Here is a 288,358-nt window from a genome sequence, read left to right on the forward strand (position 1 = left end):
TGTTTTAGACTAAAAGGGAATGCATTATAAGAAGAATCTTTACTTTGAAACTCTGTTCTTTACCTTTTTCACACTATGAAACAGCTTTGTATTCACCTTAAACACTGTTTCAGGGCAAGAGATTGTGTTTTAGACTAAAAGGGAATGCATTATAAGAAGAATCTTTACTTTGAAACTGTTCTTTACCTTTTTCACACTATGAAACAGCTTTGTATTCACCTTAAACACTGTTTCAGGGCAAGAGATTGTGTTTTAGACTAAAAGGGAATTCCTTATAAGAAGAATCTTTACTTTGAAACTCTGTTCTTTACCTTTTTCTCACTATGAAACAGCTTTGTATTCACCTTAAACACTGTTTCAGGGCAAGAGATTGTGTTTTAGACTAAAAGGGAATGCATTATAAGAAGAATCTTTACTTTGAAACTGTTCTTTACCTTTTTCACACTATGAAACAGCTTTGTATTCACCTTAAACACTGTTTCAGGGCAAGAGATTGTGTTTTAGACTAAAAGGGAATTCCTTATAAGAAGAATCTTTACTTTGAAACTCTGTTCTTTACCTTTTTCTCACTATGAAACAGCTTTGTATTCACCTTAAACACTGTTTCAGGGCAAGAGATTGTGTTTTAGACTAAAAGGGAATGCATTATAAGAAGAATCTATACTTAGAAACTGTTCTTTACCTTTTTCACACTATGTAACAGCTTTGTATTCACCTTAAACACTGTTTCAGGGCAAGAGATTGTGTTTTAGACTAAAAGGGAATGCATTATAAGAAGAATCTTTACTTTGAAACTCTGTTCTTTACCTTTTTGACACTATGAAACAGCTTTGTATTCACCTTAAACACTGTTTCAGGGCAAGAGATTGTGTTTTAGACTAAAAGGGAATGCATTATAAGAAGAATCTTTACTTTGAAACTCTGTTCTTTACCTTTTTCTCACTATGAAACAGCTTTGTATTCACCTTAAACACTGTTTCAGGGCAAGAGATTGTGTTTGAGACTAAAAGGGAATGCATTATAAGAAGAATCTTTAATTAGAAACTCTGTTCTTTACCTTTTTCACACTATGAAACAGCTTTGTATTCACCTTAAACACTGTTTCAGGGCAAGAGATTGTGTTTTAGACTAAAAGGGAATGCATTATAAGAAGAATCTTTACTTTGAAACTCTGTTCTTTACCTTTTTCTCACTATGAAACAGCTTTGTATTCACCTTAAACACTGTTTCAGGGCAAGAGATTGTGTTTTAGACTAAAAGGGAATGCATTATAAGAAGAATCTTTACTTAGAAACTGTTCTTTACCTTTTTCACACTATGAAACAGCTTTGTATTCACCTTAAACACTGTTTCAGGGCAAGAGATTGTGTTTTAGACTAAAAGGGAATGCATTATAAGAAGAATCTTTACTTTGAAACTCTGTTCTTTACCTTTTTCACACTATGAAACAGCTTTGTATTCACCTTAAACACTGTTTCAGGGCAAGAGATTGTGTTTTAGACTAAAAGGGAATGCATTATAAGAAGAATCTTTACTTTGAAACTCTGTTCTTTACCTTTTTCACACTATGAAACAACTTTGTATTCACCTTAAACACTGTTTCAGGGCAAGAGATTGTGTTTTAGACTAAAAGGGAATGCATTATAAGAAGAATCTTTACTTTGAAACTCTGTTCTTTACCTTTTTCACACTATGAAACAGCTTTGTATTCACCTTAAACACTGTTTCAGGGCAAGAGATTGTGTTTTAGACTAAAAGGGAATGCATTATAAGAGGAATCTTTACTTGAAACTCTGTTCTTTACCTTTTTCACACTATGAAACAACTTTGTATTCACCTTAAACACTGTTTCAGGGCAAGAGATTGTGTTTTAGACTAAAAGGGAATGCATTATAAGAAGAATCTTTACTTTGAAACTCTGTTCTTTACCTTTTTCTCACTATGAAACAGCTTTGTATTCACCTTAAACACTGTTTCAGGGCAAGAGATTGTGTTTTAGACTAAAAGGGAATGCATTATAAGAAGAATCTTTAATTAGAAACTCTGTTCTTTACCTTTTTCACACAATGAAACAGCTTTGTATTCACCTTAAACACTGTTTCAGGGCAAGAGATTGTGTTTTAGACTAAAAGGGAATGCATTATAAGAAGAATCTTTAATTAGAAACTGTTCTTTACCTTTTTCACACAATGAAACAGCTTTGTATTCACCTTAAACACTGTTTCAGGGCAAGAGATTGTGTTTTAGACTAAAAGGGAATGCATTATAAGAAGAATCTTTACTTTGAAACTCTGTTCTTTACCTTTTTGACACTATGAAACAGCTTTGTATTCACCTTAAACACTGTTTCAGGGCAAGAGATTGTGTTTTAGACTAAAAGGGAATGCATTATAAGAAGAATCTTTACTTTGAAACTCTGTTCTTTACCTTTTTCTCACTATGAAACAGCTTTGTATTCACCTTAAACACTGTTTCAGGGCAAGAGATTGTGTTTTAGACTAAAAGGGAATGCATTATAAGAAGAATCTTTAATTAGAAACTCTGTTCTTTACCTTTTTCACACTATGAAACAGCTTTGTATTCACCTTAAACACTGTTTCAGGGCAAGAGATTGTGTTTTAGACTAAAAGGGAATGCATTATAAGAAGAATCTTTACTTTGAAACTCTGTTCTTTACCTTTTTCACACTATGAAACAGCTTTGTATTCACCTTAAACACTGTTTCAGGGCAAGAGATTGTGTTTTAGACTAAAAGGGAATGCATTATAAGAATCTTTACTTTGAAACTCTTTTTTACCTTTTTCTCACGATGAAACAGCTTTGTATTCACCTTAAACACTGTTTCAGGGCAAGAGATTGTGTTTTAGACTAAAAGGGAATGCATTATAAGAAGAATCTTTACTTTGAAACTCTGTTCTTTACCTTTTTCACACTATGAAACAGCTTTGTATTCACCTTAAACACTGTTTCAGGGCAAGAGATTGTGTTTTAGACTAAAAGGGAATGCATTATAAGAAGAATCTTTACTTTGAAACTCTGTTCTTTACCTTTTTCACACTATGAAACAGCTTTGTATTCACCTTAAACACTGTTTCAGGGCAAGAGATTGTGTTTTAGACTAAAAGGGAATGCATTATAAGAAGAATCTTTACTTTGAAACTCTGTTCTTTACCTTTTTCACACTATGAAACAGCTTTGTATTCACCTTAAACACTGTTTCAGGGCAAGAGATTGTGTTTTAGACTAAAAGGGAATGCATTATAAGAAGAATCTTTACTTTGAAACTGTTCTTTACCTTTTTCACACTATGAAACAGCTTTGTATTCACCTTAAACACTGTTTCAGGGCAAGAGATTGTGTTTTAGACTAAAAGGGAATTCCTTATAAGAAGAATCTTTACTTTGAAACTCTGTTCTTTACCTTTTTCTCACTATGAAACAGCTTTGTATTCACCTTAAACACTGTTTCAGGGCAAGAGATTGTGTTTTAGACTAAAAGGGAATGCATTATAAGAAGAATCTTTACTTTGAAACTGTTCTTTACCTTTTTCACACTATGAAACAGCTTTGTATTCACCTTAAACACTGTTTCAGGGCAAGAGATTGTGTTTTAGACTAAAAGGGAATTCCTTATAAGAAGAATCTTTACTTTGAAACTCTGTTCTTTACCTTTTTCTCACTATGAAACAGCTTTGTATTCACCTTAAACACTGTTTCAGGGCAAGAGATTGTGTTTTAGACTAAAAGGGAATGCATTATAAGAAGAATCTATACTTAGAAACTGTTCTTTACCTTTTTCACACTATGTAACAGCTTTGTATTCACCTTAAACACTGTTTCAGGGCAAGAGATTGTGTTTTAGACTAAAAGGGAATGCATTATAAGAAGAATCTTTACTTTGAAACTCTGTTCTTTACCTTTTTGACACTATAAAACAGCTTTGTATTCACCTTAAACACTGTTTCAGGGCAAGAGATTGTGTTTTAGACTAAAAGGGAATGCATTATAAGAAGAATCTTTACTTTGAAACTCTGTTCTTTACCTTTTTCTCACTATGAAACAGCTTTGTATTCACCTTAAACACTGTTTCAGGGCAAGAGATTGTGTTTGAGACTAAAAGGGAATGCATTATAAGAAGAATCTTTAATTAGAAACTCTGTTCTTTACCTTTTTCACACTATGAAACAGCTTTGTATTCACCTTAAACACTGTTTCAGGGCAAGAGATTGTGTTTTAGACTAAAAGGGAATGCATTATAAGAAGAATCTTTACTTTGAAACTCTGTTCTTTACCTTTTTCTCACTATGAAACAGCTTTGTATTCACCTTAAACACTGTTTCAGGGCAAGAGATTGTGTTTTAGACTAAAAGGGAATGCATTATAAGAAGAATCTTTACTTAGAAACTGTTCTTTACCTTTTTCACACTATGAAACAGCTTTGTATTCACCTTAAACACTGTTTCAGGGCAAGAGATTGTGTTTTAGACTAAAAGGGAATGCATTATAAGAAGAATCTTTAGTTTGAAACTCTGTTCTTTACCTTTTTCACACTATGAAACAGCTTTGTATTCACCTTAAACACTGTTTCAGGGCAAGAGATTGTGTTTTAGACTAAAAGGGAATGCATTATAAGAAGAATCTTTACTTTGAAACTCTGTTCTTTACCTTTTTCACACTATGAAACAACTTTGTATTCACCTTAAACACTGTTTCAGGGCAAGAGATTGTGTTTTAGACTAAAAGGGAATGCATTATAAGAAGAATCTTTACTTTGAAACTCTGTTCTTTACCTTTTTCACACTATGAAACAGCTTTGTATTCACCTTAAACACTGTTTCAGGGCAAGAGATTGTGTTTTAGACTAAAAGGGAATGCATTATAAGAGGAATCTTTACTTTGAAACTCTGTTCTTTACCTTTTTCACACTATGAAACAACTTTGTATTCACCTTAAACACTGTTTCAGGGCAAGAGATTGTGTTTTAGACTAAAAGGGAATGCATTATAAGAAGAATCTTTACTTTGAAACTCTGTTCTTTACCTTTTTCTCACTATGAAACAGCTTTGTATTCACCTTAAACACTGTTTCAGGGCAAGAGATTGTGTTTTAGACTAAAAGGGAATGCATTATAAGAAGAATCTTTAATTAGAAACTCTGTTCTTTACCTTTTTCACACAATGAAACAGCTTTGTATTCACCTTAAACACTGTTTCAGGGCAAGAGATTGTGTTTTAGACTAAAAGGGAATGCATTATAAGAAGAATCTTTAATTAGAAACTGTTCTTTACCTTTTTCACACAATGAAACAGCTTTGTATTCACCTTAAACACTGTTTCAGGGCAAGAGATTGTGTTTTAGACTAAAAGGGAATGCATTATAAGAAGAATCTTTACTTTGAAACTCTGTTCTTTACCTTTTTGACACTATGAAACAGCTTTGTATTCACCTTAAACACTGTTTCAGGGCAAGAGATTGTGTTTTAGACTAAAAGGGAATGCATTATAAGAAGAATCTTTACTTTGAAACTCTGTTCTTTACCTTTTTCTCACTATGAAACAGCTTTGTATTCACCTTAAACACTGTTTCAGGGCAAGAGATTGTGTTTTAGACTAAAAGGGAATGCATTATAAGAAGAATCTTTAATTAGAAACTCTGTTCTTTACCTTTTTCACACTATGAAACAGCTTTGTATTCACCTTAAACACTGTTTCAGGGCAAGAGATTGTGTTTTAGACTAAAAGGGAATGCATTATAAGAAGAATCTTTACTTTGAAACTCTGTTCTTTACCTTTTTCACACTATGAAACAGCTTTGTATTCACCTTAAACACTGTTTCAGGGCAAGAGATTGTGTTTTAGACTAAAAGGGAATGCATTATAAGAATCTTTACTTTGAAACTCTTTTTTACCTTTTTCTCACGATGAAACAGCTTTGTATTCACCTTAAACACTGTTTCAGGGCAAGAGATTGTGTTTTAGACTAAAAGGGAATGCATTATAAGAAGAATCTTTACTTTGAAACTCTGTTCTTTACCTTTTTCACACTATGAAACAGCTTTGTATTCACCTTAAACACTGTTTCAGGGCAAGAGATTGTGTTTTAGACTAAAAGGGAATGCATTATAAGAAGAATCTTTACTTTGAAACTCTGTTCTTTACCTTTTTCACACTATGAAACAGCTTTGTATTCACCTTAAACACTGTTTCAGGGCAAGAGATTGTGTTTTAGACTAAAAGGGAATGCATTATAAGAAGAATCTTTACTTTGAAACTGTTCTTTACCTTTTTCACACTATGAAACAGCTTTGTATTCACCTTAAACACTGTTTCAGGGCAAGAGATTGTGTTTTAGACTAAAAGGGAATTCCTTATAAGAAGAATCTTTACTTTGAAACTCTGTTCTTTACCTTTTTCTCACTATGAAACAGCTTTGTATTCACCTTAAACACTGTTTCAGGGCAAGAGATTGTGTTTTAGACTAAAAGGGAATGCATTATAAGAAGAATCTTTACTTAGAAACTGTTCTTTACCTTTTTCACACTATGTAACAGCTTTGTATTCACCTTAAACACTGTTTCAGGGCAAGAGATTGTGTTTTAGACTAAAAGGGAATGCATTATAAGAAGAATCTTTACTTTGAAACTCTGTTCTTTACCTTTTTGACACTATGAAACAGCTTTGTATTCACCTTAAACACTGTTTCAGGGCAAGAGATTGTGTTTTAGACTAAAAGGGAATGCATTATAAGAAGAATCTTTACTTTGAAACTCTGTTCTTTACCTTTTTCTCACTATGAAACAGCTTTGTATTCACCTTAAACACTGTTTCAGGGCAAGAGATTGTGTTTTAGACTAAAAGGGAATGCATTATAAGAAGAATCTTTAATTAGAAACTCTGTTCTTTACCTTTTTCACACTATGAAACAGCTTTGTATTCACCTTAAACACTGTTTCAGGGCAAGAGATTGTGTTTTAGACTAAAAGGGAATGCATTATAAGAAGAATCTTTACTTTGAAACTCTGTTCTTTACCTTTTTCTCACTATGAAACAGCTTTGTATTCACCTTAAACACTGTTTCAGGGCAAGAGATTGTGTTTTAGACTAAAAGGGAATGCATTATAAGAAGAATCTTTACTTTGAAACTCTGTTCTTTACCTTTTTCTCACTATGAAACAGCTTTGTATTCACCTTAAACACTGTTTCAGGGCAAGAGATTGTGTTTTAGACTAAAAGGGAATGCATTATAAGAAGAATCTTTAATTAGAAACTCTGTTCTTTACCTTTTTCACACAATGAAACAGCTTTGTATTCACCTTAAACACTGTTTCAGGGCAAGAGATTGTGTTTTAGACTAAAAGGGAATGCATTATAAGAAGAATCTTTACTTTGAAACTCTGTTCTTTACCTTTTTCTCACTATGAAACAGCTTTGTATTCACCTTAAACACTGTTTCAGGGCAAGAGATTGTGTTTTAGACTAAAAGGGAATGCATTATAAGAAGAATCTTTAATTAGAAACTCTGTTCTTTACCTTTTTCACACAATGAAACAGCTTTGTATTCACCTTAAACACTGTTTCAGGGCAAGAGATTGTGTTTTAGACTAAAAGGGAATGCATTATAAGAAGAATCTTTAATTAGAAACTGTTCTTTACCTTTTTCACACAATGAAACAGCTTTGTATTCACCTTAAACACTGTTTCAGGGCAAGAGATTGTGTTTTAGACTAAAAGGGAATGCATTATAAGAAGAATCTTTACTTTGAAACTCTGTTCTTTACCTTTTTGACACTATGAAACAGCTTTGTATTCACCTTAAACACTGTTTCAGGGCAAGAGATTGTGTTTTAGACTAAAAGGGAATGCATTATAAGAAGAATCTTTACTTTGAAACTCTGTTCTTTACCTTTTTCTCACTATGAAACAGCTTTGTATTCACCTTAAACACTGTTTCAGGGCAAGAGATTGTGTTTTAGACTATTAGGGAATGCATTATAAGAAGAATCTTTACTTAGAAACTGTTCTTTACCTTTTTCACACTATGTAACAGCTTTGTATTCACCTTAAACACTGTTTCAGGGCAAGAGATTGTGTTTTAGACTAAAAGAGAATGCATTATAAGAAGAATCTTTACTTTGAAACTCTGTTCTTTACCTTTTTGACACTATGAAACAGCTTTGTATTCACCTTAAACACTGTTTCAGGGCAAGAGATTGTGTTTTAGACTAAAAGGGAATGCATTATAAGAAGAATCTTTACTTTGAAACTCTGTTCTTTACCTTTTTGACACTATGAAACAGCTTTGTATTCACCTTAAACACTGTTTCAGGGCAAGAGATTGTGTTTTAGACTAAAAGGGAATGCATTATAAGAAAAATCTTTACTTAGAAACTGTTCTTTACCTTTTTCACACTATGTAACAGCTTTGTATTCACCTTAAACACTGTTTCAGGGCAAGAGATTGTGTTTTAGACTAAAAGGGAATGCATTATAAGAAGAATCTTTACTTTGAAACTCTGTTCTTTACCTTTTTGACACTATGAAACAGCTTTGTATTCACCTTAAACACTGTTTCAGGGCAAGAGATTGTGTTTTAGACTAAAAGGGAATGCATTATAAGAAGAATCTTTACTTTGAAACTCTGTTCTTTACCTTTTTCTCACTATGAAACAGCTTTGTATTCACCTTAAACACTGTTTCAGGGCAAGAGATTGTGTTTTAGACTAAAAGGGAATGCATTATAAGAAGAATCTTTAATTAGAAACTCTGTTCTTTACCTTTTTCACACTATGAAACAGCTTTGTATTCACCTTAAACACTGTTTCAGGGCAAGAGATTGTGTTTTAGACTAAAAGGGAATGCATTATAAGAAGAATCTTTACTTTGAAACTCTGTTCTTTACCTTTTTCTCACTATGAAACAGCTTTGTATTCACCTTAAACACTGTTTCAGGGCAAGAGATTGTGTTTTAGACTAAAAGGGAATGCATTATAAGAAGAATCTTTACTTTGAAACTCTGTTCTTTACCTTTTTCTCACTATGAAACAGCTTTGTATTCACCTTAAACACTGTTTCAGGGCAAGAGATTGTGTTTTAGACTAAAAGGGAATGCATTATAAGAAGAATCTTTAATTAGAAACTCTGTTCTTTACCTTTTTCACACAATGAAACAGCTTTGTATTCACCTTAAACACTGTTTCAGGGCAAGAGATTGTGTTTTAGACTAAAAGGGAATGCATTATAAGAAGAATCTTTACTTTGAAACTCTGTTCTTTACCTTTTTCTCACTATGAAACAGCTTTGTATTCACCTTAAACACTGTTTCAGGGCAAGAGATTGTGTTTTAGACTAAAAGGGAATGCATTATAAGAAGAATCTTTAATTAGAAACTCTGTTCTTTACCTTTTTCACACAATGAAACAGCTTTGTATTCACCTTAAACACTGTTTCAGGGCAAGAGATTGTGTTTTAGACTAAAAGGGAATGCATTATAAGAAGAATCTTTAATTAGAAACTGTTCTTTACCTTTTTCACACAATGAAACAGCTTTGTATTCACCTTAAACACTGTTTCAGGGCAAGAGATTGTGTTTTAGACTAAAAGGGAATGCATTATAAGAAGAATCTTTACTTTGAAACTCTGTTCTTTACCTTTTTGACACTATGAAACAGCTTTGTATTCACCTTAAACACTGTTTCAGGGCAAGAGATTGTGTTTTAGACTAAAAGGGAATGCATTATAAGAAGAATCTTTACTTTGAAACTCTGTTCTTTACCTTTTTCTCACTATGAAACAGCTTTGTATTCACCTTAAACACTGTTTCAGGGCAAGAGATTGTGTTTTAGACTATTAGGGAATGCATTATAAGAAGAATCTTTACTTAGAAACTGTTCTTTACCTTTTTCACACTATGTAACAGCTTTGTATTCACCTTAAACACTGTTTCAGGGCAAGAGATTGTGTTTTAGACTAAAAGAGAATGCATTATAAGAAGAATCTTTACTTTGAAACTCTGTTCTTTACCTTTTTGACACTATGAAACAGCTTTGTATTCACCTTAAACACTGTTTCAGGGCAAGAGATTGTGTTTTAGACTAAAAGGGAATGCATTATAAGAAGAATCTTTACTTTGAAACTCTGTTCTTTACCTTTTTGACACTATGAAACAGCTTTGTATTCACCTTAAACACTGTTTCAGGGCAAGAGATTGTGTTTTAGACTAAAAGGGAATGCATTATAAGAAAAATCTTTACTTTGAAACTCTGTTCTTTACCTTTTTCACACTATGAAACAACTTTGTATTCACCTTAAACACTGTTTCAGGGCAAGAGATTGTGTTTTAGACTAAAAGGGAATGCATTATAAGAAGAATCTTTACTTTGAAACTCTGTTCTTTACCTTTTTGACACTATGAAACAGCTTTGTATTCACCTTAAACACTGTTTCAGGGCAAGAGATTGTGTTTTAGACTAAAAGGGAATGCATTATAAGAGGAATCTTTACTTTGAAACTCTGTTCTTTACCTTTTTCACACTATGAAACAACTTTGTATTCACCTTAAACACTGTTTCAGGGCAAGAGATTGTGTTTTAGACTAAAAGGGAACGCATTATAAGAAGAATCTTTACTTTGAAACTCTGTTCTTTACCTTTTTCTCACTATGAAACAGCTTTGTATTCACCTTAAACACTGTTTCAGGGCAAGAGATTGTGTTTTAGACTAAAAGGGAATGCATTATAAGAAGAATCTTTAATTAGAAACTCTGTTCTTTACCTTTTTCACACAATGAAACAGCTTTGTATTCACCTTAAACACTGTTTCAGGGCAAGAGATTGTGTTTTAGACTAAAAGGGAATGCATTATAAGAAGAATCTTTAATTAGAAACTCTGTTCTTTACCTTTTCACACAATGAAACAGCTTTGTATTCACCTTAAACACTGTTTCAGGGCAAGAGATTGTGTTTTAGACTAAAAGGGAATGCATTATAAGAAGAATCTTTACTTTGAAACTCTGTTCTTTACCTTTTTGACACTATGAAACAGCTTTGTATTCACCTTAAACACTGTTTCAGGGCAAGAGATTGTGTTTTAGACTAAAAGGGAATGCATTATAAGAAGAATCTTTACTTTGAAACTCTGTTCTTTACCTTTTTGACACTATGAAACAGCTTTGTATTCACCTTAAACACTGTTTCAGGGCAAGAGATTGTGTTTTAGACTAAAAGGGAATGCATTATAAGAGGAATCTTTACTTTGAAACTCTGTTCTTTACCTTTTTCACACTATGAAACAACTTTGTATTCACCTTAAACACTGTTTCAGGGCAAGAGATTGTGTTTTAGACTAAAAGGGAATGCATTATAAGAAGAATCTTTACTTTGAAACTCTGTTCTTTACCTTTTTCTCACTATGAAACAGCTTTGTATTCACCTTAAACACTGTTTCAGGGCAAGAGATTGTGTTTTAGACTAAAAGGGAATGCATTATAAGAAGAATCTTTAATTAGAAACTGTTCTTTACCTTTTTCACACAATGAAACAGCTTTGTATTCACCTTAAACACTGTTTCAGGGCAAGAGATTGTGTTTTAGACTAAAAGGGAATGCATTATAAGAAGAATCTTTACTTTGAAACTCTGTTCTTTACCTTTTTGACACTATGAAACAGCTTTGTATTCACCTTAAACACTGTTTCAGGGCAAGAGATTGTGTTTTAGACTAAAAGGGAATGCATTATAAGAAGAATCTTTACTTTGAAACTCTGTTCTTTACCTTTTTCTCACTATGAAACAGCTTTGTATTCACCTTAAACACTGTTTCAGGGCAAGAGATTGTGTTTTAGACTATTAGGGAATGCATTATAAGAAGAATCTTTACTTAGAAACTGTTCTTTACCTTTTTCACACTATGTAACAGCTTTGTATTCACCTTAAACACTGTTTCAGGGCAAGAGATTGTGTTTTAGACTAAAAGAGAATGCATTATAAGAAGAATCTTTACTTTGAAACTCTGTTCTTTACCTTTTTGACACTATGAAACAGCTTTGTATTCACCTTAAACACTGTTTCAGGGCAAGAGATTGTGTTTTAGACTAAAAGGGAATGCATTATAAGAAGAATCTTTACTTTGAAACTCTGTTCTTTACCTTTTTGACACTATGAAACAGCTTTGTATTCACCTTAAACACTGTTTCAGGGCAAGAGATTGTGTTTTAGACTAAAAGGGAATGCATTATAAGAAAAATCTTTACTTTGAAACTCTGTTCTTTACCTTTTTCACACTATGAAACAACTTTGTATTCACCTTAAACACTGTTTCAGGGCAAGAGATTGTGTTTTAGACTAAAAGGGAATGCATTATAAGAAGAATCTTTACTTTGAAACTCTGTTCTTTACCTTTTTGACACTATGAAACAGCTTTGTATTCACCTTAAACACTGTTTCAGGGCAAGAGATTGTGTTTTAGACTAAAAGGGAATGCATTATAAGAGGAATCTTTACTTTGAAACTCTGTTCTTTACCTTTTTCACACTATGAAACAACTTTGTATTCACCTTAAACACTGTTTCAGGGCAAGAGATTGTGTTTTAGACTAAAAGGGAACGCATTATAAGAAGAATCTTTACTTTGAAACTCTGTTCTTTACCTTTTTCTCACTATGAAACAGCTTTGTATTCACCTTAAACACTGTTTCAGGGCAAGAGATTGTGTTTTAGACTAAAAGGGAATGCATTATAAGAAGAATCTTTAATTAGAAACTCTGTTCTTTACCTTTTTCACACAATGAAACAGCTTTGTATTCACCTTAAACACTGTTTCAGGGCAAGAGATTGTGTTTTAGACTAAAAGGGAATGCATTATAAGAAGAATCTTTAATTAGAAACTCTGTTCTTTACCTTTTCACACAATGAAACAGCTTTGTATTCACCTTAAACACTGTTTCAGGGCAAGAGATTGTGTTTTAGACTAAAAGGGAATGCATTATAAGAAGAATCTTTACTTTGAAACTCTGTTCTTTACCTTTTTGACACTATGAAACAGCTTTGTATTCACCTTAAACACTGTTTCAGGGCAAGAGATTGTGTTTTAGACTAAAAGGGAATGCATTATAAGAAGAATCTTTACTTTGAAACTCTGTTCTTTACCTTTTTGACACTATGAAACAGCTTTGTATTCACCTTAAACACTGTTTCAGGGCAAGAGATTGTGTTTTAGACTAAAAGGGAATGCATTATAAGAGGAATCTTTACTTTGAAACTCTGTTCTTTACCTTTTTCACACTATGAAACAACTTTGTATTCACCTTAAACACTGTTTCAGGGCAAGAGATTGTGTTTTAGACTAAAAGGGAATGCATTATAAGAAGAATCTTTACTTTGAAACTCTGTTCTTTACCTTTTTCTCACTATGAAACAGCTTTGTATTCACCTTAAACACTGTTTCAGGGCAAGAGATTGTGTTTTAGACTAAAAGGGAATGCATTATAAGAAGAATCTTTACTTTGAAACTCTGTTCTTTACCTTTTTCTCACTATGAAACAGCTTTGTATTCACCTTAAACACTGTTTCAGGGCAAGAGATTGTGTTTTAGACTAAAAGGGAATGCATTATAAGAAGAATCTTTAATTAGAAACTCTGTTCTTTACCTTTTTCACACTATGAAACAGCTTTGTATTCACCTTAAACACTGTTTCAGGGCAAGAGATTGTGTTTTAGACTAAAAGGGAATGCATTATAAGAAGAATCTTTACTTTGAAACTCTGTTCTTTACCTTTTTCACACTATGAAACAGCTTTGTATTCACCTTAAACACTGTTTCAGGGCAAGAGATTGTGTTTTAGACTAAAAGGGAATGCATTATAAGAATCTTTACTTTGAAACTCTTCTTTACCTTTTTCTCACGATGAAACAGCTTTGTATTCACCTTAAACACTGTTTCAGGGCAAGAGATTGTGTTTTAGACTAAAAGGGAATGCATTATAAGAAGAATCTTTACTTTGAAACTCTGTTCTTTACCTTTTTCACACTATGAAACAGCTTTGTATTCACCTTAAACACTGTTTCAGGGCAAGAGATTGTGTTTTAGACTAAAAGGGAATGCATTATAAGAAGAATCTTTACTTTGAAACTCTGTTCTTTACCTTTTTCACACTATGAAACAGCTTTGTATTCACCTTAAACACTGTTTCAGGGCAAGAGATTGTGTTTTAGACTAAAAGGGAATGCATTATAAGAAGAATCTTTACTTTGAAACTGTTCTTTACCTTTTTCACACTATGAAACAGCTTTGTATTCACCTTAAACACTGTTTCAGGGCAAGAGATTGTGTTTTAGACTAAAAGGGAATTCCTTATAAGAAGAATCTTTACTTTGAAACTCTGTTCTTTACCTTTTTCTCACTATGAAACAGCTTTGTATTCACCTTAAACACTGTTTCAGGGCAAGAGATTGTGTTTTAGACTAAAAGGGAATGCATTATAAGAAGAATCTTTACTTAGAAACTGTTCTTTACCTTTTTCACACTATGTAACAGCTTTGTATTCACCTTAAACACTGTTTCAGGGCAAGAGATTGTGTTTTAGACTAAAAGGGAATGCATTATAAGAAGAATCTTTACTTTGAAACTCTGTTCTTTACCTTTTTCACACTATGAAACAACTTTGTATTCACCTTAAACACTGTTTCAGGGCAAGAGATTGTGTTTTAGACTAAAAGGGAATGCATTATAAGAAGAATCTTTACTTTGAAACTCTGTTCTTTACCTTTTTCACACTATGAAACAGCTTTGTATTCACCTTAAACACTGTTTCAGGGCAAGAGATTGTGTTTTAGACTAAAAGGGAATGCATTATAAGAGGAATCTTTACTTTGAAACTCTGTTCTTTACCTTTTTCACACTATGAAACAACTTTGTATTCACCTTAAACACTGTTTCAGGGCAAGAGATTGTGTTTTAGACTAAAAGGGAATGCATTATAAGAGGAATCTTTACTTTGAAACTCTGTTCTTTACCTTTTTCACACTATGAAACAACTTTGTATTCACCTTCAACACTGTTTCAGGGCAAGAGATTGTGTTTTAGACTAAAAGGGAATGCATTATAAGAAGAATCTTTACTTTGAAACTGTTCTTTACCTTTTTCTCACTATGAAACAGCTTTGTATTCACCTTAAACACTGTTTCAGGGCAAGAGATTGTGTTTTAGACTAAAAGGGAATGCATTATAAGAAGAATCTTTAATTAGAAACTCTGTTCTTTACCTTTTTCACACTATGAAACAGCTTTGTATTCACCTTAAACACTGTTTCAGGGCAAGAGATTGTGTTTTAGACTAAAAGGGAATGCATTATAAGAAGAATCTTTACTTTGAAACTCTGTTCTTTACCTTTTTCACACTATGAAACAGCTTTGTATTCACCTTAAACACTGTTTCAGGGCAAGAGATTGTGTTTTAGACTAAAAGGGAATGCATTATAAGAATCTTTACTTTGAAACTCTTCTTTACCTTTTTCTCACGATGAAACAGCTTTGTATTCACCTTAAACACTGTTTCAGGGCAAGAGATTGTGTTTTAGACTAAAAGGGAATGCATTATAAGAAGAATCTTTACTTTGAAACTCTGTTCTTTACCTTTTTCACACTATGAAACAGCTTTGTATTCACCTTAAACACTGTTTCAGGGCAAGAGATTGTGTTTTAGACTAAAAGGGAATGCATTATAAGAGGAATCTTTACTTTGAAACTCTGTTCTTTACCTTTTTCACACTATGAAACAACTTTGTATTCACCTTCAACACTGTTTCAGGGCAAGAGATTGTGTTTTAGACTAAAAGGGAATGCATTATAAGAAGAATCTTTACTTTGAAACTGTTCTTTACCTTTTTCTCACTATGAAACAGCTTTGTATTCACCTTAAACACTGTTTCAGGGCAAGAGATTGTGTTTTAGACTAAAAGGGAATGCATTATAAGAAGAATCTTTAATTAGAAACTCTGTTCTTTACCTTTTTCACACTATGAAACAGCTTTGTATTCACCTTAAACACTGTTTCAGGGCAAGAGATTGTGTTTTAGACTAAAAGGGAATGCATTATAAGAAGAATCTTTACTTTGAAACTCTGTTCTTTACCTTTTTCACACTATGAAACAGCTTTGTATTCACCTTAAACACTGTTTCAGGGCAAGAGATTGTGTTTTAGACTAAAAGGGAATGCATTATAAGAATCTTTACTTTGAAACTCTTCTTTACCTTTTTCTCACGATGAAACAGCTTTGTATTCACCTTAAACACTGTTTCAGGGCAAGAGATTGTGTTTTAGACTAAAAGGGAATGCATTATAAGAAGAATCTTTACTTTGAAACTCTGTTCTTTACCTTTTTCACACTATGAAACAGCTTTGTATTCACCTTAAACACTGTTTCAGGGCAAGAGATTGTGTTTTAGACTAAAAGGGAATGCATTATAAGAAGAATCTTTACTTTGAAACTCTGTTCTTTACCTTTTTCACACTATGAAACAGCTTTGTATTCACCTTAAACACTGTTTCAGGGCAAGAGATTGTGTTTTAGACTAAAAGGGAATGCATTATAAGAAGAATCTTTACTTTGAAACTGTTCTTTACCTTTTTCACACTATGAAACAGCTTTGTATTCACCTTAAACACTGTTTCAGGGCAAGAGATTGTGTTTTAGACTAAAAGGGAATTCCTTATAAGAAGAATCTTTACTTTGAAACTCTGTTCTTTACCTTTTTCTCACTATGAAACAGCTTTGTATTCACCTTAAACACTGTTTCAGGGCAAGAGATTGTGTTTTAGACTAAAAGGGAATGCATTATAAGAAGAATCTTTACTTAGAAACTGTTCTTTACCTTTTTCACACTATGTAACAGCTTTGTATTCACCTTAAACACTGTTTCAGGGCAAGAGATTGTGTTTTAGACTAAAAGGGAATGCATTATAAGAAGAATCTTTACTTTGAAACTCTGTTCTTTACCTTTTTCACACTATGAAACAACTTTGTATTCACCTTAAACACTGTTTCAGGGCAAGAGATTGTGTTTTAGACTAAAAGGGAATGCATTATAAGAAGAATCTTTACTTTGAAACTCTGTTCTTTACCTTTTTCACACTATGAAACAGCTTTGTATTCACCTTAAACACTGTTTCAGGGCAAGAGATTGTGTTTTAGACTAAAAGGGAATGCATTATAAGAGGAATCTTTACTTTGAAACTCTGTTCTTTACCTTTTTCACACTATGAAACAACTTTGTATTCACCTTAAACACTGTTTCAGGGCAAGAGATTGTGTTTTAGACTAAAAGGGAATGCATTATAAGAAGAATCTTTACTTTGAAACTCTGTTCTTTACCTTTTTCTCACTATGAAACAGCTTTGTATTCACATTAAACACTGTTTCAGGGCAAGAGATTGTGTTTTAGACTAAAAGGGAATGCATTATAAGAAGAATCTTTAATTAGAAACTCTGTTCTTTACCTTTTTCACACAATGAAACAGCTTTGTATTCACCTTAAACACTGTTTCAGGGCAAGAGATTGTGTTTTAGACTAAAAGGGAATGCATTATAAGAAGAATCTTTACTTTGAAACTCTGTTCTTTACCTTTTTGACACTATGAAACAGCTTTGTATTCACCTTAAACACTGTTTCAGGGCAAGAGATTGTGTTTTAGACTAAAAGGGAATGCATTATAAGAAGAATCTTTACTTTGAAACTCTGTTCTTTACCTTTTTCTCACTATGAAACAGCTTTGTATTCACCTTAAACACTGTTTCAGGGCAAGAGATTGTGTTTTAGACTAAAAGGGAATGCATTATAAGAGGAATCTTTACTTTGAAACTCTGTTCTTTACCTTTTTCACACTATGAAACAACTTTGTATTCACCTTAAACACTGTTTCAGGGCAAGAGATTGTGTTTTAGACTAAAAGGGAATGCATTATAAGAAGAATCTTTACTTTGAAACTCTGTTCTTTACCTTTTTCTCACTATGAAACAGCTTTGTATTCACCTTAAACACTGTTTCAGGGCAAGAGATTGTGTTTTAGACTAAAAGGGAATGCATTATAAGAAGAATCTTTACTTTGAAACTGTTCTTTACCTTTTTCACACTATGAAACAGCTTTGTATTCACCTTAAACACTGTTTCAGGGCAAGAGATTGTGTTTTAGACTAAAAGGGAATTCCTTATAAGAAGAATCTTTACTTTGAAACTCTGTTCTTTACCTTTTTCTCACTATGAAACAGCTTTGTATTCACCTTAAACACTGTTTCAGGGCAAGAGATTGTGTTTTAGACTAAAAGGGAATGCATTATAAGAAGAATCTTTACTTAGAAACTGTTCTTTACCTTTTTCACACTATGTAACAGCTTTGTATTCACCTTAAACACTGTTTCAGGGCAAGAGATTGTGTTTTAGACTAAAAGGGAATGCATTATAAGAAGAATCTTTACTTTGAAACTCTGTTCTTTACCTTTTTCTCACTATGAAACAGCTTTGTATTCACCTTAAACACTGTTTCAGGGCAAGAGATTGTGTTTTAGACTAAAAGGGAATGCATTATAAGAAGAATCTTTAATTAGAAACTCTGTTCTTTACCTTTTTCACACAATGAAACAGCTTTGTATTCACCTTAAACACTGTTTCAGGGCAAGAGATTGTGTTTTAGACTAAAAGGGAATGCATTATAAGAAGAATCTTTAATTAGAAACTCTGTTCTTTACCTTTTTCACACAATGAAACAGCTTTGTATTCACCTTAAACACTGTTTCAGGGCAAGAGATTGTGTTTTAGACTAAAAGGGAATGCATTATAAGAAGAATCTTTACTTTGAAACTCTGTTCTTTACCTTTTTCACACTATGAAACAACTTTGTATTCACCTTAAACACTGTTTCAGGGCAAGAGATTGTGTTTTAGACTAAAAGGGAATGCATTATAAGAAGAATCTTTAATTAGAAACTCTGTTCTTTACCTTTTTCACACAATGAAACAGCTTTGTATTCACCTTAAACACTGTTTCAGGGCAAGAGATTGTGTTTTAGACTAAAAGGGAATGCATTATAAGAAGAATCTTTACTTTGAAACTCTGTTCTTTACCTTTTTCACACTATGAAACAGCTTTGTATTCACCTTAAACACTGTTTCAGGGCAAGAGATTGTGTTTTAGACTAAAAGGGAATGCATTATAAGAATCTTTACTTTGAAACTCTTCTTTACCTTTTTCTCACTATGAAACAGCTTTGTATTCACCTTAAACACTGTTTCAGGGCAAGAGATTGTGTTTTAGACTAAAAGGGAATGCATTATAAGAAGAATCTTTACTTTGAAACTCTGTTCTTTACCTTTTTCTCACTATGAAACAGCTTTGTATTCACCTTAAACACTGTTTCAGGGCAAGAGATTGTGTTTTAGACTAAAAGGGAATGCATTATAAGAAGAATCTTTACTTAGAAACTGTTCTTTACCTTTTTCACACTATGAAACAGCTTTGTATTCACCTTAAACACTGTTTCAGGGCAAGAGATTGTGTTTTAGACTAAAAGGGAATGCATTATAAGAAGAATCTTTACTTTGATACTCTGTTCTTTACCTTTTTCACACTATGAAACAGCTTTGTATTCACCTTAAACACTGTTTCAGGGCAAGAGATTGTGTTTTAGACTAAAAGGGAATGCATTATAAGAAGAATCTTTACTTTGAAACTGTTCTTTACCTTTTTCACACTATGAAACAGCTTTGTATTCACCTTAAACACTGTTTCAGGGCAAGAGATTGTGTTTTAGACTAAAAGGGAATGCATTATAAGAAGAATCTTTAATTAGAAACTCTGTTCTTTACCTTTTTCACACAATGAAACAGCTTTGTATTCACCTTAAACACTGTTTCAGGGCAAGAGATTGTGTTTTAGACTAAAAGGGAATGCATTATAAGAAGAATCTTTAATTAGAAACTCTGTTCTTTACCTTTTTCACACAATGAAACAGCTTTGTATTCACCTTAAACACTGTTTCAGGGCAAGAGATTGTGTTTTAGACTAAAAGGGAATGCATTATAAGAAGAATCTTTACTTTGAAACTCTGTTCTTTACCTTTTTCACACAATGAAACAGCTTTGTATTCACCTTAAACACTGTTTCAGGGCAAGAGATTGTGTTTTAGACTAAAAGGGAATGCATTATAAGAATCTTTACTTTGAAACTCTTCTTTACCTTTTTCTCACTATGAAACAGCTTTGTATTCACCTTAAACACTGTTTCAGGGCAAGAGATTGTGTTTTAGACTAAAAGGGAATGCATTATAAGAAGAATCTTTACTTTGAAACTCTGTTCTTTACCTTTTTCACACTATGAAACAGCTTTGTATTCACCTTAAACACTGTTTCAGGGCAAGAGATTGTGTTTTAGACTAAAAGGGAATGCATTATAAGAAGAATCTTTACTTTGAAACTCTGTTCTTTACCTTTTTCTCACTATGAAACAGCTTTGTATTCACCTTAAACACTGTTTCAGGGCAAGAGATTGTGTTTTAGACTAAAAGGGAATGCATTATAAGAAGAATCTTTACTTAGAAACTGTTCTTTACCTTTTTCACACTATGAAACAGCTTTGTATTCACCTTAAACACTGTTTCAGGGCAAGAGATTGTGTTTTAGACTAAAAGGGAATGCATTATAAGAAGAATCTTTACTTTGATACTCTGTTCTTTACCTTTTTCACACTATGAAACAGCTTTGTATTCACCTTAAACACTGTTTCAGGGCAAGAGATTGTGTTTTAGACTAAAAGGGAATGCATTATAAGAAGAATCTTTACTTTGAAACTGTTCTTTACCTTTTTCACACTATGAAACAGCTTTGTATTCACCTTAAACACTGTTTCAGGGCAAGAGATTGTGTTTTAGACTAAAAGGGAATGCATTATAAGAAGAATCTTTAATTAGAAACTCTGTTCTTTACCTTTTTCACACAATGAAACAGCTTTGTATTCACCTTAAACACTGTTTCAGGGCAAGAGATTGTGTTTTAGACTAAAAGGGAATGCATTATAAGAAGAATCTTTACTTTGAAACTCTGTTCTTTACCTTTTTCACACTATGAAACAACTTTGTATTCACCTTAAACACTGTTTCAGGGCAAGAGATTGTGTTTTAGACTAAAAGGGAATGCATTATAAGAAGAATCTTTACTTTGAAACTCTGTTCTTTACCTTTTTGACACTATGAAACAGCTTTGTATTCACCTTAAACACTGTTTCAGGGCAAGAGATTGTGTTTTAGACTAAAAGGGAATGCATTATAAGAAGAATCTTTACTATGAAACTCTGTTCTTTACCTTTTTCACACTATGAAACAACTTTGTATTCACCGTAAACACTGTTTCAGGGCAAGAGATTGTGTTTTAGACTAAAAGGGAATGCATTATAAGAAGAATCTTTACTTTGAAACTCTGTTCTTTACCTTTTTCACACTATGAAACAACTTTGTATTCACCTTAAACACTGTTTCAGGGCAAGAGATTGTGTTTTAGACTAAAAGGGAATGCATTATAAGAAGAATCTTTACTTTGAAACTCTGTTCTTTACCTTTTTCTCACTATGAAACAGCTTTGTATTCACCTTAAACACTGTTTCAGGGCAAGAGATTGTGTTTTAGACTAAAAGGGAATGCATTATAAGAAGAATCTTTAATTAGAAACTCTGTTCTTTACCTTTTTCACACAATGAAACAGCTTTGTATTCACCTTAAACACTGTTTCAGGGCAAGAGATTGTGTTTTAGACTAAAAGGGAATGCATTATAAGAGGAATCTTTACTTTGAAACTCTGTTCTTTGCCTTTTTCACACTATGAAACAACTTTGTATTCACCTTAAACACTGTTTCAGGGCAAGAGATTGTGTTTTAGACTAAAAGGGAATGCATTATAAGAAGAATCTTTACTTTGAAACTCTGTTCTTTACCTTTTTCTCACTATGAAACAGCTTTGTATTCACCTTAAACACTGTTTCAGGGCAAGAGATTGTGTTTTAGACTAAAAGGGAATGCATTATAAGAAGAATCTTTACTTTGAAACTCTGTTCTTTACCTTTTTGACACTATGAAACAGCTTTGTATTCACCTTAAACACTGTTTCAGGGCAAGAGATTGTGTTTTAGACTAAAAGGGAATGCATTATAAGAAGAATCTTTACTTTGAAACTCTGTTCTTTACCTTTTTGACACTATGAAACAGCTTTGTATTCACCTTAAACACTGTTTCAGGGCAAGAGATTGTGTTTTAGACTAAAAGGGAATGCATTATAAGAAGAATCTTTACTTTGAAACTCTGTTCTTTACCTTTTTCTCACTATGAAACAGCTTTGTATTCACCTTAAACACTGTTTCAGGGCAAGAGATTGTGTTTTAGACTAAAAGGGAATGCATTATAAGAAGAATCTTTAATTAGAAACTCTGTTCTTTACCTTTTTCACACTATGAAACAAATTTGTATTCAACTTAAACACTGTTTCAGGGCAAGAGATTGTGTTTTAGACTAAAAGGGAATGCATTATAAGAGGAATCTTTACTTTGAAACTCTGTTCTTTACCTTTTTCACACTATGAAACAACTTTGTATTCACCTTAAACACTGTTTCAGGGCAAGAGATTGTGTTTTAGACTAAAAGGGAATGCATTATAAGAAGAATCTTTACTTTGAAACTCTGTTCTTTACCTTTTTGACACTATGAAACAGCTTTGTATTCACCTTAAACACTGTTTCAGGGCAAGAGATTGTGTTTTAGACTAAAAGGGAATGCATTATAAGAAGAATCTTTACTTTGAAACTCTGTTCTTTACCTTTTTCACACTATGAAACAACTTTGTGTTCACCGTAAACACTGTTTCAGGGCAAGAGATTGTGTTTTAGACTAAAAGGGAATGCATTATAAGAAGAATCTTTACTTTGAAACTCTGTTCTTTACCTTTTTCACACTATGAAACAACTTTGTATTCACCTTAAACACTGTTTCAGGGCAAGAGATTGTGTTTTAGACTAAAAGGGAATGCATTATAAGAAGAATCTTTACTTTGAAACTCTGTTCTTTACCTTTTTCTCACTATGAAACAGCTTTGTATTCACCTTAAACACTGTTTCAGGGCAAGAGATTGTGTTTTAGACTAAAAGGGAATGCATTATAAGAAGAATCTTTAATTAGAAACTCTGTTCTTTACCTTTTTCACACAATGAAACAGCTTTGTATTCACCTTAAACACTGTTTCAGGGCAAGAGATTGTGTTTTAGACTAAAAGGGAATGCATAATAAGAAGAATCTTTACTTTGAAACTCTGTTCTTTACCTTTTTCACACTATGAAACAGCTTTGTATTCACCTTAAACACTGTTTCAGGGCAAGAGATTGTGTTTTAGACTAAAAGGGAATGCATTATAAGAATCTTTACTTTGAAACTCTTCTTTACCTTTTTCTCACTATGAAACAGCTTTGTATTCACCTTAAACACTGTTTCAGGGCAAGAGATTGTGTTTTAGACTAAAAGGGAATGCATTATAAGAAGAATCTTTAATTAGAAACTCTGTTCTTTACCTTTTTCACACAATGAAACAGCTTTGTATTCACCTTAAACACTGTTTCAGGGCAAGAGATTGTGTTTTAGACTAAAAGGGAATGCATTATAAGAAGAATCTTTACTTTGAAACTGTTCTTTACCTTTTTCACACTATGAAACAGCTTTGTATTCACCTTAAACACTGTTTCAGGGCAAGAGATTGTGTTTTAGACTAAAAGGGAATTCCTTATAAGAAGAATCTTTACTTTGAAACTCTGTTCTTTACCTTTTTCTCACTATGAAACAGCTTTGTATTCACCTTAAACACTGTTTCAGGGCAAGAGATTGTGTTTTAGACTAAAAGGGAATGCATTATAAGAAGAATCTTTACTTAGAAACTGTTCTTTACCTTTTTCACACTATGTAACAGCTTTGTATTCACCTTAAACACTGTTTCAGGGCAAGAGATTGTGTTTTAGACTAAAAGGGAATGCATTATAAGAAGAATCTTTACTTTGAAACTCTGTTCTTTACCTTTTTCTCACTATGAAACAGCTTTGTATTCACCTTAAACACTGTTTCAGGGCAAGAGATTGTGTTTTAGACTAAAAGGGAATGCATTATAAGAAGAATCTTTAATTAGAAACTCTGTTCTTTACCTTTTTCACAAAATGAAACAGCTTTGTATTCACCTTAAACACTGTTTCAGGGCAAGAGATTGTGTTTTAGACTAAAAGGGAATGCATTATAAGAAGAATCTTTACTTAGAAACTGTTCTTTACCTTTTTCACACTATGTAACAGCTTTGTATTCACCTTAAACACTGTTTCAGGGCAAGAGATTGTGTTTTAGACTAAAAGGGAATGCATTATAAGAAGAATCTTTAATTAGAAACTCTGTTCTTTACCTTTTTCACACTATGAAACAACTTTGTATTCACCTTAAACACTGTTTCAGGGCAAGAGATTGTGTTTTAGACTAAAAGGGAATGCATTATAAGAAGAATCTTTACTTTGAAACTCTGTTCTTTACCTTTTTGACACTATGAAACAGCTTTGTATTCACCTTAAACACTGTTTCAGGGCAAGAGATTGTGTTTTAGACTAAAAGGGAATGCATTATAAGAAGAATCTTTACTTTGAAACTCTGTTCTTTACCTTTTTCTCACTATGAAACAGCTTTGTATTCACCTTAAACACTGTTTCAGGGCAAGAGATTGTGTTTTAGACTAAAAGGGAATGCATTATAAGAAGAATCTTTAATTAGAAACTCTGTTCTTTACCTTTTTCACACTATGAAACAAATTTGTATTCAACTTAAACACTGTTTCAGGGCAAGAGATTGTGTTTTAGACTAAAAGGGAATGCATTATAAGAGGAATCTTTACTTTGAAACTCTGTTCTTTACCTTTTTCACACTATGAAACAACTTTGTATTCACCTTAAACACTGTTTCAGGGCAAGAGATTGTGTTTTAGACTAAAAGGGAATGCATTATAAGAAGAATCTTTACTTTGAAACTCTGTTCTTTACCTTTTTGACACTATGAAACAGCTTTGTATTCACCTTAAACACTGTTTCAGGGCAAGAGATTGTGTTTTAGACTAAAAGGGAATGCATTATAAGAAGAATCTTTACTTTGAAACTCTGTTCTTTACCTTTTTCACACTATGAAACAACTTTGTGTTCACCGTAAACACTGTTTCAGGGCAAGAGATTGTGTTTTAGACTAAAAGGGAATGCATTATAAGAAGAATCTTTACTTTGAAACTCTGTTCTTTACCTTTTTCACACTATGAAACAACTTTGTATTCACCTTAAACACTGTTTCAGGGCAAGAGATTGTGTTTTAGACTAAAAGGGAATGCATTATAAGAAGAATCTTTACTTTGAAACTCTGTTCTTTACCTTTTTCTCACTATGAAACAGCTTTGTATTCACCTTAAACACTGTTTCAGGGCAAGAGATTGTGTTTTAGACTAAAAGGGAATGCATTATAAGAAGAATCTTTAATTAGAAACTCTGTTCTTTACATTTTTCACACAATGAAACAGCTTTGTATTCACCTTAAACACTGTTTCAGGGCAAGAGATTGTGTTTTAGACTAAAAGGGAATGCATTATAAGAAGAATCTTTACTTTGAAACTCTGTTCTTTACCTTTTTCACACTATGAAACAGCTTTGTATTCACCTTAAACACTGTTTCAGGGCAAGAGATTGTGTTTTAGACTAAAAGGGAATGCATTATAAGAATCTTTACTTTGAAACTCTTCTTTACCTTTTTCTCACTATGAAACAGCTTTGTATTCACCTTAAACACTGTTTCAGGGCAAGAGATTGTGTTTTAGACTAAAAGGGAATGCATTATAAGAAGAATCTTTAATTAGAAACTCTGTTCTTTACCTTTTTCACACAATGAAACAGCTTTGTATTCACCTTAAACACTGTTTCAGGGCAAGAGATTGTGTTTTAGACTAAAAGGGAATGCATTATAAGAAGAATCTTTACTTTGAAACTGTTCTTTACCTTTTTCACACTATGAAACAGCTTTGTATTCACCTTAAACACTGTTTCAGGGCAAGAGATTGTGTTTTAGACTAAAAGGGAATTCCTTATAAGAAGAATCTTTACTTTGAAACTCTGTTCTTTACCTTTTTCTCACTATGAAACAGCTTTGTATTCACCTTAAACACTGTTTCAGGGCAAGAGATTGTGTTTTAGACTAAAAGGGAATGCATTATAAGAAGAATCTTTACTTAGAAACTGTTCTTTACCTTTTTCACACTATGTAACAGCTTTGTATTCACCTTAAACACTGTTTCAGGGCAAGAGATTGTGTTTTAGACTAAAAGGGAATGCATTATAAGAAGAATCTTTACTTTGAAACTCTGTTCTTTACCTTTTTCTCACTATGAAACAGCTTTGTATTCACCTTAAACACTGTTTCAGGGCAAGAGATTGTGTTTTAGACTAAAAGGGAATGCATTATAAGAAGAATCTTTAATTAGAAACTCTGTTCTTTACCTTTTTCACACAATGAAACAGCTTTGTATTCACCTTAAACACTGTTTCAGGGCAAGAGATTGTGTTTTAGACTAAAAGGGAATGCATTATAAGAAGAATCTTTACTTAGAAACTGTTCTTTACCTTTTTCACACTATGTAACAGCTTTGTATTCACCTTAAACACTGTTTCAGGGCAAGAGATTGTGTTTTAGACTAAAAGGGAATGCATTATAAGAAGAATCTTTAATTAGAAACTCTGTTCTTTACCTTTTTCACACAATGAAACAGCTTTGTATTCACCTTAAACACTGTTTCAGGGCAAGAGATTGTGTTTTAGACTAAAAGGGAATGCATTATAAGAAGAATCTTTACTTTGAAACTCTGTTCTTTACCTTTTTGACACTATGAAACAGCTTTGTATTCACCTTAAACACTGTTTCAGGGCAAGAGATTGTGTTTTAGACTAAAAGGGAATTCATTATAAGAAGAATCTTTACTTTGAAACTCTGTTCTTTACCTTTTTGACACTATGAAACAGCTTTGTATTCACCTTAAACACTGTTTCAGGGCAAGAGATTGTGTTTTAGACTAAAAGGGAATGCATTATAAGAAGAATCTTTACTTTGAAACTCTGTTCTTTACCTTTTTGACACTATGAAACAGCTTTGTATTCACCTTAAACACTGTTTCAGGGCAAGAGATTGTGTTTTAGACTAAAAGGGAATGCATTATAAGAAGAATCTTTACTTTGAAACTCTGTTCTTTACCTTTTTCACACTATGAAACAACTTTGTATTCACCTTAAACACTGTTTCAGGGCAAGAGATTGTGTTTTAGACTAAAAGGGAATGCATTATAAGAGGAATCTTTACTTTGAAACTCTGTTCTTTACCTTTTTCACACTATGAAACAACTTTGTATTCACCTTAAACACTGTTTCAGGGCAAGAGATTGTGTTTTAGACTAAAAGGGAATGCATTATAAGAAGAATCTTTACTTTGAAACTCTGTTCTTTACCTTTTTCTCACTATGAAACAGCTTTGTATTCACCTTAAACACTGTTTCAGGGCAAGAGATTGTGTTTTAGACTAAAAGGGAATGCATTATAAGAAGAATCTTTAATTAGAAACTCTGTTCTTTACCTTTTTCACACAATGAAACAGCTTTGTATTCACCTTAAACACTGTTTCAGGGCAAGAGATTGTGTTTTAGACTAAAAGGGAATGCATTATAAGAAGAATCTTTACTTTGAAACTGTTCTTTACCTTTTTCACACTATGAAACAGCTTTGTATTCACCTTAAACACTGTTTCAGGGCAAGAGATTGTGTTTTAGACTAAAAGGGAATTCCTTATAAGAAGAATCTTTACTTTGAAACTCTGTTCTTTACCTTTTTCTCACTATGAAACAGCTTTGTATTCACCTTAAACACTGTTTCAGGGCAAGAGATTGTGTTTTAGACTAAAAGGGAATGCATTATAAGAAGAATCTTTACTTAGAAACTGTAATTTACCTTTTTCACACTATGTAACAGCTTTGTATTCACCTTAAACACTGTTTCAGGGCAAGAGATTGTGTTTTAGACTAAAAGGGAATGCATTATAAGAAGAATCTTTACTTTGAAACTCTGTTCTTTACCTTTTTGACACTATGAAACAGCTTTGTATTCACCTTAAACACTGTTTCAGGGCAAGAGATTGTGTTTTAGACTAAAAGGGAATGCATTATAAGAAGAATCTTTACTTTGAAACTCTGTTCTTTACCTTTTTCACACTATGAAACAACTTTGTATTCACCGTAAACACTGTTTCAGGGCAAGAGATTGTGTTTTAGACTAAAAGGGAATGCATTATAAGAAGAATCTTTACTTTGAAACTCTGTTCTTTACCTTTTTCACACTATGAAACAACTTTGTATTCACCTTAAACACTGTTTCAGGGCAAGAGATTGTGTTTTAGACTAAAAGGGAATGCATTATAAGAAGAATCTTTAATTAGAAACTCTGTTCTTTACCTTTTTCACACAATGAAACAGCTTTGTATTCACCTTAAACACTGTTTCAGGGCAAGAGATTGTGTTTTAGACTAAAAGGGAATGCATTATAAGAAGAATCTTTACTTTGAAACTCTGTTCTTTACCTTTTTCACACTATGAAACAGCTTTGTATTCACCTTAAACACTGTTTCAGGGCAAGAGATTGTGTTTTAGACTAAAAGGGAATGCATTATAAGAATCTTTACTTTGAAACTCTTCTTTACCTTTTTCTCACTATGAAACAGCTTTGTATTCACCTTAAACACTGTTTCAGGGCAAGAGATTGTGTTTTAGACTAAAAGGGAATGCATTATAAGAAGAATCTTTACTTTGAAACTCTGTTCTTTACCTTTTTCACACTATGAAACAGCTTTGTATTCACCTTAAACACTGTTTCAGGGCAAGAGATTGTGTTTTAGACTAAAAGGGAATGCATAATAAGAAGAATCTTTACTTTGAAACTCTGTTCTTTACCTTTTTCTCACTATGAAACAGCTTTGTATTCACCTTAAACACTGTTTCAGGGCAAGAGATTGTGTTTTAGACTAAAAGGGAATGCATTATAAGAAGAATCTTTACTTTGATACTCTGTTCTTTACCTTTTTCACACTATATAACAGCTTTGTATTCACCTTAAACACTGTTTCAGGGCAAGAGATTGTGTTTTAGACTAAAAGGGAATGCATTATAAGAAGAATCTTTACTTTGAAACTGTTCTTTACCTTTTTCACACTATGAAACAGCTTTGTATTCACCTTAAACACTGTTTCAGGGCAAGAGATTGTGTTTTAGACTAAAAGGGAATTCCTTATAAGAAGAATCTTTACTTTGAAACTCTGTTCTTTACCTTTTTCTCACTATGAAACAGCTTTGTATTCACCTTAAACACTGTTTCAGGGCAAGAGATTGTGTTTTAGACTAAAAGGGAATGCATTATAAGAAGAATCTTTACTTAGAAACTGTTCTTTACCTTTTTCACACTATGTAACAGCTTTGTATTCACCTTAAACACTGTTTCAGGGCAAGAGATTGTGTTTTAGACTAAAAGGGAATGCATTATAAGAAGAATCTTTACTTTGAAACTCTGTTCTTTACCTTTTTGACACTATGAAACAGCTTTGTATTCACCTTAAACACTGTTTCAGGGCAAGAGATTGTGTTTTAGACTAAAAGGGAATGCATTATAAGAAGAATCTTTACTTTGAAACTCTGTTCTTTACCTTTTTCACACTATGAAACAACTTTGTGTTCACCGTAAACACTGTTTCAGGGCAAGAGATTGTGTTTTAGACTAAAAGGGAATGCATTATAAGAAGAATCTTTACTTTGAAACTCTGTTCTTTACCTTTTTCACACTATGAAACAACTTTGTATTCACCTTAAACACTGTTTCAGGGCAAGAGATTGTGTTTTAGACTAAAAGGGAATGCATTATAAGAAGAATCTTTACTTTGAAACTCTGTTCTTTACCTTTTTCTCACTATGAAACAGCTTTGTATTCACCTTAAACACTGTTTCAGGGCAAGAGATTGTGTTTTAGACTAAAAGGGAATGCATTATAAGAAGAATCTTTAATTAGAAACTCTGTTCTTTACCTTTTTCACACAATGAAACAGCTTTGTATTCACCTTAAACACTGTTTCAGGGCAAGAGATTGTGTTTTAGACTAAAAGGGAATGCATTATAAGAAGAATCTTTACTTTGAAACTCTGTTCTTTACCTTTTTCACACTATGAAACAGCTTTGTATTCACCTTAAACACTGTTTCAGGGCAAGAGATTGTGTTTTAGACTAAAAGGGAATGCATTATAAGAATCTTTACTTTGAAACTCTTCTTTACCTTTTTCTCACTATGAAACAGCTTTGTATTCACCTTAAACACTGTTTCAGGGCAAGAGATTGTGTTTTAGACTAAAAGGGAATGCATTATAAGAAGAATCTTTACTTTGAAACTCTGTTCTTTACCTTTTTCTCACTATGAAACAGCTTTGTATTCACCTTAAACACTGTTTCAGGGCAAGAGATTGTGTTTTAGACTAAAAGGGAATGCATTATAAGAAGAATCTTTAATTAGAAACTCTGTTCTTTACCTTTTTCACACAATGAAACAGCTTTGTATTCACCTTAAACACTGTTTCAGGGCAAGAGATTGTGTTTTAGACTAAAAGGGAATGCATTATAAGAAGAATCTTTACTTAGAAACTGTTCTTTACCTTTTTCACACTATGTAACAGCTTTGTATTCACCTTAAACACTGTTTCAGGGCAAGAGATTGTGTTTTAGACTAAAAGGGAATGCATTATAAGAAGAATCTTTAATTAGAAACTCTGTTCTTTACCTTTTTCACACAATGAAACAGCTTTGTATTCACCTTAAACACTGTTTCAGGGCAAGAGATTGTGTTTTAGACTAAAAGGGAATGCATTATAAGAAGAATCTTTACTTTGAAACTCTGTTCTTTACCTTTTTGACACTATGAAACAGCTTTGTATTCACCTTAAACACTGTTTCAGGGCAAGAGATTGTGTTTTAGACTAAAAGGGAATTCATTATAAGAAGAATCTTTACTTTGAAACTCTGTTCTTTACCTTTTTGACACTATGAAACAGCTTTGTATTCACCTTAAACACTGTTTCAGGGCAAGAGATTGTGTTTTAGACTAAAAGGGAATGCATTATAAGAAGAATCTTTACTTTGAAACTCTGTTCTTTACCTTTTTGACACTATGAAACAGCTTTGTATTCACCTTAAACACTGTTTCAGGGCAAGAGATTGTGTTTTAGACTAAAAGGGAATGCATTATAAGAAGAATCTTTACTTTGAAACTCTGTTCTTTACCTTTTTCACACTATGAAACAACTTTGTATTCACCTTAAACACTGTTTCAGGGCAAGAGATTGTGTTTTAGACTAAAAGGGAATGCATTATAAGAGGAATCTTTACTTTGAAACTCTGTTCTTTACCTTTTTCACACTATGAAACAACTTTGTATTCACCTTAAACACTGTTTCAGGGCAAGAGATTGTGTTTTAGACTAAAAGGGAATGCATTATAAGAAGAATCTTTACTTTGAAACTCTGTTCTTTACCTTTTTCTCACTATGAAACAGCTTTGTATTCACCTTAAACACTGTTTCAGGGCAAGAGATTGTGTTTTAGACTAAAAGGGAATGCATTATAAGAAGAATCTTTAATTAGAAACTCTGTTCTTTACCTTTTTCACACAATGAAACAGCTTTGTATTCACCTTAAACACTGTTTCAGGGCAAGAGATTGTGTTTTAGACTAAAAGGGAATGCATTATAAGAAGAATCTTTACTTTGAAACTGTTCTTTACCTTTTTCACACTATGAAACAGCTTTGTATTCACCTTAAACACTGTTTCAGGGCAAGAGATTGTGTTTTAGACTAAAAGGGAATTCCTTATAAGAAGAATCTTTACTTTGAAACTCTGTTCTTTACCTTTTTCTCACTATGAAACAGCTTTGTATTCACATTAAACACTGTTTCAGGGCAAGAGATTGTGTTTTAGACTAAAAGGGAATGCATTATAAGAAGAATCTTTACTTAGAAACTGTAATTTACCTTTTTCACACTATGTAACAGCTTTGTATTCACCTTAAACACTGTTTCAGGGCAAGAGATTGTGTTTTAGACTAAAAGGGAATGCATTATAAGAAGAATCTTTACTTTGAAACTCTGTTCTTTACCTTTTTGACACTATGAAACAGCTTTGTATTCACCTTAAACACTGTTTCAGGGCAAGAGATTGTGTTTTAGACTAAAAGGGAATGCATTATAAGAAGAATCTTTACTTTGAAACTCTGTTCTTTACCTTTTTCACACTATGAAACAACTTTGTATTCACCGTAAACACTGTTTCAGGGCAAGAGATTGTGTTTTAGACTAAAAGGGAATGCATTATAAGAAGAATCTTTACTTTGAAACTCTGTTCTTTACCTTTTTCACACTATGAAACAACTTTGTATTCACCTTAAACACTGTTTCAGGGCAAGAGATTGTGTTTTAGACTAAAAGGGAATGCATTATAAGAAGAATCTTTAATTAGAAACTCTGTTCTTTACCTTTTTCACACAATGAAACAGCTTTGTATTCACCTTAAACACTGTTTCAGGGCAAGAGATTGTGTTTTAGACTAAAAGGGAATGCATTATAAGAAGAATCTTTACTTTGAAACTCTGTTCTTTACCTTTTTCACACTATGAAACAGCTTTGTATTCACCTTAAACACTGTTTCAGGGCAAGAGATTGTGTTTTAGACTAAAAGGGAATGCATTATAAGAATCTTTACTTTGAAACTCTTCTTTACCTTTTTCTCACTATGAAACAGCTTTGTATTCACCTTAAACACTGTTTCAGGGCAAGAGATTGTGTTTTAGACTAAAAGGGAATGCATTATAAGAAGAATCTTTACTTTGAAACTCTGTTCTTTACCTTTTTCACACTATGAAACAGCTTTGTATTCACCTTAAACACTGTTTCAGGGCAAGAGATTGTGTTTTAGACTAAAAGGGAATGCATAATAAGAAGAATCTTTACTTTGAAACTCTGTTCTTTACCTTTTTCTCACTATGAAACAGCTTTGTATTCACCTTAAACACTGTTTCAGGGCAAGAGATTGTGTTTTAGACTAAAAGGGAATGCATTATAAGAAGAATCTTTACTTTGATACTCTGTTCTTTACCTTTTTCACACTATATAACAGCTTTGTATTCACCTTAAACACTGTTTCAGGGCAAGAGATTGTGTTTTAGACTAAAAGGGAATGCATTATAAGAAGAATCTTTACTTTGAAACTGTTCTTTACCTTTTTCACACTATGAAACAGCTTTGTATTCACCTTAAACACTGTTTCAGGGCAAGAGATTGTGTTTTAGACTAAAAGGGAATTCCTTATAAGAAGAATCTTTACTTTGAAACTCTGTTCTTTACCTTTTTCTCACTATGAAACAGCTTTGTATTCACCTTAAACACTGTTTCAGGGCAAGAGATTGTGTTTTAGACTAAAAGGGAATGCATTATAAGAAGAATCTTTACTTAGAAACTGTTCTTTACCTTTTTCACACTATGTAACAGCTTTGTATTCACCTTAAACACTGTTTCAGGGCAAGAGATTGTGTTTTAGACTAAAAGGGAATGCATTATAAGAAGAATCTTTACTTTGAAACTCTGTTCTTTACCTTTTTGACACTATGAAACAGCTTTGTATTCACCTTAAACACTGTTTCAGGGCAAGAGATTGTGTTTTAGACTAAAAGGGAATGCATTATAAGAAGAATCTTTACTTTGAAACTCTGTTCTTTACCTTTTTCACACTATGAAACAACTTTGTGTTCACCGTAAACACTGTTTCAGGGCAAGAGATTGTGTTTTAGACTAAAAGGGAATGCATTATAAGAAGAATCTTTACTTTGAAACTCTGTTCTTTACCTTTTTCACACTATGAAACAACTTTGTATTCACCTTAAACACTGTTTCAGGGCAAGAGATTGTGTTTTAGACTAAAAGGGAATGCATTATAAGAAGAATCTTTACTTTGAAACTCTGTTCTTTACCTTTTTCTCACTATGAAACAGCTTTGTATTCACCTTAAACACTGTTTCAGGGCAAGAGATTGTGTTTTAGACTAAAAGGGAATGCATTATAAGAAGAATCTTTAATTAGAAACTCTGTTCTTTACCTTTTTCACACAATGAAACAGCTTTGTATTCACCTTAAACACTGTTTCAGGGCAAGAGATTGTGTTTTAGACTAAAAGGGAATGCATTATAAGAAGAATCTTTACTTTGAAACTCTGTTCTTTACCTTTTTCACACTATGAAACAGCTTTGTATTCACCTTAAACACTGTTTCAGGGCAAGAGATTGTGTTTTAGACTAAAAGGGAATGCATTATAAGAATCTTTACTTTGAAACTCTTCTTTACCTTTTTCTCACTATGAAACAGCTTTGTATTCACCTTAAACACTGTTTCAGGGCAAGAGATTGTGTTTTAGACTAAAAGGGAATGCATTATAAGAAGAATCTTTACTTTGAAACTCTGTTCTTTACCTTTTTGACACTATGAAACAGCTTTGTATTCACCTTAAACACTGTTTCAGGGCAAGAGATTGTGTTTTAGACTAAAAGGGAATGCATTATAAGAAGAATCTTTACTTTGAAACTCTGTTCTTTACCTTTTTCTCACTATGAAACAGCTTTGTATTCACCTTAAACACTGTTTCAGGGCAAGAGATTGTGTTTTAGACTAAAAGGGAATGCATTATAAGAAGAATCTTTACTTAGAAACTGTTCTTTACCTTTTTCACACTATGTAACAGCTTTGTATTCACCTTAAACACTGTTTCAGGGCAAGAGATTGTGTTTTAGACTAAAAGGGAATGCATTATAAGAAGAATCTTTACTTTGAAACTCTGTTCTTTACCTTTTTGACACTATGAAACAGCTTTGTATTCACCTTAAACACTGTTTCAGGGCAAGAGATTGTGTTTTAGACTAAAAGGGAATGCATTATAAGAAGAATCTTTACTTTGAAACTCTGTTCTTTACCTTTTTCTCACTATGAAACAGCTTTGTATTCACCTTAAACACTGTTTCAGGGCAAGAGATTGTGTTTTAGACTAAAAGGGAATGCATTATAAGAGGAATCTTTACTTTGAAACTCTGTTCTTTACCTTTTTCACACTATGAAACAACTTTGTATTCACCTTAAACACTGTTTCAGGGCAAGAGATTGTGTTTTAGACTAAAAGGGAATGCATTATAAGAAGAATCTTTACTTTGAAACTCTGTTCTTTACCTTTTTCTCACTATGAAACAGCTTTGTATTCACCTTAAACACTGTTTCAGGGCAAGAGATTGTGTTTTAGACTAAAAGGGAATGCATTATAAGAAGAATCTTTAATTAGAAACTCTGTTCTTTACCTTTTTCACACAATGAAACAGCTTTGTATTCACCTTAAACACTGTTTCAGGGCAAGAGATTGTGTTTTAGACTAAAAGGGAATGCATTATAAGAAGAATCTTTACTTTGAAACTGTTCTTTACCTTTTTCACACTATGAAACAGCTTTGTATTCACCTTAAACACTGTTTCAGGGCAAGAGATTGTGTTTTAGACTAAAAGGGAATTCCTTATAAGAAGAATCTTTACTTTGAAACTCTGTTCTTTACCTTTTTCTCACTATGAAACAGCTTTGTATTCACCTTAAACACTGTTTCAGGGCAAGAGATTGTGTTTTAGACTAAAAGGGAATGCATTATAAGAAGAATCTTTACTTAGAAACTGTTCTTTACCTTTTTCACACTATGTAACAGCTTTGTATTCACCTTAAACACTGTTTCAGGGCAAGAGATTGTGTTTTAGACTAAAAGGGAATGCATTATAAGAAGAATCTTTACTTTGAAACTCTGTTCTTTACCTTTTTCTCACTATGAAACAGCTTTGTATTCACCTTAAACACTGTTTCAGGGCAAGAGATTGTGTTTTAGACTAAAAGGGAATGCATTATAAGAAGAATCTTTAATTAGAAACTCTGTTCTTTACCTTTTTCACACAATGAAACAGCTTTGTATTCACCTTAAACACTGTTTCAGGGCAAGAGATTGTGTTTTAGACTAAAAGGGAATGCATTATAAGAAGAATCTTTAATTAGAAACTCTGTTCTTTACCTTTTTCACACAATGAAACAGCTTTGTATTCACCTTAAACACTGTTTCAGGGCAAGAGATTGTGTTTTAGACTAAAAGGGAATGCATTATAAGAAGAATCTTTACTTTGAAACTGTTCTTTACCTTTTTCACACTATGAAACAACTTTGTATTCACCTTAAACACTGTTTCAGGGCAAGAGATTGTGTTTTAGACTAAAAGGGAATGCATTATAAGAAGAATCTTTAATTAGAAACTCTGTTCTTTACCTTTTTCACACAATGAAACAGCTTTGTATTCACCTTAAACACTGTTTCAGGGCAAGAGATTGTGTTTTAGACTAAAAGGGAATGCATTATAAGAAGAATCTTTACTTTGAAACTCTGTTCTTTACCTTTTTCACACTATGAAACAGCTTTGTATTCACCTTAAACACTGTTTCAGGGCAAGAGATTGTGTTTTAGACTAAAAGGGAATGCATTATAAGAATCTTTACTTTGAAACTCTTCTTTACCTTTTTCTCACTATGAAACAGCTTTGTATTCACCTTAAACACTGTTTCAGGGCAAGAGATTGTGTTTTAGACTAAAAGGGAATGCATTATAAGAAGAATCTTTACTTTGAAACTCTGTTCTTTACCTTTTTCTCACTATGAAACAGCTTTGTATTCACCTTAAACACTGTTTCAGGGCAAGAGATTGTGTTTTAGACTAAAAGGGAATGCATTATAAGAAGAATCTTTACTTAGAAACTGTTCTTTACCTTTTTCACACTATGAAACAGCTTTGTATTCACCTTAAACACTGTTTCAGGGCAAGAGATTGTGTTTTAGACTAAAAGGGAATGCATTATAAGAAGAATCTTTACTTTGATACTCTGTTCTTTACCTTTTTCACACTATGAAACAGCTTTGTATTCACCTTAAACACTGTTTCAGGGCAAGAGATTGTGTTTTAGACTAAAAGGGAATGCATTATAAGAAGAATCTTTACTTTGAAACTGTTCTTTACCTTTTTCACACTATGAAACAGCTTTGTATTCACCTTAAACACTGTTTCAGGGCAAGAGATTGTGTTTTAGACTAAAAGGGAATGCATTATAAGAAGAATCTTTAATTAGAAACTCTGTTCTTTACCTTTTTCACACAATGAAACAGCTTTGTATTCACCTTAAACACTGTTTCAGGGCAAGAGATTGTGTTTTAGACTAAAAGGGAATGCATTATAAGAAGAATCTTTAATTAGAAACTCTGTTCTTTACCTTTTTCACACAATGAAACAGCTTTGTATTCACCTTAAACACTGTTTCAGGGCAAGAGATTGTGTTTTAGACTAAAAGGGAATGCATTATAAGAAGAATCTTTACTTTGAAACTCTGTTCTTTACCTTTTTCACACTATGAAACAGCTTTGTATTCACCTTAAACACTGTTTCAGGGCAAGAGATTGTGTTTTAGACTAAAAGGGAATGCATTATAAGAATCTTTACTTTGAAACTCTTCTTTACCTTTTTCTCACTATGAAACAGCTTTGTATTCACCTTAAACACTGTTTCAGGGCAAGAGATTGTGTTTTAGACTAAAAGGGAATGCATTATAAGAAGAATCTTTACTTTGAAACTCTGTTCTTTACCTTTTTCACACTATGAAACAGCTTTGTATTCACCTTAAACACTGTTTCAGGGCAAGAGATTGTGTTTTAGACTAAAAGGGAATGCATTATAAGAAGAATCTTTACTTTGAAACTCTGTTCTTTACCTTTTTCTCACTATGAAACAGCTTTGTATTCACCTTAAACACTGTTTCAGGGCAAGAGATTGTGTTTTAGACTAAAAGGGAATGCATTATAAGAAGAATCTTTACTTAGAAACTGTTCTTTACCTTTTTCACACTATGAAACAGCTTTGTATTCACCTTAAACACTGTTTCAGGGCAAGAGATTGTGTTTTAGACTAAAAGGGAATGCATTATAAGAAGAATCTTTACTTTGATACTCTGTTCTTTACCTTTTTCACACTATGAAACAGCTTTGTATTCACCTTAAACACTGTTTCAGGGCAAGAGATTGTGTTTTAGACTAAAAGGGAATGCATTATAAGAAGAATCTTTACTTTGAAACTGTTCTTTACCTTTTTCACACTATGAAACAGCTTTGTATTCACCTTAAACACTGTTTCAGGGCAAGAGATTGTGTTTTAGACTAAAAGGGAATGCATTATAAGAAGAATCTTTAATTAGAAACTCTGTTCTTTACCTTTTTCACACAATGAAACAGCTTTGTATTCACCTTAAACACTGTTTCAGGGCAAGAGATTGTGTTTTAGACTAAAAGGGAATGCATTATAAGAAGAATCTTTAATTAGAAACTCTGTTCTTTACCTTTTTCACACAATGAAACAGCTTTGTATTCACCTTAAACACTGTTTCAGGGCAAGAGATTGTGTTTTAGACTAAAAGGGAATGCATTATAAGAAGAATCTTTACTTTGAAACTCTGTTCTTTACCTTTTTCACACTATGAAACAGCTTTGTATTCACCTTAAACACTGTTTCAGGGCAAGAGATTGTGTTTTAGACTAAAAGGGAATGCATTATAAGAATCTTTACTTTGAAACTCTTCTTTACCTTTTTCTCACTATGAAACAGCTTTGTATTCACCTTAAACACTGTTTCAGGGCAAGAGATTGTGTTTTAGACTAAAAGGGAATGCATTATAAGAAGAATCTTTACTTTGAAACTCTGTTCTTTACCTTTTTCACACTATGAAACAGCTTTGTATTCACCTTAAACACTGTTTCAGGGCAAGAGATTGTGTTTTAGACTAAAAGGGAATGCATTATAAGAAGAATCTTTACTTTGAAACTCTGTTCTTTACCTTTTTCTCACTATGAAACAGCTTTGTATTCACCTTAAACACTGTTTCAGGGCAAGAGATTGTGTTTTAGACTAAAAGGGAATGCATTATAAGAAGAATCTTTACTTAGAAACTGTTCTTTACCTTTTTCACACTATGAAACAGCTTTGTATTCACCTTAAACACTGTTTCAGGGCAAGAGATTGTGTTTTAGACTAAAAGGGAATGCATTATAAGAAGAATCTTTACTTTGATACTCTGTTCTTTACCTTTTTCACACTATGAAACAGCTTTGTATTCACCTTAAACACTGTTTCAGGGCAAGAGATTGTGTTTTAGACTAAAAGGGAATGCATTATAAGAAGAATCTTTACTTTGAAACTGTTCTTTACCTTTTTCACACTATGAAACAGCTTTGTATTCACCTTAAACACTGTTTCAGGGCAAGAGATTGTGTTTTAGACTAAAAGGGAATGCATTATAAGAAGAATCTTTAATTAGAAACTCTGTTCTTTACCTTTTTCACACTATGAAACAACTTTGTATTCACCTTAAACACTGTTTCAGGGCAAGAGATTGTGTTTTAGACTAAAAGGGAATGCATTATAAGAAGAATCTTTACTTTGAAACTCTGTTCTTTACCTTTTTGACACTATGAAACAGCTTTGTATTCACCTTAAACACTGTTTCAGGGCAAGAGATTGTGTTTTAGACTAAAAGGGAATGCATTATAAGAAGAATCTTTACTATGAAACTCTGTTCTTTACCTTTTTCACACTATGAAACAACTTTGTATTCACCGTAAACACTGTTTCAGGGCAAGAGATTGTGTTTTAGACTAAAAGGGAATGCATTATAAGAAGAATCTTTACTTTGAAACTCTGTTCTTTACCTTTTTCACACTATGAAACAACTTTGTATTCACCTTAAACACTGTTTCAGGGCAAGAGATTGTGTTTTAGACTAAAAGGGAATGCATTATAAGAAGAATCTTTACTTTGAAACTCTGTTCTTTACCTTTTTCTCACTATGAAACAGCTTTGTATTCACCTTAAACACTGTTTCAGGGCAAGAGATTGTGTTTTAGACTAAAAGGGAATGCATTATAAGAAGAATCTTTAATTAGAAACTCTGTTCTTTACCTTTTTCACACAATGAAACAGCTTTGTATTCACCTTAAACACTGTTTCAGGGCAAGAGATTGTGTTTTAGACTAAAAGGGAATGCATTATAAGAAGAATCTTTACTTTGAAACTCTGTTCTTTACCTTTTTCTCACTATGAAACAGCTTTGTATTCACCTTAAACACTGTTTCAGGGCAAGAGATTGTGTTTTAGACTAAAAGGGAATGCATTATAAGAAGAATCTTTAATTAGAAACTCTGTTCTTTACCTTTTTCACACAATGAAACAGCTTTGTATTCACCTTAAACACTGTTTCAGGGCAAGAGATTGTGTTTTAGACTAAAAGGGAATGCATTATAAGAAGAATCTTTAATTAGAAACTGTTCTTTACCTTTTTCACACAATGAAACAGCTTTGTATTCACCTTAAACACTGTTTCAGGGCAAGAGATTGTGTTTTAGACTAAAAGGGAATGCATTATAAGAAGAATCTTTACTTTGAAACTCTGTTCTTTACCTTTTTGACACTATGAAACAGCTTTGTATTCACCTTAAACACTGTTTCAGGGCAAGAGATTGTGTTTTAGACTAAAAGGGAATGCATTATAAGAAGAATCTTTACTTTGAAACTCTGTTCTTTACCTTTTTCTCACTATGAAACAGCTTTGTATTCACCTTAAACACTGTTTCAGGGCAAGAGATTGTGTTTTAGACTATTAGGGAATGCATTATAAGAAGAATCTTTACTTAGAAACTCTGTTCTTTACCTTTTTCACACTATGTAACAGCTTTGTATTCACCTTAAACACTGTTTCAGGGCAAGAGATTGTGTTTTAGACTAAAAGAGAATGCATTATAAGAAGAATCTTTACTTTGAAACTCTGTTCTTTACCTTTTTGACACTATGAAACAGCTTTGTATTCACCTTAAACACTGTTTCAGGGCAAGGGATTGTGTTTTAGACTAAAAGGGAATGCATTATAAGAAGAATCTTTACTTTGAAACTCTGTTCTTTACCTTTTTGACACTATGAAACAGCTTTGTATTCACCTTAAACACTGTTTCAGGGCAAGAGATTGTGTTTTAGACTAAAAGGGAATGCATTATAAGAAGAATCTTTACTTTGAAACTCTGTTCTTTACCTTTTTCACACTATGAAACAAATTTGTATTCAACTTAAACACTGTTTCAGGGCAAGAGATTGTGTTTTAGACTAAAAGGGAATGCATTATAAGAGGAATCTTTACTTTGAAACTCTGTTCTTTACCTTTTTCACACTATGAAACAACTTTGTATTCACCTTAAACACTGTTTCAGGGCAAGAGATTGTGTTTTAGACTAAAAGGGAATGCATTATAAGAAGAATCTTTACTTTGAAACTCTGTTCTTTACCTTTTTCTCACTATGAAACAGCTTTGTATTCACCTTAAACACTGTTTCAGGGCAAGAGATTGTGTTTTAGACTAAAAGGGAATGCATTATAAGAAGAATCTTTAATTAGAAACTCTGTTCTTTACCTTTTTCACACAATGAAACAGCTTTGTATTCACCTTAAACACTGTTTCAGGGCAAGAGATTGTGTTTTAGACTAAAAGGGAATGCATTATAAGAAGAATCTTTACTTTGAAACTGTTCTTTACCTTTTTCACACTATGAAACAGCTTTGTATTCACCTTAAACACTGTTTCAGGGCAAGAGATTGTGTTTTAGATTAAAAGGGAATTCCTTATAAGAAGAATCTTTACTTTGAAACTCTGTTCTTTACCTTTTTCTCACTATGAAACAGCTTTGTATTCACCTTAAACACTGTTTCAGGGCAAGAGATTGTGTTTTAGACTAAAAGGGAATGCATTATAAGAAGAATCTTTACTTAGAAACTGTTCTTTACCTTTTTCACACTATGTAACAGCTTTGTATTCACCTTAAACACTGTTTCAGGGCAAGAGATTGTGTTTTAGACTAAAAGGGAATGCATTATAAGAAGAATCTTTACTTTGAAACTCTGTTCTTTACCTTTTTCTCACTATGAAACAGCTTTGTATTCACCTTAAACACTGTTTCAGGGCAAGAGATTGTGTTTTAGACTAAAACGGAATGCATTATAAGAAGAATCTTTAATTAGAAACTCTGTTCTTTACCTTTTTCACACAATGAAACAGCTTTGTATTCACCTTAAACACTGTTTCAGGGCAAGAGATTGTGTTTTAGACTAAAAGGGAATGCATTATAAGAAGAATCTTTAATTAGAAACTCTGTTCTTTACCTTTTTCACACAATGAAACAGCTTTGTATTCACCTTAAACACTGTTTCAGGGCAAGAGATTGTGTTTTAGACTAAAAGGGAATGCATTATAAGAAGAATCTTTACTTTGAAACTCTGTTCTTTACCTTTTTGACACTATGAAACAGCTTTGTATTCACCTTAAACACTGTTTCAGGGCAAGAGATTGTGTTTTAGACTAAAAGGGAATTCATTATAAGAAGAATCTTTACTTTGAAACTCTGTTCTTTACCTTTTTCTCACTATGAAACAGCTTTGTATTCACCTTAAACACTGTTTCAGGGCAAGAGATTGTGTTTTAGACTATTAGGGAATGCATTATAAGAAGAATCTTTACTTAGAAGCTGTTCTTTACCTTTTTCACACTATGTAACAGCTTTGTATTCACCTTAAACACTGTTTCAGGGCAAGAGATTGTGTTTTAGACTAAAAGAGAATGCATTATAAGAAGAATCTTTACTTTGAAACTCTGTTCTTTACCTTTTTGACACTATGAAACAGCTTTGTATTCACCTTAAACACTGTTTCAGGGCAAGAGATTGTGTTTTAGACTAAAAGGGAATGCATTATAAGAAGAATCTTTACTTTGAAACTCTGTTCTTTACCTTTTTGACACTATGAAACAGCTTTGTATTCACCTTAAACACTGTTTCAGGGCAAGAGATTGTGTTTTAGACTAAAAGGGAATGCATTATAAGAAGAATCTTTACTTTGAAACTCTGTTCTTTACCTTTTTCACACTATGAAACAACTTTGTATTCACCTTAAACACTGTTTCAGGGCAAGAGATTGTGTTTTAGACTAAAAGGGAATGCATTATAAGAGGAATCTTTACTTTGAAACTCTGTTCTTTACCTTTTTCACACTATGAAACAACTTTGTATTCACCTTAAACACTGTTTCAGGGCAAGAGATTGTGTTTTAGACTAAAAGGGAATGCATTATAAGAAGAATCTTTACTTTGAAACTCTGTTCTTTACCTTTTTCTCACTATGAAACAGCTTTGTATTCACCTTAAACACTGTTTCAGGGCAAGAGATTGTGTTTTAGACTAAAAGGGAATGCATTATAAGAAGAATCTTTAATTAGAAACTCTGTTCTTTACCTTTTTCACACAATGAAACAGCTTTGTATTCACCTTAAACACTGTTTCAGGGCAAGAGATTGTGTTTTAGACTAAATGGGAATGCATTATAAGAAGAATCTTTACTTTGAAACTGTTCTTTACCTTTTTCACACTATGAAACAGCTTTGTATTCACCTTAAACACTGTTTCAGGGCAAGAGATTGTGTTTTAGACTAAAAGGGAATTCCTTATAAGAAGAATCTTTACTTTGAAACTCTGTTCTTTACCTTTTTCTCACTATGAAACAGCTTTGTATTCACCTTAAACACTGTTTCAGGGCAAGAGATTGTGTTTTAGACTAAAAGGGAATGCATTATAAGAAGAATCTTTACTTAGAAACTGTTCTTTACCTTTTTCACACTATGTAACAGCTTTGTATTCACCTTAAACACTGTTTCAGGGCAAGAGATTGTGTTTTAGACTAAAAGGGAATGCATTATAAGAAGAATCTTTACTTTGAAACTCTGTTCTTTACCTTTTTGACACTATGAAACAGCTTTGTATTCACCTTAAACACTGTTTCAGGGCAAGAGATTGTGTTTTAGACTAAAAGGGAATGCATTATAAGAAGAATCTTTACTTTGAAACTCTGTTCTTTACCTTTTTCACACTATGAAACAACTTTGTATTCACCGTAAACACTGTTTCAGGGCAAGAGATTGTGTTTTAGACTAAAAGGGAATGCATTATAAGAAGAATCTTTACTTTGAAACTCTGTTCTTTACCTTTTTCACACTATGAAACAACTTTGTATTCACCTTAAACACTGTTTCAGGGCAAGAGATTGTGTTTTAGACTAAAAGGGAATGCATTATAAGAAGAATCTTTAATTAGAAACTCTGTTCTTTACCTTTTTCACACAATGAAACAGCTTTGTATTCACCTTAAACACTGTTTCAGGGCAAGAGATTGTGTTTTAGACTAAAAGGGAATGCATTATAAGAAGAATCTTTACTTTGAAACTCTGTTCTTTACCTTTTTCACACTATGAAACAGCTTTGTATTCACCTTAAACACTGTTTCAGGGCAAGAGATTGTGTTTTAGACTAAAAGGGAATGCATTATAAGAATCTTTACTTTGAAACTCTTCTTTACCTTTTTCTCACTATGAAACAGCTTTGTATTCACCTTAAACACTGTTTCAGGGCAAGAGATTGTGTTTTAGACTAAAAGGGAATGCATTATAAGAAGAATCTTTACTTTGAAACTCTGTTCTTTACCTTTTTCACACTATGAAACAGCTTTGTATTCACCTTAAACACTGTTTCAGGGCAAGAGATTGTGTTTTAGACTAAAAGGGAATGCATAATAAGAAGAATCTTTACTTTGAAACTCTGTTCTTTACCTTTTTCTCACTATGAAACAGCTTTGTATTCACCTTAAACACTGTTTCAGGGCAAGAGATTGTGTTTTAGACTAAAAGGGAATGCATTATAAGAAGAATCTTTACTTAGAAACTGTTCTTTACCTTTTTCACACTATGAAACAGCTTTGTATTCACCTTAAACACTGTTTCAGGGCAAGAGATTGTGTTTTAGACTAAAAGGGAATGCATTATAAGAAGAATCTTTACTTTGATACTCTGTTCTTTACCTTTTTCACACTATGAAACAGCTTTGTATTCACCTTAAACACTGTTTCAGGGCAAGAGATTGTGTTTTAGACTAAAAGGGAATGCATTATAAGAAGAATCTTTACTTTGAAACTGTTCTTTACCTTTTTCACACTATGAAACAGCTTTGTATTCACCTTAAACACTGTTTCAGGGCAAGAGATTGTGTTTTAGACTAAAAGGGAATTCCTTATAAGAAGAATCTTTACTTTGAAACTCTGTTCTTTACCTTTTTCTCACTATGAAACAGCTTTGTATTCACCTTAAACACTGTTTCAGGGCAAGAGATTGTGTTTTAGACTAAAAGGGAATGCATTATAAGAAGAATCTTTACTTAGAAACTGTTCTTTACCTTTTTCACACTATGTAACAGCTTTGTATTCACCTTAAACACTGTTTCAGGGCAAGAGATTGTGTTTTAGACTAAAAGGGAATGCATTATAAGAAGAATCTTTACTTTGAAACTCTGTTCTTTACCTTTTTGACACTATGAAACAGCTTTGTATTCACCTTAAACACTGTTTCAGGGCAAGAGATTGTGTTTTAGACTAAAAGGGAATGCATTATAAGAAGAATCTTTACTTTGAAACTCTGTTCTTTACCTTTTTCACACTATGAAACAACTTTGTGTTCACCGTAAACACTGTTTCAGGGCAAGAGATTGTGTTTTAGACTAAAAGGGAATGCATTATAAGAAGAATCTTTACTTTGAAACTCTGTTCTTTACCTTTTTCACACTATGAAACAACTTTGTATTCACCTTAAACACTGTTTCAGGGCAAGAGATTGTGTTTTAGACTAAAAGGGAATGCATTATAAGAAGAATCTTTACTTTGAAACTCTGTTCTTTACCTTTTTCTCACTATGAAACAGCTTTGTATTCACCTTAAACACTGTTTCAGGGCAAGAGATTGTGTTTTAGACTAAAAGGGAATGCATTATAAGAAGAATCTTTAATTAGAAACTCTGTTCTTTACCTTTTTCACACAATGAAACAGCTTTGTATTCACCTTAAACACTGTTTCAGGGCAAGAGATTGTGTTTTAGACTAAAAGGGAATGCATTATAAGAAGAATCTTTACTTTGAAACTCTGTTCTTTACCTTTTTCACACTATGAAACAGCTTTGTATTCACCTTAAACACTGTTTCAGGGCAAGAGATTGTGTTTTAGACTAAAAGGGAATGCATTATAAGAATCTTTACTTTGAAACTCTTCTTTACCTTTTTCTCACTATGAAACAGCTTTGTATTCACCTTAAACACTGTTTCAGGGCAAGAGATTGTGTTTTAGACTAAAAGGGAATGCATTATAAGAAGAATCTTTACTTTGAAACTCTGTTCTTTACCTTTTTCTCACTATGAAACAGCTTTGTATTCACCTTAAACACTGTTTCAGGGCAAGAGATTGTGTTTTAGACTAAAAGGGAATGCATTATAAGAAGAATCTTTAATTAGAAACTCTGTTCTTTACCTTTTTCACACAATGAAACAGCTTTGTATTCACCTTAAACACTGTTTCAGGGCAAGAGATTGTGTTTTAGACTAAATGGGAATGCATTATAAGAAGAATCTTTACTTTGAAACTGTTCTTTACCTTTTTCACACTATGAAACAGCTTTGTATTCACCTTAAACACTGTTTCAGGGCAAGAGATTGTGTTTTAGACTAAAAGGGAATTCCTTATAAGAAGAATCTTTACTTTGAAACTCTGTTCTTTACCTTTTTCTCACTATGAAACAGCTTTGTATTCACCTTAAACACTGTTTCAGGGCAAGAGATTGTGTTTTAGACTAAAAGGGAATGCATTATAAGAAGAATCTTTACTTAGAAACTGTTCTTTACCTTTTTCACACTATGTAACAGCTTTGTATTCACCTTAAACACTGTTTCAGGGCAAGAGATTGTGTTTTAGACTAAAAGGGAATGCATTATAAGAAGAATCTTTACTTTGAAACTCTGTTCTTTACCTTTTTGACACTATGAAACAGCTTTGTATTCACCTTAAACACTGTTTCAGGGCAAGAGATTGTGTTTTAGACTAAAAGGGAATGCATTATAAGAAGAATCTTTACTTTGAAACTCTGTTCTTTACCTTTTTCACACTATGAAACAACTTTGTATTCACCGTAAACACTGTTTCAGGGCAAGAGATTGTGTTTTAGACTAAAAGGGAATGCATTATAAGAAGAATCTTTACTTTGAAACTCTGTTCTTTACCTTTTTCACACTATGAAACAACTTTGTATTCACCTTAAACACTGTTTCAGGGCAAGAGATTGTGTTTTAGACTAAAAGGGAATGCATTATAAGAAGAATCTTTAATTAGAAACTCTGTTCTTTACCTTTTTCACACAATGAAACAGCTTTGTATTCACCTTAAACACTGTTTCAGGGCAAGAGATTGTGTTTTAGACTAAAAGGGAATGCATTATAAGAAGAATCTTTACTTTGAAACTCTGTTCTTTACCTTTTTCTCACTATGAAACAGCTTTGTATTCACCTTAAACACTGTTTCAGGGCAAGAGATTGTGTTTTAGACTAAAAGGGAATGCATTATAAGAATCTTTACTTTGAAACTCTTCTTTACCTTTTTCTCACTATGAAACAGCTTTGTATTCACCTTAAACACTGTTTCAGGGCAAGAGATTGTGTTTTAGACTAAAAGGGAATGCATTATAAGAAGAATCTTTACTTTGAAACTCTGTTCTTTACCTTTTTCACACTATGAAACAGCTTTGTATTCACCTTAAACACTGTTTCAGGGCAAGAGATTGTGTTTTAGACTAAAAGGGAATGCATAATAAGAAGAATCTTTACTTTGAAACTCTGTTCTTTACCTTTTTCTCACTATGAAACAGCTTTGTATTCACCTTAAACACTGTTTCAGGGCAAGAGATTGTGTTTTAGACTAAAAGGGAATGCATTATAAGAAGAATCTTTACTTAGAAACTGTTCTTTACCTTTTTCACACTATGAAACAGCTTTGTATTCACCTTAAACACTGTTTCAGGGCAAGAGATTGTGTTTTAGACTAAAAGGGAATGCATTATAAGAAGAATCTTTACTTTGATACTCTGTTCTTTACCTTTTTCACACTATGAAACAGCTTTGTATTCACCTTAAACACTGTTTCAGGGCAAGAGATTGTGTTTTAGACTAAAAGGGAATGCATTATAAGAAGAATCTTTACTTTGAAACTGTTCTTTACCTTTTTCACACTATGAAACAGCTTTGTATTCACCTTAAACACTGTTTCAGGGCAAGAGATTGTGTTTTAGACTAAAAGGGAATTCCTTATAAGAAGAATCTTTACTTTGAAACTCTGTTCTTTACCTTTTTCTCACTATGAAACAGCTTTGTATTCACCTTAAACACTGTTTCAGGGCAAGAGATTGTGTTTTAGACTAAAAGGGAATGCATTATAAGAAGAATCTTTACTTTGAAACTCTGTTCTTTACCTTTTTCTCACTATGAAACAGCTTTGTATTCACCTTAAACACTGTTTCAGGGCAAGAGATTGTGTTTTAGACTAAAACGGAATGCATTATAAGAAGAATCTTTAATTAGAAACTCTGTTCTTTACCTTTTTCACACAATGAAACAGCTTTGTATTCACCTTAAACACTGTTTCAGGGCAAGAGATTGTGTTTTAGACTAAAAGGGAATGCATTATAAGAAGAATCTTTAATTAGAAACTCTGTTCTTTACCTTTTTCACACAATGAAACAGCTTTGTATTCACCTTAAACACTGTTTCAGGGCAAGAGATTGTGTTTTAGACTAAAAGGGAATGCATTATAAGAAGAATCTTTACTTTGAAACTCTGTTCTTTACCTTTTTGACACTATGAAACAGCTTTGTATTCACCTTAAACACTGTTTCAGGGCAAGAGATTGTGTTTTAGACTAAAAGGGAATTCATTATAAGAAGAATCTTTACTTTGAAACTCTGTTCTTTACCTTTTTCTCACTATGAAACAGCTTTGTATTCACCTTAAACACTGTTTCAGGGCAAGAGATTGTGTTTTAGACTATTAGGGAATGCATTATAAGAAGAATCTTTACTTAGAAGCTGTTCTTTACCTTTTTCACACTATGTAACAGCTTTGTATTCACCTTAAACACTGTTTCAGGGCAAGAGATTGTGTTTTAGACTAAAAGAGAATGCATTATAAGAAGAATCTTTACTTTGAAACTCTGTTCTTTACCTTTTTGACACTATGAAACAGCTTTGTATTCACCTTAAACACTGTTTCAGGGCAAGAGATTGTGTTTTAGACTAAAAGGGAATGCATTATAAGAAGAATCTTTACTTTGAAACTCTGTTCTTTACCTTTTTGACACTATGAAACAGCTTTGTATTCACCTTAAACACTGTTTCAGGGCAAGAGATTGTGTTTTAGACTAAAAGGGAATGCATTATAAGAAGAATCTTTACTTTGAAACTCTGTTCTTTACCTTTTTCACACTATGAAACAACTTTGTATTCACCTTAAACACTGTTTCAGGGCAAGAGATTGTGTTTTAGACTAAAAGGGAATGCATTATAAGAGGAATCTTTACTTTGAAACTCTGTTCTTTACCTTTTTCACACTATGAAACAACTTTGTATTCACCTTAAACACTGTTTCAGGGCAAGAGATTGTGTTTTAGACTAAAAGGGAATGCATTATAAGAAGAATCTTTACTTTGAAACTCTGTTCTTTACCTTTTTCTCACTATGAAACAGCTTTGTATTCACCTTAAACACTGTTTCAGGGCAAGAGATTGTGTTTTAGACTAAAAGGGAATGCATTATAAGAAGAATCTTTAATTAGAAACTCTGTTCTTTACCTTTTTCACACAATGAAACAGCTTTGTATTCACCTTAAACACTGTTTCAGGGCAAGAGATTGTGTTTTAGACTAAATGGGAATGCATTATAAGAAGAATCTTTACTTTGAAACTGTTCTTTACCTTTTTCACACTATGAAACAGCTTTGTATTCACCTTAAACACTGTTTCAGGGCAAGAGATTGTGTTTTAGACTAAAAGGGAATTCCTTATAAGAAGAATCTTTACTTTGAAACTCTGTTCTTTACCTTTTTCTCACTATGAAACAGCTTTGTATTCACCTTAAACACTGTTTCAGGGCAAGAGATTGTGTTTTAGACTAAAAGGGAATGCATTATAAGAAGAATCTTTACTTAGAAACTGTTCTTTACCTTTTTCACACTATGTAACAGCTTTGTATTCACCTTAAACACTGTTTCAGGGCAAGAGATTGTGTTTTAGACTAAAAGGGAATGCATTATAAGAAGAATCTTTACTTTGAAACTCTGTTCTTTACCTTTTTGACACTATGAAACAGCTTTGTATTCACCTTAAACACTGTTTCAGGGCAAGAGATTGTGTTTTAGACTAAAAGGGAATGCATTATAAGAAGAATCTTTACTTTGAAACTCTGTTCTTTACCTTTTTCACACTATGAAACAACTTTGTATTCACCGTAAACACTGTTTCAGGGCAAGAGATTGTGTTTTAGACTAAAAGGGAATGCATTATAAGAAGAATCTTTACTTTGAAACTCTGTTCTTTACCTTTTTCACACTATGAAACAACTTTGTATTCACCTTAAACACTGTTTCAGGGCAAGAGATTGTGTTTTAGACTAAAAGGGAATGCATTATAAGAAGAATCTTTAATTAGAAACTCTGTTCTTTACCTTTTTCACACAATGAAACAGCTTTGTATTCACCTTAAACACTGTTTCAGGGCAAGAGATTGTGTTTTAGACTAAAAGGGAATGCATTATAAGAAGAATCTTTACTTTGAAACTCTGTTCTTTACCTTTTTCACACTATGAAACAGCTTTGTATTCACCTTAAACACTGTTTCAGGGCAAGAGATTGTGTTTTAGACTAAAAGGGAATGCATTATAAGAATCTTTACTTTGAAACTCTTCTTTACCTTTTTCTCACTATGAAACAGCTTTGTATTCACCTTAAACACTGTTTCAGGGCAAGAGATTGTGTTTTAGACTAAAAGGGAATGCATTATAAGAAGAATCTTTACTTTGAAACTCTGTTCTTTACCTTTTTCACACTATGAAACAGCTTTGTATTCACCTTAAACACTGTTTCAGGGCAAGAGATTGTGTTTTAGACTAAAAGGGAATGCATAATAAGAAGAATCTTTACTTTGAAACTCTGTTCTTTACCTTTTTCTCACTATGAAACAGCTTTGTATTCACCTTAAACACTGTTTCAGGGCAAGAGATTGTGTTTTAGACTAAAAGGGAATGCATTATAAGAAGAATCTTTACTTAGAAACTGTTCTTTACCTTTTTCACACTATGAAACAGCTTTGTATTCACCTTAAACACTGTTTCAGGGCAAGAGATTGTGTTTTAGACTAAAAGGGAATGCATTATAAGAAGAATCTTTACTTTGATACTCTGTTCTTTACCTTTTTCACACTATGAAACAGCTTTGTATTCACCTTAAACACTGTTTCAGGGCAAGAGATTGTGTTTTAGACTAAAAGGGAATGCATTATAAGAAGAATCTTTACTTTGAAACTGTTCTTTACCTTTTTCACACTATGAAACAGCTTTGTATTCACCTTAAACACTGTTTCAGGGCAAGAGATTGTGTTTTAGACTAAAAGGGAATTCCTTATAAGAAGAATCTTTACTTTGAAACTCTGTTCTTTACCTTTTTCTCACTATGAAACAGCTTTGTATTCACCTTAAACACTGTTTCAGGGCAAGAGATTGTGTTTTAGACTAAAAGGGAATGCATTATAAGAAGAATCTTTACTTAGAAACTGTTCTTTACCTTTTTCACACTATGTAACAGCTTTGTATTCACCTTAAACACTGTTTCAGGGCAAGAGATTGTGTTTTAGACTAAAAGGGAATGCATTATAAGAAGAATCTTTACTTTGAAACTCTGTTCTTTACCTTTTTGACACTATGAAACAGCTTTGTATTCACCTTAAACACTGTTTCAGGGCAAGAGATTGTGTTTTAGACTAAAAGGGAATGCATTATAAGAAGAATCTTTACTTTGAAACTCTGTTCTTTACCTTTTTCACACTATGAAACAACTTTGTGTTCACCGTAAACACTGTTTCAGGGCAAGAGATTGTGTTTTAGACTAAAAGGGAATGCATTATAAGAAGAATCTTTACTTTGAAACTCTGTTCTTTACCTTTTTCACACTATGAAACAACTTTGTATTCACCTTAAACACTGTTTCAGGGCAAGAGATTGTGTTTTAGACTAAAAGGGAATGCATTATAAGAAGAATCTTTACTTTGAAACTCTGTTCTTTACCTTTTTCTCACTATGAAACAGCTTTGTATTCACCTTAAACACTGTTTCAGGGCAAGAGATTGTGTTTTAGACTAAAAGGGAATGCATTATAAGAAGAATCTTTAATTAGAAACTCTGTTCTTTACCTTTTTCACACAATGAAACAGCTTTGTATTCACCTTAAACACTGTTTCAGGGCAAGAGATTGTGTTTTAGACTAAAAGGGAATGCATTATAAGAAGAATCTTTACTTTGAAACTCTGTTCTTTACCTTTTTCACACTATGAAACAGCTTTGTATTCACCTTAAACACTGTTTCAGGGCAAGAGATTGTGTTTTAGACTAAAAGGGAATGCATTATAAGAATCTTTACTTTGAAACTCTTCTTTACCTTTTTCTCACTATGAAACAGCTTTGTATTCACCTTAAACACTGTTTCAGGGCAAGAGATTGTGTTTTAGACTAAAAGGGAATGCATTATAAGAAGAATCTTTACTTTGAAACTCTGTTCTTTACCTTTTTCTCACTATGAAACAGCTTTGTATTCACCTTAAACACTGTTTCAGGGCAAGAGATTGTGTTTTAGACTAAAAGGGAATGCATTATAAGAAGAATCTTTAATTAGAAACTCTGTTCTTTACCTTTTTCACACAATGAAACAGCTTTGTATTCACCTTAAACACTGTTTCAGGGCAAGAGATTGTGTTTTAGACTAAATGGGAATGCATTATAAGAAGAATCTTTACTTTGAAACTGTTCTTTACCTTTTTCACACTATGAAACAGCTTTGTATTCACCTTAAACACTGTTTCAGGGCAAGAGATTGTGTTTTAGACTAAAAGGGAATTCCTTATAAGAAGAATCTTTACTTTGAAACTCTGTTCTTTACCTTTTTCTCACTATGAAACAGCTTTGTATTCACCTTAAACACTGTTTCAGGGCAAGAGATTGTGTTTTAGACTAAAAGGGAATGCATTATAAGAAGAATCTTTACTTAGAAACTGTTCTTTACCTTTTTCACACTATGTAACAGCTTTGTATTCACCTTAAACACTGTTTCAGGGCAAGAGATTGTGTTTTAGACTAAAAGGGAATGCATTATAAGAAGAATCTTTACTTTGAAACTCTGTTCTTTACCTTTTTGACACTATGAAACAGCTTTGTATTCACCTTAAACACTGTTTCAGGGCAAGAGATTGTGTTTTAGACTAAAAGGGAATGCATTATAAGAAGAATCTTTACTTTGAAACTCTGTTCTTTACCTTTTTCACACTATGAAACAACTTTGTATTCACCGTAAACACTGTTTCAGGGCAAGAGATTGTGTTTTAGACTAAAAGGGAATGCATTATAAGAAGAATCTTTACTTTGAAACTCTGTTCTTTACCTTTTTCACACTATGAAACAACTTTGTATTCACCTTAAACACTGTTTCAGGGCAAGAGATTGTGTTTTAGACTAAAAGGGAATGCATTATAAGAAGAATCTTTAATTAGAAACTCTGTTCTTTACCTTTTTCACACAATGAAACAGCTTTGTATTCACCTTAAACACTGTTTCAGGGCAAGAGATTGTGTTTTAGACTAAAAGGGAATGCATTATAAGAAGAATCTTTACTTTGAAACTCTGTTCTTTACCTTTTTCACACTATGAAACAGCTTTGTATTCACCTTAAACACTGTTTCAGGGCAAGAGATTGTGTTTTAGACTAAAAGGGAATGCATTATAAGAATCTTTACTTTGAAACTCTTCTTTACCTTTTTCTCACTATGAAACAGCTTTGTATTCACCTTAAACACTGTTTCAGGGCAAGAGATTGTGTTTTAGACTAAAAGGGAATGCATTATAAGAAGAATCTTTACTTTGAAACTCTGTTCTTTACCTTTTTCACACTATGAAACAGCTTTGTATTCACCTTAAACACTGTTTCAGGGCAAGAGATTGTGTTTTAGACTAAAAGGGAATGCATAATAAGAAGAATCTTTACTTTGAAACTCTGTTCTTTACCTTTTTCTCACTATGAAACAGCTTTGTATTCACCTTAAACACTGTTTCAGGGCAAGAGATTGTGTTTTAGACTAAAAGGGAATGCATTATAAGAAGAATCTTTACTTAGAAACTGTTCTTTACCTTTTTCACACTATGAAACAGCTTTGTATTCACCTTAAACACTGTTTCAGGGCAAGAGATTGTGTTTTAGACTAAAAGGGAATGCATTATAAGAAGAATCTTTACTTTGATACTCTGTTCTTTACCTTTTTCACACTATGAAACAGCTTTGTATTCACCTTAAACACTGTTTCAGGGCAAGAGATTGTGTTTTAGACTAAAAGGGAATGCATTATAAGAAGAATCTTTACTTTGAAACTGTTCTTTACCTTTTTCACACTATGAAACAGCTTTGTATTCACCTTAAACACTGTTTCAGGGCAAGAGATTGTGTTTTAGACTAAAAGGGAATTCCTTATAAGAAGAATCTTTACTTTGAAACTCTGTTCTTTACCTTTTTCTCACTATGAAACAGCTTTGTATTCACCTTAAACACTGTTTCAGGGCAAGAGATTGTGTTTTAGACTAAAAGGGAATGCATTATAAGAAGAATCTTTACTTAGAAACTGTTCTTTACCTTTTTCACACTATGTAACAGCTTTGTATTCACCTTAAACACTGTTTCAGGGCAAGAGATTGTGTTTTAGACTAAAAGGGAATGCATTATAAGAAGAATCTTTACTTTGAAACTCTGTTCTTTACCTTTTTGACACTATGAAACAGCTTTGTATTCACCTTAAACACTGTTTCAGGGCAAGAGATTGTGTTTTAGACTAAAAGGGAATGCATTATAAGAAGAATCTTTACTTTGAAACTCTGTTCTTTACCTTTTTCACACTATGAAACAACTTTGTGTTCACCGTAAACACTGTTTCAGGGCAAGAGATTGTGTTTTAGACTAAAAGGGAATGCATTATAAGAAGAATCTTTACTTTGAAACTCTGTTCTTTACCTTTTTCACACTATGAAACAACTTTGTATTCACCTTAAACACTGTTTCAGGGCAAGAGATTGTGTTTTAGACTAAAAGGGAATGCATTATAAGAAGAATCTTTACTTTGAAACTCTGTTCTTTACCTTTTTCTCACTATGAAACAGCTTTGTATTCACCTTAAACACTGTTTCAGGGCAAGAGATTGTGTTTTAGACTAAAAGGGAATGCATTATAAGAAGAATCTTTAATTAGAAACTCTGTTCTTTACCTTTTTCACACAATGAAACAGCTTTGTATTCACCTTAAACACTGTTTCAGGGCAAGAGATTGTGTTTTAGACTAAAAGGGAATGCATTATAAGAAGAATCTTTACTTTGAAACTCTGTTCTTTACCTTTTTCACACTATGAAACAGCTTTGTATTCACCTTAAACACTGTTTCAGGGCAAGAGATTGTGTTTTAGACTAAAAGGGAATGCATTATAAGAATCTTTACTTTGAAACTCTTCTTTACCTTTTTCTCACTATGAAACAGCTTTGTATTCACCTTAAACACTGTTTCAGGGCAAGAGATTGTGTTTTAGACTAAAAGGGAATGCATTATAAGAAGAATCTTTAATTAGAAACTCTGTTCTTTACCTTTTTCACACAATGAAACAGCTTTGTATTCACCTTAAACACTGTTTCAGGGCAAGAGATTGTGTTTTAGACTAAAAGGGAATGCATTATAAGAAGAATCTTTACTTTGAAACTGTTCTTTACCTTTTTCACACTATGAAACAGCTTTGTATTCACCTTAAACACTGTTTCAGGGCAAGAGATTGTGTTTTAGACTAAAAGGGAATTCCTTATAAGAAGAATCTTTACTTTGAAACTCTGTTCTTTACCTTTTTCTCACTATGAAACAGCTTTGTATTCACCTTAAACACTGTTTCAGGGCAAGAGATTGTGTTTTAGACTAAAAGGGAATGCATTATAAGAAGAATCTTTACTTAGAAACTGTTCTTTACCTTTTTCACACTATGTAACAGCTTTGTATTCACCTTAAACACTGTTTCAGGGCAAGAGATTGTGTTTTAGACTAAAAGGGAATGCATTATAAGAAGAATCTTTACTTTGAAACTCTGTTCTTTACCTTTTTCTCACTATGAAACAGCTTTGTATTCACCTTAAACACTGTTTCAGGGCAAGAGATTGTGTTTTAGACTAAAAGGGAATGCATTATAAGAAGAATCTTTAATTAGAAACTCTGTTCTTTACCTTTTTCACACAATGAAACAGCTTTGTATTCACCTTAAACACTGTTTCAGGGCAAGAGATTGTGTTTTAGACTAAAAGGGAATGCATTATAAGAAGAATCTTTACTTAGAAACTGTTCTTTACCTTTTTCACACTATGTAACAGCTTTGTATTCACCTTAAACACTGTTTCAGGGCAAGAGATTGTGTTTTAGACTAAAAGGGAATGCATTATAAGAAGAATCTTTAATTAGAAACTCTGTTCTTTACCTTTTTCACACTATGAAACAACTTTGTATTCACCTTAAACACTGTTTCAGGGCAAGAGATTGTGTTTTAGACTAAAAGGGAATGCATTATAAGAAGAATCTTTACTTTGAAACTCTGTTCTTTACCTTTTTCTCACTATGAAACAGCTTTGTATTCACCTTAAACACTGTTTCAGGGCAAGAGATTGTGTTTTAGACTAAAAGGGAATGCATTATAAGAAGAATCTTTAATTAGAAACTCTGTTCTTTACCTTTTTCACACAATGAAACAGCTTTGTATTCACCTTAAACACTGTTTCAGGGCAAGAGATTGTGTTTTAGACTAAAAGGGAATGCATTATAAGAAGAATCTTTACTTTGAAACTCTGTTCTTTACCTTTTTCACACTATGAAACAGCTTTGTATTCACCTTAAACACTGTTTCAGGGCAAGAGATTGTGTTTTAGACTAAAAGGGAATGCATTATAAGAATCTTTACTTTGAAACTCTTCTTTACCTTTTTCTCACTATGAAACAGCTTTGTATTCACCTTAAACACTGTTTCAGGGCAAGAGATTGTGTTTTAGACTAAAAGGGAATGCATTATAAGAAGAATCTTTAATTAGAAACTCTGTTCTTTACCTTTTTCACACAATGAAACAGCTTTGTATTCACCTTAAACACTGTTTCAGGGCAAGAGATTGTGTTTTAGACTAAAAGGGAATGCATTATAAGAAGAATCTTTACTTTGAAACTGTTCTTTACCTTTTTCACACTATGAAACAGCTTTGTATTCACCTTAAACACTGTTTCAGGGCAAGAGATTGTGTTTTAGACTAAAAGGGAATTCCTTATAAGAAGAATCTTTACTTTGAAACTCTGTTCTTTACCTTTTTCTCACTATGAAACAGCTTTGTATTCACCTTAAACACTGTTTCAGGGCAAGAGATTGTGTTTTAGACTAAAAGGGAATGCATTATAAGAAGAATCTTTACTTAGAAACTGTTCTTTACCTTTTTCACACTATGTAACAGCTTTGTATTCACCTTAAACACTGTTTCAGGGCAAGAGATTGTGTTTTAGACTAAAAGGGAATGCATTATAAGAAGAATCTTTACTTTGAAACTCTGTTCTTTACCTTTTTCTCACTATGAAACAGCTTTGTATTCACCTTAAACACTGTTTCAGGGCAAGAGATTGTGTTTTAGACTAAAAGGGAATGCATTATAAGAAGAATCTTTAATTAGAAACTCTGTTCTTTACCTTTTTCACACAATGAAACAGCTTTGTATTCACCTTAAACACTGTTTCAGGGCAAGAGATTGTGTTTTAGACTAAAAGGGAATGCATTATAAGAAGAATCTTTACTTAGAAACTGTTCTTTACCTTTTTCACACTATGTAACAGCTTTGTATTCACCTTAAACACTGTTTCAGGGCAAGAGATTGTGTTTTAGACTAAAAGGGAATGCATTATAAGAAGAATCTTTAATTAGAAACTCTGTTCTTTACCTTTTTCACACAATGAAACAGCTTTGTATTCACCTTAAACACTGTTTCAGGGCAAGAGATTGTGTTTTAGACTAAAAGGGAATGCATTATAAGAAGAATCTTTACTTTGAAACTCTGTTCTTTACCTTTTTGACACTATGAAACAGCTTTGTATTCACCTTAAACACTGTTTCAGGGCAAGAGATTGTGTTTTAGACTAAAAGGGAATTCATTATAAGAAGAATCTTTACATTGAAACTCTGTTCTTTACCTTTTTGACACTATGAAACAGCTTTGTATTCACCTTAAACACTGTTTCAGGGCAAGAGATTGTGTTTTAGACTAAAAGGGAATGCATTATAAGAAGAATCTTTACTTTGAAACTCTGTTCTTTACCTTTTTGACACTATGAAACAGCTTTGTATTCACCTTAAACACTGTTTCAGGGCAAGAGATTGTGTTTTAGACTAAAAGGGAATGCATTATAAGAAGAATCTTTACTTTGAAACTGTTCCTTACCTTTTTGACACTATGAAACAGCTTTGTATTCACCTTAAACACTGTTTCAGGGCAAGAGATTGTGTTTTAGACTAAAAGGGAATGCATTATAAGAAGAATCTTTACTTTGAAACTCTGTTCTTTACCTTTTTCACACTATGAAACAACTTTGTATTCACCTTAAACACTGTTTCAGGGCAAGAGATTGTGTTTTAGACTAAAAGGGAATGCATTATAAGAAGAATCTTTACTTTGAAACTCTGTTCTTTACCTTTTTGACACTATGAAACAGCTTTGTATTCACCTTAAACACTGTTTCAGGGCAAGAGATTGTGTTTTAGACTAAAAGGGAATGCATTATAAGAAGAATCTTTACTTTGAAACTGTTCTTTACCTTTTTCACACTATGAAACAGCTTTGTATTCACCTTAAACACTGTTTCAGGGCAAGAGATTGTGTTTTAGACTAAAAGGGAATTCCTTATAAGAAGAATCTTTACTTTGAAACTCTGTTCTTTACCTTTTTCTCACTATGAAACAGCTTTGTATTCACCTTAAACACTGTTTCAGGGCAAGAGATTGTGTTTTAGACTAAAAGGGAATGCATTATAAGAAGAATCTTTACTTAGAAACTGTTCTTTACCTTTTTCACACTATGTAACAGCTTTGTATTCACCTTAAACACTGTTTCAGGGCAAGAGATTGTGTTTTAGACTAAAAGGGAATGCATTATAAGAAGAATCTTTACTTTGAAACTCTGTTCTTTACCTTTTTCTCACTATGAAACAGCTTTGTATTCACCTTAAACACTGTTTCAGGGCAAGAGATTGTGTTTTAGACTAAAAGGGAATGCATTATAAGAAGAATCTTTAATTAGAAACTCTGTTCTTTACCTTTTTCACACAATGAAACAGCTTTGTATTCACCTTAAACACTGTTTCAGGGCAAGAGATTGTGTTTTAGACTAAAAGGGAATGCATTATAAGAAGAATCTTTACTTAGAAACTGTTCTTTACCTTTTTCACACTATGTAACAGCTTTGTATTCACCTTAAACACTGTTTCAGGGCAAGAGATTGTGTTTTAGACTAAAAGGGAATGCATTATAAGAAGAATCTTTAATTAGAAACTCTGTTCTTTACCTTTTTCACACTATGAAACAACTTTGTATTCACCTTAAACACTGTTTCAGGGCAAGAGATTGTGTTTTAGACTAAAAGGGAATGCATTATAAGAAGAATCTTTACTTTGAAACTCTGTTCTTTACCTTTTTCTCACTATGAAACAGCTTTGTATTCACCTTAAACACTGTTTCAGGGCAAGAGATTGTGTTTTAGACTAAAAGGGAATGCATTATAAGAAGAATCTTTAATTAGAAACTCTGTTCTTTACCTTTTTCACACAATGAAACAGCTTTGTATTCACCTTAAACACTGTTTCAGGGCAAGAGATTGTGTTTTAGACTAAAAGGGAATGCATTATAAGAAGAATCTTTACTTTGAAACTCTGTTCTTTACCTTTTTCACACTATGAAACAGCTTTGTATTCACCTTAAACACTGTTTCAGGGCAAGAGATTGTGTTTTAGACTAAAAGGGAATGCATTATAAGAATCTTTACTTTGAAACTCTTCTTTACCTTTTTCTCACTATGAAACAGCTTTGTATTCACCTTAAACACTGTTTCAGGGCAAGAGATTGTGTTTTAGACTAAAAGGGAATGCATTATAAGAAGAATCTTTAATTAGAAACTCTGTTCTTTACCTTTTTCACACAATGAAACAGCTTTGTATTCACCTTAAACACTGTTTCAGGGCAAGAGATTGTGTTTTAGACTAAAAGGGAATGCATTATAAGAAGAATCTTTACTTTGAAACTGTTCTTTACCTTTTTCACACTATGAAACAGCTTTGTATTCACCTTAAACACTGTTTCAGGGCAAGAGATTGTGTTTTAGACTAAAAGGGAATTCCTTATAAGAAGAATCTTTACTTTGAAACTCTGTTCTTTACCTTTTTCTCACTATGAAACAGCTTTGTATTCACCTTAAACACTGTTTCAGGGCAAGAGATTGTGTTTTAGACTAAAAGGGAATGCATTATAAGAAGAATCTTTACTTAGAAACTGTTCTTTACCTTTTTCACACTATGTAACAGCTTTGTATTCACCTTAAACACTGTTTCAGGGCAAGAGATTGTGTTTTAGACTAAAAGGGAATGCATTATAAGAAGAATCTTTACTTTGAAACTCTGTTCTTTACCTTTTTCTCACTATGAAACAGCTTTGTATTCACCTTAAACACTGTTTCAGGGCAAGAGATTGTGTTTTAGACTAAAAGGGAATGCATTATAAGAAGAATCTTTAATTAGAAACTCTGTTCTTTACCTTTTTCACACAATGAAACAGCTTTGTATTCACCTTAAACACTGTTTCAGGGCAAGAGATTGTGTTTTAGACTAAAAGGGAATGCATTATAAGAAGAATCTTTACTTAGAAACTGTTCTTTACCTTTTTCACACTATGTAACAGCTTTGTATTCACCTTAAACACTGTTTCAGGGCAAGAGATTGTGTTTTAGACTAAAAGGGAATGCATTATAAGAAGAATCTTTAATTAGAAACTCTGTTCTTTACCTTTTTCACACAATGAAACAGCTTTGTATTCACCTTAAACACTGTTTCAGGGCAAGAGATTGTGTTTTAGACTAAAAGGGAATGCATTATAAGAAGAATCTTTACTTTGAAACTCTGTTCTTTACCTTTTTGACACTATGAAACAGCTTTGTATTCACCTTAAACACTGTTTCAGGGCAAGAGATTGTGTTTTAGACTAAAAGGGAATTCATTATAAGAAGAATCTTTACATTGAAACTCTGTTCTTTACCTTTTTGACACTATGAAACAGCTTTGTATTCACCTTAAACACTGTTTCAGGGCAAGAGATTGTGTTTTAGACTAAAAGGGAATGCATTATAAGAAGAATCTTTACTTTGAAACTCTGTTCTTTACCTTTTTGACACTATGAAACAGCTTTGTATTCACCTTAAACACTGTTTCAGGGCAAGAGATTGTGTTTTAGACTAAAAGGGAATGCATTATAAGAAGAATCTTTACTTTGAAACTCTGTTCTTTACCTTTTTCACACTATGAAACAACTTTGTATTCACCTTAAACACTGTTTCAGGGCAAGAGATTGTGTTTTAGACTAAAAGGGAATGCATTATAAGAAGAATCTTTAATTAGAAACTCTGTTCTTTACCTTTTTCACACAATGAAACAGCTTTGTATTCACCTTAAACACTGTTTCAGGGCAAGAGATTGTGTTTTAGACTAAAAGGGAATGCATTATAAGAAGAATCTTTACTTTGAAACTCTGTTCTTTACCTTTTTCACACTATGAAACAGCTTTGTATTCACCTTAAACACTGTTTCAGGGCAAGAGATTGTGTTTTAGACTAAAAGGGAATGCATTATAAGAATCTTTACTTTGAAACTCTTCTTTACCTTTTTCTCACTATGAAACAGCTTTGTATTCACCTTAAACACTGTTTCAGGGCAAGAGATTGTGTTTTAGACTAAAAGGGAATGCATTATAAGAAGAATCTTTACTTTGAAACTCTGTTCTTTACCTTTTTGACACTATGAAACAGCTTTGTATTCACCTTAAACACTGTTTCAGGGCAAGAGATTGTGTTTTAGACTAAAAGGGAATGCATTATAAGAAGAATCTTTACTTTGAAACTCTGTTCTTTACCTTTTTCTCACTATGAAACAGCTTTGTATTCACCTTAAACACTGTTTCAGGGCAAGAGATTGTGTTTTAGACTAAAAGGGAATGCATTATAAGAAGAATCTTTACTTAGAAACTGTTCTTTACCTTTTTCACACTATGTAACAGCTTTGTATTCACCTTAAACACTGTTTCAGGGCAAGAGATTGTGTTTTAGACTAAAAGGGAATGCATTATAAGAAGAATCTTTACTTTGAAACTCTGTTCTTTACCTTTTTGACACTATGAAACAGCTTTGTATTCACCTTAAACACTGTTTCAGGGCAAGAGATTGTGTTTTAGACTAAAAGGGAATGCATTATAAGAAGAATCTTTACTTTGAAACTCTGTTCTTTACCTTTTTCACACTATGAAACAACTTTGTATTCACCTTAAAGACTGTTTCAGGGCAAGAGATTGTGTTTTAGACTAAAAGGGAATGCATTATAAGAGGAATCTTTACTTTGAAACTCTGTTCTTTACCTTTTTCACACTATGAAACAACTTTGTATTCAACTTAAACACTGTTTCAGGGCAAGAGATTGTGTTTTAGACTAAAAGGGAATGCATTATAAGAAGAATCTTTACTTTGAAACTCTGTTCTTTACCTTTTTCTCACTATGAAACAGCTTTGTATTCACCTTAAACACTGTTTCAGGGCAAGAGATTGTGTTTTAGACTAAAAGGGAATGCATTATAAGAAGAATCTTTAATTAGAAACTCTGTTCTTTACCTTTTTCACACAATGAAACAGCTTTGTATTCACCTTAAACACTGTTTCAGGGCAAGAGATTGTGTTTTAGACTAAAAGGGAATGCATTATAAGAAGAATCTTTACTTTGAAACTGTTCTTTACCTTTTTCACACTATGAAACAGCTTTGTATTCACCTTAAACACTGTTTCAGGGCAAGAGATTGTGTTTTAGACTAAAAGGGAATTCCTTATAAGAAGAATCTTTACTTTGAAACTCTGTTCCTTACCTTTTTCTCACTATGAAACAGCTTTGTATTCACCTTAAACACTGTTTCAGGGCAAGAGATTGTGTTTTAGACTAAAAGGGAATGCATTATAAGAAGAATCTTTACTTAGAAACTGTTCTTTACCTTTTTCACACTATGTAACAGCTTTGTATTCACCTTAAACACTGTTTCAGGGCAAGAGATTGTGTTTTAGACTAAAAGGGAATGCATTATAAGAAGAATCTTTACTTTGAAACTCTGTTCTTTACCTTTTTGACACTATGAAACAGCTTTGTATTCACCTTAAACACTGTTTCAGGGCAAGAGATTGTGTTTTAGACTAAAAGGGAATGCATTATAAGAAGAATCTTTACTTTGAAACTGTTCTTTACCTTTTTCACACTATGAAACAGCTTTGTATTCACCTTAAACACTGTTTCAGGGCAAGAGATTGTGTTTTAGACTAAAAGGGAATTCCTTATAAGAAGAATCTTTACTTTGAAACTCTGTTCTTTACCTTTTTCTCACTATGAAACAGCTTTGTATTCACCTTAAACACTGTTTCAGTGCAAGAGATTGTGTTTTAGACTAAAAGGGAATGCATTATAAGAAGAATCTTTACTTAGAAACTGTTCTTTACCTTTTTCACACTATGTAACAGCTTTGTATTCACCTTAAACACTGTTTCAGGGCAAGAGATTGTGTTTTAGACTAAAAGGGAATGCATTATAAGAAGAATCTTTACTTTGAAACTCTGTTCTTTACCTTTTTGACACTATGAAACAGCTTTGTATTCACCTTAAACACTGTTTCAGGGCAAGAGATTGTGTTTTAGACTAAAAGGGAATGCATTATAAGAAGAATCTTTACTTTGAAACTCTGTTCTTTACCTTTTTGACACTATGAAACAGCTTTGTATTCACCTTAAACACTGTTTCAGGGCAAGAGATTGTGTTTTAGACTAAAAGGGAATGCATTATAAGAAGAATCTTTACTTTGAAACTCTGTTCTTTACCTTTTTCACACTATGAAACAACTTTGTATTCACCTTAAACACTGTTTCAGGGCAAGAGATTGTGTTTTAGACTAAAAGGGAATGCATTATAAGAAGAATCTTTAATTAGAAACTCTGTTCTTTACCTTTTTCACACAATGAAACAGCTTTGTATTCACCTTAAACACTGTTTCAGGGCAAGAGATTGTGTTTTAGACTAAAAGGGAATGCATTATAAGAAGAATCTTTACTTTGAAACTCTGTTCTTTACCTTTTTCACACTATGAAACAGCTTTGTATTCACCTTAAACACTGTTTCAGGGCAAGAGATTGTGTTTTAGACTAAAAGGGAATGCATTATAAGAATCTTTACTTTGAAACTCTTCTTTACCTTTTTCTCACTATGAAACAGCTTTGTATTCACCTTAAACACTGTTTCAGGGCAAGAGATTGTGTTTTAGACTAAAAGGGAATGCATTATAAGAAGAATCTTTACTTTGAAACTCTGTTCTTTACCTTTTTGACACTATGAAACAGCTTTGTATTCACCTTAAACACTGTTTCAGGGCAAGAGATTGTGTTTTAGACTAAAAGGGAATGCATTATAAGAAGAATCTTTACTTTGAAACTCTGTTCTTTACCTTTTTCTCACTATGAAACAGCTTTGTATTCACCTTAAACACTGTTTCAGGGCAAGAGATTGTGTTTTAGACTAAAAGGGAATGCATTATAAGAAGAATCTTTACTTAGAAACTGTTCTTTACCTTTTTCACACTATGTAACAGCTTTGTATTCACCTTAAACACTGTTTCAGGGCAAGAGATTGTGTTTTAGACTAAAAGGGAATGCATTATAAGAAGAATCTTTACTTTGAAACTCTGTTCTTTACCTTTTTGACACTATGAAACAGCTTTGTATTCACCTTAAACACTGTTTCAGGGCAAGAGATTGTGTTTTAGACTAAAAGGGAATGCATTATAAGAAGAATCTTTACTTTGAAACTCTGTTCTTTACCTTTTTCACACTATGAAACAACTTTGTATTCACCTTAAACACTGTTTCAGGGCAAGAGATTGTGTTTTAGACTAAAAGGGAATGCATTATAAGAGGAATCTTTACTTTGAAACTCTGTTCTTTACCTTTTTCACACTATGAAACAACTTTGTATTCAACTTAAACACTGTTTCAGGGCAAGAGATTGTGTTTTAGACTAAAAGGGAATGCATTATAAGAAGAATCTTTACTTTGAAACTCTGTTCTTTACCTTTTTCTCACTATGAAACAGCTTTGTATTCACCTTAAACACTGTTTCAGGGCAAGAGATTGTGTTTTAGACTAAAAGGGAATGCATTATAAGAAGAATCTTTAATTAGAAACTCTGTTCTTTACCTTTTTCACACAATGAAACAGCTTTGTATTCACCTTAAACACTGTTTCAGGGCAAGAGATTGTGTTTTAGACTAAAAGGGAATGCATTATAAGAAGAATCTTTACTTTGAAACTGTTCTTTACCTTTTTCACACTATGAAACAGCTTTGTATTCACCTTAAACACTGTTTCAGGGCAAGAGATTGTGTTTTAGACTAAAAGGGAATTCCTTATAAGAAGAATCTTTACTTTGAAACTCTGTTCCTTACCTTTTTCTCACTATGAAACAGCTTTGTATTCACCTTAAACACTGTTTCAGGGCAAGAGATTGTGTTTTAGACTAAAAGGGAATGCATTATAAGAAGAATCTTTACTTAGAAACTGTTCTTTACCTTTTTCACACTATGTAACAGCTTTGTATTCACCTTAAACACTGTTTCAGGGCAAGAGATTGTGTTTTAGACTAAAAGGGAATGCATTATAAGAAGAATCTTTACTTTGAAACTCTGTTCTTTACCTTTTTGACACTATGAAACAGCTTTGTATTCACCTTAAACACTGTTTCAGGGCAAGAGATTGTGTTTTAGACTAAAAGGGAATGCATTATAAGAAGAATCTTTACTTTGAAACTGTTCTTTACCTTTTTCACACTATGAAACAGCTTTGTATTCACCTTAAACACTGTTTCAGGGCAAGAGATTGTGTTTTAGACTAAAAGGGAATTCCTTATAAGAAGAATCTTTACTTTGAAACTCTGTTCTTTACCTTTTTCTCACTATGAAACAGCTTTGTATTCACCTTAAACACTGTTTCAGGGCAAGAGATTGTGTTTTAGACTAAAAGGGAATGCATTATAAGAAGAATCTTTACTTAGAAACTGTTCTTTACCTTTTTCACACTATGTAACAGCTTTGTATTCACCTTAAACACTGTTTCAGGGCAAGAGATTGTGTTTTAGACTAAAAGGGAATGCATTATAAGAAGAATCTTTACTTTGAAACTCTGTTCTTTACCTTTTTGACACTATGAAACAGCTTTGTATTCACCTTAAACACTGTTTCAGGGCAAGAGATTGTGTTTTAGACTAAAAGGGAATGCATTATAAGAAGAATCTTTACTTTGAAACTCTGTTCTTTACCTTTTTCACACTATGAAACAACTTTGTATTCACCGTAAACACTGTTTCAGGGCAAGAGATTGTGTTTTAGACTAAAAGGGAATGCATTATAAGAAGAATCTTTACTTTGAAACTCTGTTCTTTACCTTTTTCACACTATGAAACAACTTTGTATTCACCTTAAACACTGTTTCAGGGCAAGAGATTGTGTTTTAGACTAAAAGGGAATGCATTATAAGAAGAATCTTTACTTTGAAACTCTGTTCTTTACCTTTTTCTCACTATGAAACAGCTTTGTATTCACCTTAAACACTGTTTCAGGGCAAGAGATTGTGTTTTAGACTAAAAGGGAATGCATTATAAGAAGAATCTTTAATTAGAAACTCTGTTCTTTACCTTTTTCACACAATGAAACAGCTTTGTATTCACCTTAAACACTGTTTCAGGGCAAGAGATTGTGTTTTAGACTAAAAGGGAATGCATTATAAGAAGAATCTTTACTTTGAAACTCTGTTCTTTACCTTTTTCACACTATGAAACAGCTTTGTATTCACCTTAAACACTGTTTCAGGGCAAGAGATTGTGTTTTAGACTAAAAGGGAATGCATTATAAGAATCTTTACTTTGAAACTCTTCTTTACCTTTTTCTCACTATGAAACAGCTTTGTATTCACCTTAAACACTGTTTCAGGGCAAGAGATTGTGTTTTAGACTAAAAGGGAATGCATTATAAGAAGAATCTTTACTTTGAAACTCTGTTCTTTACCTTTTTCACACTATGAAACAGCTTTGTATTCACCTTAAACACTGTTTCAGGGCAAGAGATTGTGTTTTAGACTAAAAGGGAATGCATTATAAGAAGAATCTTTACTTTGAAACTCTGTTCTTTACCTTTTTCTCACTATGAAACAGCTTTGTATTCACCTTAAACACTGTTTCAGGGCAAGAGATTGTGTTTTAGACTAAAAGGGAATGCATTATAAGAAGAATCTTTACTTAGAAACTGTTCTTTACCTTTTTCACACTATGAAACAGCTTTGTATTCACCTTAAACACTGTTTCAGGGCAAGAGATTGTGTTTTAGACTAAAAGGGAATGCATTATAAGAAGAATCTTTACTTTGATACTCTGTTCTTTACCTTTTTCACACTATGAAACAGCTTTGTATTCACCTTAAACACTGTTTCAGGGCAAGAGATTGTGTTTTAGACTAAAAGGGAATGCATTATAAGAAGAATCTTTACTTTGAAACTGTTCTTTACCTTTTTCACACTATGAAACAGCTTTGTATTCACCTTAAACACTGTTTCAGGGCAAGAGATTGTGTTTTAGACTAAAAGGGAATTCCTTATAAGAAGAATCTTTACTTTGAAACTCTGTTCTTTACCTTTTTCTCACTATGAAACAGCTTTGTATTCACCTTAAACACTGTTTCAGGGCAAGAGATTGTGTTTTAGACTAAAAGGGAATGCATTATAAGAAGAATCTTTACTTAGAAACTGTTCTTTACCTTTTTCACACTATGTAACAGCTTTGTATTCACCTTAAACACTGTTTCAGGGCAAGAGATTGTGTTTTAGACTAAAAGGGAATGTATTATAAGAAGAATCTTTACTTTGAAACTCTGTTCTTTACCTTTTTGACACTATGAAACAGCTTTGTATTCACCTTAAACACTGTTTCAGGGCAAGAGATTGTGTTTTAGACTAAAAGGGAATGCATTATAAGAAGAATCTTTACTTTGAAACTCTGTTCTTTACCTTTTTCACACTATGAAACAACTTTGTATTCACCGTAAACACTGTTTCAGGGCAAGAGATTGTGTTTTAGACTAAAAGGGAATGCATTATAAGAAGAATCTTTACTTTGAAACTCTGTTCTTTACCTTTTTCACACTATGAAACAACTTTGTATTCACCTTAAACACTGTTTCAGGGCAAGAGATTGTGTTTTAGACTAAAAGGGAATGCATTATAAGAAGAATCTTTACTTTGAAACTCTGTTCTTTACCTTTTTCTCACTATGAAACAGCTTTGTATTCACCTTAAACACTGTTTCAGGGCAAGAGATTGTGTTTTAGACTAAAAGGGAATGCATTATAAGAAGAATCTTTAATTAGAAACTCTGTTCTTTACCTTTTTCACACAATGAAACAGCTTTGTATTCACCTTAAACACTGTTTCAGGGCAAGAGATTGTGTTTTAGACTAAAAGGGAATGCATTATAAGAAGAATCTTTACTTTGAAACTCTGTTCTTTACCTTTTTCACACTATGAAACAGCTTTGTATTCACCTTAAACACTGTTTCAGGGCAAGAGATTGTGTTTTAGACTAAAAGGGAATGCATTATAAGAATCTTTACTTTGAAACTCTTCTTTACCTTTTTCTCACTATGAAACAGCTTTGTATTCACCTTAAACACTGTTTCAGGGCAAGAGATTGTGTTTTAGACTAAAAGGGAATGCATTATAAGAAGAATCTTTACTTTGAAACTCTGTTCTTTACCTTTTTCACACTATGAAACAGCTTTGTATTCACCTTAAACACTGTTTCAGGGCAAGAGATTGTGTTTTAGACTAAAAGGGAATGCATTATAAGAAGAATCTTTACTTTGAAACTCTGTTCTTTACCTTTTTCTCACTATGAAACAGCTTTGTATTCACCTTAAACACTGTTTCAGGGCAAGAGATTGTGTTTTAGACTAAAAGGGAATGCATTATAAGAAGAATCTTTACTTAGAAACTGTTCTTTACCTTTTTCACACTATGTAACAGCTTTGTATTCACCTTAAACACTGTTTCAGGGCAAGAGATTGTGTTTTAGACTAAAAGGGAATGCATTATAAGAAGAATCTTTACTTTGAAACTCTGTTCTTTACCTTTTTGACACTATGAAACAGCTTTGTATTCACCTTAAACACTGTTTCAGGGCAAGAGATTGTGTTTTAGACTAAAAGGGAATTCCTTATAAGAAGAATCTTTACTTTGAAACTCTGTTCTTTACCTTTTTCTCACTATGAAACAGCTTTGTATTCACCTTAAACACTGTTTCAGGGCAAGAGATTGTGTTTTAGACTAAAAGGGAATGCATTATAAGAAGAATCTTTACTTAAAAACTGTTCTTTACCTTTTTCACACTATGTAACAGCTTTGTATTCACCTTAAACACTGTTTCAGGGCAAGAGATTGTGTTTTAGACTAAAAGGGAATGCATTATAAGAAGAATCTTTACTTTGAAACTCTGTTCTTTACCTTTTTCTCACTATGAAACAGCTTTGTATTCACCTTAAACACTGTTTCAGGGCAAGAGATTGTGTTTTAGACTAAAAGGGAATGCATTATAAGAAGAATCTTTAATTAGAAACTCTGTTCTTTACCTTTTTCACACAATGAAACAGCTTTGTATTCACCTTAAACACTGTTTCAGGGCAAGAGATTGTGTTTTAGACTAAAAGGGAATGCATTATAAGAAGAATCTTTACTTTGAAACTCTGTTCTTTACCTTTTTCACACTATGAAACAGCTTTGTATTCACCTTAAACACTGTTTCAGGGCAAGAGATTGTGTTTTAGACTAAAAGGGAATGCATTATAAGAATCTTTACTTTGAAACTCTTCTTTACCTTTTTCTCACTATGAAACAGCTTTGTATTCACCTTAAACACTGTTTCAGGGCAAGAGATTGTGTTTTAGACTAAAAGGGAATGCATTATAAGAAGAATCTTTACTTTGAAACTCTGTTCTTTACCTTTTTCACACTATGAAACAGCTTTGTATTCACCTTAAACACTGTTTCAGGGCAAGAGATTGTGTTTTAGACTAAAAGGGAATGCATTATAAGAAGAATCTTTACTTTGAAACTCTGTTCTTTACCTTTTTCTCACTATGAAACAGCTTTGTATTCACCTTAAACACTGTTTCAGGGCAAGAGATTGTGTTTTAGACTAAAAGGGAATGCATTATAAGAAGAATCTTTACTTAGAAACTGTTCTTTACCTTTTTCACACTATGTAACAGCTTTGTATTCACCTTAAACACTGTTTCAGGGCAAGAGATTGTGTTTTAGACTAAAAGGGAATGCATTATAAGAAGAATCTTTACTTTGAAACTCTGTTCTTTACCTTTTTGACACTATGAAACAGCTTTGTATTCACCTTAAACACTGTTTCAGGGCAAGAGATTGTGTTTTAGACTAAAAGGGAATGCATTATAAGTAGAATCTTTACTTTGAAACTCTGTTCTTTACCTTTTTGACACTATGAAACAGCTTTGTATTCACCTTAAACACTGTTTCAGGGCAAGAGATTGTGTTTTAGACTAAAAGGGAATGCATTATAAGAAGAATCTTTACTTTGAAACTCTGTTCTTTACCTTTTTCACACTATGAAACAACTTTGTATTCACCTTAAACACTGTTTCAGGGCAAGAGATTGTGTTTTAGACTAAAAGGGAATGCATTATAAGAGGAATCTTTACTTTGAAACTCTGTTCTTTACCTTTTTCACACTATGAAACAACTTTGTATTCACCTTAAACACTGTTTCAGGGCAAGAGATTGTGTTTTAGACTAAAAGGGAATGCATTATAAGAAGAATCTTTACTTTGAAACTCTGTTCTTTACCTTTTTCTCACTATGAAACAGCTTTGTATTCACCTTAAACACTGTTTCAGGGCAAGAGATTGTGTTTTAGACTAAAAGGGAATGCATTATAAGAAGAATCTTTAATTAGAAACTCTGTTCTTTACCTTTTTCACACAATGAAACAGCTTTGTATTCACCTTAAACACTGTTTCAGGGCAAGAGATTGTGTTTTAGACTAAAAGGGAATGCATTATAAGAAGAATCTTTACTTTGAAACTCTGTTCTTTACCTTTTTCACACTATGAAACAGCTTTGTATTCACCTTAAACACTGTTTCAGGGCAAGAGATTGTGTTTTAGACTAAAAGGGAATGCATTATAAGAATCTTTACTTTGAAACTCTTCTTTACCTTTTTCTCACGATGAAACAGCTTTGTATTCACCTTAAACACTGTTTCAGGGCAAGAGATTGTGTTTTAGACTAAAAGGGAATGCATTATAAGAAGAATCTTTACTTTGAAACTCTGTTCTTTATCTTTTTCACACTATGAAACAGCTTTGTATTCACCTTAAACACTGTTTCAGGGCAAGAGATTGTGTTTTAGACTAAAAGGGAATGCATTATAAGAAGAATCTTTACTTTGCAACTCTGTTCTTTACCTTTTTCACACTATGAAACAGCTTTGTATTCACCTTAAACACTGTTTCAGGGCAAGAGATTGTGTTTTAGACTAAAAGGGAATGCATTATAAGAAGAATCTTTACTTTGAAACTCTGTTCTTTACCTTTTTCACACTATGAAACAACTTTGTATTCACCTTAAACACTGTTTCAGGGCAAGAGATTGTGTTTTAGACTAAAAGGGAATGCATTATAAGAAGAATCTTTACTTTGAAACTCTGTTCTTTACCTTTTTCTCACTATGAAACAGCTTTGTATTCACCTTAAACACTGTTTCAGGTCAAGAGATTGTGTTTTAGACTATTAGGGAATGCATTATAAGAAGAATCTTTACTTAGAAACTGTTCTTTACCTTTTTCACACTATGTAACAGCTTTGTATTCACCTTAAACACTGTTTCAGGGCAAGAGATTGTGTTTTAGAGTAAAAGGGAATGCATTATAAGAAGAATCTTTACTTTGAAACTCTGTTCTTTACCTTTTTGACACTATGAAACAGCTTTGTATTCACCTTAAACACTGTTTCAGGGCAAGAGATTGTGTTTTAGACTAAAAGGGAATGCATTATAAGAAGAATCTTTACTTTGAAACTCTGTTCTTTACCTTTTTCACACTATGAAACAGCTTTGTATTCACCTTAAACACTGTTTCAGGGCAAGAGATTGTGTTTTAGACTAAAAGGGAATGCATTATAAGAAGAATCTTTACTTTGAAACTCTGTTCTTTACCTTTTTCACACTATGAAACAACTTTGTATTCACCTTAAACACTGTTTCAGGGCAAGAGATTGTGTTTTAGACTAAAAGGGAATGCATTATAAGAGGAATCTTTACTTTGAAACTCTGTTCTTTACCTTTTTCACACTATGAAACAACTTTGTATTCACCTTAAACACTGTTTCAGGGCAAGAGATTGTGTTTTAGACTAAAAGGGAATGCATTATAAGAAGAATCTTTACTTTGAAACTCTGTTCTTTACCTTTTTCTCACTATGAAACAGCTTTGTATTCACCTTAAACACTGTTTCAGGGCAAGAGATTGTGTTTTAGACTAAAAGGGAATGCATTATAAGAAGAATCTTTACTTTGAAACTCTGTTCTTTACCTTTTTCACACTATGAAACAGCTTTGTATTCACCTTAAACACTGTTTCAGGGCAAGAGATTGTGTTTTAGACTAAAAGGGAATGCATTATAAGAATCTTTACTTTGAAACTCTTCTTTACCTTTTTCTCACGATGAAACAGCTTTGTATTCACCTTAAACACTGTTTCAGGGCAAGAGATTGTGTTTTAGACTAAAAGGGAATGCATTATAAGAAGAATCTTTACTTTGAAACTCTGTTCTTTATCTTTTTCACACTATGAAACAGCTTTGTATTCACCTTAAACACTGTTTCAGGGCAAGAGATTGTGTTTTAGACTAAAAGGGAATGCATTATAAGAAGAATCTTTACTTTGAAACTCTGTTCTTTACCTTTTTCACACTATGAAACAGCTTTGTATTCACCTTAAACACTGTTTCAGGGCAAGAGATTGTGTTTTAGACTAAAAGGGAATGCATTATAAGAGGAATCTTTACTTTGAAACTCTGTTCTTTACCTTTTTCACACTATGAAACAACTTTGTATTCACCTTAAACAATGTTTCAGGGCAAGAGATTGTGTTTTAGACTAAAAGGGAATGCATTATAAGAAGAATCTTTACTTTGAAACTCTGTTCTTTACCTTTTTCACACTATGAAACAGCTTTGTATTCACCTTAAACACTGTTTCAGGGCAAGAGATTGTGTTTTAGACTAAAAGGGAATGCATTATAAGAATCTTTACTTTGAAACTCTTCTTTACCTTTTTCTCACGATGAAACAGCTTTGTATTCACCTTAAACACTGTTTCAGGGCAAGAGATTGTGTTTTAGACTAAAAGGGAATGCATTATAAGAAGAATCTTTACTTTGAAACTCTGTTCTTTACCTTTTTCACACTATGAAACAGCTTTGTATTCACCTTAAACACTGTTTCAGGGCAAGAGATTGTGTTTTAGACTAAAAGGGAATGCATTATAAGAATCTTTACTTTGAAACTCTTCTTTACCTTTTTCTCACGATGAAACAGCTTTGTATTCACCTTAAACACTGTTTCAGGGCAAGAGATTGTGTTTTAGACTAAAAGGGAATGCATTATAAGAAGAATCTTTACTTTGAAACTCTGTTCTTTATCTTTTTCACACTATGAAACAGCTTTGTATTCACCTTAAACACTGTTTCAGGGCAAGAGATTGTGTTTTAGACTAAAAGGGAATGCATTATAAGAAGAATCTTTACTTTGAAACTCTGTTCTTTACCTTTTTCACACTATGAAACAACTTTGTATTCACCTTAAACACTGTTTCAGGGCAAGAGATTGTGTTTTAGACTAAAAGGGAATGCATTATAAGAGGAATCTTTACTTTGAAACTCTGTTCTTTACCTTTTTCACACTATGAAACAACTTTGTATTCACCTTAAACACTGTTTCAGGGCAAGAGATTGTGTTTTAGACTAAAAGGGAATGCATTATAAGAAGAATCTTTACTTTGAAACTCTGTTCTTTACCTTTTTCTCACTATGAAACAGCTTTGTATTCACCTTAAACACTGTTTCAGGGCAAGAGATTGTGTTTTAGACTAAAAGGGAATGCATTATAAGAAGAATCTTTACTTTGAAACTCTGTTCTTTACCTTTTTCACACTATGAAACAGCTTTGTATTCACCTTAAACACTGTTTCAGGGCAAGAGATTGTGTTTTAGACTAAAAGGGAATGCATTATAAGAATCTTTACTTTGAAACTCTTCTTTACCTTTTTCTCACGATGAAACAGCTTTGTATTCACCTTAAACACTGTTTCAGGGCAAGAGATTGTGTTTTAGACTAAAAGGGAATGCATTATAAGAAGAATCTTTACTTTGAAACTCTGTTCTTTATCTTTTTCACACTATGAAACAGCTTTGTATTCACCTTAAACACTGTTTCAGGGCAAGAGATTGTGTTTTAGACTAAAAGGGAATGCATTATAAGAAGAATCTTTACTTTGAAACTCTGTTCTTTACCTTTTTCACACTATGAAACAGCTTTGTATTCACCTTAAACACTGTTTCAGGGCAAGAGATTGTGTTTTAGACTAAAAGGGAATGCATTATAAGAGGAATCTTTACTTTGAAACTCTGTTCTTTACCTTTTTCACACTATGAAACAACTTTGTATTCACCTTAAACAATGTTTCAGGGCAAGAGATTGTGTTTTAGACTAAAAGGGAATGCATTATAAGAAGAATCTTTACTTTGAAACTCTGTTCTTTACCTTTTTCACACTATGAAACAGCTTTGTATTCACCTTAAACACTGTTTCAGGGCAAGAGATTGTGTTTTAGACTAAAAGGGAATGCATTATAAGAATCTTTACTTTGAAACTCTTCTTTACCTTTTTCTCACGATGAAACAGCTTTGTATTCACCTTAAACACTGTTTCAGGGCAAGAGATTGTGTTTTAGACTAAAAGGGAATGCATTATAAGAAGAATCTTTACTTTGAAACTCTGTTCTTTACCTTTTTCACACTATGAAACAGCTTTGTATTCACCTTAAACACTGTTTCAGGGCAAGAGATTGTGTTTTAGACTAAAAGGGAATGCATTATAAGAATCTTTACTTTGAAACTCTTCTTTACCTTTTTCTCACGATGAAACAGCTTTGTATTCACCTTAAACACTGTTTCAGGGCAAGAGATTGTGTTTTAGACTAAAAGGGAATGCATTATAAGAAGAATCTTTACTTTGAAACTCTGTTCTTTATCTTTTTCACACTATGAAACAGCTTTGTATTCACCTTAAACACTGTTTCAGGTCAAGAGATTGTGTTTTAGACTAAAAGGGAATGCATTATAAGAAGAATCTTTACTTTGAAACTCTGTTCTTTACCTTTTTCACACTATGAAACAGCTTTGTATTCACCTTAAACACTGTTTCAGGGCAAGAGATTGTGTTTTAGACTAAAAGGGAATGCATTATAAGAGGAATCTTTACTTTGAAACTCTGTTCTTTACCTTTTTCACACTATGAAACAACTTTGTATTCACCTTAAACAATGTTTCAGGGCAAGAGATTGTGTTTTAGACTAAAAGGGAATGCATTATAAGAAGAATCTTTACTTTGAAACTCTGTTCTTTACCTTTTTCACACTATGAAACAGCTTTGTATTCACCTTAAACACTGTTTCAGGGCAAGAGATTGTGTTTTAGACTAAAAGGGAATGCATTATAAGAATCTTTACTTTGAAACTCTTCTTTACCTTTTTCTCACGATGAAACAGCTTTGTATTCACCTTAAACACTGTTTCAGGGCAAGAGATTGTGTTTTAGACTAAAAGGGAATGCATTATAAGAAGAATCTTTACTTTGAAACTCTGTTCTTTATCTTTTTCACACTATGAAACAGCTTTGTATTCACCTTAAACACTGTTTCAGGGCAAGAGATTGTGTTTTAGACTAAAAGGGAATGCATTATAAGAAGAATCTTTACTTTGAAACTCTGTTCTTTACCTTTTTCACACTATGAAACAGCTTTGTATTCACCTTAAACACTGTTTCAGGGCAAGAGATTGTGTTTTAGACTAAAAGGGAATGCATTATAAGAAGAATCTTTACTTTGAAACTGTTCTTTACCTTTTTCACACTATGAAACAGCTTTGTATTCACCTTAAACACTGTTTCAGGGCAAGAGATTGTGTTTTAGACTAAAAGGGAATGCATTATAAGAAGAATCTTTAATTAGAAACTCTGTTCTTTACCTTTTTCACACAATGAAACAGCTTTGTATTCACCTTAAACACTGTTTCAGGGCAAGAGATTGTGTTTTAGACTAAAAGGGAATGCATTATAAGAAGAATCTTTACTTTGAAACTCTGTTCTTTACCTTTTTCACACTATGAAACAGCTTTGTATTCACCTTAAACACTGTTTCAGGGCAAGAGATTGTGTTTTAGACTAAAAGGGAATGCATTATAAGAAGAATCTTTACTTTGAAACTCTGTTCTTTACCTTTTTCACACTATGAAACAGCTTTGTATTCACCTTAAACACTGTTTCAGGGCAAGAGATTGTGTTTTAGACTAAAAGGGAATGCATTATAAGAAGAATCTTTAATTAGAAACTCTGTTCTTTACCTTTTTCACACAATGAAACAGCTTTGTATTCACCTTAAACACTGTTTCAGGGCAAGAGATTGTGTTTTAGACTAAAAGGGAATGCATTATAAGAAGAATCTTTACTTTGAAACTCTGTTCTTTACCTTTTTCACACTATGAAACAGCTTTGTATTCACCTTAAACACTGTTTCAGGGCAAGAGATTGTGTTTTAGACTAAAAGGGAATGCATTATAAGAATCTTTACTTTGAAACTCTTCTTTACCTTTTTCTCACTATGAAACAGCTTTGTATTCACCTTAAACACTGTTTCAGGGCAAGAGATTGTGTTTTAGACTAAAAGGGAATGCATTATAAGAAGAATCTTTACTTTGAAACTCTGTTCTTTACCTTTTTCACACTATGAAACAGCTTTGTATTCACCTTAAACACTGTTTCAGGGCAAGAGATTGTGTTTTAGACTAAAAGGGAATGCATTATAAGAAGAATCTTTACTTTGAAACTCTGTTCTTTACCTTTTTCTCACTATGAAACAGCTTTGTATTCACCTTAAACACTGTTTCAGGGCAAGAGATTGTGTTTTAGACTAAAAGGGAATGCATTATAAGAAGAATCTTTACTTAGAAACTGTTCTTTACCTTTTTCACACTATGTAACAGCTTTGTATTCACCTTAAACACTGTTTCAGGGCAAGAGATTGTGTTTTAGACTAAAAGGGAATGCATTATAAGAAGAATCTTTACTTTGAAACTCTGTTCTTTACCTTTTTGACACTATGAAACAGCTTTGTATTCACCTTAAACACTGTTTCAGGGCAAGAGATTGTGTTTTAGACTAAAAGGGAATTCCTTATAAGAAGAATCTTTACTTTGAAACTCTGTTCTTTACCTTTTTCTCACTATGAAACAGCTTTGTATTCACCTTAAACACTGTTTCAGGGCAAGAGATTGTGTTTTAGACTAAAAGGGAATGCATTATAAGAAGAATCTTTAATTAGAAACTCTGTTCTTTACCTTTTTCACACAATGAAACAGCTTTGTATTCACCTTAAACACTGTTTCAGGGCAAGAGATTGTGTTTTAGACTAAAAGGGAATGCATTATAAGAAGAATCTTTACTTAAAAACTGTTCTTTACCTTTTTCACACTATGTAACAGCTTTGTATTCACCTTAAACACTGTTTCAGGGCAAGAGATTGTGTTTTAGACTAAAAGGGAATGCATTATAAGAAGAATCTTTACTTTGAAACTCTGTTCTTTACCTTTTTCTCACTATGAAACAGCTTTGTATTCACCTTAAACACTGTTTCAGGGCAAGAGATTGTGTTTTAGACTAAAAGGGAATGCATTATAAGAAGAATCTTTAATTAGAAACTCTGTTCTTTACCTTTTTCACACAATGAAACAGCTTTGTATTCACCTTAAACACTGTTTCAGGGCAAGAGATTGTGTTTTAGACTAAAAGGGAATGCATTATAAGAAGAATCTTTACTTTGAAACTCTGTTCTTTACCTTTTTCACACTATGAAACAGCTTTGTATTCACCTTAAACACTGTTTCAGGGCAAGAGATTGTGTTTTAGACTAAAAGGGAATGCATTATAAGAATCTTTACTTTGAAACTCTTCTTTACCTTTTTCTCACTATGAAACAGCTTTGTATTCACCTTAAACACTGTTTCAGGGCAAGAGATTGTGTTTTAGACTAAAAGGGAATGCATTATAAGAAGAATCTTTACTTTGAAACTCTGTTCTTTACCTTTTTCACACTATGAAACAGCTTTGTATTCACCTTAAACACTGTTTCAGGGCAAGAGATTGTGTTTTAGACTAAAAGGGAATGCATTATAAGAAGAATCTTTACTTTGAAACTCTGTTCTTTACCTTTTTCTCACTATGAAACAGCTTTGTATTCACCTTAAACACTGTTTCAGGGCAAGAGATTGTGTTTTAGACTAAAAGGGAATGCATTATAAGAAGAATCTTTACTTAGAAACTGTTCTTTACCTTTTTCACACTATGTAACAGCTTTGTATTCACCTTAAACACTGTTTCAGGGCAAGAGATTGTGTTTTAGACTAAAAGGGAATGCATTATAAGAAGAATCTTTACTTTGAAACTCTGTTCTTTACCTTTTTGACACTATGAAACAGCTTTGTATTCACCTTAAACACTGTTTCAGGGCAAGAGATTGTGTTTTAGACTAAAAGGGAATGCATTATAAGTAGAATCTTTACTTTGAAACTCTGTTCTTTACCTTTTTGACACTATGAAACAGCTTTGTATTCACCTTAAACACTGTTTCAGGGCAAGAGATTGTGTTTTAGACTAAAAGGGAATGCATTATAAGAAGAATCTTTACTTTGAAACTCTGTTCTTTACCTTTTTCACACTATGAAACAACTTTGTATTCACCTTAAACACTGTTTCAGGGCAAGAGATTGTGTTTTAGACTAAAAGGGAATGCATTATAAGAGGAATCTTTACTTTGAAACTCTGTTCTTTACCTTTTTCACACTATGAAACAACTTTGTATTCACCTTAAACACTGTTTCAGGGCAAGAGATTGTGTTTTAGACTAAAAGGGAATGCATTATAAGAAGAATCTTTACTTTGAAACTCTGTTCTTTACCTTTTTCTCACTATGAAACAGCTTTGTATTCACCTTAAACACTGTTTCAGGGCAAGAGATTGTGTTTTAGACTAAAAGGGAATGCATTATAAGAAGAATCTTTAATTAGAAACTCTGTTCTTTACCTTTTTCACACAATGAAACAGCTTTGTATTCACCTTAAACACTGTTTCAGGGCAAGAGATTGTGTTTTAGACTAAAAGGGAATGCATTATAAGAAGAATCTTTACTTTGAAACTCTGTTCTTTACCTTTTTCACACTATGAAACAGCTTTGTATTCACCTTAAACACTGTTTCAGGGCAAGAGATTGTGTTTTAGACTAAAAGGGAATGCATTATAAGAATCTTTACTTTGAAACTCTTCTTTACCTTTTTCTCACGATGAAACAGCTTTGTATTCACCTTAAACACTGTTTCAGGGCAAGAGATTGTGTTTTAGACTAAAAGGGAATGCATTATAAGAAGAATCTTTACTTTGAAACTCTGTTCTTTATCTTTTTCACACTATGAAACAGCTTTGTATTCACCTTAAACACTGTTTCAGGGCAAGAGATTGTGTTTTAGACTAAAAGGGAATGCATTATAAGAAGAATCTTTACTTTGCAACTCTGTTCTTTACCTTTTTCACACTATGAAACAGCTTTGTATTCACCTTAAACACTGTTTCAGGGCAAGAGATTGTGTTTTAGACTAAAAGGGAATGCATTATAAGAAGAATCTTTACTTTGAAACTCTGTTCTTTACCTTTTTCACACTATGAAACAACTTTGTATTCACCTTAAACACTGTTTCAGGGCAAGAGATTGTGTTTTAGACTAAAAGGGAATGCATTATAAGAAGAATCTTTACTTTGAAACTCTGTTCTTTACCTTTTTCTCACTATGAAACAGCTTTGTATTCACCTTAAACACTGTTTCAGGTCAAGAGATTGTGTTTTAGACTATTAGGGAATGCATTATAAGAAGAATCTTTACTTAGAAACTGTTCTTTACCTTTTTCACACTATGTAACAGCTTTGTATTCACCTTAAACACTGTTTCAGGGCAAGAGATTGTGTTTTAGACTAAAAGGGAATGCATTATAAGAAGAATCTTTACTTTGAAACTCTGTTCTTTACCTTTTTGACACTATGAAACAGCTTTGTATTCACCTTAAACACTGTTTCAGGGCAAGAGATTGTGTTTTAGACTAAAAGGGAATGCATTATAAGAAGAATCTTTACTTTGAAACTCTGTTCTTTACCTTTTTGACACTATGAAACAGCTTTGTATTCACCTTAAACACTGTTTCAGGGCAAGAGATTGTGTTTTAGACTAAAAGGGAATGCATTATAAGAAGAATCTTTACTTTGAAACTCTGTTCTTTACCTTTTTCACACTATGAAACAACTTTGTATTCACCTTAAACACTGTTTCAGGGCAAGAGATTGTGTTTTAGACTAAAAGGGAATGCATTATAAGAGGAATCTTTACTTTGAAACTCTGTTCTTTACCTTTTTCACACTATGAAACAACTTTGTATTCACCTTAAACACTGTTTCAGGGCAAGAGATTGTGTTTTAGACTAAAAGGGAATGCATTATAAGAAGAATCTTTACTTTGAAACTCTGTTCTTTACCTTTTTCTCACTATGAAACAGCTTTGTATTCACCTTAAACACTGTTTCAGGGCAAGAGATTGTGTTTTAGACTAAAAGGGAATGCATTATAAGAAGAATCTTTAATTAGAAACTCTGTTCTTTACCTTTTTCACACAATGAAACAGCTTTGTATTCACCTTAAACACTGTTTCAGGGCAAGAGATTGTGTTTTAGACTAAAAGGGAATGCATTATAAGAAGAATCTTTACTTTGAAACTCTGTTCTTTACCTTTTTCACACTATGAAACAGCTTTGTATTCACCTTAAACACTGTTTCAGGGCAAGAGATTGTGTTTTAGACTAAAAGGGAATGCATTATAAGAATCTTTACTTTGAAACTCTTCTTTACCTTTTTCTCACGATGAAACAGCTTTGTATTCACCTTAAACACTGTTTCAGGGCAAGAGATTGTGTTTTAGACTAAAAGGGAATGCATTATAAGAAGAATCTTTACTTTGAAACTCTGTTCTTTATCTTTTTCACACTATGAAACAGCTTTGTATTCACCTTAAACACTGTTTCAGGGCAAGAGATTGTGTTTTAGACTAAAAGGGAATGCATTATAAGAAGAATCTTTACTTTGAAACTCTGTTCTTTACCTTTTTCACACTATGAAACAGCTTTGTATTCACCTTAAACACTGTTTCAGGGCAAGAGATTGTGTTTTAGACTAAAAGGGAATGCATTATAAGAGGAATCTTTACTTTGAAACTCTGTTCTTTACCTTTTTCACACTATGAAACAACTTTGTATTCACCTTAAACAATGTTTCAGGGCAAGAGATTGTGTTTTAGACTAAAAGGGAATGCATTATAAGAAGAATCTTTACTTTGAAACTCTGTTCTTTACCTTTTTCACACTATGAAACAGCTTTGTATTCACCTTAAACACTGTTTCAGGGCAAGAGATTGTGTTTTAGACTAAAAGGGAATGCATTATAAGAATCTTTACTTTGAAACTCTTCTTTACCTTTTTCTCACGATGAAACAGCTTTGTATTCACCTTAAACACTGTTTCAGGGCAAGAGATTGTGTTTTAGACTAAAAGGGAATGCATTATAAGAAGAATCTTTACTTTGAAACTCTGTTCTTTACCTTTTTCACACTATGAAACAGCTTTGTATTCACCTTAAACACTGTTTCAGGGCAAGAGATTGTGTTTTAGACTAAAAGGGAATGCATTATAAGAATCTTTACTTTGAAACTCTTCTTTACCTTTTTCTCACGATGAAACAGCTTTGTATTCACCTTAAACACTGTTTCAGGGCAAGAGATTGTGTTTTAGACTAAAAGGGAATGCATTATAAGAAGAATCTTTACTTTGAAACTCTGTTCTTTATCTTTTTCACACTATGAAACAGCTTTGTATTCACCTTAAACACTGTTTCAGGGCAAGAGATTGTGTTTTAGACTAAAAGGGAATGCATTATAAGAAGAATCTTTACTTTGAAACTCTGTTCTTTACCTTTTTCACACTATGAAACAGCTTTGTATTCACCTTAAACACTGTTTCAGGGCAAGAGATTGTGTTTTAGACTAAAAGGGAATGCATTATAAGAGGAATCTTTACTTTGAAACTCTGTTCTTTACCTTTTTCACACTATGAAACAACTTTGTATTCACCTTAAACAATGTTTCAGGGCAAGAGATTGTGTTTTAGACTAAAAGGGAATGCATTATAAGAAGAATCTTTACTTTGAAACTCTGTTCTTTACCTTTTTCACACTATGAAACAGCTTTGTATTCACCTTAAACACTGTTTCAGGGCAAGAGATTGTGTTTTAGACTAAAAGGGAATGCATTATAAGAATCTTTACTTTGAAACTCTTCTTTACCTTTTTCTCACGATGAAACAGCTTTGTATTCACCTTAAACACTGTTTCAGGGCAAGAGATTGTGTTTTAGACTAAAAGGGAATGCATTATAAGAAGAATCTTTACTTTGAAACTCTGTTCTTTATCTTTTTCACACTATGAAACAGCTTTGTATTCACCTTAAACACTGTTTCAGGGCAAGAGATTGTGTTTTAGACTAAAAGGGAATGCATTATAAGAAGAATCTTTACTTTGAAACTCTGTTCTTTACCTTTTTCACACTATGAAACAGCTTTGTATTCACCTTAAACACTGTTTCAGGGCAAGAGATTGTGTTTTAGACTAAAAGGGAATGCATTATAAGAAGAATCTTTACTTTGAAACTGTTCTTTACCTTTTTCACACTATGAAACAGCTTTGTATTCACCTTAAACACTGTTTCAGGGCAAGAGATTGTGTTTTAGACTAAAAGGGAATGCATTATAAGAAGAATCTTTAATTAGAAACTCTGTTCTTTACCTTTTTCACACAATGAAACAGCTTTGTATTCACCTTAAACACTGTTTCAGGGCAAGAGATTGTGTTTTAGACTAAAAGGGAATGCATTATAAGAAGAATCTTTACTTTGAAACTCTTCTTTACCTTTTTCTCACGATGAAACAGCTTTGTATTCACCTTAAACACTGTTTCAGGGCAAGAGATTGTGTTTTAGACTAAAAGGGAATGCATTATAAGAAGAATCTTTACTTTGAAACTCTGTTCTTTATCTTTTTCACACTATGAAACAGCTTTGTATTCACCTTAAACACTGTTTCAGGGCAAGAGATTGTGTTTTAGACTAAAAGGGAATGCATTATAAGAAGAATCTTTACTTTGCAACTCTGTTCTTTACCTTTTTCACACTATGAAACAGCTTTGTATTCACCTTAAACACTGTTTCAGGGCAAGAGATTGTGTTTTAGACTAAAAGGGAATGCATTATAAGAAGAATCTTTACTTTGAAACTCTGTTCTTTACCTTTTTCACACTATGAAACAACTTTGTATTCACCTTAAACACTGTTTCAGGGCAAGAGATTGTGTTTTAGACTAAAAGGGAATGCATTATAAGAAGAATCTTTACTTTGAAACTGTTCTTTACCTTTTTCTCACTATGAAACAGCTTTGTATTCACCTTAAACACTGTTTCAGGTCAAGAGATTGTGTTTTAGACTATTAGGGAATGCATTATAAGAAGAATCTTTACTTAGAAACTGTTCTTTACCTTTTTCACACTATGTAACAGCTTTGTATTCACCTTAAACACTGTTTCAGGGCAAGAGATTGTGTTTTAGACTAAAAGGGAATGCATTATAAGAAGAATCTTTACTTTGAAACTCTGTTCTTTACCTTTTTGACACTATGAAACAGCTTTGTATTCACCTTAAACACTGTTTCAGGGCAAGAGATTGTGTTTTAGACTAAAAGGGAATGCATTATAAGAAGAATCTTTACTTTGAAACTCTGTTCTTTACCTTTTTGACACTATGAAACAGCTTTGTATTCACCTTAAACACTGTTTCAGGGCAAGAGATTGTGTTTTAGACTAAAAGGGAATGCATTATAAGAAGAATCTTTACTTTGAAACTCTGTTCTTTACCTTTTTCACACTATGAAACAACTTTGTATTCACCTTAAACACTGTTTCAGGGCAAGAGATTGTGTTTTAGACTAAAAGGGAATGCATTATAAGAGGAATCTTTACTTTGAAACTCTGTTCTTTACCTTTTTCACACTATGAAACAACTTTGTATTCACCTTAAACACTGTTTCAGGGCAAGAGATTGTGTTTTAGACTAAAAGGGAATGCATTATAAGAAGAATCTTTACTTTGAAACTCTGTTCTTTACCTTTTTCTCACTATGAAACAGCTTTGTATTCACCTTAAACACTGTTTCAGGGCAAGAGATTGTGTTTTAGACTAAAAGGGAATGCATTATAAGAAGAATCTTTAATTAGAAACTCTGTTCTTTACCTTTTTCACACAATGAAACAGCTTTGTATTCACCTTAAACACTGTTTCAGGGCAAGAGATTGTGTTTTAGACTAAAAGGGAATGCATTATAAGAAGAATCTTTACTTTGAAACTCTGTTCTTTACCTTTTTCACACTATGAAACAGCTTTGTATTCACCTTAAACACTGTTTCAGGGCAAGAGATTGTGTTTTAGACTAAAAGGGAATGCATTATAAGAATCTTTACTTTGAAACTCTTCTTTACCTTTTTCTCACGATGAAACAGCTTTGTATTCACCTTAAACACTGTTTCAGGGCAAGAGATTGTGTTTTAGACTAAAAGGGAATGCATTATAAGAAGAATCTTTACTTTGAAACTCTGTTCTTTATCTTTTTCACACTATGAAACAGCTTTGTATTCACCTTAAACACTGTTTCAGGGCAAGAGATTGTGTTTTAGACTAAAAGGGAATGCATTATAAGAAGAATCTTTACTTTGAAACTCTGTTCTTTACCTTTTTCACACTATGAAACAGCTTTGTATTCACCTTAAACACTGTTTCAGGGCAAGAGATTGTGTTTTAGACTAAAAGGGAATGCATTATAAGAGGAATCTTTACTTTGAAACTCTGTTCTTTACCTTTTTCACACTATGAAACAACTTTGTATTCACCTTAAACAATGTTTCAGGGCAAGAGATTGTGTTTTAGACTAAAAGGGAATGCATTATAAGAAGAATCTTTACTTTGAAACTCTGTTCTTTACCTTTTTCACACTATGAAACAGCTTTGTATTCACCTTAAACACTGTTTCAGGGCAAGAGATTGTGTTTTAGACTAAAAGGGAATGCATTATAAGAATCTTTACTTTGAAACTCTTCTTTACCTTTTTCTCACGATGAAACAGCTTTGTATTCACCTTAAACACTGTTTCAGGGCAAGAGATTGTGTTTTAGACTAAAAGGGAATGCATTATAAGAAGAATCTTTACTTTGAAACTCTGTTCTTTACCTTTTTCACACTATGAAACAGCTTTGTATTCACCTTAAACACTGTTTCAGGGCAAGAGATTGTGTTTTAGACTAAAAGGGAATGCATTATAAGAATCTTTACTTTGAAACTCTTCTTTACCTTTTTCTCACGATGAAACAGCTTTGTATTCACCTTAAACACTGTTTCAGGGCAAGAGATTGTGTTTTAGACTAAAAGGGAATGCATTATAAGAAGAATCTTTACTTTGAAACTCTGTTCTTTATCTTTTTCACACTATGAAACAGCTTTGTATTCACCTTAAACACTGTTTCAGGGCAAGAGATTGTGTTTTAGACTAAAAGGGAATGCATTATAAGAAGAATCTTTACTTTGAAACTCTGTTCTTTACCTTTTTCACACTATGAAACAGCTTTGTATTCACCTTAAACACTGTTTCAGGGCAAGAGATTGTGTTTTAGACTAAAAGGGAATGCATTATAAGAGGAATCTTTACTTTGAAACTCTGTTCTTTACCTTTTTCACACTATGAAACAACTTTGTATTCACCTTAAACAATGTTTCAGGGCAAGAGATTGTGTTTTAGACTAAAAGGGAATGCATTATAAGAAGAATCTTTACTTTGAAACTCTGTTCTTTACCTTTTTCACACTATGAAACAGCTTTGTATTCACCTTAAACACTGTTTCAGGGCAAGAGATTGTGTTTTAGACTAAAAGGGAATGCATTATAAGAATCTTTACTTTGAAACTCTTCTTTACCTTTTTCTCACGATGAAACAGCTTTGTATTCACCTTAAACACTGTTTCAGGGCAAGAGATTGTGTTTTAGACTAAAAGGGAATGCATTATAAGAAGAATCTTTACTTTGAAACTCTGTTCTTTATCTTTTTCACACTATGAAACAGCTTTGTATTCACCTTAAACACTGTTTCAGGGCAAGAGATTGTGTTTTAGACTAAAAGGGAATGCATTATAAGAAGAATCTTTACTTTGAAACTCTGTTCTTTACCTTTTTCACACTATGAAACAGCTTTGTATTCACCTTAAACACTGTTTCAGGGCAAGAGATTGTGTTTTAGACTAAAAGGGAATGCATTATAAGAAGAATCTTTACTTTGAAACTGTTCTTTACCTTTTTCACACTATGAAACAGCTTTGTATTCACCTTAAACACTGTTTCAGGGCAAGAGATTGTGTTTTAGACTAAAAGGGAATGCATTATAAGAAGAATCTTTAATTAGAAACTCTGTTCTTTACCTTTTTCACACAATGAAACAGCTTTGTATTCACCTTAAACACTGTTTCAGGGCAAGAGATTGTGTTTTAGACTAAAAGGGAATGCATTATAAGAAGAATCTTTACTTTGAAACTCTGTTCTTTACCTTTTTCACACTATGAAACAGCTTTGTATTCACCTTAAACACTGTTTCAGGGCAAGAGATTGTGTTTTAGACTAAAAGGGAATGCATTATAAGAAGAATCTTTACTTTGAAACTCTGTTCTTTACCTTTTTCACACTATGAAACAGCTTTGTATTCACCTTAAACACTGTTTCAGGGCAAGAGATTGTGTTTTAGACTAAAAGGGAATGCATTATAAGAAGAATCTTTACTTTGATACTCTGTTCTTTACCTTTTTCACACTATGAAACAGCTTTGTATTCACCTTAAACACTGTTTCAGGGCAAGAGATTGTGTTTTAGACTAAAAGGGAATGCATTATAAGAAGAATCTTTACTTTGAAACTCTGTTCTTTACCTTTTTGACACTATGAAACAGCTTTGTATTCACCTTAAACACTGTTTCAGGGCAAGAGATTGTGTTTTAGACTAAAAGGGAATGCATTATAAGAAGAATCTTTACTTTGAAACTCTGTTCTTTACCTTTTTCACACTATGAAACAACTTTGTATTCACCTTAAACACTGTTTCAGGGCAAGAGATTGTGTTTTAGACTAAAAGGGAATGCATTATAAGAAGAATCTTTACTTTGAAACTCTGTTCTTTACCTTTTTCTCACTATGAAACAGCTTTGTATTCACCTTAAACACTGTTTCAGGGCAAGAGATTGTGTTTTAGACTAAAAGGGAATGCATTATAAGAAGAATCTTTACTTAGAAACTGTTCTTTACCTTTTTCACACTATGTAACAGCTTTGTATTCACCTTAAACACTGTTTCAGGGCAAGAGATTGTGTTTTAGACTAAAAGGGAATGCATTATAAGAAGAATCTTTACTTTGAAACTCTGTTCTTTACCTTTTTGACACTATGAAACAGCTTTGTATTCACCTTAAACACTGTTTCAGGGCAAGAGATTGTGTTTTAGACTAAAAGGGAATGCATTATAAGAAGAATCTTTACTTTGAAACTCTGTTCTTTACCTTTTTCACACTATGAAACAACTTTGTATTCACCTTAAACACTGTTTCAGGGCAAGAGATTGTGTTTTAGACTAAAAGGGAATGCATTATAAGAAGAATCTTTACTTTGAAACTCTGTTCTTTACCTTTTTCTCACTATGAAACAGCTTTGTATTCACCTTAAACACTGTTTCAGGTCAAGAGATTGTGTTTTAGACTATTAGGGAATGCATTATAAGAAGAATCTTTACTTAGAAACTGTTCTTTACCTTTTTCACACTATGTAACAGCTTTGTATTCACCTTAAACACTGTTTCAGGGCAAGAGATTGTGTTTTAGACTAAAAGAGAATGCATTATAAGAAGAATCTTTACTTTGAAACTCTGTTCTTTACCTTTTTGACACTATGAAACAGCTTTGTATTCACCTTAAACACTGTTTCAGGGCAAGAGATTGTGTTTTAGACTAAAAGGGAATGCATTATAAGAAGAATCTTTACTTTGAAACTCTGTTCTTTACATTTTTCTCACTATGAAACAGCTTTGTATTCACCTTAAACACTGTTTCAGGGCAAGAGATTGTGTTTTAGACTAAAAGGGAATGCATTATAAGAAGAATCTTTAATTAGAAACTCTGTTCTTTACCTTTTTCACACAATGAAACAGCTTTGTATTCACCTTAAACACTGTTTCAGGGCAAGAGATTGTGTTTTAGACTAAAAGGGAATGCATTATAAGAAGAATCTTTACTTTGAAACTCTTCTTTACCTTTTTCTCACGATGAAACAGCTTTGTATTCACCTTAAACACTGTTTCAGGGCAAGAGATTGTGTTTTAGACTAAAAGGGAATGCATTATAAGAAGAATCTTTACTTTGAAACTCTGTTCTTTACCTTTTTCACACTATGAAACAGCTTTGTATTCACCTTAAACACTGTTTCAGGGCAAGAGATTGTGTTTTAGACTAAAAGGGAATGCATTATAAGAAGAATCTTTACTTTGAAACTCTGTTCTTTACCTTTTTCACACTATGAAACAGCTTTGTATTCACCTTAAACACTGTTTCAGGGCAAGAGATTGTGTTTTAGACTAAAAGGGAATGCATTATAAGAAGAATCTTTACTTTGAAACTGTTCTTTACCTTTTTCACACAATGAAACAGCTTTGTATTCACCTTAAACACTGTTTCAGGGCAAGAGATTGTGTTTTAGACTAAAAGGGAATTCCTTATAAGAAGAATCTTTACTTTGAAACTCTGTTCTTTACCTTTTTCTCACTATGAAACAGCTTTGTATTCACCTTAAACACTGTTTCAGGGCAAGAGATTGTGTTTTAGACTAAAAGGGAATGCATTATAAGAAGAATCTTTACTTAGAAACTGTTCTTTACCTTTTTCACACTATGTAACAGCTTTGTATTCACCTTAAACACTGTTTCAGGGCAAGAGATTGTGTTTTAGACTAAAAGGGAATGCATTATAAGAAGAATCTTTACTTTGAAACTCTGTTCTTTACCTTTTTGACACTATGAAACAGCTTTGTATTCACCTTAAACACTGTTTCAGGGCAAGAGATTGTGTTTTAGACTAAAAGGGAATGCATTATAAGAAGAATCTTTACTTTGAAACTCTGTTCTTTACCTTTTTCACACTATGAAACAACTTTGTATTCACCGTAAACACTGTTTCAGGGCAAGAGATTGTGTTTTAGACTAAAAGGGAATGCATTATAAGAAGAATCTTTACTTTGAAACTCTGTTCTTTACCTTTTTCACACTATGAAACAACTTTGTATTCACCTTAAACACTGTTTCAGGGCAAGAGATTGTGTTTTAGACTAAAAGGGAATGCATTATAAGAAGAATCTTTACTTTGAAACTCTGTTCTTTACCTTTTTCTCACTATGAAACAGCTTTGTATTCACCTTAAACACTGTTTCAGGGCAAGAGATTGTGTTTTAGACTAAAAGGGAATGCATTATAAGAAGAATCTTTAATTAGAAACTCTGTTCTTTACCTTTTTCACACAATGAAACAGCTTTGTATTCACCTTAAACACTGTTTCAGGGCAAGAGATTGTGTTTTAGACTAAAAGGGAATGCATTATAAGAAGAATCTTTACTTTGAAACTCTGTTCTTTACCTTTTTCACACTATGAAACAGCTTTGTATTCACCTTAAACACTGTTTCAGGGCAAGAGATTGTGTTTTAGACTAAAAGGGAATGCATTATAAGAATCTTTACTTTGAAACTCTTCTTTACCTTTTTCTCACTATGAAACAGCTTTGTATTCACCTTAAACACTGTTTCAGGGCAAGAGATTGTGTTTTAGACTAAAAGGGAATGCATTATAAGAAGAATCTTTACTTTGAAACTCTGTTCTTTACCTTTTTCACACTATGAAACAGCTTTGTATTCACCTTAAACACTGTTTCAGGGCAAGAGATTGTGTTTTAGACTAAAAGGGAATGCATTATAAGAAGAATCTTTACTTTGAAACTCTGTTCTTTACCTTTTTCTCACTATGAAACAGCTTTGTATTCACCTTAAACACTGTTTCAGGGCAAGAGATTGTGTTTTAGACTAAAAGGGAATGCATTATAAGAAGAATCTTTACTTAGAAACTGTTCTTTACCTTTTTCACACTATGAAACAGCTTTGTATTCACCTTAAACACTGTTTCAGGGCAAGAGATTGTGTTTTAGACTAAAAGGGAATGCATTATAAGAAGAATCTTTACTTTGATACTCTGTTCTTTACCTTTTTCTCACTATGAAACAGCTTTGTATTCACCTTAAACACTGTTTCAGGGCAAGAGATTGTGTTTTAGACTAAAAGGGAATGCATTATAAGAAGAATCTTTAATTAGAAACTCTGTTCTTTACCTTTTTCACACAATGAAACAGCTTTGTATTCACCTTAAACACTGTTTCAGGGCAAGAGATTGTGTTTTAGACTAAAAGGGAATGCATTATAAGAAGAATCTTTACTTTGAAACTCTGTTCTTTACCTTTTTCACACTATGAAACAGCTTTGTATTCACCTTAAACACTGTTTCAGGGCAAGAGATTGTGTTTTAGACTAAACGGGAATGCATTATAAGAATCTTTACTTTGAAACTCTTCTTTACCTTTTTCTCACTATGAAACAGCTTTGTATTCACCTTAAACACTGTTTCAGGGCAAGAGATTGTGTTTTAGACTAAAAGGGAATGCATTATAAGAAGAATCTTTACTTTGAAACTCTGTTCTTCACCTTTTTCTCACTATGAAACAGCTTTGTATTCACCTTAAACACTGTTTCAGGGCAAGAGATTGTGTTTTAGACTAAAAGGGAATGCATTATAAGAAGAATCTTTACTTAGAAACTGTTCTTTACCTTTTTCACACTATGTAACAGCTTTGTATTCACCTTAAACACTGTTTCAGGGCAAGAGATTGTGTTTTAGACTAAAAGGGAATGCATTATAAGAAGAATCTTTACTTTGAAACTCTGTTCTTTACCTTTTTGACACTATGAAACAGCTTTGTATTCACCTTAAAAACTGTTTCAGGGCAAGAGATTGTGTTTTAGACTAAAAGGGAATGCATTATAAGAAGAATCTTTACTTTGAAACTCTGTTCTTTACCTTTTTCACACTATGAAACAACTTTGTATTCACCTTAAACACTGTTTCAGGGCAAGAGATTGTGTTTTAGACTAAAAGGGAATGCATTATAAGAGGAATCTTGACTTTGAAACTCTGTTCTCTACCTTTTTCACACTATGAAACAACTTTGTATTCACCTTAAACACTGTTTCAGGGCAAGAGATTGTGTTTTAGACTAAAAGGGAATGCATTATAAGAAGAATCTTTACTTTGAAACTCTGTTCTTTACCTTTTTCTCACTATGAAACAGCTTTGTATTCACCTTAAACACTGTTTCAGGGCAAGAGATTGTGTTTTAGACTAAAAGGGAATGCATTATAAGAAGAATCTTTAATTAGAAACTCTGTTCTTTACCTTTTTCACACAATGAAACAGCTTTGTATTCACCTTAAACACTGTTTCAGGGCAAGAGATTGTGTTTTAGACTAAAAGGGAATGCATTATAAGAAGAATCTTTACTTTGAAACTCTGTTCTTTACCTTTTTCACACTATGAAACAGCTTTGTATTCACCTTAAACACTGTTTCAGGGCAAGAGATTGTGTTTTAGACTAAAAGGGAATGCATTATAAGAATCTTTACTTTGAAACTCTTCTTTACCTTTTTCTCACTATGAAACAGCTTTGTATTCACCTTAAACACTGTTTCAGGGCAAGAGATTGTGTTTTAGACTAAAAGGGAATGCATTATAAGAAGAATCTTTACTTTGAAACTCTGTTCTTCACCTTTTTCTCACTATGAAACAGCTTTGTATTCACCTTAAACACTGTTTCAGGGCAAGAGATTGTGTTTTAGACTAAAAGGGAATGCATTATAAGAAGAATCTTTACTTAGAAACTGTTCTTTACCTTTTTCACACTATGTAACAGCTTTGTATTCACCTTAAACACTGTTTCAGGGCAAGAGATTGTGTTTTAGACTAAAAGGGAATGCATTATAAGAAGAATCTTTACTTTGAAACTCTGTTCTTTACCTTTTTGACACTATGAAACAGCTTTGTATTCACCTTAAAAACTGTTTCAGGGCAAGAGATTGTGTTTTAGACTAAAAGGGAATGCATTATAAGAAGAATCTTTACTTTGAAACTCTGTTCTTTACCTTTTTCACACTATGAAACAACTTTGTATTCACCTTAAACACTGTTTCAGGGCAAGAGATTGTGTTTTAGACTAAAAGGGAATGCATTATAAGAGGAATCTTGACTTTGAAACTCTGTTCTCTACCTTTTTCACACTATGAAACAACTTTGTATTCACCTTAAACACTGTTTCAGGGCAAGAGATTGTGTTTTAGACTAAAAGGGAATGCATTATAAGAAGAATCTTTACTTTGAAACTCTGTTCTTTACCTTTTTCTCACTATGAAACAGCTTTGTATTCACCTTAAACACTGTTTCAGGGCAAGAGATTGTGTTTTAGACTAAAAGGGAATGCATTATAAGAAGAATCTTTAATTAGAAACTCTGTTCTTTACCTTTTTCACACAATGAAACAGCTTTGTATTCACCTTAAACACTGTTTCAGGGCAAGAGATTGTGTTTTAGACTAAAAGGGAATACATTATAAGAAGAATCTTTACTTTGAAACTGTTCTTTACCTTTTTCACACTATGAAACAGCTTTGTATTCACCTTAAACACTGTTTCAGGGCAAGAGATTGTGTTTTAGACTAAAAGGGAATGCATTATAAGAATCTTTACTTTGAAATTCTTCTTTACCGTTTTCTCACGATGAAACAGCTTTGTATTCACCTTAAACACTGTTTCAGGGCAAGAGATTGTGTTTTAGACTAAAAGGGAATGCATTATAAGAAGAATCTTTACTTTGAAACTCTGTTCTTTATCTTTTTCACACTATGAAACAGCTTTGTATTCACCTTAAACACTGTTTCAGGGCAAGAGATTGTGTTTTAGACTAAAAGGGAATGCATTATAAGAAGAATCTTTACTTTGAAACTGTTCTTTACCTTTTTCACACTATGAAACAGCTTTGTATTCACCTTAAACACTGTTTCAGGGCAAGAGATTGTGTTTTAGACTAAAAGGGAATGCATTATAAGAAGAATCTTTACTTTGAAACTGTTCTTTACCTTTTTCACACTATGAAACAGCTTTGTATTCAGCTTAAACACTGTTTCAGGGCAAGAGATTGTGTTTTAGACTAAAAGGGAATGCATTATAAGAAGAATCTTTACTTAGAAACTGTTCTTTACCTTTTTCACACTATGTAACAGCTTTGTATTCACCTTAAACACTGTTTCAGGGCAAGAGATTGTGTTTTAGACTAAAAGGGAATGCATTATAAGAAGAATCTTTACTTTGAAACTCTGTTCTTTACCTTTTTGACACTATGAAACAGCTTTGTATTCACCTTAAACACTGTTTCAGGGCAAGAGATTGTGTTTTAGACTAAAAGGGAATGCATTATAAGAAGAATCTTTACTTTGAAACTCTGTTCTTTACCTTTTTGACACTATGAAACAGCTTTGTATTCACCTTAAACACTGTTTCAGGGCAAGAGATTGTGTTTTAGACTAAAAGGGAATGCATTATAAGAAGAATCTTTACTTTGAAACTCTGTTCTTTACCTTTTTCACACTATGAAACAACTTTGTATTCACCTTAAACACTGTTTCAGGGCAAGAGATTGTGTTTTAGACTAAAAGGGAATGCATTATAAGAGGAATCTTTACTTTGAAACTCTGTTCTTTACCTTTTTCTCACTATGAAACAGCTTTGTATTCACCTTAAACACTGTTTCAGGGCAAGAGATTGTGTTTTAGACTAAAAGGGAATGCATTATAAGAAGAATCTTTACTTTGAAACTCTGTTCTTTACCTTTTTCACACTATGAAACAGCTTTGTTTTCACCTTAAACACTGTTTCAGGGCAAGAGATTGTGTTTTAGACTAAAAGGGAATGCATTATAAGAATCTTTACTTTGAAACTCTTCTTTACCTTTTTCTCACGATGAAACAGCTTTGTATTCACCTTAAACACTGTTTCAGGGCAAGAGATTGTGTTTTAGACTAAAAGGGAATGCATTATAAGAAGAATCTTTACTTTGAAACTCTGTTCTTTATCTTTTTCACACTATGAAACAGCTTTGTATTCACCTTAAACACTGTTTCAGGGCAAGAGATTGTGTTTTAGACTAAAAGGGAATGCATTATAAGAAGAATCTTTACTTTGAAACTCTGTTCTTTACCTTTTTCACACTATGAAACAGCTTTGTATTCACCTTAAACACTGTTTCAGGGCAAGAGATTGTGTTTTAGACTAAAAGGGAATGCATTATAAGAAGAATCTTTACTTTGAAACTGTTCTTTACCTTTTTCACACTATGAAACAGCTTTGTATTCACCTTAAACACTGTTTCAGGGCAAGAGATTGTGTTTTAGACTAAAAGGGAATTCCTTATAAGAAGAATCTTTACTTTGAAACTCTGTTCTTTACCTTTTTCTCACTATGAAACAGCTTTGTATTCACCTTAAACACTGTTTCAGGGCAAGAGATTGTGTTTTAGATTAAAAGGGAATGCATTATAAGAAGAATCTTTACTTAGAAACTGTTCTTTACCTTTTTCACACTATGTAACAGCTTTGTATTCACCTTAAACACTGTTTCAGGGCAAGAGATTGTGTTTTAGACTAAAAGGGAATGCATTATAAGAAGAATCTTTACTTTGAAATTGTTCTTTACCTTTTTGACACTATGAAACAGCTTTGTATTCACCTTAAACACTGTTTCAGGGCAAGAGATTGTGTTTTAGACTAAAAGGGAATGCATTATGAGAAGAATCTTTACTTTGAAACTCTGTTCTTTACCTTTTTCTCACTATGAAACAGCTTTGTATTCAGCTTAAACACTGTTACAGGGCAAGAGATTGTGTTTTAGACTAAAAGGGAATGCATTATAAGAAGAATCTTTACTTAGAAACTGTTCTTTACCTTTTTCACACTATGTAACAGCTTTGTATTCACCTTAAACACTGTTTCAGGGCAAGAGATTGTGTTTTAGACTAAAAGGGAATGCATTATAAGAAGAATCTTTAGTTTGAAACTCTGTTCTTTACCTTTTTCACACTATGAAACAACTTTGTATTCACCTTAAACACTGTTTCAGGGCAAGAGATTGTGTTTTAGACTAAAAGGGAATGCATTATAAGAAGAATCTTTACTTTGAAACTCTGTTCTTTACCTTTTTCTCACTATGAAACAGCTTTGTATTCACCTTAAACACTGTTTCAGGGCAAGAGATTGTGTTTTAGACTAAAAGGGAATGCATTATAAGAAGAATCTTTAATTAGAAACTGTTCTTTACCTTTTTCACACAATGAAACAGCTTTGTATTCACCTTAAACACTGTTTCAGGGCAAGAGATTGTGTTTTAGACTAAAAGGGAATGCATTATAAGAAGAATCTTTACTTTGAAACTCTGTTCTTTACCTTTTTCACACTATGAAACAGCTTTGTATTCACCTTAAACACTGTTTCAGGGCAAGAGATTGTGTTTTAGACTAAAAGGGAATGCATTATAAGAATCTTTACTTTGAAACTCTTCTTTACCTTTTTCTCACGATGAAACAGCTTTGTATTCACCTTAAACACTGTTTCAGGGCAAGAGATTGTGTTTTAGACTAAAAGGGAATGCATTATAAGAAGAATCTTTACTTTGAAACTCTGTTCTTTATCTTTTTCACACTATGAAACAGCTTTGTATTCACCTTAAACACTGTTTCAGGGCAAGAGATTGTGTTTTAGACTAAAAGGGAATGCATTATAAGAAGAATCTTTACTTTAAAACTCTGTTCTTTACCTTTTTCACACTATGAAACAGCTTTGTATTCACCTTAAACACTGTTTCAGGGCAAGAGATTGTGTTTTAGACTAAAAGGGAATGCATTATAAGAAGAATCTTTACTTTGAAACTGTTCTTTACCTTTTTCACACTATGAAACAGCTTTGTATTCACCTTAAACACTGTTTCAGGGCAAGAGATTGTGTTTTAGACTAAAAGGGAATTCCTTATAAGAAGAATCTTTACTTTGAAACTCTGTTCTTTACCTTTTTCTCACTATGAAACAGCTTTGTATTCACCTTAAACACTGTTTCAGGGCAAGAGATTGTGTTTTAGACTAAAAGGGAATGCATTATAAGAAGAATCTTTACTTAGAAACTGTTCTTTACCTTTTTCACACTATGTAACAGCTTTGTATTCACCTTAAACACTGTTTCAGGGCAAGAGATTGTGTTTTAGACTAAAAGGGAATGCATTATAAGAAGAATCTTTACTTTGAAACTGTTCTTTACCTTTTTGACACTATGAAACAGCTTTGTATTCACCTTAAACACTGTTTCAGGGCAAGAGATTGTGTTTTAGACTAAAAGGGAATGCATTATAAGAAGAATCTTTACTTTGAAACTCTGTTCTTTACCTTTTTCTCACTATGAAACAGCTTTGTATTCAGCTTAAACACTGTTTCAGGGCAAGAGATTGTGTTTTAGACTAAAAGGGAATGCATTATAAGAAGAATCTTTACTTAGAAACTGTTCTTTACCTTTTTCACACTATGTAACAGCTTTGTATTCACCTTAAACACTGTTTCAGGGCAAGAGATTGTGTTTTAGACTAAAAGGGAATGCATTATAAGAAAAATCTTTACTTTGAAACTCTGTTCTTTACCTTTTTGACACTATGAAACAGCTTTGTATTCACATTAAACACTGTTTCAGGGCAAGAGATTGTGTTTTAGACTAAAAGGGAATGCATTATAAGAAGAATCTTTACTTTGAAACTCTGTTCTTTACCTTTTTCTCACTATGAAACAGCTTTGTATTCAGCTTAAACACTGTTTCAGGGCAAGAGATTGTGTTTTAGACTAAAAGGGAATGCATTATAAGAAGAATCTTTACTTAGAAACTGTTCTTTACCTTTTTCACACTATGTAACAGCTTTGTATTCACCTTAAACACTGTTTCAGGGCAAGAGATTGTGTTTTAGACTAAAAGGGAATGCATTATAAGAAGAATCTTTACTTTGAAACTCTGTTCTTTACCTTTTTGACACTATGAAACAGCTTTGTATTCACATTAAACACTGTTTCAGGGCAAGAGATTGTGTTTTAGACTAAAAGGGAATGCATTATAAGAAGAATCTTTACTTTGAAACTCTGTTCTTTACCTTTTTGACATTATGAAACAGCTTTGTATTCACCTTAAACACTGTTTCAGGGCAAGAGATTGTGTTTTAGACTAAAAGGGAATGCATTATAAGAAGAATCTTTACTTTGAAACTCTGTTCTTTACCTTTTTCACACTATGAAACAACTTTGTATTCACCTTAAACACTGTTTCAGGGCAAGAGATTGTGTTTTAGACTAAAAGGGAATGCATTATAAGAGGAATCTTTACTTTGAAACTCTGTTCTTTACCTTTTTCACACTATGAAACAACTTTGTATTCACCTTAAACACTGTTTCAGGGCAAGAGATTGTGTTTTAGACTAAAAGGGAATGCATTATAAGAAGAATCTTTACTTTGAAACTCTGTTCTTTACCTTTTTCTCACTATGAAACAGCTTTGTATTCACCTTAAACACTGTTTCAGGGCAAGAGATTGTGTTTTAGACTAAAAGGGAATGCATTATAAGAATCTTTACTTTGAAACTCTTCTTTACCTTTTTCTCACGATGAAACAGCTTTGTATTCACCTTAAACACTGTTTCAGGGCAAGAGATTGTGTTTTAGACTAAAAGGGAATGCATTATAAGAAGAATCTTTACTTCGAAACTCTGTTCTTTATCTTTTTCACACTATGAAACAGCTTTGTATTCACCTTAAACACTGTTTCAGGGCAAGAGATTGTGTTTTAGACTAAAAGGGAATGCATTATAAGAAGAATCTTTACTTTGAAACTCTGTTCTTTACCTTTTTCACACTATGAAACAGCTTTGTATTCACCTTAAACACTGTTTCAGGGCAAGAGATTGTGTTTTAGACTAAAAGGGAATGCATTATAAGAAGAATCTTTACTTTGAAACTGTTCTTTACCTTTTTCACACTATGAAACAGCTTTGTATTCACCTTAAACACTGTTTCAGGGCAAGAGATTGTGTTTTAGACTAAAAGGGAATTCCTTATAAGAAGAATCTTTACTTTGAAACTCTGTTCTTTACCTTTTTCTCACTATGAAACAGCTTTGTATTCACCTTAAACACTGTTTCAGGGCAAGAGATTGTGTTTTAGACTAAAAGGGAATGCATTATAAGAAGAATCTTTACTTAGAAACTGTTCTTTACCTTTTTCACACTATGTAACAGCTTTGTATTCACCTTAAACACTGTTTCAGGGCAAGAGATTGTGTTTTAGACTAAAAGGGAATGCATTATAAGAAGAATCTTTACTTTGAAACTGTTCTTTACCTTTTTGACACTATGAAACAGCTTTGTATTCACCTTAAACACTGTTTCAGGGCAAGAGATTGTGTTTTAGACTAAAAGGGAATGCATTATAAGAAGAATCTTTACTTTGAAACTCTGTTCTTTACCTTTTTCACACTATGAAACAACTTTGTATTCACCGTAAACACTGTTTCAGGGCAAGAGATTGTGTTTTAGACTAAAAGGGAATGCATTATAAGAAGAATCTTTACTTTGAAACTCTGTTCTTTACCTTTTTCACACTATGAAACAACTTTGTATTCACCTTAAACACTGTTTCAGGGCAAGAGATTGTGTTTTAGACTAAAAGGGAATGCATTATAAGAAGAATCTTTACTTTGAAACTCTGTTCTTTACCTTTTTCTCACTATGAAACAGCTTTGTATTCACCTTAAACACTGTTTCAGGGCAAGAGATTGTGTTTTAGACTAAAAGGGAATGCATTATAAGAAGAATCTTTAATTAGAAACTCTGTTCTTTACCTTTTTCACACAATGAAACAGCTTTGTATTCACCTTAAACACTGTTTCAGGGCAAGAGATTGTGTTTTAGACTAAAAGGGAATGCATTATAAGAAGAATCTTTACTTTGAAACTCTGTTCTTTACCTTTTTCACACTATGAAACAGCTTTGTATTCACCTTAAACACTGTTTCAGGGCAAGAGATTGTGTTTTAGACTAAAAGGGAATGCATTATAAGAATCTTTACTTTGAAACTCTTCTTTACCTTTTTCTCACTATGAAACAGCTTTGTATTCACCTTAAACACTGTTTCAGGGCAAGAGATTGTGTTTTAGACTAAAAGGGAATGCATTATAAGAAGAATCTTTACTTTGAAACTCTGTTCTTTACCTTTTTCACACTATGAAACAGCTTTGTATTCACCTTAAACACTGTTTCAGGGCAAGAGATTGTGTTTTAGACTAAAAGGGAATGCATTATAAGAAGAATCTTTACTTTGAAACTCTGTTCTTTACCTTTTTCACACTATGAAACAGCTTTGTATTCACCTTAAAAACTGTTTCAGGGCAAGAGATTGTGTTTTAGACTAAAAGGGAATGCATTATAAGAAGAATCTTTACTTTGAAACTCTGTTCTTTACCTTTTTCACACTATGAAACAGCTTTGTATTCACCTTAAACACTGTTTCAGGGCAAGAGATTGTGTTTTAGACTAAAAGGGAATGCATTATAAGAAGAATCTTTACTTTGAAACTCTGTTCTTTACCTTTTTCACATTATGAAACAGCTTTGTATTCACCTTAAACACTGTTTCAGAGCAAGAGATTGTGTTTTAGACTAAAAGGGAATGCATTATAAGAAGAATCTTTACTTTGAAACTCTGTTCTTTACCTTTTTGACACTATGAAACAGCTTTGTATTCACCTTAAACATTGCTTCAGGGCAAGAGATTGTCTTTTAGACTAAAAGGGAATGCATTATAAGAAGAATCTTTACTTAGAAACTCTTTTCTTTACCTTTTTCTCACTATGAAACAGCTTTGTATTCACCTTAAACACTGTTTCAGGGCAAGAGATTGTGTTTTAGACTAAAAGGGAATGCATTATAAGAAGAATCTTTACTTTGAAACTCTGTTCTTTACCTTTTTCACATTATGAAACAGCTTTGTATTCACCTTAAACACTGTTTCAGGGCAGGAGATTGTGTTTTAGACTAAAAGGGAATGCATTATAAGAAGAATCTTTACTTTGAAACTCTGTTCTTTACCTTTTTGACACTATGAAACAGCTTTGTATTCACCTTAAACACTGCTTCAGGGCAAGAGATTGTGTTTTAGACTAAAAGGGAATGCATTATAAGAAGAATCTTTACTTAGAAACTCTTTTCTTTACCTTTTTCTCACTATGAAACAGCTTTGTATTCACCTTAAACACTGTTTCAGGGCAAGAGATTGTGTTTTAGACTAAAAGGGAATGCATTATAAGAAGAATCTTTACTTTGAAACTCTGTTCTTTACCTTTTTCACATTATGAAACAGCTTTGTATTCACCTTAAACACTGTTTCAGGGCAAGAGATTGTGTTTTAGACTAAAAGGGAATGCATTATAAGAAGAATCTTTACTTTGAAACTCTGTTCTTTACCTTTTTGACACTATGAAACAGCTTTGTATTCACCTTAAACACTGTTTCAGGGCAAGAGATTGTGTTTTAGACTAAAAGGGAATGCATTATAAGAAGAATCTTTACTTAGAAACTCTTTTCTTTACCTTTTTCTCACTATGAAACAGCTTTGTATTCACCTTAAACACTGTTTCAGGGCAAGAGATTGTGTTTTAGACTAAAAGGGAATGCATTATAAGAAGAATCTTTACTTTGAAACTCTGTTCTTTACCTTTTTCACACTATGTAACAGCTTTGTATTCACCTTAAACACTGTTTCAGGGCAAGCGATTGTGTTTTAGACTAAAAGGGAATGCATTATAAGAAGAATCTTTACTTTTAAACTCTGTTCTTTACCTTTTTGACACTATGAAACAGCTTTGTATTCACCTTAAACACTGTTTCAGGGCAAGAGATTGTGTTTTAGACTAAAAGGGAATGCATTATAAGAAGAATCTTTACTTTGAAACTCTGTTCTTTACCTTTTTGACACTATGAAACAGCTTTGTATTCACCTTAAACACTGTTTCAGGGCAAGAGATTGTGTTTTAGACTAAAAGGGAATGCATTATAAGAAAAATCTTTACTTTGAAACTCTGTTCTTTACCTTTTTCACACTATGAAACAACTTTGTATTCACCTTAAACACTGTTTCAGGGCAAGAGATTGTGTTTTAGACTAAAAGGGAATGCATTATAAGAAGAATCTTTACTTTGAAACTCTGTTCTTTAACGTTTTCACATTATGAAACAGCTTTGTATTCACCTTAAACACTGTTTCAGGGCAAGAGATTGTGTTTTAGACTAAAAGGGAATGCATTATAAGAAGAATCTTTACTTTGAAACTCTGTTCTTTACCTTTTTGACACTATGAAACAGCTTTGTATTCACCTTAAACACTGCTTCAGGGCAAGAGATTGTGTTTTAGACTAAAAGGGAATGCATTATAAGAAGAATCTTTACTTAGAAACTCTTTTCTTTACCTTTTTCTCACTATGAAACAGCTTTGTATTCACCTTAAACACTGTTTCAGGGCAAGAGATTGTGTTTTAGACTAAAAGGGAATGCATTATAAGAAGAATCTTTACTTTGAAACTCTGTTCTTTACCTTTTTCACATTATGAAACAGCTTTGTATTCACCTTAAACACTGTTTCAGGGCAAGAGATTGTGTTTTAGACTAAAAGGGAATGCATTATAAGAACAATCTTTACTTTGAAACTCTGTTCTTTACCTTTTTGACACTATGAAACAGCTTTGTATTCACCTTAAACACTGTTTCAGGGCAAGAGATTGTGTTTTAGACTAAAAGGGAATGCATTATAAGAAGAATCTTTACTTAGAAACTCTTTTCTTTACCTTTTTCTCACTATGAAACACCTTTGTATTCACCTTAAACACTGTTTCAGGGCAAGAGATTGTGTTTTAGACTAAAAGGGAATGCATTATAAGAAGAATCTTTACTTTGAAACTCTGTTCTTTACCTTTTTCACACTATGTAACAGCTTTGTATTCACCTTAAACACTGTTTCAGGGCAAGCGATTGTGTTTTAGACTAAAATGGAATGCATTATAAGAAGAATCTTTACTTTTAAACTCTGTTCTTTACCTTTTTGACACTATGAAACAGCTTTGTATTCACCTTAAACACTGTTTCAGGGCAAGAGATGGTGTTTTAGACTAAAAGGGAATGCATTATAAGAAGAATCTTTACTTTGAAACTCTGTTCTTTACCTTTTTGACACTATGAAACAGCTTTGTATTCACCTTAAACACTGTTTCAGGGCAAGAGATTGTGTTTTAGACTAAAAGGGAATGCATTATAAGAAAAATCTTTACTTTGAAACTCTGTTCTTTACCTTTTTCACACTATGAAACAACTTTGTATTCACCTTAAACACTGTTTCAGGGCAAGAGATTGTGTTTTAGACTAAAAGGGAATGCATTATAAGAAGAATCTTTACTTTGAAACTCTGTTCTTTACCTTTTTCACATTATGAAACAGCTTTGTATTCACCTTAAACACTGTTTCAGGGCAAGAGATTGTGTTTTAGACTAAAAGGGAATGCATTATAAGAAGAATCTTTACTTTGAAACTCTGTTCTTTACCTTTTTGACACTATGAAACAGCTTTGTATTCACCTTAAACACTGTTTCAGGGCAAGAGATTGTGTTTTAGACTAAAAGGGAATGCATTATAAGAAGAATCTTTACTTAGAAACTCTTTTCTTTACCTTTTTCACATTATGAAACAGCTTTGTATTCACCTTAAACACTGTTTCAGGGCAAGAGATTGTGTTTTAGACTAAAAGGGAATGCATTATAAGAAGAATCTTTACTTAGAAACTCTTTTCTCTACCTTTTTCTCACTATGAAACAGCTTTGTATTCACCTTAAACACTGTTTCAGGGCAAGAGATTGTGTTTTAGACTAAAAGGGAATGCATTATAAGAAGAATCTTTACTTTGAAACTCTGTTCTTTACCTTTTTCACATTATGAAACAGCTTTTTATTCACCTTAAACACTGTTTCAGGGCAAGAGATTGTGTTTTAGACTAAAAGGGAATGCATTATAAGAAGAATCTTTACTTTGAAACTCTGTTCTTTACCTTTTTGACACTATGAAACAGCTTTGTATTCACCTTAAACACTGTTTCAGGGCAAGAGATTGTGTTTTAGACTAAAAGGGAATGCATTATAAGAAGAATCTTTACTTAGAAACTCTTTTCTTTACCTTTTTCACATTATGAAACAGCTTTGTATTCACCTTAAACACTGTTTCAGGGCAAGAGATTGTGTTTTAGACTAAAAGGGAATGCATTATAAGAAGAATCTTTACTTTGAAACTCTGTTCTTTACCTTTTTGACACTATGAAACAGCTTTGTATTCACCTTAAACACTTTCAGGGCAAGAGATTGTGTTTTAGACTAAAAGGGAATGCATTATAAGAAGAATCTTTACTTTGAAACTCTGTTCTTTACCTTTTTGACACTATGAAACAGCTTTGTATTCACCTTAAACACTGTTTCAGGGCAAGAGATTGTGTTTTAGACTAAAAGGGAATGCATTATAAGAAAAATCTTTACTTTGAAACTCTGTTCTTTACCTTTTTCACACTATGAAACAACTTTGTATTCACCTTAAACACTGTTTCAGGGCAAGAGATTGTGTTTTAGACTAAAAGGGAATGCATTATAAGAAGAATCTTTACTTTGAAACTCTGTTCTTTACCTTTTTCACACTATGAAACAGCTTTGTATTCACCTTAAACACTTTCAGGGCAAGAGATTGTGTTTTAGACTAAAAGGGAATGCATTATAAGAAGAATCTTTACTTTGAAACTCTGTTCTTTACCTTTTTCACACTATGAAACAGCTTTGTATTCACCTTAAACACTGTTTCAGGGCAAGAGATTGTGTTTTAGACTAAAAGGGAATGCATTATAAGAAGAATCTTTACTTTGAAACTCTGTTCTTTACCTTTTTCACACTATGAAACAGCTTTGTATTCACCTTAAACACTGTTTCAGGGCAAGAGATTGTGTTTTAGACTAAACGGGAATGCATTATAAGAAGAATCTTTACTTTGAAACTCTGTTCTTTACCTTTTTCACACTATGAAACAGCTTTGTATTCACCTTAAACACTGTTTCAGGGCAAGAGATTGTGTTTTAGACTAAAAGGGAATGCATTATAAGAAGAATCTTTACTTTGAAACTCTGTTCTTTACCTTTTTGACACTATGAAACAGCTTTGTATTCACCTTAAACACTGTTTCAGGGCAAGAGATTGTGTTTTAGACTAAAAGGGAATGCATTATAAGAAGAATATTTACTTTGAAACTCTGTTCTTTTACCGTTTTCTCACTATGAAACAGCTTTGTATTCACCTTAAACACTGTTTCAGGGCAAGAGATTGTGTTTTAGACTAAAAGGGAATGCATTATAAGAAGAATCTTTACTTTGAAACTCTGTTCTTTACCTTTTTGACACTATGAAACAGCTTTGTATTCACCTTAAACACTGTTTCAGGGCAAGAGATTGTGTTTTAGACTAAAAGGGAATGCATTATAAGAAGAATCTTTACTTTGAAACTGTTCCTTACCTTTTTGACACTATGAAACAGCTTTGTATTCACCTTAAACACTGTTTCAGGGCAAGAGATTGTGTTTTAGACTAAAAGGGAATGCATTATAAGAAGAATCTTTACTTTGAAACTCTGTTCTTTACCTTTTTCACACTATGAAACAACTTTGTATTCACCTTAAACACTGTTTCAGGGCAAGAGATTGTGTTTTAGACTAAAAGGGAATGCATTATAAGAAGAATCTTTACTTTGAAACTCTGTTCTTTACCTTTTTGACACTATGAAACAGCTTTGTATTCACCTTAAACACTGTTTCAGGGCAAGAGATTGTGTTTTAGACTAAAAGGGAATGCATTATAAGAATCTTTACTTTGAAACTCTTCTTTACCTTTTTCTCACTATGAAACAGCTTTGTATTCACCTTAAACACTGTTTCAGGGCAAGAGATTGTGTTTTAGACTAAAAGGGAATGCATTATAAGAAGAATCTTTACTTTGAAACTCTGTTCTTTACCTTTTTCACACTATGAAACAGCTTTGTATTCACCTTAAACACTGTTTCAGGGCAAGAGATTGTGTTTTAGACTAAAAGGGAATGCATTATAAGAAGAATCTTTACTTTGAAACTCTGTTCTTTACCTTTTTCACATTATGAAACAGCTTTGTATTCACCTTAAACACTTTCAGGGCAAGAGATTGTGTTTTAGACTAAAAGGGAATGCATTATAAGAAGAATCTTTACTTTGAAACTCTGTTCTTTACCTTTTTCACACTATGAAACAACTTTGTATTCACCTTAAACACTGTTTCAGGGCAAGAGATTGTGTTTTAGACTAAAAGGGAATGCATTATAAGAAGAATCTTTACTTTGAAACTCTGTTCTTTACCTTTTTGACACTATGAAACAGCTTTGTATTCACCTTAAACACTGTTTCAGGGCAAGAGATTGTGTTTTAGACTAAAAGGGAATTCCTTATAAGAAGAATCTTTACTTTGAAACTCTGTTCTTTACCTTTTTCTCACTATGAAACAGCTTTGTATTCACCTTAAACACTGTTTCAGGGCAAGAGATTGTGTTTTAGACTAAAAGGGAATGCATTATAAGAAGAATCTTTACTTAGAAACTGTTCTTTACCTTTTTCACACTATGTAACAGCTTTGTATTAACCTTAAACACTGTTTCAGGGCAAGAGATTGTGTTTTAGACTAAAAGGGAATGCATTATATGAGGAATCTTTACTTTGAAACTCTGTTCTTCACCTTTTTCACACTATGAAACAACTTTGTATTCACCTTAAACACTGTTTCAGGGCAAGAGATTGTGTTTTAGACTAAAAGGGAATGCATTATAAGAAGAATCTTTACTTTGAAACTCTGTTCTTTACCTTTTTCTCACTATGAAACAGCTTTGTATTCACCTTAAACACTGTTTCAGGGCAAGAGATTGTGTTTTAGACTAAAAGGGAATGCATTATAAGAAGAATCTTTAATTAGAAACTCTGTTCTTTACCTTTTTCACACAATGAAACAGCTTTGTATTCACCTTAAACACTGTTTCAGGGCAAGAGATTGTGTTTTAGACTAAAAGGGAATGCATTATAAGAAGAATCTTTACTTTGAAACTCTGTTCTTTACCTTTTTCACACTATGAAACAGCTTTGTATTCACCTTAAACACTGTTTCAGGGCAAGAGATTGTGTTTTAGACTAAAAGGGAATGCATTATAAGAATCTTTACTTTGAAACTCTGTTCTTTACCTTTTTCACACTATGAAACAACTTTGTATTCACCGTAAACATTGTTTCCGGGCAAGAGATTGTGTTTTAGACTAAAAGGGAATGCATTATAAGAAGAATCTTTACTTAGAAACTCTGTTCTTTACCTTTTTCACACTATGAAACAGCTTTGTATTCACCTTAAACACTGTTTCAGGGCAAGAGATTGTGTTTTAGACTAAAAGGGAATGCATTATAAGAAGAATCTTTACTTTGAAACATTGTTCTTTACCTTTTTCACACTATGAAACAGCTTTGTATTCACCTTAAACACTGTTTCAGGGCAAGAGATTGTGTTTTAGACTAAAAGGGAATGCATTATAAGAAGAATCTTTACTTTGAAACTCTGTTCTTTACCTTTTTCACACTATGAAACAGCTTTGTATTCACCTTAAACACTGTTTCAGGGCAAGAGATTGTGTTTTAGACTAAAAGGGAATGCATTATAAGAAGAATCTTTACTTAGAAACTGTTCTTTACCTTTTTCACACTATGAAACAGCTTTGTATTCACCTTAAACACTGTTTCAGGGCAAGAGATTGTGTTTTAGACTAAAAGGGAATTCCTTATAAGAAGAATCTTTACTTTGAAACTCTGTTCTTTACCTTTTTCTCACTATGAAACAGCTTTGTATTCACCTTAAACACTGTTTCAGGGCAAGAGATTGTGTTTTAGACTAAAAGGGAATTCCTTATAAGAAGAATCTTTACTTTGAAACTCTGTTCTTTACCTTTTTCTCACTATGAAACAGCTTTGTATTCACCTTAAACACTGTTTCAGGGCAAGAGATTGTGTTTTAGACTAAAAGGGAATGCATTATAAGAAGAATCTTTACTTTGAAACTCTGTTCTTTACCTTTTTGACACTATGAAACAGCTTTGTATTCACCTTAAACACTGTTTCAGGGCAAGAGATTGTGTTTTAGACTAAAAGGGAATGCATTATAAGAAGAATCTTTACTTTGAAACTCTGTTCTTTACCTTTTTCACACTATGAAACAACTTTGTATTCACCGTAAACATTGTTTCCGGGCAAGAGATTGTGTTTTAGACTAAAAGGGAATGCATTATAAGAAGAATCTTTACTTTGAAACTCTGTTCTTTACCTTTTTCACACTATGAAACAGCTTTGTATTCACCTTAAACACTGTTTCAGGGCAAGAGATTGTGTTTTAGACTAAAAGGGAATGCATTATAAGAAGAATCTTTACTTTGAAACTCTGTTCTTTACCTTTTTCACACTATGAAACAGCTTTGTATTCACCTTAAACACTGTTTCAGGGCAAGAGATTGTGTTTTAGACTAAAAGGGAATGCATTATAAGAATCTTTACTTTGAAACTCTGTTCTTTACCTTTTTCACACTATGAAACAACTTTGTATTCACCGTAAACATTGTTTCCGGGCAAGAGATTGTGTTTTAGACTAAAAGGGAATGCATTATAAGAAGAATCTTTACTTAGAAACTCTGTTCTTTACCTTTTTCACACTATGAAACAGCTTTGTATTCACCTTAAACACTGTTTCAGGGCAAGAGATTGTGTTTTAGACTAAAAGGGAATGCATTATAAGAAGAATCTTTACTTTGAAACATTGTTCTTTACCTTTTTCACACTATGAAACAGCTTTGTATTCACCTTAAACACTGTTTCAGGGCAAGAGATTGTGTTTTAGACTAAAAGGGAATGCATTATAAGAAGAATCTTTACTTTGAAACTCTGTTCTTTACCTTTTTCACACTATGAAACAGCTTTGTATTCACCTTAAACACTGTTTCAGGGCAAGAGATTGTGTTTTGGACTAAAAGGGAATGCATTATAAGAAGAATCTTTACTTTGAAACTCTGTTCTTTACCTTTTTGACACTATGAAACAGCTTTGTATTCACCTTAAACACTGTTTCAGGGCAAGAGATTGTGTTTTAGACTAAAAGGGAATGCATTATAAGAAGAATATTTACTTTGAAACTCTGTTCTTTTACCGTTTTCTCACTATGAAACAGCTTTGTATTCACCTTAAACACTGTTTCAGGGCAAGAGATTGTGTTTTAGACTAAAAGGGAATGCATTATAAGAAGAATCTTTACTTTGAAACTCTGTTCTTTACCTTTTTGACACTATGAAACAGCTTTGTATTCACCTTAAACACTGTTTCAGGGCAAGAGATTGTGTTTTAGACTAAAAGGGAATGCATTATAAGAAGAATCTTTACTTTGAAACTGTTCCTTACCTTTTTGACACTATGAAACAGCTTTGTATTCACCTTAAACACTGTTTCAGGGCAAGAGATTGTGTTTTAGACTAAAAGGGAATGCATTATAAGAAGAATCTTTACTTTGAAACTCTGTTCTTTACCTTTTTCACACTATGAAACAACTTTGTATTCACCTTAAACACTGTTTCAGGGCAAGAGATTGTGTTTTAGACTAAAAGGGAATGCATTATAAGAAGAATCTTTACTTTGAAACTCTGTTCTTTACCTTTTTGACACTATGAAACAGCTTTGTATTCACCTTAAACACTGTTTCAGGGCAAGAGATTGTGTTTTAGACTAAAAGGGAATGCATTATAAGAATCTTTACTTTGAAACTCTTCTTTACCTTTTTCTCACTATGAAACAGCTTTGTATTCACCTTAAACACTGTTTCAGGGCAAGAGATTGTGTTTTAGACTAAAAGGGAATGCATTATAAGAAGAATCTTTACTTTGAAACTCTGTTCTTTACCTTTTTCACACTATGAAACAGCTTTGTATTCACCTTAAACACTGTTTCAGGGCAAGAGATTGTGTTTTAGACTAAAAGGGAATTCCTTATAAGAAGAATCTTTACTTTGAAACTCTGTTCTTTACCTTTTTCTCACTATGAAACAGCTTTGTATTCACCTTAAACACTGTTTCAGGGCAAGAGATTGTGTTTTAGACTAAAAGGGAATGCATTATAAGAAGAATCTTTACTTAGAAACTGTTCTTTACCTTTTTCACACTATGTAACAGCTTTGTATTAACCTTAAACACTGTTTCAGGGCAAGAGATTGTGTTTTAGACTAAAAGGGAATGCATTATATGAGGAATCTTTACTTTGAAACTCTGTTCTTCACCTTTTTCACACTATGAAACAACTTTGTATTCACCTTAAACACTGTTTCAGGGCAAGAGATTGTGTTTTAGACTAAAAGGGAATGCATTATAAGAAGAATCTTTACTTTGAAACTCTGTTCTTTACCTTTTTCTCACTATGAAACAGCTTTGTATTCACCTTAAACACTGTTTCAGGGCAAGAGATTGTGTTTTAGACTAAAAGGGAATGCATTATAAGAAGAATCTTTAATTAGAAACTCTGTTCTTTACCTTTTTCACACAATGAAACAGCTTTGTATTCACCTTAAACACTGTTTCAGGGCAAGAGATTGTGTTTTAGACTAAAAGGGAATGCATTATAAGAAGAATCTTTACTTTGAAACTCTGTTCTTTACCTTTTTCACACTATGAAACAGCTTTGTATTCACCTTAAACACTGTTTCAGGGCAAGAGATTGTGTTTTAGACTAAAAGGGAATGCATTATAAGAATCTTTACTTTGAAACTCTGTTCTTTACCTTTTTCACACTATGAAACAACTTTGTATTCACCGTAAACATTGTTTCCGGGCAAGAGATTGTGTTTTAGACTAAAAGGGAATGCATTATAAGAAGAATCTTTACTTAGAAACTCTGTTCTTTACCTTTTTCACACTATGAAACAGCTTTGTATTCACCTTAAACACTGTTTCAGGGCAAGAGATTGTGTTTTAGACTAAAAGGGAATGCATTATAAGAAGAATCTTTACTTTGAAACATTGTTCTTTACCTTTTTCACACTATGAAACAGCTTTGTATTCACCTTAAACACTGTTTCAGGGCAAGAGATTGTGTTTTAGACTAAAAGGGAATGCATTATAAGAAGAATCTTTACTTTGAAACTCTGTTCTTTACCTTTTTCACACTATGAAACAGCTTTGTATTCACCTTAAACACTGTTTCAGGGCAAGAGATTGTGTTTTAGACTAAAAGGGAATGCATTATAAGAAGAATCTTTACTTAGAAACTGTTCTTTACCTTTTTCACACTATGAAACAGCTTTGTATTCACCTTAAACACTGTTTCAGGGCAAGAGATTGTGTTTTAGACTAAAAGGGAATTCCTTATAAGAAGAATCTTTACTTTGAAACTCTGTTCTTTACCTTTTTCTCACTATGAAACAGCTTTGTATTCACCTTAAACACTGTTTCAGGGCAAGAGATTGTGTTTTAGACTAAAAGGGAATTCCTTATAAGAAGAATCTTTACTTTGAAACTCTGTTCTTTACCTTTTTCTCACTATGAAACAGCTTTGTATTCACCTTAAACACTGTTTCAGGGCAAGAGATTGTGTTTTAGACTAAAAGGGAATGCATTATAAGAAGAATCTTTACTTTGAAACTCTGTTCTTTACCTTTTTGACACTATGAAACAGCTTTGTATTCACCTTAAACACTGTTTCAGGGCAAGAGATTGTGTTTTAGACTAAAAGGGAATGCATTATAAGAAGAATCTTTACTTTGAAACTCTGTTCTTTACCTTTTTCACACTATGAAACAACTTTGTATTCACCGTAAACATTGTTTCCGGGCAAGAGATTGTGTTTTAGACTAAAAGGGAATGCATTATAAGAAGAATCTTTACTTTGAAACTCTGTTCTTTACCTTTTTCACACTATGAAACAGCTTTGTATTCACCTTAAACACTGTTTCAGGGCAAGAGATTGTGTTTTAGACTAAAAGGGAATGCATTATAAGAAGAATCTTTACTTTGAAACTGTTCTTTACCTTTTTCACACTATGAAACAGCTTTGTATTCACCTTAAACACTGTTTCAGGGCAAGAGATTGTGTTTTAGACTAAAAGGGAATTCCTTATAAGAAGAATCTTTACTTTGAAACTCTGTTCTTTACCTTTTTCTCACTATGAAACAGCTTTGTATTCACCTTAAACACTGTTTCAGGGCAAGAGATTGTGTTTTAGACTAAAAGGGAATGCATTATAAGAAGAATCTTTACTTAAAAACTGTTCTTTACATTTTTCACACTATGTAACAGCTTTGTATTCACCTTAAACACTGTTTCAGGGCAAGAGATTGTGTTTTAGACTAAAAGGGAATGCATTATAAGAAGAATCTTTACTTTAAAACTCTGTTCTTTACCTTTTTCACACTATGAAACAACTTTGTATTCACCATAAACACTGTTTCAGGGCAAGAGATTGTGTTTTAGACTAAAAGGGAATGCATTATAAGAAGAATCTTTACTTTGAAACTCTGTTCTTTACCTTTTTCTCATTATGAAACAGCTTTGTATTCACCTTAAACACTGTTTCAGGGCAAGAGATTGTGTTTTAGACTAAAAGGGAATGCATTATAAGAAGAATCTTTACTTAGAAACTGTTCTTTACCTTTTTCACACTATGTAACAGCTTTGTATTCACCTTAAACACTGTTTCAGGGCAAGAGATTGTGTTTTAGACTAAAAGGGAATGCATTATAAGAAGAATCTTTACTTTGAAACTCTGTTCTTTACCTTTTTGACACTATGAAACAGCTTTGTATTCACCTTAAACACTGTTTCAGGGCAAGAGATTGTGTTTTAGACTAAAAGGGAATGCATTATAAGAAGAATCTTTACTTTGAAACTCTGTTCTTTACCTTTTTCACACTATGAAACAACTTTGTATTCACCGTAAACACTGTTTCCGGGCAAGAGATTGTGTTTTAGACTAAAAGGGAATGCATTATAAGAAGAATCTTTACTTTGAAACTCTGTTCTTTACCTTTTTGACACTATGAAACAGCTTTGTATTCACCTTAAACACTGTTTCAGGGCAAGAGATTGTGTTTTAGACTAAAAGGGAATGCATTATAAGAAGAATCTTTACTTTGAAACTCTGTTCTTTTACCTTTTTCTCACTATGAAACAGCTTTGTATTCACCTTAAACACTGTTTCAGGGCAAGAGATTGTGTTTTAGACTAAAAGGGAATGCATTATAAGAAGAATCTTTACTTTGAAACTCTGTTCTTTACCTTTTTCTCACTATGAAACAGCTTTGTATTCACCTTAAACACTGTTTCAGGGCAAGAGATTGTGTTTTAGACTAAAAGGGAATGCATTATAAGAAGAATCTTTACTTAGAAACTCTGTTCTTTACCTTTTTCACACTATGAAACAGCTTTGTATTCACCTTAAACACTGTTTCAGGGCAAGAGATTGTGTTTTAGACTAAAAGGGAATTCCTTATAAGAAGAATCTTTACTTTGAAACTCTGTTCTTTACCTTTTTCTCACTATGAAACAGCTTTGTATTCACCTTAAACACTGTTTCAGGGCAAGAGATTGTGTTTTAGACTAAAAGGGAATGCATTATAAGAAGAATCTTTACTTAAAAACTGTTCTTTACCTTTTTCACACTATGTAACAGCTTTGTATTCACCTTAAACACTGTTTCAGGGCAAGAGATTGTGTTTTAGACTAAAAGGGAATGCATTATAAGAAGAATCTTTACTTTAAAACTCTGTTCTTTACCTTTTTCACACTATGAAATAACTTTGTATTCACCGTAAACACTGTTTCAGGGCAAGAGATTGTGTTTTAGACTAAAAGGGAATGCATTATAAGAAGAATCTTTAATTAGAAACTCTGTTCTTTACCTTTTTCACACTATGAAACAGCTTTGTATTCACCTTAAACACTGTTTCAGGGCAAGAGATTGTGTTTTAGACTAAAAGGGAATGCATTATAAGAAGAATCTTTCCTTTGAAACATTGTTCTTTACCTTTTTCACACTATGAAACAGCTTTGTATTCACCTTAAACACTGTTTCAGGGCAAGAGATTGTGTTTTAGACTAAAAGGGAATGCATTATAAGAAGAATCTTTACTTTGAAACTCTGTTCTTTACCTTTTTCACACTATAAAACAGCTTTGTATTCACCTTAAACACTGTATCAGGGCAAGAGATTGTGTTTTAGACTAAAAGGGAATGCATTATAAGAAGAATCTTTACTTAGAAACTGTTCTTTACCTTTTTCACACTATGAAACAGCTTTGTATTCACCTTAAACACTGTTTCAGGGCAAGAGATTGTGTTTTAGACTAAAAGGGAATGCATTATAAGAAGAATCTTTACTTTGAAACTCTGTTCTTTACCTTTTTCTCACTATGAAACAGCTTTGTATTCACCTTAAACACTGTTTCAGGGCAAGAGATTGTGTTTTAGACTAAAAGGGAATTCCTTATAAGAAGAATCTTTACTTTGAAACTCTGTTCTTTACCTTTTTCTCACTATGAAACAGCTTTGTATTCACCTTAAACACTGTTTCAGGGCAAGAGATTGTGTTTTAGACTTAAAGGGAATGCATTATAAGAAGAATCTTTACTTTGAAACTCTGTTCTTTACCTTTTTCTCACTATGAAACAGCTTTGTATTCACCTTAAACACTGTTTCAGGGCAAGAGATTGTGTTTTACTCTAAAAGGGAATGCATTATAAGAAGAATCTTTACTTAGAAACTCTGTTCTTTACCTTTTTCACACTATGAAACAGCTTTGTATTCACCTTAAACACTGTTTCAGGGCAAGAGATTGTGTTTTAGACTAAAAGGGAATGCATTATAAGAAGAATCTTTAATTAGAAACTCTGTTCTTTACCTTTTTCACACAATGAAACAGCTTTGTATTCACCTTACACACTGTTTCAGGGCAAGAGATTGTGTTTTAGACTAAAAGGGAATGCATTATAAGAAGAATCTTTACTTTGAAACTCTGTTCTTTACCTTTTTCACACTATGAAACAGCTTTGTATTCACCTTAAACAATGTTTCAGGGCAAGAGATTGTGTTTTAGACTAAAAGGGAATGCATTATAAGAAGAATCTTTACTTTGAAAATCTGTTCTTTACCTTTTTCACACTATGAAACAGCTTTGTATTCACCTTAAACACTGTTTCAGGGCAAGAGATTGTGTTTTAGACTAAAAGGGAATGCATTATAAGAAGAATCTTTACTTAGAAACTCTTTTCTTTACCTTTTTCACACTATGAAACAGCTTTGTATTCACCTTAAACACTGTTTCAGGGCAAGAGATTGTGTTTTAGACTAAAAGGGAATGCATTATAAGAAGAATCTTTACTTTGAAACTCTGTTCTTTTACCTTTTTCTCACTATGAAACAGCTTTGTATTCACCTTAAACACTGTTTCAGGGCAAGAGATTGTGTTTTAGACTAAAAGGGAATGCATTATAAGAAGAATCTTTACTTTGAAACTCTGTTCTTTTACCTTTTTCTCACTATAAAACAGCTTTGTATTCACCTTACACACTGTTTCAGGGCAAGAGATTGTGTTTTAGACTAAAAGGGAATGCATTATAAGAAGAATCTTTACTTTGAAACTCTGTTCTTTACCTTTTTCTCACTATGAAACAGCTTTGTATTCACCTTAAACACTGTTTCAGGGCAAGAGATTGTGTTTTAGACTAAAAGGGAATGCATTATAAGAAGAATCTTTACTTAGAAACTCTGTTCTTTACCTTTTTCACACTATGAAACAGCTTTGTATTCACCTTAAACACTGTTTCAGGGCAAGAGATTGTGTTTTAGACTAAAAGGGAATGCATTATAAGAAGAATCTTTACTTTGAAACTCTGTTCTTTACCTTTTTCACACTATGAAACAGCTTTGTATTCACCTTAAACACTGTTTCAGGGCAAGAGATTGTGTTTTAGACTAAAAGGGAATGCATTATAAGAAGAATCTTTACTTTGAAACTGTTCTTTACCTTTTTCACACTATGAAACAGCTTTGTATTCACCTTAAACACTGTTTCAGGGCAAGAGATTGTGTTTTAGACTAAAAGGGAATTCCTTATAAGAAGAATCTTTACTTTGAAACTCTGTTCTTTACCTTTTTCTCACTATGAAACAGCTTTGTATTCACCTTAAACACTGTTTCAGGGCAAGAGATTGTGTTTTAGACTAAAAGGGAATGCATTATAAGAAGAATCTTTAATTAGAAACTCTGTTCTTTACCTTTTTCACACAATGAAACAGCTTTGTATTCACCTTACACACTGTTTCAGGGCAAGAGATTGTGTTTTAGACTAAAAGGGAATGCATTATAAGAAGAATCTTTACTTTGAAACTCTGTTCTTTACCTTTTTCACACTATGAAACAGCTTTGTATTCACCTTAAACAATGTTTCAGGGCAAGAGATTGTGTTTTAGACTAAAAGGGAATGCATTATAAGAAGAATCTTTACTTTGAAAATCTGTTCTTTACCTTTTTCACACTATGAAACAGCTTTGTATTCACCTTAAACACTGTTTCAGGGCAAGAGATTGTGTTTTAGACTAAAAGGGAATGCATTATAAGAAGAATCTTTACTTAGAAACTCTTTTCTTTACCTTTTTCACACTATGAAACAGCTTTGTATTCACCTTAAACACTGTTTCAGGGCAAGAGATTGTGTTTTAGACTAAAAGGGAATGCATTATAAGAAGAATCTTTACTTTGAAACTCTGTTCTTTTACCTTTTTCTCACTATGAAACAGCTTTGTATTCACCTTAAACACTGTTTCAGGGCAAGAGATTGTGTTTTAGACTAAAAGGGAATGCATTATAAGAAGAATCTTTACTTTGAAACTCTGTTCTTTTACCTTTTTCTCACTATAAAACAGCTTTGTATTCACCTTACACACTGTTTCAGGGCAAGAGATTGTGTTTTAGACTAAAAGGGAATGCATTATAAGAAGAATCTTTACTTTGAAACTCTGTTCTTTACCTTTTTCTCACTATGAAACAGCTTTGTATTCACCTTAAACACTGTTTCAGGGCAAGAGATTGTGTTTTAGACTAAAAGGGAATGCATTATAAGAAGAATCTTTACTTAGAAACTCTGTTCTTTACCTTTTTCACACTATGAAACAGCTTTGTATTCACCTTAAACACTGTTTCAGGGCAAGAGATTGTGTTTTAGACTAAAAGGGAATGCATTATAAGAAGAATCTTTACTTTGAAACTCTGTTCTTTACCTTTTTCACACTATGAAACAGCTTTGTATTCACCTTAAACACTGTTTCAGGGCAAGAGATTGTGTTTTAGACTAAAAGGGAATGCATTATAAGAAGAATCTTTACTTTGAAACTGTTCTTTACCTTTTTCACACTATGAAACAGCTTTGTATTCACCTTAAACACTGTTTCAGGGCAAGAGATTGTGTTTTAGACTAAAAGGGAATTCCTTATAAGAAGAATCTTTACTTTGAAACTCTGTTCTTTACCTTTTTCTCACTATGAAACAGCTTTGTATTCACCTTAAACACTGTTTCAGGGCAAGAGATTGTGTTTTAGACTAAAAGGGAATGCATTATAAGAAGAATCTTTACTTAAAAACTGTTCTTTACCTTTTTCACACTATGTAACAGCTTTGTATTCACCTTAAACACTGTTTCAGGGCAAGAGATTGTGTTTTAGACTAAAAGGGAATGCATTATAAGAAGAATCTTTACTTTGAAACTGTTCTTTACCTTTTTGACACTATGAAACAGCTTTGTATTCACCTTAAACACTGTTTCAGGGCAAGAGATTGTGTTTTAGACTAAAAGGGAATGCATTATAAGAAGAATCTTTACTTTGAAACTCTGTTCTTTACCTTTTTCTCACTATGAAACAGCTTTGTATTCACCTTAAACACTGTTTCAGGGCAAGAGATTGTGTTTTAGACTAAAAGGGAATGCATTATAAGAAGAATCTTTACTTAGAAACTCTGTTCTTTACCTTTTTCACACTATGAAACAGCTTTGTATTCACCTTAAACACTGTTTCAGGGCAAGAGATTGTGTTTTAGACTAAAAGGGAATTCCTTATAAGAAGAATCTTTACTTTGAAACTCTGTTCTTTACCTTTTTCTCACTATGAAACAGCTTTGTATTCACCTTAAACACTGTTTCAGGGCAAGAGATTGTGTTTTAGACTAAAAGGGAATGCATTATAAGAAGAATCTTTACTTAGAAACTCTGTTCTTTACCTTTTTCACACTATGAAACAGCTTTGTATTCACCTTAAACACTGTTTCAGGGCAAGAGATTGTGTTTTAGACTAAAAGGGAATTCCTTATAAGAAGAATCTTTACTTTGAAACTCTGTTCTTTACCTTTTTCTCACTATGAAACAGCTTTGTATTCACCTTAAACACTGTTTCAGGGCAAGAGATTGTGTTTTAGACTAAAAGGGAATGCATTATAAGAAGAATCTTTACTTTGAAACTCTGTTCTTTACCTTTTTCTCACTATGAAACAGCTTTGTATTCACCTTAAACACTGTTTCAGGGCAAGAGATTGTGTTTTAGACTAAAAGGGAATGCATTATAAGAAGAATCTTTACTTAGAAACTCTGTTCTTTACCTTTTTCACACTATGAAACAGCTTTGTATTCACCTTAAACACTGTTTCAGGGCAAGAGATTGTGTTTTAGACTAAAAGGGAATGCATTATAAGAAGAATCTTTAATTAGAAACTCTGTTCTTTACCTTTTTCACACAATGAAACAGCTTTGTATTCACCTTACACACTGTTTCAGGGCAAGAGATTGTGTTTTAGACTAAAAGGGAATGCATTATAAGAAGAATCTTTACTTTGAAACTCTGTTCTTTACCTTTTTCACACTATGAAACAGCTTTGTATTCACCTTAAACAATGTTTCAGGGCAAGAGATTGTGTTTTAGACTAAAAGGGAATGCATTATAAGAAGAATCTTTACTTTGAAAATCTGTTCTTTACCTTTTTCACACTATGAAACAGCTTTGTATTCACCTTAAACACTGTTTCAGGGCAAGAGATTGTGTTTTAGACTAAAAGGGAATGCATTATAAGAAGAATCTTTACTTAGAAACTCTTTTCTTTACCTTTTTCACACTATGAAACAGCTTTGTATTCACCTTAAACACTGTTTCAGGGCAAGAGATTGTGTTTTAGACTAAAAGGGAATGCATTATAAGAAGAATCTTTACTTTGAAACTCTGTTCTTTTACCTTTTTCTCACTATGAAACAGCTTTGTATTCACCTTAAACACTGTTTCAGGGCAAGAGATTGTGTTTTAGACTAAAAGGGAATGCATTATAAGAAGAATCTTTACTTTGAAACTCTGTTCTTTTACCTTTTTCTCACTATAAAACAGCTTTGTATTCACCTTACACACTGTTTCAGGGCAAGAGATTGTGTTTTAGACTAAAAGGGAATGCATTATAAGAAGAATCTTTACTTTGAAACTCTGTTCTTTACCTTTTTCTCACTATGAAACAGCTTTGTATTCACCTTAAACACTGTTTCAGGGCAAGAGATTGTGTTTTAGACTAAAAGGGAATGCATTATAAGAAGAATCTTTACTTAGAAACTCTGTTCTTTACCTTTTTCACACTATGAAACAGCTTTGTATTCACCTTAAACACTGTTTCAGGGCAAGAGATTGTGTTTTAGACTAAAAGGGAATGCATTATAAGAAGAATCTTTACTTTGAAACTCTGTTCTTTACCTTTTTCACACTATGAAACAGCTTTGTATTCACCTTAAACACTGTTTCAGGGCAAGAGATTGTGTTTTAGACTAAAAGGGAATGCATTATAAGAAGAATCTTTACTTTGAAACTGTTCTTTACCTTTTTCACACTATGAAACAGCTTTGTATTCACCTTAAACACTGTTTCAGGGCAAGAGATTGTGTTTTAGACTAAAAGGGAATTCCTTATAAGAAGAATCTTTACTTTGAAACTCTGTTCTTTACCTTTTTCTCACTATGAAACAGCTTTGTATTCACCTTAAACACTGTTTCAGGGCAAGAGATTGTGTTTTAGACTAAAAGGGAATGCATTATAAGAAGAATCTTTACTTAGAAACTGTTCTTTACCTTTTTCACACTATGAAACAGCTTTGTATTCACCTTAAACACTGTTTCAGGGCAAGAGATTGTGTTTTAGACTAAAAGGGAATGCATTATAAGAAGAATCTTTAATTAGAAACTCTGTTCTTTACCTTTTTCACACAATGAAACAGCTTTGTATTCACCTTACACACTGTTTCAGGGCAAGAGATTGTGTTTTAGACTAAAAGGGAATGCATTATAAGAAGAATCTTTACTTTGAAACTCTGTTCTTTACCTTTTTCACACTATGAAACAGCTTTGTATTCACCTTAAACAATGTTTCAGGGCAAGAGATTGTGTTTTAGACTAAAAGGGAATGCATTATAAGAAGAATCTTTACTTTGAAAATCTGTTCTTTACCTTTTTCACACTATGAAACAGCTTTGTATTCACCTTAAACACTGTTTCAGGGCAAGAGATTGTGTTTTAGACTAAAAGGGAATGCATTATAAGAAGAATCTTTACTTAGAAACTCTTTTCTTTACCTTTTTCACACTATGAAACAGCTTTGTATTCACCTTAAACACTGTTTCAGGGCAAGAGATTGTGTTTTAGACTAAAAGGGAATGCATTATAAGAAGAATCTTTACTTTGAAACTCTGTTCTTTTACCTTTTTCTCACTATGAAACAGCTTTGTATTCACCTTAAACACTGTTTCAGGGCAAGAGATTGTGTTTTAGACTAAAAGGGAATGCATTATAAGAAGAATCTTTACTTTGAAACTCTGTTCTTTTACCTTTTTCTCACTATAAAACAGCTTTGTATTCACCTTACACACTGTTTCAGGGCAAGAGATTGTGTTTTAGACTAAAAGGGAATGCATTATAAGAAGAATCTTTACTTTGAAACTCTGTTCTTTACCTTTTTCTCACTATGAAACAGCTTTGTATTCACCTTAAACACTGTTTCAGGGCAAGAGATTGTGTTTTAGACTAAAAGGGAATGCATTATAAGAAGAATCTTTACTTAGAAACTCTGTTCTTTACCTTTTTCACACTATGAAACAGCTTTGTATTCACCTTAAACACTGTTTCAGGGCAAGAGATTGTGTTTTAGACTAAAAGGGAATGCATTATAAGAAGAATCTTTACTTAGAAACTCTGTTCTTTACCTTTTTCACACTATGAAACAGCTTTGTATTCACCTTAAACACTGTTTCAGGGCAAGAGATTGTGTTTTAGTCTAAAAGGGAATGCATTATAAGAATCTTTACTTTGAAACTCTTCTTTACATTTTTCTCACTATGAAACAGCTTTGTATTCACCTTAAACACTGTTTCAGGGCAAGAGATTGTGTTTTAGACTAAAAGGGAATGCATTATAAGAAGAATCTTTACTTTGAAACTCTGTTCTTTTACCTTTTTCTCACTATGAAACAGCTTTGTATTCACCTTAAACACTGTTTCAGGGCAAGAGATTGTGTTTTAGACTAAAAGGGAATGCATTATAAGAAGAATCTTTACTTTGAAACTCTGTTCTTTTACCTTTTTCTCACTATAAAACAGCTTTGTATTCACCTTACACACTGTTTCAGGGCAAGAGATTGTGTTTTAGACTAAAAGGGAATGCATTATAAGAAGAATCTTTAATTTGAAACTCTGTTCTTTACCTTTTTCTCACTATGAAACAGCTTTGTATTCACCTTAAACACTGTTTCAGTGCAAGAGATTGTGTTTTAGACTAAAAGGGAATGCATTATAAGAAGAATCTTTACTTTGAAACTGTTCTTTACCTTTTTCACACTATGAAACAGCTTTGTATTCACCTTAAACACTGTTTCAGGGCAAGAGATTGTGTTTTAGACTAAAAGGGAATTCCTTATAAGAAGAATCTTTACTTTGAAACTCTGTTCTTTACCTTTTTCTCACTATGAAACAGCTTTGTATTCACCTTAAACACTGTTTCAGGGCAAGAGATTGTGTTTTAGACTAAAAGGGAATGCATTATAAGAAGAATCTTTACTTAAAAACTGTTCTTTACCTTTTTCACACTATGTAACAGCTTTGTATTCACCTTAAACACTGTTTCAGGGCAAGAGATTGTGTTTTAGACTAAAAGGGAATGCATTATAAGAAGAATCTTTACTTTGAAACTGTTCTTTACCTTTTTGACACTATGAAACAGCTTTGTATTCACCTTAAACACTGTTTCAGGGCAAGAGATTGTGTTTTAGACTAAAAGGGAATGCATTATAAGAAGAATCTTTACTTTGAAACTCTGTTCTTTACCTTTTTCTCACTATGAAACAGCTTTGTATTCACCTTAAACACTGTTTCAGGGCAAGAGATTGTGTTTTAGACTAAAAGGGAATGCATTATAAGAAGAATCTTTAATTAGAAACTCTGTTCTTTACCTTTTTCACACAATGAAACAGCTTTGTATTCACCTTACACACTGTTTCAGGGCAAGAGATTGTGTTTTAGACTAAAAGGGAATGCATTATAAGAAGAATCTTTACTTTGAAACTCTGTTCTTTACCTTTTTCACACTATGAAACAGCTTTGTATTCACCTTAAACAATGTTTCAGGTCAAGAGATTGTGTTTTAGACTAAAAGGGAATGCATTATAAGAAGAATCTTTACTTTGAAAATCTGTTCTTTACCTTTTTCACACTATGAAACAGCTTTGTATTCACCTTAAACACTGTTTCAGGGCAAGAGATTGTGTTTTAGACTAAAAGGGAATGCATTATAAGAAGAATCTTTACTTTGAAACTGTTCTTTACCTTTTTCACACTATGAAACAGCTTTGTATTCACCTTAAACACTGTTTCAGGGCAAGAGATTGTGTTTTAGACTAAAAGGGAATGCATTATAAGAAGAATCTTTACTTTGAAAATCTGTTCTTTACCTTTTTCACACTATGAAACAGCTTTGTATTCACCTTAAACACTGTTTCAGGGCAAGAGATTGTGTTTTAGACTAAAAGGGAATGCATTATAAGAAGAATCTTTACTTAGAAACTCTTTTCTTTACCTTTTTCACACTATGAAACAGCTTTGTATTCACCTTAAACACTGTTTCAGGGCAAGAGATTGTGTTTTAGACTAAAAGGGAATGCATTATAAGAAGAATCTTTACTTTGAAACTCTGTTCTTTTACCTTTTTCTCACTATGAAACAGCTTTGTATTCACCTTAAACACTGTTTCAGGGCAAGAGATTGTGTTTTAGACTAAAAGGGAATGCATTATAAGAAGAATCTTTACTTTGAAACTCTGTTCTTTTACCTTTTTCTCACTATAAAACAGCTTTGTATTCACCTTACACACTGTTTCAGGGCAAGAGATTGTGTTTTAGACTAAAAGGGAATGCATTATAAGAAGAATCTTTACTTTGAAACTCTGTTCTTTACCTTTTTCTCACTATGAAACAGCTTTGTATTCACCTTAAACACTGTTTCAGGGCAAGAGATTGTGTTTTAGACTAAAAGGGAATGCATTATAAGAAGAATCTTTACTTAGAAACTCTGTTCTTTACCTTTTTCACACTATGAAACAGCTTTGTATTCACCTTAAACACTGTTTCAGGGCAAGAGATTGTGTTTTAGACTAAAAGGGAATGCATTATAAGAAGAATCTTTACTTTGAAACTCTGTTCTTTACCTTTTTCACACTATGAAACAGCTTTGTATTCACCTTAAACACTGTTTCAGGGCAAGAGATTGTGTTTTAGACTAAAAGGGAATGCATTATAAGAAGAATCTTTACTTAGAAACTGTTCTTTACCTTTTTCACACTATGAAACAGCTTTGTATTCACCTTAAACACTGTTTCAGGGCAAGAGATTGTGTTTTAGACTAAAAGGGAATTCCTTATAAGAAGAATCTTTACTTTGAAACTCTGTTCTTTACCTTTTTCTCACTATGAAACAGCTTTGTATTCACCTTAAACACTGTTTCAGGGCAAGAGATTGTGTTTTAGACTAAAAGGGAATGCATTATAAGAAGAATCTTTACTTAAAAACTGTTCTTTACCTTTTTCACACTATGTAACAGCTTTGTATTCACCTTAAACACTGTTTCAGGGCAAGAGATTGTGTTTTAGACTAAAAGGGAATGCATTATAAGAAGAATCTTTACTTTGAAACTGTTCTTTACCTTTTTGACACTATGAAACAGCTTTGTATTCACCTTAAACACTGTTTCAGGGCAAGAGATTGTGTTTTAGACTAAAAGGGAATGCATTATAAGAAGAATCTTTACTTTGAAACTCTGTTCTTTACCTTTTTCACACTATGAAACAGCTTTGTATTCACCTTAAACAATGTTTCAGGTCAAGAGATTGTGTTTTAGACTAAAAGGGAATGCATTATAAGAAGAATCTTTACTTTGAAAATCTGTTCTTTACCTTTTTCACACTATGAAACAGCTTTGTATTCACCTTAAACACTGTTTCAGGGCAAGAGATTGTGTTTTAGACTAAAAGGGAATGCATTATAAGAAGAATCTTTACTTAGAAACTCTTTTCTTTACCTTTTTCACACTATGAAACAGCTTTGTATTCACCTTAAACACTGTTTCAGGGCAAGAGATTATGTTTTAGACTAAAAGGGAATGCATTATAAGAAGAATCTTTACTTTGAAACTCTGTTCTTTTACCTTTTTCTCACTATGAAACAGCTTTGTATTCACCTTAAACACTGTTTCAGGGCAAGAGATTGTGTTTTAGACTAAAAGGGAATGCATTATAAGAAGAATCTTTACTTTGAAACTCTGTTCTTTTACCTTTTTCTCACTATAAAACAGCTTTGTATTCACCTTACACACTGTTTCAGGGCAAGAGATTGTGTTTTAGACTAAAAGGGAATGCATTATAAGAAGAATCTTTACTTTGAAACTCTGTTCTTTACCTTTTTCTCACTATGAAACAGCTTTGTATTCACCTTAAACACTGTTTCAGGGCAAGAGATTGTGTTTTAGACTAAAAGGGAATGCATTATAAGAAGAATCTTTACTTAGAAACTCTGTTCTTTACCTTTTTCACACTATGAAACAGCTTTGTATTCACCTTAAACACTGTTTCAGGGCAAGAGATTGTGTTTTAGACTAAAAGGGAATGCATTATAAGAAGAATCTTTACTTTGAAACTCTGTTCTTTACCTTTTTCACACTATGAAACAGCTTTGTATTCACCTTAAACACTGTTTCAGGGCAAGAGATTGTGTTTTAGACTAAAAGGGAATGCATTATAAGAAGAATCTTTACTTTGAAACTGTTCTTTACCTTTTTCACACTATGAAACAGCTTTGTATTCACCTTAAACACTGTTTCAGGGCAAGAGATTGTGTTTTAGACTAAAAGGGAATTCCTTATAAGAAGAATCTTTACTTTGAAACTCTGTTCTTTACCTTTTTCTCACTATGAAACAGCTTTGTATTCACCTTAAACACTGTTTCAGGGCAAGAGATTGTGTTTTAGACTAAAAGGGAATGCATTATAAGAAGAATCTTTACTTAAAAACTGTTCTTTACCTTTTTCACACTATGTAACAGCTTTGTATTCACCTTAAACACTGTTTCAGGGCAAGAGATTGTGTTTTAGACTAAAAGGGAATGCATTATAAGAAGAATCTTTACTTTAAAACTCTGTTCTTTACCTTTTTCACACTATGAAACAACTTTGTATTCACCGTAAACACTGTTTCAGGGCAAGAGATTGTGTTTTAGACTAAAAGGGAATGCATTATAAGAAGAATCTTTAATTAGAAACTCTGTTCTTTACCTTTTTCACACTATGAAACAGCTTTGTATTCACCTTAAACACTGTTTCAGGGCAAGAGATTGTATTTTAGACTAAAAGGGAATGCATTATAAGAAGAATCTTTACTTTGAAACATTCTTCTTTACCTTTTTCACACTATGAAACAGCTTTGTATTCACCTTAAACACTGTTTCAGGGCAAGATATTGTGTTTTAGACTAAAAGGGAATGCATTATAAGAAGAATCTTTACTTTGAAACTCTGTTCTTTACCTTTTTCACACTATGAAACAGCTTTGTATTCACCTTAAACACTGTTTCAGGGCAAGAGATTGTGTTTTAGACTAAAAGGGAATGCATTATAAGAAGAATCTTTACTTTGAAACTGTTCTTTACCTTTTTCACACTATGAAACAGCTTTGTATTCACCTTAAACACTGTTTCAGGGCAAGAGATTGTGTTTTAGACTAAAAGGGAATTCCTTATAAGAAGAATCTTTACTTTGAAACTCTGTTCTTTACCTTTTTCTCACTATGAAACAGCTTTGTATTCACCGTAAACACTGTTTCAGGTCAAGAGATTGTGTTTTAGACTAAAAGGGAATGCATTATAAGAAGAATCTTTAATTAGAAACTCTGTTCTTTACCTTTTTCACACAATAAAACAACTTTGTATTCACCTTAAACACTGTTTCAGGGCAAGAGATTGTGTTTTAGACTAAAAGGGAATGCATTATGAGAAGAATCTTTACTTAGAAACTCTGTTCTTTACCTTTTTCACACTATGAAACAGCTTTGTATTCACCTTAAACACTGTTTCAGGGCAAGAGATTGTGTTTTAGACTAAAAGGGAATGCATTATAAGAAGAATCTTTACTTTGAAACATTGTTCTTTACCTTTTTCACACTATGAAACAGCTTTGTATTCACCTTAAACACTGTTTCAGGGCAAGAGATTGTGTTTTAGACTAAAAGGGAATGCATTATAAGAAGAATCTTTACTTTGAAACTGTTCTTTACCTTTTTCACACTATGAAACAGCTTTGTATTCACCTTAAACACTGTTTCAGGGCAAGAGATTGTGTTTTAGACTAAAAGGGAATTCCTTATAAGAAGAATCTTTACTTTGAAACTCTGTTCTTTACCTTTTTCTCACTATGAAACAGCTTTGTATTCACCTTAAACACTGTTTCAGGGCAAGAGATTGTGTTTTAGACTAAAAGGGAATGCATTATAATAAGAATCTTTACTTTGAAACTCTGTTCTTTACCTTTTTCTCACTATGAAACAGCTTTGTATTCACCTTAAACACTGTTTCAGGGCAAGAGATTGTGTTTTAGACTAAAAGGGAATGCATTATAAGAAGAATCTTTACTTAGAAACTCTGTTCTTTACCTTTTTCACACTATGAAACAGCTTTGTATTCACCTTAAACACTGTTTCAGGGCAAGAGATTGTGTTTTAGACTAAAAGGGAATGCATTATAAGAAGAATCTTTACTTTGAAACTGTTCTTTACCTTTTTGACACTATGAAACAGCTTTGTATTCACCTTAAACACTGTTTCAGGGCAAGAGATTGTGTTTTAGACTAAAAGGGAATGCATTATAAGAAGAATCTTTACTTTAAAACTCTGTTCTTTACCTTTTTCACACTATGAAACAACTTTGTATTCACCGTAAACACTGTTTCAGGGCAAGAGATTGTGTTTTAGACTAAAAGGGAATTCCTTATAAGAAGAATCTTTACTTTGAAACTCTGTTCTTTACCTTTTTCTCACTATGAAACAGCTTTGTATTCACCTAAAACACTGTTTCAGGGCAAGAGATTGTGTTTTAGACTAAAAGGGAATGCATTATAAGAAGAATCTTTACTTTGAAACTCTGTTCTTTACCTTTTTCTCACTATGAAACAGCTTTGTATTCACCTTAAACACTGTTTCAGGGCAAGAGATTGTGTTTTAGACTAAAAGGGAATGCATTATAAGAAGAATCTTTACTTTGAAACTCTGTTCTTTACCTTTTTCACACTATGAAACAGCTTTGTATTCACCTTAAACACTGTTTCAGGGCAACAGATTGTGTTTTAGACTAAAAGGGAATGCATTATAAGAAGAATCTTTACTTTGAAACTGTTCTTTACCTTTTTCACACTATGAAACAGCTTTGTATTCACCTTAAACACTGTTTCAGGGCAAGAGATTGTGTTTTAGACTAAAAGGGAATTCCTTATAAGAAGAATCTTTACTTTGAAACTCTGTTCTTTACCTTTTTCTCACTATGAAACAGCTTTGTATTCACCTTAAACACTGTTTCAGGGCAAGAGATTGTGTTTTAGACTAAAAGGGAATGCATTATAAGAAGAATCTTTACTTTGAAACTCTGTTCTTTACCTTTTTCTCACTATGAAACAGCTTTGTATTCACGTTAAACACTGTTTCAGGGCAAGAGATTGTGTTTTAGACTAAAAGGGAATGCATTATACGAAGAATCTTTACTTAGAAACTCTGTTCTTTACCTTTTACACACTATGAAACAGCTTTGTATTCACCTTAAACACTGTTTCAGGGCAAGAGATTGTGTTTTAGACTAAAAGGGAATGCATTATAAGAAGAATCTTTACTTTGAAACAGTTCTTTACCTTTTTGACACTATGAAACAGCTTTGTATTCACCTTAAACACTGTTTCAGGGCAAGAGATTGTGTTTTAGACTAAAAGGGAATGCATTATAAGAAGAATCTTTACTTTGAAACTCTGTTCTTTACCTTTTTCTCACTATGAAACAGCTTTGTATTCACCTTAAACACTGTTTCAGGGCAAGCGATTGTGTTTTAGACTAAAAGGGAATGCATTATAAGAAGAATCTTTAATTAGAAACTCTGTTCTTTACCTTTTTCACACAATGAAACAGCTTTGTATTCACCTTACACAATGTTTCAGGGCAAGAGATTGTGTTTTAGACTAAAAGGGAATGCATTATAAGAAGAATCTTTACTTTGAAACTCTGTTCTTTACCTTTTTCACACTATGAAACAGCTTTGTATTCACCTTAAACACTGTTTCAGGGCAAGAGATTGTGTTTTAGACTAAAAGGGAATGCATTATAAGAAGAATCTTTACTTTGAAACTCTGTTCTTTACCTTTTTCACACTATGAAACAGCTTTGTATTCACCTTAAACACTGTTTCAGGGCAAGAGATTGTGTTTTAGACTAAAAGGGAATGCATTATAAGAAGAATCTTTACTTTGAAACTCTGTTCTTTACCTTTTTCACACTATGAAACAGCTTTGTATTCACCTTAAACACTGTTTCAGGGCAAGAGATTGTGTTTTAGACTAAAAGGGAATGCATTATAAGAAGAATCTTTACTTTGAAACTCTGTTCTTTACCTTTTTCTCACTATGAAACAGCTTTGTATTCACGTTAAACACTGTTTCAGGGCAAGAGATTGTGTTTTAGACTAAAAGGGAATGCATTATACGAAGAATCTTTACTTAGAAACTCTGTTCTTTACCTTTTACACACTATGAAACAGCTTTGTATTCACCTTAAACACTGTTTCAGGGCAAGAGATTGTGTTTTAGACTAAAAGGGAATGCATTATAAGAAGAATCTTTACTTTGAAACAGTTCTTTACCTTTTTGACACTATGAAACAGCTTTGTATTCACCTTAAACACTGTTTCAGGGCAAGAGATTGTGTTTTAGACTAAAAGGGAATGCATTATAAGAAGAATCTTTACTTTGAAACTCTGTTCTTTACCTTTTTCTCACTATGAAACAGCTTTGTATTCACCTTAAACACTGTTTCAGGGCAAGAGATTGTGTTTTAGACTAAAAGGGAATGCATTATAAGAAGAATCTTTAATTAGAAACTCTGTTCTTTACCTTTTTCACACAATGAAACAGCTTTGTATTCACCTTACACAATGTTTCAGGGCAAGAGATTGTGTTTTAGACTAAAAGGGAATGCATTATAAGAAGAATCTTTACTTTGAAACTCTGTTCTTTACCTTTTTCACACTATGAAACAGCTTTGTATTCACCTTAAACACTGTTTCAGGGCAAGAGATTGTGTTTTAGACTAAAAGGGAATGCATTATAAGAAGAATCTTTACTTTGAAACTCTGTTCTTTACCTTTTTCACACTATGAAACAGCTTTGTATTCACCTTAAACACTGTTTCAGGGCAAGAGATTGTGTTTTAGACTAAAAGGGAATGCATTATAAGAAGAATCTTTACTTTGAAACTCTGTTCTTTACCTTTTTCACACTATGAAACAGCTTTGTATTCACCTTAAACACTGTTTCAGGGCAAGAGATTGTGTTTTAGACTAAAAGGGAATGCATTATAAGAAGAATCTTTACTTTGAAACTCTGTTCTTTACCTTTTTCTCACTATGAAACAGCTTTGTATTCACCTTAAACACTGTTTCAGGGCAAGAGATTGTGTTTTAGACTAAAAGGGAATGCATTATAAGAAGAATCTTTAATTAGAAACTCTGTTCTTTACCTTTTTCACACAATGAAACAGCTTTGTATTCACCTTACACAATGTTTCAGGGCAAGAGATTGTGTTTTAGACTAAAAGGGAATGCATTATAAGAAGAATCTTTACTTTGAAACTCTGTTCTTTACCTTTTTCACACTATGAAACAGCTTTGTATTCACCTTAAACACTGTTTCAGGGCAAGAGATTGTGTTTTAGACTAAAAGGGAATGCATTATAAGAAGAATCTTTACTTTGAAACTCTGTTCTTTACCTTTTTCACACTATGAAACAGCTTTGTATTCACCTTAAACACTGTTTCAGGGCAAGAGATTGTGTTTTAGACTAAAAGGGAATGCATTATAAGAAGAATCTTTACTTTGAAACTCTGTTCTTTACCTTTTTCACACTATGAAAGAGCTTTGTATTCACCTTAAACACTGTTTCAGGGCAAGAGATTGTGTTTTAGTCTAAAAGGGAATGCATTATAAGAATCTTTACTTTGAAACTCTTCTTTACATTTTTCTCACTAAGAAACAGCTTTGTATTCACCTTAAACACTGTTTCAGGGCAAGAGATTGTGTTTTAGACTAAAAGAGACGGCATTATAAGAAGAATCTACTTTGAAACTCTGTTCTTTACCTTTTTCACACTATGAAACAGCTTTGTATTCACCTTAAACACTGTTTCAGGGCAAGAGATTGTGTTTTAGACTAAAAGGGAATGCATTATAAGAAGAATCTTTACTTTGAAACTCTGTTCTTTACCTTTTTCACACTATGAAACAGCTTTGTATTCACCTTAAACACTGTTTCAGGACAAGAGATTGTGTTTTAGACTAAAAGGGAATGCATTATAAGAAGAATCTTTACTTTGAAACTCTGTTCTTTACCTTTTTGACACTATGAAACAGCTTTGTATTCACCTTAAACACTGTTTCAGGGCAAGAGATTGTGTTTTAGACTAAAAGGGAATGCATTATAAGAAGAATCTTTACTTTGAAACTCTGTTCTTTACCTTTTTCACACTATGAAACAACTTTGTATTCACCTTAAACACTGTTTCAGGGCAAGAGATTGTATTTTAGACTAAAAGGGAATGCATTATAAGAAGAATCTTTACTTTGAAACTCTGTTCTTTACCTTTTTCACACTATGAAACAGCTTTGTATTCACCTTAAACACTGTTTCAGGGCAAGAGATTGTGTTTTAGACTAAAAGGGAATGCATTATAAGAAGAATCTTTACTTTGAAACTGTTCTTTACCTTTTTCACACTATGAAACAGCTTTGTATTCACCTTAAACACTGTTTCAGGGCAAGAGATTGTGTTTTAGACTAAAAGGGAATTCCTTATAAGAAGAATCTTTACTTTGAAACTCTGTTCTTTACCTTTTTCTCACTATGAAACAGCTTTGTATTCACCTTAAACACTGTTTCAGGGCAAGAGATTGTGTTTTAGACTAAAAGGGAATGCATTATAAGAAGAATCTTTACTTAAAAACTGTTCTTTACCTTTTTCACACTATGTAACAGCTTTGTATTCACCTTAAACACTGTTTCAGGGCAAGAGATTGTGTTTTAGACTAAAAGGGAATGCATTATAAGAAGAATCTTTACTTTAAAACTCTGTTCTTTACCTTTTTCAAACTATGAAACAACTTTGTATTCACCGTAAACACTGTTTCAGGGCAAGAGATTGTGTTTTAGACTAAAAGGGAATGCATTATAAGAAGAATCTTTAATTAGAAACTCTGTTCTTTACCTTTTTCACACAATGAAACAGCTTTGTATTCACCTTAAACACTGTTTCAGGGCAAGAGATTGTGTTTTAGTCTAAAAGGGAATGCATTATAAGAAGAATCTTTACTTAGAAACTCTGTTCTTTACCTTTTTCACACTATGAAACAGCTTTGTATTCACCTTAAACACTGTTTCAGGGCAAGAGATTGTGTTTTAGACTAAAAGGGAATGCATTATAAGAAGAATCTTTACTTTGAAACATTGTTCTTTACCTTTTTCACACTATGAAACAGCTTTGTATTCACCTTAAACACTGTTTCAGGGCAAGAGATTGTGTTTTAGACTAAAAGGGAATGCATTATAAGAAGAATCTTTACTTTGAAACTCTGTTCTTTACCTTTTTCACACTATGAAACAGCTTTGTATTCACCTTAAACACTGTTTCAGGGCAAGAGATTGTGTTTTAGACTAAAAGGGAATGCATTATAAGAAGAATCTTTACTTTGAAACTGTTCTTTACCTTTTTCACACTATGAAACAGCTTTGTATTCACCTTAAACACTGTTTCAGGGCAAGAGATTGTGTTTTAGACTAAAAGGGAATTCCTTATAAGAAGAATCTTTACTTTGAAACTCTGTTCTTTACCTTTTTCTCACTATGAAACAGCTTTGTATTCACCTTAAACACTGTTTCAGGGCAAGAGATTGTGTTTTAGACTAAAAGGGAATTCCTTATAAGAAGAATCTTTACTTTGAAACTCTGTTCTTTACCTTTTTCTCACTATGAAACAGCTTTGTATTCACCTTAAACACTGTTTCAGGGCAAGAGATTGTGTTTTAGACTAAAAGGGAATTCCTTATAAGAAGAATCTTTACTTTGAAACTCTGTTCTTTACCTTTTTCTCACTATGAAACAGCATTATAAGAAGAATCTTTACTTAGAAACTCTGTTCTTTACCTTTTTCACACTATGAAACAGCTTTGTATTCACCTTAAACACTGTTTCAGGGCAAGAGATTGTGTTTTAGACTAAAAGGGAATGCATTATAAGAAGAATCTTTACTTTGAAACTCTGTTCTTTACCTTTTTCTCACTAAGAAACAGCTTTGTATTCACCTTAAACACTGTTTCAGGGCAAGAGATTGTGTTTTAGACTAAAAGGGAATGCATTATAAGAAGAATCTTTACTTTGAAACTCTGTTCTTTACCTTTTTCAAACTATGAAACAACTTTGTATTCACCGTAAACACTGTTTCAGGGCAAGAGATTGTGTTTTAGACTAAAAGGGAATGCATTATAAGAAGAATCTTTAATTAGAAACTCTGTTCTTTACCTTTTTCACACAATGAAACAGCTTTGTATTCACCTTAAACACTGTTTCAGGGCAAGAGATTGTGTTTTAGTCTAAAAGGGAATGCATTATAAGAAGAATCTTTACTTAGAAACTCTGTTCTTTACCTTTTTCACACTATGAAACAGCTTTGTATTCACCTTAAACACTGTTTCAGGGCAAGAGATTGTGTTTTAGACTAAAAGGGAATGCATTATAAGAAGAATCTTTACTTTGAAACATTGTTCTTTACCTTTTTCACACTATGAAACAGCTTTGTATTCACCTTAAACACTGTTTCAGGGCAAGAGATTGTGTTTTAGACTAAAAGGGAATGCATTATAAGAAGAATCTTTACTTTGAAACTCTGTTCTTTACCTTTTTCACACTATGAAACAGCTTTGTATTCACCTTAAACACTGTTTCAGGGCAAGAGATTGTGTTTTAGACTAAAAGGGAATGCATTATAAGAAGAATCTTTACTTTGAAACTGTTCTTTACCTTTTTCACACTATGAAACAGCTTTGTATTCACCTTAAACACTGTTTCAGGGCAAGAGATTGTGTTTTAGACTAAAAGGGAATTCCTTATAAGAAGAATCTTTACTTTGAAACTCTGTTCTTTACCTTTTTCTCACTATGAAACAGCTTTGTATTCACCTTAAACACTGTTTCAGGGCAAGAGATTGTGTTTTAGACTAAAAGGGAATTCCTTATAAGAAGAATCTTTACTTTGAAACTCTGTTCTTTACCTTTTTCTCACTATGAAACAGCTTTGTATTCACCTTAAACACTGTTTCAGGGCAAGAGATTGTGTTTTAGACTAAAAGGGAATTCCTTATAAGAAGAATCTTTACTTTGAAACTCTGTTCTTTACCTTTTTCTCACTATGAAACAGCATTATAAGAAGAATCTTTACTTAGAAACTCTGTTCTTTACCTTTTTCACACTATGAAACAGCTTTGTATTCACCTTAAACACTGTTTCAGGGCAAGAGATTGTGTTTTAGACTAAAAGGGAATGCATTATAAGAAGAATCTTTACTTTGAAACTCTGTTCTTTACCTTTTTCTCACTAAGAAACAGCTTTGTATTCACCTTAAACACTGTTTCAGGGCAAGAGATTGTGTTTTAGACTAAAAGGGAATGCATTATAAGAAGAATCTTTACTTTGAAACTCTGTTCTTTACCTTTTTCTCACTATGAAACAGCTTTGTATTCACCTTAAACACTGTTTCAGGGCAAGAGATTGTGTTTTAGACTAAAAGGGAATGCATTATAAGAAGAATCTTTACTTAGAAACTCTGTTCTTTACCTTTTTCACACTATGAAACAGCTTTGTATTCACCTTAAACACTGTTTCAGGGCAAGAGATTGTGTTTTAGACTAAAAGGGAATGCATTATAAGAAGAATCTTTACTTTGAAACTGTTCTTTACCTTTTTGACACTATGAAACAGCTTTGTATTCACCTTAAACACTGTTTCAGGGCAAGAGATTGTGTTTTAGACTAAAAGGGAATGCATTATAAGAAGAATCTTTACTTTGAAACTCTGTTCTTTACCTTTTTCTCACTATGAAACAGCTTTGTATTCACCTTAAACACTGTTTCAGGGCAAGAGATTGTGTTTTAGACTAAAAGGGAATGCATTATAAGAAGAATCTTTAATTAGAAACTCTGTTCTTTACCTTTTTCACACAATGAAACAGCTTTGTATTCACCTTACACACTGTTTCAGGGCAAGAGATTGTGTTTTAGACTAAAAGGGAATGCATTATAAGAAGAATCTTTACTTTGAAACTCTGTTCTTTACCTTTTTCACACTATGAAACAGCTTTGTATTCACCTTAAACACTGTTTCAGGGCAAGAGATTGTGTTTTAGACTAAAAGGGAATGCATTATAAGAAGAATCTTTACTTTGAAACTCTGTTCTTTACCTTTTTCACACTATGAAACAGCTTTGTATTCACCTTAAACACTGTTTCAGGGCAAGAGATTGTGTTTTAGACTAAAAGGGAATGCATTATAAGAAGAATCTTTACTTTGAAACTCTGTTCTTTACCTTTTTCACACTATGAAAGAGCTTTGTATTCACCTTAAACACTGTTTCAGGGCAAGAGATTGTGTTTTAGTCTAAAAGGGAATGCATTATAAGAATCTTTACTTTGAAACTCTTCTTTACATTTTTCTCACTAAGAAACAGCTTTGTATTCACCTTAAACACTGTTTCAGGGCAAGAGATTGTGTTTTAGACTAAAAGGGAATGCATTATAAGAAGAATCTTTACTTTGAAACTCTGTTCTTTACCTTTTTCTCACTATGAAACAGCTTTGTATTCACGTTAAACACTGTTTCAGGGCAAGAGATTGTGTTTTAGACTAAAAGGGAATGCATTATACGAAGAATCTTTACTTAGAAACTCTGTTCTTTACCTTTTACACACTATGAAACAGCTTTGTATTCACCTTAAACACTGTTTCAGGGCAAGAGATTGTGTTTTAGACTAAAAGGGAATGCATTATAAGAAGAATCTTTACTTTGAAACAGTTCTTTACCTTTTTGACACTATGAAACAGCTTTCTATTCACCTTAAACACTGTTTCAGGGCAAGAGATTGTGTTTTAGACTAAAAGGGAATGCATTATAAGAAGAATCTTTACTTTGAAACTCTGTTCTTTACCTTTTTCTCACTATGAAACAGCTTTGTATTCACCTTAAACACTGTTTCAGGGCAAGAGATTGTGTTTTAGACTAAAAGGGAATGCATTATAAGAAGAATCTTTAATTAGAAACTCTGTTCTTTACCTTTTTCACACAATGAAACAGCTTTGTATTCACCTTACACAATGTTTCAGGGCAAGAGATTGTGTTTTAGACTAAAAGGGAATGCATTATAAGAAGAATCTTTACTTTGAAACTCTGTTCTTTACCTTTTTCACACTATGAAACAGCTTTGTATTCACCTTAAACACTGTTTCAGGGCAAGAGATTGTGTTTTAGACTAAAAGGGAATGCATTATAAGAAGAATCTTTACTTTGAAACTCTGTTCTTTACCTTTTTCACACTATGAAACAGCTTTGTATTCACCTTAAACACTGTTTCAGGGCAAGAGATTGTGTTTTAGACTAAAAGGGAATGCATTATAAGAAGAATCTTTACTTTGAAACTCTGTTCTTTACCTTTTTCACACTATGAAACAGCTTTGTATTCACCTTAAACACTGTTTCAGGGCAAGAGATTGTGTTTTAGACTAAAAGGGAATGCATTATAAGAAGAATCTTTACTTTGAAACTCTGTTCTTTACCTTTTTCTCACTATGAAACAGCTTTGTATTCACCTTAAACACTGTTTCAGGGCAAGAGATTGTGTTTTAGACTAAAAGGGAATGCATTATAAGAAGAATCTTTAATTAGAAACTCTGTTCTTTACCTTTTTCACACAATGAAACAGCTTTGTATTCACCTTACACAATGTTTCAGGGCAAGAGATTGTGTTTTAGACTAAAAGGGAATGCATTATAAGAAGAATCTTTACTTTGAAACTCTGTTCTTTACCTTTTTCACACTATGAAACAGCTTTGTATTCACCTTAAACACTGTTTCAGGGCAAGAGATTGTGTTTTAGACTAAAAGGGAATGCATTATAAGAAGAATCTTTACTTTGAAACTCTGTTCTTTACCTTTTTCACACTATGAAACAGCTTTGTATTCACCTTAAACACTGTTTCAGGGCAAGAGATTGTGTTTTAGACTAAAAGGGAATGCATTATAAGAAGAATCTTTACTTTGAAACTCTGTTCTTTACCTTTTTCACACTATGAAAGAGCTTTGTATTCACCTTAAACACTGTTTCAGGGCAAGAGATTGTGTTTTAGTCTAAAAGGGAATGCATTATAAGAATCTTTACTTTGAAACTCTTCTTTACATTTTTCTCACTAAGAAACAGCTTTGTATTCACCTTAAACACTGTTTCAGGGCAAGAGATTGTGTTTTAGACTAAAAGAGACGGCATTATAAGAAGAATCTACTTTGAAACTCTGTTCTTTACCTTTTTCACACTATGAAACAGCTTTGTATTCACCTTAAACACTGTTTCAGGGCAAGAGATTGTGTTTTAGACTAAAAGGGAATGCATTATAAGAAGAATCTTTACTTTGAAACTCTGTTCTTTACCTTTTTCACACTATGAAACAGCTTTGTATTCACCTTAAACACTGTTTCAGGACAAGAGATTGTGTTTTAGACTAAAAGGGAATGCATTATAAGAAGAATCTTTACTTTGAAACTCTGTTCTTTACCTTTTTGACACTATGAAACAGCTTTGTATTCACCTTAAACACTGTTTCAGGGCAAGAGATTGTGTTTTAGACTAAAAGGGAATGCATTATAAGAAGAATCTTTACTTTGAAACTCTGTTCTTTACCTTTTTCACACTATGAAACAACTTTGTATTCACCTTAAACACTGTTTCAGGGCAAGAGATTGTATTTTAGACTAAAAGGGAATGCATTATAAGAAGAATCTTTACTTTGAAACTCTGTTCTTTACCTTTTTCACACTATGAAACAGCTTTGTATTCACCTTAAACACTGTTTCAGGGCAAGAGATTGTGTTTTAGACTAAAAGGGAATGCATTATAAGAAGAATCTTTACTTTGAAACTGTTCTTTACCTTTTTCACACTATGAAACAGCTTTGTATTCACCTTAAACACTGTTTCAGGGCAAGAGATTGTGTTTTAGACTAAAAGGGAATTCCTTATAAGAAGAATCTTTACTTTGAAACTCTGTTCTTTACCTTTTTCTCACTATGAAACAGCTTTGTATTCACCTTAAACACTGTTTCAGGGCAAGAGATTGTGTTTTAGACTAAAAGGGAATGCATTATAAGAAGAATCTTTACTTAAAAACTGTTCTTTACCTTTTTCACACTATGTAACAGCTTTGTATTCACCTTAAACACTGTTTCAGGGCAAGAGATTGTGTTTTAGACTAAAAGGGAATGCATTATAAGAAGAATCTTTACTTTAAAACTCTGTTCTTTACCTTTTTCAAACTATGAAACAACTTTGTATTCACCGTAAACACTGTTTCAGGGCAAGAGATTGTGTTTTAGACTAAAAGGGAATGCATTATAAGAAGAATCTTTAATTAGAAACTCTGTTCTTTACCTTTTTCACACAATGAAACAGCTTTGTATTCACCTTAAACACTGTTTCAGGGCAAGAGATTGTGTTTTAGTCTAAAAGGGAATGCATTATAAGAAGAATCTTTACTTAGAAACTCTGTTCTTTACCTTTTTCACACTATGAAACAGCTTTGTATTCACCTTAAACACTGTTTCAGGGCAAGAGATTGTGTTTTAGACTAAAAGGGAATGCATTATAAGAAGAATCTTTACTTTGAAACATTGTTCTTTACCTTTTTCACACTATGAAACAGCTTTGTATTCACCTTAAACACTGTTTCAGGGCAAGAGATTGTGTTTTAGACTAAAAGGGAATGCATTATAAGAAGAATCTTTACTTTGAAACTCTGTTCTTTACCTTTTTCACACTATGAAACAGCTTTGTATTCACCTTAAACACTGTTTCAGGGCAAGAGATTGTGTTTTAGACTAAAAGGGAATGCATTATAAGAAGAATCTTTACTTTGAAACTGTTCTTTACCTTTTTCACACTATGAAACAGCTTTGTATTCACCTTAAACACTGTTTCAGGGCAAGAGATTGTGTTTTAGACTAAAAGGGAATTCCTTATAAGAAGAATCTTTACTTTGAAACTCTGTTCTTTACCTTTTTCTCACTATGAAACAGCTTTGTATTCACCTTAAACACTGTTTCAGGGCAAGAGATTGTGTTTTAGACTAAAAGGGAATTCCTTATAAGAAGAATCTTTACTTTGAAACTCTGTTCTTTACCTTTTTCTCACTATGAAACAGCTTTGTATTCACCTTAAACACTGTTTCAGGGCAAGAGATTGTGTTTTAGACTAAAAGGGAATTCCTTATAAGAAGAATCTTTACTTTGAAACTCTGTTCTTTACCTTTTTCTCACTATGAAACAGCATTATAAGAAGAATCTTTACTTAGAAACTCTGTTCTTTACCTTTTTCACACTATGAAACAGCTTTGTATTCACCTTAAACACTGTTTCAGGGCAAGAGATTGTGTTTTAGACTAAAAGGGAATGCATTATAAGAAGAATCTTTACTTTGAAACTCTGTTCTTTACCTTTTTCTCACTAAGAAACAGCTTTGTATTCACCTTAAACACTGTTTCAGGGCAAGAGATTGTGTTTTAGACTAAAAGGGAATGCATTATAAGAAGAATCTTTACTTTGAAACTCTGTTCTTTACCTTTTTCAAACTATGAAACAACTTTGTATTCACCGTAAACACTGTTTCAGGGCAAGAGATTGTGTTTTAGACTAAAAGGGAATGCATTATAAGAAGAATCTTTAATTAGAAACTCTGTTCTTTACCTTTTTCACACAATGAAACAGCTTTGTATTCACCTTAAACACTGTTTCAGGGCAAGAGATTGTGTTTTAGTCTAAAAGGGAATGCATTATAAGAAGAATCTTTACTTAGAAACTCTGTTCTTTACCTTTTTCACACTATGAAACAGCTTTGTATTCACCTTAAACACTGTTTCAGGGCAAGAGATTGTGTTTTAGACTAAAAGGGAATGCATTATAAGAAGAATCTTTACTTTGAAACATTGTTCTTTACCTTTTTCACACTATGAAACAGCTTTGTATTCACCTTAAACACTGTTTCAGGGCAAGAGATTGTGTTTTAGACTAAAAGGGAATGCATTATAAGAAGAATCTTTACTTTGAAACTCTGTTCTTTACCTTTTTCACACTATGAAACAGCTTTGTATTCACCTTAAACACTGTTTCAGGGCAAGAGATTGTGTTTTAGACTAAAAGGGAATGCATTATAAGAAGAATCTTTACTTTGAAACTGTTCTTTACCTTTTTCACACTATGAAACAGCTTTGTATTCACCTTAAACACTGTTTCAGGGCAAGAGATTGTGTTTTAGACTAAAAGGGAATTCCTTATAAGAAGAATCTTTACTTTGAAACTCTGTTCTTTACCTTTTTCTCACTATGAAACAGCTTTGTATTCACCTTAAACACTGTTTCAGGGCAAGAGATTGTGTTTTAGACTAAAAGGGAATTCCTTATAAGAAGAATCTTTACTTTGAAACTGTTCTTTACCTTTTTCACACTATGAAACAGCTTTGTATTCACCTTAAACACTGTTTCAGGGCAAGAGATTGTGTTTTAGACTAAAAGGGAATTCCTTATAAGAAGAATCTTTACTTTGAAACTCTGTTCTTTACCTTTTTCTCACTATGAAACAGCATTATAAGAAGAATCTTTACTTAGAAACTCTGTTCTTTACCTTTTTCACACTATGAAACAGCTTTGTATTCACCTTAAACACTGTTTCAGGGCAAGAGATTGTGTTTTAGACTAAAAGGGAATGCATTATAAGAAGAATCTTTACTTTGAAACTCTGTTCTTTACCTTTTTCACACTATGAAACAGCTTTGTATTCACCTTAAACACTGTTTCAGGGCAAGAGATTGTGTTTTAGACTAAAAGGGAATGCATTATAAGAAGAATCTTTACTTTGAAACTCTGTTCTTTACCTTTTTCTCACTATGAAACAGCTTTGTATTCACCTTAAACACTGTTTCAGGGCAAGAGATTGTGTTTTAGACTAAAAGGGAATGCATTATAAGAAGAATCTTTAATTAGAAACTCTGTTCTTTACCTTTTTCACACAATGAAACAGCTTTGTATTCACCTTACACAATGTTTCAGGGCAAGAGATTGTGTTTTAGACTAAAAGGGAATGCATTATAAGAAGAATCTTTACTTTGAAACTCTGTTCTTTACCTTTTTCACACTATGAAACAGCTTTGTATTCACCTTAAACACTGTTTCAGGGCAAGAGATTGTGTTTTAGACTAAAAGGGAATGCATTATAAGAAGAATCTTTACTTTGAAACTCTGTTCTTTACCTTTTTCACACTATGAAACAGCTTTGTATTCACCTTAAACACTGTTTCAGGGCAAGAGATTGTGTTTTAGACTAAAAGGGAATGCATTATAAGAAGAATCTTTACTTTGAAACTCTGTTCTTTACCTTTTTCACACTATGAAAGAGCTTTGTATTCACCTTAAACACTGTTTCAGGGCAAGAGATTGTGTTTTAGTCTAAAAGGGAATGCATTATAAGAATCTTTACTTTGAAACTCTTCTTTACATTTTTCTCACTAAGAAACAGCTTTGTATTCACCTTAAACACTGTTTCAGGGCAAGAGATTGTGTTTTAGACTAAAAGAGACGGCATTATAAGAAGAATCTACTTTGAAACTCTGTTCTTTACCTTTTTCACACTATGAAACAGCTTTGTATTCACCTTAAACACTGTTTCAGGGCAAGAGATTGTGTTTTAGACTAAAAGGGAATGCATTATAAGAAGAATCTTTACTTTGAAACTCTGTTCTTTACCTTTTTCACACTATGAAACAGCTTTGTATTCACCTTAAACACTGTTTCAGGACAAGAGATTGTGTTTTAGACTAAAAGGGAATGCATTATAAGAAGAATCTTTACTTTGAAACTCTGTTCTTTACCTTTTTGACACTATGAAACAGCTTTGTATTCACCTTAAACACTGTTTCAGGGCAAGAGATTGTGTTTTAGACTAAAAGGGAATGCATTATAAGAAGAATCTTTACTTTGAAACTCTGTTCTTTACCTTTTTCACACTATGAAACAACTTTGTATTCACCTTAAACACTGTTTCAGGGCAAGAGATTGTATTTTAGACTAAAAGGGAATGCATTATAAGAAGAATCTTTACTTTGAAACTCTGTTCTTTACCTTTTTCACACTATGAAACAGCTTTGTATTCACCTTAAACACTGTTTCAGGGCAAGAGATTGTGTTTTAGACTAAAAGGGAATGCATTATAAGAAGAATCTTTACTTTGAAACTGTTCTTTACCTTTTTCACACTATGAAACAGCTTTGTATTCACCTTAAACACTGTTTCAGGGCAAGAGATTGTGTTTTAGACTAAAAGGGAATTCCTTATAAGAAGAATCTTTACTTTGAAACTCTGTTCTTTACCTTTTTCTCACTATGAAACAGCTTTGTATTCACCTTAAACACTGTTTCAGGGCAAGAGATTGTGTTTTAGACTAAAAGGGAATGCATTATAAGAAGAATCTTTACTTAAAAACTGTTCTTTACCTTTTTCACACTATGTAACAGCTTTGTATTCACCTTAAACACTGTTTCAGGGCAAGAGATTGTGTTTTAGACTAAAAGGGAATGCATTATAAGAAGAATCTTTACTTTAAAACTCTGTTCTTTACCTTTTTCAAACTATGAAACAACTTTGTATTCACCGTAAACACTGTTTCAGGGCAAGAGATTGTGTTTTAGACTAAAAGGGAATGCATTATAAGAAGAATCTTTAATTAGAAACTCTGTTCTTTACCTTTTTCACACAATGAAACAGCTTTGTATTCACCTTAAACACTGTTTCAGGGCAAGAGATTGTGTTTTAGTCTAAAAGGGAATGCATTATAAGAAGAATCTTTACTTAGAAACTCTGTTCTTTACCTTTTTCACACTATGAAACAGCTTTGTATTCACCTTAAACACTGTTTCAGGGCAAGAGATTGTGTTTTAGACTAAAAGGGAATGCATTATAAGAAGAATCTTTACTTTGAAACATTGTTCTTTACCTTTTTCACACTATGAAACAGCTTTGTATTCACCTTAAACACTGTTTCAGGGCAAGAGATTGTGTTTTAGACTAAAAGGGAATGCATTATAAGAAGAATCTTTACTTTGAAACTCTGTTCTTTACCTTTTTCACACTATGAAACAGCTTTGTATTCACCTTAAACACTGTTTCAGGGCAAGAGATTGTGTTTTAGACTAAAAGGGAATGCATTATAAGAAGAATCTTTACTTTGAAACTGTTCTTTACCTTTTTCACACTATGAAACAGCTTTGTATTCACCTTAAACACTGTTTCAGGGCAAGAGATTGTGTTTTAGACTAAAAGGGAATTCCTTATAAGAAGAATCTTTACTTTGAAACTCTGTTCTTTACCTTTTTCTCACTATGAAACAGCTTTGTATTCACCTTAAACACTGTTTCAGGGCAAGAGATTGTGTTTTAGACTAAAAGGGAATTCCTTATAAGAAGAATCTTTACTTTGAAACTCTGTTCTTTACCTTTTTCTCACTATGAAACAGCTTTGTATTCACCTTAAACACTGTTTCAGGGCAAGAGATTGTGTTTTAGACTAAAAGGGAATTCCTTATAAGAAGAATCTTTACTTTGAAACTCTGTTCTTTACCTTTTTCTCACTATGAAACAGCATTATAAGAAGAATCTTTACTTAGAAACTCTGTTCTTTACCTTTTTCACACTATGAAACAGCTTTGTATTCACCTTAAACACTGTTTCAGGGCAAGAGATTGTGTTTTAGACTAAAAGGGAATGCATTATAAGAAGAATCTTTACTTTGAAACTCTGTTCTTTACCTTTTTCTCACTAAGAAACAGCTTTGTATTCACCTTAAACACTGTTTCAGGGCAAGAGATTGTGTTTTAGACTAAAAGGGAATGCATTATAAGAAGAATCTTTACTTTGAAACTCTGTTCTTTACCTTTTTCAAACTATGAAACAACTTTGTATTCACCGTAAACACTGTTTCAGGGCAAGAGATTGTGTTTTAGACTAAAAGGGAATGCATTATAAGAAGAATCTTTAATTAGAAACTCTGTTCTTTACCTTTTTCACACAATGAAACAGCTTTGTATTCACCTTAAACACTGTTTCAGGGCAAGAGATTGTGTTTTAGTCTAAAAGGGAATGCATTATAAGAAGAATCTTTACTTAGAAACTCTGTTCTTTACCTTTTTCACACTATGAAACAGCTTTGTATTCACCTTAAACACTGTTTCAGGGCAAGAGATTGTGTTTTAGACTAAAAGGGAATGCATTATAAGAAGAATCTTTACTTTGAAACATTGTTCTTTACCTTTTTCACACTATGAAACAGCTTTGTATTCACCTTAAACACTGTTTCAGGGCAAGAGATTGTGTTTTAGACTAAAAGGGAATGCATTATAAGAAGAATCTTTACTTTGAAACTCTGTTCTTTACCTTTTTCACACTATGAAACAGCTTTGTATTCACCTTAAACACTGTTTCAGGGCAAGAGATTGTGTTTTAGACTAAAAGGGAATGCATTATAAGAAGAATCTTTACTTTGAAACTGTTCTTTACCTTTTTCACACTATGAAACAGCTTTGTATTCACCTTAAACACTGTTTCAGGGCAAGAGATTGTGTTTTAGACTAAAAGGGAATTCCTTATAAGAAGAATCTTTACTTTGAAACTCTGTTCTTTACCTTTTTCTCACTATGAAACAGCTTTGTATTCACCTTAAACACTGTTTCAGGGCAAGAGATTGTGTTTTAGACTAAAAGGGAATTCCTTATAAGAAGAATCTTTACTTTGAAACTCTGTTCTTTACCTTTTTCTCACTATGAAACAGCTTTGTATTCACCTTAAACACTGTTTCAGGGCAAGAGATTGTGTTTTAGACTAAAAGGGAATTCCTTATAAGAAGAATCTTTACTTTGAAACTCTGTTCTTTACCTTTTTCTCACTATGAAACAGCATTATAAGAAGAATCTTTACTTAGAAACTCTGTTCTTTACCTTTTTCACACTATGAAACAGCTTTGTATTCACCTTAAACACTGTTTCAGGGCAAGAGATTGTGTTTTAGACTAAAAGGGAATGCATTATAAGAAGAATCTTTACTTTGAAACTCTGTTCTTTACCTTTTTCTCACTAAGAAACAGCTTTGTATTCACCTTAAACACTGTTTCAGGGCAAGAGATTGTGTTTTAGACTAAAAGGGAATGCATTATAAGAAGAATCTTTACTTTGAAACTCTGTTCTTTACCTTTTTCTCACTATGAAACAGCTTTGTATTCACCTTAAACACTGTTTCAGGGCAAGAGATTGTGTTTTAGACTAAAAGGGAATGCATTATAAGAAGAATCTTTACTTAGAAACTCTGTTCTTTACCTTTTTCACACTATGAAACAGCTTTGTATTCACCTTAAACACTGTTTCAGGGCAAGAGATTGTGTTTTAGACTAAAAGGGAATGCATTATAAGAAGAATCTTTACTTTGAAACTGTTCTTTACCTTTTTGACACTATGAAACAGCTTTGTATTCACCTTAAACACTGTTTCAGGGCAAGAGATTGTGTTTTAGACTAAAAGGGAATGCATTATAAGAAGAATCTTTACTTTGAAACTCTGTTCTTTACCTTTTTCTCACTATGAAACAGCTTTGTATTCACCTTAAACACTGTTTCAGGGCAAGAGATTGTGTTTTAGACTAAAAGGGAATGCATTATAAGAAGAATCTTTAATTAGAAACTCTGTTCTTTACCTTTTTCACACAATGAAACAGCTTTGTATTCACCTTACACACTGTTTCAGGGCAAGAGATTGTGTTTTAGACTAAAAGGGAATGCATTATAAGAAGAATCTTTACTTTGAAACTCTGTTCTTTACCTTTTTCACACTATGAAACAGCTTTGTATTCACCTTAAACACTGTTTCAGGGCAAGAGATTGTGTTTTAGACTAAAAGGGAATGCATTATAAGAAGAATCTTTACTTTGAAACTCTGTTCTTTACCTTTTTCACACTATGAAACAGCTTTGTATTCACCTTAAACACTGTTTCAGGGCAAGAGATTGTGTTTTAGACTAAAAGGGAATGCATTATAAGAAGAATCTTTACTTTGAAACTCTGTTCTTTACCTTTTTCACACTATGAAAGAGCTTTGTATTCACCTTAAACACTGTTTCAGGGCAAGAGATTGTGTTTTAGTCTAAAAGGGAATGCATTATAAGAATCTTTACTTTGAAACTCTTCTTTACATTTTTCTCACTAAGAAACAGCTTTGTATTCACCTTAAACACTGTTTCAGGGCAAGAGATTGTGTTTTAGACTAAAAGGGAATGCATTATAAGAAGAATCTTTACTTTGAAACTCTGTTCTTTACCTTTTTCACACTATGAAAGAGCTTTGTATTCACCTTAAACACTGTTTCAGGGCAAGAGATTGTGTTTTAGTCTAAAAGGGAATGCATTATAAGAATCTTTACTTTGAAACTCTTCTTTACATTTTTCACACTATGAAACAGCTTTGTATTCACCTTAAACACTGTTTCAGGGCAAGAGATTGTGTTTTAGACTAAAAGGGAATGCATTATAAGAAGAATCTTTACTTTGAAACTCTGTTCTTTACCTTTTTCTCACTATGAAACAGCTTTGTATTCACCTTAAACACTGTTTCAGGGCAAGAGATTGTGTTTTAGACTAAAAGGGAATGCATTATAAGAAGAATCTTTAATTAGAAACTCTTTTCTTTACCTTTTTCACACAATGAAACAGCTTTGTATTCACCTTACACGCTGTTTCAGGGCAAGAGATTGTGTTTTAGACTAAAAGGGAATGCATTATAAGAAGAATCTTTACTTTGAAACTCTGTTCTTTACCTTTTTCACACTATGAAACAGCTTTGTATTCACCTTAAACACTGTTTCAGGGCAAGAGATTGTGTTTTAGACTAAAAGGGAATGCATTATAAGAAGAATCTTTACTTTGAAACTCTGTTCTTTACCTTTTTCACACTATGAAACAGCTTTGTATTCACCTTAAACACTGTTTCAGGGCAAGAGATTGTGTTTTAGACTAAAAGGGAATGCATTATAAGAAGAATCTTTACTTTGAAACTCTGTTCTTTACCTTTTTCACACTATGAAAGAGCTTTGTATTCACCTTAAACACTGTTTCAGGGCAAGAGATTGTGTTTTAGTCTAAAAGGGAATGCATTATAAGAATCTTTACTTTGAAACTCTTCTTTACATTTTTCTCACTAAGAAACAGCTTTGTATTCACCTTAAACACTGTTTCAGGGCAAGAGATTGTGTTTTGGACTAAAAGGGAATGCATTATAAGAAGAATCTTTACTTTGAAACTCTGTTCTTTACCTTTTTGACACTATGAAACAGCTTTATATTCACCTTAAACACTGTTTCAGGGCAAGAGATTGTGTTTTAGACTAAAAGGGAATGTATTATAAGAAGAATCTTTACTTTGAAACTCTGTTCTTTACCTTTTTCACACTATGAAACAACTTTGTATTCACCTTAAACACTGTTTCAGGGCAAGAGATTGTGTTTTAGACTAATAGGGAATGCATTATAAGAAGAATCTTTACTTTGAAACTGTTCTTTACCTTTTTCACACTATGAAACAGCTTTGTATTCACCTTAAACACTGTTTCAGGGCAAGAGATTGTGTTTTAGACTAAAAGGGAATTCCTTATAAGAAGAATCTTTACTTTGAAACTCTGTTCTTTACCTTTTTCACACTATGAAACAGCTTTGTATTCACCTTAAACACTGTTTCAGGGCAAGAGATTGTGTTTTAGACTAAAAGGGAATGCATTATAAGAAGAATCTTTACTTTGAAACTCTGTTCTTTACCTTTTTCTCACTATGAAACAGCTTTGTATTCACCTTAAACACTGTTTCAGGGCAAGAGATTGTGTTTTAGACTAAAAGGGAATGCATTATAAGAAGAATCTTTAATTAGAAACTCTGTTCTTTACCTTTTTCACACTATGAAACAGCTTTGTATTCACCTTAAACACTGTTTCAGGGCAAGAGATTGTGTTTTAGACTAAAAGGGAATGCATTATAAGAATCTTTACTTTGAAACTCTGCTTTACCTTTTTCTCACTATGAAACAGCTTTGTATTCACCTTAAACACTGTTTCAGGGCAAGAGATTGTGTTTTAGACTAAAAGGGAATGCATTATAAGAAGAATCTTTACTTTGAAACTCTGTTCTTTATCTTTTTCACACTATGAAACAGCTTTGTATTCACCTTAAACACTGTTTCAGGGCAAGAGATTGTGTTTTAGACTAAAAGGGAATGCATTATAAGAAGAATCTTTACTTTGAAACTCTGTTATTTACCTTTTTCACACTATGAAACAGCTTTGTATTCACCTTAAACACTGTTTCAGGGCAAGAGATTGTGTTTTAGACTAAAAGGGAATGCATTATAAGAAGAATCTTTACTTTGAAACTCTGTTCTTTACCTTTTTCACACTATGAAACAGCTTTGTATTCACCTTAAACACTGTTTCAGGGCAAGAGATTGTGTTTTAGACTAAAAGGGAATGCATTATAAGAAGAATCTTTACTTTGAAACTCTGTTCTTTACCTTTTTCACACTATGAAACAGCTTTGTATTCACCTTAAACACTGTTTCAGGGCAAGAGATTGTGTTTTAGACTAAAAGGGAATGCATTATAAGAAGAATCTTTACTTTGAAACTGTTCTTTACCCTTTTCACACTATGAAACAGCTTTGTATTCACCTTAAACACTGTTTCAGGGCAAGAGATTGTGTTTTAGACTAAAAGGGAATGCATTATAAGAAGAATCTTTACTTAAAAACTGTTCTTTACCTTTTTCACACTATGTAACAGCTTTGTATTCACCTTAAACACTGTTTCAGGGCAAGAGATTGTGTTTTAGATTAAAAGGGAATGCATTATAAGAAGAATCTTTAATTAGAAACTCTGTTCTTTACCTTTTTCACACAATGAAACAGCTTTGTATTCACCTTAAACACTGTTTCAGGGCAAGAGATTGTGTTTTAGTCTAAAAGGGAATGCATTATAAGAAGAATCTTTACTTAGAAACTCTGTTCTTTACCTTTTTCACACTATGAAACAGCTTTGTATTCACCTTAAACACTGTTTCAGGGCAAGAGATTGTGTTTTAGACTAAAAGGGAATGCATTATAAGAAGAATCTTTACTTTGAAACATTGTTCTTTACCTTTTTCTCACTATGAAACAGCATTATAAGAAGAATCTTTACTTAGAAACTCTGTTCTTTACCTTTTTCACACTATGAAACAGCTTTGTATTCACCTTAAACACTGTTTCAGGGCAAGAGATTGTGTTTTAGACTAAAAGGGAATGCATTATAAGAAGAATCTTTACTTTGAAACTCTGTTCTTTACCTTTTTCTCACTAAGAAACAGCTTTGTATTCACCTTAAACACTGTTTCAGGGCAAGAGATTGTGTTTTAGACTAAAAGGGAATGCATTATAAGAAGAATCTTTACTTTGAAACTCTGTTCTTTACCTTTTTCTCACTATGAAACAGCTTTGTATTCACCTTAAACACTGTTTCAGGGCAAGAGATTGTGTTTTAGACTAAAAGGGAATGCATTATAAGAAGAATCTTTACTTAGAAACTCTGTTCTTTACCTTTTTCACACTATGAAACAGCTTTGTATTCACCTTAAACACTGTTTCAGGGCAAGAGATTGTGTTTTAGACTAAAAGGGAATGCATTATAAGAAGAATCTTTACTTTGAAACTGTTCTTTACCTTTTTGACACTATGAAACAGCTTTGTATTCACCTTAAACACTGTTTCAGGGCAAGAGATTGTGTTTTAGACTAAAAGGGAATGCATTATAAGAAGAATCTTTACTTTGAAACTCTGTTCTTTACCTTTTTCTCACTATGAAACAGCTTTGTATTCACCTTAAACACTGTTTCAGGGCAAGAGATTGTGTTTTAGACTAAAAGGGAATGCATTATAAGAAGAATCTTTAATTAGAAACTCTGTTCTTTACCTTTTTCACACAATGAAACAGCTTTGTATTCACCTTACACACTGTTTCAGGGCAAGAGATTGTGTTTTAGACTAAAAGGGAATGCATTATAAGAAGAATCTTTACTTTGAAACTCTGTTCTTTACCTTTTTCACACTATGAAACAGCTTTGTATTCACCTTAAACACTGTTTCAGGGCAAGAGATTGTGTTTTAGACTAAAAGGGAATGCATTATAAGAAGAATCTTTACTTTGAAACTCTGTTCTTTACCTTTTTCACACTATGAAACAGCTTTGTATTCACCTTAAACACTGTTTCAGGGCAAGAGATTGTGTTTTAGACTAAAAGGGAATGCATTATAAGAAGAATCTTTACTTTGAAACTCTGTTCTTTACCTTTTTCACACTATGAAAGAGCTTTGTATTCACCTTAAACACTGTTTCAGGGCAAGAGATTGTGTTTTAGTCTAAAAGGGAATGCATTATAAGAATCTTTACTTTGAAACTCTTCTTTACATTTTTCTCACTAAGAAACAGCTTTGTATTCACCTTAAACACTGTTTCAGGGCAAGAGATTGTGTTTTAGACTAAAAGGGAATGCATTATAAGAAGAATCTTTACTTTGAAACTCTGTTCTTTACCTTTTTCACACTATGAAAGAGCTTTGTATTCACCTTAAACACTGTTTCAGGGCAAGAGATTGTGTTTTAGTCTAAAAGGGAATGCATTATAAGAATCTTTACTTTGAAACTCTTCTTTACATTTTTCACACTATGAAACAGCTTTGTATTCACCTTAAACACTGTTTCAGGGCAAGAGATTGTGTTTTAGACTAAAAGGGAATGCATTATAAGAAGAATCTTTACTTTGAAACTCTGTTCTTTACCTTTTTCTCACTATGAAACAGCTTTGTATTCACCTTAAACACTGTTTCAGGGCAAGAGATTGTGTTTTAGACTAAAAGGGAATGCATTATAAGAAGAATCTTTAATTAGAAACTCTTTTCTTTACCTTTTTCACACAATGAAACAGCTTTGTATTCACCTTACACACTGTTTCAGGGCAAGAGATTGTGTTTTAGACTAAAAGGGAATGCATTATAAGAAGAATCTTTACTTTGAAACTCTGTTCTTTACCTTTTTCACACTATGAAACAGCTTTGTATTCACCTTAAACACTGTTTCAGGGCAAGAGATTGTGTTTTAGACTAAAAGGGAATGCATTATAAGAAGAATCTTTACTTTGAAACTCTGTTCTTTACCTTTTTCACACTATGAAACAGCTTTGTATTCACCTTAAACACTGTTTCAGGGCAAGAGATTGTGTTTTAGACTAAAAGGGAATGCATTATAAGAAGAATCTTTACTTTGAAACTCTGTTCTTTACCTTTTTCACACTATGAAAGAGCTTTGTATTCACCTTAAACACTGTTTCAGGGCAAGAGATTGTGTTTTAGTCTAAAAGGGAATGCATTATAAGAATCTTTACTTTGAAACTCTTCTTTACATTTTTCTCACTAAGAAACAGCTTTGTATTCACCTTAAACACTGTTTCAGGGCAAGAGATTGTGTTTTGGACTAAAAGGGAATGCATTATAAGAAGAATCTTTACTTTGAAACTCTGTTCTTTACCTTTTTGACACTATGAAACAGCTTTATATTCACCTTAAACACTGTTTCAGGGCAAGAGATTGTGTTTTAGACTAAAAGGGAATGTATTATAAGAAGAATCTTTACTTTGAAACTCTGTTCTTTACCTTTTTCACACTATGAAACAACTTTGTATTCACCTTAAACACTGTTTCAGGGCAAGAGATTGTGTTTTAGACTAATAGGGAATGCATTATAAGAAGAATCTTTACTTTGAAACTGTTCTTTACCTTTTTCACACTATGAAACAGCTTTGTATTCACCTTAAACACTGTTTCAGGGCAAGAGATTGTGTTTTAGACTAAAAGGGAATTCCTTATAAGAAGAATCTTTACTTTGAAACTCTGTTCTTTACCTTTTTCACACTATGAAACAGCTTTGTATTCACCTTAAACACTGTTTCAGGGCAAGAGATTGTGTTTTAGACTAAAAGGGAATGCATTATAAGAAGAATCTTTACTTTGAAACTCTGTTCTTTACCTTTTTCTCACTATGAAACAGCTTTGTATTCACCTTAAACACTGTTTCAGGGCAAGAGATTGTGTTTTAGACTAAAAGGGAATGCATTATAAGAAGAATCTTTAATTAGAAACTCTGTTCTTTACCTTTTTCACACTATGAAACAGCTTTGTATTCACCTTAAACACTGTTTCAGGGCAAGAGATTGTGTTTTAGACTAAAAGGGAATGCATTATAAGAATCTTTACTTTGAAACTCTGCTTTACCTTTTTCTCACTATGAAACAGCTTTGTATTCACCTTAAACACTGTTTCAGGGCAAGAGATTGTGTTTTAGACTAAAAGGGAATGCATTATAAGAAGAATCTTTACTTTGAAACTCTGTTCTTTATCTTTTTCACACTATGAAACAGCTTTGTATTCACCTTAAACACTGTTTCAGGGCAAGAGATTGTGTTTTAGACTAAAAGGGAATGCATTATAAGAAGAATCTTTACTTTGAAACTCTGTTATTTACCTTTTTCACACTATGAAACAGCTTTGTATTCACCTTAAACACTGTTTCAGGGCAAGAGATTGTGTTTTAGACTAAAAGGGAATGCATTATAAGAAGAATCTTTACTTTGAAACTCTGTTCTTTACCTTTTTCACACTATGAAACAGCTTTGTATTCACCTTAAACACTGTTTCAGGGCAAGAGATTGTGTTTTAGACTAAAAGGGAATGCATTATAAGAAGAATCTTTACTTTGAAACTCTGTTCTTTACCTTTTTCACACTATGAAACAGCTTTGTATTCACCTTAAACACTGTTTCAGGGCAAGAGATTGTGTTTTAGACTAAAAGGGAATGCATTATAAGAAGAATCTTTACTTTGAAACTGTTCTTTACCCTTTTCACACTATGAAACAGCTTTGTATTCACCTTAAACACTGTTTCAGGGCAAGAGATTGTGTTTTAGACTAAAAGGGAATGCATTATAAGAAGAATCTTTACTTAAAAACTGTTCTTTACCTTTTTCACACTATGTAACAGCTTTGTATTCACCTTAAACACTGTTTCAGGGCAAGAGATTGTGTTTTAGATTAAAAGGGAATGCATTATAAGAAGAATCTTTAATTAGAAACTCTGTTCTTTACCTTTTTCACACAATGAAACAGCTTTGTATTCACCTTAAACACTGTTTCAGGGCAAGAGATTGTGTTTTAGTCTAAAAGGGAATGCATTATAAGAAGAATCTTTACTTAGAAACTCTGTTCTTTACCTTTTTCACACTATGAAACAGCTTTGTATTCACCTTAAACACTGTTTCAGGGCAAGAGATTGTGTTTTAGACTAAAAGGGAATGCATTATAAGAAGAATCTTTACTTTGAAACATTGTTCTTTACCTTTTTCACACTATGAAACAGCTTTGTATTCACCTTAAACACTGTTTCAGGGCAAGAGATTGTGTTTTAGACTAAAAGGGAATGCATTATAAGAAGAATCTTTACTTTGAAACTCTGTTCTTTACCTTTTTCACACTATGAAACAGCTTTGTATTCACCTTAAACACTGTTTCAGGGCAAGAGATTGTGTTTTAGACTAAAAGGGAATGCATTATAAGAAGAATCTTTACTTTGAAACTGTTCTTTACCTTTTTCACACTATGAAACAGCTTTGTATTCACCTTAAACACTGTTTCAGGGCAAGAGATTGTGTTTTAGACTAAAAGGGAATTCCTTATAAGAAGAATCTTTACTTTGAAACTCTGTTCTTTACCTTTTTCTCATTATGAAACAGCTTTGTATTCACCTTAAACACTGTTTCAGGGCAAGAGATTGTGTTTTAGACTAAAAGGGAATTCCTTATAAGAAGAATCTTTACTTTGAAACTCTGTTCTTTACCTTTTTCTCACTATGAAACAGCATTATAAGAAGAATCTTTAATTAGAAACTCTGTTCTTTACCTTTTTCACACAATAAAACAGCTTTGTATTCACCTTAAACACTGTTTCAGGGCAAGAGATTGTGTTTGAGACTAAAAGGGAATGCATTATAAGAAGAATCTTTACTTAGAAACTCTGTTCTTTACCTTTTTCACACTATGAAACAGCTTTGTATTCACCTTAAACACTGTTTCAGGGCAAGAGATTGTGTTTTAGACTAAAAGGGAATGCATTATAAGAAGAATCTTTACTTTGAAACATTGTTCTTTACCTTTTTCACACTATGAAACAGCTTTGTATTCACCTTAAACACTGTTTCAGGGCAAGAGATTGTGTTTTAAACTAAAAGGGAATGCATTATAAGAAGAATCTTTACTTTGAAACTCTGTTCTTTACCTTTTTCTCACTATGAAACAGCTTTGTATTCACCTTAAACACTGTTTCAGGGCAAGAGATTGTGTTTTAGACTAAAAGGGAATGCATTATAAGAAGAATCTTTACTTTGAAACTCTGTTCTTTACCTTTTTCTCACTATGAAACAGCTTTGTATTCACCTTAAACACTGTTTCAGGGCAAGAGATTGTGTTTTAGACTAAAAGGGAATGCATTATAAGAAGAATCTTTACTTTGAAACATTGTTCTTTACCTTTTTCACACTATGAAACAGCTTTGTATTCACCTTAAACACTGTTTCAGGGCAAGAGATTGTGTTTTAGACTAAAAGGGAATGCATTATAAGAAGAATCTTTACTTTGAAACTCTGTTCTTTACCTTTTTCACACTATGAAACAGCTTTGTATTCACCTTAAACACTGTTTCAGGGCAAGAGATTGTGTTTTAGACTAAAAGGGAATGCATTATAAGAAGAATCTTTACTTTGAAACTGTTCTTTACCTTTTTCACACTATGAAACAGCTTTGTATTCACCTTAAACACTGTTTCAGGGCAAGAGATTGTGTTTTAGACTAAAAGGGAATTCCTTATAAGAAGAATCTTTACTTTGAAACTCTGTTCTTTACCTTTTTCTCACTATGAAACAGCTTTGTATTCACCTTAAACACTGTTTCAGGGCAAGAGATTGTGTTTTAGACTAAAAGGGAATTCCTTATAAGAAGAATCTTTACTTTGAAACTCTGTTCTTTACCTTTTTCTCACTATGAAACAGCTTTGTATTCACCTTAAACACTGTTTCAGGGCAAGAGATTGTGTTTTAGACTAAAAGGGAATTCCTTATAAGAAGAATCTTTACTTTGAAACTCTGTTCTTTACCTTTTTCTCACTATGAAACAGCATTATAAGAAGAATCTTTACTTAGAAACTCTGTTCTTTACCTTTTTCACACTATGAAACAGCTTTGTATTCACCTTAAACACTGTTTCAGGGCAAGAGATTGTGTTTTAGACTAAAAGGGAATGCATTATAAGAAGAATCTTTACTTTGAAACATTGTTCTTTACCTTTTTCTCACTATGAAACAGCTTTGTATTCACCTTAAACACTGTTTCAGGGCAAGAGATTGTGTTTTAGACTAAAAGGGAATGCATTATAAGAAGAATCTTTACTTTGAAACTCTGTTCTTTACCTTTTTCTCACTAAGAAACAGCTTTGTATTCACCTTAAACACTGTTTCAGGGCAAGAGATTGTGTTTTAGACTAAAAGGGAATGCATTATAAGAAGAATCTTTACTTTGAAACTCTGTTCTTTACCTTTTTCTCACTATGAAACAGCTTTGTATTCACCTTAAACACTGTTTCAGGGCAAGAGATTGTGTTTTAGACTAAAAGGGAATGCATTATAAGAAGAATCTTTACTTAGAAACTCTGTTCTTTACCTTTTTCACACTATGAAACAGCTTTGTATTCACCTTAAACACTGTTTCAGGGCAAGAGATTGTGTTTTAGACTAAAAGGGAATGCATTATAAGAAGAATCTTTACTTTGAAACTGTTCTTTACCCTTTTCACACTATGAAACAGCTTTGTATTCACCTTAAACACTGTTTCAGGGCAAGAGATTGTGTTTTAGACTAAAAGGGAATGCATTATAAGAAGAATCTTTACTTAAAAACTGTTCTTTACCTTTTTCACACTATGTAACAGCTTTGTATTCACCTTAAACACTGTTTCAGGGCAAGAGATTGTGTTTTAGATTAAAAGGGAATGCATTATAAGAAGAATCTTTAATTAGAAACTCTGTTCTTTACCTTTTTCACACAATGAAACAGCTTTGTATTCACCTTAAACACTGTTTCAGGGCAAGAGATTGTGTTTTAGTCTAAAAGGGAATGCATTATAAGAAGAATCTTTACTTAGAAACTCTGTTCTTTACCTTTTTCACACTATGAAACAGCTTTGTATTCACCTTAAACACTGTTTCAGGGCAAGAGATTGTGTTTTAGACTAAAAGGGAATGCATTATAAGAAGAATCTTTACTTTGAAACATTGTTCTTTACCTTTTTCACACTATGAAACAGCTTTGTATTCACCTTAAACACTGTTTCAGGGCAAGAGATTGTGTTTTAGACTAAAAGGGAATGCATTATAAGAAGAATCTTTACTTTGAAACTCTGTTCTTTACCTTTTTCACACTATGAAACAGCTTTGTATTCACCTTAAACACTGTTTCAGGGCAAGAGATTGTGTTTTAGACTAAAAGGGAATGCATTATAAGAAGAATCTTTACTTTGAAACTGTTCTTTACCTTTTTCACACTATGAAACAGCTTTGTATTCACCTTAAACACTGTTTCAGGGCAAGAGATTGTGTTTTAGACTAAAAGGGAATTCCTTATAAGAAGAATCTTTACTTTGAAACTCTGTTCTTTACCTTTTTCTCATTATGAAACAGCTTTGTATTCACCTTAAACACTGTTTCAGGGCAAGAGATTGTGTTTTAGACTAAAAGGGAATTCCTTATAAGAAGAATCTTTACTTTGAAACTCTGTTCTTTACCTTTTTCTCACTATGAAACAGCATTATAAGAAGAATCTTTAATTAGAAACTCTGTTCTTTACCTTTTTCACACAATAAAACAGCTTTGTATTCACCTTAAACACTGTTTCAGGGCAAGAGATTGTGTTTGAGACTAAAAGGGAATGCATTATAAGAAGAATCTTTACTTAGAAACTCTGTTCTTTACCTTTTTCACACTATGAAACAGCTTTGTATTCACCTTAAACACTGTTTCAGGGCAAGAGATTGTGTTTTAGACTAAAAGGGAATGCATTATAAGAAGAATCTTTACTTTGAAACATTGTTCTTTACCTTTTTCTCACTATGAAACAGCTTTGTATTCACCTTAAACACTGTTTCAGGGCAAGAGATTGTGTTTTAGACTAAAAGGGAATGCATTATAAGAAGAATCTTTACTTTGAAACTCTGTTCTTTACCTTTTTCTCACTAAGAAACAGCTTTGTATTCACCTTAAACACTGTTTCAGGGCAAGAGATTGTGTTTTAGACTAAAAGGGAATGCATTATAAGAAGAATCTTTACTTTGAAACTCTGTTCTTTACCTTTTTCTCACTATGAAACAGCTTTGTATTCACCTTAAACACTGTTTCAGGGCAAGAGATTGTGTTTTAGACTAAAAGGGAATGCATTATAAGAAGAATCTTTACTTAGAAACTCTGTTCTTTACCTTTTTCACACTATGAAACAGCTTTGTATTCACCTTAAACACTGTTTCAGGGCAAGAGATTGTGTTTTAGACTAAAAGGGAATGCATTATAAGAAGAATCTTTACTTTGAAACTGTTCTTTACCCTTTTCACACTATGAAACAGCTTTGTATTCACCTTAAACACTGTTTCAGGGCAAGAGATTGTGTTTTAGACTAAAAGGGAATGCATTATAAGAAGAATCTTTACTTAAAAACTGTTCTTTACCTTTTTCACACTATGTAACAGCTTTGTATTCACCTTAAACACTGTTTCAGGGCAAGAGATTGTGTTTTAGATTAAAAGGGAATGCATTATAAGAAGAATCTTTAATTAGAAACTCTGTTCTTTACCTTTTTCACACAATGAAACAGCTTTGTATTCACCTTAAACACTGTTTCAGGGCAAGAGATTGTGTTTTAGTCTAAAAGGGAATGCATTATAAGAAGAATCTTTACTTAGAAACTCTGTTCTTTACCTTTTTCACACTATGAAACAGCTTTGTATTCACCTTAAACACTGTTTCAGGGCAAGAGATTGTGTTTTAGACTAAAAGGGAATGCATTATAAGAAGAATCTTTACTTTGAAACATTGTTCTTTACCTTTTTCACACTATGAAACAGCTTTGTATTCACCTTAAACACTGTTTCAGGGCAAGAGATTGTGTTTTAGACTAAAAGGGAATGCATTATAAGAAGAATCTTTACTTTGAAACTCTGTTCTTTACCTTTTTCACACTATGAAACAGCTTTGTATTCACCTTAAACACTGTTTCAGGGCAAGAGATTGTGTTTTAGACTAAAAGGGAATGCATTATAAGAAGAATCTTTACTTTGAAACTGTTCTTTACCTTTTTCACACTATGAAACAGCTTTGTATTCACCTTAAACACTGTTTCAGGGCAAGAGATTGTGTTTTAGACTAAAAGGGAATTCCTTATAAGAAGAATCTTTACTTTGAAACTCTGTTCTTTACCTTTTTCTCATTATGAAACAGCTTTGTATTCACCTTAAACACTGTTTCAGGGCAAGAGATTGTGTTTTAGACTAAAAGGGAATTCCTTATAAGAAGAATCTTTACTTTGAAACTCTGTTCTTTACCTTTTTCTCACTATGAAACAGCATTATAAGAAGAATCTTTAATTAGAAACTCTGTTCTTTACCTTTTTCACACAATAAAACAGCTTTGTATTCACCTTAAACACTGTTTCAGGGCAAGAGATTGTGTTTGAGACTAAAAGGGAATGCATTATAAGAAGAATCTTTACTTAGAAACTCTGTTCTTTACCTTTTTCACACTATGAAACAGCTTTGTATTCACCTTAAACACTGTTTCAGGGCAAGAGATTGTGTTTTAGACTAAAAGGGAATGCATTATAAGAAGAATCTTTACTTTGAAACTCTGTTCTTTACCTTTTTCACACTATGAAACAGCTTTGTATTCACCTTAAACACTGTTTCAGGGCAAGAGATTGTGTTTTAGACTAAAAGGGAATGCATTATAAGAAGAATCTTTACTTTGAAACTGTTCTTTACCTTTTTCACACTATGAAACAGCTTTGTATTCACCTTAAACACTGTTTCAGGGCAAGAGATTGTGTTTTAGACTAAAAGGGAATTCCTTATAAGAAGAATCTTTACTTTGAAACTCTGTTCTTTACCTTTTTCTCACTATGAAACAGCTTTGTATTCACCTTAAACACTGTTTCAGGGCAAGAGATTGTGTTTTAGACTAAAAGGGAATTCCTTATAAGAAGAATCTTTACTTTGAAACTCTGTTCTTTACCTTTTTCTCACTATGAAACAGCATTATAAGAAGAATCTTTACTTAGAAACTCTGTTCTTTACCTTTTTCACACTATGAAACAGCTTTGTATTCACCTTAAACACTGTTTCAGGGCAAGAGATTGTGTTTTAGACTAAAAGGGAATGCATTATAAGAAGAATCTTTACTTTGAAACATTGTTCTTTACCTTTTTCTCACTATGAAACAGCTTTGTATTCACCTTAAACACTGTTTCAGGGCAAGAGATTGTGTTTTAGACTAAAAGGGAATGCATTATAAGAAGAATCTTTACTTTGAAACTCTGTTCTTTACCTTTTTCTCACTAAGAAACAGCTTTGTATTCACCTTAAACACTGTTTCAGGGCAAGAGATTGTGTTTTAGACTAAAAGGGAATGCATTATAAGAAGAATCTTTACTTTGAAACTCTGTTCTTTACCTTTTTCTCACTATGAAACAGCTTTGTATTCACCTTAAACACTGTTTCAGGGCAAGAGATTGTGTTTTAGACTAAAAGGGAATGCATTATAAGAAGAATCTTTACTTAGAAACTCTGTTCTTTACCTTTTTCACACTATGAAACAGCTTTGTATTCACCTTAAACACTGTTTCAGGGCAAGAGATTGTGTTTTAGACTAAAAGGGAATGCATTATAAGAAGAATCTTTACTTTGAAACTGTTCTTTACCCTTTTCACACTATGAAACAGCTTTGTATTCACCTTAAACACTGTTTCAGGGCAAGAGATTGTGTTTTAGACTAAAAGGGAATGCATTATAAGAAGAATCTTTACTTAAAAACTGTTCTTTACCTTTTTCACACTATGTAACAGCTTTGTATTCACCTTAAACACTGTTTCAGGGCAAGAGATTGTGTTTTAGATTAAAAGGGAATGCATTATAAGAAGAATCTTTAATTAGAAACTCTGTTCTTTACCTTTTTCACACAATGAAACAGCTTTGTATTCACCTTAAACACTGTTTCAGGGCAAGAGATTGTGTTTTAGTCTAAAAGGGAATGCATTATAAGAAGAATCTTTACTTAGAAACTCTGTTCTTTACCTTTTTCACACTATGAAACAGCTTTGTATTCACCTTAAACACTGTTTCAGGGCAAGAGATTGTGTTTTAGACTAAAAGGGAATGCATTATAAGAAGAATCTTTACTTTGAAACATTGTTCTTTACCTTTTTCACACTATGAAACAGCTTTGTATTCACCTTAAACACTGTTTCAGGGCAAGAGATTGTGTTTTAGACTAAAAGGGAATGCATTATAAGAAGAATCTTTACTTTGAAACTCTGTTCTTTACCTTTTTCACACTATGAAACAGCTTTGTATTCACCTTAAACACTGTTTCAGGGCAAGAGATTGTGTTTTAGACTAAAAGGGAATGCATTATAAGAAGAATCTTTACTTTGAAACTGTTCTTTACCTTTTTCACACTATGAAACAGCTTTGTATTCACCTTAAACACTGTTTCAGGGCAAGAGATTGTGTTTTAGACTAAAAGGGAATTCCTTATAAGAAGAATCTTTACTTTGAAACTCTGTTCTTTACCTTTTTCTCATTATGAAACAGCTTTGTATTCACCTTAAACACTGTTTCAGGGCAAGAGATTGTGTTTTAGACTAAAAGGGAATTCCTTATAAGAAGAATCTTTACTTTGAAACTCTGTTCTTTACCTTTTTCTCACTATGAAACAGCATTATAAGAAGAATCTTTAATTAGAAACTCTGTTCTTTACCTTTTTCACACAATAAAACAGCTTTGTATTCACCTTAAACACTGTTTCAGGGCAAGAGATTGTGTTTGAGACTAAAAGGGAATGCATTATAAGAAGAATCTTTACTTAGAAACTCTGTTCTTTACCTTTTTCACACTATGAAACAGCTTTGTATTCACCTTAAACACTGTTTCAGGGCAAGAGATTGTGTTTTAGACTAAAAGGGAATGCATTATAAGAAGAATCTTTACTTTGAAACTCTGTTCTTTACCTTTTTCACACTATGAAACAGCTTTGTATTCACCTTAAACACTGTTTCAGGGCAAGAGATTGTGTTTTAGACTAAAAGGGAATGCATTATAAGAAGAATCTTTACTTTGAAACTGTTCTTTACCTTTTTCACACTATGAAACAGCTTTGTATTCACCTTAAACACTGTTTCAGGGCAAGAGATTGTGTTTTAGACTAAAAGGGAATTCCTTATAAGAAGAATCTTTACTTTGAAACTCTGTTCTTTACCTTTTTCTCACTATGAAACAGCTTTGTATTCACCTTAAACACTGTTTCAGGGCAAGAGATTGTGTTTTAGACTAAAAGGGAATTCCTTATAAGAAGAATCTTTACTTTGAAACTCTGTTCTTTACCTTTTTCTCACTATGAAACAGCATTATAAGAAGAATCTTTACTTAGAAACTCTGTTCTTTACCTTTTTCACACTATGAAACAGCTTTGTATTCACCTTAAACACTGTTTCAGGGCAAGAGATTGTGTTTTAGACTAAAAGGGAATGCATTATAAGAAGAATCTTTACTTTGAAACATTGTTCTTTACCTTTTTCTCACTATGAAACAGCTTTGTATTCACCTTAAACACTGTTTCAGGGCAAGAGATTGTGTTTTAGACTAAAAGGGAATGCATTATAAGAAGAATCTTTACTTTGAAACTCTGTTCTTTACCTTTTTCTCACTAAGAAACAGCTTTGTATTCACCTTAAACACTGTTTCAGGGCAAGAGATTGTGTTTTAGACTAAAAGGGAATGCATTATAAGAAGAATCTTTACTTTGAAACTCTGTTCTTTACCTTTTTCTCACTATGAAACAGCTTTGTATTCACCTTAAACACTGTTTCAGGGCAAGAGATTGTGTTTTAGACTAAAAGGGAATGCATTATAAGAAGAATCTTTACTTAGAAACTCTGTTCTTTACCTTTTTCACACTATGAAACAGCTTTGTATTCACCTTAAACACTGTTTCAGGGCAAGAGATTGTGTTTTAGACTAAAAGGGAATGCATTATAAGAAGAATCTTTACTTTGAAACTGTTCTTTACCCTTTTCACACTATGAAACAGCTTTGTATTCACCTTAAACACTGTTTCAGGGCAAGAGATTGTGTTTTAGACTAAAAGGGAATGCATTATAAGAAGAATCTTTACTTAAAAACTGTTCTTTACCTTTTTCACACTATGTAACAGCTTTGTATTCACCTTAAACACTGTTTCAGGGCAAGAGATTGTGTTTTAGATTAAAAGGGAATGCATTATAAGAAGAATCTTTAATTAGAAACTCTGTTCTTTACCTTTTTCACACAATGAAACAGCTTTGTATTCACCTTAAACACTGTTTCAGGGCAAGAGATTGTGTTTTAGTCTAAAAGGGAATGCATTATAAGAAGAATCTTTACTTAGAAACTCTGTTCTTTACCTTTTTCACACTATGAAACAGCTTTGTATTCACCTTAAACACTGTTTCAGGGCAAGAGATTGTGTTTTAGACTAAAAGGGAATGCATTATAAGAAGAATCTTTACTTTGAAACATTGTTCTTTACCTTTTTCACACTATGAAACAGCTTTGTATTCACCTTAAACACTGTTTCAGGGCAAGAGATTGTGTTTTAGACTAAAAGGGAATGCATTATAAGAAGAATCTTTACTTTGAAACTCTGTTCTTTACCTTTTTCACACTATGAAACAGCTTTGTATTCACCTTAAACACTGTTTCAGGGCAAGAGATTGTGTTTTAGACTAAAAGGGAATGCATTATAAGAAGAATCTTTACTTTGAAACTGTTCTTTACCTTTTTCACACTATGAAACAGCTTTGTATTCACCTTAAACACTGTTTCAGGGCAAGAGATTGTGTTTTAGACTAAAAGGGAATTCCTTATAAGAAGAATCTTTACTTTGAAACTCTGTTCTTTACATTTTTCTCATTATGAAACAGCTTTGTATTCACCTTAAACACTGTTTCAGGGCAAGAGATTGTGTTTTAGACTAAAAGGGAATTCCTTATAAGAAGAATCTTTACTTTGAAACTCTGTTCTTTACCTTTTTCTCACTATGAAACAGCATTATAAGAAGAATCTTTAATTAGAAACTCTGTTCTTTACCTTTTTCACACAATAAAACAGCTTTGTATTCACCTTAAACACTGTTTCAGGGCAAGAGATTGTGTTTGAGACTAAAAGGGAATGCATTATAAGAAGAATCTTTACTTAGAAACTCTGTTCTTTACCTTTTTCACACTATGAAACAGCTTTGTATTCACCTTAAACACTGTTTCAGGGCAAGAGATTGTGTTTTAGACTAAAAGGGAATGCATTATAAGAAGAATCTTTACTTTGAAACTCTGTTCTTTACCTTTTTCACACTATGAAACAGCTTTGTATTCACCTTAAACACTGTTTCAGGGCAAGAGATTGTGTTTTAGACTAAAAGGGAATGCATTATAAGAAGAATCTTTACTTTGAAACATTGTTCTTTACCTTTTTCACACTATGAAACAGCTTTGTATTCACCTTAAACACTGTTTCAGGGCAAGAGATTGTGTTTTAGACTAAAAGGGAATGCATTATAAGAAGAATCTTTACTTTGAAACTCTGTTCTTTACCTTTTTCACACTATGAAACAGCTTTGTATTCACCTTAAACACTGTTTCAGGGCAAGAGATTGTGTTTTAGACTAAAAGGGAATGCATTATAAGAAGAATCTTTACTTTGAAACTGTTCTTTACCTTTTTCACACTATGAAACAGCTTTGTATTCACCTTAAACACTGTTTCAGGGCAAGAGATTGTGTTTTAGACTAAAAGGGAATTCCTTATAAGAAGAATCTTTACTTTGAAACTCTGTTCTTTACCTTTTTCTCATTATGAAACAGCTTTGTATTCACCTTAAACACTGTTTCAGGGCAAGAGATTGTGTTTTAGACTAAAAGGGAATTCCTTATAAGAAGAATCTTTACTTTGAAACTCTGTTCTTTACCTTTTTCTCACTATGAAACAGCATTATAAGAAGAATCTTTAATTAGAAACTCTGTTCTTTACCTTTTTCACACAATAAAACAGCTTTGTATTCACCTTAAACACTGTTTCAGGGCAAGAGATTGTGTTTGAGACTAAAAGGGAATGCATTATAAGAAGAATCTTTACTTAGAAACTCTGTTCTTTACCTTTTTCACACTATGAAACAGCTTTGTATTCACCTTAAACACTGTTTCAGGGCAAGAGATTGTGTTTTAGACTAAAAGGGAATGCATTATAAGAAGAATCTTTACTTTGAAACTCTGTTCTTTACCTTTTTCACACTATGAAACAGCTTTGTATTCACCTTAAACACTGTTTCAGGGCAAGAGATTGTGTTTTAGACTAAAAGGGAATGCATTATAAGAAGAATCTTTACTTTGAAACTGTTCTTTACCTTTTTCACACTATGAAACAGCTTTGTATTCACCTTAAACACTGTTTCAGGGCAAGAGATTGTGTTTTAGACTAAAAGGGAATTCCTTATAAGAAGAATCTTTACTTTGAAACTCTGTTCTTTACCTTTTTCTCACTATGAAACAGCTTTGTATTCACCTTAAACACTGTTTCAGGGCAAGAGATTGTGTTTTAGACTAAAAGGGAATTCCTTATAAGAAGAATCTTTACTTTGAAACTCTGTTCTTTACCTTTTTCTCACTATGAAACAGCATTATAAGAAGAATCTTTACTTAGAAACTCTGTTCTTTACCTTTTTCACACTATGAAACAGCTTTGTATTCACCTTAAACACTGTTTCAGGGCAAGAGATTGTGTTTTAGACTAAAAGGGAATGCATTATAAGAAGAATCTTTACTTTGAAACATTGTTCTTTACCTTTTTCTCACTATGAAACAGCTTTGTATTCACCTTAAACACTGTTTCAGGGCAAGAGATTGTGTTTTAGACTAAAAGGGAATGCATTATAAGAAGAATCTTTACTTTGAAACTCTGTTCTTTACCTTTTTCTCACTAAGAAACAGCTTTGTATTCACCTTAAACACTGTTTCAGGGCAAGAGATTGTGTTTTAGACTAAAAGGGAATGCATTATAAGAAGAATCTTTACTTTGAAACTCTGTTCTTTACCTTTTTCTCACTATGAAACAGCTTTGTATTCACCTTAAACACTGTTTCAGGGCAAGAGATTGTGTTTTAGACTAAAAGGGAATGCATTATAAGAAGAATCTTTACTTAGAAACTCTGTTCTTTACCTTTTTCACACTATGAAACAGCTTTGTATTCACCTTAAACACTGTTTCAGGGCAAGAGATTGTGTTTTAGACTAAAAGGGAATGCATTATAAGAAGAATCTTTACTTTGAAACTGTTCTTTACCCTTTTCACACTATGAAACAGCTTTGTATTCACCTTAAACACTGTTTCAGGGCAAGAGATTGTGTTTTAGACTAAAAGGGAATGCATTATAAGAAGAATCTTTACTTAAAAACTGTTCTTTACCTTTTTCACACTATGTAACAGCTTTGTATTCACCTTAAACACTGTTTCAGGGCAAGAGATTGTGTTTTAGATTAAAAGGGAATGCATTATAAGAAGAATCTTTAATTAGAAACTCTGTTCTTTACCTTTTTCACACAATGAAACAGCTTTGTATTCACCTTAAACACTGTTTCAGGGCAAGAGATTGTGTTTTAGTCTAAAAGGGAATGCATTATAAGAAGAATCTTTACTTAGAAACTCTGTTCTTTACCTTTTTCACACTATGAAACAGCTTTGTATTCACCTTAAACACTGTTTCAGGGCAAGAGATTGTGTTTTAGACTAAAAGGGAATGCATTATAAGAAGAATCTTTACTTTGAAACATTGTTCTTTACCTTTTTCACACTATGAAACAGCTTTGTATTCACCTTAAACACTGTTTCAGGGCAAGAGATTGTGTTTTAGACTAAAAGGGAATGCATTATAAGAAGAATCTTTACTTTGAAACTCTGTTCTTTACCTTTTTCACACTATGAAACAGCTTTGTATTCACCTTAAACACTGTTTCAGGGCAAGAGATTGTGTTTTAGACTAAAAGGGAATGCATTATAAGAAGAATCTTTACTTTGAAACTGTTCTTTACCTTTTTCACACTATGAAACAGCTTTGTATTCACCTTAAACACTGTTTCAGGGCAAGAGATTGTGTTTTAGACTAAAAGGGAATTCCTTATAAGAAGAATCTTTACTTTGAAACTCTGTTCTTTACCTTTTTCTCATTATGAAACAGCTTTGTATTCACCTTAAACACTGTTTCAGGGCAAGAGATTGTGTTTTAGACTAAAAGGGAATTCCTTATAAGAAGAATCTTTACTTTGAAACTCTGTTCTTTACCTTTTTCTCACTATGAAACAGCATTATAAGAAGAATCTTTAATTAGAAACTCTGTTCTTTACCTTTTTCACACAATAAAACAGCTTTGTATTCACCTTAAACACTGTTTCAGGGCAAGAGATTGTGTTTGAGACTAAAAGGGAATGCATTATAAGAAGAATCTTTACTTAGAAACTCTGTTCTTTACCTTTTTCACACTATGAAACAGCTTTGTATTCACCTTAAACACTGTTTCAGGGCAAGAGATTGTGTTTTAGACTAAAAGGGAATGCATTATAAGAAGAATCTTTACTTTGAAACATTGTTCTTTACCTTTTTCACACTATGAAACAGCTTTGTATTCACCTTAAACACTGTTTCAGGGCAAGAGATTGTGTTTTAAACTAAAAGGGAATGCATTATAAGAAGAATCTTTACTTTGAAACTCTGTTCTTTACCTTTTTCTCACTATGAAACAGCTTTGTATTCACCTTAAACACTGTTTCAGGGCAAGAGATTGTGTTTTAGACTAAAAGGGAATGCATTATAAGAAGAATCTTTACTTTGAAACTCTGTTCTTTACCTTTTTCTCACTATGAAACAGCTTTGTATTCACCTTAAACACTGTTTCAGGGCAAGAGATTGTGTTTTAGACTAAAAGGGAATGCATTATAAGAAGAATCTTTACTTTGAAACATTGTTCTTTACCTTTTTCACACTATGAAACAGCTTTGTATTCACCTTAAACACTGTTTCAGGGCAAGAGATTGTGTTTTAGACTAAAAGGGAATGCATTATAAGAAGAATCTTTACTTTGAAACTCTGTTCTTTACCTTTTTCACACTATGAAACAGCTTTGTATTCACCTTAAACACTGTTTCAGGGCAAGAGATTGTGTTTTAGACTAAAAGGGAATGCATTATAAGAAGAATCTTTACTTTGAAACTGTTCTTTACCTTTTTCACACTATGAAACAGCTTTGTATTCACCTTAAACACTGTTTCAGGGCAAGAGATTGTGTTTTAGACTAAAAGGGAATTCCTTATAAGAAGAATCTTTACTTTGAAACTCTGTTCTTTACCTTTTTCTCACTATGAAACAGCTTTGTATTCACCTTAAACACTGTTTCAGGGCAAGAGATTGTGTTTTAGACTAAAAGGGAATTCCTTATAAGAAGAATCTTTACTTTGAAACTCTGTTCTTTACCTTTTTCTCACTATGAAACAGCTTTGTATTCACCTTAAACACTGTTTCAGGGCAAGAGATTGTGTTTTAGACTAAAAGGGAATTCCTTATAAGAAGAATCTTTACTTTGAAACTCTGTTCTTTACCTTTTTCTCACTATGAAACAGCATTATAAGAAGAATCTTTACTTAGAAACTCTGTTCTTTACCTTTTTCACACTATGAAACAGCTTTGTATTCACCTTAAACACTGTTTCAGGGCAAGAGATTGTGTTTTAGACTAAAAGGGAATGCATTATAAGAAGAATCTTTACTTTGAAACATTGTTCTTTACCTTTTTCTCACTATGAAACAGCTTTGTATTCACCTTAAACACTGTTTCAGGGCAAGAGATTGTGTTTTAGACTAAAAGGGAATGCATTATAAGAAGAATCTTTACTTTGAAACTCTGTTCTTTACCTTTTTCTCACTAAGAAACAGCTTTGTATTCACCTTAAACACTGTTTCAGGGCAAGAGATTGTGTTTTAGACTAAAAGGGAATGCATTATAAGAAGAATCTTTACTTTGAAACTCTGTTCTTTACCTTTTTCTCACTATGAAACAGCTTTGTATTCACCTTAAACACTGTTTCAGGGCAAGAGATTGTGTTTTAGACTAAAAGGGAATGCATTATAAGAAGAATCTTTACTTAGAAACTCTGTTCTTTACCTTTTTCACACTATGAAACAGCTTTGTATTCACCTTAAACACTGTTTCAGGGCAAGAGATTGTGTTTTAGACTAAAAGGGAATGCATTATAAGAAGAATCTTTACTTTGAAACTCTGTTCTTTACCTTTTTGACACTATGAAACAGCTTTGTATTCACCTTAAACACTGTTTCAGGGCAAGAGATTGTGTTTTAGACTAAAAGGGAATGCATTATAAGAAGAATCTTTACTTTGAAACTCTGTTCTTTACCTTTTTCACACTATGAAACAACTTTGTATTCACCTTAAACACTGTTTCAGGGCAAGAGATTGTGTTTTAGACTAAAAGGGAATGCATTATAAGAAGAATCTTTACTTTGAAACTGTTCTTTACCTTTTTCACACTATGAAACAGCTTTGTATTCACCTTAAACACTGTTTCAGGGCAAGAGATTGTGTTTTAGACTAAAAGGGAATGCATTATAAGAAGAATCTTTACTTTGAAACTCTGTTCTTTACCTTTTTCTCACTATGAAACAGCTTTGTATTCACCTTAAACACTGTTTCAGGGCAAGAGATTGTGTTTTAGACTAAAAGGGAATGCATTATAAGAAGAATCTTTAATTAGAAACTCTTTTCTTTACCTTTTTCACACAATGAAACAGCTTTGTATTCACCTTACACACTGTTTCAGGGCAAGAGATTGTGTTTTAGACTAAAAGGGAATGCATTATAAGAAGAATCTTTACTTTGAAACTCTGTTCTTTACCTTTTTCACACTATGAAACAGCTTTGTATTCACCTTAAACACTGTTTCAGGGCAAGAGATTGTGTTTTAGACTAAAAGGGAATGCATTATAAGAAGAATCTTTACTTTGAAACTCTGTTCTTTACCTTTTTCACACTATGAAACAGCTTTGTATTCACCTTAAACACTGTTTCAGGGCAAGAGATTGTGTTTTAGACTAAAAGGGAATGCATTATAAGAAGAATCTTTACTTTGAAACTCTGTTCTTTACCTTTTTCACACTATGAAAGAGCTTTGTATTCACCTTAAACACTGTTTCAGGGCAAGAGATTGTGTTTTAGTCTAAAAGGGAATGCATTATAAGAATCTTTACTTTGAAACTCTTCTTTACATTTTTCTCACTAAGAAACAGCTTTGTATTCACCTTAAACACTGTTTCAGGGCAAGAGATTGTGTTTTAGACTAAAAGGGAATGCATTATAAGAAGAATCTTTACTTTGAAACTCTGTTCTTTACCTTTTTGACACTATGAAACAGCTTTATATTCACCTTAAACACTGTTTCAGGGCAAGAGATTGTGTTTTAGACTAAAAGGGAATGTATTATAAGAAGAATCTTTACTTTGAAACTCTGTTCTTTACCTTTTTCACACTATGAAACAACTTTGTATTCACCTTAAACACTGTTTCAGGGCAAGAGATTGTGTTTTAGACTAAAAGGGAATGCATTATAAGAAGAATCTTTACTTTGAAACTGTTCTTTACCTTTTTCACACTATGAAACAGCTTTGTATTCACCTTAAACACTGTTTCAGGGCAAGAGATTGTGTTTTAGACTAAAAGGGAATTCCTTATAAGAAGAATCTTTACTTTGAAACTCTGTTCTTTACCTTTTTCACACTATGAAACAGCTTTGTATTCACCTTAAACACTGTTTCAGGGCAAGAGATTGTGTTTTAGACTAAAAGGGAATGCATTATAAGAAGAATCTTTACTTTGAAACTCTGTTCTTTACCTTTTTCTTACTGTGAAACAGCTTTGTATTCACCTTAAACACTGTTTCAGGGCAAGAGATTGTGTTTTAGACTAAAAGGGAATGCATTATAAGAAGAATCTTTAATTAGAAACTCTGTTCTTTACCTTTTTCACACTATGAAACAGCTTTGTATTCACCTTAAACACTGTTTCAGGGCAAGAGATTGTGTTTTAGACTAAAAGGGAATGCATTATAAGAATCTTTACTTTGAAACTCTGCTTTACCTTTTTCTCACTATGAAACAGCTTTGTATTCACCTTAAACACTGTTTCAGGGCAAGAGATTGTGTTTTAGACTAAAAGGGAATGCATTATAAGAAGAATCTTTACTTTGAAACTCTGTTCTTTACCTTTTTCACACTATGAAACAGCTTTGTATTCACCTTAAACACTGTTTCAGGGCAAGAGATTGTGTTTTAGACTAAAAGGGAATGCATTATAAGAAGAATCTTTACTTTGAAACTCTGTTATTTACCTTTTTCACACTATGAAACAGCTTTGTATTCACCTTAAACACTGTTTCAGGGCAAGAGATTGTGTTTTAGACTAAAAGGGAATGCATTATAAGAAGAATCTTTACTTTGAAACTCTGTTCTTTACCTTTTTCACACTATGAAACAGCTTTGTATTCACCTTAAACACTGTTTCAGGGCAAGAGATTGTGTTTTAGACTAAAAGGGAATGCATTATAAGAAGAATCTTTACTTTGAAACTCTGTTCTTTACCTTTTTCACACTATGAAACAGCTTTGTATTCACCTTAAACACTGTTTCAGGGCAAGAGATTGTGTTTTAGACTAAAAGGGAATGCATTATAAGAAGAATCTTTACTTTGAAACTGTTCTTTACCCTTTTCACACTATGAAACAGCTTTGTATTCACCTTAAACACTGTTTCAGGGCAAGAGATTGTGTTTTAGACTAAAAGGGAATGCATTATAAGAAGAATCTTTACTTTAAAACTCTGTTCTTTACCTTTTTCACACTATGAAACAACTTTGTATTCACCGTAAACACTGTTTCAGGGCAAGAGATTGTGTTTTAGACTAAAAGGGAATGTATTATAAGAAGAATCTTTACTTTGAAACTCTGTTCTTTACCTTTTTCACACTATGAAACAACTTTGTATTCACCTTAAACACTGTTTCAGGGCAAGAGATTGTGTTTTAGACTAAAAGGGAATGCATTATAAGAAGAATCTTTACTTTGAAACTGTTCTTTACCTTTTTCACACTATGAAACAGCTTTGTATTCACCTTAAACACTGTTTCAGGGCAAGAGATTGTGTTTTAGACTAAAAGGGAATTCCTTATAAGAAGAATCTTTACTTTGAAACTCTGTTCTTTACCTTTTTCACACTATGAAACAGCTTTGTATTCACCTTAAACACTGTTTCAGGGCAAGAGATTGTGTTTTAGACTAAAAGGGAATGCATTATAAGAAGAATCTTTACTTTGAAACTCTGTTCTTTACCTTTTTCTCACTATGAAACAGCTTTGTATTCACCTTAAACACTGTTTCAGGGCAAGAGATTGTGTTTTAGACTAAAAGGGAATGCATTATAAGAAGAATCTTTAATTAGAAACTCTGTTCTTTACCTTTTTCACACTATGAAACAGCTTTGTATTCACCTTAAACACTGTTTCAGGGCAAGAGATTGTGTTTTAGACTAAAAGGGAATGCATTATAAGAATCTTTACTTTGAAACTCTGCTTTACCTTTTTCTCACTATGAAACAGCTTTGTATTCACCTTAAACACTGTTTCAGGGCAAGAGATTGTGTTTTAGACTAAAAGGGAATGCATTATAAGAAGAATCTTTACTTTGAAACTCTGTTCTTTACCTTTTTCACACTATGAAACAGCTTTGTATTCACCTTAAACACTGTTTCAGGGCAAGAGATTGTGTTTTAGACTAAAAGGGAATGCATTATAAGAAGAATCTTTACTTTGAAACTCTGTTCTTTACCTTTTTCACACTATGAAACAACTTTGTATTCACCTTAAACACTGTTTCAGGGCAAGAGATTGTGTTTTAGACTAAAAGGGAATGCATTATAAGAAGAATCTTTACTTTGAAACTGTTCTTTACCTTTTTCACACTATGAAACAGCTTTGTATTCACCTTAAACACTGTTTCAGGGCAAGAGATTGTGTTTTAGACTAAAAGGGAATGCATTATAAGAAGAATCTTTACTTTGAAACTCTGTTCTTTACCTTTTTCTCACTATGAAACAGCTTTGTATTCACCTTAAACACTGTTTCAGGGCAAGAGATTGTGTTTTAGACTAAAAGGGAATGCATTATAAGAAGAATCTTTAATTAGAAACTCTTTTCTTTACCTTTTTCACACAATGAAACAGCTTTGTATTCACCTTACACACTGTTTCAGGGCAAGAGATTGTGTTTTAGACTAAAAGGGAATGCATTATAAGAAGAATCTTTACTTTGAAACTCTGTTCTTTACCTTTTTCACACTATGAAACAGCTTTGTATTCACCTTAAACACTGTTTCAGGGCAAGAGATTGTGTTTTAGACTAAAAGGGAATGCATTATAAGAAGAATCTTTACTTTGAAACTCTGTTCTTTACCTTTTTCACACTATGAAACAGCTTTGTATTCACCTTAAACACTGTTTCAGGGCAAGAGATTGTGTTTTAGACTAAAAGGGAATGCATTATAAGAAGAATCTTTACTTTGAAACTCTGTTCTTTACCTTTTTCACACTATGAAAGAGCTTTGTATTCACCTTAAACACTGTTTCAGGGCAAGAGATTGTGTTTTAGTCTAAAAGGGAATGCATTATAAGAATCTTTACTTTGAAACTCTTCTTTACATTTTTCTCACTAAGAAACAGCTTTGTATTCACCTTAAACACTGTTTCAGGGCAAGAGATTGTGTTTTAGACTAAAAGGGAATGCATTATAAGAAGAATCTTTACTTTGAAACTCTGTTCTTTACCTTTTTGACACTATGAAACAGCTTTATATTCACCTTAAACACTGTTTCAGGGCAAGAGATTGTGTTTTAGACTAAAAGGGAATGTATTATAAGAAGAATCTTTACTTTGAAACTCTGTTCTTTACCTTTTTCACACTATGAAACAACTTTGTATTCACCTTAAACACTGTTTCAGGGCAAGAGATTGTGTTTTAGACTAAAAGGGAATGCATTATAAGAAGAATCTTTACTTTGAAACTGTTCTTTACCTTTTTCACACTATGAAACAGCTTTGTATTCACCTTAAACACTGTTTCAGGGCAAGAGATTGTGTTTTAGACTAAAAGGGAATTCCTTATAAGAAGAATCTTTACTTTGAAACTCTGTTCTTTACCTTTTTCACACTATGAAACAGCTTTGTATTCACCTTAAACACTGTTTCAGGGCAAGAGATTGTGTTTTAGACTAAAAGGGAATGCATTATAAGAAGAATCTTTACTTTGAAACTCTGTTCTTTACCTTTTTCTCACTATGAAACAGCTTTGTATTCACCTTAAACACTGTTTCAGGGCAAGAGATTGTGTTTTAGACTAAAAGGGAATGCATTATAAGAAGAATCTTTAATTAGAAACTCTGTTCTTTACCTTTTTCACACTATGAAACAGCTTTGTATTCACCTTAAACACTGTTTCAGGGCAAGAGATTGTGTTTTAGACTAAAAGGGAATGCATTATAAGAATCTTTACTTTGAAACTCTGCTTTACCTTTTTCTCACTATGAAACAGCTTTGTATTCACCTTAAACACTGTTTCAGGGCAAGAGATTGTGTTTTAGACTAAAAGGGAATGCATTATAAGAAGAATCTTTACTTTGAAACTCTGTTCTTTACCTTTTTCACACTATGAAACAGCTTTGTATTCACCTTAAACACTGTTTCAGGGCAAGAGATTGTGTTTTAGACTAAAAGGGAATGCATTATAAGAAGAATCTTTACTTTGAAACTCTGTTATTTACCTTTTTCACACTATGAAACAGCTTTGTATTCACCTTAAACACTGTTTCAGGGCAAGAGATTGTGTTTTAGACTAAAAGGGAATGCATTATAAGAAGAATCTTTACTTTGAAACTCTGTTCTTTACCTTTTTCACACTATGAAACAGCTTTGTATTCACCTTAAACACTGTTTCAGGGCAAGAGATTGTGTTTTAGACTAAAAGGGAATGCATTATAAGAAGAATCTTTACTTTGAAACTCTGTTCTTTACCTTTTTCACACTATGAAACAGCTTTGTATTCACCTTAAACACTGTTTCAGGGCAAGAGATTGTGTTTTAGACTAAAAGGGAATGCATTATAAGAAGAATCTTTACTTTGAAACTGTTCTTTACCCTTTTCACACTATGAAACAGCTTTGTATTCACCTTAAACACTGTTTCAGGGCAAGAGATTGTGTTTTAGACTAAAAGGGAATGCATTATAAGAAGAATCTTTACTTTAAAACTCTGTTCTTTACCTTTTTCACACTATGAAACAACTTTGTATTCACCGTAAACACTGTTTCAGGGCAAGAGATTGTGTTTTAGACTAAAAGGGAATGTATTATAAGAAGAATCTTTACTTTGAAACTCTGTTCTTTACCTTTTTCACACTATGAAACAACTTTGTATTCACCTTAAACACTGTTTCAGGGCAAGAGATTGTGTTTTAGACTAAAAGGGAATGCATTATAAGAAGAATCTTTACTTTGAAACTGTTCTTTACCTTTTTCACACTATGAAACAGCTTTGTATTCACCTTAAACACTGTTTCAGGGCAAGAGATTGTGTTTTAGACTAAAAGGGAATTCCTTATAAGAAGAATCTTTACTTTGAAACTCTGTTCTTTACCTTTTTCACACTATGAAACAGCTTTGTATTCACCTTAAACACTGTTTCAGGGCAAGAGATTGTGTTTTAGACTAAAAGGGAATGCATTATAAGAAGAATCTTTACTTTGAAACTCTGTTCTTTACCTTTTTCTCACTATGAAACAGCTTTGTATTCACCTTAAACACTGTTTCAGGGCAAGAGATTGTGTTTTAGACTAAAAGGGAATGCATTATAAGAAGAATCTTTAATTAGAAACTCTGTTCTTTACCTTTTTCACACTATGAAACAGCTTTGTATTCACCTTAAACACTGTTTCAGGGCAAGAGATTGTGTTTTAGACTAAAAGGGAATGCATTATAAGAATCTTTACTTTGAAACTCTGCTTTACCTTTTTCTCACTATGAAACAGCTTTGTATTCACCTTAAACACTGTTTCAGGGCAAGAGATTGTGTTTTAGACTAAAAGGGAATGCATTATAAGAAGAATCTTTACTTTGAAACTCTGTTCTTTACCTTTTTCACACTATGAAACAGCTTTGTATTCACCTTAAACACTGTTTCAGGGCAAGAGATTGTGTTTTAGACTAAAAGGGAATGCATTATAAGAAGAATCTTTACTTTGAAACTGTTCTTTACCCTTTTCACACTATGAAACAGCTTTGTATTCACCTTAAACACTGTTTCAGGGCAAGAGATTGTGTTTTAGACTAAAAGGGAATGCATTATAAGAAGAATCTTTACTTTAAAACTCTGTTCTTTACCTTTTTCACACTATGAAACAACTTTGTATTCACCGTAAACACTGTTTCAGGGCAAGAGATTGTCTTTTAGACTAAAAGGGAATGCATTATAAGAAGAATCTTTAATTAGAAACTCTGTTCTTTACCTTTTTCACACAATGAAACAGCTTTGTATTCACCTTAAACACTGTTTCAGGGCAAGAGATTGTGTTTCAGACTAAAAGGGAATGCATTATAAGAAGAATCTTTACTTAGAAACTCTGTTCTTTACCTTTTTCACACTATGAAACAGCTTTGTATTCACCTTAAACACTGTTTCAGGGCAAGAGATTGTGTTTTAGACTAAAAGGGAATTCCTTATAAGAAGAATCTTTACTTTGAAACTCTGTTCTTTACCTTTTTCTCACTATGAAACAGCTTTGTATTCACCTTAAACACTGTTTCAGGGCAAGAGATTGTGTTTTAGACTAAAAGGGAATGCATTATAAGAAGAATCTTTACTTAAAAACTGTTCTTTACCTTTTTCACACTATGTAACAGCTTTGTATTCACCTTAAACACTGTTTCAGGGCAAGAGATTGTGTTTTAGACTAAAAGGGAATTCCTTATAAGAAGAATCTTTACTTTGAAACTCTGTTCTTTACCTTTTTCTCACTATGAAACAGCATTATAAGAAGAATCTTTAATTAGAAACTCTGTTCTTTACCTTTTTCACACAATAAAACAGCTTTGTATTCACCTTAAACACTGTTTCAGGGCAAGAGATTGTGTTTGAGACTAAAAGGGAATGCATTATAAGAAGAATCTTTACTTAGAAACTCTGTTCTTTACCTTTTTCACACTATGAAACAGCTTTGTATTCACCTTAAACACTGTTTCAGGGCAAGAGATTGTGTTTTAGACTAAAAGGGAATGCATTATAAGAAGAATCTTTACTTTGAAACATTGTTCTTTACCTTTTTCACACTATGAAACAGCTTTGTATTCACCTTAAACACTGTTTCAGGGCAAGAGATTGTGTTTTAGACTAAAAGGGAATGCATTATAAGAAGAATCTTTACTTTGAAACTCTGTTCTTTACCTTTTTCTCACTATGAAACAGCTTTGTATTCACCTTAAACACTGTTTCAGGGCAAGAGATTGTGTTTTAGACTAAAAGGGAATGCATTATAAGAAGAATCTTTACTTTGAAACTCTGTTCTTTACCTTTTTCTCACTATGAAACAGCTTTGTATTCACCTTAAACACTGTTTCAGGGCAAGAGATTGTGTTTTAGACTAAAAGGGAATGCATTATAAGAAGAATCTTTACTTAGAAACTCTGTTCTTTACCTTTTTCACACTATGAAACAGCTTTGTATTCACCTTAAACACTGTTTCAGGGCAAGAGATTGTGTTTTAGACTAAAAGGGAATGCATTATAAGAAGAATCTTTACTTTGAAACTGTTCTTTACCTTTTTGACACTATGAAACAGCTTTGTATTCACCTTAAACACTGTTTCAGGGCAAGAGATTGTGTTTTAGACTAAAAGGGAATGCATTATAAGAAGAATCTTTACTTTGAAACTCTGTTCTTTACCTTTTTCTCACTATGAAACAGCTTTGTATTCACCTTAAACACTGTTTCAGGGCAAGAGATTGTGTTTTAGACTAAAAGGGAATGCATTATAAGAAGAATCTTTAATTAGAAACTCTGTTCTTTACCTTTTTCACACAATGAAACAGCTTTGTATTCACCTTACACACTGTTTCAGGGCAAGAGATTGTGTTTTAGACTAAAAGGGAATGCATTATAAGAAGAATCTTTACTTTGAAACTCTGTTCTTTACCTTTTTCACACTATGAAACAGCTTTGTATTCACCTTAAACACTGTTTCAGGGCAAGAGATTGTGTTTTAGACTAAAAGGGAATGCATTATAAGAAGAATCTTTACTTTGAAACTCTGTTCTTTACCTTTTTCACACTATGAAACAGCTTTGTATTCACCTTAAACACTGTTTCAGGGCAAGAGATTGTGTTTTAGACTAAAAGGGAATGCATTATAAGAAGAATCTTTACTTTGAAACTCTGTTCTTTACCTTTTTCACACTATGAAAGAGCTTTGTATTCACCTTAAACACTGTTTCAGGGCAAGAGATTGTGTTTTAGTCTAAAAGGGAATGCATTATAAGAATCTTTACTTTGAAACTCTTCTTTACATTTTTCTCACTAAGAAACAGCTTTGTATTCACCTTAAACACTGTTTCAGGGCAAGAGATTGTGTTTTAGACTAAAAGGGAATGCATTATAAGAAGAATCTTTACTTTGAAACTCTGTTCTTTACCTTTTTGACACTATGAAACAGCTTTGTATTCACCTTAAACACTGTTTCAGGGCAAGAGATTGTGTTTTAGACTAAAAGGGAATGCATTATAAGAAGAATCTTTACTTTGAAACTCTGTTCTTTACCTTTTTCACACTATGAAACAACTTTGTATTCACCTTAAACACTGTTTCAGGGCAAGAGATTGTGTTTTAGACTAAAAGGGAATGCATTATAAGAAGAATCTTTACTTTGAAACTGTTCTTTACCTTTTTCACACTATGAAACAGCTTTGTATTCACCTTAAACACTGTTTCAGGGCAAGAGATTGTGTTTTAGACTAAAAGGGAATGCATTATAAGAAGAATCTTTACTTTGAAACTCTGTTCTTTACCTTTTTCTCACTATGAAACAGCTTTGTATTCACCTTAAACACTGTTTCAGGGCAAGAGATTGTGTTTTAGACTAAAAGGGAATGCATTAAAAGAAGAATCTTTAATTAGAAACTCTTTTCTTTACCTTTTTCACACTATGAAACAACTTTGTATTCACCTTAAACACTGTTTCAGGGCAAGAGATTGTGTTTTAGACTAAAAGGGAATGCATTATAAGAAGAATCTTTACTTTGAAACTCTGTTCTTTACCTTTTTCACACTATGAAACAGCTTTGTATTCACCTTAAACACTGTTTCAGGGCAAGAGATTGTGTTTTAGACTAAAAGGGAATGCATTATAAGAAGAATCTTTACTTTGAAACTCTGTTCTTTACCTTTTTCACACTATGAAAGAGCTTTGTATTCACCTTAAACACTGTTTCAGGGCAAGAGATTGTGTTTTAGTCTAAAAGGGAATGCATTATAAGAATCTTTACTTTGAAACTCTTCTTTACATTTTTCTCACTAAGAAACAGCTTTGTATTCACCTTAAACACTGTTTCAGGGCAAGAGATTGTGTTTTAGACTAAAAGGGAATGCATTATAAGAAGAATCTTTACTTTGAAACTCTGTTCTTTACCTTTTTGACACTATGAAACAGCTTTGTATTCACCTTAAACACTGTTTCAGGGCAAGAGATTGTGTTTTAGACTAAAAGGGAATGTATTATAAGAAGAATCTTTACTTTGAAACTCTGTTCTTTACCTTTTTCACACTATGAAACAACTTTGTATTCACCTTAAACACTGTTTCAGGGCAAGAGATTGTGTTTTAGACTAAAAGGGAATGCATTATAAGAAGAATCTTTACTTTGAAACTGTTCTTTACCTTTTTCACACTATGAAACAGCTTTGTATTCACCTTAAACACTGTTTCAGGGCAAGAGATTGTGTTTTAGACTAAAAGGGAATTCCTTATAAGAAGAATCTTTACTTTGAAACTCTGTTCTTTACCTTTTTCACACTATGAAACAGCTTTCTATTCACCTTAAACACTGTTTCAGGGCAAGAGATTGTGTTTTAGACTAAAAGGGAATGCATTATAAGAAGAATCTTTACTTTGAAACTCTGTTCTTTACCTTTTTCTCACTATGAAACAGCTTTGTATTCACCTTAAACACTGTTTCAGGGCAAGAGATTGTGTTTTAGACTAAAAGGGAATGCACTATAAGAAGAATCTTTAATTAGAAACTCTGTTCTTTACCTTTTTCACACTATGAAACAGCTTTGTATTCACCTTAAACACTGTTTCAGGGCAAGAGATTGTGTTTTAGACTAAAAGGGAATGCATTATAAGAATCTTTACTTTGAAACTCTGCTTTACCTTTTTCTCACTATGAAACAGCTTTGTATTCACCTTAAACACTGTTTCAGGGCAAGAGATTGTGTTTTAGACTAAAAGGGAATGCATTATAAGAAGAATCTTTACTTTGAAACTGTTCTTTACCCTTTTCACACTATGAAACAGCTTTGTATTCACCTTAAACACTGTTTCAGGGCAAGAGATTGTGTTTTAGACTAAAAGGGAATGCATTATAAGAAGAATCTTTACTTTAAAACTCTGTTCTTTACCTTTTTCACACTATGAAACAACTTTGTATTCACCGTAAACACTGTTTCAGGGCAAGAGATTGTGTTTTAGACTAAAAGGGAATGCATTATAAGAAGAATCTTTAATTAGAAACTCTGTTCTTTACCTTTTTCACACAATGAAACAGCTTTGTATTCACCGTAAACACTGTTTCAGGGCAAGAGATTGTGTTTCAGACTAAAAGGGAATGCATTATAAGAAGAATCTTTACTTAGAAACTCTGTTCTTTACCTTTTTCACACTATGAAACAGCTTTGTATTCACCTTAAACACTGTTTCAGGGCAAGAGATTGTGTTTTAGACTAAAAGGGAATTCCTTATAAGAAGAATCTTTACTTTGAAACTCTGTTCTTTACCTTTTTCTCACTATGAAACAGCTTTGTATTCACCTTAAACACTGTTTCAGGGCAAGAGATTGTGTTTTAGACTAAAAGGGAATGCATTATAAGAAGAATCTTTACTTAAAAACTGTTCTTTACCTTTTTCACACTATGTAACAGCTTTGTATTCACCTTAAACACTGTTTCAGGGCAAGAGATTGTGTTTTAGACTAAAAGGGAATGCATTATAAGAAGAATCTTTACTTTGAAACTCTGTTCTTTACCTTTTTCTCACTATGAAACAGCTTTGTATTCACCTTAAACACTGTTTCAGGGCAAGAGATTGTGTTTTAGACTAAAAGGGAATGCACTATAAGAAGAATCTTTAATTAGAAACTCTGTTCTTTACCTTTTTCACACTATGAAACAGCTTTGTATTCACCTTAAACACTGTTTCAGGGCAAGAGATTGTGTTTTAGACTAAAAGGGAATGCATTATAAGAATCTTTACTTTGAAACTCTGCTTTACCTTTTTCTCACTATGAAACAGCTTTGTATTCACCTTAAACACTGTTTCAGGGCAAGAGATTGTGTTTTAGACTAAAAGGGAATGCATTATAAGAAGAATCTTTACTTTGAAACTGTTCTTTACCCTTTTCACACTATGAAACAGCTTTGTATTCACCTTAAACACTGTTTCAGGGCAAGAGATTGTGTTTTAGACTAAAAGGGAATGCATTATAAGAAGAATCTTTACTTTAAAACTCTGTTCTTTACCTTTTTCACACTATGAAACAACTTTGTATTCACCGTAAACACTGTTTCAGGGCAAGAGATTGTGTTTTAGACTAAAAGGGAATGCATTATAAGAAGAATCTTTAATTAGAAACTCTGTTCTTTACCTTTTTCACACAATGAAACAGCTTTGTATTCACCGTAAACACTGTTTCAGGGCAAGAGATTGTGTTTCAGACTAAAAGGGAATGCATTATAAGAAGAATCTTTACTTAGAAACTCTGTTCTTTACCTTTTTCACACTATGAAACAGCTTTGTATTCACCTTAAACACTGTTTCAGGGCAAGAGATTGTGTTTTAGACTAAAAGGGAATTCCTTATAAGAAGAATCTTTACTTTGAAACTCTGTTCTTTACCTTTTTCTCACTATGAAACAGCTTTGTATTCACCTTAAACACTGTTTCAGGGCAAGAGATTGTGTTTTAGACTAAAAGGGAATGCATTATAAGAAGAATCTTTACTTAAAAACTGTTCTTTACCTTTTTCACACTATGTAACAGCTTTGTATTCACCTTAAACACTGTTTCAGGGCAAGAGATTGTGTTTTAGACTAAAAGGGAATTCCTTATAAGAAGAATCTTTACTTTGAAACTCTGTTCTTTACCTTTTTCTCACTATGAAACAGCATTATAAGAAGAATCTTTAATTAGAAACTCTGTTCTTTACCTTTTTCACACAATAAAACAGCTTTGTATTCACCTTAAACACTGTTTCAGGGCAAGAGATTGTGTTTGAGACTAAAAGGGAATGCATTATAAGAAGAATCTTTACTTTGAAACTCTGTTCTTTACCTTTTTCTCACTATGAAACAGCTTTGTATTCACCTTAAACACTGTTTCAGGGCAAGAGATTGTGTTTTAGACTAAAAGGGAATGCATTATAAGAAGAATCTTTAATTAGAAACTCTGTTCTTTACCTTTTTCACACAATGAAACAGCTTTGTATTCACCTTACACACTGTTTCAGGGCAAGAGATTGTGTTTTAGACTAAAAGGGAATGCATTATAAGAAGAATCTTTACTTTGAAACTCTGTTCTTTACCTTTTTCACACTATGAAACAGCTTTGTATTCACCTTAAACACTGTTTCAGGGCAAGAGATTGTGTTTTAGACTAAAAGGGAATGCATTATAAGAAGAATCTTTACTTTGAAACTCTGTTCTTTACCTTTTTCACACTATGAAACAGCTTTGTATTCACCTTTAACACTGTTTCAGGGCAAGAGATTGTGTTTTAGACTAAAAGGGAATGCATTATAAGAAGAATCTTTACTTTGAAACTCTGTTCTTTACCTTTTTCACACTATGAAAGAGCTTTGTATTCACCTTAAACACTGTTTCAGGGCAAGAGATTGTGTTTTAGTCTAAAAGGGAATGCATTATAAGAATCTTTACTTTGAAACTCTTCTTTACATTTTTCTCACTAAGAAACAGCTTTGTATTCACCTTAAACACTGTTTCAGGGCAAGAGATTGTGTTTTAGACTAAAAGGGAATGCATTATAAGAAGAATCTTTACTTTGAAACTCTGTTCTTTACCTTTTTGACACTATGAAACAGCTTTGTATTCACCTTAAACACTGTTTCAGGGCAAGAGATTGTGTTTTAGACTAAAAGGGAATGCATTATAAGAAGAATCTTTACTTTGAAACTCTGTTCTTTACCTTTTTCACACTATGAAACAACTTTGTATTCACCTTAAACACTGTTTCAGGGCAAGAGATTGTGTTTTAGACTAAAAGGGAATGCATTATAAGAAGAATCTTTACTTTGAAACTGTTCTTTACCTTTTTCACACTATGAAACAGCTTTGTATTCACCTTAAACACTGTTTCAGGGCAAGAGATTGTGTTTTAGACTAAAAGGGAATGCATTATAAGAAGAATCTTTACTTTGAAACTCTGTTCTTTACCTTTTTCTCACTATGAAACAGCTTTGTATTCACCTTAAACACTGTTTCAGGGCAAGAGATTGTGTTTTAGACTAAAAGGGAATGCATTATAAGAAGAATCTTTAATTAGAAAATCTTTTCTTTACCTTTTTCACACTATGAAACAACTTTGTATTCACCTTAAACACTGTTTCAGGGCAAGAGATTGTGTTTTAGACTAAAAGGGAATGCATTATAAGAAGAATCTTTACTTTGAAACTCTGTTCTTTACCTTTTTCACACTATGAAACAGCTTTGTATTCACCTTAAACACTGTTTCAGGGCAAGAGATTGTGTTTTAGACTAAAAGGGAATGCATTATAAGAAGAATCTTTACTTTGAAACTGTTCTTTACCTTTTTCACACTATGAAAGAGCTTTGTATTCACCTTAAACACTGTTTCAGGGCAAGAGATTGTGTTTTAGTCTAAAAGGGAATGCATTATAAGAATCTTTACTTTGAAACTCTTCTTTACATTTTTCTCACTAAGAAACAGCTTTGTATTCACCTTAAACACTGTTTCAGGGCAAGAGATTGTGTTTTAGACTAAAAGGGAATGCATTATAAGAAGAATCTTTACTTTGAAACTCTGTTCTTTACCTTTTTGACACTATGAAACAGCTTTGTATTCACCTTAAACACTGTTTCAGGGCAAGAGATTGTGTTTTAGACTAAAAGGGAATGTATTATAAGAAGAATCTTTACTTTGAAACTCTGTTCTTTACCTTTTTCACACTATGAAACAACTTTGTATTCACCTTAAACACTGTTTCAGGGCAAGAGATTGTGTTTTAGACTAAAAGGGAATGCATTATAAGAAGAATCTTTACTTTGAAACTGTTCTTTACCTTTTTCACACTATGAAACAGCTTTGTATTCACCTTAAACACTGTTTCAGGGCAAGAGATTGTGTTTTAGACTAAAAGGGAATTCCTTATAAGAAGAATCTTTACTTTGAAACTCTGTTCTTTACCTTTTTCACACTATGAAACAGCTTTGTATTCACCTTAAACACTGTTTCAGGGCAAGAGATTGTGTTTTAGACTAAAAGGGAATGCATTATAAGAAGAATCTTTACTTTGAAACTCTGTTCTTTACCTTTTTCTCACTATGAAACAGCTTTGTATTCACCTTAAACACTGTTTCAGGGCAAGAGATTGTGTTTTAGACTAAAAGGGAATGCACTATAAGAAGAATCTTTAATTAGAAACTCTGTTCTTTACCTTTTTCACACTATGAAACAGCTTTGTATTCACCTTAAACACTGTTTCAGGGCAAGAGATTGTGTTTTAGACTAAAAGGGAATGCATTATAAGAATCTTTACTTTGAAACTCTGCTTTACCTTTTTCTCACTATGAAACAGCTTTGTATTCACCTTAAACACTGTTTCAGGGCAAGAGATTGTGTTTTAGACTAAAAGGGAATGCATTATAAGAAGAATCTTTACTTTGAAACTCTGTTCTTTATCTTTTTCACACTATGAAACAGCTTTGTATTCACCTTAAACACTGTTTCAGGGCAAGAGATTGTGTTTTAGACTAAAAGGGAATGCATTATAAGAAGAATCTTTACTTTGAAACTCTGTTCTTTACCTTTTTCACACTATGAAACAGCTTTGTATTCACCTTAAACACTGTTTCAGGGCAAGAGATTGTGTTTTAGACTAAAAGGGAATGCATTATAAGAAGAATCTTTACTTTGAAACTCTGTTCTTTACCTTTTTCACACTATGAAACAGCTTTGTATTCACCTTAAACACTGTTTCAGGGCAAGAGATTGTGTTTTAGACTAAAAGGGAATGCATTATAAGAAGAATCTTTACTTTGAAACTCTGTTCTTTACCTTTTTCACACTATGAAACAGCTTTGTATTCACCTTAAACACTGTTTCAGGGCAAGAGATTGTGTTTTAGACTAAAAGGGAATGCATTATAAGAAGAATCTTTACTTTGAAACTGTTCTTTACCCTTTTCACACTATGAAACAGCTTTGTATTCACCTTAAACACTGTTTCAGGGCAAGAGATTGTGTTTTAGACTAAAAGGGAATGCATTATAAGAAGAATCTTTACTTTAAAACTCTGTTCTTTACCTTTTTCACACTATGAAACAACTTTGTATTCACCGTAAACACTGTTTCAGGGCAAGAGATTGTGTTTTAGACTAAAAGGGAATGCATTATAAGAAGAATCTTTAATTAGAAACTCTGTTCTTTACCTTTTTCACACAATGAAACAGCTTTGTATTCACCTTAAACACTGTTTCAGGGCAAGAGATTGTGTTTCAGACTAAAAGGGAATGCATTATAAGAAGAATCTTTACTTAGAAACTCTGTTCTTTACCTTTTTCACACTATGAAACAGCTTTGTATTCACCTTAAACACTGTTTCAGGGCAAGAGATTGTGTTTTAGACTAAAAGGGAATGCATTATAAGAAGAATCTTTACTTTGAAACTGTTCTTTACCCTTTTCACACTATGAAACAGCTTTGTATTCACCTTAAACACTGTTTCAGGGCAAGAGATTGTGTTTTAGACTAAAAGGGAATGCATTATAAGAAGAATCTTTACTTTAAAACTCTGTTCTTTACCTTTTTCACACTATGAAACAACTTTGTATTCACCGTAAACACTGTTTCAGGACAAGAGATTGTGTTTTATACTAAAAGGGAATGCATTATAAGAAGAATCTTTAATTAGAAACTCTGTTCTTTACCTTTTTCACACTATGAAACAGCTTTGTATTCACCTTAAACACTGTTTCAGGGCAAGAGATTGTGTTTTAGACTAAAAGGGAATGCATTATAAGAAGAATCTTTACTTTGAAACTGTTCTTTACCTTTTTCACAATATGAAACAGCTTTGTATTCACCTTAAACACTGTTTCAGGGCAAGAGATTGTGTTTTAGACTAAAAGGGAATTCCTTATAAGAAGAATCTTTACTTTGAAACTCTGTTCTTTACCTTTTTCTCACTATGAAACAGCTTTGTATTCACCTTAAACACTGTTTCAGGGCAAGAGATTGTGTTTTAGACTAAAAGGGAATGCATTATAAGAAGAATCTTTACTTTGAAACTCTGTTCTTTACCTTTTTCTCACTATGAAACAGCTTTGTATTCACCTTAAACACTGTTTCAGGGCAAGAGATTGTGTTTTAGACTAAAAGGGAATGCATTATAAGAAGAATCTTTACTTAGAAACTCTGTTCTTTACCTTTTTCACACTATGAAACAGCTTTGTATTCACCTTAAACACTGTTTCAGGGCAAGAGATTGTGTTTTAGACTAAAAGGGAATGCATTATAAGAAGAATCTTTACTTTGAAACTCTGTTCTTTACCTTTTTCACACTATGAAACAACTTTGTATTCACCTTAAACACTGTTTCAGGGCAAGAGATTGTGTTTTAGACTAAAAGGGAATGCATTATAAGAAGAATCTTTACTTTGAAACTGTTCTTTACCTTTTTCACACTATGAAACAGCTTTGTATTCACCTTAAACACTGTTTCAGGGCAAGAGATTGTGTTTTAGACTAAAGGGGAATTCCTTATAAGAAGAATCTTTACTTTGAAACTCTGTTCTTTACCTTTTTCACACTATGAAACAGCTTTGTATTCACCTTAAACACTGTTTCAGGGCAAGAGATTGTGTTTTAGACTAAAAGGGAATGCATTATAAGAAGAATCTTTACTTTGAAACTCTGTTCTTTACCTTTTTCTCACTATGAAACAGCTTTGTATTCACTTTAAACACTGTTTCAGGGCAAGAGATTGTGTTTTAGACTAAAAGGGAATGCATTATAAGAAGAATCTTTAATTAGAAACTCTGTTCTTTACCTTTTTCACACTATGAAACAGCTTTGTATTCACCTTAAACACTGTTTCAGGGCAAGAGATTGTGTTTTAGACTAAAAGGGAATGCATTATAAGAATCTTTACTTTGAAACTCTGCTTTACCTTTTTCTCACTATGAAACAGCTTTGTATTCACCTTAAACACTGTTTCAGGGCAAGAGATTGTGTTTTAGACTAAAAGGGAATGCATTATAAGAAGAATCTTTACTTTGAAACTCTGTTCTTTATCTTTTTCACACTATGAAACAGCTTTGTATTCACCTTAAACACTGTTTCAGGGCAAGAGATTGTGTTTTAGACTAAAAGGGAATGCATTATAAGAAGAATCTTTACTTTAAAACTCTGTTCTTTACCTTTTTCACACTATGAAACAACTTTGTATTCACCGTAAACACTGTTTCAGGGCAAGAGATTGTGTTTTAGACTAAAAGGGAATGCATTATAAGAAGAATCTTTAATTAGAAACTCTGTTCTTTACCTTTTTCACACAATGAAACAGCTTTGTATTCACCTTAAACACTGTTTCAGGGCAAGAGATTGTGTTTCAGACTAAAAGGGAATGCATTATAAGAAGAATCTTTACTTAGAAACTCTGTTCTTTACCTTTTTCACACTATGAAACAGCTTTGTATTCACCTTAAACACTGTTTCAGGGCAAGAGATTGTGTTTTAGACTAAAAGGGAATGCATTATAAGAAGAATCTTTACTTTGAAACTGTTCTTTACCCTTTTCACACTATGAAACAGCTTTGTATTCACCTTAAACACTGTTTCAGGGCAAGAGATTGTGTTTTAGACTAAAAGGGAATGCATTATAAGAAGAATCTTTACTTTAAAACTCTGTTCTTTACCTTTTTCACACTATGAAACAACTTTGTATTCACCGTAAACACTGTTTCAGGACAAGAGATAGTGTTTTATACTAAAAGGGAATGCATTATAAGAAGAATCTTTAATTAGAAACTCTGTTCTTTACCTTTTTCACACTATGAAACAGCTTTGTATTCACCTTAAACACTGTTTCAGGGCAAGAGATTGTGTTTTAGACTAAAAGGGAATGCATTATAAGAAGAATCTTTACTTTGAAACTGTTCTTTACCTTTTTCACAATATGAAACAGCTTTGTATTCACCTTAAACACTGTTTCAGGGCAAGAGATTGTGTTTTAGACTAAAAGGGAATTCCTTATAAGAAGAATCTTTACTTTGAAACTCTGTTCTTTACCTTTTTCACACAATGAAACAGCTTTGTATTCACCTTAAACACTGTTTCAGGGCAAGAGATTGTGTTTTAGACTAAAAGGGAATGCATTATAAGAAGAATCTTTACTTTGAAACTCTGTTCTTTACCTTTTTCACACTATGAAACAGCTTTGTATTCACCTTAAACACTGTTTCAGGGCAAGAGATTGTGTTTTAGACTAAAAGGGAATGCATTATAAGAATCTTTACTTTGAAACTCTTCTTTACCTTTTTCTCACTATGAAACAGCTTTGTATTCACCTTAAACACTGTTTCAGGGCAAGAGATTGTGTTTTAGACTAAAAGGGAATGCATTATAAGAAGAATCTTTAATTAGAAACTCTGTTCTTTACCTTTTTCACACAATGAAACAGCTTTGTATTCACCTTAAACACTGTTTCAGGGCAAGAGATTGTGTTTTAGACTAAAAGGGAATGCATTATAAGAAGAATCTTTACTTTGAAACTGTTCTTTACCTTTTTCACACTATGAAACAGCTTTGTATTCACCTTAAACACTGTTTCAGGGCAAGAGATTGTGTTTTAGACTAAAAGGGAATTCCTTATAAGAAGAATCTTTACTTTGAAACTCTGTTCTTTACCTTTTTCTCACTATGAAACAGCTTTGTATTCACCTTAAACACTGTTTCAGGGCAAGAGATTGTGTTTTAGACTAAAAGGGAATGCATTATAAGAAGAATCTTTACTTAGAAACTGTTCTTTACCTTTTTCACACTATGTAACAGCTTTGTATTCACCTTAAACACTGTTTCAGGGCAAGAGATTGTGTTTTAGACTAAAAGGGAATGCATTATAAGAAGAATCTTTACTTTGAAACTCTGTTCTTTACCTTTTTCTCACTATGAAACAGCTTTGTATTCACCTTAAACACTGTTTCAGGGCAAGAGATTGTGTTTTAGACTAAAAGGGAATGCATTATAAGAAGAATCTTTAATTAGAAACTCTGTTCTTTACCTTTTTCACACAATGAAACAGCTTTGTATTCACCTTAAACACTGTTTCAGGGCAAGAGATTGTGTTTTAGACTAAAAGGGAATGCATTATAAGAAGAATCTTTACTTAGAAACTGTTCTTTACCTTTTTCACACTATGTAACAGCTTTGTATTCACCTTAAACACTGTTTCAGGGCAAGAGATTGTGTTTTAGACTAAAAGGGAATGCATTATAAGAAGAATCTTTACTTTGAAACTCTGTTCTTTATCTTTTTCACACTATGAAACAGCTTTGTATTCACCTTAAACACTGTTTCAGGGCAAGAGATTGTGTTTTAGACTAAAAGGGAATGCATTATAAGAAGAATCTTTACTTTAAAACTCTGTTCTTTACCTTTTTCACACTATGAAACAACTTTGTATTCACCGTAAACACTGTTTCAGGGCAAGAGATTGTGTTTTAGACTAAAAGGGAATGCATTATAAGAAGAATCTTTAATTAGAAACTCTGTTCTTTACCTTTTTCACACAATGAAACAGCTTTGTATTCACCTTAAACACTGTTTCAGGGCAAGAGATTGTGTTTCAGACTAAAAGGGAATGCATTATAAGAAGAATCTTTACTTAGAAACTCTGTTCTTTACCTTTTTCACACTATGAAACAGCTTTGTATTCACCTTAAACACTGTTTCAGGGCAAGAGATTGTGTTTTAGACTAAAAGGGAATGCATTATAAGAAGAATCTTTACTTTGAAACTGTTCTTTACCCTTTTCACACTATGAAACAGCTTTGTATTCACCTTAAACACTGTTTCAGGGCAAGAGATTGTGTTTTAGACTAAAAGGGAATGCATTATAAGAAGAATCTTTACTTTAAAACTCTGTTCTTTACCTTTTTCACACTATGAAACAACTTTGTATTCACCGTAAACACTGTTTCAGGACAAGAGATAGTGTTTTATATTAAAAGGGAATGCATTATAAGAAGAATCTTTAATTAGAAACTCTGTTCTTTACCTTTTTCACACTATGAAACAGCTTTGTATTCACCTTAAACACTGTTTCAGGGCAAGAGATTGTGTTTTAGACTAAAAGGGAATGCATTATAAGAAGAATCTTTACTTTGAAACTGTTCTTTACCTTTTTCACAATATGAAACAGCTTTGTATTCACCTTAAACACTGTTTCAGGGCAAGAGATTGTGTTTTAGACTAAAAGGGAATTCCTTATAAGAAGAATCTTTACTTTGAAACTCTGTTCTTTACCTTTTTCTCACTATGAAACAGCTTTGTATTCACCTTAAACACTGTTTCAGGGCAAGAGATTGTGTTTTAGACTAAAAGGGAATGCATTATAAGAAGAATCTTTACTTTGAAACTCTGTTCTTTACCTTTTTCTCACTATGAAACAGCTTTGTATTCACCTTAAACACTGTTTCAGGGCAAGAGATTGTGTTTTAGACTAAAAGGGAATGCATTATAAGAAGAATCTTTACTTAGAAACTCTGTTCTTTACCTTTTTCACACTATGAAACTGCTTTGTATTCACCTTAAACACTGTTTCAGGGCAAGAGATTGTGTTTTAGTCTAAAAGGGAATGCATTATAAGAATCTTTACTTTGAAACTCTTCTTTACATTTTTCTCACTAAGAAACAGCTTTGTATTCACCTTAAACACTGTTTCAGGGCAAGAGATTGTGTTTTAGACTAAAAGAGACTGCATTATAAGAAGAATCTACTTTGAAACTCTGTTCTTTACCTTTTTCACACTATGAAACAGCTTTGTATTCACCTTAAACACTGTTTCAGGGCAAGAGATTGTGTTTTAGACTAAAAGGGAATGCATTATAAGAAGAATCTTTACTTTGAAACTCTGTTCTTTACCTTTTTCACACTATGAAACAGCTTTGTATTCACATTAAACACTGTTTCAGGGCAAGAGATTGTGTTTTAGACTAAAAGGGAATGCATTATAAGAAGAATCTTTACTTTGAAACTCTGTTCTTTACCTTTTTCACACTATGAAACAGCTTTGTATTCACCTTAAACACTGTTTCAGGGCAAGAGATTGTGTTTTAGACTAAAAGGGAATGCATTATAAGAAGAATCTTTACTTTGAAACTCTGTTCTTTACCTTTTTCACACTATGAAACAACTTTGTATTCACCTTAAACACTGTTTCAGGGCAAGAGATTGTGTTTTAGACTAAAAGGGAATGCATTATAAGAAGAATCTTTACTTTGAAACTGTTCTTTACCTTTTTCACACTATGAAACAGCTTTGTATTCACCTTAAACACTGTTTCAGGGCAAGAGATTGTGTTTTAGACTAAAGGGGAATTCCTTATAAGAAGAATCTTTACTTTGAAACTCTGTTCTTTACCTTTTTCACACTATGAAACAGCTTTGTATTCACCTTAAACACTGTTTCAGGGCAAGAGATTGTGTTTTAGACTAAAAGGGAATGCATTATAAGAAGAATCTTTACTTTGAAACTCTGTTCTTTACCTTTTTGACACTATGAAACAGATTTGTATTCAACTTAAACACTGTTTCAGGGCAAGAGATTGTGTTTTAGACTAAAAGGGAATGCATTATAAGAAGAATCTTTACTTTGAAACTCTGTTCTTTACCTTTTTCACACTATGAAACAGCTTTGTATTCACCTTAAACACTGTTTCAGGGCAAGAGATTGTGTTTTAGACTAAAAGGGAATGCATTATAAGAAGAATCTTTACTTTGAAACTCTGTTCTTTACCTTTTTCACACTATGAAACAACTTTGTATTCACCTTAAACACTGTTTCAGGGCAAGAGATTGTGTTTTAGACTAAAAGGGAATGCATTATAAGAAGAATCTTTACTTTGAAACTGTTCTTTACCTTTTTCACACTATGAAACAGCTTTGTATTCACCTTAAACACTGTTTCAGGGTAAGAGATTGTGTTTTAGACTAAAGGGGAATTCCTTATAAGAAGAATCTTTACTTTGAAACTCTGTTCTTTACCTTTTTCACACTATGAAACAGCTTTGTATTCACCTTAAACACTGTTTCAGGGCAAGAGATTGTGTTTTAGACTAAAAGGGAATGCATTATAAGAAGAATCTTTACTTTGAAACTCTGTTCTTTACCTTTTTCTCACTATGAAACAGCTTTGTATTCACTTTAAACACTGTTTCAGGGCAAGAGATTGTGTTTTAGACTAAAAGGGAATGCATTATAAGAAGAATCTTTAATTAGAAACTCTGTTCTTTACCTTTTTCATACTATGAAACAGCTTTGTATTCACCTTAAACACTGTTTCAGGGCAAGAGATTGTGTTTTAGACTAAAAGGGAATGCATTATAAGAATCTTTACTTTGAAACTCTGCTTTACCTTTTTCTCACTATGAAACAGCTTTGTATTCACCTTAAACACTGTTTCAGGGCAAGAGATTGTGTTTTAGACTAAAAGGGAATGCATTATAAGAAGAATCTTTACTTTGAAACTCTGTTCTTTATCTTTTTCACACTATGAAACAGCTTTGTATTCACCTTAAACACTGTTTCAGGGCAAGAGATTGTGTTTTAGACTAAAAGGGAATGCATTATAAGAAGAATCTTTACTTTAAAACTCTGTTCTTTACCTTTTTCACACTATGAAACAACTTTGTATTCACCGTAAACACTGTTTCAGGGCAAGAGATTGTGTTTTAGACTAAAAGGGAATGCATTATAAGAAGAATCTTTAATTAGAAACTCTGTTCTTTACCTTTTTCACACAATGAAACAGCTTTGTATTCACCTTAAACACTGTTTCAGGGCAAGAGATTGTGTTTTAGACTAAAAGGGAATGCATTATAAGAAGAATCTTTACTTTGAAACTGTTCTTTACCCTTTTCACACTATGAAACAGCTTTGTATTCACCTTAAACACTGTTTCAGGGCAAGAGATTGTGTTTTAGACTAAAAGGGAATGCATTATAAGAAGAATCTTTACTTTAAAACTCTGTTCTTTACCTTTTTCACACTATGAAACAACTTTGTATTCACCGTAAACACTGTTTCAGGACAAGAGATTGTGTTTTATACTAAAAGGGAATGCATTATAAGAAGAATCTTTAATTAGAAACTCTGTTCTTTACCTTTTTCACACTATGAAACAGCTTTGTATTCACCTTAAACACTGTTTCAGGGCAAGAGATTGTGTTTTAGACTAAAAGGGAATGCATTATAAGAAGAATCTTTACTTTGAAACTGTTCTTTACCTTTTTCACAATATGAAACAGCTTTGTATTCACCTTAAACACTGTTTCAGGGCAAGAGATTGTGTTTTAGACTAAAAGGGAATTCCTTATAAGAAGAATCTTTACTTTGAAACTCTGTTCTTTACCTTTTTCTCACTATGAAACAGCTTTGTATTCACCTTAAACACTGTTTCAGGGCAAGAGATTGTGTTTTAGACTAAAAGGGAATGCATTATAAGAAGAATCTTTACTTTGAAACTCTGTTCTTTACCTTTTTCTCACTATGAAACAGCTTTGTATTCACCTTAAACACTGTTTCAGGGCAAGAGATTGTGTTTTAGACTAAAAGGGAATGCATTATAAGAAGAATCTTTACTTAGAAACTCTGTTCTTTACCTTTTTCACACTATGAAACTGCTTTGTATTCACCTTAAACACTGTTTCAGGGCAAGAGATTGTGTTTTAGTCTAAAAGGGAATGCATTATAAGAATCTTTACTTTGAAACTCTTCTTTACATTTTTCTCACTAAGAAACAGCTTTGTATTCACCTTAAACACTGTTTCAGGGCAAGAGATTGTGTTTTAGACTAAAAGAGACTGCATTATAAGAAGAATCTACTTTGAAACTCTGTTCTTTACCTTTTTCACACTATGAAACAGCTTTGTATTCACCTTAAACACTGTTTCAGGGCAAGAGATTGTGTTTTAGACTAAAAGGGAATGCATTATAAGAAGAATCTTTACTTTGAAACTCTGTTCTTTACCTTTTTCACACTATGAAACAGCTTTGTATTCACATTAAACACTGTTTCAGGGCAAGAGATTGTGTTTTAGACTAAAAGGGAATGCATTATAAGAAGAATCTTTACTTTGAAACTCTGTTCTTTACCTTTTTCACACTATGAAACAGCTTTGTATTCACCTTAAACACTGTTTCAGGGCAAGAGATTGTGTTTTAGACTAAAAGGGAATGCATTATAAGAAGAATCTTTACTTTGAAACTCTGTTCTTTACCTTTTTCACACTATGAAACAACTTTGTATTCACCTTAAACACTGTTTCAGGGCAAGAGATTGTGTTTTAGACTAAAAGGGAATGCATTATAAGAAGAATCTTTACTTTGAAACTGTTCTTTACCTTTTTCACACTATGAAACAGCTTTGTATTCACCTTAAACACTGTTTCAGGGCAAGAGATTGTGTTTTAGACTAAAGGGGAATTCCTTATAAGAAGAATCTTTACTTTGAAACTCTGTTCTTTACCTTTTTCACACTATGAAACAGCTTTGTATTCACCTTAAACACTGTTTCAGGGCAAGAGATTGTGTTTTAGACTAAAAGAGACGGCATTATAAGAAGAATCTTTACTTTGAAACTCTGTTCTTTACCTTTTTCACACTATGAAACAGCTTTGTATTCACCTTAAACACTGTTTCAGGGCAAGAGATTGTGTTTTAGACTAAAAGGGAATGCATTATAAGAAGAATCTTTACTTTGAAACTCTGTTCTTTACCTTTTTCACACTATGAAACAGCTTTGTATTCACCTTAAACACTGTTTCAGGGCAAGAGATTGTGTTTTAGACTAAAAGGGAATGCATTATAAGAAGAATCTTTACTTTGAAACTCTGTTCTTTACCTTTTTGACACTATGAAACAGATTTGTATTCAACTTAAACACTGTTTCAGGGCAAGAGATTGTGTTTTAGACTAAAAGGGAATGCATTATAAGAAGAATCTTTACTTTGAAACTCTGTTCTTTACCTTTTTCACACTATGAAACAACTTTGTATTCACCTTAAACACTGTTTCAGGGCAAGAGATTGTGTTTTAGACTAAAAGGGAATGCATTATAAGAAGAATCTTTACTTTGAAACTGTTCTTTACCTTTTTCACACTATGAAACAGCTTTGTATTCACCTTAAACACTGTTTCAGGGCAAGAGATTGTGTTTTAGACTAAAAGGGAATTCCTTATAAGAAGAATCTTTACTTTGAAACTATGTTCTTTACCTTTTTCTCATTATGAAACAGCTTTGTATTCACCTTAAACACTGTTTCAGGGCAAGAGATTGTGTTTTAGACTAAAAGGGAATGCATTATAAGAAGAATCTTTACTTAGAAACTGTTCTTTACCTTTTTCACACTATGTAACAGCTTTGTATTCACCTTAAACACTGTTTCAGGGCAAGAGATTTTGTTTTAGACTAAAAGGGAATGCATTATAAGAAGAATCTTTACTATGAAACTCTGTTCTTTACCTTTTTGACATTATGAAACAGCTTTGTATTCACCTTAAACACTGTTTCAGGGCAAGATATTGTGTTTTAGACTAAAAGGGAATGCATTATAAGAAGAATCTTTACTTAGAAACTCTTTTCTTTATCTTTTTCACACAATGAAACAGCTTTGTATTCACCTTAAACACTGTTTCAGGGCAAGAGATTGTGTTTTAGACTAAAAGGGAATGCATTATAAGAAGAATCTTTACTTTGAAACTCTGTTCTTTACCTTTTTCATACAATGAAACAGCTTTGTATTCACCTTAAACACTGTTTTAGGGCAAGAGATTGTGTTTTAGTCTAAAAGGGAATGCATTATAAGAAACTTTACTTTGAAACTCTGTTCTTTACCTTTTTCACACTATGAAACAGCTTTGTATTCACCTTAAACACTGTTTCAGGGCAAGAGATTGTGTTTTAGACTAAAAGGGAATGCATTATAAGAAGAATCTTTACTTTGAAACTCTGTTCTTTACCTTTTTCACACTATGAAACAGCTTTGTATTCACCTTAAACACTGTTTCAGGGCAAGAGATTGTGTTTTAGACTAAAAGGGAATGCATTATAAGAAGAATCTTTACTTAGAAACTCTGTTCTTTACCTTTTTCACACTATGAAACAGCTTTGTATTCACCTTAAACACTGTTTCAGGGCAAGAGATTGTGTTTTAGTCTAAAAGGGAATGCATTATAAGAATCTTTACTTTGAAACTCTTCTTTACATTTTTCTCACTAAGAAACAGCTTTGTATTCACCTTAAACACTGTTTCAGGGCAAGAGATTGTGTTTTAGACTAAAAGAGACTGCATTATAAGAAGAATCTACTTTGAAACTCTGTTCTTTACCTTTTTCACACTATGAAACAGCTTTGTATTCACCTTAAACACTGTTTCAGGGCAAGAGATTGTGTTTTAGACTAAAAGGGAATGCATTATAAGAAGAATCTTTACTTTGAAACTCTGTTCTTTACCTTTTTCACACTATGAAACAGCTTTGTATTCACCTTAAACACTGTTTCAGGGCAAGAGATTGTGTTTTAGACTAAAAGGGAATGCATTATAAGAAGAATCTTTACTTTGAAACTCTGTTCTTTACCTTTTTCACACTATGAAACAGCTTTGTATTCACCTTAAACACTGTTTCAGGGCAAGAGATTGTGTTTTAGACTAAAAGGGAATGCATTATAAGAAGAATCTTTACTTTGAAACTCTGTTCTTTACCTTTTTCACACTATGAAACAACTTTGTATTCACCTTAAACACTGTTTCAGGGCAAGAGATTGTGTTTTAGACTAAAAGGGAATGCATTATAAGAAGAATCTTTACTTTGAAACTGTTCTTTACCTTTTTCACACTATGAAACAGCTTTGTATTCACCTTAAACACTGTTTCAGGGCAAGAGATTGTGTTTTAGACTAAAAGGGAATTCCTTATAAGAAGAATCTTTACTTTGAAACTCTGTTCTTTACCTTTTTCACACTATGAAACAGCTTTGTATTCACCTTAAACACTGTTTCAGGGCAAGAGATTGTGTTTTAGACTAAAAGGGAATGCATTATAAGAAGAATCTTTACTTTGAAACTCTGTTCTTTACCTTTTTCTCACTATGAAACAGCTTTGTATTCACCTTAAACACTGTTTCAGGGCAAGAGATTGTGTTTTAGACTAAAAGGGAATGCATTATAAGAAGAATCTTTAATTAGAAACTCTGTTCTTTACCTTTTTCACACTATGAAACAGCTTTGTATTCACCTTAAACACTGTTTCAGGGCAAGAGATTGTGTTTTAGACTAAAAGGGAATGCATTATAAGAAGAATCTTTACTTTGAAACTCTGTTCTTTACCTTTTTGACATTATGAAACAGCTTTGTATTCACCTTAAACACTGTTTCAGGGCAAGATATTGTGTTTTAGACTAAAAGGGAATGCATTATAAGAAGAATCTTTACTTAGAAACTCTTTTCTTTATCTTTTTCACACAATGAAACAGCTTTGTATTCACCTTAAACACTGTTTCAGGGCAAGAGATTGTGTTTTAGACTAAAAGGGAATGCATTATAAGAAGAATCTTTACTTTGAAACTCTGTTCTTTACCTTTTTCATACTATGAAACAGCTTTGTATTCACCTTAAACACTGTTTTAGGGCAAGAGATTGTGTTTTAGTCTAAAAGGGAATGCATTATAAGAATCTTTACTTTGAAACTCTGTTCTTTACCTTTTTCACACTATGAAACAGCTTTGTATTCACCTTAAACACTGTTTCAGGGCAAGAGATTGTGTTTTAGACTAAAAGGGAATGCATTATAAGAAGAATCTTTACTTTGAAACTCTGTTCTTTACCTTTTTCACACTATGAAACAGCTTTGTATTCACCTTAAACACTGTTTCAGGGCAAGAGATTGTGTTTTAGACTAAAAGGGAATGCATTATAAGAAGAATCTTTACTTTGAAACTCTGTTCTTTACCTTTTTCACACTATGAAACAGCTTTGTATTCACCTTAAACACTGTTTCAGGGCAAGAGATTGTGTTTTAGACTAAAAGGGAATGCATTATAAGAAGAATCTTTACTTAGAAACTGTTCTTTACCTTTTTCACATTATGAAACAGCTTTGTATTCACCTTAAACACTGTTTCAGGGCAAGAGATTGTGTTTTAGTCTAAAAGGGAATGCATTATAAGAATCTTTACTTTGAAACTCTTCTTTACATTTTTCTCACTAAGAAACAGCTTTGTATTCACCTTAAACACTGTTTCAGGGCAAGAGATTGTGTTTTAGACTAAAAGAGACTGCATTATAAGAAGAATCTACTTTGAAACTCTGTTCTTTACCTTTTTCACACTATGAAACAGCTTTGTATTCACCTTAAACACTGTTTCAGGGCAAGAGATTGTGTTTTAGACTAAAAGGGAATGCATTATAAGAAGAATCTTTACTTTGAAACTCTGTTCTTTACCTTTTTCACACTATGAAACAGCTTTGTATTCACCTTAAACACTGTTTCAGGGCAAGAGATTGTGTTTTAGACTAAAAGGGAATGCATTATAAGAAGAATCTTTACTTTGAAACTCTGTTCTTTACCTTTTTCACACTATGAAACAGCTTTGTATTCACCTTAAACACTGTTTCAGGGCAAGAGATTGTGTTTTAGACTAAAAGGGAATGCATTATAAGAAGAATCTTTACTTTGAAACTCTGTTCTTTACCTTTTTCTCACTATGAAACAGCTTTGTATTCACCTTAAACACTGTTTCAGGGCAAGAGATTGTGTTTTAGACTAAAAGGGAATGCATTATAAGAAGAATCTTTAATTAGAAACTCTGTTCTTTACCTTTTTCACACTATGAAACAGCTTTGTATTCACCTTAAACACTGTTTCAGGGCAAGAGATTGTGTTTTAGACTAAAAGGGAATGCATTATAAGAAGAATCTTTACTTTGAAACTGTTCTTTACCTTTTTGACATTATGAAACAGCTTTGTATTCACCTTAAACACTGTTTCAGGGCAAGATATTGTGTTTTAGACTAAAAGGGAATGCATTATAAGAAGAATCTTTACTTAGAAACTCTTTTCTTTATCTTTTTCACACAATGAAACAGCTTTGTATTCACCTTAAACACTGTTTCAGGGCAAGAGATTGTGTTTTAGACTAAAAGGGAATGCATTATAAGAAGAATCTTTACTTTGAAACTCTGTTCTTTACCTTTTTCATACTATGAAACAGCTTTGTATTCACCTTAAACACTGTTTTAGGGCAAGAGATTGTGTTTTAGTCTAAAAGGGAATGCATTATAAGAATCTTTACTTTGAAACTCTGTTCTTTACCTTTTTCACACTATGAAACAGCTTTGTATTCACCTTAAACACTGTTTCAGGGCAAGAGATTGTGTTTTAGACTAAAAGGGAATGCATTATAAGAAGAATCTTTACTTTGAAACTCTGTTCTTTACCTTTTTCACACTATGAAACAGCTTTGTATTCACCTTAAACACTGTTTCAGGGCAAGAGATTGTGTTTTAGACTAAAAGGGAATGCATTATAAGAAGAATCTTTACTTTGAAACTCTGTTCTTTACCTTTTTCACACTATGAAACAGCTTTGTATTCACCTTAAACACTGTTTCAGGGCAAGAGATTGTGTTTTAGACTAAAAGGGAATGCATTATAAGAAGAATCTTTACTTAGAAACTGTTCTTTACCTTTTTCACATTATGAAACAGCTTTGTATTCACCTTAAACACTGTTTCAGGGCAAGAGATTGTGTTTTAGTCTAAAAGGGAATGCATTATAAGAATCTTTACTTTGAAACTCTTCTTTACATTTTTCTCACTAAGAAACAGCTTTGTATTCACCTTAAACACTGTTTCAGGGCAAGAGATTGTGTTTTAGACTAAAAGAGACTGCATTATAAGAAGAATCTACTTTGAAACTCTGTTCTTTACCTTTTTCACACTATGAAACAGCTTTGTATTCACCTTAAACACTGTTTCAGGGCAAGAGATTGTGTTTTAGACTAAAAGGGAATGCATTATAAGAAGAATCTTTACTTTGAAACTCTGTTCTTTACCTTTTTCACACTATGAAACAGCTTTGTATTCACCTTAAACACTGTTTCAGGGCAAGAGATTGTGTTTTAGACTAAAAGGGAATGCATTATAAGAAGAATCTTTACTTTGAAACTCTGTTCTTTACCTTTTTCACACTATGAAACAGCTTTGTATTCACCTTAAACACTGTTTCAGGGCAAGAGATTGTGTTTTAGACTAAAAGGGAATGCATTATAAGAAGAATCTTTACTTTGAAACTCTGTTCTTTACCTTTTTCACACTATGAAACAACTTTGTATTCACCTTAAACACTGTTTCAGGGCAAGAGATTGTGTTTTAGACTAAAAGGGAATGCATTATAAGAAGAATCTTTACTTTGAAACTGTTCTTTACCTTTTTCACACTATGAAACAGCTTTGTATTCACCTTAAACACTGTTTCAGGGCAAGAGATTGTGTTTTAGACTAAAAGGGAATTCCTTATAAGAAGAATCTTTACTTTGAAACTCTGTTCTTTACCTTTTTCACACTATGAAACAGCTTTGTATTCACCTTAAACACTGTTTCAGGGCAAGAGATTGTGTTTTAGACTAAAAGGGAATGCATTATAAGAAGAATCTTTACTTTGAAACTCTGTTCTTTACCTTTTTCTCACTATGAAACAGCTTTGTATTCACCTTAAACACTGTTTCAGGGCAAGAGATTGTGTTTTAGACTAAAAGGGAATGCATTATAAGAAGAATCTTTAATTAGAAACTCTGTTCTTTACCTTTTTCACACTATGAAACAGCTTTGTATTCACCTTAAACACTGTTTCAGGGCAAGAGATTGTGTTTTAGACTAAAAGGGAATGCATTATAAGAATCTTTACTTTGAAACTCTGCTTTACCTTTTTCTCACTATGAAACAGCTTTGTATTCACCTTAAACACTGTTTCAGGGCAAGAGATTGTATTTTAGACTAAAAGGGAATGCATTATAAGAAGAATCTTTACTTTGAAACTCTGTTCTTTATCTTTTTCACACTATGAAACAGCTTTGTATTCACCTTAAACACTGTTTCAGGGCAAGAGATTGTGTTTTAGACTAAAAGGGAATGCATTATAAGAAGAATCTTTACTTTGAAACTCTGTTCTTTACCTTTTTGACATTATGAAACAGCTTTGTATTCACCTTAGCACTGTTTCAGGGCAAGATATTGTGTTTTAGACTAAAAGGGAATGCATTATAAGAAGAATCTTTACTTAGAAACTCTTTTCTTTATCTTTTTCACACAATGAAACAGCTTTGTATTCACCTTAAACACTGTTTCAGGGCAAGAGATTGTGTTTTAGACTAAAAGGGAATGCATTATAAGAAGAATCTTTACTTTGAAACTCTGTTCTTTACCTTTTTCACACTATGAAACAGCTTTGTATTCACCTTAAACACTGTTTCAGGGCAAGAGATTGTGTTTTAGACTAAAAGGGAATGCATTATAAGAAGAATCTTTACTTAGAAACTGTTCTTTACCTTTTTCACATTATGAAACAGCTTTGTATTCACCTTAAACACTGTTTCAGGGCAAGAGATTGTGTTTTAGTCTAAAAGGGAATGCATTATAAGAATCTTTACTTTGAAACTCTTCTTTACATTTTTCTCACTAAGAAACAGCTTTGTATTCACCTTAAACACTGTTTCAGGGCAAGAGATTGTGTTTTAGACTAAAAGAGACTGCATTATGAGAAGAATCTACTTTGAAACTCTGTTCTTTACCTTTTTCACACTATGAAACAGCTTTGTATTCACCTTAAACACTGTTTCAGGGCAAGAGATTGTGTTTTAGACTAAAAGGGAATGCATTATAAGAAGAATCTTTACTTTGAAACTCTGTTCTTTACCTTTTTCACACTATGAAACAGCTTTGTATTCACCTTAAACACTGTTTCAGGGCAAGAGATTGTGTTTTAGACTAAAAGGGAATGCATTATAAGAAGAATCTTTACTTTGAAACTCTGTTCTTTACCTTTTTCACACTATGAAACAGCTTTGTATTCACCTTAAACACTGTTTCAGGGCAAGAGATTGTGTTTTAGACTAAAAGGGAATTCCTTATAAGAAGAATCTTTACTTTGAAACTCTGTTCTTTACCTTTTTCACACTATGAAACAGCTTTGTATTCACCTTAAACACTGTTTCAGGGCAAGAGATTGTGTTTTAGACTAAAAGGGAATGCATTATAAGAAGAATCTTTACTTTGAAACTCTGTTCTTTACCTTTTTCTCACTATGAAACAGCTTTGTATTCACCTTAAACACTGTTTCAGGGCAAGAGATTGTGTTTTAGACTAAAAGGGAATGCATTATAAGAAGAATCTTTAATTAGAAACTCTGTTCTTTACCTTTTTCACACTATGAAACAGCTTTGTATTCACCTTAAACACTGTTTCAGGGCAAGAGATTGTGTTTTAGACTAAAAGGGAATGCATTATAAGAAGAATCTTTACTTTGAAACTCTGTTCTTTACCTTTTTGACATTATGAAACAGCTTTGTATTCACCTTAAACACTGTTTCAGGGCAAGATATTGTGTTTTAGACTAAAAGGGAATGCATTATAAGAAGAATCTTTACTTAGAAACTCTTTTCTTTATCTTTTTCACACAATGAAACAGCTTTGTATTCACCTTAAACACTGTTTCAGGGCAAGAGATTGTGTTTTAGACTAAAAGGGAATGCATTATAAGAAGAATCTTTACTTTGAAACTCTGTTCTTTACCTTTTTCATACTATGAAACAGCTTTGTATTCACCTTAAACACTGTTTTAGGGCAAGAGATTGTGTTTTAGTCTAAAAGGGAATGCATTATAAGAATCTTTACTTTGAAACTCTGTTCTTTACCTTTTTCACACTATGAAACAGCTTTGTATTCACCTTAAACACTGTTTCAGGCAAGAGATTGTGTTTTAGACTAAAAGGGAATGCATTATAAGAAGAATCTTTACTTTGAAACTCTGTTCTTTACCTTTTTCACACTATGAAACAGCTTTGTATTCACCTTAAACACTGTTTCAGGGCAAGAGATTGTGTTTTAGACTAAAAGGGAATGCATTATAAGAAGAATCTTTACTTTGAAACTCTGTTCTTTACCTTTTTCACACTATGAAACAGCTTTGTATTCACCTTAAACACTGTTTCAGGGCAAGAGATTGTGTTTTAGACTAAAAGGGAATGCATTATAAGAAGAATCTTTACTTAGAAACTGTTCTTTACCTTTTTCACATTATGAAACAGCTTTGTATTCACCTTAAACACTGTTTCAGGGCAAGAGATTGTGTTTTAGTCTAAAAGGGAATGCATTATAAGAATCTTTACTTTGAAACTCTTCTTTACATTTTTCTCACTAAGAAACAGCTTTGTATTCACCTTAAACACTGTTTCAGGGCAAGAGATTGTGTTTTAGACTAAAAGAGACTGCATTATAAGAAGAATCTACTTTGAAACTCTGTTCTTTACCTTTTTCACACTATGAAACAGCTTTGTATTCACCTTAAACACTGTTTCAGGGCAAGAGATTGTGTTTTAGACTAAAAGGGAATGCATTATAAGAAGAATCTTTACTTTGAAACTCTGTTCTTTACCTTTTTCACACTATGAAACAGCTTTGTATTCACCTTAAACACTGTTTCAGGGCAAGAGATTGTGTTTTAGACTAAAAGGGAATGCATTATAAGAAGAATCTTTACTTTGAAACTCTGTTCTTTACCTTTTTCACACTATGAAACAGCTTTGTATTCACCTTAAACACTGTTTCAGGGCAAGAGATTGTGTTTTAGACTAAAAGGGAATGCATTATAAGAAGAATCTTTACTTTGAAACTCTGTTCTTTACCTTTTTCACACTATGAAACAACTTTGTATTCACCTTAAACACTGTTTCAGGGCAAGAGATTGTGTTTTAGACTAAAAGGGAATGCATTATAAGAAGAATCTTTACTTTGAAACTGTTCTTTACCTTTTTCACACTATGAAACAGCTTTGTATTCACCTTAAACACTGTTTCAGGGCAAGAGATTGTGTTTTAGACTAAAAGGGAATTCCATATAAGAAGAATCTTTACTTTGAAACTCTGTTCTTTACCTTTTTCACACTATGAAACAGCTTTGTATTCACCTTAAACACTGTTTCAGGGCAAGAGATTGTGTTTTAGACTAAAAGGGAATGCATTATAAGAAGAATCTTTACTTTGAAACTCTGTTCTTTACCTTTTTCTCACTATGAAACAGCTTTGTATTCACCTTAAACACTGTTTCAGGGCAAGAGATTGTGTTTTAGACTAAAAGGGAATGCATTATAAGAAGAATCTTTAATTAGAAACTCTGTTCTTTACCTTTTTCACACTATGAAACAGCTTTGTATTCACCTTAAACACTGTTTCAGGGCAAGAGATTGTGTTTTAGACTAAAAGGGAATGCATTATAAGAATCTTTACTTTGAAACTCTGCTTTACCTTTTTCTCACTATGAAACAGCTTTGTATTCACCTTAAACACTGTTTCAGGGCAAGAGATTGTGTTTTAGACTAAAAGGGAATGCATTATAAGAAGAATCTTTACTTTGAAACTCTGTTCTTTATCTTTTTCACACTATGAAACAGCTTTGTATTCACCTTAAACACTGTTTCAGGGCAAGAGATTGTGTTTTAGACTAAAAGGGAATGCATTATAAGAAGAATCTTTACTTTGAAACTCTGTTCTTTACCTTTTTGACATTATGAAACAGCTTTGTATTCACCTTAGCACTGTTTCAGGGCAAGATATTGTGTTTTAGACTAAAAGGGAATGCATTATAAGAAGAATCTTTACTTAGAAACTCTTTTCTTTATCTTTTTCACACAATGAAACAGCTTTGTATTCACCTTAAACACTGTTTCAGGGCAAGAGATTGTGTTTTAGACTAAAAGGGAATGCATTATAAGAAGAATCTTTACTTTGAAACTCTGTTCTTTACCTTTTTCACACTATGAAACAGCTTTGTATTCACCTTAAACACTGTTTCAGGGCAAGAGATTGTGTTTTAGACTAAAAGGGAATGCATTATAAGAAGAATCTTTACTTAGAAACTGTTCTTTACCTTTTTCACATTATGAAACAGCTTTGTATTCACCTTAAACACTGTTTCAGGGCAAGAGATTGTGTTTTAGTCTAAAAGGGAATGCATTATAAGAATCTTTACTTTGAAACTCTTCTTTACATTTTTCTCACTAAGAAACAGCTTTGTATTCACCTTAAACACTGTTTCAGGGCAAGAGATTGTGTTTTAGACTAAAAGAGACTGCATTATGAGAAGAATCTACTTTGAAACTCTGTTCTTTACCTTTTTCACACTATGAAACAGCTTTGTATTCACCTTAAACACTGTTTCAGGGCAAGAGATTGTGTTTTAGACTAAAAGGGAATGCATTATAAGAAGAATCTTTACTTTGAAACTCTGTTCTTTACCTTTTTCACACTATGAAACAGCTTTGTATTCACCTTAAACACTGTTTCAGGGCAAGAGATTGTGTTTTAGACTAAAAGGGAATGCATTATAAGAAGAATCTTTACTTTGAAACTCTGTTCTTTACCTTTTTCACACTATGAAACAGCTTTGTATTCACCTTAAACACTGTTTCAGGGCAAGAGATTGTGTTTTAGACTAAAAGGGAATGCATTATAAGAAGAATCTTTACTTTGAAACTCTGTTCTTTACCTTTTTCACACTATGAAACAACTTTGTATTCACCTTAAACACTGTTTCAGGGCAAGAGATTGTGTTTTAGACTAAAAGGGAATGCATTATAAGAAGAATCTTTACTTTGAAACTGTTCTTTACCTTTTTCACACTATGAAACAGCTTTGTATTCACCTTAAACACTGTTTCAGGGCAAGAGATTGTGTTTTAGACTAAAAGGGAATTCCTTATAAGAAGAATCTTTACTTTGAAACTCTGTTCTTTACCTTTTTCACACTATGAAACAGCTTTGTATTCACCTTAAACACTGTTTCAGGGCAAGAGATTGTGTTTTAGACTAAAAGGGAATGCATTATAAGAAGAATCTTTAATTAGAAACTCTGTTCTTTACCTTTTTCACACTATGAAACAGCTTTGTATTCACCTTAAACACTGTTTCAGGGCAAGAGATTGTGTTTTAGACTAAAAGGGAATGCATTATAAGAATCTTTACTTTGAAACTCTGCTTTACCTTTTTCTCACTATGAAACAGCTTTGTATTCACCTTAAACACTGTTTCAGGGCAAGAGATTGTGTTTTAGACTAAAAGGGAATGCATTATAAGAAGAATCTTTACTTTGAAACTCTGTTCTTTATCTTTTTCACACTATGAAACAGCTTTGTATTCACCTTAAACACTGTTTCAGGGCAAGAGATTGTGTTTTAGACTAAAAGGGAATGCATTATAAGAATCTTTACTTTGAAACTCTGCTTTACCTTTTTCTCACTATGAAACAGCTTTGTATTCACCTTAAACACTGTTTCAGGGCAAGATATTGTGTTTTAGACTAAAAGGGAATGCATTATAAGAAGAATCTTTACTTAGAAACTCTTTTCTTTATCTTTTTCACACAATGAAACAGCTTTGTATTCACCTTAAACACTGTTTCAGGGCAAGATATTGTGTTTTAGACTAAAAGGGAATGCATTATAAGAAGAATCTTTACTTTGAAACTCTGTTCTTTACCTTTTTCATACTATGAAACAGCTTTGTATTCACCTTAAACACTGTTTTAGGGCAAGAGATTGTGTTTTAGTCTAAAAGGGAATGCATTATAAGAATCTTTACTTTGAAACTCTGTTCTTTACCTTTTTCACACTATGAAACAGCTTTGTATTCACCTTAAACACTGTTTCAGGGCAAGAGATTGTGTTTTAGACTAAAAGGGAATGCATTATAAGAAGAATCTTTACTTTGAAACTCTGTTCTTTACCTTTTTCACACTATGAAACAGCTTTGTATTCACCTTAAACACTGTTTCAGGGCAAGAGATTGTGTTTTAGACTAAAAGGGAATGCATTATAAGAAGAATCTTTACTTTGAAACTCTGTTCTTTACCTTTTTCACACTATGAAACAGCTTTGTATTCACCTTAAACACTGTTTCAGGGCAAGAGATTGTGTTTTAGACTAAAAGGGAATGCATTATAAGAAGAATCTTTACTTAGAAACTGTTCTTTACCTTTTTCACATTATGAAACAGCTTTGTATTCACCTTAAACACTGTTTCAGGGCAAGAGATTGTGTTTTAGTCTAAAAGGGAATGCATTATAAGAATCTTTACTTTGAAACTCTTCTTTACATTTTTCTCACTAAGAAACAGCTTTGTATTCACCTTAAACACTGTTTCAGGGCAAGAGATTGTGTTTTAGACTAAAAGAGACTGCATTATAAGAAGAATCTACTTTGAAACTCTGTTCTTTACCTTTTTCACACTATGAAACAGCTTTGTATTCACCTTAAACACTGTTTCAGGGCAAGAGATTGTGTTTTAGACTAAAAGGGAATGCATTATAAGAAGAATCTTTACTTTGAAACTCTGTTCTTTACCTTTTTCACACTATGAAACAGCTTTGTATTCACCTTAAACACTGTTTCAGGGCAAGAGATTGTGTTTTAGACTAAAAGGGAATGCATTATAAGAAGAATCTTTACTTTGAAACTCTGTTCTTTACCTTTTTCACACTATGAAACAGCTTTGTATTCACCTTAAACACTGTTTCAGGGCAAGAGATTGTGTTTTAGACTAAAAGGGAATGCATTATAAGAAGAATCTTTACTTTGAAACTCTGTTCTTTACCTTTTTCACACTATGAAACAACTTTGTATTCACCTTAAACACTGTTTCAGGGCAAGAGATTGTGTTTTAGACTAAAAGGGAATGCATTATAAGAAGAATCTTTACTTTGAAACTGTTCTTTACCTTTTTCACACTATGAAACAGCTTTGTATTCACCTTAAACACTGTTTCAGGGCAAGAGATTGTGTTTTAGACTAAAAGGGAATTCCTTATAAGAAGAATCTTTACTTTGAAACTCTGTTCTTTACCTTTTTCACACTATGAAACAGCTTTGTATTCACCTTAAACACTGTTTCAGGGCAAGAGATTGTGTTTTAGACTAAAAGGGAATGCATTATAAGAAGAATCTTTACTTTGAAACTCTGTTCTTTACCTTTTTCTCACTATGAAACAGCTTTGTATTCACCTTAAACACTGTTTCAGGGCAAGAGATTGTGTTTTAGACTAAAAGGGAATGCATTATAAGAAGAATCTTTAATTAGAAACTCTGTTCTTTACCTTTTTCACACTATGAAACAGCTTTGTATTCACCTTAAACACTGTTTCAGGGCAAGAGATTGTGTTTTAGACTAAAAGGGAATGCATTATAAGAATCTTTACTTTGAAACTCTGCTTTACCTTTTTCTCACTATGAAACAGCTTTGTATTCACCTTAAACACTGTTTCAGGGCAAGAGATTGTGTTTTAGACTAAAAGGGAATGCATTATAAGAAGAATCTTTACTTTGAAACTCTGTTCTTTATCTTTTTCACACTATGAAACAGCTTTGTATTCACCTTAAACACTGTTTCAGGGCAAGAGATTGTGTTTTAGACTAAAAGGGAATGCATTATAAGAAGAATCTTTACTTTGAAACTCTGTTCTTTACCTTTTTCACACTATGAAACAGCTTTGTATTCACCTTAAACACTGTTTCAGGGCAAGAGATTGTGTTTTAGACTAAAAGGGAATGCATTATAAGAAGAATCTTTACTTTGAAACTCTGTTCTTTACCTTTTTCACACTATGAAACAGCTTTGTATTCACCTTAAACACTGTTTCAGGGCAAGAGATTGTGTTTTAGACTAAAAGGGAATGCATTATAAGAAGAATCTTTACTTTGAAACTCTGTTCTTTACCTTTTTCACACTATGAAACAGCTTTGTATTCACCTTAAACACTGTTTCAGGGCAAGAGATTGTGTTTTAGTCTAAAAGGGAATGCATTATAAGAATCTTTACTTTGAAACTCTTCTTTACCTTTTTCTCACTATGAAACAGCTTTGTATTCACCTTAAACACTGTTTCAGGGCAAGAGATTGTGTTTTAGACTAAAAGAGACGGCATTATAAGAAGAATCTTTACTTTGAAACTCTGTTCTTTACCTTTTTCACACTATGAAACAGCTTTGTATTCACCTTAAACACTGTTTCAGGGCAAGAGATTGTGTTTTAGACTAAAAGGGAATGCATTATAAGAAGAATCTTTACTTTGAAACTCTGTTCTTTACCTTTTTCACACTATGAAACAGCTTTGTATTCAACTTAAACACTGTTTCAGGGCAAGAGATTGTGTTTTAGACTAAAAGGGAATGCATTATAAGAAGAATCTTTACTTTGAAACTCTGTTCTTTACCTTTTTGACACTATGAAACAGATTTGTATTCAACTTAAACACTGTTTCAGGGCAAGAGATTGTGTTTTAGACTAAAAGGGAATGCATTATAAGAAGAATCTTTACTTTGAAACTCTGTTCTTTACCTTTTTCACACTATGAAACAACTTTGTATTCACCTTAAACACTGTTTCAGGGCAAGAGATCGTGTTTTAGACTAAAAGGGAATGCATTATAAGAAGAATCTTTACTTTGAAACTGTTCTTTACCTTTTTCACACTATGAAACAGCTTTGTATTCACCTTAAACACTGTTTCAGGGCAAGAGATTGTGTTTTAGACTAAAAGGGAATTCCTTATAAGAAGAATCTTTACTTTGAAACTATGTTCTTTACCTTTTTCTCATTATGAAACAGCTTTGTATTCACCTTAAACACTGTTTCAGGGCAAGAGATTGTGTTTTAGACTAAAAGGAAATGCATTATAAGAAGAATCTTTACTTAGAAACTGTTCTTTACCTTTTTCACACTATGTAACAGCTTTGTATTCACCTTAAACACTGTTTCAGGGCAAGAGATTGTGTTTTAGACTAAAAGGGAATGCATTATAAGAAGAATCTTTACTTTGAAACTCTGTTCTTTACCTTTTTGACATTATGAAACAGCTTTGTATTCACCTTAAACACTGTTTCAGGGCAAGATATTGTGTTTTAGACTAAAAGGGAATGCATTATAAGAAGAATCTTTACTTTGAAACTCTGTTCTTTACCTTTTTCTCATTATGAAACAGCTTTGTATTCACCTTAAACACTGTTTCAGGGCAAGAGATTGTGTTTTAGACTAAAAGGGAATGCATTATAAGAAGAATCTTTACTTAGAAACTGTTCTTTACCTTTTTCACACTATGTAACAGCTTTGTATTCACCTTAAACACTGTTTCAGGGCAAGAGATTGTGTTTTAGACTAAAAGGGAATGCATTATAAGAAGAATCTTTACTTTGAAACTCTGTTCTTTACCTTTTTGACACTATGAAACAGCTTTGTATTCACCTTAAACACTGTTTCAGGGCAAGATATTGTGTTTTAGACTAAAAGGGAATGCATTATAAGAAGAATCTTTACTTAGAAACTCTTTTCTTTATCTTTTTCAGACAATGAAACAGCTTTGTATTCACCTTAAACACTGTTTCAGGGCAAGAGATTGTGTTTTAGACTAAAAGGGAATGCATTATAAGAAGAATCTTTACTTTGAAACTGTTCTTTACCTTTTTCATACTATGAAACAGCTTTGTATTCACCTTAAACACTGTTTTAGGGCAAGAGATTGTGTTTTAGTCTAAAAGGGAATGCATTATAAGAATCTTTACTTTGAAACTCTGTTCTTTACCTTTTTCACACTATGAAACAGCTTTGTATTCACCTTAAACACTGTTTTAGGGCAAGAGATTGTGTTTTACACTAAAAGGGAATGCATTATAAGAAGAATCTTTACTTTGAAACTCTGTTCTTTACCTTTTTCACACTATGAAACAGCTTTGTATTCACCTTAAACACTGTTTCAGGGCAAGAGATTGTGTTTTAGTCTAAAAGGGAATGCATTATAAGAATCTTTACTTTGAAACTCTTCTTTACCTTTTTCTCACTATGAAACAGCTTTGTATTCACCTTAAACACTGTTTCAGGGCAAGAGATTGTGTTTTAGACTAAAAGGGAATGCATTATAAGAAGAATCTTTACTTTGAAACTCTGTTCTTTACCTTTTTCACACTATGAAACAGCTTTGTATTCACCTTAAACACTGTTTCAGGGCAAGAGATTGTGTTTTAGACTAAAAGGGAATGCATTATAAGAAGAATCTTTACTTTGAAACTCTGTTCTTTACCTTTTTCACACTATGAAACAACTTTGTATTCACCTTAAACACTGTTTCAGGGCAAGAGATTGTGTTTTAGACTAAAAGGGAATGCATTATAAGAAGAATCTTTACTTTGAAACTCTGTTCTTTACCTTTTTGACACTATGAAACAGATTTGTATTCAACTTAAACACTGTTTCAGGGCAAGAGATTGTGTTTTAGACTAAAAGGGAATGCATTATAAGAAGAATCTTTACTTTGAAACTCTGTTCTTTACCTTTTTCACACTATGAAACAACTTTGTATTCACCTTAAACACTGTTTCAGGGCAAGAGATCGTGTTTTAGACTAAAAGGGAATGCATTATAAGAAGAATCTTTACTTTGAAACTGTTCTTTACCTTTTTCACACTATGAAACAGCTTTGTATTCACCTTAAACACTGTTTCAGGGCAAGAGATTGTGTTTTAGACTAAAAGGGAATTCCTTATAAGAAGAATCTTTACTTTGAAACTATGTTCTTTACCTTTTTCTCATTATGAAACAGCTTTGTATTCACCTTAAACACTGTTTCAGGGCAAGAGATTGTGTTTTAGACTAAAAGGAAATGCATTATAAGAAGAATCTTTACTTAGAAACTGTTCTTTACCTTTTTCACACTATGTAACAGCTTTGTATTCACCTTAAACACTGTTTCAGGGCAAGAGATTGTGTTTTAGACTAAAAGGGAATGCATTATAAGAAGAATCTTTACTTTGAAACTCTGTTCTTTACCTTTTTGACATTATGAAACAGCTTTGTATTCACCTTAAACACTGTTTCAGGGCAAGATATTGTGTTTTAGACTAAAAGGGAATGCATTATAAGAAGAATCTTTACTTAGAAACTCTTTTCTTTATCTTTTTCACACAATGAAACAGCTTTATATTCACATTAAACACTGTTTCAGGGCAAGAGATTGTGTTTTAGACTAAAAGGGAATGCATTATAAGAAGAATCTTTACTTTGAAACTCTGTTCTTTACCTTTTTCATACTATGAAACAGCTTTGTATTCACCTTAAACACTGTTTTAGGGCAAGAGATTGTGTTTTAGTCTAAAAGGGAATGCATTATAAGAATCTTTACTTTGAAACTCTGTTCTTTACCTTTTTCACACTATGAAACAGCTTTGTATTCACCTTAAACACTGTTTCAGGGCAAGAGATTGTGTTTTAGACTAAAAGGGAATGCATTATAAGAAGAATCTTTACTTTGAAACTCTGTTCTTTACCTTTTTCACACTATGAAACAGCTTTGTATTCACCTTAAACACTGTTTCAGGGCAAGAGATTGTGTTTTAGACTAAAAGGGAATGCATTATAAGAAGAATCTTTACTTTGAAACTCTGTTCTTTACCTTTTTCACACTATGAAACAGCTTTGTATTCACCTTAAACACTGTTTCAGGGCAAGAGATTGTGTTTTAGACTAAAAGGGAATGCATTATAAGAAGAATCTTTACTTTGAAACTCTGTTCTTTACCTTTTTCACACTATGAAACAGCTTTGTATTCACCTTAAACACTGTTTCAGGGCAAGAGATTGTGTTTTAGTCTAAAAGGGAATGCATTATAAGAATCTTTACTTTGAAACTCTTCTTTACCTTTTTCTCACTATGAAACAGCTTTGTATTCACCTTAAACACTGTTTCAGGGCAAGAGATTGTGTTTTAGACTAAAAGAGACGGCATTATAAGAAGAATCTTTACTTTGAAACTCTGTTCTTTACCTTTTTCACACTATGAAACAGCTTTGTATTCACCTTAAACACTGTTTCAGGGCAAGAGATTGTGTTTTAGACTAAAAGGGAATGCATTATAAGAAGAATATTTACTTTGAAACTCTGTTCTTTACCTTTTTCACACTATGAAACAGCTTTGTATTCACCTTAAACACTGTTTCAGGGCAAGAGATTGTGTTTTAGACTAAAAGGGAATGCATTATAAGAAGAATCTTTACTTTGAAACTCTGTTCTTTACCTTTTTCACACTATGAAACAGATTTGTATTCAACTTAAACACTGTTTCAGGGCAAGAGATTGTGTTTTAGACTAAAAGGGAATGCATTATAAGAAGAATCTTTACTTTGAAACTGTTCTTTACCTTTTTCACACTATGAAACAGCTTTGTATTCACCTTAAACACTGTTTCAGGGCAAGAGATTGTGTTTTAGACTAAAAGGGAATTCCTTATAAGAAGAATCTTTACTTTGAAACTCTGTTCTTTACCTTTTTGACACTATGAAACAGATTTGTATTCAACTTAAACACTGTTTCAGGGCAAGAGATTGTGTTTTAGACTAAAAGGGAATGCATTATAAGAAGAATCTTTACTTTGAAACTCTGTTCTTTACCTTTTTCACACTATGAAACAACTTTGTATTCACCTTAAACACTGTTTCAGGGCAAGAGATCGTGTTTTAGACTAAAAGGGAATGCATTATAAGAAGAATCTTTACTTTGAAACTGTTCTTTACCTTTTTCACACTATGAAACAGCTTTGTATTCACCTTAAACACTGTTTCAGGGCAAGAGATTGTGTTTTAGACTAAAAGGGAATTCCTTATAAGAAGAATCTTTACTTTGAAACTATGTTCTTTACCTTTTTCTCATTATGAAACAGCTTTGTATTCACCTTAAACACTGTTTCAGGGCAAGAGATTGTGTTTTAGACTAAAAGGAAATGCATTATAAGAAGAATCTTTACTTAGAAACTGTTCTTTACCTTTTTCACACTATGTAACAGCTTTGTATTCACCTTAAACACTGTTTCAGGGCAAGAGATTGTGTTTTAGACTAAAAGGGAATGCATTATAAGAAGAATCTTTACTTTGAAACTCTGTTCTTTACCTTTTTGACATTATGAAACAGCTTTGTATTCACCTTAAACACTGTTTCAGGGCAAGATATTGTGTTTTAGACTAAAAGGGAATGCATTATAAGAAGAATCTTTACTTAGAAACTCTTTTCTTTATCTTTTTCACACAATGAAACAGCTTTATATTCACATTAAACACTGTTTCAGGGCAAGAGATTGTGTTTTAGACTAAAAGGGAATGCATTATAAGAAGAATCTTTACTTTGAAACTCTGTTCTTTACCTTTTTCATACTATGAAACAGCTTTGTATTCACCTTAAACACTGTTTTAGGGCAAGAGATTGTGTTTTAGTCTAAAAGGGAATGCATTATAAGAATCTTTACTTTGAAACTCTGTTCTTTACCTTTTTCACACTATGAAACAGCTTTGTATTCACCTTAAACACTGTTTCAGGGCAAGAGATTGTGTTTTAGACTAAAAGGGAATGCATTATAAGAAGAATCTTTACTTTGAAACTCTGTTCTTTACCTTTTTCACACTATGAAACAGCTTTGTATTCACCTTAAACACTGTTTCAGGGCAAGAGATTGTGTTTTAGACTAAAAGGGAATGCATTATAAGAAGAATCTTTACTTTGAAACTCTGTTCTTTACCTTTTTCACACTATGAAACAGCTTTGTATTCACCTTAAACACTGTTTCAGGGCAAGAGATTGTGTTTTAGACTAAAAGGGAATGCATTATAAGAAGAATCTTTACTTTGAAACTCTGTTCTTTACCTTTTTCACACTATGAAACAGCTTTGTATTCACCTTAAACACTGTTTCAGGGCAAGAGATTGTGTTTTAGTCTAAAAGGGAATGCATTATAAGAATCTTTACTTTGAAACTCTTCTTTACCTTTTTCTCACTATGAAACAGCTTTGTATTCACCTTAAACACTGTTTCAGGGCAAGAGATTGTGTTTTAGACTAAAAGAGACGGCATTATAAGAAGAATCTTTACTTTGAAACTCTGTTCTTTACCTTTTTCACACTATGAAACAGCTTTGTATTCACCTTAAACACTGTTTCAGGGCAAGAGATTGTGTTTTAGACTAAAAGGGAATGCATTATAAGAAGAATATTTACTTTGAAACTCTGTTCTTTACCTTTTTCACACTATGAAACAGCTTTGTATTCACCTTAAACACTGTTTCAGGGCAAGAGATTGTGTTTTAGACTAAAAGGGAATGCATTATAAGAATAATCTTTACTTTGAAACTCTGTTCTTTACCTTTTTCACACTATGAAACAGATTTGTATTCAACTTAAACACTGTTTCAGGGCAAGAGATTGTGTTTTAGACTAAAAGGGAATGCATTATAAGAAGAATCTTTACTTTGAAACTGTTCTTTACCTTTTTCACACTATGAAACAGCTTTGTATTCACCTTAAACACTGTTTCAGGGCAAGAGATTGTGTTTTAGACTAAAAGGGAATTCCTTATAAGAAGAATCTTTACTTTGAAACTCTGTTCTTTACCTTTTTCTCATTATGAAACAGCTTTGTATTCACCTTAAACACTGTTTCAGGGCAAGAGATTGTGTTTTAGACTAAAAGGGAATGCATTATAAGAAGAATCTTTACTTAGAAACTGTTCTTTACCTTTTTCACACTATGTAACAGCTTTGTATTCACCTTAAACACTGTTTCAGGGCAAGAGATTGTGTTTTAGACTAAAAGGGAATGCATTATAAGAAGAATCTTTACTTTGAAACTCTGTTCTTTACCTTTTTGACACTATGAAACAGCTTTGTATTCACCTTAAACACTGTTTCAGGGCAAGATATTGTGTTTTAGACTAAAAGGGAATGCATTATAAGAAGAATCTTTACTTAGAAACTCTTTTCTTTATCTTTTTCAGACAATGAAACAGCTTTGTATTCACCTTAAACACTGTTTCAGGGCAAGAGATTGTGTTTTAGACTAAAAGGGAATGCATTATAAGAAGAATCTTTACTTTGAAACTGTTCTTTACCTTTTTCATACTATGAAACAGCTTTGTATTCACCTTAAACACTGTTTTAGGGCAAGAGATTGTGTTTTAGTCTAAAAGGGAATGCATTATAAGAATCTTTACTTTGAAACTCTGTTCTTTACCTTTTTCACACTATGAAACAGCTTTGTATTCACCTTAAACACTGTTTTAGGGCAAGAGATTGTGTTTTAGACTAAAAGGGAATGCATTATAAGAAGAATCTTTACTTTGAAACTCTGTTCTTTACCTTTTTCACACTATGAAACAGCTTTGTATTCACCTTAAACACTGTTTCAGGGCAAGAGATTGTGTTTTAGTCTAAAAGGGAATGCATTATAAGAATCTTTACTTTGAAACTCTTCTTTACCTTTTTCTCACTATGAAACAGCTTTGTATTCACCTTAAACACTGTTTCAGGGCAAGAGATTGTGTTTTAGACTAAAAGGGAATGCATTATAAGAAGAATCTTTACTTTGAAACTCTGTTCTTTACCTTTTTCACACTATGAAACAGCTTTGTATTCACCTTAAACACTGTTTCAGGGCAAGAGATTGTGTTTTAGACTAAAAGGGAATGCATTATAAGAAGAATCTTTACTTTGAAACTGTTCTTTACCTTTTTCACACTATGAAACAGCTTTGTATTCACCTTAAACACTGTTTCAGGGCAAGAGATTGTGTTTTAGACTAAAAGGGAATGCATTATAAGAAGAATCTTTACTTTGAAACTCTGTTCTTTACCTTTTTCTCACTATGAAACAGCTTTGTATTCACCTTAAACACTGTTTCAGGGCAAGAGATTGTGTTTTAGACTAAAAGGGAATGCATTATAAGAAGAATCTTTACTTAGAAACTCTGTTCGTTACCTTTTTCACACTATGAAACAGCTTTGTATTCACCTTAAACACTGTTTCAGGGCAAGAGATTGTGTTTTAGACTAAAAGGGAATGCATTATAAGAAGAATCTTTACTTTGAAACTCTGTTCTTTACCTTTTTCTCACTATGAAACAGCTTTGTATTCACCTTAAACACTGTTTCAGGGCAAGAGATTGTGTTTTAGACTAAAAGGGAATGCATTATAAGAAGAATCTTTAATTAGAAACTCTGTTCTTTACCTTTTTCACACAATGAAACAGCTTTGTATTCACCTTACACACTGTTTCAGGGCAAGAGATTGTGTTTTAGACTAAAAGGGAATGCATTATAAGAAGAATCTTTACTTTGAAACTCTGTTCTTTACCTTTTTCACACTATGAAACAGCTTTGTATTCACCTTAAACACTGTTTCAGGGCAAGAGATTGTGTTTTAGACTAAAAGGGAATGCATTATAAGAAGAATCTTTACTTTGAAACTCTGTTCTTTACCTTTTTCACACTATGAAACAGCTTTGTATTCACCTTAAACACTGTTTCAGGGCAAGAGATTGTGTTTTAGACTAAAAGGGAATGCATTATAAGAAGAATCTTTACTTTGAAACTGTTCTTTACCTTTTTCACACTATGAAAGAGCTTTGTATTCACCTTAAACACTGTTTCAGGGCAAGAGATTGTGTTTTAGTCTAAAAGGGAATGCATTATAAGAATCTTTACTTTGAAACTCTTCTTTACATTTTTCTTACTAAGAAACAGCTTTGTATTCACCTTAAACACTGTTTCAGGGCAAGAGATTGTGTTTTAGACTAAAAGAGACTGCATTATAAGAAGAATCTTTACTTTGAAACTCTGTTCTTTACCTTTTTCACACTATGAAACAGCTTTGTATTCACCTTAAACACTGTTTCAGGGCAAGAGATTGTGTTTTAGACTAAAAGGGAATGCATTATAAGAAGAATCTTTACTTTGAAACTCTGTTCTTTACCTTTTTCAGACTATGAAACAGCTTTGTATTCACCTTAAACACTGTTTCAGGGCAAGAGATTGTGTTTTAGACTAAAAGGGAATGCATTATAAGAAGAATCTTTACTTTGAAACTCTGTTCTTTACCTTTTTCACACTATGAAACAACTTTGTATTCACCTTAAACACTGTTTCAGGGCAAGAGATTGTGTTTTAGACTAAAAGGGAATGCATTATAAGAAGAATCTTTACTTTGAAACTCTGTTCTTTACCTTTTTCTCACTATGAAACAGCTTTGTATTCACCTTAAACACTGTTTCAGGGCAAGAGATTGTGTTTTAGACTAAAAGGGAATGCATTATAAGAAGAATCTTTAATTAGAAACTCTGTTCTTTACCTTTTTCACACAATGAAACAGCTTTGTATTCACCTTAAACACTGTTTCAGGGCAAGAGATTGTGTTTTAGATTAAAAGGGAATGCATTATAAGAAGAATCTTTACTTTGAAACTCTGTTCTTTACCTTTTTCACACTATGAAACAGCTTTGTATTCACCTTAAACACTGTTTCAGGGCAAGAGATTGTGTTTTAGACTAAAAGGGAATGCATTATAAGAATCTTTACTTTGAAACTCTGCTTTACCTTTTTCTCACTATGAAACAGCTTTGTATTCACCGTAAACACTGTTTCAGGGCAAGAGATTGTGTTTTAGACTAAAAGGGAATGCATTATAAGAAGAATCTTTACTTTGAAACTATGTTCTTTATCTTTTTCACACTATGAAACAGCTTTGTATTCACCTTAAACACTGTTTCAGGGCAAAAGATTGTGTTTTAGACTAAAAGGGAATGCATTATAAGAAGAATCTTTACTTTGAAACTCTGTTCTTTACCTTTTTCACACTATGAAACAGCTTTGTATTCACCTTAAACACTGTTTCAGGGCAAGAGATTGTGTTTTAGACTAAAAGGGAATGCATTATAAGAAGAATCTTTACTTTGAAACTCTGTTCTTTACCTTTTTCACACTATGAAACAGCTTTGTATTCACCTTAAACACTGTTTCAGGGCAAGAGATTGTGTTTTAGACTAAAAGGGAATTCCTTATAAGAAGAATCTTTACTTTGAAACTCTGTTCTTTACCTTTTTCACACTATGAAACAGCTTTGTATTCACCTTAAACACTGTTTCAGGGCAAGAGATTGTGTTTTAGACTAAAAGGGAATGCATTATAAGAAGAATCTTTACTTTGAAACTCTGTTCTTTACCTTTTTCTCACTATGAAACAGCTTTGTATTCACCTTAAACACTGTTTCAGGGCAAGAGATTGTGTTTTAGACTAAAAGGGAATGCATTATAAGAAGAATCTTTAATTAGAAACTCTGTTCTTTACCTTTTTCACACTATGAAACAGCTTTGTATTCACCTTAAACACTGTTTCAGGGCAAGAGATTGTGTTTTAGACTAAAAGGGAATGCATTATAAGAATCTTTACTTTGAAACTCTGCTTTACCTTTTTCTCACTATGAAACAGCTTTGTATTCACCTTAAACACTGTTTCAGGGCAAGAGATTGTGTTTTAGACTAAAAGGGAATGCATTATAAGAAGAATCTTTACTTTGAAACTCTGTTCTTTATCTTTTTCACACTATGAAACAGCTTTGTATTCACCTTAAACACTGTTTCACGGCAAGAGATTGTGTTTTAGACTAAAAGGGAATGCATTATAAGAAGAATCTTTACTTTGAAACTCTGTTCTTTACCTTTTTCACACTATGAAACAGCTTTGTATTCACCTTAAACACTGTTTCAGGGCAAGAGATTGTGTTTTAGACTAAAAGGGAATGCATTATAAGAAGAATCTTTACTTTGAAACTCTGTTCTTTACCTTTTTCACACTATGAAACAGCTTTGTATTCACCTTAAACACTGTTTCAGGGCAAGAGATTGTGTTTTAGACTAAAAGGGAATGCATTATAAGAAGAATCTTTACTTTGAAACTCTGTTCTTTACCTTTTTCACACTATGAAACAGCTTTGTATTCACCTTAAACACTGTTTCAGGGCAAGAGATTGTGTTTTAGTCTAAAAGGGAATGCATTATAAGAATCTTTACTTTGAAACTCTTCTTTACCTTTTTCTCACTATGAAACAGCTTTGTATTCACCTTAAACACTGTTTCAGGGCAAGAGATTGTGTTTTAGACTAAAAGAGACGGCATTATAAGAAGAATCTTTACTTTGAAACTCTGTTCTTTACCTTTTTCACACTATGAAACAGCTTTGTATTCACCTTAAACACTGTTTCAGGGCAAGAGATTGTGTTTTAGACTAAAAGGGAATGCATTATAAGAAGAATCTTTACTTTGAAACTCTGTTCTTTACCTTTTTCACACTATGAAACAGCTTTGTATTCACCTTAAACACTGTTTCAGGGCAAGAGATTGTGTTTTAGACTAAAAGGGAATGCATTATAAGAAGAATCTTTCCTTTAAACTCTGTTCTTTACCTTTTTCACACTATGAAACAACTTTGTATTCACCTTAAACACTGTTTCAGGGCAAGAGATTGTGTTTTAGACTAAAAGGGAATGCATTATAAGAAGAATCTTTACTTTGAAACTCTGTTCTTTACCTTTTTCACACTATGAAACAGCTTTGTATTCACCTTAAACACTGTTTCAGGGCAAGAGATTGTGTTTTAGACTAAAAGGGAATTCCTTATAAGAAGAATCTTTACTTTGAAACTATGTTCTTTACCTTTTTCTCATTATGAAACAGCTTTGTATTCACCTTAAACACTGTTTCAGGGCAAGAGATTGTGTTTTAGACTAAAAGGGAATGCATTATAAGAAGAATCTTTACTTAGAAACTGTTCTTTACCTTTTTCACACTATGTAACAGCTTTGTATTCACCTTAAACACTGTTTCAGGGCAAGAGATTGTGTTTTAGACTAAAAGGGAATGCATTATAAGACGAATCTTTACTTTGAAACTGTTCTTTACCTTTTTGACATTATGAAACAGCTTTGTATTCACCTTAAACACTGTTTCAGGGCAAGATATTGTGTTTTAGACTAAAAGGGAATGCATTATAAGAAGAATCTTTACTTAGAAACTCTTTTCTTTATCTTGTTCACACAATGAAACAGCTTTGTATTCACCTTAAACACTGTTTCAGGGCAAGAGATTGTGTTTTAGACTAAAAGGGAATGCATTATAAGAAGAATCTTTACTTTGAAACTCTGTTCTTTACCTTTTTCATACTATGAAACAGCTTTGTATTCACCTTAAACACTGTTTTAGGGCAAGAGATTGTGTTTTAGTCTAAAAGGGAATGCATTATAAGAATCTTTACTTTGAAACTCTGTTCTTTACCTTTTTCACACTATGAAACAGCTTTGTATTCACCTTAAACACTGTTTCAGGGCAAGAGATTGTGTTTTAGACTAAAAGGGAATGCATTATAAGAAGAATCTTTACTTTGAAACTCTGTTCTTTACCTTTTTCACACTATGAAACAGCTTTGTTTCACCTTAAACACTGTTTCAGGGCAAGAGATTGTGTTTTAGACTAAAAGGGAATGCATTATAAGAAGAATCTTTACTTTGAAACTCTGTTCTTACCTTTTTCACACTATGAAACAGCTTTGTATTCACCTTAAACACTGTTTCAGGGCAAGAGATTGTGTTTTAGACTAAAAGGGAATGCATTATAAGAAGAATCTTTACTTTGAAACTCTGTTCTTTACCTTTTTCACACTATGAAACAGCTTTGTATTCACCTTAAACACTGTTTCAGGGCAAGAGATTGTGTTTTAGTCTAAAAGGGAATGCATTATAAGAATCTTTACTTTGAAACTCTTCTTTACCTTTTTCTCACTATGAAACAGCTTTGTATTCACCTTAAACACTGTTTCAGGGCAAGAGATTGTGTTTTAGACTAAAAGGGAATGCATTATAAGAAGAATCTTTACTTAGAAACTGTTCTTTACCTTTTTCACACTATGTAACAGCTTTGTATTCACCTTAAACACTGTTTCAGGGCAAGAGATTGTGTTTTAGACTAAAAGGGAATGCATTATAAGAAGAATCTTTACTTTGAAACTCTGTTCTTTACCTTTTTGACACTATGAAACAGCTTTGTATTCACCTTAAACACTGTTTCAGGGCAAGATATTGTGTTTTAGACTAAAAGGGAATGCATTATAAGAAGAATCTTTACTTAGAAACTCTTTTCTTTATCTTTTTCAGACAATGAAACAGCTTTGTATTCACCTTAAACACTGTTTCAGGGCAAGAGATTGTGTTTTAGACTAAAAGGGAATGCATTATAAGAAGAATCTTTACTTTGAAACTGTTCTTTACCTTTTTCATACTATGAAACAGCTTTGTATTCACCTTAAACACTGTTTTAGGGCAAGAGATTGTGTTTTAGTCTAAAAGGGAATGCATTATAAGAATCTTTACTTTGAAACTCTTCTTTACCTTTTTCTCACTATGAAACAGCTTTGTATTCACCTTAAACACTGTTTCAGGGCAAGAGATTGTGTTTTAGACTAAAAGGGAATGCATTATAAGAAGAATCTTTACTTTGAAACTCTGTTCTTTACCTTTTTCACACTATGAAACAGCTTTGTATTCACCTTAAACACTGTTTCAGGGCAAGAGATTGTGTTTTAGACTAAAAGGGAATGCATTATAAGAAGAATCTTTACTTTGAAACTCTGTTCTTTACCTTTTTCACACTATGAAACAGCTTTGTATTCACCTTAAACACTGTTTCAGGGCAAGAGATTGTGTTTTAGACTAAAAGGGAATGCATTATAAGAAGAATCTTTACTTTGAAACTCTGTTCTTTACCTTTTTCACACTATGAAAGAGCTTTGTATTCACCTTAAACACTGTTTCAGGGCAAGAGATTGTGTTTTAGTCTAAAAGGGAATGCATTATAAGAATCTTTACTTTGAAACTCTTCTTTACATTTTTCTCACTAAGAAACAGTTTTGTATTCACCTTAAACACTGTTTCAGGGCAAAAGATTGTGTTTTAGATTAAAAGAGACTGCATTATAAGAAGAATCTTTACTTTGAAACTCTGTTCTTTACCTTTTTCACACTATGAAACAGCTTTGTATTCACCTTAAACACTGTTTCAGGGCAAGAGATTGTGTTTTAGACTAAAAGGGAATGCATTATAAGAAGAATCTTTACTTTGAAACTCTGTTCTTTACCTTTTTGACACTATGAAACAGCTTTGTATTCACCTTAAACACTGTTTCAGGGCAAGAGATTGTGTTTTAGACTAAACGGGAATGCATTATAAGAAGAATCTTTACTTTGAAACTCTGTTCTTTACCTTTTTCACACTATGAAACAACTTTGTATTCACCTTAAACACTGTTTCAGGGCAAGAGATTGTGTTTTAGACTAAAAGGGAATGCATTATAAGAAGAATCTTTACTTTGAAACTCTGTTCTTTACCTTTTTCTCACTATGAAACAGCTTTGTATTCACCTTAAACACTGTTTCAGGGCAAGAGATTGTGTTTTAGACTAAAAGGGAATGCATTATAAGAAGAATCTTTAATTAGAAACTCTGTTCTTTACCTTTTTCACACTATGAAACAGCTTTGTATTCACCTTAAACACTGTTTCAGGGCAAGAGATTGTGTTTTAGACTAAAAGAGACGGCATTATAAGAAGAATCTTTACTTTGAAACTTTGTTCTTTACCTTTTTCACACTATGAAACAGCTTTGTATTCACCTTAAACACTGTTTCAGGGCAAGAGATTGTGTTTTAGACTAAAAGGGAATGCATTATAAGAAGAATCTTTACTTAGAAACTCTGTTCTTTACCTTTTTCACACTATGAAACAGCTTTGTATTCACCTTAAACACTGTTTCAGGGCAAGAGATTGTGATATAGACTAAAATGTAATGCATAATAAATATAATCTTTACATTGCTACTCTGTTCTTTGCCTTTTAAACATATTGAAACAGCATTTCAAAGCATTGTAAAGGCCTTAAACACTGTTTCAGGGCAAAAGATTGTGCTTTATACTAAAATGTATTGCCTGATAAGTAGAATATTTAGATTGTTACTCTGTTCTTTGCCTTTTAAACACATTGAAACAGTGTTTCAAAGCATTGTAAAGGCCTTAAACACTTTCAGCGCAAGAGATTGTGTTTTAGACTAAAATATATTGCCTGATAAGTACAATCTTTACATTGCTACTATGGCATTTACCTTTTAAACACATCGAAACAGCGTTGCAAAGCATTGTAAAGGCCTTAAACACTGTTTCAGGGCAAGAGATTGTGTTTTAGACTAAAATGTAATGCATAATAAATATAATCTTTACATTGCTATTCTGTTCTTTGCCTTTTAAACATATTGAAACAGCATTTCAAAGCATTGTAAAGGCCTAAAACACTGTTTCACGACAAGAGATTGTGCTTTAGACTAAAATATATTGCCTGATAAGTAGAATCTTTACATTGCTACTCTGGCATTTACCTTTTAAACACATCGAAACAGCGTTGCAAAGCATTGTAAAGGCCTTAAACACTGTTTCAGGGCAAGAGATTGTATTTTACAGTAGAATGTAATGCATAATAAATATAATCTTTACAATGCTACTCTGTTCTTTGCCTTTTAAACATATGGAAACAGCGTTTCAAAGCATTGTAAAGGTCTTAAACACTGTTTCAGGGCAAGAGATTGTGTTTTAGACTAAAAGGGAATGCATTATAAGAAGAATCTTTACTTAGAAACTCTGTTCTTTACCTTTTTCACACTATGAAACAGCTTTGTATTCACCTTAAACACTGTTTCAGGGCAAGAGATTGTGATATAGACTAAAATGTAATGCATAATAAATATAATCTTTACATTGCTACTCTGTTCTTTGCCTTTTAAACATATTGAAACAGCATTTCAAAGCATTGTAAAGGCCTAAAACACTGTTTCACGACAAGAGATTGTGCTTTAGACTAAAATATATTGCCTGATAAGTAGAATCTTACATTGCTACTCTGGCATTTACCTTTTAAACACATCGAAACAGCGTTGCAAAGCATTGTAAAGGCCTTAAACACTGTTTCAGGGCAAGAGATTGTGATTTATACGAAAATGTAATGCATAATAAATATAATCTTTACATTGCTACTCTGTTCTTTGCCTTTTAAACATATGGAAACAGCGTTTCAAAGCATTGTAAAGGCCTTAAACACTGTTTAACGACAAGATTGTGCTTTAGACTAAAATGTATTGCCTGAAAGTAGAATCTTTACATTGCTACTCTGGCATTTACCTTTTAAACACATTGAAACAGCGTTTCAAAGCATTGTAAAGGCCTTAAACACTGTTTCAGGGCAAGAGATTGTGCTTTATACTAAAATGTATTGCCTGATAAGTAGAATCTATAGATTGCTACTCTCTTCTTTGCCTTTTAAACATATTGAAACAGCATTTCAAAGCATTGTAAAGGCCTTAAACACTGTTTCAGGGCAAGAGATTGTGCTTTATACTAAAATGTATTGCCTGATAAGTAGAATATTTAGATTGCTACTCTGTTCTTTGCCTTTTAAACACATTGAAACAGTGTTTCAAAGCATTGTAAAGGCCTTAAACACTGTTTCAGCGCAAGAGATTGTGTTTTAGACTAAAATGTAATGCATAATAAATATAATCTTTACATAGCTACTCTGTTGTTTGCCTTTTAAACATATTGAAACAGCATTTCAAAGCATTGTAAAGGCCTAAAACACTGTTTCATGGCAAGAGATTGTGTTTTAGAATAAAATATATTGCCTGATAAGTGGAATCTTTACATTCCTACTCTGGCATTTACCTTTTAAACACATTGAAACAGCGTTGCAAAGCATTGTAAAGGCCTTAAACACTGTTTCAGGGCAAGAGATTGTGTTTTAGACTAAAATGTAATGCATAATAAATATAATCTTTACATTGCTATTCTGTTCTTTACCTTTTAAACATATTGAAACAGCATTTCAAAGCATTGTAAAGGCCTTAAACACTGTTTCAGGGCAAGAGATTGTATTTTACAGTAGAATGTAATGCATAATAAATATAATCTTTACAATGCTACTCTGTTCTTTGCCTTTTAAACATATGGAAACAGCGTTTCAAAGCATTGTAAAGGCCTTAAACACTGTTTCAGGGCAAGAGATTGTGTTTTAGACTAAAAGGGAATGCATTATAAGAAGAATCTTTACTTAGAAACTCTGTTCTTTACCTTTTTCACACTATGAAACAGCTTTGTATTCACCTTAAACACTGTTTCAGGGCAAGAGATTGTGATATAGACTAAAATGTAATGCATAATAAATATAATCTTTACATTGCTACTCTGTTCTTTGCCTTTTAAACATATTGAAACAGCATTTCAAAGCATTGTAAAGGCCTTAAACACTGTTTCAGGGCAAAAGATTGTGCTTTATACTAAAATGTATTGCCTGATAAGTAGAATATTTAGATTGTTACTCTGTTCTTTGCCTTTTAAACACATTGAAACAGTGTTTCAAAGCATTGTAAAGGCCTTAAACACTTTCAGCGCAAGAGATTGTGTTTTAGACTAAAATATATTGCCTGATAAGTACAATCTTTACATTGCTACTATGGCATTTACCTTTTAAACACATCGAAACAGCGTTGCAAAGCATTGTAAAGGCCTTAAACACTGTTTCAGGGCAAGAGATTGTGTTTTAGACTAAAATGTAATGCATAATAAATATAATCTTTACATTGCTATTCTGTTCTTTGCCTTTTAAACATATTGAAACAGCATTTCAAAGCATTGTAAAGGCCTAAAACACTGTTTCACGACAAGAGATTGTGCTTTAGACTAAAATATATTGCCTGATAAGTAGAATCTTACATTGCTACTCTGGCATTTACCTTTTAAACACATCGAAACAGCGTTGCAAAGCATTGTAAAGGCCTTAAACACTGTTTCAGGGCAAGAGATTGTGATTTAGACGAAAATGTAATGCATAATAAATATAATCTTTACATTGCTACTCTGTTCTTTGCCTTTTAAACACATTGAAACAGCGTTGCAAAGCATTGTAAAGGCCTTAAACACTGTTTCAGCGCAAGAGATTGTGTTTTAGACTAAAATGTAATGCATAATAAATATAATCTTTACATAGCTACTCTGTTGTTTGCCTTTTAAACATATTGAAACAGCATTTCAAAGCATTGTAAAGGCCTAAAACACTGTTTCATGGCAAGAGATTGTGTTTTAGAATAAAATATATTGCCTGATAAGTGGAATCTACATTGCTACTCTGTTCTTTGCCTTTTAAACATATTGAAACAGCGTTTCAAAGCATTGTAAAGCCCTTAAACACTGTTTCACGACAAGATTGTGCTTTATACTAAAATGTATTGCCTGATAAGTAGAATATTTAGATTGCTACTCTGTTCTTTGCCTTATTAACACATTGAAACAGCATTTCAATGCATTGGAAAGGCCTTAAACACTGTATCAGAGCAAGAGATTGTGTTTTAGGCTAAAATGTAATGCATAATAAATATAATCTTTACATTGCTACTCTCTTCTTTGCCTTTTAAACATATTGAAACAGCATTTCAAAGCATTGTAAAGGCCTTAAACACTGTTTTAGGGTAAGATATTGTGTTTTAGACTAAAATGTAATGCATAATAAATATAATCTTTACATTGCTACTCTGTTCTTTGCCTTTTAAACATATTGAAACAGCATTTCAAAGCATTGTAAAGGCCTTAAACACTGTTTCAGGGCAAGAGATTGTGCTTTATACTAAAATGTATTGCCTGATAAGTAGAATATTTAGATTGCTACAATGTTCTTTGCCTTTTAAATACATTGAAACAGTGTTTCAAAGCATTGTAAAGGCCTTAAACACTGTTTCACGACAAGAGATTGTGCATTAGACTAAAATGTATTGCCTGAGAGTAGAATCTTTACATGGATACTCTGGCATTTACCTTTTAAACACATTGAAACAGCATTTCAATGCATTGTAAAGGCCTTAAACACTGTTTCAGAGCAAGAGATTGTGTTTTAGGCTAAAATGTAATGCATAATAAATATAATCTTTACATTGCTACTCTGTACTTTGCCTTTTAAACATATGGAAACAGCGTTTCAAAGCATTGTAAAGGCCTTAAACACTGTTTCACGACAAGAGATTGTGCTTTAGACTAAAATATATTGCCTGATAAGTAGAATCTTTACATTGCTACTCTGGCATTGACCTTTTAAATACATTGAAACAGCATTTCAATACATTGTAAAGGCCTTAAACACTGAGTCACGACAAGAGATTGTGCATTAGACTAAAATTTATTGCCTGCAAGTAGAATCTTTACATGGATACTCTGGAATTTACCTTTTAAACACAATGAAACAGCATTTCAATGCATTGTAAAGGCCTTAAACACTGTTTCAGAGCAAGAGATTGTGTTTTAGGCTAAAATGTAATGCATAATAAATATAATCTTTACATTGCTACTCTGTACTTTGCCTTTTAAACATATGGAAACAGCGTTTCAAAGCATTGTAAAGCCCTTAAACACTGTTTCACGACAAGATTGTGCTTTAGACTAAAATGTATTGCCTGAAAGTAGAATCTTTACATTGCTACTCTGGCATTTACCTTTTAAACACATTGAAACAGCATTGCAAAGCATTGTAAAGGCCTTAAACACTGTTTCAGGGCAAGAGATTGTGCTTTATAATAAAATGTATTGCCTGATAAGTAGAATATTTAGATTGCTACTCTGTTCTTTGCATTTTAAACACATTGAAACAGCATTTCAATGCATTGTAAAGGCCTTAAACACTGTTTCAGGGCAAAAGATTGTGCTTTATACTAAAATGTATTGCCTGATAAGTAGAATATTTAGATTGTTACTCTGTTCTTTGCCTTTTAAACACATTGAAACAGTGTTTCAAAGCATTGTAAAGGCCTTAAACACTTTCAGCGCAAGAGATTGTGTTTTAGACTAAAATATATTGCCTGATAAGTACAATCTTTACATTGCTACTATGGCATTTACCTTTTAAACACATCGAAACAGCGTTGCAAAGCATTGTAAAGGCCTTAAACACTGTTTCAGGGCAAGAGATTGTGTTTTAGACTAAAATGTAATGCATAATAAATATAATCTTTACATTGCAATTCTGTTCTTTGCCTTTTAAACATATTGAAACAGCATTTCAAAGCATTGTAAAGGCCTTAAACACTGTTTCACGACAAGAGATTGTGCTTTAGACTAAAATATATTGCCTGATAAGTAGAATCTTTACATTGCTACTCTGACATTTACCTTTTAAACACATTGAAACAGCGTTGCAAAGCATTGTAAAGGCCTTAAACACTGTTTCAGGGCAAGAGATTGTGTTTTAGACTAAAAGGGAATGCATTATAAGAAGAATATTTACTTTGAAACTCTGTTCTTTACCTTTTTCACACTATGAAACAGCTTTGTATTCACCTTAAACACTGTTTCAGGGCAAGAGATTGTGATTTAGACTAAAAGGGAATGCATTATAAGAAGAATCTTTACTTTGAAACTGTTCTTTACCTTTTTCACACTATGAAACAGCTTTGTATTCACCTTAAACACTGTTTCAGGGCAAGAGATTGTGTTTTAGACTAAAAGGGAATGCATTATAAGAAGAATCTTTACTTTGAAACTCTGTTCTTTACCTTTTTCACACTATGAAACAGCTTTGTATTCACCTTAAACACTGATTTTGGGCAAGAGATTGTGTTTTAGACTAAAAGGGAATGCATTATAAGAAGAATATTTACTTTGAAACTCTGTTCTTTACCTTTTTCACACTATGAAACAGCTTTATATTCACCTTAAACACTGTTTCAGGGCAAGAGATTGTGTTTTAGATTAAAAGGGAATGCATTATAAGAAGAATCTTTACTTTGAAACTCTGTTCTTTACCTTTTTCACACTATGAAACAGCTTTGTATTCACCTTAAACACTGTTTCAGGGCAAGAGATTGTGTTTTAGACTAAAAGGGAATGCATTATAAGAAGAATCTTTACTTTGAAAGTCTGTTCTTTACCTTTTTCACACTATGAAACAGCTTTGTATTCACCTTAAACACTGATTTTGGGCAAGAGATTGTGTTTTAGACTAAAAGGGAATGCATTATAAGAAGAATATTTACTTTGAAACTCTGTTCTTTACCTTTTTCACACTATGAAACAGCTTTATATTCACCTTAAACACTGTTTCAGGGCAAGAGATTGTGTTTTAGATTAAAAGGGAATGTATTATAAGAAGAATCATTACTTTGAAACTCTGTTCTTTACCTTTTTCACACTGTGAAACAGCTTTGTATTCACCTTAAACACTGTTTCAGGGCAAGAGATTGTGTTTTAGACTAAAAGGGAATGCATTATAAGAAGAATCTTTACTTTGAAAGTCTGTTCTTTACCTTTTTCACACTATGAAACAGCTTTGTATTCACCTTAAACACTGATTTTGGGCAAGAGATTGTGTTTTAGACTAAAAGGGAATGCATTATAAGAAGAATATTTACTTTGAAACTCTGTTCTTTACCTTTTTCACACTATGAAACAGCTTTATATTCACCTTAAACACTGTTTCAGGGCAAGAGATTGTGTTTTAGATTAAAAGGGAATGTATTATAAGAAGAATCATTACTTTGAAACTCTGTTCTTTACCTTTTTCACACTGTGAAACAGCTTTGAATTCACCTTAAACACTGTTTCAGGGCAAGAGATTGTGTTTTAGACTAAAAGGGAATGCATTATAAGAAGAATCTTTACTTTGAAAGTCTGTTCTTTACCTTTTTCACACTATGAAACAGCTTTGTATTCACCTTAAACACTGTTTCAGGGCAAGAGATTGTGTTTTAGACTAAAATGTAATGCATAATAAATATAATCTTTACATTGCTATTCTGTTCTTTGCCTTTTAAACATATTGAAACAGCATTTCAAAGCATTGTAAAGGCCTAAAACACTGTTTCACGACAAGAGATTGTGCTTTAGACTAAAATATATTGCCTGATAAGTAGAATCTTTACATTGCTACTCTGGCATTTACCTTTTAAACACATCGAAACAGCGTTGCAAAGCATTGTAAAGGCCTTAAACACTGTTTCAGGGCAAGAGATTGTGTTTTAGACTAAAAGGGAATGCATTATAAGAAGAATATTTACTTTGAAACTCTGTTCTTTACCTTTTTCACACTATGAAACAGCTTTGTATTCACCTTAAACACTGTTTTAGGGCAAGTGATTGTGTTTTAGACTAAAAGGGAATGCATTATGAGAAGAATATTTACTTGGAAACTCTGTTCTTTACCTTTTTGATACTATGAACAGCTTTATATTCAACTTAAACACTGTTTCAGGGCAAGAGATTGTGTTTTAGACTAAAAGGGAATGCATTATAAGAAGAATCTTTACTTTGAAACTCTGTTCTTTACCTTTTTCACACTATGAAACAGCTTTGTATTCACCTTAAACACTGTTTCAGGGCAAGAGATTGTGTTTTAGACTAAAAGGGAATGCATTATAAGAAGAATCTTTACTTTGAAAGTCTGTTCTTTACCTTTTTCACACTATGAAACAGCTTTGTATTCACCTTAAACACTGATTTTGGGCAAGAGATTGTGTTTTAGACTAAAAGGGAATGCATTATAAGAAGAATATTTACTTTGAAACTCTGTTCTTTACCTTTTTCACACTATGAAACAGCTTTATATTCACCTTAAACACTGTTTCAGGGCAAGAGATTGTGTTTTAGATTAAAAGGGAATGTATTATAAGAAGAATCATTACTTTGAAACTCTGTTCTTTACCTTTTTCACACTGTGAAACAGCTTTGTATTCACCTTAAACACTGTTTCAGGGCAAGAGATTGTGTTTTAGACTAAAAGGGAATGCATTATAAGAAGAATCTTTACTTTGAAAGTCTGTTCTTTACCTTTTTCACACTATGAAACAGCTTTGTATTCACCTTAAACACTGATTTTGGGCAAGAGATTGTGTTTTAGACTAAAAGGGAATGCATTATAAGAAGAATATTTACTTTGAAACTCTGTTCTTTACCTTTTTCACACTATGAAACAGCTTTATATTCACCTTAAACACTGTTTCAGGGCAAGAGATTGTGTTTTAGATTAAAAGGGAATGTATTATAAGAAGAATCATTACTTTGAAACTCTGTTCTTTACCTTTTTCACACTGTGAAACAGCTTTGAATTCACCTTAAACACTGTTTCAGGGCAAGAGATTGTGTTTTAGACTAAAAGGGAATGCATTATAAGAAGAATCTTTACTTTGAAAGTCTGTTCTTTACCTTTTTCACACTATGAAACAGCTTTGTATTCACCTTAAACACTGTTTCAGGGCAAGAGATTGTGATATAGACTAAAATGTAATGCATAATAAATATAATCTTTACATTGCTACTCTGTTCTTTGCCTTTTAAACATATTGAAACAGCATTTCAAAGCATTGTAAAGGCCTTAAACACTGTTTCAGTGCAAAAGATTGTGCTTTATACTAAAATGTATTGCCTGATAAGTAGAATATTTAGATTGTTACTCTGTTCTTTGCCTTTTAAACACATTGAAACAGTGTTTCAAAGCATTGTAAAGGCCTTAAACACTTTCAGCGCAAGAGATTGTGTTTTAGACTAAAATATATTGCCTGATAAGTACAATCTTTACATTGCTACTATGGCATTTACCTTTTAAACACATCGAAACAGCGTTGCAAAGCATTGTAAAGGCCTTAAACACTGTTTCAGGGCAAGAGATTGTGTTTTAGACTAAAATGTAATGCATAATAAATATAATCTTTACATTGCTATTCTGTTCTTTGCCTTTTAAACATATTGAAACAGCATTTCAAAGCATTGTAAAGGCCTAAAACACTGTTTCACGACAAGAGATTGTGCTTTAGACTAAAATATATTGCCTGATAAGTAGAATCTTTACATTGCTACTCTGGCATTTACCTTTTAAACACATCGAAACAGCATTGCAAAGCATTGTAAAGGCCTTAAACACTGTTTCAGGGCAAGAGATTGTATTTTACAGTAGAATGTAATGCATAATAAATATAATCTTTACAATGCTACTCTGTTCTTTGCCTTTTAAACATATGGAAACAGCGTTTCAAAGCATTGTAAAGGTCTTAAACACTGTTTCAGGGCAAGAGATTGTGTTTTAGACTAAAAGGGAATGCATTATAAGAAGAATCTTTACTTTGAAAGTCTGTTCTTTACCTTTTTCACACTATGAAACAGCTTTGTATTCACCTTAAACACTGTTTCAGGGCAAGAGATTGTGATATAGACTAAAATGTAATGCATAATAAATATAATCTTTACATTGCTACTCTGTTCTTTGCCTTTTAAACATATTGAAACAGCATTTCAAAGCATTGTAAAGGCCTTAAACACTGTTTCAGTGCAAAAGATTGTGCTTTATACTAAAATGTATTGCCTGATAAGTAGAATATTTAGATTGTTACTCTGTTCTTTGCCTTTTAAACACATTGAAACAGTGTTTCAAAGCATTGTAAAGGCCTTAAACACTTTCAGCGCAAGAGATTGTGTTTTAGACTAAAATATATTGCCTGATAAGTACAATCTTTACATTGCTACTATGGCATTTACCTTTTAAACACATCGAAACAGCGTTGCAAAGCATTGTAAAGGCCTTAAACACTGTTTCAGGGCAAGAGATTGTGTTTTAGACTAAAATGTAATGCATAATAAATATAATCTTTACATTGCTATTCTGTTCTTTGCCTTTTAAACATATTGAAACAGCATTTCAAAGCATTGTAAAGGCCTAAAACACTGTTTCACGACAAGAGATTGTGCTTTAGACTAAAATATATTGCCTGATAAGTAGAATCTTTACATTGCTACTCTGGCATTTACCTTTTAAACACATCGAAACAGCGTTGCAAAGCATTGTAAAGGCATTAAACACTGTTTCAGGGCAAGAGATTGTGTTTTAGACTAAAAGGGAATGCATTATAAGCAGAATATTTACTTTGAAACTCTGTTCTTTACCTTTTTCACACTATGAAACAGCTTTGTATTCACCTTAAACACTGTTTTAGGGCAAGTGATTGTGTTTTAGACTAAAAGGGAATGCATTATGAGAAGAATATTTACTTGGAAACTCTGTTCTTTACCTTTTTGATACTATGAACAGCTTTATATTCAACTTAAACACTTTCAGGGCAAGAGATTGTGTTTTAGACTAAAAGGGAATGCATTATAAGAAGAATCTTTACTTTGAAACTCTGTTCTTTACCTTTTTCACACTATGAAACAGCTTTGTATCCACCTTAAACACTGTTTCAGGGCAAGAGATTGTGTTTTAGACTAAAAGGGAATGCATTATAAGAAGAATCTTTACTTTGAAACTCTGTTCTTTACCTTTTTCACACTATGAAACAGCTTTGTATTCACCTTAAACACTGATTTTGGGCAAGAGATTGTGTTTTAGACTAAAAGGGAATGCATTATAAGAAGAATATTTACTTTGAAACTCTGTTCTTTACCTTTTTCACACTATGAAACAGCTTTATATTCACCTTAAACACTGTTTCAGGGCAAGAGATTGTGTTTTAGATTAAAAGGGAATGCATTATAAGAAGAATCTTTACTTTGAAACTCTGTTCTTTACCTTTTTCACACTATGAAACAGCTTTGTATTCACCTTAAACACTGTTTCAGGGCAAGAGATTGTGTTTTAGACTAAAAGGGAATGCATTATAAGAAGAATCTTTACTTTGAAAGTCTGTTCTTTACCTTTTTCACACTATGAAACAGCTTTGTATTCACCTTAAACACTGATTTTGGGCAAGAGATTGTGTTTTAGACTAAAAGGGAATGCATTATAAGAAGAATATTTACTTTGAAACTCTGTTCTTTACCTTTTTCACACTATGAAACAGCTTTATATTCACCTTAAACACTGTTTCAGGGCAAGAGATTGTGTTTTAGATTAAAAAGGAATGTATTATAAGAAGAATCATTACTTTGAAACTCTGTTCTTTACCTTTTTCACACTGTGAAACAGCTTTGTATTCACCTTAAACACTGTTTCAGGGCAAGAGATTGTGATATAGACTAAAATGTAATGCATAATAAATATAATCTTTACATTGCTACTCTGTTCTTTGCCTTTTAAACATATTGAAACAGCATTTCAAAGCATTGTAAAGGCCTTAAACACTGTTTCAGGGCAAGAGATTGTGTTTTAGACTAAAAGGGAATGCATTATAAGAAGAATCTTTACTTAGAAACTCTGTTCTTTACCTTTTTCACACTATGAAACAGCTTTGTATTCACCTTAAACACTGTTTCAGGGCAAAAGATTGTGCTTTATACTAAAATGTATTGCCTGATAAGTAGAATATTTAAATTGTTACTCTGTTCTTTGCCTTTTAAACACATTGAAACAGTGTTTCAAAGCATTGTAAAGGCCTAAAACACTGTTTCACGACAAGAGATTGTGCTTTAGACTAAAATATATTGCCTGATAAGTACAATCTTTACATTGCTACTATGGCATTTACCTTTTAAACACATCGAAACAGCGTTGCAAAGCATTGTAAAGGCCTTAAACACTGTTTCAGGGCAAGAGATTGTGTTTTAGACTAAAATGTAATGCATAATAAATATAATCTTTACATTGCTATTCTGTTCTTTGCCTTTTAAACATATTGAAACAGCATTTCAAAGCATTGTAAAGGCCTAAAACACTGTTTCACGACAAGAGATTGTGCTTTAGACTAAAATATATTGCCTGATAAGTAGAATCTTTACATTGCTACTCTGGCATTTACCTTTTAAACACATCGAAACAGCGTTGCAAAGCATTGTAAAGGCCTTAAACACTGTTTCAGGGCAAGAGATTGTATTTTACAGTAGAATGTAATGCATAATAAATATAATCTTTACAATGCTACTCTGTTCTTTGCCTTTTAAACATATGGAAACAGCGTTTCAAAGCATTGTAAAGGCCTTAAACACTGTTTCAGGGCAAGAGATTGTGTTTTAGACTAAAAGGGAATGCATTATAAGAAGAATCTTTGCTTAGAAACTCTGTTCTTTACCTTTTTCACACTATGAAACAGCTTTGTATTCACCTTAAACACTGTTTCAGGGCAAGAGATTGTGATATAGACTAAAATGTAATGCATAATAAATATAATCTTTACATTGCTACTCTGTTCTTTGCCTTTTAAACATATTGAAACAGCATTTCAAAGCATTGTAAAGGCCTTAAACACTGTTTCAGGGCAAAAGATTGTGCTTTATACTAAAATGTATTGCCTGATAAGTAGAATATTTAGATTGTTACTCTGTTCTTTGCCTTTTAAACACATTGAAACAGTGTTTCAAAGCATTGTAAAGGCCTTAAACACTTTCAGCGCAAGAGATTGTGTTTTAGACTAAAATATATTGCCTGATAAGTACAATCTTTACATTGCTACTATGGCATTTACCTTTTAAACACATCGAAACAGCGTTGCAAAGCATTGTAAAGGCCTTAAACACTGTCTCAGGGCAAGAGATTGTGTTTTAGACTAAAATGTAATGCATAATAAATATAATCTTTACATTGCTACTCTGTTCTTTGCCTTTTAAACATATTGAAACAGCATTTCAAAGCATTGTAAAGGCCTAAAACACTGTTTCACGACAAGAGATTGTGCTTTAGACTAAAATATATTGCCTGATAAGTAGAATCTTACATTGCTACTCTGGCATTTACCTTTTAAACACATCGAAACAGCGTTGCAAAGCATTGTAAAGGCCTTAAACACTGTTTCAGGGCAAGAGATTGTGATTTAGACGAAAATGTAATGCATAATAAATATAATCTTTACATTGCTACTCTGTTCTTTGCCTTTTAAACATATGGAAACAGCGTTTCAAAGCATTGTAAAGGCCTTAAACACTGTTTCACGACAAGATTGTGCTTTAGACTAAAATGTATTGCCTGAAAGTAGAATCTTTACATTGCTACTCTGGCATTTACCTTTTAAACACATTGAAACAGCGTTTCAAAGCATTGTAAAGGCCTAAAACACTGTTTCACGACAAGAGATTGTGCATTAGACTAAAATTTAATGCCTGAAAGTAGAATCTTTACATGGATACTCTGGCATTTACCTTTTAAACACATTGAAACAACATTTCAATGCATTGTAAAGGCCTTAAACACTGTTTCAGAGCAAGAGATTGTGTTTTAGACTAAAATGTAATGCATAATAAATATAATCTTTACATTGCTACTCTGTTCTTTGCCTTTTAAACATATTGAAACAGCATTTCAAAGCATTGTAAAGGCCTAAAACACTGTTTCACGACAAGAGATTGTGCTTTAGACTAAAATGTATTGCATGAAAGTAGAATCTTTACATTGCTACTCTAGCATTTACATTTTAAACACATTGAAACAGCATTTCAATGCATTGTAAAGGCCTTAAACACTGTTTCAGAGCAAGAGATTGTGCTTTATACTAAAATGTATTGCCTGATAAGTAGAATCTTTACATTGCTACTCTGTTCTTTGCCTTTTAAACACATTGAAACAGCGTTGCAAAGCATTGTAAAGGCCTTAAACACTGTTTCAGCGCAAGAGATTGTGTTTTAGACTAAAATGTAATGCATAATAAATATAATCTTTACATAGCTACTCTGTTGTTTGCCTTTTAAACATATTGAAACAGCATTTCAAAGCATTGTAAAGGCCTAAAACACTGTTTCATGGCAAGAGATTGTGTTTTAGAATAAAATATATTGCCTGATAAGTGGAATCTACATTGCTACTCTGTTCTTTGCCTTTTAAACATATTGAAAGAGCGTTTCAAAGCATTGTAAAGCCCTTAAACACTGTTTCACGACAAGATTGTGCTTTATACTAAAATGTATTGCCTGATAAGTAGAATATTTAGATTGCTACTCTGTTCTTTGCCTTTTTAACACATTGAAACAGCATTTCAATGCATTGGAAAGGCCTTAAACACTGTATCAGAGCAAGAGATTGTGTTTTAGGCTAAAATGTAATGCATAATAAATATAATCTTTACATTGCTACTCTCTTCTTTGCCTTTTAAACATATTGAAACAGCATTTCAAAGCATTGTAAAGGCCTTAAACACTGTTTTAGGGTAAGATATTGTGTTTTAGACTAAAATGTAATGCATAATAAATATAATCTTTACATTGCTACTCTGTTCTTTGCCTTTTAAACATATTGAAACAGCATTTCAAAGCATTGTAAAGGCCTTAAACACTGTTTCAGGGCAAGAGATTGTGCTTTATACTAAAATGTATTGCCTGATAAGTAGAATCTTTACATTGCTACTCTGTTCTTTGCCTTTTAAACACATTGAAACAGCGTTGCAAAGCATTGTAAAGGCCTTAAACACTGTTTCAGCGCAAGAGATTGTGTTTTAGACTAAAATGTAATGCATAATAAATATAATCTTTACATAGCTACTCTGTTGTTTGCCTTTTAAACATATTGAAACAGCATTTCAAAGCATTGTAAAGGCCTAAAACACTGTTTCATGGCAAGAGATTGTGTTTTAGAATAAAATATATTGCCTGATAAGTGGAATCTACATTGCTACTCTGTTCTTTGCCTTTTAAACATATTGAAAGAGCGTTTCAAAGCATTGTAAAGCCCTTAAACACTGTTTCACGACAAGATTGTGCTTTATACTAAAATGTATTGCCTGATAAGTAGAATATTTAGATTGCTACTCTGTTCTTTGCCTTTTTAACACATTGAAACAGCATTTCAATGCATTGGAAAGGCCTTAAACACTGTATCAGAGCAAGAGATTGTGTTTTAGGCTAAAATGTAATGCATAATAAATATAATCTTTACATTGCTACTCTCTTCTTTGCCTTTTAAACATATTGAAACAGCATTTCAAAGCATTGTAAAGGCCTTAAACACTGTTTTAGGGTAAGATATTGTGTTTTAGACTAAAATGTAATGCATAATAAATATAATCTTTACATTGCTACTCTGTTCTTTGCCTTTTAAACATATTGAAACAGCATTTCAAAGCATTGTAAAGGCCTTAAACACTGTTTCAGGGCAAGAGATTGTGCTTTATACTAAAATGTATTGCCTGATAAGTAGAATATTTAGATTGCTACAATGTTCTTTGCCTTTTAAATACATTGAAACAGTGTTTCAAAGCATTGTAAAGGCCTTAAACACTGTTTCAGGGCAAGAGATTGTGTTTTAGACTAAAATGTAATGCATAATAAATATAATCTTTACATTGCTACAATGTTCTTTGCCTTTTAAACATATTGAAACAGCATTTCAAAGCATTGTAAAGGCCTTAAACACTGTTTTAGGGTAAGATATTGTGTTTTAGACTAAAATGTAATGCATAATAAATATAATCTTTACATTGCTACTCTGTTCTTTGCCTTTTAAACATATTGAAACAGCATTTCAAAGCATTGTAAAGGCCTTAAACACTGTTTCAGGGCAAGAGATTGTGCTTTATACTAAAATGTATTGCCTGATAAGTAGAATATTTAGATTGCTACAATGTTCTTTGCCTTTTAAATACATTGAAACAGTGTTTCAAAGCATTGTAAAGGCCTTAAACACTGTTTCAGGGCAAGAGATTGTGTTTTAGACTAAAATGTAATGCATAATAAATATAATCTTTACATTGCTACAATGTTCTTTGCCTTTTAAATACATTGAAACAGCGTTTCAAAGCATTGTAAAGGCCTAAAACACTGTTTCACGACAAGAGATTGTGCATTAGACTAAAATTTATTGCCTGAGAGTAGAATCTTTACATGGATACTCTGGCATTTACCTTTTAAACACATTGAAACAGCATTTCAATGCATTGTAAAGGCCTTAAACACTGTTTCAGGGCAAGAGATTGTGCTTTATAATAAAATGTATTGCCTGATAAGTAGAATATTTAGGTTGCTACTCTTTTCTTTGCCTTTTAAACACATTGAAACAGCATTTCAATGCATTGTAAAGGCCTTAAACACTGTTTCAGAGCAAGAGATTGTGTTTTAGGCTAAAATGTAATGCATAATAAATATAATCTTTACATTGCTACTCTGTACTTTGCCTTTTAAACATATGGAAACAGCGTTTCAAAGCATTGTAAAGGCCTTAAACACTGTTTCACGACAAGAGATTGTGCTTTAGACTAAAATATATTACCTGATAAGTAGAATCTTTACATTGCTACTCTGGCATTGACCTTTTAAATACATTGAAACAGCATTTCAATGCATTGTAAAGGCCTTAAACACTGTGTCACGACAAGAGATTGTGCATTAGACTAAAATTTATTGCCTGCAAGTAGAATCTTTACATGGATACTCTGGCATTTACCTTTTAAACACATTGAAACAGCATTGCAAAGCATTGTAAAGGCCTTAAACACTGTTTCAGGGCAAGAGATTGTGCTTTATAATAAAATGTATTGCCTGATAAGTAGAATATTTAGGTTGCTACTCTGTTCTTTGCATTTTAAACACATCGAAACAGCGTTGCAAAGCATTGTAAAGGCCTTAAACACTGTTTCATGACAAGAGATTGTGCATTAGACTAAAATGTATTGCCTGAAAGTAGAATCTTTACATGGATACTCTGGCATTTACCTTTTAAACACATTGAAACAGTATTTCAATGCATTTTAAAGGCCTTAAACACTGTTTCAGAGCAAGAGATTGTGTTTTAGGCTAAAATGTAATGCATAATAAATATAATCTTTACATTGCTACTCTCTTCTTTGCCTTTTAAACATACTGAAACAGCATTTCAAAGCATTGTAAAGGCCTTAAACACTGTTTCAGGGCAAGAGATTGTGCTTTATACTAAAATGTATTGCCTGATAAGTAGAATATTTAGATTGCTACAATGTTCTTTGCCTTTTAAATACATTGAAACAGTGTTTCAAAGCATTGTAAAGGCCTTAAACACTGTTTCAGGGCAAGAGATTGTGTTTTAGACTAAAATGTAATGCATAATAAATATAATCTTTACATTGCTACTCTGTTCTTTGCCTTTTAAAAATATGGAAACAGCGTTTCAAAGCATTGTAAAGGCCTAAAACACTGTTTCACGACAAGAGATTGTGCATTAGACTAAAATTTATTGCCTGAGAGTAGAATCTTTACATGGATACTCTGGCATTTACCTTTTAAACACATTGAAACAGCATTTCAATGCATTGTAAAGGCCTTAAACACTGTTTCAGAGCAAGAGATTGTGTTTTAGGCTAAAATGTAATGCATAATAAATATAATCTTTACATTGCTACTTTGCACTTTGCCTTTTAAACATATGGAAACAGCGTTTCAAAGCATTGTAAAGGCCTTAAACACTGTTTCAGGGCAAGAGATTGTGTTTTAGACTAAAATGTAATGCATAATAAATATAATCTTTACATTGCTACTCTGTTCTTTGCCTTTTAAACATATGGAAACAGCGTGTCAAAGCATTGTAAAGGCCTTAAACACTGTTTCAGGGCAAGAGATTGTGTTTTAGACTAAAATGTAATACATATTAAATATAATCTTTACATTGCTACTCTGTTCTTTGCCTTTTAAACATATTGAAACAGCATTTCAAAGCATTGTAAAGGCCTAAAACACTGTTTCACGACAAGAGATTGTGCATTAGACTAAAATTTAATGCCTGAAAGTAGAATCTTTACATGGATACTCTGGCATTGACCTTTTAAACACATTGAAACAGCATTTCAATGCATTGTAAAGGCCTTAAACTCTGTTTCAGAGCAAGAGATTGTGCTTTATACTAAAATGTATTGCCTGATAAGTAGAATCTTTACATTGCTACTCTGTTCTTTGCCTTTTAAACAGATTGAAATAGCATTTCAAAGCATTGTAAAGGCCTAAAACACTGTTTCACGACAAGAGATTGTGCTTTAGACTAAAATATATTGCCTGATAACTAGAATCTTTACATTGCTACTCTGGTATTTACCTTTTAAACACATCGAAACAGCGTTGCAAAGCATTGTAAAGGCCTTAAACACTGTTTCATGACAAGAGATTGTGCATTAGACTAAAATGTATTGCCTGAAAGTAGAATCTTTACATGGATACTCTGGCATTTACCTTTTAAACACATTGAAACAGTATTTCAATGCATTTTAAAGGCCTTAAACACTGTTTCAGAGCAAGAGATTGTGTTTTAGGCTAAAATGTAATGCATAATAAATATAATCTTTACATTGCTACTCTCTTCTTTGCCTTTTAAACATACTGAAACAGCATTTCAAAGCATTGTAAAGGCCTTAAACACTGTTTCAGGGCAAGAGATTGTGCTTTATACTAAAATGTATTGCCTGATAAGTAGAATATTTAGATTGCTACAATGTTCTTTGCCTTTTAAATACATTGAAACAGTGTTTCAAAGCATTGTAAAGGCCTTAAACACTGTTTCAGGGCAAGAGATTGTGTTTTAGACTAAAATGTAATGCATAATAAATATAATCTTTACATTGCTACTCTGTTCTTTGCCTTTTAAAAGTATGGAAACAGCGTTTCAAAGCATTGTAAAGGCCTAAAACACTGTTTCACGACAAGAGATTGTGCATTAGACTAAAATTTATTGCCTGAGACTAGAATCTTTACATGGATACTCTGGCATTTACCTTTTAAACACATTGAAACAGCATTTCAATGCATTGTAAAGGCCTTAAACACTGTTTCAGAGCAAGAGATTGTGTTTTAGGCTAAAATGTAATGCATAATAAATATAATCTTTACATTGCTACTTTGCACTTTGCCTTTTAAACATATGGAAACAGCGTTTCAAAGCATTGTAAAGGCCTTAAACACTGTTTCAGGGCAAGAGATTGTGTTTTAGACTAAAATGTAATGCATAATAAATATAATCTTTACATTGCTACTCTATTCTTTGCCTTTTAAACATATGGAAACAGCGTGTCAAAGCATTGTAAAGGCCTTAAACACTGTTTCAGGGCAAGAGATTGTGTTTTAGACTAAAATGTAATACATATTAAATATAATCTTTACATTGCTACTCTGTTCTTTGCCTTTTAAACATAGTGAAACAGCATTTCAAAGCATTGTAAAGGCCTAAAACACTGTTTCACGACAAGAGATTGTGCATTAGACTAAAATTTAATGCCTGAAAGTAGAATCTTTACATGGATACTCTGGCATTTACCTTTTAAACACATTGAAACAGCATTTCAATGCATTGTAAAGGCCTTAAACACTGTTTCAGGGCAAGAGATTGTGCTTTATACTAAAATGTATTGCCTGATAAGTAGAATATTTAGATTGCTACTCTGTTCTTTGCCTTTTAAACACATTGAAACAGTGTTTCAAAGCATTGTAAAGGCCTTAAACTCTGTTTCAGGGCAAGACATTGTGTTTTAGACTAAAATGTAATGCAGAATAAATATAATCTTTACATTGCTACTCTGTTCTTTGCCTTTTAAACATATGGAAACAGCGTTTCAAAGCATTGTAAAGGCCTTAAACACTGTTTCAGGGCAAGAAATTGTGTTTTAGACTAAAATGTAATGCATAATAAAGATAATCTTTACATTGCTACTCTGTTCTTTGCCTTTTAAACATATGGAAACAGCGTTTCAAAGCATTGTAAAGGCCTTAAACACTGTTTCACGACAAGAGATTGTGCATTAGACTAAAATTTATTGCCTGAAAGTATAATCTTTACATGGATACTCTGGCATTTACCTTTTAAACACATTGAAACAGCATTTCAATGCATTGTAAAGGCCTTAAACACTGTTTCAGAGCAAGAGATTGTGTTTTAGGCTAAAATGTAATGCATAATAAATATAATCTTTACATTGCTACTCTGTTCTTTGCCTTTTAAACATATGGAAACAGCGTTTCAAAGCATTGTAAAGGCCTTAAACACTGTTTCACGACAAGAGATTGTGCATTAGTCTAAAATGTATTGCCTGAAAGTAGAATCTTTACATGGATACTCTGGCATTGACCTTTTAAACACATTGAAACAGCATTTCAATGCATTGTAAAGGCCTTAAACACTGTGTCACGACAAGAGATTGTGCATTAGACTAAAATTTATTGCCTGCAAGTAGAATCTTTACATGGATACTCTGGAATTTACCTTTTAAACACATTGAAACAGCATTTCAATGCATTGTAAAGGCCTTAAACACTGTTTCAGAGCAAGAGATTGTGTTTTAGGCTAAAATGTAATGCATAATAAATATAATCTTTACATTGCTACTCTGTACTTTGCCTTTTAAACATATGGAAACAGCGTTTCAAAGCATTGTAAAGGCCTTAAACACTGTTTCACGACAAGAGATTGTGCTTTAGACTAAAATATATTGCCTGATAAGTAGAATCTTTACATTGCTACTCTGGCATTTACCTTTTAAACACATCGAAACAGCGTTGCAAAGCATTGTAAAGGCCTTAAACACTGTTTCAGGGCAAGAGATTGTGCTTTATACTAAAATGTATTGCCTGATAAGTAGAATATTTAGATTGCTACTCTGTTCTTTGCCTTTTAAACACATTGAAACAGTGTTTCAAAGCATTGTAAAGGCCTTAAACACTGTTTCAGGGCAAGACATTGTGTTTTAGACTAAAATGTAATGCAGAATAAATATAATCTTTACATTGCTACTCTGTTCTTTGCCTTTTAAACATATGGAAACAGCATTTCAAAGTATTGTAAAGGCCTAAAACACTGTTTCACGACAAGAGATTGTGCATTAGACTAAAATTTAATGCCTGAAAGTAGAATCTTTACATGGATACTCTGGCATTTACCTTTTAAACACATTGAAACAACATTTCAATGCATTGTAAAGGCCTTAAACACTGTTTCAGAGCAAGAGATTGTGTTTTAGACTAAAATGTAATGCATAATAAATATATTCTTTACATTGCTATTCTGTTCTTTGCCTTTTAAACAGATTGAAATAGCATTTCAAAGCATTGTAAAGGCCTAAAACACTGTTTCACAACAAGAGATTGTGCTTTAGACTAAAATATATTGCCTGAAAGTAGAATCTTTACATGGATACTCTGGCATTTACCTTTTAAACACATTGAAACAGTATTTCAATGCATTTTAAAGGCCTTAAACACTGTTTCAGAGCAAGAGATTGTGTTTTAGGCTAAAATGTAATGCAGAATAAATATAATCTTTACATTGCTACTCTGTTCTTTGCCTTTTAAACATATGGAAACAGCGTTTCAAAGCATTGTAAAGGCCTTAAACACTGTTTCAGGGCAAGAAATTGTGTTTTAGACTAAAATGTAATGCATAATAAAGATAATCTTTACATTGCTACTCTGTTCTTTGCCTTTTAAACATATGGAAACAGCGTTTCAAAGCATTGTAAAGGCCTTAAACACTGTTTCACGACAAGAGATTGTGCATTAGACTAAAATGTATTGCCTGAAAGTAGAATCTTTACATGGATACTCTGGCATTGACCTTTTAAACACATTGAAACAGCATTTCAATGCATTGTAAAGGCCTTAAACACTGTGTCACGACAAGAGATTGTGCATTAGACTAAAATTTATTTCCTGCAAGTAGAATCTTTACATGGATACTCTGGAATTTACCTTTTAAACACATTGAAACAGCATTTCAATGCATTGTAAAGGCCTTAAACACTGTTTCAGAGCAAGAGATTGTGTTTTAGGCTAAAATGTAATGCATAATAAATATAATCTTTACATTGCTACTCTGTACTTTGCCTTTTAAACATATGGAAACAGCGTTTCAAAGCATTGTAAAGGCCTTAAACACTGTTTCAGGACAAGAGATTGTGCTTTAGACTAAAATATATTGCCTGATAAGTAGAATCTTTACATTGCTACTCTGGCATTTACCTTTTAAACACATCGAAACAGCGTTGCAAAGCATTGTAAAGGCCTTAAACACTGTTTCAGGGCAAGAGATTGTGCTTTATACTAAAATGTATTGCCTGATAAGTAGAATATTTAGATTGCTACTCTGTTCTTTGCCTTTTAAACACATTGAAACAGTGTTTCAAAGCATTGTAAAGGCCTTAAACACTGTTTCAGGGCAAGACATTGTGTTTTAGACTAAAATGTAATGCAGAATAAATATAATCTTTACATTGCTACTCTGTTCTTTGCCTTTTAAACATATGGAAACAGCATTTCAAAGTATTGTAAAGGCCTAAAACACTGTTTCACGACAAGAGATTGTGCATTAGACTAAAATTTAATGCCTGAAAGTAGAATCTTTACATGGATACTCTGGCATTTACCTTTTAAACACATTGAAACAACATTTCAATGCATTGTAAAGGCCTTAAACACTGTTTCAGAGCAAGAGATTGTGTTTTAGATTAAAATGTAATGCATAATAAATATATTCTTTACATTGCTATTCTGTTCTTTGCCTTTTAAACAGATTGAAATAGCATCTCAAAGCATTGTAAAGGCCTAAAACACTGTTTCACGACAAGAGATTGTGCTTTAGACTAAAATATATTGCCTGATATCTAGAATCTTTACATTGCTACTCTGGCATTTACCTTTTAAACACATCGAAACAGCGTTGCAAAGCATTGTAAAGGCCTTAAACACTGTTTCATGACAAGAGATTGTGCATTAGACTAAAATGTATTGCCTGAAAGTAGAATCTTTACATGGATACTCTGGCATTTACCTTTTAAACACATTGAAACAGTATTTCAATGCATTTTAAAGGCCTTAAACACTGTTTCAGAGCAAGAGATTGTGTTTTAGGCTAAAATGTAATGCATAATAAATATAATCTTTACATTGCTACTCTCTTCTTTGCCTTTTAAACATACTGAAACAGCATTTCAAAGCATTGTAAAGGCCTTAAACACTGTTTCAGGGCAAGAGATTGTGCTTTATACTAAAATGTATTGCCTGATAAGTAGAATATTTAGATTGCTACAATGTTCTTTGCCTTTTAAATACATTGAAACAGTGTTTCAAAGCATTGTAAAGGCCTTAAACACTGTTTCAGGGCAAGAGATTGTGTTTTAGACTAAAATGTAATGCATAATAAATATAATCTTTACATTGCTACTCTGTTCTTTGCCTTTTAAAAATATGGAAACAGCGTTTCAAAGCATTGTAAAGGCCTAAAACACTGTTTCACGACAAGAGATTGTGCATTAGACTAAAATTTATTGCCTGAGAGTAGAATCTTTACATGGATACTCTGGCATTTACCTTTTAAACACATCGAAACAGCGTTGCAAAGCATTGTAAAGGCCTTAAACACTGTTTCAGGGCAAGAGATTGTGCTTTATACTAAAATGTATTGCCTGATAAGTAGAATATTTAGATTGCTACTCTGTTCTTTGCCTTTTAAACACATTGAAACAGTGTTTCAAAGCATTGTAAAGGCCTTAAACACTGTTTCAGGGCAAGACATTGTGTTTTAGACTAAAATGTAATGCAGAATAAATATAATCTTTACATTGCTACTCTGTTCTTTGCCTTTTAAACATATGGAAACAGCATTTCAAAGTATTGTAAAGGCCTAAAACACTGTTTCACGACAAGAGATTGTGCATTAGACTAAAATTTAATGCCTGAAAGTAGAATCTTTACATGGATACTCTGGCATTTACCTTTTAAACACATTGAAACAACATTTCAATGCATTGTAAAGGCCTTAAACACTGTTTCAGAGCAAGAGATTGTGTTTTAGATTAAAATGTAATGCATAATAAATATATTCTTTACATTGCTATTCTGTTCTTTGCCTTTTAAACAGATTGAAATAGCATCTCAAAGCATTGTAAAGGCCTAAAACACTGTTTCACGACAAGAGATTGTGCTTTAGACTAAAATATATTGCCTGATATCTAGAATCTTTACATTGCTACTCTGGCATTTACCTTTTAAACACATCGAAACAGCGTTGCAAAGCATTGTAAAGGCCTTAAACACTGTTTCATGACAAGAGATTGTGCATTAGACTAAAATGTATTGCCTGAAAGTAGAATCTTTACATGGATACTCTGGCATTTACCTTTTAAACACATTGAAACAGTATTTCAATGCATTTTAAAGGCCTTAAACACTGTTTCAGAGCAAGAGATTGTGTTTTAGGCTAAAATGTAATGCATAATAAATATAATCTTTACATTGCTACTCTCTTCTTTGCCTTTTAAACATACTGAAACAGCATTTCAAAGCATTGTAAAGGCCTTAAACACTGTTTCAGGGCAAGAGATTGTGCTTTATACTAAAATGTATTGCCTGATAAGTAGAATATTTAGATTGCTACAATGTTCTTTGCCTTTTAAATACATTGAAACAGTGTTTCAAAGCATTGTAAAGGCCTTAAACACTGTTTCAGGGCAAGAGATTGTGTTTTAGACTAAAATGTAATGCATAATAAATATAATCTTTACATTGCTACTCTGTTCTTTGCCTTTTAAAAATATGGAAACAGCGTTTCAAAGCATTGTAAAGGCCTAAAACACTGTTTCACGACAAGAGATTGTGCATTAGACTAAAATTTATTGCCTGAGAGTAGAATCTTTACATGGATACTCTGGCATTTACCTTTTAAACACATTGAAACAGCATTTCAATGCATTGTAAAGGCCTTAAACACTGTTTCAGAGCAAGAGATTGTGTTTTAGGCTAAAATGTAATGCATAATAAATATAATCTTTACATTGCTACTTTGCACTTTGCCTTTTAAACATATGGAAACAGCGTTTCAAAGCATTGTAAAGGCCTTAAACACTGTTTCAGGGCAAGAGATTGTGTTTTAGAATAAAATGTAATGCATAATAAATATAATCTTTACATTGCTACTCTATTCTTTGCCTTTTAAACATATGGAAACAGCGTGTCAAAGCATTGTAAAGGCCTTAAACACTGTTTCAGGGCAAGAGATTGTGTTTTAGACTAAAATGTAATACATATTAAATATAATCTTTACATTGCTACTCTGTTCTTTGCCTTTTAAACATATTGAAACAGCATTTCAAAGCATTGTAAAGGCCTAAAACACTGTTTCACGACAAGAGATTGTGCATTAGACTAAAATTTAATGCCTGAAAGTAGAATCTTTACATGGATACTCTGGCATTTACCTTTTAAACACATTGAAACAGCATTTCAATGCATTGTAAAGGCCTTAAACACTGTTTCAGGGCAAGAGATTGTGCTTTATATTAAAATGTATTGCCTGATAAGTAGAATATTTAGATTGCTACTCTGTTCTTTGCCTTTTAAACACATTGAAACAGTGTTTCAAAGCATTGTAAAGGCCTTAAACACTGTTTCAGGGCAAGAGATTGTGTTTTAGACTAAAATGTAATGCATAATAAATATAATCTTTACATTGCTACTCTATTCTTTGCCTTTTAAACATATGGAAACAGCGTGTCAAAGCATTGTAAAGGCCTTAAACACTGTTTCAGGGCAAGAGATTGTGTTTTAGACTAAAATGTAATACATATTAAATATAATCTTTACATTGCTACTCTGTTCTTTGCCTTTTAAACATATTGAAACAGCATTTCAAAGCATTGTAAAGGCCTAAAACACTGTTTCACGACAAGAGATTGTGCATTAGACTAAAATTTAATGCCTGAAAGTAGAATCTTTACATGGATACTCTGGCATTTACCTTTTAAACACATTGAAACAGCATTTCAATGCATTGTAAAGGCCTTAAACACTGTTTCAGGGCAAGAGATTGTGCTTTATACTAAAATGTATTGCCTGATAAGTAGAATATTTAGATTGCTACTCTGTTCTTTGCCTTTTAAACACATTGAAACAGTGTTTCAAAGCATTGTAAAGGCCTTAAACACTGTTTCAGGGCAAGACATTGTGTTTTAGACTAAAATGTAATGCAGAATAAATATAATCTTTACATTGCTACTCTGTTCTTTGCCTTTTAAACATATGGAAACAGCGTTTCAAAGCATTGTAAAGGCCTTAAACACTGTTTCACGACAAGAGATTGTGCATTAGACTAAAATTTATTGCCTGAAAGTATAATCTTTACATGGATACTCTGGCATTTACCTTTTAAACACATTGAAACAGCATTTCAATGCATTGTAAAGGCCTTAAACACTGTTTCAGAGCAAGAGATTGTGTTTTAGGCTAAAATGTAATGCATAATAAATATAATCTTTACATTGCTACTCTGTTCTTTGCCTTTTAAACATATGGAAACAGCGTTTCAAAGCATTGTAAAGGCCTTAAACACTGTTTCACGACAAGAGATTGTGCTTTAGACTAAAATATATTGCCTGATAAGTAGAATCTTTACATTGCTACTCTGGCATTTACCTTTTAAACACATCGAAACAGCGTTGCAAAGCATTGTAAAGGCCTTAAACACTGTTTCAGGGCAAGAGATTGTGCTTTATACTAAAATGTATTGCCTGATAAGTAGAATATTTAGATTGCTACTCTGTTCTTTGCCTTTTAAACACATTGAAACAGTGTTTCAAAGCATTGTAAAGGCCTTAAACACTGTTTCAGGGCAAGACATTGTGTTTTAGACTAAAATGTAATGCAGAATAAATATAATCTTTACATTGCTACTCTGTTCTTTGCCTTTTAAACATATGGAAACAGCATTTCAAAGTATTGTAAAGGCCTAAAACACTGTTTCACGACAAGAGATTGTGCATTAGACTAAAATTTAATGCCTGAAAGTAGAATCTTTACATGGATACTCTGGCATTTACCTTTTAAACACATTGAAACAACATTTCAATGCATTGTAAAGGCCTTAAACACTGTTTCAGAGCAAGAGATTGTGTTTTAGACTAAAATGTAATGCATAATAAATATATTCTTTACATTGCTATTCTGTTCTTTGCCTTTTAAACAGATTGAAATAGCATTTCAAAGCATTGTAAAGGCCTAAAACACTGTTTCACGACAAGAAATTGTGCTTTAGACTAAAATATATTGCCTGATAACTAGAATCTTTACATTGCTACTCTGGCATTTACCTTTTAAACACATCGAAACAGCGTTGCAAAGCATTGTAAAGGCCTTAAACACTGTTTCATGACAAGAGATTGTGCATTAGACTAAAATGTATTGCCTGAAAGTAGAATCTTTACATGGATACTCTGGCATTTACCTTTTAAACACATTGAAACAGTATTTCAATGCATTTTAAAGGCCTTAAACACTGTTTCAGAGCAAGAGATTGTGTTTTAGGCTAAAATGTAATGCATAATAAATATAATCTTTACATTGCTACTCTCTTCTTTGCCTTTTAAACATACTGAAACAGCATTTCAAAGCATTGTAAAGGCCTTAAACACTGTTTCAGGGCAAGAGATTGTGCTTTATACTAAAATGTATTGCCTGATAAGTAGAATATTTAGATTGCTACAATGTTCTTTGCCTTTTAAATACATTGAAACAGTGTTTCAAAGCATTGTAAAGGCCTTAAACACTGTTTCAGGGCAAGAGATTGTGTTTTAGACTAAAATGTAATGCATAATAAATATAATCTTTACATTGCTACTCTGTTCTTTGCCTTTTAAAAATATGGAAACAGCGTTTCAAAGCATTGTAAAGGCCTAAAACACTGTTTCACGACAAGAGATTGTGCATTAGACTAAAATTTATTGCCTGAGAGTAGAATCTTTACATGGATACTCTGGCATTTACCTTTTAAACACATTGAAACAGCATTTCAATGCATTGTAAAGGCCTTAAACACTGTTTCAGAGCAAGAGATTGTGTTTTAGGCTAAAATGTAATGCATAATAAATATAATCTTTACATTGCTACTTTGCACTTTGCCTTTTAAACATATGGAAACAGCGTTTCAAAGCATTGTAAAGGCCTTAAACACTGTTTCAGGGCAAGAGATTGTGTTTTAGACTAAAATGTAATGCATAATAAATATAATCTTTACATTGCTACTCTATTCTTTGCCTTTTAAACATATTGAAACAGCATTTCAAAGCATTGTAAAGGCCTAAAACACTGTTTCACGACAAGAGATTGTGCATTAGACTAAAATTTAATGCCTGAAAGTAGAATCTTTACATGGATACTCTGGCATTTACCTTTTAAACACATTGAAACAGCATTTCAATGCATTGTAAAGGCCTTAAACACTGTTTCAGGGCAAGAGATTGTGCTTTATACTAAAATGTATTGCCTGATAAGTAGAATATTTAGATTGCTACTCTGTTCTTTGCCTTTTAAACACATTGAAACAGTGTTTCAAAGCATTGTAAAGGCCTTAAACACTGTTTCAGGGCAAGACATTGTGTTTTAGACTAAAATGTCATGCAGAATAAATATAATCTTTACATTGCTACTCTGTTCTTTGCCTTTTAAACATATGGAAACAGCGTTTCAAAGCATTGTAAAGGCCTTAAACACTGTTTCAGGGCAAGAAATTGTGTTTTAGACTAAAATGTAATGCATAATAAAGATAATCTTTACATTGCTACTCTGTTCTTTGCCTTTTAAACATATGGAAACAGCGTTTCAAAGCATTGTAAAGGCCTTAAACACTGTTTCACGACAAGAGATTGTGCATTAGACTAAAATTTATTGCCTGAAAGTATAATCTTTACATGGATACTCTGGCATTTACCTTTTAAACACATTGAAACAGCATTTCAATGCATTGTAAAGGCCTTAAACACTGTTTCAGAGCAAGAGATTGTGTTTTAGGCTAAAATGTAATGCATAATAAATATAATCTTTACATTGCTACTCTGTACTTTGCCTTTTAAACATATGGAAACAGCGTTTCAAAGCATTGTAAAGGCCTTAAACACTGTTTCAGGGCAAGAGATTGTGTTTTAGACTAAAATGTAATGCATAATAAATATAATCTTTACATTGCTACTCTGTTCTTTGCCTTTTAAACATATGGAAACAGCGTTTCAAAGCATTGTAAAGGCCTTAAACACTGTTTCACGACAAGAGATTGTGCATTAGACTAAAATGTATTGCCTGAAAGTAGAATCTTTACATGGATACTCTGGCATTGACCTTTTAAACACATTGAAACAGCATTTCAATGCATTGTAAAGGCCTTAAACACTGTGTCACGACAAGAGATTGTGCATTAGACTAAAATTTATTGCCTGCAAGTAGAATCTTTACATGGATACTCTGGAATTTACCTTTTAAACACATTGAAACAGCATTTCAATGCATTGTAAAGGCCTTAAACACTGTTTCAGAGCAAGAGATTGTGTTTTAGGCTAAAATGTAATGCATAATAAATATAATCTTTACATTGCTACTCTGTACTTTGCCTTTTAAACATATGGAAACAGCGTTTCAAAGCATTGTAAAGGCCTTAAACACTGTTTCACGACAAGAGATTGTGCTTTAGACTAAAATATATTGCCTGATAAGTAGAATCTTTACATTGCTACTCTGGCATTTACCTTTTAAACACATCGAAACAGCGTTGCAAAGCATTGTAAAGGCCTTAAACACTGTTTCAGGGCAAGAGATTGTGCTTTATACTAAAATGTATTGCCTGATAAGTAGAATATTTAGATTGCTACTCTGTTCTTTGCCTTTTAAACACATTGAAACAGTGTTTCAAAGCATTGTAAAGGCCTTAAACACTGTTTCAGGGCAAGACATTGTGTTTTAGACTAAAATGTAATGCAGAATAAATATAATCTTTACATTGCTACTCTGTTCTTTGCCTTTTAAACATATGGAAACAGCATTTCAAAGTATTGTAAAGGCCTAAAACACTGTTTCACGACAAGAGATTGTGCATTAGACTAAAATTTAATGCCTGAAAGTAGAATCTTTACATGGATACTCTGGCATTTACCTTTTAAACACATTGAAACAACATTTCAATGCATTGTAAAGGCCTTAAACACTGTTTCAGAGCAAGAGATTGTGTTTTAGACTAAAATGTAATGCATAATAAATATAATCTTTACATTGCTACTCTGTTCTTTGCCTTTTAAACATATTGAAACAGCATTTCAAAGCATTGTAAAGGCCTAAAACATTGTTTCACGACAAGAGATTGTGCATTAGACTAAAATTTAATGCCTGAAAGTAGAATCTTTACATGGATACTCTGGCATTTACCTTTTAAACACATTGAAACAGCATTTCAATGCATTGTAAAGGCCTTAAACACTGTTTCAGAGCAAGAGATTGTGTTTTAGACTAAAATGTAATGCATAATAAATATAATCTTTACATTGCTACTCTGTTCTTTGCCTTTTAAACACATTGAAACAGCATTTCAATGCATTGTAAAGGCCTTAAACACTGTTTCAGAGCAAGAGATTGTGCTTTATACTAAAATGTATTGCCTTATAAGTAGAATCTTTACATTGCTACTCTGTTCTTTGCCTTTTAAACACATTGAAACAGCGTTGCAAAGCATTGTAAAGGCCTTAAACAGTGTTTCAGGGCAAGAGATTGTGTTTTAGACTAAAATGTAATGCATAATAAATATATTCTTTACATTGCTATTCTGTTCTTTGCCTTTTAAACAGATTGAAATAGCATTTCAAAGCATTGTAAAGGCCTAAAACACTGTTTCACGACAAGAGATTGTGCTTTAGACTAAAATATATTGCCTGATAACTAGAATTTTACATTGCTACTCTGGCATTTACCTTTTAAACACATTGAAACAACATTTCAATGCATTGTAAAGGCCTTAAACACTGTTTCAGAGCAAGAGATTGTGTTTTAGACTAAAATATATTGCCTGATAAGTAGAATCTTTACATTGCTACTCTGGCATTTACCTTTTAAACACATCGAAACAGCGTTGCAAAGCATTGTAAAGGCCTTAAACACTGTTTCAGGGCAAGAGATTGTGCTTTATACTAAAATGTATTGCCTGATAAGTAGAATATTTAGATTGCTACTCTGTTCTTTGCCTTTTAAACACATTGAAACAGTGTTTCAAAGCATTGTAAAGGCCTTAAACACTGTTTCAGGGCAAGACATTGTGTTTTAGACTAAAATGTAATGCAGAATAAATATAATCTTTACATTGCTACTCTGTTCTTTCCCTTTTAAACATATGGAAACAGCATTTCAAAGTATTGTAAAGGCCTAAAACACTGTTTCACGACAAGAGATTGTGCATTAGACTAAAATTTAATGCCTGAAAGTAGAATCTTTAGATGGATACTCTGGCATTTACCTTTTAAACACATTGAAACAACATTTCAATGCATTGTAAAGGCCTTAAACACTGTTTCAGAGCAAGAGATTGTGTTTTAGACTAAAATGTAATGCATAATAAATATATTCTTTACATTGCTATTCTGTTCTTTGCCTTTTAAACAGATTGAAATAGCATTTCAAAGCATTGTAAAGGCCTAAAACACTGTTTCACGACAAGAGATTGTGCTTTAGACTAAAATATATTGCCTGATAACTAGAATCTTTACATTGCTACTCTGGCATTTACCTTTTAAACACATCGAAACAGCGTTGCAAAGCATTGTAAAGGCCTTAAACACTGTTTCATGACAAGAGATTGTGCATTAGACTAAAATGTATTGCCTGAAAGTAGAATCTTTACATGGATACTCTGGCATTTACCTTTTAAACACATTGAAACAGTATTTCAATGCATTTTAAAGGCCTTAAACACTGTTTCAGAGCAAGAGATTGTGTTTTAGGCTAAAATGTAATGCATAATAAATATAATCTTTACATTGCTACTCTCTTCTTTGCCTTTTAAACATACTGAAACAGCATTTCAAAGCATTGTAAAGGCCTTAAACACTGTTTCAGGGCAAGAGATTGTGCTTTATACTAAAATGTATTGCCTGATAAGTAGAATATTTAGATTGCTACAATGTTCTTTGCCTTTTAAATACATTGAAACAGTGTTTCAAAGCATTGTAAAGGCCTTAAACACTGTTTCAGGGCAAGAGATTGTGTTTTAGACTAAAATGTAATGCATAATAAATATAATCTTTACATTGCTACTCTGTTCTTTGCCTTTTAAAAATATGGAAACAGCGTTTCAAAGCATTGTAAAGGCCTAAAACACTGTTTCACGACAAGAGATTGTGCATTAGACTAAAATTTATTGCCTGAGAGTAGAATCTTTACATGGATACTCTGGCATTTACCTTTTAAACACATTGAAACAGCATTTCAATGCATTGTAAAGGCCTTAAACACTGTTTCAGAGCAAGAGATTGTGTTTTAGGCTAAAATGTAATGCATAATAAATATAATCTTTACATTGCTACTTTGCACTTTGCCTTTTAAACATATGGAAACAGCGTTTCAAAGCATTGTAAAGGCCTTAAACACTGTTTCAGGGCAAGAGATTGTGTTTTAGACTAAAATGTAATGCATAATAAATATAATCTTTACATTGCTACTCTATTCTTTGCCTTTTAAACATATGGAAACAGCGTGTCAAAGCATTGTAAAGGCCTTAAACACTGTTTCAGGGCAAGAGATTGTGTTTTAGACTAAAATGTAATACATATTAAATATAATCTTTACATTGCTACTCTGTTCTTTGCCTTTTAAACATATTGAAACAGCATTTCAAAGCATTGTAAAGGCCTAAAACACTGTTTCACGACAAGAGATTGTGCATTAGACTAAAATTTAATGCCTGAAAGTAGAATCTTTACATGGATACTCTGGCATTGACCTTTTAAACACATTGAAACAGCATTTCAATGCATTGTAAAGGCCTTAAACACTGTGTCACGACAAGAGATTGTGCATTAGACTAAAATTTATTGCCTGCAAGTAGAATCTTTACATGGATACTCTGGAATTTACCTTTTAAACACATTGAAACAGCATTTCAATGCATTGTAAAGGCCTTAAACACTGTTTCAGAGCAAGAGATTGTGTTTTAGGCTAAAATGTAATGCATAATAAATATAATCTTTACATTGCTACTCTGTACTTTGCCTTTTAAACATATGGAAACAGCGTTTCAAAGCATTGTAAAGGCCTTAAACACTGTTTCACGACAAGAGATTGTGCTTTAGACTAAAATATATTGCCTGATAAGTAGAATCTTTACATTGCTACTCTGGCATTTACCTTTTAAACACATCGAAACAGCGTTGCAAAGCATTGTAAAGGCCTTAAACACTGTTTCAGGGCAAGAGATTGTGCTTTATACTAAAATGTATTGCCTGATAAGTAGAATATTTAGATTGCTACTCTGTTCTTTGCCTTTTAAACACATTGAAACAGTGTTTCAAAGCATTGTAAAGGCCTTAAACACTGTTTCAGGGCAAGACATTGTGTTTTAGACTAAAATGTAATGCATAATAAATATAATCTTTACATTGCTACTCTGTTCTTTGCCTTTTAAACATATGGAAACAGCATTTCAAAGTATTGTAAAGGCCTAAAACACTGTTTCACGACAAGAGATTGTGCATTAGACTAAAATTTAATGCCTGAAAGTAGAATCTTTACATGGATACTCTGGCATTTACCTTTTAAACACATTGAAACAACATTTCAATGCATTGTAAAGGCCTTAAACACTGTTTCAGAGCAAGAGATTGTGTTTTAGACTAAAATGTAATGCATAATAAATATAATCTTTATATTGCTACTCTGTTCTTTGCCTTTTAAACATATTGAAACAGCATTTCAAAGCATTGTAAAGGCCTAAAACATTGTTTCACGACAAGAGATTGTGCATTAGACTAAAATTTAATGCCTGAAAGTAGAATCTTTACATGGATACTCTGGCATTTACCTTTTAAACACATTGAAACAGCATTTCAATGCATTGTAAAGGCCTTAAACACTGTTTCAGAGCAAGAGATTGTGTTTTAGACTAAAATGTAATGCATAATAAATATAATCTTTACATTGCTACTCTGTTCTTTGCCTTTTAAACACATTGAAACAGCATTTCAATGCATTGTAAAGGCCTTAAACACTGTTTCAGAGCAAGAGATTGTGCTTTATACTAAAATGTATTGCCTTATAAGTAGAATCTTTACATTGCTACTCTGTTCTTTGCCTTTTAAACACATTGAAACAGCGTTGCAAAGCATTGTAAAGGCCTTAAACAGTGTTTCAGGGCAAGAGATTGTGTTTTAGACTAAAATGTAATGCATAATAAATATATTCTTTACATTGCTATTCTGTTCTTTGCCTTTTAAACAGATTGAAATAGCATTTCAAAGCATTGTAAAGGCCTAAAACACTGTTTCACGACAAGAGATTGTGCTTTAGACTAAAATATATTGCCTGATAACTAGAATTTTACATTGCTACTCTGGCATTTACCTTTTAAACACATCGAAACAGCGTTGCAAAGCATTGTAAAGGCCTTAAACACTGTTTCATGACAAGAGATTGTGCATTACACTAAAATGTATTGCCTGAAAGTAGAATCTTTACATGGATACTCTGGCATTTACCTTTTAAACACATTGAAACAGTATTTCAATGCATTTTAAAGGCCTTAAACACTGTTTCAGAGCAAGAGATTGTGTTTTAGGCTAAAATGTAATGCATAATAAATATAATCTTTACATTGCTACTCTCTTCTTTGCCTTTTAAACATACTGAAACAGCATTTCAAAGCATTGTAAAGGCCTTAAACACTGTTTCAGGGCAAGAGATTGTGCTTTATACTAAAATGTATTGCCTGATAAGTAGAATATTTAGATTGCTACAATGTTCTTTGCCTTTTAAATACATTGAAACAGTGTTTCAAAGCATTGTAAAGGCCTTAAACACTGTTTCAGGGCAAGAGATTGTGTTTTAGACTAAAATGTAATGCATAATAAATATAATATTTACATTGCTACTCTGTTCTTTGCCTTTTAAAAATATGGAAACAGCGTTTCAAAGCATTGTAAAGGCCTAAAACACTGTTTCACGACAAGAGATTGTGCATTAGACTAAAATTTATTGCCTGAGAGTAGAATCTTTACATGGATACTCTGGCATTTACCTTTTAAACACATTGAAACAGCATTTCAATGCATTGTAAAGGCCTTAAACACTGTTTCAGAGCAAGAGATTGTGTTTTAGGCTAAAATGTAATGCATAATAAATATAATCTTTACATTGCTACTTTGCACTTTGCCTTTTAAACATATGGAAACAGCGTTTCAAAGCATTGTAAAGCCCTTAAACACTGTTTCACGACAAGATTGTGCTTTAGACTAAAATATATTGCCTGATAAGTAGAATCTTTACATTGCTACTCTGGCATTTACCTTTTAAACACATCGAAACAGCGTTGCAAAGCATTGTAAAGGCCTTAAACACTGTTTCAGGGCAAGAGATTGTGCTTTATACTAAAATGTATTGCCTGATAAGTAGAATATTTAGATTGCTACTCTGTTCTTTGCCTTTTAAACACATTGAAACAGTGTTTCAAAGCATTGTAAAGGCCTTAAACACTGTTTCAGGGCAAGACATTGTGTTTTAGACTAAAATGTAATGCAGAATAAATATAATCTTTACATTGCTACTCTGTTCTTTGCCTTTTAAACATATGGAAACAGCATTTCAAAGTATTGTAAAGGCCTAAAACACTGTTTCACGACAAGAGATTGTGCATTAGACTAAAATTTAATGCCTGAAAGTAGAATCTTTACATGGATACTCTGGCATTTACCTTTTAAACACATTGAAACAACATTTCAATGCATTGTAAAGGCCTTAAACACTGTTTCAGAGCAAGAGATTGTGTTTTAGACTAAAATGTAATGCATAATAAATATAATCTTTACATTGCTACTCTGTTCTTTGCCTTTTAAACATATTGAAACAGCATTTCAAAGCATTGTAAAGGCCTAAAACACTGTTTCACGACAAGAGATTGTGCATTAGACTAAAATTTAATGCCTGAAAGTAGAATCTTTACATGGATACTCTGGCATTTACCTTTTAAACACATTGAAACAGCATTTCAATGCATTGTAAAGGCCTTAAACACTGTTTCAGAGCAAGAGATTGTGTTTTAGACTAAAATGTAATGCATAATAAATATAATCTTTACATTGCTACTCTGTTCTTTGCCTTTTAAACACATTAAAACAGCATTTCAATGCATTGTAAAGGCCTTAAACACTGTTTCAGAGCAAGAGATTGTGCTTTATACTAAAATGTATTTCCTGATAAGTAGAATCTTTACATTGCTACTCTGTTCTTTGCCTTTTAAACACATTGAAACAGCGTTGCAAAGCATTGTAAAGGCCTTAAACAGTGTTTCAGGGCAAGAGATTGTGTTTTAGACTAAAATGTAATGCATAATAAATATATTCTTTACATTGCTATTCTGTTCTTTGCCTTTTAAACAGATTGAAATAGCATTTCAAAGCATTGTAAAGGCCTAAAACACTGTTTCACGACAAGAGATTGTGCTTTAGACTAAAATTTATTGCCTGATAACTAGAATCTTTACATTGCTACTCTGGCATTTCCCTTTTAAACACATCGAAACAGCGTTGCAAAGCATTGTAAAGGCCTTAAACACTGTTTCACGACAAGAGATTGTGCATTAGACTACTTTTAAACACATTGAAACAGCATTTCTATGCATTGTAAAGGCCTTAAACACTGTTTCAGAGCAAGAGATTGTGTTTTAGGCTAAAATGTAATGCATAATGAATATAATCTTTACATTGCTACTCTCTCCTTTGCCTTTTAAACATATGGAAACAGCGTTTCAAAGCATTGTAAAGGCCTTAAACACTGTTTCACGACAAGATTGTGCTTTAGACTAAAATGTATTGCCTGAAAGTAGAATCTTTACATTGCTACTCTGGCATTTACCTTTTAAACACATTGAAACAGCATTGCAAAGCATTGTAAAGGCCTTAAACACTGTTTCAGAGCAAGAGATTGTGCTTTATACTAAAATGTATTGCCTGATAAGTAGAATCTTTACATTGCTACTCTGTTCTTTGCCTTTTAAACACATTGAAACAGCGTTGCAAAGCATTGTAAAGGCCTTAAACACTGTTTCAGGGCAAGAGATTGTGTTTTAGACTAAAATGTAATGCATAATAAATATAATCTTTACATTGCTACTCTGTTCTTTGCCTTTTAAACATATTGAAACAGCATTTCAAAGCATTGTAAAGGCCTAAAACACTGTTTCACGACAAGAGATTGTGCATTAGACTAAAATTTAATGCCTGAAAGTAGAATCTTTACATGGATACTCTGGCATTTACCTTTTAAACACATTGAAACAGCATTTCAATGCATTGTAAAGGCCTTAAACACTGTTTCAGAGCAGGAGATTGTGTTTTAGACTAAAATGTAATGCATAATAAATATAATCTTTACATTGCTACTCTGTTCTTTGCCTTTTAAACACATTAAAACAGCATTTCAATGCATTGTAAAGGCCTTAAACACTGTTTCAGAGCAAGAGATTGTGCTTTATACTAAAATGTATTGCCTGATAAGTAGAATCTTTACATTGCTACTCTGTTCTTTGCCTTTTAAACACATTGAAACAGCGTTGCAAAGCATTGTAAAGGCCTTAAACAGTGTTTCAGGGCAAGAGATTGTGTTTTAGACTAAAATGTAATGCATAATAAATATATTCTTTACATTGCTATTCTGTTCTTTGCCTTTTAAACAGATTGAAATAGCATTTCAAAGCATTGTAAAGGCCTAAAACACTGTTTCACGACAAGAGATTGTGCTTTAGACTAAAATTTATTGCCTGATAACTAGAATCTTTACATTGCTACTCTGGCATTTCCCTTTTAAACACATCGAAACAGCGTTGCAAAGCATTGTAAAGGCCTTAAACACTGTTTCACGACAAGAGATTGTGCATTAGACTACTTTTAAACACATTGAAACAGCATTTCTATGCATTGTAAAGGCCTTAAACACTGTTTCAGAGCAAGAGATTGTGTTTTAGGCTAAAAGGTAATGCATAATGAATATAATCTTTACATTGCTACTCTCTCCTTTGCCTTTTAAACATATGGAAACAGCGTTTCAAAGCATTGTAAAGGCCTTAAACACTGTTTCACGACAAGATTGTGCTTTAGACTAAAATGTATTGCCTGAAAGTAGAATCTTTACATTGCTACTCTGGCATTTACCTTTTAAACACATTGAAACAGCATTGCAAAGCATTGTAAAGGCCTTAAACACTGTTTCAGAGCAAGAGATTGTGCTTTATACTAAAATGTATTGCCTGATAAGTAGAATCTTTACATTGCTACTCTGTTCTTTGCCTTTTAAACACATTGAAACAGCGTTGCAAAGCATTGTAAAGGCCTTAAACACTGTTTCAGGGCAAGAGATTGTGTTTTAGACTAAAATGTAATGCATAATAAATATATTCTTTACATTGCTATTCTGTTCTTTGCCTTTTAAACAGATTGAAATAGCATTTCAAAGCATTGTAAAGGCCTAAAACACTGTTTCACGACAAGAGATTGTGCTTTAGACTAAAATATATTGCCTGATAACTAGAATCTTTACATTGCTACTCTGGCATTTACCTTTTAAACACATCGAAACAGCGTTGCAAAGCATTGTAAAGGCCTTAAACACTGTTTCATGACAAGAGATTGTGCATTAGACTAAAATGTATTGCCTGAAAGTAGAATCTTTACATGGATACTCTGGCATTTACCTTTTAAACACATTGAAACAGTATTTCAATGCATTTTAAAGGCCTTAAACACTGTTTCAGAGCAAGAGATTGTGTTTTAGGCTAAAATGTAATGCATAATAAATATAATCTTTACATTGCTACTCTCTTCTTTGCCTTTTAAACATACTGAAACAGCATTTCAAAGCATTGTAAAGGCCTTAAACACTGTTTCAGAGCAAGAGATTGTGTTTTAGACTAAAATGTAATGCATAATAAATATAATCTTTACATTGCTACTCTGTTCTTTGCCTTTTAAACATATTGAAACAGCATTTCAAAGCATTGTAAAGGCCTAAAACACTGTTTCACGACAAGAGATTGTGCATTAGACTAAAATTTAATGCCTGAAAGTAGAATCTTTACATGGATACTCTGGCATTTACCTTTTAAACACATTGAAACAGCATTTCAATGCATTGTAAAGGCCTTAAACACTGTTTCAGAGCAAGAGATTGTGCTTTATACTAAAATGTATTGCCTGATAAGTAGAATATTTAGATTGCTACTATGTTCTTTGCCTTTTAAATACATTGAAACAGTGTTTCAAAGCATTGTAAAGGCCTTAAACACTGTTTCAGGGCAAGAGATTGTGTTTTAGACTAAAATGTAATGCATAATAAATATAATCTTTACATTGCTACTCTGTTCTTTGCCTTTTAAACATATGGAAACAACGTTTCAAAGCATTGTAAAGGCCTTAAACACTGTTTCACGACAAGAGATTGTGCATTAGACTAAAATTTATTGCCTGAAAGTAGAATCTTTACATGGATACTCTGGCATTTACCTTTTAAACACATTGAAACAGCATTTCAATGCATTGTAAAGGCCTTAAACACTGTTTCAGAGCAAGAGATTGTGTTTTAGGCTAAAATGTAATGCATAATAAATATAATCTTTACATTGCTACTCTGCACTTTGCCTTTTAAACATATGGAAACAGCGTTTCAAAGCATTGTAAAGGCCTTAAACACTGTTTCAGGGCAAGAGATTGTGTTTTAGACTAAAATGTAATGCATAATAAATATAATCTTTACATTGCTACTCTGTTCTTTGCCTTTTAAACATATGGAAACAGCGTTTCAAAGCATTGTAAAGGCCTTAAACACTGTTTCAGGGCAAGAGATTGTGTTTTAGACTAAAATGTAATACATATTAAATATAATCTTTACATTGCTACTCTGTTCTTTGCCTTTTAAACATATTGAAACAGCATTTCAAAGCATTGTAAAGGCCTAAAACACTGTTTCACGACAAGAGATTGTGCTTTAGACTAAAATATATTGCCTGATAAGTAGAATTTTTACATTGCTACTCTGGCGTTTACCTTTTAAACACATCGAAACAGCGTTGCAAAGCATTGGAAAGGCCTTAAACACTGTTTCAGGGAAAGAGATTGTATTTTAGACTAAAATGTAATGCATAATAAATGTAATATTTACATTGCTACTCTGTTCTTTGCCTTTTAAACACATTGAAACAGCGTTGCAAAGCATTGTAAAGGCCTTAAACACTGTTTCAGGGCAAGAGATTGTGTTTTAGACTAAAATGAAATGCATAATAAATATAATCTTTACATTGCTATTCTGTTCTTTGCCTTTTAAACAGATTGAAATAGCATTTCAAAGCATTGTAAAGGCCTAAAACACTGTTTCACGACAAGAGATTGTGCTTTAGACTAAAATTTATTGCCTGATAACTAGAATCTTTACATTGCTACTCTGGCATTTACCTTTTAAACACATCGAAACAGCGTTGCAAAGCATTGTAAAGGCCTTAAACACTGTTTCACGACAAGAGATTGTGCTTTATATTAAAATGTATTGCCTGATAAGTAGAATATTTAGATTGCTACTATGTTCTTTGCCTTTTAAATACATTGAAACAGTGTTTCAAAGCATTGTAAAGGCCTTAAACACTGTTTCAGGGCAAGAGATTGTGTTTTAGACTAAAATGTAATGCATAATAAATATAATCTTTACATTGCTACTCTGTTCTTTGCCTTTTAGACATATGGAAACAGCGTTTCAAAGCATTGTAAAGGCCTTAAACACTGTTTCACGACAAGAGATTGTGCATTAGACTAAAATTTATTGCCTGAAAGTAGAATCTTTAGATGGCTACTCTGGCATTTACCTTTTAAACACAATGAAACAGCATTTCAATGCATTGTAAAGGCCTTAAACACTGTTTCAGGACAAGAGATTGTCTTTTAGACTAAAATGTAATGCATAATAAATATAATCTTTACATTGCTATTCTGTTCTTTGCCTTTTAAACAGATTGAAATAGCATTTCAAAGCATTGTAAAGGCCTAAAACACTGTTTCACGACAAGAGATTGTGCTTTAGACTAAAATATAATGCCTGATAACTAGAATCTTTACATTGCTACTCTGGCATTTACCTTTTAAACACATCGAAACAGCGTTGCAAAGCATTGTAAAGGCCTTAAACACTGTTTCACGACAAGAGATTGTGCATTAGACTACTTTTAAACACATTGAAACAGCATTTCAATGCATTATAAAGGCCTTAAACACTGTTTCAGGGCAAGAGATTGTGTTTTAGACTAAAATGTAATGCATAATAAATATAATCTTTACATTGCTATTCTGTTCTTTGCCTTTTAAACAGATTGAAATAGCATTTCAAAGCATTGTAATCACCTTGAACATTGTTTCAGGGCAGGAGATTGTGATTTGGCCTAAATAGTAAAGCATGATAAGAAGAATCTTTCTAAAATTATTTTAAGTGAAAACAATCTGTTGTATCATTTGCAATAGGTACATTGCAACTCTGTTCTTTACCTTTTCCAGACATTGAAACAGCATTTCAAAGCATTGTAAAGGCCTAAAACACTGTTTCAGGGCAAGAGATTGTGTTTTAGACTAAAATGAAATGCATGTTAAGTAGAATCTTTACATTGCAACTCTCTTCTTTAGCTTTTACACACATTGAAATAACGTTTCAAAGGCCTTAAAGACTGTTTTAGGACAAGAGATTGTGTTTTAGACTAAAATGAAATGCATGTTAAGTAGAATCTTTACATTGCAACTCTCTTCTTTAGCTTTTACACACATTGAAATAACGTTTCAAAGGCCTTAAAGACTGTTTCAGGACAAGAGATTGTGTTTTAGACTAAAATGAAATGCATATTAAGTAGAATCTTTCTAAAATTATTTTACGTGAAAACAATCTGTTGTATCATTTGCAATAAGTACATTGCAACTCTGTTCTTTACCTTTTACACACATTGAAACAGCATTTCAAAGCATTCTAAAGGCCTAAAACACTGTTTCACGGCAAAAAATTGTGCTTTAGACTAAAATGCAATGTCTGATAAGTAGAATCTTTACATTGCTACTCTGATATTTACCTTTTAAACATATTGAAATAGCATTTCAAAGCATTGTAATCACCTTAAACATTGTTTCAGGGCAGGAGATTGTGATTTAGCCTAAAATGAAATGCATGTTAAGTAGAATCTTTACATTGCAACTCTCTTCTTTACCTTTTACACACATTGAAATAACGTTTCAAAGGCCGTAAACACTGTTTCAGGACAAGAGATTGTGATTTAGACTAAAATGTAATGCATAATAAATAGAATCTTTATATTGCAACTCTATACTTTGCCTTTTAAACATATTGAAATAGCATTTCAAAGCATTGAAAAGGCCTTAAACATTGTTACAGGGCAAGAGATTGTGTTTTAGACTAAATTGTAAAGCATGATAAGAAGAATCTTTCTAAAATAATTTTAAGTGAAAACAATCTGTTGTATCATTTGCAATAAGTACATAGCAACTGTGTTCTTTACCTTTTACACACATTGAAACAGCATTTGAAAGCATTGAAAAGGCCTTAAACACTGTTTCTGGGCAAGAGATTGTACTTTAGACTAAAATGTAATGCATAATAAATATAATCTTTAGATTGCTACTCTGTTCTTTGCCTTTTAACCATATTGAAATAGCATTTCAAAGCATTGTAATCACCTTAAACATTGTTTCAGGGCAGGAGATTGTGATTTGGACTAAATAGTAAAGCATGATAAGAAGAATCTTTCTAAAATTATTTTAAGTGAAAACAATGTGTTGTATCATTTGCAATAAGTACATTGCAACTCTGTTCTTTACCTTTTCCAGATATTGAAACAGCATTTCAAAGCATTGTAAAGGCCTAAAACACTGTTTCAGGGCAAGAGATTGTGATTTAGCCTAAATAGTAAAGCATGATAAGAAGAATCTTTCTAAAATTATTTTACATGAAAACAATCTGTTGTATCATTTGCAATAAGTACATTGCAACTCTGTTCTTTACCTTTTACACACATTGAAACAGCATTTGAAAGCATTGAAAAGGCCTTAAACACTGTTTCTGGGCAAGAGATTGTGCTTTAGACTAAAATGTAATGCATAACAATTATAATCTTTACATTGCTACTCTGATATTTACCTTTTAAACACATTGAAATAGCATTTCAAAGCATTGTAATCACCTTAAACATTGTTTCAGGGCAGGAGATTGTGATTTGGCCTAAATAGCAAAGCATGATAAGAAGAATCTTTCTAAAATTATTTTACGTGAAAACAATCTGTTGTATCATTTGCAATAAGTAGATTGCAACTCTGTTCTTTACCTTTTACACACATTGAAACAGCATTTCAAAGCATTCTAAAGGCCTAAAACACTGTTTCACGGCAAAAGATTGTGCTTTAGACTAAAATGCAATGTCTGATAAGTAGAATCTTTACATTGCTACTCTGATATTTACCTTTTAAACACATTGAAACAGCCTTTCAAAGCATTGTAAAGGCCTTAAACACTGTTTCAGGGCAAGAGATTGTATTTTAGACTAAAATTAAATGCATGTTAAGTAGAATCTTTACATTGCAACTCTCTTCTTTAGCTTTTACAAACATTGAAATAACGTTTCAAAGGCCTTAAACGCTGTTTCAGGAGAGTAGATTGTGTTTTAGACTAAAATGTCATGCATAATAAATATAATCTTTATATTGCAACTCTATACTTTGCCTTTTAAACATATTGAAATAGCATTTCAAAGCATTGTAATCACCTGAAACATTGTTTCAGGGCACGAGATTGTGATTTAGCCTAAAATGAAATGCATGTTAAGTAGAATCTTTACATTGCAAATCTCTTCTTTAGCTTTTACACACATAGAAATAACGTTTCAAAGGTCTTAAACACTGTTTCAGGACAAGAGATTGTGTTTTAGACTAAAATGTAATGCATAATAAATATAATCTTTATATTGCAACTCTATACTTTGCCTTTTAAACATATTGAAATAGCATTTCAAAGCATTGTAATCACCTTGAACATTGTTTCAGGGCAGGAGATTGTGATTTAGCCTAAAATGAAATGCATGTTAAGTAGAATCTTTACATTGCAACTCTCTTCTTTACCTTTTACACACATTGAAATAACGTTTCAAAGGCCGTAAACACTGTTTCAGGACAAGAGATTGTGTTTTAGACTAAAATGTAATGCATAATAAATAGAATCTTTATATTGCAACTCTATACTTTGCCTTTTAAACATATTGAAATAGCATTTCAAAGCATTGAAAAGGCCTTAAACATTGTTACAGGGCAAGAGATTGTGATTTAGAGTAAATTGTAAAGCATGATAAGAAGAATCTTTCTAAAATTATTTTAAGTGAAAACAATCTGTTGTATCATTTGCAATAAGTAAAAAGCAACTGTGTTCTATACCTTTTACACACATTGAAACAGCATTTGAAAGCATTGAAAAGGCCTTAAACACTGTTTCAGGTCAAGAGATTGTGCTTTAGACTAAAATGTAATGCATAACAAATATAATCTTAAGATTGTTACTCTGTTCTTTGCCTTTTAACCATAATGAAATAGCATTTCAAAGCATTGTAATCACCTTAAACATTGTTTCAGGGCAGGAGATTGTGATTTAGCCTAAAATGAAATGCATGTTAAGTAGAATCTTTACATTGCAAATCTCTTCTTTAGCTTTTACACACATAGAAATAACGTTTCAAAGGCCTTAAACACTGTTTCAGGACAAGAGATTGTGTTTTAGACTAAAATGTAATGCATAATAAATATAATCTTTATATTGCAACTCTATACTTTGCCTTTTAAACATATTGAAATAGCATTTCAAAGCATTGTAATCACCTTGAACATTGTTTCAGGGCAGGAGATTGTGATTTGGCCTAAATAGTAAAGCATGATAAGAAGAATCTTTCTAAAATTATTTTAAGTGAAAACAATCTGTTGTATCATTTGCAATAAGTACATTGCAACTCTGTTCTTTACCTTTTACACACATTGAAACAGCATTTGAAAGCATTGAAAAGGCCTTAAACACTGTTTCAGGGCAAGAGATTGTGCTTTAGACTAAAATGTAATGCATAACAAATATAATCTTTAGATTGTTACTCTGTTCTTTGCCTTTTAACCATAATGAAATAGCATTTCAAAGCATTGTAATCACCTTAAACATTGTTTCAGGGCAGGAGATTGTGATTTGGCATAAATAGCAAAGCATGATAAGAAGAATCTTTCTAAAATTATTTTAAGTGAAAACAATCTGTTGTATCATTTGCAATAGGTACATTGCAACTCTGTTCTTTACCTTTTCCAGACATTGAAACAGCATTTCAAAGCATTGTAAAGGCCTAAAACACTGTTTCAGGGCAAGAGATTGTGTTTTAGACTAAAATGAAATGCATGTTAAGTAGAATCTTTACATTGCAAGTCTCTTCTTTAGCTTTTACACACATTGAAATAACGTTTCAAAGGCCTTAAAGACTGTTTCAGGACAAGAGATTGTGTTTTAGACTAAAATGTAATGCATAATAAATATAATCTTTATATTGCAACTCTATACTTTGCGTTTTAAACATATTGAAATAGCATTTCAAAGCATTGTAATCACCTTAAACATTGTTTCAGGGCAGGAGATTGTGACTTAGCCTAAAATGAAATGCATTTTAAGTAGAATCTTTACATTGCAAATCTCTTCTTTACCTTTTACATACATTGAAATAACGTTTCAAAGGCCTTAAACACTGTTTCAGGACAAGAGATTGTGTTTTAGACTAAAATGTAATGCATAATAAATATAATCTTTATATTGCAACTCTATACTTTGCCTTTTAAACATATTGAAATAGCATTTCAAAGCATTGTAATCACCTTGAACATTGTTTCAGGGCAGGAGATTGTGATTTGGCCTAAATAGTAAAGCATGATAAGAAGAATCTTTCTAAAATTATTTTAAGTGAAAACAATCTGTTGTATCATTTGCAATAAGTACATTGCAACTCTGTTCTTTACCTTTTACACACATTGAAACAGCATTTGAAAGCATTGAAAAGGCCTTAAACACTGTTTCAGGTCAAGAGATTGTGCTTTAGACTAAAATGTAATGCATAACAAATATAATCTTAAGATTGTTACTCTGTTCTTTGCCTTTTAACCATAATGAAATAGCATTTCAAAGCATTGTAATCACCTTAAACATTGTTTCAGGGCAGGAGATTGTGATTTGGCCTAAATAGCAAAGCATGATAAGAAGAATCTTTCTAAAATTATTTTAAGTGAAAACAATCTGTTGTATCATTTGCAATAAGTACATTGCAACTCTGTTCTTTACCTTTTACACACATTGAAACAGCATTTCAAAGCATTCTAAAGGCCTAAAACACTGTTTCACGGCAAAAGATTGTGCTTTAGACTAAAATGCAATGTCTGATAAGTAGAATCTTTATATTGCTACTCTGATATTTACCTTTTAAACACATTGAAACAGCCTTTCAAAGCATTGTAAAGGCCTTAAACACTGTTTCAGGGCAAGAGATTGTGTTTTAGACTAAAATTAAATGCATGTTAAGTAGAATCTTTACATTGCAACTCTCTTCTTTAGCTTTTACAAACATTGAAATAACGTTTCAAAGGCCTTAAACACTGTTTCAGGAGAGTAGATTGTGTTTTAGACTAAAATGTCATGCATAATAAATATAATCTTTATATTGCAACTCTATACTTTGCCTTTTAAACATATTGAAATAGCATTTCAAAGCATTGTAATCACCTTAAACATTGTTTCAGGGCAGGAGATTGTGATTTAGCCTAAAATGAAATGCATGTTAAGTAGAATCTTTACATTGCAAATCTCTTCTTTAGCTTTTACACACATAGAAATAACGTTTCAAAGGTCTTAAACACTGTTTCAGGACAAGAGATTGTGTTTTAGACTAAAATGTAATGCATAATAAATATAATCTTTATATTGCAACTCTATACTTTGCCTTTTAAACATATTGAAATAGCATTTCAAAGCATTGTAATCACCTTGAACATTGTTTCAGGGCAGGAGATTGTGATTTGGCCTAAATAGTAAAGCATGATAAGAAGAATCTTTCTAAAATTATTTTAAGTGAAAACAATCTGTTGTATCATTTGCAATAAGTACACTGCAACTCTGTTCTTTACATTTTACACACATTGAAACAGCATTTGAAATCATTGAAAAGGCCTTAAACACTGTTTCAGGGCAAGAGATTGTGCTTTAGACTAAAATGTAATGCATAACAAATATAATCTTTAGATTTTTACTCTGTTCTTTGCCTTTTAATCATAATGAAATAGCATTTCAAAGCATTGTAATCACCTTAAACATTGTTTCAGGGCAGGAGATTGTGATTTGGCCTAAATAGCAAAGCATGATAAGAAGATTCTTTCTAAAATTATTTTAAGTGAAAACAATCTGTTGTATCATTTGCAATAAGTAGATTGCAACTCTGTTCTTTACCTTTTACACACATTGAAACAGCATTTCAAAGCATTCTAAAGGCCTAAAACACTGTTTCACGGCAAAAAATTGTGCTTTAGACTAAAATGCAATGTCTGATAAGTAGAATCTTTACATTGCTACTCTGATATTTACCTTTTAAACATATTGAAATAGCATTTCAAAGCATTGTAATCACCTTAAACATTGTTTCAGGGCAGGAGATTGTGATTTAGCCTAAAATGAAATGCATGTTAAGTAGAATCTTTACATTGCAACTCTCTTCGTTACCTTTTACACACATTGAAATAACGTTTCAAAGGCCGTAAACACTGTTTCAGGACAAGAGATTGTGATTTAGACTAAAATGTAATGCATAATAAATAGAATCTTTATATTGCAACTCTATACTTTGCCTTTTAAACATATTGAAATAGCATTTCAAAGCATTGAAAAGGCCTTAAACATTGTTACAGGGCAAGAGATTGTGTTTTAGACTAAATTGTAAAGCATGATAAGAAGAATCTTTCTAAAATTATTTTAAGTGAAAACAATCTGTTGTATCATTTGCAATAAGTACATAGCAACTGTGTTCTTTACCTTTTACACACATTGAAACAGCATTTGAAAGCATTGAAAAGGCCTTAAACACTGTTTCTGGGCAAGAGATTGTACTTTAGACTAAAATGTAATGCATAATAAATATAATCTTTAGATTGCTACTCTGTTCTTTGCCTTTTAACCATATTGAAATAGCATTTCAAAGCATTGTAATCACCTTAAACATTGTTTCAGGGCAGGAGATTGTGATTTGGCCTAAATAGCAAAGCATGATAAGAAGAATCTTTCTAAAATTATTTTACGTGAAAACAATCTGTTGTATCATTTGCAATAAATACATTGCAACTCTGTTCTTTACCTTTTACACACATTGAAACAGCATTTGAAAGCATTGAAAAGGCCTTAAACACTGTTTCAGGTCAAGAGATTGTGCTTTAGACTAAAATGTAATGCATAACAAATATAATCTTAAGATTGTTACTCTGTTCTTTGCCTTTTAACCATAATGAAATAGCATTTCAAAGCATTGTAATCACCTTAAACATTGTTTCAGGGCAGGAGATTGTGATTTGGCCTAAATAGCAAAGCATGATAAGAAGAATCTTTCTAAAATTATTTTAAGTGAAAACAATCTGTTGTATCATTTGCAATAAGTACATTGCAACTCTGTTCTTTACCTTTTACACACATTGAAACAGCATTTCAAAGCATTCTAAAGGCCTAAAACACTGTTTCACGGCAAAAGATTGTGCTTTAGACTAAAATGCAATGTCTGATAAGTAGAATCTTTATATTGCTACTCTGATATTTACCTTTTAAACACATTGAAACAGCCTTTCAAAGCATTGTAAAGGCCTTAAACACTGTTTCAGGGCAAGAGATTGTGTTTTAGACTAAAATTAAATGCATGTTAAGTAGAATCTTTACATTGCAACTCTCTTCTTTAGCTTTTACAAACATTGAAATAACGTTTCAAAGGCCTTAAACACTGTTTCAGGAGAGTAGATTGTGTTTTAGACTAAAATGTCATGCATAATAAATATAATCTTTATATTGCAACTCTATACTTTGCCTTTTAAACATATTGAAATAGCATTTCAAAGCATTGTAATCACCTTAAACATTGTTTCAGGGCAGGCGATTGTGATTTAGCCTAAAATGAAATGCATGTTAAGTAGAATCTTTACATTGCAAATCTCTTCTTTAGCTTTTACACACATAGAAATAACGTTTGAAAGGTCTTAAACACTGTTTCAGGACAAGAGATTGTGTTTTAGACTAAAATGTAATGCATAATAAATATAATCTTTATATTGCAACTCTATACTTTGCCTTTTAAACATATTGAAATAGCATTTCAAAGCATTGTAATCACCTTGAACATTGTTTCGGGGCAGGAGATTGTGATTTGGCCTAAATAGTAAAGCATGATAAGAAGAATCTTTCTAAAATTATTTTAAGTGAAAACAATCTGTTGTATCATTTGCAATAAGTACACTGCAACTCTGTTCTTTTCATTTTACACACATTGAAACAGCATTTGAAATCATTGAAAAGGCCTTAAACACTGTTTCAGGGCAAGAGATTGTGCTTTAGACTAAAATGTAATGCATAACAAATATAATCTTTAGATTTTTACTCTGTTCTTTGCCTTTTAATCATAATGAAATAGCATTTCAAAGCATTGTAATCACCTTAAACATTGTTTCAGGGCAGGAGATTGTGATTTGGCCTAAATAGCAAAGCATGATAAGAAGATTCTTTCTAAAATTATTTTAAGTGAAAACAATCTGTTGTATCATTTGCAATAAGTAGATTGCAACTCTGTTCTTTACCTTTTACACACATTGAAACAGCATTTCAAAGCATTCTAAAGGCCTAAAACACTGTTTCACGGCAAAAAATTGTGCTTTAGACTAAAATGCAATGTCTGATAAGTAGAATCTTTACATTGCTACTCTGATATTTACCTTTTAAACATATTGAAATAGCATTTCAAAGCATTGTAATCACCTTAAACATTGTTTCAGGGCAGGAGATTGTGATTTAGCCTAAAATGAAATGCATGTTAAGTAGAATCTTTACATTGCAACTCTCTTCGTTACCTTTTACACACATTGAAATAACGTTTCAAAGGCCGTAAACACTGTTTCAGGACAAGAGATTGTGATTTAGACTAAAATGTAGTGCATAATAAATAGAATCTTTATATTGCAACTCTATACTTTGCCTTTTAAACATATTGAAATAGCATTTCAAAGCATTGAAAAGGCCTTAAACATTGTTACAGGGCAAGAGATTGTGTTTTAGACTAAATTGTAAAGCATGATAAGAAGAATCTTTCTAAAATTATTTTAAGTGAAAACAATCTGTTGTATCATTTGCAATAAGTACATAGCAACTGTGTTCTTTACCTTTTACACACATTGAAACAGCATTTGAAAGCATTGAAAAGGCCTTAAACACTGTTTCTGGGCAAGAGATTGTGCTTTAGACTAAAATGTAATGCATAATAAATATAATCTTTAGATTGCTACTCTGTTCTTTGCCTTTTAACCATATTGAAATAGCATTTCAAAGCATTGTAATCACCTTAAACATTGTTTCAGGGCAGGAGATTGTGATTTGGCCTAAATAGCAAAGCATGATAAGAAGAATCTTTCTAAAATTATTTTACGTGAAAACAATCTGTTGTATCATTTGCAATAAGTACATTGCAACTCTGTTCTTTACCTTTTCCAGATATTGAAACAGCATTTCAAAGCATTGTAAAGGCCTAAAACACTGTTTCAGGGCAAGAGATTGTGATTTATCCTAAATAGTAAAGCATGATAAGAAGAATCTTTACATTGCAAATCTCTTCTTTACCTTTTACACACATTGAAATAACTTTTCAAAGGCCTTAAACACTGTTTCAGGACAAGAGATTGTGCTTTAGACTAAAATGTAATGCATAATAAATATAATCTTTAGATTTTTACTCTGTTCTTTGCCTTTTAACCATAATGAAATAGCATTTCAAAGCATTGTAATCACCTTAAACATTGTTTCAGGGCAGGAGATTGTGATTTGGCCTAAATAGCAAAGCATGATAAGAAGATTCTTTCTAAAATTATTTTAAGTGAAAACAATCTGTTGTATCATTTGCAATAAGTAGATTGCAACTCTGTTCTTTACCTTTTACACACATTGAAACAGCATTTCAAAGCATTCTAAAGGCCTAAAACACTGTTTCACGGCAAAAGATTGTGCTTTAGACTAAAATGCAATGTCTGATAAGTAGAATCTTTACATTGCTACTCTGATATTTACCTTTTAAACACATTGAAACAGCCTTTCAAAGCATTGTAAAGGCCTTAAACACTGTTTCAGGGCAAGAGATTGTGTTTTAGACTAAAATGAAATGCATGTTAAGTAGAATCTTTACATTGCAACTCTCTTCTTTAGCTTTTACAAACATTGAAATAACGTTTCAAAGGCCTTAAACACTGTTTCAGGAAAGTAGATTGTGTTTTAGACTAAAATGTCATGCATAATAAATATAATCTTTATATTGCAACTCTATACTTTGCCTTTTAAACATATTGAAATAGCATTTCAAAGCATTGTAATCACCTTAAACATTGTTTCAGGGCAGGAGATTGTGATTTAGCCTAAAATGAAATGCATGTTAAGTAGAATCTTTACATTGCAAATCTCTTCTTTAGCTTTTACACACATAGAAATAACGTTTCAAAGGCCTTAAACACTGTTTCAGGACAAGAGATTGTGTTTTAGACTAAAATGTAATGCATAATAAATATAATCTTTATATTGCAACTCTATACTTTGCCTTTTAAACATATTGAAATAGCATTTCAATGCATTGTAATCACCTTGAACATTGTTTCAGGGCAGGAGATTGTGATTTGGCCTAAATAGTAAAGCATGATAAGAAGAATCTTTCTAAAATTATTTTAAGTGAAAACAATCTGTTGTATCATTTGCAATAAGTACATTGCAACTCTGTTCTTTACATTTTACACACATTGAAACAGCATTTGAAATCATTGAAAAGGCCTTAAACACTGTTTCAGGGCAAGAGATTGTGCTTTAGACTAAAATGTAATGCATAACAAATATAATCTTAAGATTGCTACTCTGTTCTTTGCCTTTTAACCATAATGAAATAGCATTTAAAAGCATTGTAATCACCTTAAACATTGTTTCAGGGCAGGAGATTGTGATTTGGCCTAAATAGCAAAGCATGATAAGAAGATTCTTTCTAAAATTATTTTAAGTGAAAACAATCTGTTGTATCATTTGCAATAAGTAGATTGCAACTCTGTTCTTTACCTTTTACACACATTGAAACAGCATTTCAAAGCATTCTAAAGGCCTAAAACACTGTTTCACGGCAAAAAATTGTGCTTTAGACTAAAATGCAATGTCTGATAAGTAGAATCTTTACATTGCTACTCTGATATTTACCTTTTAAACATATTGAAATAGCATTTCAAAGCATTGTAATCACCTTAAACATTGTTTCAGGGCAGGAGATTGTGATTTAGCCTAAAATGAAATGCATGTTAAGTAGAATCTTTACATTGCAACTCTCTTCGTTACCTTTTACACACATTGAAATAACGTTTCAAAGGCCGTAAACACTGTTTCAGGACAAGAGATTGTGATTTAGACTAAAATGTAATGCATAATAAATAGAATCTTTATATTGCAACTCTATACTTTGCCTTTTAAACATATTGAAATAGCATTTCAAAGCATTGAAAAGGCCTTAAACATTGTTACAGGGCAAGAGATTGTGTTTTAGACTAAATTGTAAAGCATGATAAGAAGAATCTTTCTAAAATTATTTTAAGTGAAAACAATCTGTTGTATCATTTGAAATAAGTACATAGCAACTGTGTTCTTTACCTTTTACACACATTGAAACAGCATTTGAAAGCATTGAAAAGGCCTTAAACACTGTTTCTGGGCAAGAGATTGTGCTTTAGACTAAAATGTAATGCATAATAAATATAATCTTTAGATTGCTACTCTGTTCTTTGCCTTTTAACCATATTGAAATAGCATTTCAAAGCATTGTAATCACCTTAAACATTGTTTCAGGGCAGGAGATTGTGATTTGGCCTAAATAGCAAAGCATGATAAGAAGAATCTTTCTAAAATTATTTTACGTGAAAACAATCTGTTGTATCATTTGCAATAAGTACATTGCAACTCTGTTCTTTACCTTTTCCAGATATTGAAACAGCATTTCAAAGCATTGTAAAGGCCTAAAACACTGTTTCAGGGCAAGAGATTATGATTTATCCTAAATAGTAAAGCATGATAAGAAGAATCTTTACATTGCAAATCTCTTCTTTACCTTTTACACACATTGAAATAACTTTTCAAAGGCCTTAAACACTGTTTCAGGACAAGAGATTGTGCTTTAGACTAAAATGTAATGCATAATAAATATAATCTTTAGATTTTTACTCTGTTCTTTGCCTTTTAACCATAATGAAATAGCATTTCAAAGCATTGTAATCACCTTAAACATTGTTTCAGGGCAGGAGATTGTGATTTGGCCTAAATAGCAAAGCATGATAAGAAGATTCTTTCTAAAATTATTTTAAGTGAAAACAATCTGTTGTATCATTTGCAATAAGTAGATTGCAACTCTGTTCTTTACCTTTTACAAACATTGAAACAGCATTTCAAAGCATTCTAAAGGCCTAAAACACTGTTTCACGGCAAAAGATTGTGCTTTAGACTAAAATGCAATGTCTGATAAGTAGAATCTTTACATTGCTACTCTGATATTTACCTTTTAAACACATTGAAACAGCCTTTCGAAGCATTGTAAAGGCCTTAAACACTGTTTCAGGGCAAGAGATTGTATTTTAGACTAAAATGAAATGCATGTTAAGTAGAATCTTTACATTGCAACTCTCTTCTTTAGCTTTTACACACATTGAAATAACGTTTCAAAGGCCTTAAAGACTTTCAGGACAAGAGATTGTGTTTTAGACTAAAATGTAATGCATAATAAATATAATCTTTATATTGCAACTCTATACTTTGCCTTTTAAACATATTGAAATAGCATTTCAAAGCATTGAAAAGGCCTTAAACATTGTTACAGGGCAAGAGATTGTGTTTTAGACTAAATTGTAAAGCATGATAAGAAGAATCTTTCTAAAATTATTTTAAGTGAAAACAATCTGTTGTATCATTTGCAATAAGTACATAGCAACTGTGTTCTTTACCTTTTACACACATTGAAACAGCATTTAAAAGCATTCTAAAGGCCTAAAACACTGTTTCACGGCAAAAGATTGTGCTTTAGACTAAAATGCAATGTCTGATAAGTAGAATCTTTACATTGCTACTCTGATATTTACCTTTTAAACACATTGAAACAGCCTTTCAAAGCATTGTAAAGGCCTTAAACACTGTTTCAGGGCAAGAGATTGTATTTTAGACTAAAAGGAAATGCATGTTAAGTAGAATCTTTACATTGCAACTCTCTTCTTTAGCTTTTACACACATTGAAATAACGTTTCAAAGGCATTAAAGACTGTTTCAGGACAAGAGATTGTGTTTTAGACTAAAATGTAATGCATAATAAATATAATCTTTATATTGCAACTCTATACTTTGCGTTTTAAACATATTGAAATAGCATTTCAAAGCATTGTAATCACCTTAAACATTGTTTCAGGGCAGGAGATTGTGATTTAGCCTAAAATGAAATGCATGTTAAGTAGAATCTTTACATTGCAAATCTCTTCTTTACCTTTTACACACATTGAAATAACGTTTCAAAGGCCTTAAACACTGTTTCAGGACAAGAGATTGTGTTTTAGACTAAAATGTAATGCATAATAAATATAATCTTTATATTGCAACTCTATACTTTACCTTTTAAACATATTGAAATAGCATTTCAAAGCATTGTAATCACCTTGAATATTGTTTCAGGGCAGGAGATTGTGATTTGGCCTAAATAGTAAAGCATGATAAGAAGAATCTTTCTAAAATTATTTTAAGTGAAAACAATCTGTTGTACCATTTGCAATAAGTACATTACAACTCTGTTCTTTACCTTTTACACACATTGAAACAGCATTTGAAAGCATTGAAAAGGCCTTAAACACTGTTTCTGGGCAAGAGATTGTGCTTTAGACTAAAATGTAATGCATAACAAATATAATCTTTAGATTGTTACTCTGTTCTTTGCCTTTTAACCATAATGAAATAGCATTTCAAAGCATTGTAATCACCTTAAACATTGTTTCAGGGCAGGAGATTGTGATTTGGCCTAAATAGCAAAGCATGATAAGAAGAATCTTTCTAAAATTATTTTACGTGAAAACAATCTGTTGTATCATTTGCAATAAGTACATTGCAACTCTGTTCTTTACCTTTTACACACATTGAAACAGCATTTCAAAGCATTCTAAAGGCCTAAAACACTGTTTCACGGCAAAAGATTGTGCTTTAGACTAAAATGCAATGTCTGATAAGTAGAATCTTTACATTGCTACTCTGATATTTACCTTTTAAACACATTGAAATAGCATTTCAAAGCATTGTAATCACCTTAAACATTTTTTCAGGGCAGGAGATTGTGATTTAGCCTATAATGAAATGCATGTTAAGTAGAATCTTTACATTGCAAATCTCTTCTTTACCTTTTACAAACATTGAAATAATGTTTCAAAGGCCTTAAACACTGTTTCAGGACAGGAGATTGTGTTTTAGACTAAAATGTAATGCATAATAAATATAATCTTTATATTGCAACTCTATACTTTGCCTTTTAAACATATTGAAATAGCATTTCAAAGCATTGTAATCGCCTTGAACATTGTTTCAGGGCAGAAGATTGTGATTTGGCCTAAATAGTAAAGCATGATAAGAAGAATCTTTCTAAAATTATTTTAAGTGAAAACAATCTGTTGTATCATTTGCAATAGGTACATTGCAACTCTGTTCTTTACTGTTTCCAGACATTGAAACAGCATTTCAAAGCATTGTAAAGGCCTAAAACACTGTTTCAGGGCAAGAGATTGTGTTTTAGACTAAAATGAAATGCATGTTAAGTAGAATCTTTACATTGCAACTCTCTTCTTTACCTTTTACACACATTGAAATAACGTTTCAAAGGCCATAAACACTGTTTCAGGACAAGAGATTGTGTTTTAGACTAAAATGTAATGCATAATAAATAGAATCTTTATATTGCAACTCTATACTTTGCCTTTTAAACATATTGAAATAGCATTTCAAAGCATTGAAAAGGCCTTAAACACTGTTTCTGGGCAAGAGATTGTGCTTTAGACTAAAATGTAATGCATAATAAATATAATCTTTAGATTGCTACTCTGTTCTTTGCCTTTTAACCATATTGAAATAGCATTTCAAAGCATTGTAATCACCTTAAACATTGTTTCAGGGCAGGAGATTGTGATTTGGACTAAATAGTAAAGCATGATAAGAAGAATCTTTCTAAAATTATTTTAAGTGAAAACAATGTGTTGTATCATTTGCAATAAGTACATTGCAACTCTGTTCTTTACCTTTTACACACATTGAAACAGCATTTGAAAGCATTGAAAAGGCCTTAAACACTGTTTCAGGGCAAGAGATTGTGCTTTAGACTAAAATGTAATGCATAACAAATATAATCTTTAGATTGTTACTCTGTTCTTTGCCTTTTAACCATAATGAAATAGCATTTCAAAGCATTGTAATCACCTTAAACATTGTTTCAGGGCAGGAGATTGTGATTTGGCCTAAATAGCAAAGCATGATAAGAAGAATCTTTCTAAAATTATTTTAAGTGAAAACAATCTGTTGTATCATTTGCAATAAGTAGATTGCAACTCTGTTCTTTACCTTTTACACACATTGAAACAGCATTTCAAAGCATTCTAAAGGCCTAAAACACTGTTTCACGGCAAAAGATTGTGTTTAGACTAAAATGTAATGCCTGATAAGTAGAATCTTTACATTGTTACTCTGATATTTACCTTTTACACACATTGAAACAGCATTTCAAAGCATTGTAAAGGCCTAAAACACTGTTTCAGGGCAAGAGATTGTGCTTTAGACTAAAATGAAATGCATGTTAAGTATAATCTTTACATTGCAACTCTCTTCTTTACCTTTTACACACATTGAAATAACGTTTCAAAGGCCTTAAACACTGTTTCAGGACAAGAGATTTTGTTTTAGACTAAAATGTAATGCATAATAAAAATAATCTATACATTGATACTCTATTCTTTGCCTTTTACCCACATTGAAACAGCATTTCAAAGCATTGTAAAGGCCTTAAACACTGTTTCAGGGCAAGAGATTGTGTTTTAGACTAAAATGTAATGCATTATAACTATAATCTTTACATTCCCACCCTTTTACACACATTGAAATAGTGTTTCAAAGCTTTGAAATGGCCTTAAACACTGTTGCAGGGCAAGAGATTTTGTTTTAGACTAAATTGTAAAGCATAATAAGAAGAATCTTTCTAAAATTATTGTATTTATTGCAAATTATGTATCATTTGCATTAAATACATTGCAACGCTGTTCTTTTACTTTTACACACATTGAAACAGCATTTCAAAGCATTGTAATCGCCTTAAACACTGTTTCAGGGCAAGAGATTTTTTTAGACTAAAATGTAATGCATGATAAGTAGAATCTTTATATTGCTTCTCTGTTCTTTACCTTTTACAAACATTGAAACATCATTTCCAAGCATTTTTATCGGATTTTAGACTGTTTGTGTATTGCAAACTGTTTTTAACCATGATAAGAAAACACTTTGTGTCTCGTATTTCAAGGGAAATTAGTTTAGCAAGTGGCAACAAGATTGTTTAAATAGTTTGCAATTTACACATTGTATGTAATTACAACTGTCTTATTTCTTTTCTGCCCACTATGAACTAGCATTGCCAAGGAATGTTATCGACATTTACACTGAGTCAGTGTATTAAATACAGTTTTTAACCATGAGAGGAAAACAAATATTTAAAGTGAAATTTGTTCATTGAAGTTGAAACAAGATCTTTTAAATAGTTTGCAAATTGCACACTGTAAGTAATTGTAACTGTTCTTTCACTTCTGCCCACTACAAAATAATGTTTCCAGGCATTGTTATCGGATTTTAGTCTGTTTCAGTGTATTGCAAACTGTTTTTAACCATAAGAAAAGACTTTGTGCCACGTATTTCAAGAGAAATTAGTTTATGCAAGTGGAAACAAGATCTTTTAAATAGTTTGCAAATTGCACATTGTAAGTAATTGCAACTCTTGTTATTTCTTTACTGTTACTGTTATCTTGTTATTTTTTTAATCAAAATGTTAATGCATGATAAGAAAACACGATCTAAGACATAATTTCGGTGGAAGTAAAAGCAAGATCTTTGAAGTTGTTTGCAATGTGCGCATTGCAAGTAATAGCAACTCTGTTCTTTCACTTCAGCCCACTATAAAACTATTTGTTGCACATTTCAAAAGAGCATGTACTTCACTTTGAATTTCAGTAATGTGACACTATTGAACAACCCTGAATAATGTCATGACAATTCATTTTTATAGATTTTTAATCTATTTATAACACATTTCAAATTCCATTTTTACCTTTTTTACATTTTTACATGCATTTAAAAAAGATGTCTTCAGACTAATGTGCTTGTTAATAAATTTGCATAGTTAGACTTCTCATTCATGAAGTTTTCCAAGATCATAAATTAAGCATCCTAGAGGGCCATTATGGTGTTTTTTTGCTAGCCATTCATACCATTTGTCATGGACAGCAATGGCCGGTGCCCACCCAACACAAGGCGGGCTAGGAACCGCCTACCAGGGAAACCTCTCTGCACGAGGGAGAAAATGCAGAGTCCCTGCCTCTCTTGGGTTAGTCTGGTACACTCCCCGTGACGTGATGCGCCTGTAAACACACAAAAGGCACAAGTACACACAAACAATTGCATCATTAAACCAACACAAGGCACTGTGCTGCAGCGCCTGCTAACCTCACAGGCTCTGGAAACGTGTCCTTGGCCCCAATGGACACATGGGGGTGCAACGTCCTTCTGAGCGTTCTGAGCGTGTCACTTCCCCTAATGGTCCTCCTTACACCTGCTGCTCTAGGAGCACCCCAGAGGAACTCCCCCTCCGGGACTTTGGGCGGACCCTTCCAGTTCTCCTGGTGAGTCCGCAGAAGCGGAAGAACTCCACCTTACCACCCTCACCGCAGTCCTCGTGGATCGCCTGGGCTTTCCTTGGCCTTGGCCTCCCCCACATGTAATAGTTGTGTTTCATAATGTGAAAAATCATTGCAAAAGAATGACATATTGCTCCTTTAAAGTCTCAGTGATTAACCTGACAGCATATTTTGATGTCACAATTGTAAATTATATAGTAGCGACACTGAAACTAAAATAAAAGGTATGCAGCTACAAGAGGAAATAAATAAAATCTGGACCCACTGGCATGCCCTTGGTCTTTAAAGGTTTAATGACCATTAAAATGAAATATGAGTTTACCAGACTGCTCCTCTTTGACTGGGTTGGTGATGGCTGAACCAGTGAGGGCAGCGAGTGTTGCTGAGTGTGACCCATGAAAATGGGACATGTGGCTTATCAGCAGTTTATTCAAACATTTAGATGACTGGAGGACAAAGTTAGTATTTGTAAATATTTTTAGGAAATTTTCATTATTATGCCTGCACAATATTTATAAAAAAATGTTTGAGTATTATCCAACATATAGCAATATTTAAATAATAACTATTTAGTTACACAGTACAGTTACATGCCTATGACTTTGCCTTTAACGGATTAATTAAGAATTACAACCAAACATATGGACACAATCTGGCATGCTGTCATACACACATGAACTAGTTAAGAGAACTTAGAAAGAGCCAGATACAAGTGAAGGCAGAACACACTCAACAAAATATGTTTAACCTATATGCACAAAGTCCTTTCTATGGCTGTTTTACACATACTACCTCAGTATAGCCTGAGCAGTTCTTTCATTAGACCATTCAGATGGTGCAATTTATTGAATTTGTTGTTGAAATGTAATGATGAAATCATTGATTTTTACAAATATCTGCACTCTTACTCTGATCACAAGGTATACTTTCTTTATCAGTACACAGAATTTAAAAAGTATCCGTTTTTAATTTCCTCTATAAATTATACTTCAATCAGTAGTAATGAAAGGTAGGAAAGGATAGTTTTTGTACTTTTAAGATTTGCATTTTTTTACACAAGGATTATAGGGTTGAGACCACTAATACATGGATTATGTACTGCTGTGGGAAAAAGTTTCTGAATTATTTTTAGAATTATACCAGCCATGCCATCTTATGCATCTTAGGCAAGCTCTGAGAAAAGGATGACAGAAAACATATATATGCCAATAAATAATAATAAAAGTAACAAAACCTTCTAGTCCCAGCTTCTCACCATCCATTTTTCTCTCAACTGAACACATCACTGTACCTCAAGACTGAATATGAAGTTACTGGCAAACAAAGATTTAAAATCACAGCCATGGCAATATACTTCTTTGCTTTTTAGCTCATGAATTAGTAAAATGGAATCTCAATTTCAAATATTTATATTATGCCCTCAGGACTGGAAGCAGAACCGTGAGTGATCTTGACTTGTAATCAAAAGGTTGCTGGAACCAGGGCATAATATAAATATTTGAAACTGAGATAAGTCCCACCACTGCCAAGATTGTCACAGAACACTCCTCCCCCCACGAGTCACGTGGTACGGCCCGTCGCGTGCAGAGAGATTCACATGGGTGTTTTGTAACCACGCCCTCCAGGATTGCACACAACTCCACACGCCCTCCGGGATTGCACACAACTCCACTGTTGTATGTTTGTCTGTCTATTTAAACCCCTGTCAGTGTGTGCACCAGTGTTGGTCATTGTTGCTACGTGTGTGTTCCATTAGATCTTTGTAGCTGTAACGCTAAGTTTGTATAGTCCCGCATTAAAGTGTATGTGTTCTCCGTTTAATGTAATTGTGTAGTCGTGTTCATTGTAAATGTATGTGAGTGCCACCCTTGTCATACATGTTTATGTTAATAAATATTCTGCACTGTCGAGGAAGTCTGTACGTCAAGCCTCGTGCCTTGCGGCACTCTGGCCCGAAATGTTACAAAGATGCCACTGTTGGGCCCCTGAGCAAGACCCTTAACCCTCAATTGCTCAAATTGTACTCAGTCATAATTGTAAGTCTCTTTGGATAAAAGCGTTAGCTAAATGCCGTAAATGTGATCAAATACATTTTTAAAAAGTGCTTTTCAGACTTTGGAATGATCATTTGAAGTAATAGAGATACAAGACGTCCTGAACAAAAAGTTTTTTCCCCCTAGAGTGGACAATCTAATTCCCATAATCTTTTTCAACAGTTAAGATTGGTTTTACATTGATTACTCCCTGTTTCACCATGCCATTATGCTCCCCATATATATAGAAGTGTTTTTCCCTAAATGCAGCATTCCAGATGGACAGAGATGGGTACATTTCTCTCATCTCCTGGGTTTACCTGTTCTGTTCCTCTCAAAAAGCATCTAACACATGGAAACACCATAGGGGATGTCAGTCCCAGTTAACACCATAAATACCAACCAACATCAATAAGCAATACTAACAGCAGCACAAGTATTGACAAACTCCATGATACTGAGGTTTAAAAACAGTGTTTACAGGGAAATATTTAACAGTGCATTCCCTAACCCTAACCCTAGACATGTTAATAAAATAAAACATAAGATTCTGTGTGCTGTGGAATGATTTGTGTACAGGCCTCTGTAAAGGCCTCTGCAGGTTTCTACAAAGGATCCTGGGTAGGCTTAGTGGACCTCAGTGTAAGATATATTACCTTTCCACCAGGCTCAGGACTGTATAGAAAAAAAATCTTCTTTAGGATAAGGTCAAGAGAAGTCTTCTCTTGGAGTACTGATAACGGGTTCCAACTGGTATTTAATATTAGTTTGCATATATTGACTAATGTGCAAACACTAATATGTAAAAGAAGGAGGGGTGAATGCATAATAATTTCTGACAAATGTATTAAAAAGTGCATTCTTTGTTTGACTGTTAGACATACTTTGGAGGGTGCCTCAATAACGCTTGTTGACAATAGCCTACAATAAAGGGCAGGACCAGCTATTCTCTTCTAGTAATTCTGAAGTCTGCATCTTTATTTTCTATTTGATATATGTTTAACTGTAAAACTAGCTGATTGGGGAGTTAGGAACGACAATACCCAATCCTTATATTTCTAACTGCCATGCAGGACTCATCATTCCAAAAATGATTCTTGTTAAATGCACTTTAAAATTCAAATTGCTTCAAACTGAATTGCATACCTGCTACTAAAAAAAAGCTGTTGTCAGTGTTAATTAAATTTTCAGGGAAACACATTTGTGGCAGAGCAATATTACCCAAGCTAAAATAGTTTTTTTCCTGGGTATTTATTGGGTGCATTAACATTGATGATTTTCGGTCAGAATGTCAGAAATTATTTTCAATCAGAAATGATGAGGACAAAGACATTGTGATGTGTATAATCAGCTGTTTATACTTGTTCAATCTTCTGTCCAAACTATCCAAACCATAACGTTATTTTCAGATTTATTGTGTGCATTAACATTGATAATTTTCAGTCAGAAATATCAGAAATTATTTTCAAT

Source organism: Electrophorus electricus, chromosome 20 (genome assembly GCF_041902795.1).
Source record: "Electrophorus electricus isolate QZ-2024a chromosome 20, ASM4190279v1, whole genome shotgun sequence".
Classification (NCBI taxonomy): Eukaryota; Metazoa; Chordata; class Actinopteri; order Gymnotiformes; family Gymnotidae; genus Electrophorus; species Electrophorus electricus.